A 215465-nucleotide genomic window follows, 5' to 3' on the forward strand; every position below is an offset into this window, starting at 1 on the left:
TAAAAAGAATGGCACACTTGGATGGATACAAACATTCTCGAAAGGAGAGTGCGTTTTAGGTGAACTGGTCATGAAACGGAGGGCTGTTTGTGTCCTGCCAAGTGGGGGAGGCGGCTACCGTTGTCTCCTGGCTAAAAGAGCCTAGAAGCGTCAAGCAAGGGGCAGGGGATAGACAGAGACAGCTGAGGCCCAGAGGGGGCTCTTGACATCGCCGGGTCCCATCTTGGAACTCCACCTTTTCCCCAAATCATTCCCCTTTCCCCAGGCCTCTCTCCAGGCCACTCTGTGACCCACCTTCCCACACCCCACCAGCCTAGTTACAAATGGTGGTTTTCTGTTTATTGCTCAAAACCAAAAATCCAGAAGCGAAGGCGGGGAGACTGTGGGTTGGGAGACGGCGCCAGGGGGGCAGGGGCCGAGTCCCTGCCCCCCTCCATCCCTCCTCTTCTGACCGCCCAGAGCCCAGGGGTGAGGCCCCGGGACAGAGCATCTGGGAAAAGCCTTCAAGGTCAAAGGGAACAACAGAGTACTCAGGCAGTCCTTGGGGGGTACCCTGGGCCCGAGGGGCCCCAGGAGTTGCAGGGGGGCTGAGTTCCCCTCCCAGAGTCCAAAAGCCAGCAGGGCAGGAGGGGAGGGGCAGGCCCCCTGTTGGGCAACTGAGGAGAGGAGGCTTGGGCGGCAGGATGCTGGTTTATTTACGGTAGGGTCCCCAGGGCCATCAAAGCCCCCTCGTGGGACCAGGAGACTATTTACACAGCAGGAAGGAAAGGAGCCAGAGACAAGGTCCTGTACTCCTCCCTGCCCAGAATGGGAAGGGGAGGGGCGCCCTGGGTCCTGCAGCCTTCGTCCTGGGCTTCAGATGGAAACTTCATACTCCCGTGTGTCCTGGAGAGAGAGCGGGGATCAGTTGCTCGAGCGGGTGGGGATGGAGGGAACACAATGGGAGGAGGCATCCGCCAGGGAGGGGAAAGACCCTGGGTGTTTAAAATAACATTGGCCATGAGGTTTGGGAGCCACGGGGGGAGCAGGGACCAGGGCCGTATTTGGCCCTGGGGACACCTGCTTCATCTTACGGTATCTTAAAAATCACACACAAATTTGAGTTTCTGGGTTGTCCTGAGCAACCGGAAGAACTGGCAGTTGGGCCTAAGTTTCCACTGCAGACCAGATGGGGCACAAGTTGGCCACTGAGCCCCAGACCCCACCACGCTGCCACTCCCCACCGTGCACGTCTGACTCGCTGTGTTCACTGCTGTGGCCTTTGTAGGCCGCTGAGTTGGAAACCCCCAAGACGGGCAGTACAGAGACTTTGAGAGAACGTTCTGGAGCCCTGGGGGAGCTGAGAGAGGGGGCTCTCCAGGGCAGAAGGGGAAGGGCTCACCCCGGCTTCATACAGTGGGTTGCTGAAGTCTGACTCCACAGTGATGGGGCTGTAGGAATGGGAGCCCGAGAAGCCGAAGAGGGATTTTCCCTGTAGTCTGCGAAAGGGAGGAGACAGAGGGGCTTATCCAGAGGTGAGCCCCCAACACCCCCCTCGCCCTGTCTTCCGTGCCAGCCAGGCAGGACGGCTGCCCTGGCTAGCAGCTCCGGGAGCAGTGTCCTTACTTGGTGTAGTATATGTAAACACCACTGCCGAGGACAATGACCAGGCCTAGGGGCAGCAGGATGGCCAAGGCGAGGTTCCCACCCTCCAGCTGCCTCGACGGGTCCGTGGTCTGGGTCACTAGGGAGAGGAGAGGCCAGTGAGCTGCGGCTGGGCCCAGCCCACTGGCCTCTCCCAGCCTCTTGCCCTGGGCCTCGAACCCTGGGCTTCACCCCTCCGGGGCCTGGCGTCCTGCCCCCGGCCTCTGCCTTGCCCTCCCAGCGCAGCCAGGCCTGGGTCTCCACCTGCGCCCTCACTGACCTTCCAGTTTTCGGTTGTCCAGGAGCTCCTCATAGGCCACTGCGGGGAGAGGAGGGGGAGGGGACGGGGTCTGAGCCAGGGAGGGAAGGAGGCTGGGTAGAGGCCGGGGGCCCAGTGGGGCTGCGCTGGACAGCCTGGTTCTCTCTGCCTCTGCTCAACCTAAGCTCTATCCTTCCCTCGGCGGGGGCGGGGCAACACTGGTCAAGGCAGGGCCTCCTTCCGCTTTCTCCAGACCCCTAAAACTTCAGGTTTCTTGGCTGGTCCAAACTAATCGGTCTGTAGAATTTGTCAAAAATGGCGGAAACGTGAGATCTAGCCCGAGGGCAAGGAGACTTCTAAGCCAAGGCCCCTCTGCTACATCCCTTAGGACAGTTCCATGACCTTGAGGTTCCCCAAGACCACTGGATGTTCCTGTGAGGATCAGAGCCCACGGGAGGTGAAGGGGGAGCTCGGTCAGTCGTTCTCAAATTTGCTGCTCCCTGACTTTCCCAGTCCCGTCGCTCCCCAGACCCTGCTGTGCCCCCTCCTGCCCGGTCTGTCCAGGCACCTTTGCAGAGCGGGGGCTGGCTGGTCCACTGGGAGGGGTGGCCGGGCACACAGGTGATGGTGACCTCGCCGATGAGCTCAAAGCCCTCGTAGCAGAAGAAGCGCAGAGACTCTCCGGCCTGGTAGTGATGCTTGTACAGCGTCTGATAGCCGTTCTCCGGCACCCCTGGGTTCAGGCACGGCTCATACTTCACTGAGGGGCACAACGTCCGTCAGCTGCTGGCCCCCTGCTGAGCAGGCCACCCAGCCACCCTTCCCAGGGTGTCCCCAGACTCACAGGCACACTTGGGGACCCGGTCGCTCCACTTGGGTGTGCCCGTGTCCCGGCTGTAGCAAGTGAGCACTGCCGCCCCCTCCAGGCTGTACCCTGGCAGGCAGCGGTACTGGACGTGGGAGCCCACTGGGAAGCCGGCGTCGGAGGTGGTCCGGTGCCCGTTGGTGATCTCACCGGGGTCGGCACAAGTCATGACTGTTGGCAGGAGAGCAAGGTCAGGGGGAGCCTTAAAAGCCCTCCCGGAAGCTGAGGAAGGGGAGACGCCTGAGCCGTGGGCCATCTTCCCGCTAAGCACCTCCCCGTCTCCCACCATTTCCTCCAGATGCAGAGATGAGAGGTTGGAAAAATGTAAAATTCGGTGCATTTCAGATTTCGGGCTTCTTCCAGAAAAGAGCGGTGGGGACAAGCCAGGCCCCATCTGAGAATGAAATGTGAAGTCTTCTGCCCCTGTTACCGGAGCCTCGGAGCTACACCCTGAGGCCACCAGCCCCACTCGGTGGCCTCCTTCCTCACACCCGGCATCCCCAGCGCCCTCCGCTCATTTGCATAGCCTGCCCTTTACAACCTTGTTGTGCAAATAACAATCAGAGCCATTTCTAGTATACGGACCTCTGCTACGTGCTTTACAAGCACAGCATCTACACCCTGATGATCCTGAGGTCAGCGAGACTCATCTCGCAGGGCTCAGGGTGGGGAAGTAACTGGTCCAGAGCACTGGGCTGACATTCAGAGACTTGGCTCTCAGCTCAGCTTCAGGCTCGGTGTGCTGCCTTGGCCACAGGGCCTGTACCCTCTGGCTGGGTTTCAGACTGGACATACTGTCAGTCCTTCTAGAGATGGGGAGCTGTCTCAACCAGAAAGTTTTCCTTGTGTCCAGTCCAAATCCGCCTTCCTGAACTTAACTTCATTGGTCCCACCATTGTCCCCCAGGGCCAGGGAGAAGACCCACAGTCCCATATCCTGGCAGCAGGCTTCCTAAAATTTGGAGAAAATGCCAAGACGCCACCCCTTTCTGCTCCTTCAAATATCACCTCCTCAGTGAAATCTCCCCTGCCTGAAACAATGAACCCCCTCGCCCCTCTTCTCACGGTGCTTCTTCCTTATTTATAGCACCTGCTAAACTGTTCGCAAGCACAGGTCCTGTGTGAAAACTCGGATGTTAAGTCCTTTGCCTGGAAACACCCTGCAGTTATGGCTTTGGAATACCCTGAGCTGTTTTAAGTGTCCCCCTTCTGAACTGTGAGCTCCGCCAGGGTCAGGGGGGACCCCAGCCCTCTGCATCACCCCAACCCAGCATGCGGCTTCAATGACTGCGGTAAAATAAACCTAGTTCTCCGACCAGCCTAGGCCCCAGCAAACTGACTTCCCGCAGCGTCCAGGGCGGGAGATTGAGACTCGAGAAGGGTATAGAAGGGGAGGAGCGGAGGGGAGAGTCGACGGGGCGGGGCTGGGGGCGGGACTCTGACGCGACGGAGGCGGGGCCAGGAGGCGATGGGGCGGGGCCAGGAGGCGATGGGGGCGGGACCAGGAGAAAGTGAGGCGCGACCCAGAGGAAACCCGGTCAGAGCTCAGAACAGTGCACGAGGGAGGCACACCGCCCAGACGTGAGAGTGGGGTCCGCAGGGGGCAGTTTCGGGACACCGAGGATCAGAGGGGTGGAACCCAAAGGGTGAAAGGGACGAGGCCTGAGTAAGATCCGGGCAGAATCCAGAGGGAAGGGGTGAGAAACTCGGCCGGGCCGGGAGCTGGGGCAAAAAGGAACTTGAGCCCGCCGCAGAGGGGTTGCGGAGCGGCGAGACCCCGACGGGCAGGGGCGGGGCCGGAGCTCACTCTTTTGGCAGGCGGGCGGCGCGGCGCTCCAGGACAGGTCCCACTGGCAGGTGAGAATGTCGGAGCCAAGCAGCTCATACCCAGGCTCACACTGGTAGGTAAGCACCGTGCCCCGGATCAGGTCCCCGTGGGAAGCCGTCCTCCAGCCCCACTCTGGAGGGGGCAGCTCCGGGCACGTGTCGTTCCTCGGGACCTCTGTAGCGGAGAGACAGCGAGTTTGGAGGCTGTCCTGCGACGGACTCAGGGCGCCCGTCCAGACTCGGGGGCCTTGCTCCTCCCGGGATCTCTGAATGGCCGAGCCCCTGCGCGTTTCAGGACCCTAGACCTCGGTACCTTTGAAATGCAACACGAAACCCTGCCCCAGGCCCGGGTTTGGGGGCCCTGGCGGTGCCTGGAACTGTAGCGTGAGGTCGGGCCCAGAGGAGAGGAGGCGGCGGCGCGGTTGAGGTCCCCGCAGCTGGGCCAGGACTCGGGCGCTGGGACCGTCCCCATCGAAGAGGGTCAGCATGTCCCCTTCACGCACATTCAGGCTGCAGAGATTGGAACCAGATGTGCGGGGCGGGTTACGATTCGCCCCTCCTGTGCGGTTCTGCCCAGTCAGTAACTCTGTTCATTAGGAACCCCACCTACTCCCCAGCCCTGTCTGCACGTGTTCGGTGGCGCTCGGAGTTCCTGCTTCCTGATTCCCAGCCCAGCTCCCCAGAAACTCCTCGCACTCTCCGGTCGCACCTCCCTCCCCGGGGATGCACAGTCTCTCTCAAGTCCAGCTCCGGCCAGTCACAGGCCATTTCTTTCATCACCGGCCCAACTCCAGGAGCCGCTGAGACTATCCGCCTTGGGGCCATGCCCACTCCTTGTTCCAACCGGTCACATGGTCATCTCATCCCCAATCAGCTCCCTGGCTTCTCCCCACCCCCACTGCCACCCCATAGGCTGGTGACCAGGCCACAGTTTGGGCCTGGGTTCCTGGAAACCGCTCAAGGGGCAGCCTCGAAACAGCCAAAGAGCGAGTGACACAGGGCCAGAGCCCCCTTTTCACTACAGCCGCTGCAGAAGCCCCTGAGTGACCCCATGTCCTTGTCCAGAGTCGCCTGGACAAACCAAAAGCGATTTGTTCCTAGGTCTCCCTGACACCCCCACACCCCTGTCCTGAACTGTCAGTCACCTTTTCATCTCGGGTAGCCAGCCAGGCTCCCGGCGCCGGCTGCAGTGTCGTCACGCCACGCTCCACGGGGCCCACACCCACCGCGCCCTCCGCAGCACCCTAACGTACATTTCAACTTGGAGCAAGATGCGCTTCTCCTCCTGGACGTGCAGGCCCCACACGCAGTCCTGGCCGGGGCTGTAGCTCTGGGGCCAGTCGGGAGAGAGGACCACGCCAGCCGCCTCTGACAGCTCCCCTCCGCACATGGCTGCGGGAGAAGGGGGTGCACATTCCCAACTCCCCGTCTTCGTTCACCGAAGGTCTACCTACTCCCAGCTGTGGGCACCAGACTGCTTCACGGGCTCCCTCTTAATTACCTGTGCCCAATCCCGGCCTTGCTCTCGCGTAGCCCCGCCCACCTGGCCCCGCCCACTCTCCCGCCTATGCGTTACCCCGCCCATCCCAAGACTTAGCTCCAGCTAGAGCTCTTCAAGACATTTGGGTCACGACCCCTAAATTCTGTAACAAACCCACCAATTATTCAGCTGAGAAAAACGATCTCTGAAAAGGACAAGGATTTTACCCAAGGTCTGGGTTTACTGGGTTTGGATATGCAAGTCTCCTTCCCGAATGGCCTTCTCCAGCTGGGGGCGGGGGGGTGGCTGGAGACGGGGGAGGGAGCTCCTGGGGATGTGGGGGCTCACCCTTGCAGGCTGGCTCTGTGTCATTCCAGTGGGGTTCTGTGGGATCCACACATTCGATGGCATTTGGGGGGCCAGGGGGCTCCAGGGCATATCCTGGGAGGCACGAGAAGGTGGCCAGTGCCCCTGGGCGGTACTCTGGGTCTGTGGTGGTGACATTGCCGTGTGCCAGGAAGGGAGCGAAGCAGCGATCTTCTTCAAAGGCTAGAGAGGAGTCAGTCACAGAAAGTAAGCATGAGGACAGGCCTCAGGGGATCTCAGACTGGGGGGGTCTGGGGCTGAGTTCAAGTGACGTTTGGCTGCTCAGTGGGTTGTTTAAAATAGAATGCCTTTGCGCTTAGCTTTCACTCTCCAGTCTCCCCCAAATCCTAACCCTTCTCATTCTCACATTTATGTTACCTTCCTGGCCGCTGACGGGGAACCCCTAGGCTAGTCAAATCCCAGCCCCCGTTCTACAGATGAGGAAACTGAGGTCCACAGACCAAAAAAACACTTGCCCAATGTCACACAGAATCAGGTCTCAAACCCAGATTGCTTGACTCCTAGCCAGAGTCACTCGGTTTTGGAAACTGCAGAGGAGGGAGGGAAAGGGTGCCTTCGGAGAACCAGCTCACACAGGTGTGTTCTCGCCTCAAAAATAAGAGTTAGAGGGGCGCCTGAGTGGCTCAGTCGGTTAAGGGTCCAACTCCTAGTTTCAGCTCATGGACTCTTAGTTTTGGCTCAGGTGGAGGCCGCACTGGGCTCTGCTTGTGGATTCTCACTCTCCCTCTGTGAGTGCCCCCCACTCCCGCTCATACTCTGTGTGTGTGTGTCTCTCTCCCTAAAGTAAATAAATAGATCTTAGAGGGAGAGAGAGAGTGCAGGGGTGGGGAGGAGCAGAGAGAGGTGGGGAGAGAGAATCTCATGTAGACTCCCCGATGAGAGCTGACCCTGACTTGGGGTTTGATCCCCCAACCCTGAGATCATGATCTGAGCTGAAACCAAGAGTTGTCCGATTAAATGACTGAGCCACCCAGGCAGTCCATAAAGAAATCTTAAAAAAAACAAAAACAAAAAACAATTCTCCCCACCCTTGATTACCCATGTTGTGGCTAGAATCCCAAAGTACAACAAATGCAGAAGCTACTCAATTTTGACTTTGGACTAACTCAGCAAAAAAGAACATTTGGAGAGCATTTTTGCTTTTGCCCACGTGATCATAGCTAAGCTGCAGAACGACCCGTGGGGAGGAGTGTGAAGCCCATAGAGCAGCACTGGCCCACAATCAGGGAGGCAGACCTCAGCCCTCGGAATTCTCTGCACATTTGCAAGTCAAACAGGCAGTTTATTTTTCAGATCTGCTGTTCTAGTTCACTGTTACTTACAACCTGATGAGGTCTCAAGTCCAAATCCTATGCGTCCACCAGGGCCCAGTGCCCGATAAATCAGTTGCTCCTTTGATTCACACCACAAACCAGCCCCTCCTGTCTCTGAGCATTTCACCTTCTTTCTCTCTCTCCTGCTACTGCTTGCACAGATCCTCTGCTCCAGTCACGCTGAAATACCCTCTTTCCCAAACATACCAGGCCTTTCTCTACCTCTTTACTGTTGCTCAGCCCGTTCCTCTCACCTGAGATGCTCACCCCTAATCTCCCTCTTTTAAAATGCTCTCTATCTTAGGGGCACCTGGGTAGCTCAGGTGGTTAAGGGTCTGGCTCTTGGTCTCCGCTCAGGTCATGGTCTCAGGGTTGTGAGACTGAGCCCCACATCACGCTCTACACTGAGCACGAAGTTCTGCTTGGGATTCTCTCTCGCTCTGCCCCTTCCCACTCCACTTTCTCTCACTCTCTAAAAAATAAAATAAAATAAAATAAAATAAATTCTCTCTATCCAGTAAGGGCCAACTCAAATGCCTCTTCTCCCACAATCACTGACCACCTTGTTTCTACCTGTCCAGCATCTGCACCGCCGTCTTCTGTTCAAGGCACTCCTACTTTCATTTTGGGACACACGCCTCCCCCATTTCCAGTCCAGGAGGTCCAGTTGGGCCAACTCTGGATGGTCATGTGATACGGGTCTGCCAATCATACCGCCACCAGCCCTTCCTTCCGTGATTGGTCAATGACCTCAGCCAGAGCAATGAGAGCCCCCCCCTGGCATTTTGGCTGCCCCTCTTAGGAAAGCGGTGCCCTTTCTCTTTCTGATGGACTTGCTGTGTGGGTGGCATGTCAGTTTGAACTGCTAGGGGCACCACAGACTGAGAGCCTGACTGACGGTGAAGCCAACACGGAGGGAAACACTGAGGGGTGAAGGTGCCCGGTGTCTTGGCTGTGTACCTGGATCCAGCTATCCGTGAAACTTAAATGGGAAGAGCCCCCCCAGGAATTGGAGGGGGTCCTTGTAGTTTGGGGGTGGGGAGGAAGTTAGTTTCCAGAGATCCAGACAGAGGTGAGCAGGGACAGGGTCTGTGCTTGTGACCATACCCTGCCCTCAGCAAGATGGCAAAGTGCAGGAGTTGGGATCCCTGGGTGGGGGTGAGGGGGGGACACACTTACCTTCAAATCGGAGGCTTAGCAGCAGGGGGTTGGCGGGTGTCTCTGAAAGCAGCTCCACATAAAGGGACTGGGCGTCACTGATGAGACCCCGCTCCGGGACGTCGTCCATATCCGAGTCATAGATGACTGGGGAGAGGGGGCTGCCCCCTGAGCGCACCATCAGCCTGCGATGGAGAGAAGTTTCCCCTCGGAAGCTGGCTCGTCGCTTGCCGGCTCTCCTAACTCGTTTTCACAGCTGTTATTTTCAAGCATCAGCTACGTCCCGTGTATGCTAAGTCTTCGCACATTTTGTCTCATTACTTTTCACAAGAGCCCTTGAGTCAGCATGATTTATCATCCCTGATTTTATAGATGAGGAAATGGAGGCCCAGAGTCACCTGCCCCGCGTCACAGAGCAACTAGTGGCAGAGCTGAGGTAGTGGCTGGTCAGGCGAGAAGGGGTACCAGTGATGATGGTGAGGACAGACACATTTCCAGGGCTCACTCCCTTCCGAGCACTTCCCGTAACTCAACACCTTTATCCCCACAGACACCTTCTGAGGAGGTCCTGTGATCTCCATTCTACTGAAGAGGAAACGGAGGCACAGACAGGGCCGGCAACTGGTCTGTTTGCACAGCTATACCACCTAAGGGGAAGGACTGATCTGCGTTTGATACACCTCTTAACTGGGATCCACCCCAGGTCGGTCTGACTCCCCAGTGAAGCCTTCCTATTTCCCTCAGGTGGCGACCTCTGAGCCAAGGCCCAGACCCTCACCGGTCATTGTCCTCATCCAGTGAGACCCTCTCGAAGTGCAGGTGAAGCCGGCGTCCCTCAGCTGCTTCAATGACCCACCGGCAGGTGAGGTTGGGCCCTGCCGCTCCTCCAGGCTCAGGGGACACGATGCGACCCAGTGTAGCATTGTGGATGGTGCCACCACAGGATGCTGGGGGTAGAGGGGGGACATGGGAAGGTGACTTGTCCTCCTGTCTTCAGAGCGGTTACATCCACACTTTCGGCTGGGACCCAGCCTCAGAGTGCTCTCTGCCCTACAGGCTCACCCCAGAGGGTGGGACCTTCTCCAAGGCCACCACCCAGGTAGGGGACCAATCCCACAGCATGGACCCTCCCTAGGACGGAAAGCCTGCTGATATGAACACTCCCCAGGTATGGACACCCTGGCATGGGGAGTATGAGGGATCCCCAAAATGGAAGCCCTCAAATTTGAAAATCTTTAAGATGGTATCCCCAGGATAAAGATTCTTCATGATAGGGAACCTCTAGATATGGACTTCCAGAATGGTTTCCTTGAGCATGAGGAGTCTCCGAAGGAAGACAGCTCCAAAAGAAGACATCTCCAGAATGGTGACTCCCCATATGGAAACCCTTTAGGCAGGACATCCCCAGATAGAGACACCCCCCTGCCCCCACTGCTGCCAAGGATGACAATTCTCCAAGGGTCGACACCTTCTGTATTAAGAGCTCCAGATGGAGACACCAGGATAGGGACTCTTCCAGGCAGACACCCCTTCAAGATGGGTGTTGGCCAAAGATAGAGACCCCCAAGATAGTACCCGCCCAGTGGGGCTCCCAGGACAGAAGCCGCACCTAGCGTGCAGGAGACTCACCCACGCAGCTGGGGGGTTCGCCACTCCAGGCTGGCCGGGTGCCGTTGAGGCAGATAAGGGTCTCCTCGCCCTGCAGCTGGTAGCCTGAATCACAGTGGAAGGTGGCAGTACCCCCAGGATGCAGGTCCGTCACGCTCACGTCCCCGTGGGCCGGCCGGGGAGGGAAGCCGCAGCTCAGGAGGTAGGCTGGATCGGCAGAGCCGGGAGAAGCGAGACGGGTTTTCCCGTGCCAGCCTCTCCCACCGGTCCCCTCGTACACGCTTCCCTCTTAGGTTCCTTGCTGGCAGAGGGGGCTCCCTACTGGAGGTCTCGCACGGCCACTTGGTCTCACGAAGAGGCCATCTCAACATCCCTTCTGTCCCCTAGTCTTTGTAATCTACCCACTTCGCCCTCCATTTCGTAGATGCAGTATCTGAGACTCAAAGAAATTCTGCCTCTCGCGCTCACTTTGCCTGGGCAACCTCAGGCAAGTCAGTTGGCCACCGCGAACCGAGCCAGCTCTAAAAATAACAAATAGTGTCTGCAGAACTTGTTCAGCTTCTAAAATGAGCTCATGCAGTGCTTCTGAGGTAGCCACAGGAAGGCCGTGATCCATTTTCCAGATGTAGCAATGGGTTGTTAAGTGACTCCTAGTGATTTCTCCCCGCTGAGGTGCGTGGTAGGAGCAGAGCCCCAGCTTTCCTCCAGAGGAGCCCTCATGAAACTCCTTTGGGAAGTTTGGCTATCTTGTCCCTGGAGACCTTAGTACTCAGTGCCCCCTCCGTGAATCCCCAGGGAAGGTGAAGGCCTTGCTGTCCTTAAAGAGCTGGTTTCTCTTCTCCTCTCTTGCAGTGAGAACTGAGTGATCTCTCTTTTTGTGCTGCTAAGAAGCTCAGAACCAGATCAAGGCTTGTTCCGAGCAACAGTGGCTTGTCCATCCACCTTCTATTTTTGTCATCTTTAATAAGCACTTCCTGGTACCCATTTTCTTATTTAATTTTGCTGCATTGTTTTTCGAAAGCCTCCTGAAACTCTTGTGGAATCACAGGAGATAAAACAAAGAAATAGGAAGTGACTTGGGGCCGGGGTGGGGGGGTGGGTGCTGGCCGGCCTAGCCGGAAGGTCGTGAAGTCTTGATCTTGGGGTCATGTGTTTGAGCCCCATGTTAGTCACGGAGTAGAGATTACTTAAATCTCTAAACTTAAAAAGGTAGGAGAGAGTACGGAAGTGGGGGAGGGAAGAAGGGAGGAAGGAAGTGACTTGGCAGGAGACAGTGGACTCTAAATTTGGTCCGGACATAGTTCTATGCTTCAGACCAGACAGAGTTCATCAAGAAGGGCTTCCTGGAGGAGATGTACCAAAGCTGCGTCTCTGTAGGAGGGGCAGGCTCTGGATAGCCGTGCTTGGGAGATTCCGGCTCGCCTGGGCCTTGCTTTTGCTAACTGTGCCGCCCTGAGTGATTAAGTCAGAGACCTGGTCTCCCTACTTCACAGTTCAGCAAGCATTTCCTTGGCTGGGTGCTAGTGCAGAGAGGTGAAAAGGACCCAGGCCTTGTCCGTTCGGAGTCTGCAGTCTACCGAGACAGACCCCAAAAGTTTCTCGAGCACGGTGGCTTAAATAAATATTAGCCTCTTGATGGCTCTCCACGACCGACAGAATCCAGCCCAAACGCTTTGGATTGACATTCCAGCCCCTTCTATCACTGCTCCCAGCCGAACACCTCCAGCTTCAGTTCTTAAACCCACAACCCATAGAGCCTACCCACAAGGTAGCTTTGTGACTTCATATTTTTTCGCATCATCTCCCCTACCTGCGAGGTCCTTTTCCCGGTCTTTCTCATCTTTCAAGGAGTAACGTAAGTACCACCTCTTCCAGGAAGTCTTCCTCGCCCCTCCCCTCTCCCACAGAGTTAGTTTCTTTCTTGCCTCCACACCTGTGCTCGCGTACTTTTATCATCACGTGAACTGCTGTCTGTTGCCATGGTGAGGCTGAACCCGCCTCACTTGTTTTGTCCCCTAAAAACCTGGCCAAGCCGATCTGCCCATGCAACCTAGAGGTGATATGCGCCTGAACACACTGGACTGGGAGATGGGCACACCTGACTTCTAGTTCTAGCTCCACGACTTATTCGCTGTATGACCTTGGGCAGGTGATGCCCCCTCGGGGGCCTGTCACCCGTCAATAGCAGTAGTAAGTCCTACCATTGGCCAGCCAGCCTTCCAGTTAAAGGAAAGAAACACGCAAAGCACCTCACACAGAGAAAGTGCTCAGAAAATCTGAAGCCCCCGTCCCTCAGGCTCGATGAATGAATGACCGGGAGTCTGCGGATCTGTCTGCTGACTCTGCAGCACACCTGTGGGTGGCTGGGCCCTCCCTACAGCCCTTCTTCCTCTTGGAGGTGGAGTGGCCAACGGCCACCCTTGGCGGTGCCCCGGGAAGCACACAAAACAACCAGTCAGCACCAGGGTTGTGTAAATGGGAGTGTTTGCTGGGCCTGGGGCGAGCGGTGATGGAACCTTTGGCCTTTCAGAGAAGCTAACAAGGCCACTCTGGACCAGAGGCCCCCGCTAGTGGAGACTGGGGAAGGCTTAAACAGGGCCTCGGTCCCAGAGGGGCCCAGAGAAGCCGCAAAGCAGGGAAGACCGAGGCAGGTAATGAAGGCCAATTTATGCAACAGCCCTGCTTCCCCAGATGTCTGAAGAGTCCTATTTTCAGGGCCCTAGGGAAGTGGCTGCTTAAGGGAGCTGGCGGGGAGCCATTTCGTAATGTTGGAAGGGCAGTCCCCCAACCCCCGCCCTAGGCCCTTGGGCATGACCTTGCTCCCTGCCAACCGGACCACCAGTTACGTGGCTCCCGTCTCACTGGCCCTTCCGCCTTGTGCATAAGAGTCCCTGGGGCCCAAGCAGAGGCCTCAGGAGAAACTGGAAAGGGTGTGAGGCAGGGATCCGTGTTGTGTGTGTCCTGGATAAGGCCCACGAGGGGCAGGCAAGGCCATGAGGTGATGTGAAGGGGACGTTGGCCCCAAACCCAGTTCGCTCTGTTTCTGAGGAGCACAGGAAGGGGCTTTGGAGACGGCAGCAGCGTCTGGAACGGGACAGCAGGTTGCCGCGCACACACACGGGCTAGAGCGTATGCTCGCTCTGTGGGAAGGTTCCTGCACACACAGGTGAGCACGGTGTGCACCTGCGTGTAGGCTGTCTGTGGGGGGTGCTCCTGAGTGCGGTCGTGCACGGATACCACCCCTTCCTACACCCCCAAAGTCAGCAGGATCTTTCTAGGTCACACATCTGAGGTTGTCACGACCTTGCTTCAGACATTTCAAGAACGTCTCCATGTCCCTTGCAGGGTAAGTAGTCTGTACCCATTACTGAATTTGATGAGGCCCTTCCTGATCTGAATCCAACCTCCTAGTCTGGTTTCTTTTTTTTTTCTCTCTCTCTTTCTTTCTTTCTTTTTTTTTTTTTAAAGATTTTACCCATTTATCTGACAGACAGAGATCACAAGTAGGCAGGAGGCAGGCAGAGAGAGAGGAAAGCAGACTTCTGCTCAGCAGCTCCATCCCAGGACCCCAGGACCACGACCCAAGCCGAAGACAGAGGCTTCAACCCACTGAGCCACCCAGGCGCCCCCTTAGTCTGGTTTCTTACAGCCTGCTTTTCTCGCACCACTTTCTGGGCTTTTCTGTAGCAGTGACTGACATTCCTGAGCTCTCATTGTGGACCAGACACTATTTTAAGCACTTGACATGTGTTATTAGTTAATTTGGCCTTCCTAATAATACCATGAGCCAAGTATTATGGTTCCCATTTTTCAGATGAGACCGTGAGGCACAGAGAGGTTAAGTAAGTCACCCCAGGTCACACAGCTAGCGCAGTTCTATCTTCCATGCTGAATGACTTCAACTCCTCAAGGGGATCACGCTTTTTCATGCAGCTGGACCCCCGTCTTCCTCATTCTCCGTCCCCACCCTTCCCCCTGTAGCTCTTATTTTTGGTCCCAGCTTCATTACCTCCTCCAAGAAGGTGTCCCTATATTCCTTAGGAGAAATGTAGGTCCCTTTGAAATTTGTTCCCTCTGCCTGGGTTTCCTTCCTCATAGGGCCGTAGGTCCTTATCTCATTGAATTATAATCATCCTGATTACTTGTCCATCTCTCTACCTAGATTCTGAGTTCCTGGAAGATTTACGTCTGGCTTGTTCTTGCTTTCCGTACGGACTACACAGGGCAGGTATGAATGGGTGTTCAATAAACATTTTTTGAGTGAATCAATGACCTGCCACTCTGGTGTGTGCACACTGAGTCTGTGAGTGTGCAAAATAAGAGTCTGGCCGGCATAGATCTCCTCTGAGGGCTCTGCCCGCCCCCTACAAGGTCCTAGACAGGAGGAAAAGCCCCTGACATCTCCTTAAGCTCAGATGCCTCCCAGAGATGCCTCTTGTGCCCAGTGTGGCCCCTACCCTTCCACCAGCGCCCCAGACTCCTCACCCTGATAGTGGATCCTGAAGCCACCGCCCCTTGGGACCCGTGGGCTCTGGAAGTGCAGGAGCAGCCGGTTGGTTGGACTCCGGAGCACCTGTCCTTCTCCCAGCATGGAGGAGTTAGCCAGGAGTCGGGGGGCCAGGCCTGGGGACCCCCCACCAGCCAGCACCAGGAGTTCCTCCTCCCGAGATAGGTTCAGCGTCTGCACCTAAAGAAGGCCAGACCCAGACCACCGCCCCCCCACCCCACAGGACAAGTCAGTCAAGGTGGGTGACCCCTAAGCCCCCCACCGTTTGCCTCCCTTTCTCCTGTGTGTGGCAGCCCAAATACCACCGTGACATCGGCCACATTATAGAACTCTGGGAGAGTCTCTGAGATCCTCAGAAAACAGGCCCACGGAGTCAGGGAAGTTTCCCAGGCCAAACCTGTGCCCACGGCTGGGCCCAGAGGGAAGGGCTTGGGGGCTTCAAAGTCCCGTTACCTGGATCTCAATGCCGTAGCCAGGGTAGACATGGATGCTGTAGGTGCAGTCCAAGAGCCCGGCAGTGCGGCTGGCAGCACTGCCCAGGTCCGGAGACTCCACATGCCCTTCGCCCTCAGAGATGTTGTTATTACACAGAACTAAAGAGACACAAGGGGCCGGAGCTGACCGCTTCCCTGTACTCTCGCCCTCCCAGCCAAGCATCTCTGGGGGCCCCCGCCTGGCTTGTCCCCCGCACCTCCCCCCGTCTTCATCGGCGGCGGCTCCCTCTCCCACCCGGGCCCACAACTCCCTTCCCCGGCTGTAGTAGAGATAAAGCCCACCGCAAGGGTAGACACGCGCCCACCATAATAATAAATCATCAAATAATAATCACAAATGATTGAGCAGAGGCCCCTGTCCCGTCTGTACGCAGACCCCTACTTCCACGCGTTTCCCGCAGCCTCTCCCCCGGCACCCCGCGCTCTCCCACGTTCACGCTCCGGCACACTGTCCCCGCCCCCTTCAGACGCCTCACCTGGGCTGGTCACCGTGGTGGTGACGGTGGTCGTGGTGATGATGGTGGTCGTGGTCTCCTCCTCTCCTCCCTCAGGCCCGAGGGGCGGGCCTGGGGAGGCGGGGCCGGGGAGGGGCGGGGCCGTCGTTCCCGGGGGCGGGGTCAGCAGCTCGGGCGCGGTGGGGCCTGCCCCCCTTCCCCCTTTAGGGGTTACCGCGGTTGTCAGAGGCCCAGTCCCGGGCTCAGTGGCGCGTGGCAGGGAGGGCGCTGTAAGAGTCTGGCCGGCTGGAGGGGTGGCTAGTGTGGGGTCCGGATCAGATCCTGGGACAGGACAAGGTAAGGCGCAGAAAGAGCAGATTGGTGGGTCATGGGTGGGGAGCAGGGCTGAGGGAAACTGAACCCGCAAGTAGCAAGCCCCCCACCTCTCCCTTGCGCACACGAACACGTCCCAAGGCTTCCCCGGCCCTCCCTCTCCACCTCTCCACCGAGGCCCTTCCGCTGGGTCAGTCTCCTTGAGACTCTCCACGCTTCCCCGCGCAGGCCTGGCTCCCTTGCCTGCGCACCCCTTCCTCCCTCCTCTTCCTCTCTTTGGCTCTGTCTGGAACTCTTCTTCTCTGTTTAGTATTCTTGTGGCTCTCTGATTTTATGATTCTAAATCTGCTACTCTCTGCATTTCTCTCTCTTTCTAGGTCTCTCTCCCCCGATTCCTCAGACTCTGGTTCTCTGAGTTTCCATCTGTCTTTCTCTCGGATGGTCTGTTTTTCTGTCTGGCTCTGGCTCTTGATCATTCAGTCTCAATCGCCCTGGTACTCTGTCTATGCCGTTTTGATTCTCTCTGACCATATCTTGCTGGATATCACTGGCTTGGGTCCCCATCTCCTCGAGTTAATGTCCCTCCCTCTTTCTCTGGGTCAATTCTGCCACTCTGGGGCCTCACCCGGCAGGTAGCCCATCTCTGGACCCCTCCTCAGCAGGGCCCCATGGAGCAGCTCGGCCAAAACCTCAGAGGCTACTGTGGGGGCCTCACTTCCAGGCTCTGGTAGTGCCTCTTCTTCCTTCAGGGGCAGACCTAGGAGATGAAGTTGTGTGAGCCCTTCCACTGCCCCACACTCCTTCCTTCTCCAGAAAGATCTTTTCCAGAGCTCTTCCTCCCCTCTCAGTCAGCTGGGCCTGCAGGAGCTCAGAGGGTCCCAGACTGGGCTGAGAGCCAAGAGTGGAGGAGGGGCTCCCAGCTGTCCCTGGCACCCCTGCACCTTCCTCTCCACCCCACTCCCCTCCCACGCTGTGTGGGCCTTCAGTGAACATCTTGGCTCTTATGAACCCTGGACAGCGCCAGCCGAGTGGAGAGGGGCCCCGGTGCTACCTTCCTTTCCCCTTCGATGGTGCTCTTCCCCCAGCCCTGGAGCTCTGCGGAGGGTCTGGCAGCACCTCCCAGCCCTTGCTTCTGCAATGCCCAGCTTTATCTCTGGGTTTCTATCTCTGCAGTGTGGTTCCCACTCTCTCTCTCTCTCTTTCATTCTCTGCAGTCTCTGCCCGCTTCCCCGGAGTCTGGCGAGGGGTCAGAGTAGAGGACTGAATATCTGGGCTCTGAGCACTGCCTCTGTTCATCTGTCTTTGTCCATACGTCCAAGAGCATTTGTGCGTGCAGTGCCTGGCGTCTCTCCCCGCACCTCCATCTCCCACCCAGGTACCCTGCATGCTTCGGCCGCCTCCGCAGACATCCCCCCAACTTCCCCAGCCCTTCTTCCTGGATTTAACCCCTGAGACGCTGGTTAAAGCTCCCCTCAATCATTTCCCCACCTTCTCAGTATTGGGGGTTAGGACTCCAGGTACAAGTCAGAATGCCCTGGCTTGCCCCTTCCCTGTCAGCTGTACCCGTCCTCCCCCAGAAGCTCAGAAAGCCAGGATGTTCAGAGAAGGGATGGTAGAGGACCCCAGGTGGGGACCATCCCAGGGCCTACCCCCATGCTCCCATGTCCTTACCCTGAATCCAGGGACAGCTCAGCAGAATTAGGAACAGCAGCTGGGGAGGCGGCGGGTGCTGGGCCCTGGGAGTCCCCATGGCGACTCACACCGATTTCTCTTCTCTGCGCCTCTCCTAAATAATCTAGCTGTCACCTTTCCTCCGTCTCCTTTTATCTTTCCCTTTAATTTTCTTTTTTTCTTTTTCTTTTTTTTTTTTTCCCTGCTAGCAGTTAGCAAGGAAGACAATTTCTCTGTCCCTTGGGATGGAGGGGCAGAATTGGGCTGGGGGTCGCCTGGATCCCACCCCTCCTTGCCCAATCTCCTCTGTCCTCTGTTATCAGGTCTGTGGGAGAGGGGGCGCGGCTCCGGCTGCAGGGGGTGGGACCGGGAAGGCCAAAGGGGCTGGGTCGCCTGGGTTACCCTCTCGCTCGGGCGCGTGGGTCCATCGAGCTAGCTGGATCCCAGGCTGGGGGAGTAGGGAGAGGCAAGACAGCTTCTGAAGGTCTGGGGTGGGGTCGGGGATCGGGAGGGTCCCTACTGTGCTCTAGCGGGGCTTGGTGGGGACGGGAGGGGGTTGCGGAACCTGGAGAGCCGAAGCTCGGGCACTGGAGCTGCGGGAGGGAGAAGCTGAGAAAGGTGTCGAGCCCACGTCAGATCCTGGGGACGGGCGAAGGGAGGGGCCTGGGATTTATTTGGGGGCGATGGGGGGGGGAGGCAGAAGGAGGAAGTGCAGATGGAGGAAGGAGGGACCACATGAGCCAGACCGTAATCCTCACTCCCGCGGCCCCTAGGGGAGGCAGAGGAAACTCTGGTCCTAGCTGTAATTACAGCCCCTTCCCCCAGCCTTTCCAGCACATCTGGAATCTGAATCTCCTTTTCCCAGGGTGCCGAGGGGCGGCACCGCTGGGTTCACGCTTGCTCAGCTCCCCAGTATGCCCCTTGCCCACATCCAGGCGCCTCCCTCCTCCCCACAGGACCTCCTTTCCCTTTTACAGCTCCTGTGAAATGGGCTTTCCCCTCCCCCAGGAGAATGGCAAGTTTCCACGTTTATGAGAAGTCTAAGGGGCGACAGTCCAAGATCTGGGGGAGGAGAGACCCCCTTCTCTTGCGTATAGGACCCCGGCCAGCTGCCAGGCAGCTTCAACTTTGATTTTTTTTTTTTTTTCCTCCTGGCCTCCCTCGGAACGCCTCTGGGCGCCCTTTTCAGCACCACGAGCTGGCGGACAGCTCTCCCCGGCCCAGCCCGAGCGGCCCGGCCCCCGACGCCGCCATTGGCTGAAGCCGCCCTCAGGATCAATCAGGCTCCCGCGGTGGGGGTGGGGGGCTCGCTCTAGCGGAGGCGGAGGGGGATGGGAGCCACAGGCTGACTGGTCAAGGGATCAGCAGACCTACGGACAGGCCGCAGCGCCCCTGTCCCCAGTCCGCCCGCGCCGGCCTGTCCGTCAGTCGATGCGCTCGCCCCGCCCCTTGTCTTGCCACGCCCCTCCTCCCGCCCCCGCCCCTTCTTTTCGCATTGCGGGGCGGCTGGAGGTTGGCACAGCGCCCCCTGCGCCCCACGTGGCGCCCCGTCGGGGCGGGGAGGGGAGGCGAATCCGGAGACCCCCCCCCCCGCTGAGATGCGACTGCCCCTGGGTGGGGGCGGGGGTAGCTAAGCTGAGATGACTGTGGGGAGGGGTGACGTCAGGGTGAGTGGGAGCCAAGGAAGGACCGAGCCGGAGAGAGGGAGGGAGGGAAGGAGAGAGAGAGAGAGACAGAGAGAGAGAGAGAGAGAGAGAGAGAGAGGAGACCCGCGGGTCGGGTCGCGTGGGGAGCGAGGGCGAAGGGGACGAGGGCTTGGAAGGCGAGAGGGAAGCCGCGGCGGAGGACCACTGGTGGCGGGCTCCCGGGGCTACGGGTCCAGGCGGGGGTAGGAGCTGCTGTCCGGGGCGGCTAGAAGGGAGGAGGGAGAGCCAGCGGAGGGACGGGGAGCGGGAGGCGAGGACGAGAAGGGGCCGAGAGCGTGGAGAAAGGAGACGCCGAGGGAGAGGAACTGCCGAGGGAGAACGGGGAGGGGGGAGCTGAAGGAGACAGAGGCGGAAGGAAAGAACAGCGAGAGGAGTGCTGGGAGGTGCTAGGAGGGGGTGAGAAAGAGGGAGATACACGGGGAAGAAAAAGCCTCAGGAGAGAACCAAGGAGTGGGAAATGTGGAGGGGAAACAGCCCCGGGGGGCACCCGGGGGCAGCCCCCGAGGGAACTGGTGGAGAACTGGGAGGACAGGGCAACTGGGGGCTGGAAGATGCCCCTGGCCTGCTGGCCAGAGCTTCCCTGCCCATCACGCCTGCGTGGCCATTGCCCTTGGCCTCCTCAGCCCTCACCCTGCTCCTTGGAGCCCTCACTTCCCTTTTCCTCTGGTACTGTTACCGCCTGGGCTCCCAAGACATGCAGGCTCTGGGAGCTGGGAGTCGGGCTGCCGGGGTCAGCAGAGGGCCTAGGGGATGCTCTGAGGCCGCCAGGCTGGGCCCAGGGAGCTCTGGGGAGCCTGGAGAAGGGCCCAGGGCAGAAGGCCTAGTGTGCCGTCGCCTGCGGGCCTACGCCAGGCGCTACTCCTGGGCGGGCATGGGTAGGGTGAGGCGGGCAGCTCAAGGTGGCCCAGGCCCTGGGGGAGGGCCAGAGGTCCTGGGCATTCAGCGCCCAGGCCTGCTTTTTTTGCCAGACCTGCCCTCAGCCCCCTTCGTGCCCCGGGACGCCCAGCGGCATGACGTGGAGCTCCTGGAGAGCAGCTTCCCTGCCATTTTGCGGGACTTTGGGGCTGTGAGCTGGGACTTCTCAGGGACTACTCCTCTGCCTCGGGGCTGGTCCCAGCCCCTGGCCCCTGGGTGCTACCAGCTCCTGCTGTACCAAGCAGGCCGGTGCCAACCCAGCAACTGCCGCCGGTGCCCGGGGGCCTATCGCGCACTGCGGGGGCTGCGGACCTTTATGAGTGCCAACACCTTCGGCAACGCTGGCTTTTCTGTCCTCCTGCCTGGGGCGCGGCTTGAGGGTCGCTGTGGGCCCACCAACGCAAGGGTCAGATGCCACCTGGGTAAGTAGATGTCGCCTACAACCTCCTTGCCTCCTCGATTCCTTCTGTCCCCGGAGCTTTCTCCAGTGTTTCCGATCACGCCTCCCTTCCCAGAAATCTTCCCTGACTCCCTGTTGCCCACAGCAGCATTTCCTAAGCTTCGATCACCTCCCTTTCAACCATCTTCATAAGCTTTGCCGTGGGCATTTACCTCCTGGCCTCTTCTCTCTTGGTACCGATTCCCCCAACATTTTGTTTCACTTATTTATTTAAAAGGAATCTTTACAGAACAATGCTAATCAGTATTACTTGCACTAAATAGAAAATACTCCTAAAAACAAATTTAAGCTTAAAAAAAAAAAAGCTTTAAAAATTCTAGCTAAATAGACACTCTAGTCTGAGACTAAAGCCCACGCTGCCTTCCTTTAGAAAGGAGTGGAGTTAGTGGGCTGTTAAAGTTACGGTAGCACCAAACCGAGATTCCTTTCTTCATGTTTTAAAGACTGAGAGAAAACGGAAAAGGAAACAATTTTGTTATTTAAAGCGTTATTTAAAACCTTGTGTTGCCTAAAAGCATTTCCTGTGCCACCGGTTGATGTGTCCCACACTGGCCTCAGGATCAAGTCCAGATTTTCTTCGTCCCCCCCCACCCCATGTCCTTCCTCCTCTCCCCTCCCACCGTGCATCAGATCAGGAGAGCCTTCTGGTTGATCCTGGCAGGTGCCACTCCTGGGATCCTCAGCCTAAAATGTCTTTCCGCCTGATCACCTATCACCTCCTGGAATACTCCTACTCAGCCTTCAGGACTCCCACTTTCAAGGTCCACACCTCCTCTGGGAGGTCCTCCTATTCCCCATCATTTGAGCTGGCTGCTGAGTTTTCTCACAGCACTTTACTCTGTCCCGGTCCTTGGGCAAAACCGGATCCATCAGTTTTATACGAATGAGGGCGGAGCACAGTCAGTAGGTTCTTGAGCTAAACTGGCAGAAGCCCAAGAAGAGATGCCCCTTCCTCCAGGAAGCCTTTCCTTTTCTCTGGAACAAGTAGCTTGTGCTTTGCACTGCCCTTCCCTTACCCCCGGCACTTCATCTGGTACTATATTGGAATTACATCGGGACCCCTTCCAGAGGGCAAGGAGGGACACCACATGGGGCGTTTTAAGAGCTTCAAACTGCTGACTGAATGGGGTGGGCCCCTTTGTTGGAGGCAGGGGAATTGGATGCCTGGGTCTCTTCCCATAGGCCTGAAGATTCCTCCTGGCTGTGAGCTGGTGGTCGGGGGCGAGCCCCAGTGCTGGGCTGAGGGACACTGTCTACTGGTGGACGACTCCTTCCTGCACACAGTGGCTCATAATGGTAACGGGCTCCCATTCTGCTAGGAGGACTGAGAGACTGAGTGGAGGGGGTAGAACAGAGGCTGCGCGATCAAGCCCAACTGGCTCCCGGTCCCAGCACTACTGTTTCCCAGCTGCATGACCTTGAACAAGTCATACAACTTCCCCCAACACCTGTGAAGTGTGGAAGCCACCTTCTTTATCAGGTGACTGCAGGGATTAAACGAGGTCTTGGAGGTGCACCGCAAAATGGCCAACAAGACCCTGGGCCTAGACCAACCGGTCCCTGTCCTACCTGTCACTTACTGGCTGTGTGACCTTAGACAAGTTAGTTAACCTCTTTGTGCCCCAGTGACCTCGTAGAAAATGGGAGTGATCATGGTACTGACCTGCAGTTTGTTTTGAGGACTAGGAGTTAACACATAGAAGGGGTGAGAATAGAGCCTGGCACTTAATTTAAACAGAGTGTTGGCTGTTACGAGTATGTGGTGAGTGCTCTGGCAAATAAGTAGTTAATGTCAGTCCTTCTCTTGTCTCCATCCCCATATGCCTCAGGCTCCCCAGAAGATGGGCCTCGAGTGGTCTTCATCGTGGACCTCTGGCACCCCAACGTGGCCGGGGCCGAGCGCCAGGCCCTTGACTTTGTCTTCGCACCAGACCCTTGAAGGAAGGGGCTCTCTTCAGACACCTGGGCTGGAGAGGTGCTGTGCTCGCTCATGGATGGCTTGGAGTGGTAGCCAGGACGGCCTCTAGGCTGCAGGGGGTCGGGGGAGGGCTGAGGGCGTGAACTGGCCAGCCTGCACTGAAATGCAGATTTGATGGCCTCTCCTAGCTCTTGACTACCTGCTTCCAGCTACCCAGCCCAGTGAAAGGCTCGAGGCAGGGGCTCCTGTACTCTCCCATCTGGCCAGCCGAGTACCTCGTCAACACAAGCCATCATCTCCTTGGCCCTCTCCCCCGGAGCCAGCACCAGTCCCTCAACTCAGTTTTCTTCCAATAATTTAATAGAAAATTAAAATAAATAATATGAAATAGATTGCGAAGACGGCTGAGCTGGTGCAAGCCCAGGCCAGCCTAGTACAAAGTTAAAGGGGTGGGGGGACCGGGTGGGGAAGGAGGAGGGAGCGAAGCTACCCTGCACGATGGTGGGAACGTGGCTCAGAACGCGGTGGGTGTCGGTAAGGGCTGGCTGGACACTCTGGCGTGTGAGTGAGAGAGGGAGAGAGAGAAAGAGAAAAAGGGAATTCTCAATCATTCTAAAGCGGCTGGTGAGGGCAAATAGCAGGACAAGGACGGATGAGGGAACAAATGCAGGCCTTCGGAAAGGTTCTGGAATGTACCGCGCTGTGAGCCGGGGGTGAGGATGAATGCAAAAGGGCCGCAGCGAACTGCACCGTGCGACAGAGGGACAGAAGAAGGACCCACGACTTGGCCAGCAGAGCCGGGGCAAAGGCTTGGGAAGGGGAGGGCAAGAGAGAGGAACTGTGTTCCGGCGGCAGGAGGAAAACAGAGAGCAAGGTCAAAGGTCAGTCCTTGAAGACAATCTGCTGGCCATGAGGACGCTCGTCGTGGGTGATGTGGCGCCGGACATGGATCCGGCGGACACGGTGCTCCCGGTTGTCCTCATCCTCCCCTCGGCCTGCCCCACCGCCTCCGGCGGCACCGCCTGTGGCCTCCAGGAGGGCTGGGTCTGGGCCCCGGGGAGTCTCGTAGATCAGGATGTTCAAGGTTTCCTCAAAGATCCGGGCCTCCGGGAACTCCACCTGCAAAAGGCCAGCAATCCCCGCTCCTACCCTGGATGCAGTTACCCAGGCGGTCCCCGGCCCCGGCACACCCCCAGCCTCTGCAGACCCAGGCTCTTTGGCCTGGACTCTGTCCTCTTGGCAAATTCTCTGCTCAGCAAAGTCATACTTGCCCTTCAAGGTCCAGCTCTGAAGTCAGGCAGAGCTACCTCCTTGTTTTCTCCCCTTTGCTGCCAAGTCTCTTGGTATGTTCTTGCATTTGACAAATACCGAGGGACGGCCCCGTCCCAGGGGTGGTTCTAGGCACGGGGACTAGAGCAGTGAACTAAACAGAAGTCCCCGTCTGCAGGAAGTTTACATTCTAGGGGGAGGATCCAGACATACGTGTGATCAAATATAAACCCTCAGATACTGATAGATGTTATAGGAAAAAATACAGCAAAAAGAGAGGGTGGGGAGGGTCATAGCCACACATGGTACAGCTTTAGAGAGGGCGTTCAGAGAAGGCCTCGTTGAAAGGGTGACATTCAACCAACAGTCAGAGGAGGGGGAAGGAGCCCGGAGGGTCAGGAGAGAAAGGGCCGTCTGGGGAAGAGGCAACAGCAAGGCTAGGAGCCTGGGGCAGGAGGGCACTTAGTCCGGGGCTTGAAGATTGGCAGGAGGGAGGCAGAGTGGAGAGAGAACAGAAAGGGGTGAAGCGAGGAGGTGTTAGGGACAGAGCGGGTGTCGTGCGGCCTGGAGGGATGAGCTAACACAGACAGAGTCACCAAGCTGCTTCTCACTACTGGTTTATCTTCCTGCCTTCCCACTCACAGTGGAAACTTCTTGGAAGCTGGGTCATTCATGCATTTGATCAATGCTTCCTCGCTTCTACTGTCTGGGGCTAGAGAGATAGGAAGAAAAGCTAGAGCCCTACCCTCCGGAGCTAACCCCGTGCGGCTGAGGGGACACGCTCCTCCCGCCGGCTGCAGACAAAGAAGGAAGTAGGACCAGCTTTGGGGCTGTGAGAGGTTGAAAGCTAATGAGCGAAGCTGTCCCAAAGAAAGCTGTGCTTGGCTTGTGTCTTAAAGATTGAGCAGGAGTTCATTAGGCAGCCGGGGGTGAGGAAAAAGTCCCCGAGGAGGGACTAGTGTATGCTGGGTGGGGAGGTACGAAGTAGCACTGGGTGCTCAGAGACCTGCGTATCTGAGGCCCTTTCCTCGTATCAAGGTCAGAAGGGAGCAGGGGACACGACAGAGGCTGCTCCTTCCCTAGACCTTTCATTCGCCTGGATTCCAAGCCTGGTGCCGTGCTCAGTGCAGAGGACATTCTCAGAAACTATGTGCTGACTGCCACGTTCATGACTCAGGACATACAGACTCAGGGTGTCCTAAGAGACCTGTGTTTTCTAAGGTCCTGAGGTTCTAAGAACCTACTGTGGGTCGTGGACCCTTCTGAGAGTCTAACAGCTATGGTCCCTTCTAGATGGGAAAATGCACACACACTCCCAAACCTGCATACTGCTTCAAGACGGCCTTGAGACCTAAATGGGCTAGGTAAAGAATCCCACTCCAATCCAACACCCTAGTTTCGTGGCAGAGAGACAGAGACCCGCAGGAGGAAGGTGACTTGCCCCAGGTTAACGAGACCCCGGAACTTGGAACAGCAGCTCCTGACTCCCCGGACTTTCCGCCGCGTGCTCGGCCGTGCTGCCCTCTGGCCAGGGTCCGGGAGCTGCCCACCACCACAGCCCTCCCCGACCAGGCCCTGAGCCCCTTCTGACCTTGGTCTGCTTCTTCTCCGTGGCATAGACAATGGAGGTGCAGCACACCTCGGCGATTTTGCGGCCCTGCCCGTAGAAGGACCAGCAGCAGATCTCGTCCCCCAGGACATCCTTGAGGAAAAGCAGCCGCCCGTGGAAGCGCAGGGCCAGTTTGTCAAACAGCTCAATGTTCTTAAGGAGGTTGTCGTCCGAAGTGCTAAGGACCAGGGGGCCAGGAGGCCTTAAGGGACACTGGGCCCCTTCTCTGTGCTCCCGCGGCGTCGGGGCGCGCCTCGCCTGCACCCAGCTCCGTGCCCGCGGGGCACTTCCTCCGCCCGCCAGTGGGCTCAGGGGGCCTCTGAGGAGCAGCCGCACCGGGGAGGGGCTACCCACGCCGGCAGGCTCCGGGCCCTGGCGGCTTCACCTGACGCCTTAGTGGCACCACTCCTTGTACCCGAGTGACAGCAGGCAAGTTCCTGCACCTCCTGGCGCCCCAGTTCCCCGTCTGCTCCACGGAGAGAGTATGCCCTCACACGGCCGCGGGGATTATGGGAGTTAGCAGTGAAAAGCACCGTCCGCTGTGGAAAAGCCCCTGGCAATGCTAGCCACTCTCGCAACCCTCGCCGGAACCCGGTTTGCGGGTGAGCATACGGAGCCTCCGGGGGGACAATGACCTGCCCAAGTACCCAGAGCTGGAATCTGCATCCCGGCGGGCATTCTGCCCCTCTGTGTGGGTCACAGCCCCCACACCCCGAGGCGGCCCCCATAGGGGCGGTGCCTGAGCCCAGCACCCCCCTACCCCCAGCCCAGGGCACCCCTCAGCCCCGTGGCGGTCACCTGGTGTAGGAGTACTTGTTGTTACTGCGGTTGTGCAGGAGCTTCACCACGGGCTGTGTGGGGAGAGAGAAGGGTGGGGGTCAGGCTGCAGGGAGAGGCCCCCAGCCTCCACCCTACAGGGCTCAGGGGCCTCACCTTGGAGGTGCTGGCCAGGAGCTGCTGCTCCTCCCGGGGAGATGTCACCGTGGGGATGAGGCACAGCGGGGACAGGTTCTCCCTTTTTTGCTGGAGAAGAAGCGGAAGGTGGTTAACAGCACAACAAAAGGTCACTCGCTCCCCCACTTAAAAAGCCGTCCAAAGCGGCTTATTGCCTTCTGGGAAAAATCCAGACTCTGTTCCACAGGGCTCTGCAGGATCCACCCTCTCTGCGCTCCCTCCACCACTCTTCCCTGCCGGCGGGGCTTCAGCCCCACCCTCCGCCCGGTCCCTGCGCCCACCCAGCCCTTCGCAGTTCCCACTGCTCGGAATGGTCTACGCTGCTGTGCTTTGCTGGCCCCTTCATGCCATTCAGATAACTCAGAACAGAGCCCCTCAGAGGGTGCCGGCCCGTCACCTACAGCTCTCTGACTCCCACAGCCTCTCCTACCTCCTTTACACATTAGCAGCTCATTCTTCACGGCACTGAGTTCCTCACATTTTCTCATTTTGTTGTATGTTCGCTTATGATCTGTTCTCACCGAGGGCGTGCCTAGCATACAGTGGGTGCTCAATCTCTGTTCAGTAAATGAACCTGGTTGGGTGGGATGAGGTCTGAGGCAGAACCAGATACATTGGCTTCTTTCCTCTTTTCTTTTCTTTCTTTCTTTCTTTTTTTTTTTAAGATTTTATTTATTTATTTGTTAGAGAGAGAGAGAGAGTGGGAGAACACAAGCAGGGGAGAGGCAGGCAGAGAGAGAAGCAGGCTCCCCACTGCGCAAGGAGCCCGATGCGGGACTCCATCCCAGGACCCTGGGATCATGACCCGAGCCGAAGGCAGCGGCTTAACCAACTGAGCCACCCAGGCGTCCCTCTTTTTTTTTTTTTTTTTTAAAGATTTTGTTTATTTATTTGACAGAGAGACAGAGATCACAAGTAGGCAGAGAGGCAGGCAGAGAGAGGAGGAAGCAGGCTCCCTGATGAGCAGAGAGCCCGACGCGGCGCTTGATCCCAGGACCCTGGCATCATGACCTGAGCCGAAGGCAGCGGCTTAACCCACTGAACCACCCAGGCACCCTTTCTTTCCTCTTTTCTGTCTTTCAGAATTTTTTTTTAAAGACTTTATTTATTTATTAGACAGAGAGAGATCACAAGTAGGCAGAGAGGCAGGCAGAGAGAGGAGGAAGCAGGCTCCCCGCTGAGCAGGGAGCCCGATGTGGGACTCGATCCCAGGACCTGAGATCATGACCTGAGCCGAAGGCAGCGGCTTAACCCACTGAGCCACCCAGGCGCCCTGTCTTTCAGAATCTTTATGCCCAAACCCCTTTCACCTCTCTCAATCAGATCTTTTTCTCAACAGAAATTCCAGATTTTTTTTTTTTTTTAAAGAACCTTATGAGACCTTTTCTAACATTGGGGACACCTGGGTGGCTTAGTTGGTTAAGCTTCTGCCTTTGGCTCAGGTCATGATCCTGGATCCTGGAATCGAGTCCTGCATGGGGCTCCCTGCTCAGCGGGGAATCTACTTCAACCTCTGCCTGCTACTACCCCTGCTTGTGTGCTCGCTCGCTCTCTGACAAATAAATAAATAAAACCTTTAAAAAAGACCTTTCTAACATTAATATGGAAGAATAAAAGTCTATTATTACTTAAGTCGATTTTTACAAAGAGCCAAGAGGAAGGACTGATATTCAGATATCCTATAGAGCCATACTAATGAAAGCTGTGGTTCTGGTTTGCGGGAACAAACACAAAGCCAATGGAACACAAGAGAGTTTGGAAATGGGGTGACGTATATATATGAGAACTGATATTTATAAAGGGGACACCACATACCTGTGGGGCAAGTACAGGGTGCGTATTTGTTATTGCTGTGTAATACGCCATCCCCAAGCTTAGCAGCTTAAAGCAACAATAAATATTTATTATCTTGGTTTCTGTGGGTTAGGAATTCAGGAGTGGTTTAGCTGGGTCGTTCTGGCATAGGGGTCTGTCTTGAGGTTGTAGCCAAGTCAGCCAGTGCTGCAGGAATCTGAAGGCATGCCTGGGTCCAGAGGATGTGTGTCTGAGAAAGCTCATTCACATGACTGGCAAGTTCATGCCAGCTATCTGCAGGAACCATCAGATCCCTGTCATCTGGACCTCTCCACAGGGTCGCTCGGGTGTTCTGCCAACGTGGCAGCTGGCTGCTCTGGAGCAAATAATCTGGGAGAGTAAGGTTGAGGCTTCAGTGTCTTTTAGGACCTGGTTTGTCAGCCCTATTCCGCGTGAAAGGGAAGTACAAGAAAGAATGAGTACTAGGGAGTGAGAATCATTGGGACTGCCTCTGGAGGCTGGCTCCACGGGCCACCTTCTGGCCCCTTTGATTCAAATCCTTCCCATTGAAAAGCACGCTCACCCCCTCCCCAAAAACCCCAAAGTCTCATCCCTTTAGAGCATCAGCTTGAAGTACAGAATCCCATCACCTAAGTCAGTCTAGGGGGCGGGGATGAGACTCCTTGGGTGTAGTTCCTTAGTTATAACTCCTTAAGTACATTTCTTCTTGATCTGATGACCTGTGAACTAAAGAGACATAGCTCTCCCGTATACCTAATGTGCAGTGGTGCAACAGGCATGAGGACAACCAGTAGGGGACTCTCAGGTAGGTAGCATACCAAAGTCTCTGCTTCAAAGAAATTCTGCAATCCAGTCGGACAAATATTGGGAGCTCTCTAATGCCTACTCTTGCCAGAAATGATTCTTTACAGCTCGTGGCTCTGCCCTGAGTCAGCCTTCGTTTTCCGTGAAAGACAGTCCGTGCTTGTAGCTACGTGGTTTCCTGCCTGTAGAGCTTCAGGGGCCCAAAGGCCTCTTGTCTTGCATTGTTTCTGTCACTTTTGGTCCAAGCTGGCAGGGACTCTGCCAATGTAATTCTTGTAAAAACTTAATGGATAGATATTCATGAAGCGAGTCTTGGGGTTCAGTTCATTGGAAAGATGTCACACCCACAAATCTCTGTGAGATATGCTCCCCTCTACTTTGGGCATGTGCTGAGACAACTGAGGGGTACCACTGCTGTCCGATCAACGGGGCTCTGCGGCATCTTCTGGGATATTTCTGAAGTCTTAACAAAGGCTTTTATAATTACATCCTCGACTTCATCTTCAGACCAAGTTTTATTGAGAATGCCCTGTGTTTGATCTTTGCTAGGAAGACTTTTGGGAATTTTAACATTGTGTGTTATCTGGAAAGGTTGAGACTTTTCAAACCCAGTAATTCCGGCCTCCTTGCTCAATTGTTTTCCCTCTTTCTTATCCTCTCCTTTTCTGGTTTACTATCAACAACAAGAAACCCAGTGGCCCCTTCAACATTCTTTCTGGAACCTTCTTTAGCAACATTACCCAGCTCATTAGGTACATTTTCTACTTTCTAGATTACTGCGGGAGACAGTGTTACCAAAATCCTGCCTCTGCATGACAAGGGTTCCCTTTGCACCAGTTTCTAGTAGTATCTTCCCTGCTGCAGCCTCCTCTGAGGCCACCAGGCTTCCGTGAACGACCCTCTGAAGCTCTTCGTGCTTTCATTAACCTTCTCCCTGAAGTCCTGCCAACGGGTGCGCAAGTCCCGGTTCTACAGCCACTCCTACGATTTAGGTTTTTGTTACCAGAGAACCCCACCCAGATACCAAATCTGTTATCCATTGCTGGGTAACAAATTACTACAAATTTAGCAGCTTAAAACAATAAACATTTATTATCACACAGTTTCTGTGAGCTGGGAACTTGAGACTGGTTAGTTGGGTGGTCTGGGCCAGGTTGGGAGTCCAGATGTTGGCCTGGCTGTAGTTATATGAAGACTTGACAGGGTCTAGAGAATCTGCTTGAGATAGTTCACCCATTTGACTGGGGGTCTGCTGGCTATGGACAGGGGCCTTCCGTTCCTCAACAAGTAAACTCTCCCCTGCGCTAACCGGGTGTCTATATGTGGCAGCTGGTTTCCCCCAGAATGAGTGATCCAAGACAGAGGCAAAAATTGCAATGGCTTTTATGACCTAGCTTTAGAAGTCACACACTATCACTTCTGCGATATCCTACTGGTTACATAGGTCAGCTCTATTCAGTGTAGGAGGTGACCACACGAGAGCCTGAATGAGGAGGAAGCGAGAACTGCTGGTGGCTGTCTTGGACACTGGCTACCACAGAAAGTTTAGTAGATGGCACTGGAAAAACTAGCTCACTCTCTGGAGGACGAAAAATTGTTAAATCCCTTCATAGTCCACATTTATAACAGTGAATTCCATTTAGATTAAAGATATGAAAGATGATAAAGCTAATAAAAGATGTAGACAGAATGGAAAGAAACCTTTAATAAGACCCTACAAGGATATACCATTAAGCAAAAAAAAAAAAAAAGGATCTTGACATTAAAATAAAGATTTTCTCCAATTGACAATGGAAACTGTAACTTTATAAATAATCCCAGGTGGGGTGCCTGGGGGGCTCAGCTGTTAAGCATCTGCCTTCAGCTCAGGTCATGATCCCAGGGTCCTGGGACTGAGCCCCATGTTGGGCTCCCTGCTTGGCAGGAGGCCTGCCTTCCCTCTCCCACTCCCCCTTCTTATGTTCCTGCTCTCGTGCGTGCTGTCAAATAAATAAATAAAATCTTTGAAAAAACAAATAATCCCAGGTAATAACTCTGAAGGAATGACAGAATTATAATTACAACCCTAATGAAATTATTGATTCAGGTTAAGGATTCTCACTTGGTGTGTGGTTGATAGGTAAATGCCATTCACATAGTGCCTGAACAATATCACACAGGTTACATTACAGTTGGTAACAAGGAAGTCGGACTATAACGGAGGGACCCAGTCATCACCACCTGAATCTAGGGGCCAAATGTGAGCATCACTAATATTACTAATATTAACATTATGGATCTCTCAGTACAACACAAAAGGAAATATATAAAATTACCTAAAAAGGGGGCACCTGGGTGGCTCAGTGGGTTAAAGCCTCTGCCTTCGGCTCAGGTCATGATCTCGGGGTCCTGGGATCGAGCCCCGCATCAGGCTCTCTGCTCAGCAGGGAGCCTGCTTCCCTCTCTCTCTGCCTGCCTCTCTGCCTACTTGTGATCTCTGTCTGTCATATAAATAAATAAAATCTTTTAAAAAATAATAAAATTACCTAAAATGTATTCTAATCAAAATGTTTAGGGGCGCCTGGGTGGCTCAGTGGGTTAAGCCTCTGCCTTCGGCTCAGGTCGTGATCTCAGGGTCCTGGGATAGAGCCCCACATTGGGCTCTCTGCTCAGCGGGGAGCCTGCTTCCCCGTCTCTCTATCTCTGCCTGCCTCTCTGCCTACTTGTGATTTCTGGTCAAATAAATAAATAAAATCTTAAAAAAAAAAAAAGTTTAATATCGAGACTTTAAGTCTACTGTTGGGGTGCCTGGCTGGCTCAGTTGGAAGAGCATGTGACTCTTGATCTCAGGGTCATGAGTTCAAGCTCCATGTTGGGTCCAGAGATTACTATAAAACTAAACTTAAAAAATAAATAAATCTACTGTCTATAGTTTACAGAAAACTCAGAGCAAGGTCTAGTCCCAAACCAAATGATACCATAGTGAAAGAATGAGGCAAATTTGGAAAGTGGGTCATCTTGCAGGACAACTGTGGACTCTTTTAACAAGTCACCATGATTAAACAAGGGATGGTTCGGGGTTGGAAGAGACCTGAAGAACATAATAACCAGATGTAATGCAGGGATCTAGACTGGGTCCTGGTTTAGATGAATCAGGCAAAAAAGATATTTCTGGAACAAACAGAGAGATTTGTGTATACGCTGGGTTTTAGATAAGAAGAAATTTTATTGACATGGAAAGATGGCAATTATTAACAAACAAAAAAAAGCAAACTACAAAACAGCACATATAGCATGAGCATATATATTTTAGCAAATACACACACACACACACACACACACCTGAAAGGATATTTGGAGCTTTTATTTTTTTGATTATCTGTGTTTTCTAAATTTCTACAATACATATAGATAGATAGAGAGACAGATATAAATACAGATATACTGCCTTAAAAATAATAAATGGTTATAATAAAAACAAGGATTTCTATTCAACAAAAGATGCCACAAGCAGGTGACATTTTAAGAGAAAATATTGGCGACAACTAAAATTGACTAGAAATTATCTGAAACAGACTGTCTCAACTAGGCTTCCTCAGCTGAAATCTCAAATTCCAGCAAATAAATAAACTGAGTACCTGTTTTCTCAACTCTTCCGAGGATGACAGGAAATGAGTACCATTCTTAGAGGCATACAAGGAAAGTAAATTTATTATGTACAATACATGTCTTAGGGCTTAATTCTCCCTAGGAACTAAACTAAAATAGGCAAGGATCTTCTGCAAAGCAACAGGAGAAAGATAGGAAACTCAGTAGAAAATCTGGTCACGAATATGAATAGGCAATTCATGGAAGGGGAAACCACACACACACACAAAAAAACCAAGCAAGCATATGAAAAGCTGCTCAATCTCATTAGTAATCAGAGGCATGCAAATTAAAATGAGATCACTCTGTACCAATCAGCTTGGCAAAATGAGAACACTGGCTGATGCCATGTGTTGCTGAGAATATGCAGCAACGGGACCCCTGATGGCGCACTGACCGGGAGTGCAGACCGGGAATGCAGACCGGGAGTGCGAGCGCTCCGGTCATTCAGGGGAGTAATCTGATGATCTCGATGCGATTCCCCTGCCTGTGTTCTGTGACCCTGCAGTTCCACTCCCAGCTACAAACCTGAGAAACCCCGGCCCAGGACCCACAAGGGCACGTGTAGAAGGATGCTCGTGGTGGCAGGTGGCACCGTCCGCAGGGGAAGGAAGGTGGAGGCCATCTAGGTCTCTAGCCTCAGGGGAACGTATAAATAAAATACAGTGAATACACGCCATAGATTCTTGTGCAGCGGTTAGAAGCAAAGAACTGAACGTACAAACAGTGGCATGAAGATATCTCGAAAGAGGTGCTGAATTAAGAAACAGAACACACAATCCATAGCTCAATGCCATTTATAGAAATTGAAAACGAATACATATACAAAACGAGGTTCGTAGCTTTTCAAGGGTACAAACATAATCCAAGTATATGTAGCAAAACATGAGAATTGGAGGGGTAGCTATGGGTAAAAGGGAAGCGGGCAAGGGGCTGGGAGGAAAGGGGAAAAATAAAATGAGAGAAGACTCGTAGAGACCAATGATGATTAAGTACCACACTCTGAGGATGAACTTAATTCTGTATACCTGAATCTTAAAAGCAAAAACCAAAACCTCCGAACGAACAAGCCAGCTCTGAGTGGGGTGATGATGGGAACGGTGTCAGGAAACCTGGACAGGAGGCAGCTGGAGCACAGGGAAAAGCACTGAACTCGGGAGTCAGATAACCAGGGGCTGGCTCTGAGCTTTGCGGCTTACTGGCTGGCTCTTTGACCTTGGATACATCCCCAACCTCCCACCGCCTACGTATCAAACAGGGGTACAAGATGTACACCCAAGCAGATAGCAGAATCACTCCCAACACACAGCAGGTGGGAGGTACCGCGGATAAATGACAACTACAGAGCAGGAATCCACTTTGAAGATCACCGAGTTCCACGGTTTTCCAACTGCAAGTGGTGACCCATTCATGGGTTCTGAAATAAGTTTAGTGGGCCCCAAAGAGCATTCAAAAGAAAGAAAACAGGGACGCCTGGGTGGCTCAGTGGGTTAAGCGGCTGCCTTCGGCTCAGGTCATGGTCCCAGCGTCCTGGGATCGAGTCGCACATCAGGCTCCTTGATCAGCAGGGAGCCTGCTTCTCCTTCTGCCTCTGCCTGCCATTCTGTCTGCCTATGCTTGCTCTCTCCCCCTCTCTCCCTCTGATAAAGAAATAAAATCTTTAAAAAAAAAAGAAAGAAAGAAAGAAAGAAAACAATATACCAGCATGTATTTCACTAAAAGTATCATTTTATAAAACTCTTACTTAAGTTATACACATGTGAGTATAAAATGCATTTTTTTTCCCTATGGGACGCAGTTTGAAAAACATGGATACTGCCAAAGGAATGCTGTACTTCTGAATTTCATGAACCAGTAAGTATTCACCAAGCCGACAGAAAGTTGTTCATAGTTGCCACTTTTTAATATATAAAGGGCATCAAAAAAGAAACTCTCATCTCCTATTAATATTGTATCATAAAGGAAAGGACATTTTTAACACTGTAAAAACAGAATAAAAGGCTTTATGTAAAATTCATTACACTGTACCTATTTCTCGTTTCCCTATCTTTTGGAACAGGAGGAAAGAATGCCAGAAGTAGGAAATGACTCAATCAAGGTCATTCAGCTGTGGTAGAGGTGATGCTTAACCGACAGGTCCTGGCTATGCCTTCTAAGCTCTTCTCCTCAGAACCCTAAGAGATCCACAGAAGAGAAGCCCAGCAGCTGGGGCTGTGGAACCCCCAACCTGTTTTATTGGGAGCAGCTCTGCTTCTAAGATTTCATTGCTAAAAGAAAAAGTTAAAAACACAAAAACAAAGCCTGGCTGGGGGTGGAATGCTGTCTCCCAGGATAAGACCAAAACAGCGAGGTCATTATATTCTAACTTAAATTTAGATTATTTTTTTCCTAGGCAGTTATTTAAGATTTCTGAGCAAGGGGGAGAAGAGATTGCCATTGTGTTTAAGGATCACCACTCGGGTGGTAGTGTGAATGCCAGACTAGCCGGGGAGGAAGAGCAAGGAGAGAGCGGTCATTTAACTACTACAGCCGTCCTAGCATGAGGTGGTGAGGGAGGTCCCTCTTGAGGCAGCAGGGACACACAGGAAAGCACCCCCCAGTTTTCTGTGGTCATGGCTAGTCACAGCCAGGCCACAGGCAGTCTCTCCAGACACAGCCCCATATGTTTTTTAATGTCCCAGTATCTAACTGCCCGGGCAGCTCTCCAGAGACATGGGCATCAGGGATACAGGGCCCCTCACCTGCAATGCTAGCTGGCAGTCCTCAATCAGGCCCTGTACCAGGTAGTAGCGTGCTTCGCCTAGTAGCTCCCCCAGTTCTCTGGTACTCTCAGGTAGCGGCACGGACCCATCCCGCAGGTAGTTGAGGATTGTACCAAAGTGGCGGCCGCTCCGGTCAATCAGCACCCAACCTGGGGAATGGAGAGAGGCAGCAGGAAGAATGTAATCCCTTCCGACTCTCTCCTACACTGGAAAAAAGCTCCCACCCCGAGAAAATGATTACAGACGACCTTGTCAACGAACGGGAACCCTCAGTGTTAATCCGGACCGTCCTACTTAACTCAACTATCCACCCCGCCTTCGCGGTCACGACCATGTCAACCTTTATACAATTCACAGAACTTATTACCTGCAAGTACATGTGCTTTTTGTATGTGTATTTGGTTCTTTAAATCTTTTTTTTTTTTTTTTAGATTTTATTTATTTATTTGACAGAGATCACAAGCAGGCAGAGAGGGAAGCAGGCTCCCCGCCGAGCAGAGAGCCCGACGCGGGGCTCGACCCCAGGACCCTGGGATCACGACCCGAGCCGAAGGCGGAGGCTTTAACCCCCGGAGCCCCCCAGGCGCCCCGTGTATTACTTACTCTCCTTCCTCCCCACACCCAAGTAAAGTCCGTAAGACTCCCCGTGTCTGAGTCCTTGACCAAAGCGGCCCCGGCGCGTCACCCCGCGCGGGCCGCACGCGTCAGTGACTTCTCGAAGTCCCGAACCACCTGAACGTCCTCGCTCGCCCGGTACGTGTCACCCTCCCGCTCACGCGCGTCCCACAGTTCTGCCCGCGCGCGCGGGTCCCATCGCCGACCGCAACCCTCCCCGAGCGGAAGGTTCCCCGGCCAAAGAGAACTGTCCGTCCTCTCTGGTGTCCGCGGCGACCCCCCGACCCTCCTACGGTCTGCGCTTGCAGGTGGACCCCTGAGGCGAGCGTACAGGGCGCGCGGGAGAGGAACCCGCAGCCCGGCAACGGCTCCCGGCGGGCGGCGCGCCGCGGGTTGCGGAGGAGAAAGGGGAGCGGAGCCGGGCCGGGGGCACGAGGGCGGGGAGACGAGTTCGCCGGACGCGAGAGGCCCGAGGGGGGCCCGGGGGGCTGGGCGGGGCGGGGCCGACGGGACCCCACGGGGCGGGCGGCGCGGCGTACCTCCCGCGTCCGTGAGCACCTCGGCGCGGCCGCTGAACATGGCCTTGAGCACGGTGTCCTGCCCCGTGAGCGTGCGCAGCGTGGTGTAGTGCAGCGAGCCGCCCACGTTCAGCTTCACGTACTTGCTGTTCGGGGTCAGGGGCTTCGGGCCGTAAGCGGCGGAGCCCGGCTCCGGACCCGCGGGCTTAGGGGCTTCCAGGGACGGGGCCTCGGCCACCGCCGGGCTCGAGGCCTCGGCCGACATGCCAGGGAGCGGCGGCGGACGGGGGCCCTAAGCTCTCTCCGCGCCCTCCGGCGGCTCCCAAAGGCCCCGAGAGCGGAGCCCTCGAGCCGGACCGCCGGGCCCGCACGCCCACCCGCCGCCGCTACCCAGCCGCGCCGGCTCTCGGCCCCATCGCGCCGGAGCCGCCCGGAAGCCCGGGCCGAGCAGCTGCGCAGGCGCGCCGAGGACCCGCCCCCGCCCTCGCGCGCCGGCGGTGCGGAGCATGCGCGGTGGCCTGGGGCCGCGTGGAGAGTCCGCACGCCGCCTCTGGCCGCGTGGGGTGGCCGCGGGGCGCGCTCCTCCGGCCACTCCCGGACCCTGGTGGGTGGACGCGCCCCGCCACCGCCTGTTGTGGAAAGCGAGGTCTCCGCCGGGTGGTTGGTTGGGTCTTTGCTCTCAGGCGGCTTCGCGGGCGTGAAGGCCGAGGTTTCCCGCCCCGCATCCCTGCGCCTTTGACAGGCTGAGGAGAGCTTGGCACGGAGCGCCAGGAGCGTGTGTAAGAGTCTCAAGTGAGGGCCTCCCAGAGGAGGTGACCGTAGGGCGAGGGCGCGCGGCGCGTGAGTCGGGGAGGTGGTCAGGGAGGGCGTCCCTGAGGAGGCGCTGCAGAGCCGAAGCTCAGAAGCCCGGGCCGCAGGGAGGCGTGAAGCGGGAGCTGGTTCCGAGCAGCGGAACGCAGGGCACGCGCGGCTGCCGCGTGCCGAGCCACGGTCCTAGAGTCCCAGTTAAGACGGCGAGACACGCAGTCCCGGGGGCGGGGTAGGAGCGCGTTATGGAGCGGATCGCGCGCGGGGAGTGTTGCATCCGAGTGGGCCTGCGGAAGTGTGACGGGATCCCCGGGCCTGGTGTGGGGTTCGCGGGAAGGACCGGGTGTTGAAAGACCGCGTTTGCGTATCTGACAGAGACCACAAGTAGGCAGGGGGGAGCAGGCTCCCTGTGAGGGCTCGATCCCAGGACCTGGGCTCCTGACCCGCGCCGGGGGCAGACGCTTAACCCCCTGAGCCACCGGGCGCGCGCTGGAGGGGAAGTTCAATAGAGCTGTAACTCCCCACCTGCCCCCAGCTCCCCGGCCGATCCTCGGCCGTTCACCTTCCCCGGGCTTGGCTTGTGTTTTGCTTAGTGAGGGCACAGATTTCCATGCCAGGGGGTTAGTTGGGAGAGCAAGCGAGTGGGGTGGGGCGTTGGGAGATCTTGGGGAGTAACGGGGCCTGGGGTGACCCAGAGAGCTCGTGTTTCACCAAAAGGGGTTCCCCAGTCTGATTTTGCGAGTGTAACTGGCGGGAAAGAGAAAAGCGCCCCGTGGCTGCTGGGAGCGCGTTTGCACTCCCTCTGGAAGCGCTGGTGGCGCCAGGCCCGGCCTGGCAGGAGCAGCTGGGCTGTGCTGTTACCCGGCTGAGCACCAGCAAGTTCACAGACAGAGAGACAGAGGCGCTCTCTGATGGATGGAGCGAAAGGCCGTCTCATAATCACGTCTGAACACAAAAACAAGAACATCGCCCAAACCACAAAATGACCAAACGTGACCCCTACCCGCCCCAGTTTGAGTAACTGCTGCTTCTTTACGCAAGAGCAGCTTCGATCCCTGGTCGATTCCTCCTAATGTCTAGATTAAAATTATTAAGATAACTAAAAAGAATTATCCCCACTTCCTAACAATATCCAACCTGGAGCAAATCTCCCTTCTCAAGCCCTCCTCGAAAATCATCTAACCCAAGTGCAAATCCTCGGGTAAGGCCACATTCTTGCTGAGATGTCCGGGATGCGTTCCCAATGCTGTGCCGTTTCCCTTGTCCAACTGCACGTGGGCTCCCACTGGTCCTTGGCTGGACGGCCAGAAACGGAGAATCCACAGAGATTCAGCGGAAGCCCTCACTACTTTGGACCGGGACCCTCAACTCTAGTAATAATGTGCACGTCTGAGACCTTTTGTGTGTCTGACCGTTTTGAGTTGCCATCCTGCCCATGGCTGGGAGGTAAGTTCTCACTATATGTGAGCTCTGATATTTTTTATTAAAGATGTTATTTATTTATTTGACAGACAGAGATCACAAGTAGGCAGAGAGGCAGGCAGAGAGAGAGAGAGGAGGAAGCAGGCTCCCTGCTGAGCAGAGAGCCCGATGCGGGGCTCGATCCCAGCACCCTGGGATCATGACCCGAGCCGAAGGCAGAGGCTTTAACCCACTGAGCCACCCAGGCGCCCCGAGCTCTGAGCTCTGATATTTTGTGAAGACCCTTCGGTGTTGGGATTGTTTTGTTTTCCTTACAATAGGGTCCCCTTTGGTTTTATGGTTTTCCAATTAGATTTTTATTTTTCCTTAGTAAAATTGTTTTCTGGCTTTTTACACCTGCCCCTCTGATCTGTCCTCTTGTTCAGTGCTTTGAATGCCATTTGTCTGTAAGAGGAGGCATTTCTAGGGAAAGGGCAGGTGTGCAGCCCTGGGTGTCTGAGGGTATCACAAATCTGTTACTGCTCAAACTCTAGTGGTGTCCCTCTGAGAAGCTGGAGATGGCAACCACTTAGGGGTCGTATAACCAGTTAGCATGCTTGAGTGTCCTTTGTTACCAGGATAAACCAGAAAAGCACCCTATCAACCAGTGTCCAATAAGTCTGTACTACAACCAGCCTTAGAGGCTATGGGATTTAAAAGGTATCCGCAGACCAGTGTCTTTTGGATAAACTTTGCCTCAGATTGCTATTTTATTTGTTTATTTATTTATTATTTTATTTATTTGAGAGAGAAATAGCAGAGAGCACACACTGAGGTGGGGGGGAAGCGGGGAAGGGGAGAGGAAGAAGTTAGAAGCAGATTCCCTGCTGAGGCTTGATTCCAGGACCCTGGGATCATGACCTGAGCCAAAGGCAGATGCTTCACCCACTGATCCACCCAGGCGCCCCGCAGATTGCCATTTTAAACTGCTATAAGGACTTCTTCCTTAACTTTGTCTATGTCCCTGGGAACTGCTTAGTTTCGTTTCTTCGGCCCAGAATCAGGACGTTTTTTTCTGGCTCCTGTCAATGATAATTGGCCTTTGGCCAAGTTCTGCAGATACAGGGCTGCACGGCACCACCCTTGTGGATCCTTGTCTCAACGAAAACTGGGCCAAATTTCTGCTTCCTTCTCACAATTACACTAACTTGTACCCTTACCTTTCTGACACCATCTCACTAGGCACAAGTTAGGACTGCAGTGGCCCCTAACAAGACTTTATTTGAGAGGTACCTCAGAACAAAAAAAAAAAAAAGGAAGAAACCCCCATGAAGAGGTTATTTGTCTCGTTTGTTAAAAAGAGAGATTATTAGGGCACCTGGGTGGCTCAGTGGGTTAAAGCCTCTGCCTTCGGCTCAGGTCATGATCCCAGAGTCCTGGGCTCTCTGCTCAGCAGGGAGCCTGCTTCCTCCTCTCTCCCTGCCTGCCTCTCTGCCTACTTGTGATCTCTGTCAATTAAATAAATAAAATCTTAATAAAAAAAAAAAAGAAGAGAAAGTTTATTTTATGGGGTACCTGGCTGGGTCAGTTGGTGGAACATGCTACTCTTGATCTCAAGGTTGTGAGTTCAAGCCCCACATTGGGTGTGGAGCCTATTTTTTTTAACCAGTCAGTATTTTTCTCTTTTTTTTTTTTTTTTTTTTTAAGATTTTATTTATTTATGAGAGAAAGAAAGAGGGAGAGAGAGCGAGAAAACAAGCATGGGGAGGAGCAAAGGGAGAGGAAGAAACAGGCTCCCCACTGAGCAGGGAGCCCTATGTAGGGCTGGATCCTAGGACCCTGCGATCGTGACCTGAGCCAAAGACAGATGTTTAACTGACTGAGCCACCCAGGTATCCCATGTGGAGCCTACTTTAAGAAAAAAAAAAAGGTCGGGGGGTGGATGCCTTGGTGGCTCAATAAGTTAAGTGTCTGCCTTTGGCTCAGATCATGATCCCAGGGTCCTGGGATCAAGTCTCACATCAGTCTCTTTGCTCAGTGGGGAGCCTGCTTCTCCCTCCGTCCCTCCCCTGCTCGTGCCCTCTCTCTCTCTCTCTCTTTCTCTTAGAGATAAATAAATAAATAAAATCTTTTTAAAAAAAGATCCAAGGACCCTGAGATTATGACCTGAGCTGAAGGCGGAACCTTAACCCACTGAGCCACCCGGGCACCCCAAAAAGGCCTTAGTTCTAAGATAAGAGTTTTTGGCATAATCCAATGTCTTTAAATTTTAATTTGCCATGTAAAAATAATACCAACACAGTATTTTGATGAGTGTAAAACTAACCCCGATCTTACACCAATTAGTTTTCTCATGATTTAAGCCTTCTTATTTTTTATGTTGATTTTTTTTAACTAGGCTCCATACTGAGGGTGGAGCCCAAGGCAGGACTTGAACTCATGACCCTCAGATCAAGTCCTGAGCTGAGATCAAGAGTCAGACACTTAGGCGTGCCTGGGTGGTACAGTCAGTTGGGCTTCCAACTCTTGGTTTCAGCTGGGTTGTCATCTCAGGGTTGTTGGGATTGAGTCCCAGGCCAGGCTCTGTGCTTTGCTTGGGATTTTTCTCTCCCTCACCCTCTGCCCTTCCTGCTTGTGTTCCTTCTCTCTCTGTTTAGAATAAATAAATAAATCTTAAAAAAAAAAAAAAAAAGTTGGAGCTTAACTGACTGTGCCACCTAGGCACCCCTTTTGTATTGATTTTAAAAGTTAAGTAAATTATCATGGTTTTCATATATTATTTACCTAAATTGTTTTTACTCACCATGTTGTACATTATATCTCAGAACTTATTTATCTTGTAATTAGAGGTTTGTACCCATTTGCCCCACCCCAACCCCCTGCCTCTTTCAGCCACCAATCTGTTCTGCTTCTGTGAGGTGGTTTTTTGTTTGTTTGTTTGCTTGTTTGTTTAGATTCCACATATAAGTGAAATCATATGGTATTTCTCTTTCTCTAAATTATTTCACTTAGCCTAACACCTTCGAGGTCCATGCTTGTCACAAATGGCAGGATTTCTTTCCTTTTTATGGCTAATATTCCATTGTGTATATGTGCCAAATCTTAATCTATTTATCCAAAGGACACTTGGGTTGTTTCCATATCTTGGCTATTGTAAATAAGGCTTCAGGGTTACCTGGGTGGCTCAGGGGGTTAAGCTTCTGCCTTCAGCTCAGGTCATGATCTCAGGGTCCTGGGATCGAGCCCCGCATCTCACTCTCTGCTCAGCGGGGAGCCTGCTTCCCCCTCTCTCTCTGCCTGCCTCTCTGCCTCCTTGTGATCTCTCTCTCTGTCAAATAAATAAATAAAATATCTTTAAAAAATAATGCTTGAATAAACATAGGGGTACATGTATCTTTTTGAATTAGTATTTTCATTTTCTCTGAGTAAATACTCAGTGGCGGAGTTCCTGGATTATGTACTGCTTCTCTTCTCCGCACTGTTTCCACAGCGGCCGCACCAGTTCACATTCGCCGTGACCGGACACCCGGGCTCTCTCTTCTCCACATCCTTGACAACACCTGTTGTGTTTTTTTCTTGTCTTTTTGATACTAGCCATTCTAACTAGTATGGTGTGGTATCTCATTGTGATTTTGATTTGCATTTCCCTGATGACTAGTGATGTTGAGCATCTTTTCATGTGTCTGTTGGCCATCTGTATGTCTTCTTTGGAAAAATGTCTGTTCCGATCCTCTGCCCATTTTAAAATCAGATTGTGTGTTTTTTTTTTAAGATTTCATTTATTCATTTGACAGACAGAGATCACAAGCAGACAGAGGCAGGCAGAGAGAGAGAGAGGAAGGGAAGCAGGAGCAGCGATCCTGATGCGGGACTCGATCCCAGGACCCCAGGATCATGACCCGAGCCAAAGGCAGAGGCCTTAACCCACTGAGCCACTCAGGTGCCCCCAGATTGTGTTTTTTGGTGTTGTGTAAGTTCTGTATATATTTCAGAAAATGGTTCCCTTATTGGATATGTCATTTACAAATGTCTTCTTGTATTTAGTAGGTTGCCCTTTTTTTTTTTTTAAAGATTTTATTCATTCATTTGAGAAAGAGAGACAGAGAGAGCACAAGCAGGGGGAGAGGCAGAGGGAGGGGGAGAAGCAGACTCCCCACTGAGCTGGAAGCCTGATGTGGGGCTCCATCCCAGGACTGGAGATCACGATCTGAGCCACCCACACATCCCACCTTTTTGTTTTGTTGATAGGATCCTCTGCTATGCTAAAGCTTTTTATTTTAGTGTAGTCTCAATAGATTGTTTTTGCCTCTGTTCTCCTTGCTTGAAGAGACATATCTAGAAAAATGTTGCTAAGGCTGATGTCTGATTACTCGTTATGAGTTTTTTTTAAGAAATTTTGTGGTTTCAGGTCTCACATTTAAGTCTTTCATCCATTTTGAGTTTATTTTTGTGTACGATGTAAGACAGTGGTCCAGTTTTGCATGTAGTTGTCCAGTTCCCCCAGCACCAGTAACTGAAGAGACTTCCCTTCCCTGTTGTATATTCTTGCCGCCTTTGTTGTAGATTAATTGACCATATAAGTGTGGGTTAATTTCTAGAGTCTTTCTTGTTCCATCGATTTATGTGTCTATTTTTGTGCCAGCATCATACTCTTTTGATTACTATAACTTTGTAGTATAGCTTGAAATCTGAAATTGTGATACGTCCCACTTTGTTGCTCTTCCTCATTGTTTTGGCTACTCAGGGTCTTTCGTGATGTCATAAAAATTTTAGAATTCTTTGGTGCTTTTTAGTTATACTCTTGTTTTTTTTTTTTAAGATTTAAATTATTTATTTGACACAGATAGAGAGACAGTGAGAGCGGGAATACAAGTAGGGGGAATGGGAGAGGGAGAAGCAGGCTTCCCTCTGAGCAGGGAGCCTAATGCGGGGCGCAATCCCAGGACACAGGATCATGACCTGAGCTGAAGGCAGACACTTAAGGACTGAGCCACCCAGGTTCTCCTGGGTTATTTTTGAAAAGAGTCCTTATTTTTGAAAAAAGTTAACTCTTAATAACCATTGTTGCTCATTGCTATGTCTTTTTACATTGCCCACTGTAAGGGCCTGCCCCTCCCAGAGGAACTTGCTTGTGGACCCCGGATGTAGGGGCGGGGCAGGCCGGGTGGAGATGTCCAGTCGGTGGGGCGTGTGTATATCCACTAGGGTGAATTGAGATCCGATTGGCCACCTGTGTAGGGGCGGGGCTCAAAGAACCGAATAAAGGTTGCTGTGGAGGCTAGCACAGGGGTAGGAGAGCTGTGGCGGGAGCAGAAGGAAGAGTTGGCGGCAGAGTGGAGGAGCTGTAACAGCTCCTGTAAGAGCTATAACCGCCTCCGGCGGCCCCAAGCCACCGCCTGCAGCCTCCGGGGCCCCCGAGCCTCCTGCGGTCCGCCTCTGGTGGTCCTGCCTCTGGCGGCCCCGAGCCGCCTGCAGCCTTCAGCCGCCTGCAGCTTCCAGCGGCCCTGAGCCGCCGGCGGCCCCACCTTCAGCAGCCCGGAGCTGCCGAGACACCAGTGGTCCAGCAGTCCAGTGGTCAGCAGTCCCGACGCCTGCAGCCCCTGGATGCCAGCGGTCCCGAGATGCCAGCGGCCTTGCTGCAAAATGCCTCGCCACCCCGAGCCACCAGCAGCCTTGTTCGCAGCGGTGGCCTCCTCTGGGTGGCAGCCTTGTCAGAGTGGCATCGTGGGGAGCAGAGTCTGTGTCATCCGGGTTGTCCTCCTTGTCATCATCGCTGTCATCGTTGCCTCTTCGTCGTCGGGAGTGGCCTCGTCCAGGAAGCAACCTCATGGAGCAGCGGCCTTATCTTGGGAGTGGCCTCTTCTTGGGAGCGGCTCCAATCATGGAGCGGCCTCATCTAGAGCAGCCTCCTCCGGAGTGGCCTTCTTGGGAATGACCTTGTCGGGATCACCGTCGTCGCCTTTTCGTAAGAGATAGCCCTGACCGGTCAGTTTGATTCTTGATGCTTGGCGCAAAATAAAGTTTTGCTTGACCTTCGCTATGTATCAGTCTCGTTCCTTTGATCACGGACCCTAACACCCACAAATATTTTTCTTTAGATATTTGTTTCTTATATATTGTTCCTCTACAACTCTTCTTTGCCCTTCCTAAATTCAGGCCTCAAACTCAGACTAATAACATTATTAGGCTATTTTTTATGTATAAACTATCTTCAGATTTTCTAAAATGGCTATTAGGTAACACAGAGATCTTCTTTACTTTATAAAATGAGGAACAATGGGAATAATTAAGTTTATCTGGAATTCTCTGAAATTTTCAAATTTCAAAATTCTCTGAAAAATTAAGAATGTGGAAGACCAAAATACCTGCATAATTTTTTTAAAAAGTTACTAAATCAAAAAGAGGATTTCTTCCTAAATTATTTACACACGAGTCAAATATAAGTTAATATAAATATGTCAATGATTATATACTTTTCAGTTTAAAAAAAGTGTAATCATTTTGAAGCACAAAGACTGGTAGGATAACTATCTATGAAGGGATCTGTTTCCAGGATTTTAGATTCACAGGCATCGTTCCTTTTTGCTGATGAAACATCTGAGCAAGCCTTAGGGGTACCAGTCAATTACATGGGGATCATCAGACACCTACTGCTTATGTCCGTTTTTCCTTAGATCCAATAGCCAAGGCATATCTACCTTGTCTAATAGCTATCGAAACAATAGCAGACTGTGTGAAACTTTCCCTTGATTTGGTTCTAAGGTTTCTGCTAACTATATGGTTCCCCACACTAAAGACTCTTCTTCTGACAAAAAAACACTCAGCAGTTCTCAGCTGGTCGTCTATCTGCCTATGAAATACTATCTTTTTTCCTTTTACACGTTACCGTCCATTACTACAACCCTGTAAGCCAAGGCCAGCCACCCTCCTTTTATTACACAAAGAGAAGCCCATGGTTGTTTTTCTCTGTAGGGAACTAGCAAATCCTGGAAGGACCTTCTGGAGAGTCCCATGTACATCCCTGCTTTAATGGTATTTGTTGATTAATCTCATTTAAAAAAGAAAAATACCAATACCTAACATCTAATGATGAAAGACTGAAAGCTTTTCCTCTAACATTGTGAAAATGGTGAGAATGCCTGCTATTGCCACTTCTATTTAACATAGTACTGGAGCCAGAGCAGTAAGGCAAAAGAAAAATTGAGAGTTGTCCAAATTGGGGGCGGGGGGGGGGGCGGGGAAGAAGCCATCCAAATTGGAAAGGAAGAAGTAAAATTATCTTTTTTTAAAAAAAGATTTAATTTACTTATTTGACAGAGAGAGACACAGCGAGAGAGGGAACACAAGCAGGGGGAGGGAAGTGGGAGCAGCAGGCTCCCTGCTAAACAGGGAGCCCCACGTGGGGCTCGATCCCAGGACCCTGGGATCATGACCTAAGCTGAAGGCAGCCGCTTAATGACTGAGCCACCCAGGTGCCCCTAAAATTATCTTTTATTTTTCTTTTTTAAGATTTAATTATTTATTTTAAAGAGAAAGGGGCCAAGGGAGAGGGAGAGAATCTCAAGCAGACTGCTCACTGAGTGTGGAGCCTGACGCAGGGCTCAATTTCACCACCTTGAGATCATGACCTGAGCTGAAGCCGAGAGTCAGACACTCAGCCAACTGCATCACCCAGGTGCCCCAGGAAAATCACATTTGTTCAAAGATGACATGATCTATGTAGAAAGCCTTAAAAATTCCACAAAAACAACCCATTAGAGCTCATTGTAAGGTCCTGCCCCTCCCAGAGGAACTTGCTTGTGGACCCCGATGTAGGGGCGGGGCAGGCCGGGTGGAGATGTCCAATCGGTGGGGCGCGTGTATATCCACTAGGGTGACTTGAGATCCGATTGGCCCCCTGTGTAGGGGCGGGGCTCAACCCACCGCATAAAGGTTGCTGTGCGGGCCGCAGGGGAGGAGAGCTGTGGCGGGAGCAGGAGGAAGAGTACCTGGAGTGGAGGAGCTGTAACAGCTCCTGTAAGAGCTAGAACCGCCACCAGCGGTCCCGCCTCTGGCGGCCCCGAGCCGACTGCGGCCCCACCTCCGGCGGCCCCGAGCAGCCTTCAGCCGCCTGCAGTTTCCAGCTGCCTGCGGTCTCGCCTTTGGCGGCCCCGAGCTGCCGCCTGCAGCCTCCAGCCGCCTGTGGTCCCACCTCCGGCGGTCCCGCCTCTGGCGGCCCCGAGCCGCCTGCAGCTTCGAGCCGCCTGCTGTACCACCTCCGGAGGTCCCGCCACCGGCGGTCCCGAGACATCAGCGGTCCAGCTGTCTGCACCTGCAGCCCCAAACTCAGCGGTCCTAAGACCCCATCGGTCCAGCTGTCAGCAATCCCGACGCCTGCAGCCCCGAGATGCCAGTGGTCCCGAGAGGCCAGCGGCCCTGATTCGCCAATGGCTCCTAGCTGCCAGCAGCCTGGCCGCAAAATGCCTCGCCACCCTGACCCACGAGCGGCCTTGTCTGCAGCGTGGCCTCTTCTGGGTGGCAGCCTTGTCAGTGGCGTCATGGGGAGCAGAGTCTCATTGGGGTGGTTCTCCTTGTCATTGTCGCTGTCATCATTGCCTCTTCATCGGGAGTGGCCTTGTCTGGAGTGGTATCTTCTTTTTTTTTTTTTTTTTTTTAAAGAATTTTATTTATTTGACAGAGAGAGATCACAAGTAAGCAGAGAGGCAGGCAGAGAGAGGAAGGGAAGCAGGCTTCCTGCTGAGCAGAGAGCCTGATATGGGGCTCGATCCCAGGACCCTGGGATCATGACCCGAGCCGAAGGCAGAGGCTTTATCCCACTGAGCCACCCAGGCGCCCGAGTGGTCTCTTCTTGGGAGTGGCTCCAACCGGGGAGTGGCCTCATGGAGCAGCGGCCTCATCTGGAGCGGCCTTCTTGGGAGTGACCTTGTCGGGATCATCATTGTTGCCTTTTCGTCAGAGGTAGCTCTGACCGGTCAGTTTGATTCTTGATGCTTGGCGCAAAATAAAGTTTTGCTTGACCTTCGCTTTGTATCAGTCTTGTTCCTTTGATCACGGACCCTAATGCTAATCAAGGAATTCAACAAAGTTGTAGGAATCAAAATTGACATATAAAAATCAGTTGTTTCCATATGCTAACAATGAGCAATATAAAAGTGAAATTAAGGAAAACAATTCCATTTACAATAACATCAAAAATAATAAAATACTTAGGAATACGCTTAACCAAGAAGACAAAGGGCTCATACACTGAAAACTATAAGACGTTGCTGAAAGGAAGATTTAAGGAAGATGCCCATGTTTATGAGTTGGAAGAATTAATATTGTTCAGATGTTGATACTACCCAAATCCACCTAAAGCCCAACAGTGATTTTTGCAGAAATATAATAATCCATCCTATAATTCGTATGGAATCTCAATGAATCCTGAACACCCAAAATTATTTAGAAAAAGAACAAAATTAGGGATACTTGGGGCGGGGGGCTCAGTCTGTTAAGCATCTGCCTTCAGCGCAGGTCATGATCCCAGGGTCCTGGGATCAAGTCCTGCATTGGGATCCTTGCTCAGCAGGGAGTCTGCTTCTCCCCCTGCCTGCTGTTCCCCCTGCTTATACTCTTATACTCTCTTATCTCTCTCTCTCTGACAAATAAATAAAATAAAATCTTAAAAAAAAAGAAAAATAACAAAATTGGAGATCTCACACTTTCTTGTTTCAAAATGTATTACAAAGCTATAGTGATTAAAACAGTGTGCCAGCTGGCACAAGACAGACATTTACACCAATGGAATAGAACAGAGAGTCCAGAAATAAACCCTCAAACATATGATCAAATGATTTACAGCAAGGAAACCAACATCATTCAACGGGGAAAAGCTAGTCTTTTCAACAAATGTTGGGAAAACAGGATCTCCACATGCAAAAGAATGAAGATAAACCTTTACCGTACCCCATATACAAAAGGTCATTCAAAATGCATGGAAGAATTAAACACAAGACCTGAAATTATAGTCTTAGAAGAAAACATAGGGGGAAATCTTCATGATGTTGGATTTGGCAATAATTTTAAAATTTCTGTGCATCAAGGGACACAATCAACAGAGTGAAGAGACAACTCATGAAATGGGAGGAAATATTTGCCAATCCAGTATCTGCTAAAGAGTTAATATCTGGAATATATAAAGAAATCCTACACTCAACAACAGCAACAACCAAAAATTAACCTGATTAAAAAGTAGACAAAGCCCTTAAGTAGGGGCGCCTGGGTGGCTCAGTTGGTTAAGTGGCTGCCTTCAGCTCCAGTCATGATTCCAAGGTCCTGGGATCAAGCTCCGTACTGGGCTCCCTCAGTGGGGTATCTGCTTCTCCCTTTCCCTCTGCCCCTCCCCCTGCATCCCCCAAAGAAGATATACAAATAACCAACAACACATGAAAAGATGCTCAACATTACTAATCATTAGGGGAATGCAAATCAGAACCAAAATTAGTTACCACTTTTTATCTATTATGCTGGCTACTATAAAAGGGGGGTGGATAGCAAGTATTGGCAAAGATACAGCAAAACTAGACTTGTACACTGCTGGTAGGAATATAAATTTGTGCAGCCATATGAAAAATAATATGGTGGCTCTTTTTTTTTTTTTTAAGATTTCATTTATTTATTTGACAGAGAGAGGAGACACAGCCAGAGAAGGAACACAAGCAGGGGGAGTGGGAGAGGGGGAAGCATACTCCCCACTGAGCAGAGAGCCCGATGCGAGGCTCAATCCCAGGACCCTGGGATCATGACCCAACCTGAAGGCAGATGTCCAACAACTGAGCCACCTGGGCGTCCCGTATGGTGGCTCTTCAAAAAGTTAAAACTAGACCTACCGTATGATCCAGCAATTCCACTTCTGGTTGTATACCCAAAAGAATTGAGAGCAGAGTCTCAAAGATATTCATAGCAGCATAGTTACAAGAGCCAGAAAATAGAAGCAACCCACGTGCCTATTAACAGATGAATATCAGGGTAGACAAAATATGGTATCTACATACAATGAAATATTATTCAGCCTTAAAAAGGGAGGAAATTCTTGGCGCCTGGGTGGCTCAGTGGGTGAGGCCTCTGCCTTAGGCTCAGGTCATGATCTCGGGGTCCTGGAATCAAGTCCCACATCGGGCTCTCTGCTCAGCGGGGAGCCTGCTTCCCCCTCCGCCTGCCTCTCTGCCTACTTGTGATCTCTCTCTGTCAAATAAATAAAATCTTTAAAATAAAAAAGAAGAAAATTCTGACAGATGCTCTATAATATGAGGACATGATGCTAAGTGAAATAAGCCAATCACAAAAAGACAAACACTGTATGATTCCACTGTTATGGGGCACTAAAACAGTGAAATTCATAGACAGAAAATAGAATGGTGGTTTCCAGGGGCTGCGGGGAAAGGAGAAAGGGGAGTCATTATTTAGCGACAGGTTCAGTTTTGCAAGATGAGAAATGTTCTGGAGCTGAATGGTGGTGATGGTTGCACAAGGTGAATGCACTTAACACAACTGAACAACACCTTAGAAGTGTCCTATACACTTAAAAATGGCTAAAATGCTAAGCCATAAGATTCATCGTATGTGTATTTTGCCACAATTAATAATTTAAAAAAGAAAGAAAAAAACAAAAAAAAATTCCACACAGCCTTGGATTTTAGAATTCCAAGCCACAATCTTGGATTTGTCCTTATAAGCTCATCCCAGATATTAAATCAGTTCAGATGGGAAATTCATTATCCTCACCCATCCTGCAAGCTGATGGAGGGTAAAAAAAACAAATATTTATACTGCTACTGGGTTACACTTTCAGGTTAACTCATGACTTTAAGGTGCATCAGAAATAGAAGTTCTAACAGAAAATCAGTGTAAAATTGAACATCAGTTCAATTTTCTATTTTCAATAGAAAATCAGTGTAAAATTGAACACTTATATATGCTATTATGGGGGTTCTGGGCCTGTTTGCCCTCAGATCCACTTCTCATCGTCCTCTGATGTGCTCAGTTTTTTGGCTGGTTGATCACTACAGGCTGCACAACTCAGGCAGCCATGTCAGCTGGCTTCCGGTTCAAGCAATGGAAAGCAATGGAGGGAGCCTGTAAAGCAGATGAAGGAAGGAAGAATCCAGGGTGTTTCTCTCCCAGTACCTCCTCCACCCTCATTCCCATCGCCATGTCACGTAGCTTCCTCTGTGATGACTCTAGCTTCCACATGGGGTCAGGTCCCACAGGAGAGGCTAGCCATAATTCCAGCTTCTCCAGATAACCCTGGCCCTGGGATCTGGTAACGCTTTGTTCCACCACTGTAGGTAGCAATGGTAACAGGTTTCTGCTATTGTTAATTTTTGGCTTGCCTTACCATCTCTCTCTCTCTCTTTTTTAAAGATTTTATTTATTTATTAGAGAGAGAGAGAATGAGAGAGCATGAGAAGGGGATGGGTCAGAGGGAGAAGCAGACTCCCCGCTGAGTCCGATGCGGGGCTCCATCCCAGGACTCCAGGATCATGACCTGAGCCAAAGGCAGCCGCCCACCAACTGAGCCACCCAGGCACCCCACCTTACCATCTCTCTTTTTTTTTTTTTAAGATTTTATTTATTTATTTGACAGACAGAGATCACAAGTAGGCAGAGAGGCAGGCAGAGACAGAGGAGGAAGCAGGCTCCCTGCTGAGCAGAGAGCCCGATGCGGGACTCGATCCCAGGACCCTGAGATCATGACCTGAGCCGAAGGCAGCGGCTTAACCCACTGAGCCACCCAGGCGCCCTTACCATCTCTTGTTAGGCTTCTCAGCCATTGGTTATCATACCCCTCAGCAATAAAAAGGAACAAACTATTGAAACATGCAACAACTTAGACCTCAGAGGAGTTATACTGAATGAAAAAAGCCAATCACAATATGTTCCATAATGTATGATTCCATATATATAACATTTGGCATTCTAGAAACGCCAAAATCATGGAGATGGAAAACAGAGTAGTGGTTGCCAAAGGTTAAGATAGGGGTCAGGGTAAGGAGAGTGGATGAGTGTGACTATAAAAAGATAATATGGGGGCGCCTGCGTGGCTCAGTGGGTTAAGCCTCTGCCTTGGGTTCAAGTCATGATCTCAGGGTCCTGGGATCGAGCCCCGCATCGGGCTCTCTGCTCAGCAGGGAGCCTCCTTCCCCCTCTTTCTCTGCCTGCCTCTCTGCCTACTTGTGATCTCTCTCTCTTTCTCTCTCTGTCAAATAAATAAAATCTTTAAAAAAAATTTTTTTAAAAAGATAATACGAGAGATCTTTGTGGTGAAGCAACATTCTGTATCTCGATGGTGATAATGTGATAAAATTCAGTATGCACATAAACACAAATGAATGCACGTAAAACAGATGAAATCGGAATTGTCTGTGGATTGTCCCAGTAGCACTTTCCTGATTGTGACCCAGTACCGTGATGATGTTAGATGTTACATCAGGATAGTTATCATTTCTTTGGATAAATGTCCAGCACTAGAATTACTGGAATTACTTGTGGCTCTATTATTATTTCCAAATACAAGTGATTAAAATTTTAGAAAGAAACAGAGATTTCCTGACTTCTCCCTCTAAAATGGACAGCACATTAAGAACTTTTAGATGTTTCGTTGCTATCTAAGAGGTAAGCATAGTCAAAGTGGAGTTTAGCAAGAATGCTCCTTGATATTGCCGACACAGCAGAGATAAATTGACAACATTGAACGAACATGAGTGGTGGCGACTTTCAGGTAAGGCAGACGATGTTTCCAGCGCATATCCTGACTGACAATGACCTATCCCTGCAATGCTAGAAAGGTAGGACATGGACAGGAACCAAAGCCCCCAGGCCATGTGAACAACTCCAAATGAATCATCAGTATATCCTGGTTATTTTTGTTTACTCCAGGACAGATTGAGACTTTCTCTTGCCAGAGAGCTAACACATCCTGGTGGAGAAAAATGACTTGAAAATTTAAAATTCCCAAGAAGGGGTTTCAGTTTATCTCTCTGGTAACAGAAACACATATTTCCCTGGTACCATTATTTTCTTAATTGACTTGGAAAATAATTTTTTTTTTGGAAAATAAATTTTTTATATCATCTACCATCTTTGGCAAAAATAAGAGAACTAAAGAAATACGAAAACTCAGGATTATCAAAATTCTCAGAAACCCCAAGCCCCTGTACCACAAGATCAATCCCCTGTAGGATCCACAAGTTATTTCCGTCTGCGCTAAGTGCTGCAGGCATCTGGGAATTACTTCAATCCTAGACTGATCCCTCTGTAAGCTTATAGGACTAATTTCTGCAGGGACTTATATAATACCTCCAGACTTACCACCAATAAGAACAAGCTATATTGTCAAAACACCCGCCTAAGCAGCATGATCTGATACCTGGAGATTTGGTCTTCTGGAAAAGGATCAAGAAAAAACTGCCTATGAGCCTCTACTAAAGGACTTTTAACAGATAAGTGACACAGAAATAAATTCCCAAGTTGTTGATCCCAGGGCTTATATTTCCCAGATAAGACACACATCACTTTCTCCTGAGTACTGGGCATCTAGTTCATTAGGGGACCTCACACTGAGGATTCTTAGCAGTTCTCTTAGAAGTTGCTGACTGTGGGCAGTGTCTGTCCCAGGAGATGAAACAAGATGCTAATTGAACAGCTTCTGCAGAAGACAACAGAACAAGATTGATGCTTTAGTTCTTCAGGATCTTTTTCCATACCCTTTGTTCTCTGAAAAATCTTAGCTGTTTTTGTCTTCAACACCCCCTCTTTAACTGACTGAAGTTTTCTTAATATGATCTTCTCTATGGGGATACGGGGTGGCTCAGTTGGTTAAACGTCTGCCTTCAGCTCAGGTCATGATCCCAGGGTCCTGGGATTTAGCCCCGCATCCAGGGCTCTCTGCTCAGCGAGGAGCCTGCTTCCCTTTCTCCCTCTGCCTGCCTCTTTGCCTACTTGTGATCTCTCTCTGTCAAATAAATAAATAAAATCTTAAAAAAAAAAAAAGCAAAAATATGCTGTTGCGTATTTCTTAGACCTTAGCTACTGCTCTGAGTTTTTTTTTTTCTGATAGGTAGGCAATGCTCAATTATTTTACACAATGTGCATATTATAAAAATCTTAAAATCACATATTGAAAGTTATCACTAATCCAAGTATAATATACCATTTTACTTTATTTTGATTTTTTTAAGATTTATTTATTTGTAAGAAAGAGAGAGAGAGAGTCGGGGAGGGGCAGAGGAGAGGGATGGAGATTCTTCAAGCAGATTCTCTGCTGAGTGTGGAGCCCGATGCGGGGCTCAGTCCCAGGACCCTGAGATCACGACCCGAGCCAAAATCAAGAGCCATTGCCTAACAGATGGAGCCACCCAGTTGTTCTACAATATGCCATTTAAAATGTATTTTTATTTTCCTATTTTTATTTATTTATTTTTAAAAAGATTTTATTTATTTGACAGAGAGATCATGAGTAGGCAGAGAGGCAGGCAGAAAGAGAGGGGGAAGCAGGCTCCCTGCTGAGCAGGAAGCCTGATGCAGGACTCGATCCCAGGACTCTGTGATCATGACCTGAGCCGAAGGCAGACACTTAACCCACGGAGCCACCCAGGCACCCTTATTTTTCTATTTTGAAGGTACAGTTGACTTATAATGTTACTATGTTGGTTGCAGGTGTACAGTGTAGTGATTGGACAATTCTGTACATTACTCAGTGCTCACTACAATAATATGATGTAGTCACTATCCAACAATATTATATTATTATTGACTGCATTATTATTGACTACATTCCCTATGTTGTACTTTTCTCTTTTTTTTAAGATTTTACTTATTTATCTGATAGATCACAAGTAGGCAGAGAGGCAGGCAGAGAGAGAAGGGGGGGAAGCTGGCTCCGCACTGAGCAAAGAGCCTGATGTGGGGCTCGATCCCAAGACCCTGAGATCATGACCTGAGCCAAAGGCAAAGGCCCAACCCACTGAGCCACCCAGGTGCCCCTCTATGCCCCTCTATGTTGTACTTTTCATCTGCATGACTGATTTATTTAATAACTAGAAGTTTGTACCTCTTAATTACCGTCATCTGTTTTGCCCATCCCCCCTCAATCTGGCAACGACTAGTTTGTTCCTTGTATTTATGTTTCTGTTTTGGTTTGTTTGTTTATTTCCTACTTTTTAGATTCTTTTTTTTTTTTAAGATTTTATTTATTTATTTGAGAGAGAGAGACAGTGAGAGAGAGCCTGAGCGAGGAGAAGGTCAGAGGGAGAAGCAGACTCCCCATGGAGCTGGGAGCCTGATGCGGGACTCGATCCCGGGACTCCGGAATCACGACCTGAGCCGAAGGCAGTCGTCCAACCAACTGAGCCACCCAGGCGTCCCTACTTTTTAGATTCTACTATGAGTAAAATCACATGGTTTTTGTCTTTCTCTGTCCAATTCACTTAGCATAACACACTCTTAAGTCCATCTGTGTTGTTACAAATGACAAGATCTTATCCTTTTATATGGCTGAGTAGTATTCCATTGTTTATGTGTATCCCATCTTTTTTATCCATTCATCTATTAGTGGACACTTAGATTGCTTCCATATCTTAGCTATTATAATGCTACCATAAACATGGTGGTGCATATATCTCTTCAAATTAGTGTTTTCATTTTCTTTGGGTGAGTGCCCAGCAGCAGAATTACTGGATTGTATGGTATTTCTATTTTTAATTTTGTGACGTAGCTCCATACTGTTCTCCACAATGCTTGTACCAATTCATGTTCCCACCAACAGTGCGAGAGGGTTCCCTTTTTTCCACATCCTCACCAACACTTGTTATTTGTATCGCTCTGAATTTAACTCATTGTTGGATGTGTTGCCTCTCCACCTAATCCTGACCAAAAAAAAGTAGTAGCCTCAAATATTTTAGAAGGCAGATCCTTCCACAATTCCTTTCTGGTCTTAAGTTTTCTTCACATAATTAATTCCAAAGTTTGGTACTATAAAAATTTGGATCTGGACAAAATGTTTCTGCTGAGGTCATTATATCTGTACCAGTTAAACCTAGGTTATCAGGAATGGGAACTAATGTTGGGGCTATTCTTGCTACAGACACTCTAACCTACTTACATTAATTGTGTAACTCTGCTCGAGGAATCTGTCCACCTCAAGAGTACAAAAACTGGTATATACTTATTGTGATAAATGATATTTATCTTTCAGTTCAACCTATGCCTCACTGGGATCCTACTTCTTATTTAGAGATCAAGCTTTTGCCTCCTACTAACTTATCCTACACATTCAGGGTGATTGTTAGAGCCTCTCAGATATTTCCAACTATCACCTCTCCAGTGGGTCATGTTTTTCTGACAATGGTACCTAGAAAACTCTGAAATGAGACAAGAACAAGCTACTCAGGAAAACTCCCAGGAGGCGTAACCTATTCCCTTACCATGCATATAATATGAGCTTCATTTCCCTAAAGAAGGATAATACTACTGGAGAAGATGATCCAAAACTTGTCTTTAACCCCAGCAGACATCATAAATGACACAACATCCAATTTAAATTTATTAACCCAGGGGAAAATTATGCTTTAGCCAACACCTCTTGCTGCACCTACATAAATACAGGTCAAGTAGAAAACTCTGTAACTATGCTAAAAAAAAGTCACCTGAATTTCTAAAAAAGACAAGCTGGACTTTGGGTCATGTTTTCATTGCCTGGATTTGATAACCTAGAGCTCTGTCTTCAGGGCCTATTACAGGAAATAATAACCATTTTTTTTCTGGTAGTTTCCAGGAAGATAGTCGGCTGATGTAGCATCTTCAGAGTCTTAAATGATACTGTGCAACCATCATGATGTCAGAGAACTCAACAACTCTAGCTGTAACAAAAGGAAAAGCTGAGACGGATCTAAGTCTAACTATGGATGTTCTCTCCACAATCTCCTAATGAGCAAAGTCTTGGAAAAGGTGAAGAGCTGGGTAGTAGACTAAAGTCCTGAGGCTGACTTCATCTGCCCTGGGCTAAGAGGGAGGCTGAGACAGAGAAGGCATTCTCTGACAGCCTGGTGCTGGCCTGGCACTACCATCAAGACTTCGGTGTTGAGAGGAGCCAGTATGACACTGACAACTAGACTGGGTTTTCTCTTGATGAGCACGAACAGTTTCACAAAATACCAACACAACAAGACAAAGCCTCCACTGCGACAGATCAAGACAAAAACAAGACCAGTCCATCATGACTGAACACAGACAAAAACAAGAACATTATCCAAACAGAAATTACGAAATATCCTCATCCTGGCTAATATGATCATTATGCTCTTTTATCAATTATAGTTTTAGTTTTGCTCCTTTTTCCCCCCACATTTCAGATAAAATTTTTCAAGCTATCCAGGAGTGTCTGGGGGGCTCAGTCAGTTAAATGTCTTCCTTCAGCTCAGGTCATGATCCTGGGGTCCTGGGATCGAGCCCTGCACCAGGGCTTCCTGCTCAGCAGGGAGTCTGTTTCTCCTGCTCCTCCTGTTTGTGCTCTCTCTCTCAAATAAATAAAATAAAAATTTTAAGCAATCCAATCTCAGAACTATGCCTTCTCCCTCATAGCATTCAAACCGGCAAAGGCCCTTTCCTTGAGTCTTCTCCAGAAACCTAACACAAGCTTAAGTCCTATAAGAAGTCATTTCTAACACCTTCTTACTGAGATGCCCTACAATTTCCCATACTGTGTGGTATCCTTTATTGCAATGAGTCAACAAGCCCAATTTTGTTTAATTACAGCTGTATTCTTGGTGCCCTTTGACAGGAGGGCATTGTCACTGGAAACTGGCAATTGGCTTTTTTTTTTTTTTTACTGAAAGATAGTGATTTTTAATTTTTTTTTATTTTTTAAAGATTTTATTTATTTATTTGACAGAGAGAGATCACAAGTAGGCAGAGAGACAGGCAGAGGGAGAGGGGGAAGCAGGCTCCCCGCTGAGCAGAGAGCCCGATGCGGGGCTCGATCCCAGGATCCTGGGATCATGACCTGAGCCGAAGGTAGACGCTTAACCCACTGAGCCACCCAGGTGCCCAAGATATTGATTTTTTAGAAAGTTAACTCAAAACAAGTTTCAAGCAGTCTGAAATCATGGTATAGGTCTGTGGGTTTGATTTGGCCCAAGGGCTGCCGGTTTGGAACTTTCAGTTGGATGATCCCTTCTGGATGTAAAGATGACTGCTATGAATAGTTAACAGCCATTAACTATCTAATCTGACCCAGGGACTGAACACATACTCGCACATGTACTGTTTTATTTCATGTTCTTTTCTACTTGAGTCATTCAGAACCCTCTGAATTCCATTCATGCTGTGCCATTCGCAAGGCTGCCTGCTGCACGTCTAACTATAAATGAGGTCAAATCCCTATTTACAGGAAGATGCTGATGTATACTGGTTCCTTCCCACTGTGAGCCTGTAGCCATAGGAACTGCGATCAAGTACACAATAACACCTCCATGATCAAATCCCCGGGGAGCAAAGTTCGTTTTCATGAAGCTGGTCTGACTAGTGAGCAATCTGGGGGACTTTCTGGGCTTCGCAGCAGTGTGCCGCCTCCTGACTTTCGGCTGGCTTTGGCGGAGAAGAAAGCAGATCTGTCTCAGGTATGGGCTTCTTCTTCTTCTTCTTTTTTTTTTTTTAAAGATTTTATTTATTTATTTGACAGACAGAGATCACAAGTAGGCAGAGAGAGAGAGAGAGAGAGAGAGAGAAGAGGAGGCAGGCTTCCCACTGAGCAGAGAGCCTGATGCGGGGCTCAATCCCAGGACCCTGAGATCATGACCTGAGCCGAAGACAGAGGCTTTGACCCACGGAGCCACCCAGGCGCCCCTCAGGTATGGGCTTCTGATTGGGAGCTGGGACTGAGCCAGGCAGGAAAAGGCCGTGGGGAAAATTCTTCCAGCCATGCTATTCCCAAGGAGAAAGCAGAAGGGCATTGTACACCAGGTTCCATGGTCTCTGAAGGCTTTACCAGTTCTCTGAGTGTATGAATGGTGCCTAGAATATAGGATTCTGCCATCACCCAGGGCATTGGCTAGAACCTTTCAGGACCCTCCCAGCACTAGAATCATAGGAGCAAGGGACCCGATTCTATGATGGTTTTGGCTTGTGACAGTGGGAGGGAACAGAAGAAATTTTAGGCTAATTGGTGGAGTTCATACCCCACTAACTCACTTCCTTTTCTGCAGCCTCGCCATTTCCCATACAATATGCCCTTCCCTCTGTTCTCCAAAAAGTCCGGGGACCCATGGCGTTCTCTAACTGCCTGAGGTGAGCCCTGGGAATCTTAAGCCCACTCAGCCCCTGACTTTCCCCTTTCCTCTGCTCTGTGGACCAAGGTTTCTGCCTCAGTTCCCCTGAATGCCAAAACAGTTTTCCTAGGACTGGAGCTAGCCCTGACTCCTTGGCATTCCAGACTCCCTTGGCCAGTGGTGGCCCTTGGAGTCAAGACTGCCTTCCTGTGCTCGTAATGTCAGGCTGAGCCTTGCCGTAAGAACTGATTACTCAGAACCCTAATTCTGAGAGTCTCTGACTGCCCCTCATGTACTATGTGGGTCATAACAGCCTGAATCAAGATGCTTTGGGTACAGACCTGTGCGCCATGGCCACATCGCTCAAGGAGTGGCTCTATGCCAGATCAGGTTCCCAGTCCAGATCCCCAGTGCCAGTCTTGCTCTCTTTACCACCAGACCATTCTGCTAACAAGACATCTCTCTGGCCAAGCTGCTCATTTTGAAAGAGATGACCAAGGAAGGTAATGAGATAAAGACAGAGACAGAGACAGACAGAGAGAGGGAGAGAAAGAGAGAGAGAGAGATTAGGACAGAGGCTCCTAAAAAAGATCTGTCATTTTTCAATCAATCAATCAATCACCTGAAACATAATGGAGGTCTGCATCTCTTTTCCTTCCTTGCCCAATATGCACCTATGAGGCTTCTTTTTATTTATTTAAAATTTTATTTATTTGTTTGACAGAGAGAGACACAGCGAGAGAGGCAGAGGGAGTGGGAGATGGAGAAGCAGGCTTCCCGCTGAGCAGGGAGCCTGATGTGGGGCTTGATCCCAGGAGCCTGGGACCATGACCTGAGCTGAACGCAGATGCTTAACGACTGAGCCACCCAGGCGCCCCTTCTTTTTATTATTTAGAAAAACTTTAATTATTATTGAAAAGCTGATACACATGATAAACAATTCAAACAATAACAGAGTATGCAGGGGTACCAGGGTGGCTCAGTGGGTTAAAGCCTCTGCCTTCAGCTCGGGTCATGATCTCAGGGTCCTGGGATCGAGTCCCGCGTCGGGCTCTCTGCTCGGTGGGGAGCCTGCTTCCTCCTCTCTCTGCCTGCCTCTCTGCCTACTTGTGATCTCTGTCAGTCAAATAAATAAATAAAATCTTTTTAAAAAATAACAGAGTATGCAGTATAAAATATGTTTTCCCCCAACCCTGACCTCTAATTCTTCTTTCTAGAGGCAGCCCCTGTCTTCAGAGTTTCTCCTTTATCTTCCTAAAACATACTACGCACATATAAGCATGTGTGTATCTAATCTCTTCCTTTTTGTGAAACACACGTTAACGTGCTATTTGTTTTCCTACATTATACTGTTTCCACTTGAATAAACTCCACCTAGAGCCTATTTCAGATCTGTACATGTAGACACGTCTCATCCTACTTAGTAGATGGATCACATTCTATTATGGCCCCACTGATGGGACAATTCCACTGGTTTTCTTTATTTGTTTTGATATTATAAACAATGCTGCGATGATTATCTTTGTAATACATCTTGAAATACAGGCGTAAGTTTGTCAGATAAATTCCGAAAGGTAGAATTTCTGTGTCAAAGATTGTGTTCACCTTGGAAGATATTTCCACTCAGTCCTGCCTGGAGCTTAAATCGGTTTAGACTCCCATCAACGCTGAGGGTGGGCCCGTTTTCCCATACCCTCAACAGCAGGGTATTTCCAGACACTCAGTCTCGGTGTGGCCTTATTATTTTATTCATCAAAATAATACATGTTGTTAGGTCCTGAGCTGTGCACAAGAATGTAGAAATTAATAGAACAGGTCCTAAACCTTGCCCTCATAACCCAGACATGCCAACTACAATATTATCTGGAAAATGCAACAACGGTACAAGGTACAAAGGTAACACAATGAAGGGAGGAGTTCATTTCATCTTTCTGAGGGAGAGTGGGGTTTGTTCACAGCTAGGGGAAACTTGGTGAAGAACCCAATATCTGAGATAGGGTTGGTTTGTTTGTTTGTTTGTTCTGAGATAGGTTTTTTTTTTTTTTTAAAGATTTTATTTATTTATTTGACAGACAGAGATCACAAGTAGGCAGAGAGGCAGGCAGAGAGAAAGAGGGAAGCAGGCTTCCTGCGGAGCAGAGAGCCCGATGCGGGGCTCGATCCCAGTACCCTGAGATCATGACCTGAGCCGAAGGCAGCAGCCCAAACCACTGAGCCACTCAGGCGCCCCTGTTCTGAGATAGGTTTTGAAGAATTCATTTATTTAACAAACATGTGCTAAGGGCCCAAGATGTGCCACACACTGTCCTGGGTTCTTAGGATATATTAGTGACAAGACAAAGATTCTTGTCCTCATAAAGCTTATGTCCTAGTGCATCAGTAATGAGTAGACATAATAAACAAGTAAATTATACAGTATGTTGCAAGGTGATAGGCACTATGGAAAAACAAAAAACACAATAGTGTAGGGGATAAGGCGTGTCCATGGTAGATGGGGAGGTGAACAGCAATTTTAAGTAAGGGGGTCACGTAGACCTTGTCAAGGAGCTGGTTTTTGAACAAAGACTTGATCAAAGCGATTTAGTTGGGAAATAGCGAAGAAAAAGCTTTCCAGGTCGTGACAACAGCCAGCACCAAGGCTCTCCGGTAAGTGTGGGCCTGACATCATAAAGAGCAGTGAGGAGGCCAGTCGACTAAGGCAGGGGAAGGACAGTAGGAGGGGGTCAGAGAGATGATATAGGCTTCAGGCCCCTGAGACAACTTTGGTTTTTCCCCTAGGTAAAATGAGAAGTCATTGCATGGTTTTAAGCAGAGAAGCAACATGATCTTCCTTTAAAAAAAAAATTTTTTTTAAGATTATTCTGGATCAGGGCATCTGGGTGACTCGGTTGGTTGAGTGTCCAACTCCTAATCTCAGCTCAGGTCTTGATCTCAGGGTCGTGAATCCAAACCCTGCATTGGGCTCCATGCTGAGCTTGGAGCCAACTTAAAAAAATTATTATGGATGTTGTATTTAGACTGTGGGATGGGGACAAAGGTAGAAGTAGAGGGTCCAGTAAGTCAGATATGAGGTAACGGGAGCTTGGACAAACATGGTGGCAGCAGAGATGGTAAGAAATGGTTGGATTCTAGATATGTGTTTGAGGTGAAGTCATAGAACTGGAAGTGGCATGAGAGAAGAAAAAAGGAGTTAAAAATGACCTCAATGGTTTTGGCCTGAGCTACTGGGAAGAAAAAAAAATGGAGTCATACTCAACTGAGATAAGAAAGCTGAAGGTAAGACAAGTTTCATGGAGAAAGACCAGGTATTCAGTTTGGGATATGTTAAGTTTCTGAGAGCTATCAGACATGCAAGTGGAGACGTCAAGGAGACGGTGAAATATATGAATGTGGTGGCTCAGTGGGTTAAGCCTCTGCCTTCGGCTCAGGTCATGATCTCAGGGTCCTGGGATCGAGTCCCGCATCAGGCTCTCTGCTCAGCGGGGAGCCTGCTTCCTCCTTCTCTCTCTCTGCCTGCCTCTCTGCCCACTTGTGATCTCTGTCAAATGAATAAATAAAATATTAAAAAAAAAAAGAGCCTCCAGGGAGTCTTGATCTTCCCTGGACGGTTTAAAAAAAAAAAAAAAAGAAATATATGACTGTGAAGTTTAGAGACAGAGGTCTACACCAGAAATATAAATTCAACATGTAAATGATGAGTCTGGGGTTTTTCAGGCAGACGAGGGTGAGGAGTGATCCACATGGAAGAAACAGCTTGAACACAGGCATGAATATTTGAATTAGCGACTTAAGTCTGGGGAACAACAGATGTACATCTCTCACTGGGTTTAGAGCTGTAGAAGATGGTGCTGCAGGGTCAGCAGGAATATGACTGCCAGGGGCCTTACGGGGCAAACCAAGAAGCTTCCATTCTACCATGGAAGCAGTGATTGGCGAATGAGCAGACGGGTATCTCAGAATGCATCGGAGAGAAGGCATTCTGGGGAACAAGTCTGGAAATGACAAGTCCTGGCAAGAGAGGTGTTGAGGACCTGCGCGAAAGCAGTGGGAAGGCCGAGCAAAGAGTGTATTTGAGGAATATCTGTAGGGCTCAGACTGACTAAATATGACGGTTCCGGAGTCAGGAAGAGGCAAGGATGACTCCAAGGTTTCGGGTTTGGTAAGAGAGCAAGCGCTGGTGGCAGCCAAGACAGGGAACGGTGCAGATCGGGCAGCAGCTGCAGACAGAACATGGGCTCACTGTGGGTCCTTTTAGATAGAGGAGGTGACATCCAGATAGCTGGAGGTGACAGCTGGATGTCAGATATATTAGCCAAAAGGCTCACTCTTGGCATTTTGGATCCATTAGAATTATTCATCAGAGGATAATTAAAACCATGAATATGAGTGTGTTTCGAATGAGGGAAGGGAACCAGTAGAGAAGAGTCCTTGATTTCTGTCTTTCCTTCCGTCACCAAGTCCCATCGCCTCTGGTGTCTTCAGTTCAACGACTTTTCTTCCATCCCACGTGATGACCTTGGCACTAGCCCATCGCATCTTCCTTGCAAGTTGGGAGCTGTTCCTAATTTCCTCTTGCCCACCACCGCCTCCTTTCGGCCCATTTCCTTATAGGAGTCAGTGATCATTTAAAAATGTATATATTACCATTTCATTATTCTTCTTAAAAATCTCGCTTGGCTTCCCGTTCCTCTTTATAATAAACTCCAGTCTCTTTACAATGCTTTGCGAGGCCCTAGCCCTGGAGTAGCTCTCCAGCCTCTTTTCATACCCGTCTCCCCTCATTCATGTTGTGTCACACCAGCGCCCTACAAGCCAGTCCTTTCTTCTCTGGATCTTCGCTCTGCTGTTCCTTCTACCCGGAATGCTCATCTCCTAGACTTTCCTACAGAAAACTTCAGGCATCAACTCAAACGTCACCTCCACACACCCATACACACACAAAAGAACAACCAAAAAAAAAAAAAAAAAAAGATCAGCATACGTCTCTGACCTACTTATTTAAAATGACCTCTTATTCCCTATATCTTTGTATTTATTTCTTTCACATCCATTTCAAAATTAGTTGTTAATTGTCTCTCTTGCTCACTACAATGGAAGCTTTATGAGGTCTGGAGTATTATCTAATTTGTTCCCCACTATAATCCTAGCATCCAGGCACAAAGAGTTAGTTGCTCTGTAAATTTTTGTTGAATGAATTCGGGTGGAAGAGCAGAGTAGGGACGACTGAGGAGCTGAGACGGATCCAGAGCCCAGGGAGGGGATTGGCCTTAGGCGGGAGGGGGGACACCTGCATGTTCCTCTGCGAACAGAGACAAGGAGGGAAGTCCGGATGAGTTCGGATGAGTGTGCAGGGAAGTGTGTATGTGGGGCTTGGGGGTATGTGGCAAGGGCAGGAAGTTCAAGGACTTCATGATTGATGCCCTCTTTCTGACGTGGTCATCAGCTGACTGGTCAGGTGGAAGTTTTAGAGGTCGGGTAAAGGATTTGAGGAGACTGGGAGAGATTTGAGACAGTGACTGAGTATGGGAGAGGGAACTCCCCCAAATTTGGAGACTACCATGGGGCAGCCGCCAGGTGAGTGTTGAGGTTGTACAGAAGGATGTGAAACAGACTTTGCTTTCAGAAATCTGCAATCCAGAGGAGGTAGACTTTGTCCAAGAAAGCTGGGAGGCAGGGGATGGGGACTATCATGGTGAATGTTACGGAGTATGTTGAGGGTGGAGACTCCAACCTGGGAGTGGGGAAAATCATTACAGAATCCGTGCCCTTCGAGGTTGGTCCCGAAGAAAGGATGTACAAGGTAGAAGTAAGTGTGTTCCACGAAGAGGACGGTACTAGCAAAGGCACGGTGGTGTGGAACGCCCGAGTGAAACGTGGAAGGTGATGCAGGAAGGCAGGGCGGAGGCTAAGCAGCGAGGGGTCTTGCATGCCCCAGGAATTAGAGCTTCACTCCCGGGTCCGCAGAGGTCTTCAGTGGAGCAGCGGAATCTTGACATTGCACGTTTAGCAAGTTGACCCAACAGGCGACGTGGGCGTTGGATTGAAGGGAGGAGGAACTGGAGGCCGTGAGAAGGGTGAGGAGACAGCTCCTGTGGTCCCAGGGAGAGAGAAGGCGTTCCCCAAGTAATCAAAGGCAGTAGGCTTGCAGAGGAAGGGAGGGATTTCAGCTCTCTCTCTCTAATGAATAAAAGCTTTAAAAACATAAAAATAGGGGCGTCTCGGTGGCTCAGTTTGATAAGCATCTGCCTTCGGCTCAGGTCCATGACCCCAGAGTCCTGAGATCAAGCCCTGTGTAGCATCTGGCTCCTTACTCGGCAGGGAACCTGCTTCTCCCTTTGCTTGCCACTCCCCCTTCCTGTACACTCCCTTCTGCTCTCTCTGGCAAATAAATAAAATCTTTAAAAAATATAAAAATTAAAAAATAAAAATAAAATAAAAAACTGTGGCAAAATACACATACAATTTACCATTTTAACCATTTTATTTACTCATTTATTTATTTATTAAAAAGATTTTTATTTATTTATTTGATGGAGAGAGAGAGAGAGAGAGAGAAAGCACACAAGCAGGGGGAGCTGTGGGCAGAGGGAAAGGGAGAAGCAGGCTCCCTGCTGAGCAGGGAGCTGGATGTTGGGGCTCCATCCCAGGACCTTGGGATCATGACCAACTGAAGGAAGACGCTTAACCGACTGAGCCACCCAGGCACCCCCATTTTAACCATTTGAAAGAGTAAAATTTAGTGCCATTAAGTACATTTACAGTGTTGTACAGTCATTACCTCTATCTAGTTCCAACATATTTTCATCACCCCAAAGGAAACCCCAGATCCATTGGGCTGTTATTTGCTAGACCCCTTCTGCCCAGCCCCTGGCAGGCACGTTCAGTCTCTATGGATTTGCCTATTCTGGATCTTTCATATAAATGGAATCCTACAATATGTGACCTTTTGTGTCCGACCTCTTTCACGGAGTATAATGTTTCCTGTGTCAGTACTTCATTCTCTTTTCTTCCCCATCATTTTTATCATGGCAAAATATACATAACCTAAGGTTTACCATTTTAACTACCTTTAAATGAACAGTTCAGCTTATGTTAATTAATTGAATTTTTAAAAAGTACGCAGTTCAGTGGCATTGTGTGCACTCACACTGCACATCACCACCGTCCACCTCCAGAACGTTTTTCATTTTCCCAGACAGAAACTCTGTACCCATTAAATAATGACTCTAAAATCTCCTTTCCCTCAAGCGCCTGGCAATCACCATTCTACATTCTGTCTCTGTGAATTTGCCTATTCTAGGGACCTCATATCAGTGGAATCATGCAGTCTGTGTCTTTTTGTGACTGGCTCATTTCATAAAGCATAATGTCCTCAGGGTGCCTCCATGCTGGAGCCTGTGTCAGGATTTCCTTCCTTTTAAAGGCTCAATAATGTTCCAGAGTGTGTGTGTGTGTGTGTGTTTTGTTTATCCATTCAGCTACTGATAGACGATTGTGTAATTTTACCTTTTGGTTGTTATGAATAGAGACACTGTGAACATTAGTGTATAGCTTTTTGTTTGAACACCTGTTTTCCACTTTGGGGGTATATGCTTAGGAGTCGAATGGCTGGGTCATATGGTAGTTCTATGTTTAATTTATTGGTTACCTGTCTCAGTGGCTTTTCTATTTTCCATTCCCAATACCCATGTACAAAGGTGTATAAGGGTTCCACATCCTCACCAACACGTGTTATTTTCTTCTCTTTATTACTATTATTATGGCCTTCCTAGTGGATGTGAAGGATTATGTCACTGTGATTTTTTTTAAGAGATTTTAGTTATTTATTTGACAGAGAGAGATCACAAGTAGGCAGAGAGGCAGGTAGAGAGAGAGGGGGAAGCAGGCTCCCTGATGAGCAGAAAACCCAACGCAGGGCTCGATCCCAGGACCCTGAGATCATGACCTGAGCTGAAGGCAGAGGCTTAACCCACTGAGCCACCCAGGCTCAGTCATTGTGATTTTGTGATTTTTATTTCGCCTGTCATTGTGATTTTGATTTGCATTTCCCTAATGACTAAGGACGCTCAGCATCTTTTCAGGTGCTTATTGGCCATTTGTAGATCTCCTTTGGAGAAATGTCTCTTCAAGTCCTTTGCCCATTTTAAAAGTTGGGTTGTTTTTTGCTGTTATTGAGTGGTAGGAATTTTTTATATAATCTATATTAGTCCCTTATCAGATACATGATTTGCAAATATTTTCTTCTGTGGGTTTTGTTTTTACTCTCTTGGTAGTACTCTTAAATACACAAAACTTATATTTTGATGAAGTCCAGTTTACCTTTTTTTAATTTTTGTTGCTCGTGTTGTTGGTGTCACATCCAAGAAATCATTGACAAGTATGTTATCTCAAAGAGTTGCTCCTCTGTTTTTTCCTGAGATTTTTATAGTTTGAGCACTTAAGTTTAGATCTTTGATTCATTTAAGTTAATTTCTTAGAAAGATATTTATTTATTTATAGCACATGCAGAGGGCGGGACAAAGGGAGAGAGAGAATATCAAACAGACTCCACACTGAGTGTAGAGTCTGATGCAGGGGTTGATCCCACCACTCTTGAGATCGTGACCTGAGGCAAAATCAAGAGTCAGACGCTCAACAGACTCAGCCACCCAGGCGCCCCATTTGAGTTAATTTTTGTTCATGGTATAAAATAAGGGTCCAACCTCATTCTTTTCATCTAGTTTTTCTTACCCCATTTATCAAAAACAGTCCTTTCTCCATTGAATGCTCTTGGCTCCCTTGTGGCAAATCAATTGAACATGTATGTAATGTTTATCTCCAGATTCTTTATTCGAGTTCATTGATTTCTGTGTCTATCCTTACGTGTGGGCCACACTGTACAGTTGGTGACTGTAGTTTGCAGTATGTTTGGAAACCAGGGACCTGAATCCTTCATCTTTGTTCCTTTTCGAGACAGTTTTATTTTACTATTTCTTTTTGGTCTGTTTCAACAATTTGTGTTTCCAGTAATTTATCCATTTCATCTAGGTTTTCTCATTTGTTACTGTACAATTGTTTATAGTATTCTCTTATAATCTATTTTCTTTTTAATTTTTTAAAAGATTTTTTAAAATTTATTTATTTGACAGAGAGAGAGCGTTTGAGCACAAGTAGGGGGAGTGGGAGAGGGAGAAGCAGGCTCCCTGCTGAGCAGGGAGACTGACATGGGACTCCATCCCAGGACCCTGGGACCATGACATGAGCCGAAGGCAGGGGCTTTAACCACTGAGCCACCCGGGCGCCCCTATTTATTGTCTTTTTGATATTAGCCATTCTGACAGCTGTGAGGTGGTATCTCCTCGTGATCTTGACTTGCATTTCCCTGATAATGAGTCATTTTGAGCATCTTTTCATGTGTCTGTTGTACATCTATATGTCTTCTTCAGAAAAATGTCTATCCAGGTCCTTTGTTCATTTTTAAATTGGATTTTGGGGGGGAGTGAGTTGTACAAGTCCTTTATATATTTTGGATATTAACCCCTTATCAGATATATCATTTACAAATATTTTCTCCCATTCACTAGGTTCCCTGTTTGTTTCATTAATGGTTTCCTTCACTGTGCACAAGTTTTTTTTTATTTTGGCATAGTCCCAATCATTTATTTTTGTTTTTGTTTCCTTTAACTGAGGAGATATATCCATATATATGTTACTAAGGCTGATGTCCAAGAGATTACTGTAGAGGCTTTTAATTTTCAATGGTTAAGTTGATCCATTTTTTTTCATTTACAGTTTCCGGTATTTATGTCTTGTGTTAGAAGATATCTTATTCCAGGTTTGCAAACATATTCTATTTTTTCCTCAACATTTGTATGTGTATGAATGTGTGTGTGTGCACACTTGTATGTGTGTATTACATGTAGCTGTTGACTACTTGAAAACCATGGATGAGTTTCCTAACATTGCTAAGCCTTGGTTTTCTCACCTGTAAAGTAGGGCTAATGCTGATTTCATTTTTTTACCGATAAGGTGACATTTGAGGGCCATTAAATGTTTGACCCATTTAGAAGTTATTCAGAAGAGAGTAGCTATTTTTTTCATATTATGGTATCATTTATTATAGTATTTGACATTTTATCATAATTTTTTGTGCATCTGTCTCTTTCACTAAGGTTTTTCATTGTTAGATATGTAGCTTCCCTCAGTGCCTAACCAAGCACCTGGCATTAAACAAGTGTCCAAATGTCGGTTGAATGAATGAATGAGTTGATTGAATAGATGAACAACACAGGATAAAACCAAGAATTTAAAGGAGAAAGATTAATTTTATCAAGCAGTCTTGATATGAAACTAAACACAAAATTGAAGTCCAATTGAAGAAACCTTCTGAAATACGTAGGGGCTCTTGTGCAAGGATGGGCTCCAAGGATGGGCTCCAAGAGGCTCCAAGAGGCTCCAAGAGGGCTGATTGAAACTGTATAAAAACATTCAGACAAAAGTGCCTTTTTCCATGGAGAAGGTCCATAGGCAGATTACTTTCCAGGAGGCCAGGGATCTTGACTACTTTGTCCACCATTGTATTCCCAGCTTCCAGAATACTGCTTGGTAGCTCAGAGATGTTTATTGAATGAATATCTGACTGAATGAATAGATTTTATTAGATTTTTTTTTTAAAGATTTTATTTATTTATTTGACAGACAGAGATCACAAGTAGACAGAGAGGCAGGCTGAGAGAGAGGAGAAAGCAGGCTCCCTGCTGAGCAGAGAGCCCCATGCGGGGCTCGATCCCAGAGTCCTGGGATCAAGTCCCACATTGGTCTCCTTGCTCGGTGGAGCCTGCTTCTCCCTTTGCCTACTTCTTCCTCTGCCTGCCTTCTGCTCCCCTTGCTTGTGCTCTCTCTGGCAAATAGTTAAATAAAATCTTAAAAAACAAAACAAAACTATGAAAAGACCCGGGGCTTGCGGAGCATACTATTTCAGGAACTGAGGTGCTGGCTGGGGAGACAAGACTGAGACTAGGGAAAGGTGACCTCACCGGCTCAGACTGGGCCGGGTGTGACTGAGAGTTGGTTGGGCAGCGACTTTTGCAGGTTTTCAGAAGAGATCTCTTGACAGGACTGAGCAAGGAGGGTCTTGTGGGAAAAGACTAGATTCAGTGTTGGGACACTTGGGTTCTGTTCTCGCTGAGGCTTAACTGGTTGGGAGACTTGGGGCAAGTCCCTTAAGCTCTCCAGACATCAGTTTAGCATCTGGAAAAGAAAGTGAGGGTGGGGGTTTATTGTTGAGTGCCTTCCAGTTTCTGTCAGCCACACTTATTTTTTTCCTTTGAGAAGAAAAGACTTCCTATGTTTGGAATTTCAATTAAGTCAATCAATGGCATTCATGAGCCACTAAGCTCAAGGGGACAGTGCCATAAATTCCCCCCCACATACACACATACACACCAAGGATTTTTTTTTAATGATTGTTATTTTTAATGGTGACAAAATATACATAACATAAAGATTTACCATCTTAACCATTTTTACTGTGCATTTTTAAGTGTAGAAATTCAGTAGTGTTAATTACATTCACCTTGTACGACTGTTACCATCATTCATCTCCAGAATTCTTTTCATCTTGCAAAACTGAGACTCTGGGGGCGCCTGGGTGGCTCAGTTGGTTGGGCAATAGCCTTCGGCTTGGGTCATGATCCTGGAGGCCTCAAAGCCCGAGTTAGGTTCCCGGCTCCACGGGGAGTCTGCTTCTCCCTCTGACCTTCTCCCCTCTCATGCTCTCACTTTCTCTCTCTCTCTCTCAAATAAATAAATAAAATCTTTAAAAACAAAACAAAACTGAGACTTTGTACCCATTAAACAATAATAACTCCCCATTCCTGTTCTCCCCCAACCCCCCGCCAGCCCCTGGCAACCACCATTCTTTCTGTCTCTATGATTTTTTTAAGATTTTATTTTATTTGAGAGAACGCATATGTGCATGAGCATGAGAGAGAGCGAGCAAGCAGGAGCAGGGGAAGGGGGAGGAGCAGAGGGAGAAACAGAATCCCCGTAAGCAGGGAGCCCGATGGCTTGATCCCAGCACCCTGGGATCATGACCCAAGCGGAAGACAGAGCCACCCACGTGCCCCAGTCTCTATGATTTTGACTACTCTAATTCCATGTATCTGTGGAATCTTGTAGTATTTCTCTTTTTGTGACTGGCTTATTTCCCTTAGCAAAGTGTCCTCAAACTCCATCCATGTTACAGCATGTATCAGAATTTCCTTCCTTTCAAAGGCTAAATAATATTTCATTGTATGTATAATCCATATTTTGTCTATCCATTCATCTGTTGACGGACCCTTGGGTTGCTTCCACCTTTTAGCTCTTGTGAAGAATGCTGCTATGAACATGGGTATACAAATATTTTTTAGAGGTTTGCTTTCAGTTCTTTGGGGTATATACCCAAAGTGGAGTTGCTGGATAGTATGGTAATTCTATTTTTTTTTAATGTTTTTTTAACTAATCTCTACACCCAGTGTGGGACTCAAACTCACAACCCCAAAACCAAGAGTCACACACTCCACTGACTGAGCCAGGCAGGTGCCCTTCATAATTCTATTTTTAATTTTTTGAAGAGCCAACATTCTGTTTTCCCTAGTGGCTGTACCATTTTTTTAATTTAAAAATTTTTATAAAGATTTTATTTATTTGACAGAGAAAGACACAGCGAGAGAGGGAACACAAGCAGGGGGAGTGGGAGAGGGAGAAGCAGGCTTCCCGCATGGAGCCCAATCTGGGGTTGACCTGAGCTGAAGGCAGATGCTTAAGGACTGAGCCACCCAGGCACCCCAGTTGTACCATTTTAAATTCCCACTCACAGCGCAAAAGGGTTCTAATTTCTCCACAGCCTTGTTAACACTTCTTTTCTTTTCTTTAACAGTAGCCACCCAATAGCTGTGAGATGTATCTAATTGGGGTTTTCATTTGCATTTCCCTAATGATAATGTTGAGTTTCTCTTCCTGTGCCTATCGGCCTTTGGAGAAATATCTTCAAGTCCTTTGCCTACTTTTTAACCAGAAATTTTGTTGTTGTGTTACACCATTAAGAATTCTTTACATATTCGGGGCGCCTGGGTGGCTCAGTTGGTTGAGCGACTGCCTTCGGCTCAGGTCATGATCCCGGACTCCCAGGATCGAGTCCCACATCGGGCTCCCAGCTCCTTGGGGAGTCTGTTTCTCCCTCTGATCTTCTCCCCTCTCATGCTCTCTCTCACTCACTCTCTCTCAAATAAATAAATAAAATCTTTAAAAAAAATTTTTTTTTAAAAATAAATAATAAATAAAAAAAGAATTCTTTACATATTCTAGGGGCACCTGGGTGGCTCAGTGGGTTAAGCCTCTGCCTTCAGCTCAGGTCATGATCTCAGGGTCCTGGGATTGAGCCCCCGCATCGGGCTCTCTGCTCAGCGGGGAGCCTGCCCCCCACCCTGCCTCTCTGCATACTTGTGATCTTTGTCTGTCAAATAAATAAATAAAATCTTTTTAAAAAATTCTTTGCATATTCTATATATCATTTACTCTTTAGCAGTAAATATTTGCAAAGCAAATTTGCAAACCCATTTCATGGGTTGCCTTTTCACTCCGTTGTGTCCTTTGATGCACAGAAATTTTGATGTAGTCCACTTACCTTTTTTTTTTTTTTCTGCCTGTGCTTTGGGTGTCATACCCAAGAAATCATTGCCAAATCCAATGTCATGAAGCTTTCCTGTTTTCTTCTAAGAGTTTTATACTTCCAGCTCTTACATGTAGATCTTTGGTGCATTATGAATTAAGTTTTGTTAAGTGGTGTAAAGTAACAGTTTAACTTCATTCTTTCACATGTGAATATCCGGTTCCCAATACCGTTTGTTGAAAAGACTAGATTTACCTCAAGGAATGGTCCTGGCACCCTTGTTGAATCTTATTTTACCCTATGGGAAAGGGTTTGGGAAGCGGTCACACGAGTGACCCGGTCTCTGTCGTAGCAACTCGCTAGAGCTGAATACTAAGACTTTGTTTGAAAGAGCATTTGCCCAGCGCAGTTCAGTGCTCAGCGCACACTGGGCCCATGTTCTCCCGCACTTGGTCTCTCTTTTTTTTTTTTTTAAGGATTTTATTTATTTATTTGACACAGAGAGATCACAAGTAGGCAGAGAGGCAGGCAGAGAGAGACAGAGGGAAGCAGGGTCCCTGCTTTGAGAGAGCCCGATGCGGGGCTCGATCCCAGGACCCTGGGATCATGACCTGAGCCGAAGGCAGAGGCTTCACCCACTGGGCCCCCCGGCGCCCCCCACACTTGGTCTCTTAAGCTTCCCATCCAACCAGCGAGGTAGGTGGGCTGAACCCCTTCACCAAACTCCGCTCCCCAAGGGAGCACGGTCCCGACTCGCGCGGAGCCAGTACAAGGTTAGGCTGTGAGCCCCGGGCGCCGCTGCTTCGGGGAAGGCGGCCTTTGGTGACCCGGGCAGACGCGAGCCTCTACTGAGCGGGCCGGCAGCGGCAGGAACCTAGGCATGAGGGTCGCCCGAAAACCAGGGCTCCACGCGCGAGTGCAGGGAAAAGCGCAGCCCGAAGAGTCGCAAGGCCGGGAGCCCCGGGCGGGAGGTTCGCCCCACCCCGCCCCCAGCCGCGCGGACCCCGATTCGGACCCGGAGCCAGGGCGCGGCTGGGCTGTGCGATGGGCGCGGGAGGGGCGCGGGCCACCGAAAAATGCCTGCTCCGCGACTCTCGCTCAAAGGCGCCCCAGTGTCCCCGGAGTGCGGCTTCGGCGCCGACAACGTCCCCACAGTCCGCTCCTTTGCCGTCTCTCCGCCGACTCACCTGCCGCGGAGGACGTTCCGCTCCGCGGCCCCCTCGCGGGCTTCCTCCTTGGTACGCCCCCGCCCAGCCTGGGCGGGGCCCGGAAGCCGCCCGCGGGGCCAGCGCGCATGCGCCTCCCCGCGGGGGGTGGGGCGAGCGCGGACCCCGCCCCTTCGCGGCTCCACGCGTGACGTCGCGGGGGGCGCCGGCCTCCGCCCGGCTGCGAGCGGTGAGAGGGAGCGGCAGGCGGAGCCGACGCCGCAGGCGCGGGAAGGGATGGTGCGGGTGTCGAGCTCCCGCAGGAGGGGCTTTGCGGGGCGGAGGGGAGGCCCAGGGGCACCCCCTGCGGCTGGACTCAGGCTCCGCCCTCCGCCTCCGTGCTTCCTCCCCCTCCCCGGAGGAGCCGGGACGGGAGGCCGGGCGGGGACTGGGCGCTGGGGACACCCGCATTTCCCTGGAGCCCGCCTCCCCCCCCCCACCCCGTATGTCGGTCCCGTCTTCCAGGGGTTCCTTTTCATCAGCCTGTGGCTTCCTGCCTGGGAAAGGGCGCTCCACCCGGACGCAGAGGACGGGTTTCCGAGCGCGGCCCCGCCACCCCTCTGTGAAAGTCCCCGCGTCTCAGTTTCCACGACCGTATTTTTTTACCTTGCTTGGCCTAGTTTTCAAGTTCAGTATGACACGGTGAAACAGAAAGGCAGTGGACATGACCGAGTTCCTGCAAGGCCGCGTGCTCTGCAAGCCTGCTTGACCCGTCCCGTCTCGCCCCCACTATTGGCCGTTCTGTCGCAGGTCCCGACCCTCACCGAGGTTAGCTGACTTTCTCGCATCGCCAGTGAGTGGCGGAGGAGGACACGGACGGAACCGTTCGTGCTCCCCACTGAAGTTCTTTTCAGCAGACACTCCCTTTGTCTGGGCTGTAGGATGGAGCTGTTCCTCAGCCAAACCTTAGCCCCACAGCAGCTGCTTCCTGAATTTCTCCCCTTGAGAATTCTCCTTTTGGGTTCCTCTTCCCAGCACAGTGTGCTCTGCTTTGCTTCTGCCTTGATTACTTCAGAAATCAGCTGCAGCAAACATCCATCAACTGGTGCAGAGGGGTGAACACTTGAGCCCTAGGTTCTTGTCCTGGCTCTGCCACTTCGTGACCTTGGGCAAGCCCCTTGTCTGTTTAGTGCTTTAGTTTCCCTTTGAATAGAATGGGTAAGTGCCTTCTGACTGGCAGGCTCTCGTCCAGTTCTCCCCTCCTGTCCTCCAGCAGGCTCTCCGTGGAGGCCCGGACCCTTCTCCTCCCCATGGGCAGCTGCCAGGCAGGGCACAACCTGCATCTCTGTCTGGCCCACCACCCACCTCTGGTCTGTGCCACTTTGATCCTGCTGCTTCTCGGCCTGTCAGGCCTGGGCCTTGGCGGCTTCCTCCTCACCCACAGCACTGGCTTGCGCAGCCCCGACATCCCTCAGGTGAGTACCTTCTTCATCCTTTTCACAGGTCCTTGCTCGTGCTGCTCATCTCACCTCTCTCCCACCTTTCTTTTGCACACAGGACTGGGTCTCTTTCTTGAGATCTTTTGGCCAGCTGACCCTGTGCCCCGTGAATGGGACAGTCACGGGGAAGTGGCATGGGCCTCAGGTCGTGGGCTTACTGACCACCTTGAACTTCGGAGATGGTCCAGACAGGAACAAGACACAGACATTCCAAACTATGGTCCAGGGTAGTCACATGGGATTGAAAGGTGAGATCAAAGAGCCCTGTGGGTTGGGCATCAGAACACTTGGGGCTGGGTTCTGTCTCTGACTTCTCCAGGCTGGTGACCTTGGACATATCCCAAGGCCTTAGTCGCTTCTGCTGTAGTGAGGGCTACATTCTTTCAGTAACTACCGTGATACCCTGTGGGTTCCCTGTAGGTGTTTGCTCTTTGCCCTTCCAGCTCTGAGGTTCTTTGAGTCTTTCCTTGGAGGTGTGATGAGATGGGGTAGATCTGCCCTAATGTTCTTTCTCTTCCTTCTTTATCCCGCTGGCTTACTCCTCTTAGAGGCACCTTCTTGTTCCGCAGGGATGTTCAAGAAGCATGTCCTGTTCAATTAACCAAGTGCATTGAGTGCCTGCTCTGTTCTTAGCACAGCTGTGTGTGCTGTGGAGGATGGAGGACACAGAAAAAATTAGACGTCATCCATTCCCACAGAGCTTAGAGTCTTCTGGGAAAATGATCGGGGCTGGGGGGGTGGGGCGGGTGTCAGTGGATGCCGTTGATTCCTGTGTGGGATTTGGCCTCAGGTTCCTTGTCTGAAATCGGAGAGATGAAAAGGGAGGAGAGAAAGGCGGGACTCTGTCTTCCGATGCTATCATTCGAATATTCTCTTGTGAATTTTGTGGGGGGGCATGCAGGGGAAGGTCTCTAATGTCCAGGTGTACATCTGTGTGGTCAAAGAGAGTAAAGGAAGGTGTCTGATACATACAGACTTGAGATGGTCTTTCCTGTTCTTTTTATTTTGTAAATATATGTACCTCAGCTGTATTGAGATAGGATCATATAACATAAAATTCACACATTTAAAAGGTACGATTCAGTGGCTTTTCGTATCGTCCCAGAAGTGTGCAGCTACCACCACAATCAATTTTAGAGCACGTCATTCCGTTAGCAGTTGCTCCCCTTTTCCTCCTAGCTTCCCAGACCCAGGCAACTACTAACTTTTCTTTTTCTGTGGATTTGCTCATTCGGAACATTTCATACAATGTGTGTTGTTTTGTGACTGGCTTCTTTCAATCAGTATGTTTCCAGGGTCCATCCATGTCATAGCACGCATCCGTATTCTGTGTTTCTGTTGCTGAATAACATCCATTGTATGGATATTCCACATCTTAATTATGCATTCATCAGTTGTTTGACATTTAAATTGTTCTTACTTTTTGACTATTACAGACAATGCTGCTGTCAGCATTCGCATACAAGATTCTGTGTGATCGTACATTTTCATTTCTCTTGGGGGAAATAAAATACCAAGAAGTGGAATTCCTGGGTCATATTATAACTATGTGTTTAATCTTTTGAGGAGCTGACAGACTGTTTTCCAAGGCGGCTGTACCATTTTGTGTTTCCCCGCAGCAGTGTGTGAATTCCAGTTTCTCCATGTCCTTACCAACACTTGTTATTATCTTTTTTAAATTCTGGCCATCCTAGTCATTGGGAAGTAGTATCTTACTGTGGTTCTGATTGGCATGGCTCATGATACTGAGCATTTTTTTATGGCTTCTCATTTGTCTATCCTCTTTGAAGAAATGTATATTCAGAGTTTTGCCTTTTAAAAAAATTTGGATAATTTGCCTTTTAATTATTGAGTTGTAAGAGTTGTTTGTTTTCCTAGACACAAGGCTCTCTCTTTTTTTTAAAGATACTATGTGTTTATTTGACAGACAGAGATCACAAGTAGGCAGAGAGGCAGGCAGAGAGAGAGGGGAAGCAGGCTCCCTGCTGAGCAGAGAGCCCAATGTGGGGCTCCATCCCAGGACCCTGGGTCCATGACCTGAGCCGAAGGCAGAGGCTTTAACCTACTGAGCCACCCAGGCGCCCCTAGATACAAGTCTCTTATCTGATGTATGATTTGCGCATATTTTATCCCATTCTCTGGGTTCTCTTATCACTTTGTTGATGGTGTTCTTTTTTTTTTTTTTTCATTTAAGATGTTTTTTGAGAGAAAGAGAGTACAAGCAGGAGGGGGCAGGGGGCAGAAAGAGAGGGAGAAGGAGACTCCCTGCTGAGCAGCATGCCCAATGTGGGGCTGGATCCCAGGATTTGGGGATCATGACCTGTGCCAAAGGCAGTCACTTAACCAACTAGCCACCCAGGCACCCCAAAGTTTTGTTTTAGGGGTTTTTTTTGTTTGTTTGCTTGTGCTTTTAGTGTCTTGGTTAAGCAGAGCTTTGCCTAACTCCACCTCACGAAGATTTACCCCCATCTTTTCTATTAAAGTTTTATAGTTTTAACGCTTACATTTAGCTGTAGGATCCATTTCGAGTTCACTTTTGTGAATGGTGTGAGGACGGGGTTCAGCTTTGTTCTTTTGCAAGTGGCTCTCCAGTTGTCCCAGCATGTTTTGTTGAAAAGACAGTTCTTTCCTTTGAATAGTCTTGGCACCGTTACTGACAATCAGTTGACCGTGGATGTATATATAGGTTTATTTCTGGACTCTCAGTTCTGTTCCACTGATTTACGTGTCTGTCCTGATGGTCGTTCCATACTCTTAATTACCGCAGCTTTGTATTAAGTTTCAAATCAGAAAATGTGAGTCCTCCAAGTTTGTTCTCCTTTTTAAAAATTCTTTTGCTTATTCCAGATCCCTTTAATTACATGTGGATTTTAGAATCAGCTTCTCAAGTTCTGCTTCTGCAGACAAGCCCTGTTCTTTTTATAATGGTTAGAAACAGAATAAAAATACGACTGCATTATCTAAGCAATAATTATTGAGCACCTACTATATACCAAGCAAGGGGAATATAGAGACATGTAAGACATGGGCCTTGGCCTCGAGCAGCTTACAAAGTCTAGCAAGGATACAGATATGAACAGAAGCAAATACCTTTAAACGTGTGAAGGAGCATACAGGTTATAGTGGGAATACTCAGGAGTCTGTCACGCAGGGTTAGTGAAGAGGCTTTTCCAAGGATTCAGTGCTGGAGCCGAGGCTTGAGGGAGAGTTAGGAGTGTGCTCTTCCAAGCATATGCAAAGGCATGCCGAGGGGAACTATAATAACATGTTTGAGAACTCCAAGGGGTTCAGTTCGAGTGCTGCAGGGGAAGGAGTGTTGAATGAGTGGCAAAAGATGTATTTGAGGAAGCAGACAGAATCCTCTGGAGGGTCTCACGTGCCAAGCTCAGGTAGTTGAACTTTATCTAGTGCATTGGGCAAACTCAAATTTTTGTCAGGAAAACAGTATGAGTTTGTTGCTGTTCTTTGACAAAGCTCACACTCTGTTGGCTGACTGCCTGGTAGGAGTGTGTCCAGTGGCAGGAAGACAGGTAGGAGGTGGTTACAATAGAAAGAAGATGAGGTCACCCAAACTAAGACAATGCCGTGAAAGAAGGGGACTGATCCTAGAGAGAAGTTGACAGTGGGTGGACTTGGTCGATGGTTCGATCTGGGGAATGTAGAGAAACAGGGGACCGTTCTCTTGGAAAGTTTGCATGTAGATTTTTTATAGTCATTATGATGTATGTATACACACCCACAATATATACACACACATACATACACAGGGGTTTGTATTTCTCTTTTTTCACTTATGACATCATTTTCTTAGTTTCTGCCTGGTCTGAACATTATTATTTTAATGGATGTACACCAATGGACCTGGAAAGATCCATTAAGTGGTTGGACCATCATTTGTAACTCTTTTCCTAGTGTTAAACATCTTATCGCTTCCTATTTTGTGTGTGTGTGTGTGAAACACAGTAAACATCTTGGTATACTTGGCATCTTTCTTTTGAATCCTTTCCTTACGATGAGTTTCTGTAAATGGTATTACTGAGTCAAAGGGTATGGACCTTTTTTTAATAGATTTGTTTTGTTGTGGATTCGGACCACAAAGAAGTATAAAAAGCCCACGTAAAAATCCGTCTCACCTCTCCTGCAGTGTCCACAGTTTTTTTTTTTTTTTTTAAAGATTTTATTTATTTGACAGAGAGACACAGTGAACAGCGAGAGAGGGAACACTAGCAGGGGAAGTGGGAGAAGGAGAAGCAGGCTTCCTGCCGAGCAAGGAGCCCGATGCGGGGTGCGATCCTAAGACCCTGGGATCATGACCTGAGCCGAAGGCAGCAGCCTAATGGCTGAGCCACCCGCGTGCCTTCTCAGGCACAGTCTGTATCCATTTAAAATTGTGATAGATGCAGCCACATTGTCTTCTAAAAGGTGTCACTCACTGAGAGTGCCCATTTCCCTACATCTTCAGCAACTCATTATTATTTATTTATTTATTTTTAAATATTTTATTTATTTATTTGACAGAGAGAGCACAAGCAAAGGGAGAAGCAGGCAGAGGAAGAAGCAGGCTCCCCACTAAGCAAGGGAGCCCGATGCGGGGCTCGATCCCAGGACCCTGGGACCATGACTGAGCCACCCAGGTGCCCCAGCAACTCTTGTTATTATCAGTCTTTTTAATTTTTACCAATTTAATGAGCAAAGAAATTGCCTGATTGTTTTCATGTACTTTCTTCTGATTGTGAGTGAGGTTGACTATCTTCTTGTAGGTTTATTGGCCATTTTCATGCCTCCATGAATTTTCTGTTCTTTCCTTTGCTCATTTGTCTTTTAAGTTGCTTGTCTTTATGTTTTTGATTTTTAGAAGATTCTTATATATTCTGGATTGTAAACCTTTTTGCCAATTAAATATAGACATTTTGGGGCACCTGGGTGGCTCAGCCTGTCAAGCATTTAGCTCTTGGTTTTAGCTCAGGTAAGGATCCCATGGGTTATGAGATCAAGTCCCATGAGCTCCTTGCTCAGAGGGTAGTCTGCTTGAAGTTTCTCCTGCTGCCCCCCCCCAATAAATAAATCTTTTTTTTTTTAAGATTTTATTTATTTATTTATTTGACAGAGATCACAAGTAGGCAGAGAGGCAGGCAGAGGCGGTGGGGGTGGTGGGGAAGCAGGCTCCCCACCAAGCAGAGAGCCCAATGTGGGGCTCGATCCCAGGACCCTGAGATCATGACCTGAGCCGAAGGCAGAGGCTTAACCCACTGAGCCACCTAGGTGCCCCCCAATAAATAAATCTTTACAAAAAATGGATAGGTATTTTTTTTTAAGATTTTATTTATTTGACAAAGAGATCACAAGTAGAGAGGCAGCAGAGAGAGAGAGGGAAGCAGGTCCCCCGCTGGAGCAGAGAGCCCGATGCGGGACTCGATCCCAGGACCCTGAGATCATGACCTGAGGGAAAGGCAGCGGCTTAATTCACTGAGCCACCCAGGCGCCCCTGGATAGGTATTTTTATCCATTCTGTTACTTTTTTTTTTTTTTCATTACCTTTCATCTTTGAGAAGCCTTCAACTGTTACGAAGTTAAGTTTATTGCTCGCATTCTTTGCTTAGGCTTGTCAAGGTCTTGTGTCTTTTTTAGGAAGGCCTTCCCCACTGTAAACTTAGAAAATATTCTTCTGAATTTTCTTTGGGTTTTGTTTTGTTTAATTTGTTTGTATAGGTCTCTAGCACATCTGGACTTTATTTTATAGTATGAGATGAGTCTGACTCTCCCCCCCCCCCAATGGAAATTGTCCCAAGGGCATTGACGAAATAGACCATCCTTTCCCTGCTAATTTGAAATGGGATGTGAACCTTTTCATGGATTTTGGTACCTACGAGGAAACTGCTTTCTCAAAAGGGACAGACTCCTTTATACAGACTGACATTGGCAATGTGTGTCTGCCCCAGTTTCACTGCAACTTCGTGAGCACTGGCGGGATTGTTTTACTGATTGTAAGCAAAGTTAATTTTTTGTTTATACGGATACATAGTTATTGTTATTTCTTATTGACCCAGTGATAGTGTACAGAGTACGTTATTGAATGCCAAAACAGCTGGTACTGAAGGAAGCCTTAGAAATGAATGGAAGTCTGAAGATAAATAGCTTCCACCCCGCCCTCCAACTTCTTCCACTGCCTCTCCTGTGCCTCTCGCAGGATCTTCTGCGGAAGAGCAGGTCCTCATTACTGCCAGAGTGACCACAGAAAGGACCCCAGGAACGTGCCTGTATTTTAGTGCTGCTTCAGAAATCCTGCCCTCCAGCCAGCCGCCCCTCTCCTGCTCAGAGGAGGGAACAGGAAATGCCACCTTGAGTCTTCGGACGACTGAGGAGTGTGTCAGCGTCTGGAGCCACGAAGGCCTTGTGCTCACCAAGCTGCTCACCTCGGTAAGAGCCTCGGGTTTTTGGGATTTCATACAGTGCCGGCTGAATGCTCTGCCTTGAAGGCCACTGAGGGCAGTTTTACCTAATAGAAAAGGCACAGGCTCTTTAATTTTGCCCCAGAGGCTGTGTGACCTTGAGCAAGCATCTGAGCCTCTCTGAGCCTCAGCATCCTCCTCTGTAAAATGGAAAACACGATACTATCTCCTGATGCCAACAAATAAAGGTGAATGAGAATGAATGTCAGGTGCCCAGTACAGCGCCTGCTGCGTCACAGAGATTGGATGAGTGAGAGCTATTACTGTTAACGATGGTCTTTAAACAGAATAAAATATGATCTCCACCTTAAAGGAATGCAGAAGCTGTAATGAGAGGCTGAATGGGCTAATCGCTATCATAGAGATGTTATTCAAACACAGAGTAAGGAGCAATTAACCCTAACTTGAACATTTATGGAGAGTGCTTCACAGAGAAGGTGGCATTTAAGAAAGAGAATTGTGTACAGTAGTTTATAATGTACAAAGTGCTTTCAGGTTCATTATCTCATTTGATCTTAAAACAGCCTTTTGAGGTAGCTGTTTTTATCCCATTTTACAGACGAGGAAACAGGCTTAGAGAGAGGGAGTGAATTGCCCCAGGCCACATAGCTGGTTAAGTGGCAGACCCAGGATTACAGCCTGTGCCTTCTGACTGCAGTCCCGGGCTGTGTCTGCCCTTTCAGGGTGACCCTGGAGGAGGAGGAAGATGTGGGCAGAGAATGCAATAGAGGGGATTCTGGAGACGAGACATAAATCCCAGGCCAAAGGACCCGCGTGAGCACCGACCTAGAGATGGAAAAGTGTCTGGCCTTCGAGGGCACTCCATAAGGAGGGGCTTAGGAAAGACTGAGGGGAAGAGACAGGAGAGAGGCAGGGGCCTTACTGTGAGGCTCCGTAACTTGAGGCTAAAACACTGTGACTTAATACTGCAGGCCATGGGGGCCACTGATGCTGGGTGAGAGGGACCGACTGAGCGGAGGAGACAGGAGGCTGCTGCGTGCTTTTCCCTCACATGTGCAAAGACCCCATGGGGAACACCACTCGGGAGCTTAAACCAGAGAAAATACTGGTTTCCAGACCTAGCCCTGCTCGAGCATATTTAAAATGGCAGTAGTGAACTTTCCTATCTCATGGAGACATTAGAGCGGCTCGCCTCGATGGTTAGGTGAGAAAGCAGTTCATAGACCATTGAGACAATTAGCTTGTATGGAAATTACATTTTCCATTTGGTTGCTCCTTGGATATAGAGAGCCCTCTCCCCCCACAGGGGCTTTTCTCTATAGCTCTTGGCCCCGGGGATAAAATGTCTTCCCAGGAGAAGATATTCATTCCCCCTTTCCCTTTGCCGGTCCTTAGGAGGAGCTGGCTCTGTGTGGCTCCAGGTTGCTTGTTTTGGGCTCCTTCCTGCTTCTCTTCTGTGGCCTTCTCTGCTGTCTCACTGCTGTGTGCTTCCACCCGCGCCGGGAGTCCCACTGGTCTAGAACGCGGCTCTGAGGGCGCTGGCCTAGTTCCCGTCTTGTTCTCAGGTAAGGTTCTTTGCCCCAGTCCTGTGGGAGTAGGGGATGGGGTAGACGTGGCAATTATAACTGAGATAGGGTTGTTCATAAACAAAGTGGTTTTACTTATTTCTGAACTTCATGTTCATACTCTTCTGTGACCGCCTTCGTTCGGTGAACATGTGGATTTTGAGATTCATCCGTAGCTGTAGTTCATATCCAAGCTTTCTGGCAACCGTGGTGAGCTAACAGGATTCAGATCTGAGGATGCATCCTGGATATGAATTCTGTTTATTTTGCTTTTGTCCTGGAATCCTGATACCCAGTTTCATGATGCAAATTTTGTAAAACTCACCTTGAACAGGATAAAAGGATTGATGACGCCCTTCTACTAGGCACAAAGTATGTGCCGAAGCGTTTTACATACACTTTCTCTTTTCCATCAGCCTTCATTGCATTTAGAAAAAGTTGAGTTTGCTAACAGTCTTTGGAGGACCACACCTAACAAAGGTGGCAGTGGGCGGGCAACATTTTGGCTAACTAGTCCATGTGTCCGCTCATTAAGGAAAGAATATTTCTATCAAAAGTCTCACTCTGTCAGGTGGAAGTCATATAATTTGAGAGTTATCTGGTGTGCACCCAGCTCTTAAACTGTTCTCAGCTTCAATAAGTAGCTGCGGTACCCTAGGAGATAGCCATGGGAGAAGCAGAAGCAGCCCAAGCGCAGGGAATGGCTCTGGCCAGAGGAACTGGGCGCTCAAGGTCCACATTGCTAATTTTGCTCAGGGCTAGGCTCCACCTACTTGGGATAGGAGATAGTGGAACCCTCCTAGCTTTTCTTAGATCTGAGTGGACTGGGAAATGAAGGCTTTCTGGCTCCTGGCAGATCCTGGGGGTCTGAAGGGCCCGCCCAGTTGGGATGAGTGCTTGTACCCATCTGTAGTCACTACTTCCTCTGCTCCTTCCACACTTTTTTTTTTTTTTTTAAGATTTTATTTATTTGACAGAGAAAAAGATCACAAGTAGGCAGAGAGGCAGGCAGAGGGATGCGGGGGAACAGAGAGCCCGATGTGGGACTCGATCCCAGGACCCCTGGGACCATGACCTGAGCCACCGAGGCGCCCCCTTCCTCACTCTTTACAGCCACCCCAGCGCTTCCCCCAAGAGCCCTCTAATCTGTCCTGTTTGTTTTTTCATTTAAGATTGTTATTTATTTATGTGTGAGACAGAGCGAGAGGGAGAGCCACATGAGTAGGGGGAGAAGCAGAGGCGAAGGGAGAAGCAGACCCCCACTGAGCAGGGACCCCCACAGGGGGCTGGATCCCAGGACTCCAGGACCATGACCTGAACTGAAGGCAGGTGCTTAACCAGCTGAGCCTCCCAGGCGCCCCTCTGCCCGTTTTTAATCTTCTTTTTCTCCAGGTGTGAATCAACTTCTCCGGACTTTGTTCTAAGTTGGAAGAAATGGTACCAAAAAATGGGGAGCTGGAATGTGGGGGAAAATAAAAGGCTTTTTTGCCCAGTGTTGCCCGCGGTGTTTACTGGGGGGGGTTGAGGTGGGCATTTCGGGGTCGACAGGTTTGGGGGCCTTTTCCTCGTTGGGCCTTCGTTTGGGACAGAGGCCGGCGTAAGGCATGATTACTGCAGCTCTGTCCCGTTGTGACCCGCCTTCGGAAGACACTGGGTTCAGTCGCAGCTGGGCCACCTTGTGCCGCGTTTTCTTCTATGAACGACAATCGGTAGTTCCACCTCGTTGAGAGTCCGCTGGGAATGGTCATGCGCAGGCCCGACCTAGTGCTGTGTGACCTTGGGCAGGTCACGCAGTTGTGAAAGGCCTGCGTCCTGAAGGGGTCTGACAGACTGAGAGTTCCCGGCAGAGCCCTCAGCCGTGGGAGCCCGCGTCCTGGCTGTGCGGTTACTCACCAGAGCGGTCCGTTTTCCCGCCTTTTCCGCGCCCAGCGAGTCTCCTTCCCTTGCCCCTCCCCACCGCTACCCTGTACGCAGGCGCAGATCCGGCCGCTTCTTCCCTTCCCCTCGCGCCCCCTCAAAGCTTCCCCTAGCAACAAGCTCGGGCTCGGCGCTAAGGCGGGGCGAGCGCATGCGCCGCAGCTCTCTCCACGGCCACTCGTCGGACTGCTTGCTGAGCTCCTCCCCCTCCAAGCCTAGCCCTTCTCCCCGCCTCCTCCCGTCCAGGGTCCGCGTGGCGGAGCGCGCGCGCACTCCGGCGCGGTAGCTGCCCGTCTCCCTGGCCCCGGCAGTGAGGATAGGGGGGCGGGGCCATTCCCTTTGGGGTTCCGCCCCCTTTGGCCCGGCGTCCCTACCGCGCCTGCGCGCTCCCGCCCGGTCTCCATCTTGGAATTGGGAGGAAGAGGGAGAGGGAGACCGGGACGAGCCCGGGGCCGTGGTGCGGAGAGAGGCTGAGCCTGAGGAGAGGAGAGGGAGCGGAGGCGCGGGGACCGTCCGTAGCTGCAGCCTTTCAGCTGCCCTCAGGAGAGGAAAGGGGAAAGGGAGGAGGCTGGGGCGGGAGTGAGGGCTGTCACCCTCGGACCCCGGTGTGAGAGGGGCCGTGCGGCCGGACGTCCTCGGGGTGGGCCCCGTCGGCGGCCGGAGAGCTGGGGCTCAGGCCCCTCGGTCGCGAATTTCCGGGCTTGCCCCCTCGCTTCGCAGATACCCGGGCATCAGCCCCCCGACCCCACGTATCCAGGACTCGGGTCCCAGCCTCTTGAAACCTGGGGCTCTGTTTCATAGGATTTCAGAAACCTGGGGTTCAGGCCCCTGCGCGCTCCAGTATCCGGGGCTCCTTCCCCGCGCGGTCAGATACCAGACTCAGCTTCCCTTCGCCCAAATATCTGGGGCTCAGACCCCACAACCAGAAATCCGGGATTCAGCAACGGTCGCCCTCGAGGAGGAGGAGGACTGGACCGCGAGGTCAGATCAGGTTGTCACCCCCTCCCCTCCAGGGGAGGCTTCCCGGGCCCGCCCCTCAGGAAGGGCGAAAGCCGAGGAGGAGGTGGCAAGGGGAGAGGTCTCCTTGCCCCTCTCCCAGCTGGGCAGAGCCGCTGGAGGACCCCAGGAGCAGGCGGAAGCGCTGGGGCACCATAGTGACCCCTACCAGGTGAGACACGGGGGGCAGGGGCGCGGGTCCCTTGTCTAGCATTGAGAAGAAAGGGCGCTCCTTTTGGAGGAACTGGGCCTGGGTAGGCCCTCTTGTCAGGATGAAGCCCCGTGGGCCGGTGGTCAGCCTCTGGCTAGCGGTGCCTTCTGCGGCCACCTTGTTCCTCTTCATTATGTCCGCGTGATGGGGGACCTAAGGTGACAGGGTCTTCGATGTCATGGGGGGGTGACACCCTAGGGTGCCTGAGCTAACCAGGTGGGTTTGCACTCTCCTGGTCTGTGTTCACTTGGCCCCTTACCGCTCCCTGTTCTCCGATTATACCCCTTTCTCTGGGTGGCTTTGGGGGGTTGATCCCTTGCCTTTGGGCTGCAGGGTGGGTCCACCTACCTGTGTCTTAGGCTTGGTCTGTTTGGACGGTCCTTTCCAGGAGGTGTGTGTGTGCGCGTTTGTGTTGAGGAGTGCCTGGCAGTGTGTTTTCCTAGCTCGATGGTTACCTTCCAGCCTCTGGCGGATGGTGTGAGCTCATCCGTTTGTCCAGCGATCTGTCATTTAGAAAGTGCTTTACATCGGTTCTCTCCCGTGGCACCTCCCGTCCGCTCACCCCGGGGGCCGCTTTCATTGCTGTCTTCCCATTCTGCAGTTGAGAATATTGAGGCCCAGAGAGGTTGCCCAAGGTCACACAGTGGCAGAATTAGGATTTTGAAACCCAGATTCTTGATGGAGTTTTGCCCCCCCTGCTCCGTACCTGTCTCCGGGCATCTCTTCTTGGCCAGGGACCCAGAGGAGAATGAGTTGGGGTGAGACTGAAGAGTGAGGGGAAGAAGAGCTTCCTTTTGGGGAGGGCTGCACTCCGAAGCGTTTCCTGACGCCTGTCTTCTGTCTCGTGGATTTTTCTCTCGGCTGTGACCTTCATCGTTACCCTGATTCCGTTCGTTGGCCTGGGTTCCTGCGAGGGCTCTCTCTTGTGACAAATGATGGCCATAGTGGGGTCTCTTCACAGTCAAAGCCACGCTGCTGGGGTAGGATGGTCCCCAAAGTATGAAATCCTTGTGCTGACCCTGGAGGCAGGGAAGGAGCGGTCCATCTGCCAAGTGTCTGCATAGTGTTTGTAGGTTCGAGATCTCATTAAGCATCTCACAACAGCCCTGTGCTGCCATCATTTTATCAAAGAGAAGACCGAGTATAAGGAGCCTCCGGAAAACCCTGTTGGATGTTGCTGGCGAGCTGTACTGGTAGTGTAGCTGAGGGACAGGCGGACTCGGGTTTCCTCTTCTGCAGAAGGGTGGGAACGTTGTCTTAGAAGGTGGCTGTGATTTCGCTCAGACATGGGTAGCCACACACATGTTCCTTATTGGAGGAAGGGGCCCAGTGTGATGTTTTGCTGGCATCCCTCGTGCGTGGCTTGGGGTCCTGGGTCGGCATTCTGGGCTGGGTGCTGGTGAAGAGGTCAAGAAGATTCCTGTGGCAGGTTGTGAGCCCCTGCCTTGGTGAGTGGGTGTGTGGTGGGGGTGAGAGGTGGCTGGCAGGAGAGTGGAGAGAGGGGCCTGTTTGGAGCAGCTTGGGAGCTGCTGAGGGCTTGGCTGAGGGCGGTCAATCAGTCTCCTAGGCTATTCTGAGCCCTCTGCACCCTGGGGGCCCACTGAAGAGTCAGGCTTACTTCTTGCCCTCCAGCTTCCAGTTGGGCTAAGGAGACAAAATTAACAACACAACAGGAAACAATGCACGGCAGAATATAATTACACGCTAAATTGTTAGGTGCTTTAAAGGAGCTAGAACTCTGCCCTGGGAGTCCAGCTCTGCTCAAGGCTCTTTTTGTGCCTAAATTCCAACAAGTGCTTAGCCAGGAGCCTGGCCTGGAATTCCCTGGGGCAGAGGGGCGGGTCCTGGCTTCTTCCTGCTGCGGGAGCTTTCTGTGTGCTCTAGGAGCGCTCCCTCAAGGCTAGACTGGCCAAGGGAGGCTTCCTGCAGGGTGGGCATGAGCTTGAGGGGAGTTGCTAAGACGGTAATAAGCACACTGGCCTGACGGAGAGAGGATCCTGTTCTCTGACCTTGGAGAAATCCTGCTTCCTTTCTGTGCCTCAGTCACAGAGTCTGTAAAATGGTGACCACTGTCTTGCCCTGCTTCTTTCCTGCACAGCAGCAGAGGACCAGCTTTGGGCAAGACTTAACCTTTTCGGAGTTTATTTCCCCATCTGCAAGATAGGGGTAATAGTAAATTCTCATAAAATTGTGGGAAGGATTGAATGAGAGAGATGCATGAAAGGTGCTTACTCTTACGTGCTTAGTCAGTGTTCTTTGTACCCCGCAAACGTTCTGGACCTTTTCATGAAGCACGTGTGGTTGGACTGGGCAAGTAAGGCGGCCCAGGTCACAGGCCCTAAAAGCCAGCGGTCACTGCGGGCCCTGTCCTTCTCGTTCTACACCTCCTTCCTACCACCGTGTCCCTAACCCTTTTTGAGAGCAAGTCCTCCGGCCCTTGTGGGCCAGTACCCACTTCTAACAATGGCCGGATTTCCACTGCCTCCGGCCTGGCTGTTTCCTGCTCTCTTCCAGGGTGTGAGAGGTTGAGGGAGGAGGGGGCCTCGACGCCAAGGGGAACAGGAAGGTGCCTGGAAATATTGGGGGTATGGGAGTTGTGGGACAGGACACTTGGGAATCGGGGTTCTGGCTGGGGGGTGGGATCTTTTATTCTTGAGGCGGGAAGTAAGGGTTGTAGCGAGATGGATCTTATTGAGGGCTGGGGGTGGTGAGGATGCTTTGCTCTCAGTCTTCCTAGCAGTTTTAGGGACTCCAGGGACCCGGCCCCCGTGCTCTGGTTGCCAGGGCAACTTCATTTTTTTGGAGCTTTGATGTTGCTCCTAATCCCCCCCTTGCCCTTCCTCTGCCGTGCCTCCCGCTCATCAGGGAACTAGTGGAGGAGAAGGCAGAAACTTGACAGGCCCCTTCCTTTCTCTCGCTTAGTGTCCCATCTTTGCTCTAAGGGTCTGCTCTTCATTCTCCAGGTCAGGCCCCACTCTCAGGGCCCCCAGGGGCCATCATGCCAGCTGGGGGCCGGGCCGGGAGCCTGAAGGACCCCGATGTGGCTGAGCTCTTCTTCAAGGATGACCCTGAAAAGCTCTTCTCTGATCTCCGGGAAATCGGCCATGGCAGTTTTGGAGCTGTGTACTTCGTGAGTTGGGGCTTAGGAAAATGGGGTAGGGGCAGGCACTGCCTTCTTCCCGACCTGGGTCCACAGCCCGCTACACGGCTGTACCACGCCGGCCTCTCCTGCCCTCCCCTGCTGGGCCAACAAGACTGCCCGCTGCCCAGTTCTCACCAGGGGCCTTCACCACCTTCTGATCTGGTCTCACAGGCCCGAGATGTCCGGAATAGTGAGGTGGTGGCCATCAAGAAGATGTCCTACAGTGGGAAGCAGTCCAATGAGGTGGGTTAGGTTTGAAGAGACTGCTGGGGGGCAGAGCAGGGAACCCCAATCTCAATGTTGAGGCTGAGTAAGCCTCTCCTCCTCTGACCTCTCAGAAGTGGCAGGATATCATCAAGGAGGTGCGGTTCCTGCAGAAGCTCCGGCACCCCAATACCATTCAGTACCGGGGCTGTTACCTGAGAGAGCATACGGCTTGGGTGAGCTGGCCCCCGACTCCGGCCTGATCTTTGCCCCCGTCCTTGTGCTGGTCCAGTCTCTTAGGCGGGCCCTATTCCAGGTGCCGTTCTAGGGGCCTTGGAGAGGAGGAAGTCTCCCCCAACTTCTTTAGTCCTCAGACAAACCCACGAATAGCAGTGTTTGTCAGAAGGAGAGGCTGGTTTGAAGCTGGACGTAAACTGTTAGTAGTTGGAAAGGGGCACGTGGGCTGGAGGAAATGGAGCTAGAATGGGGCTTTGAAGAGATTCAGTTGGGAGTCGTGGCATGTTGGGCTGTGTCTAGAGGAGGCCCTGGCTCTAGGGACTCTCCTACAGCGATGTCGCTTTCTCGGTCGCCCTCTCTCTCTGTTTTTACCCCCGGACGCAGTGACTGCAGGATGGGCAGAGACACTGTCTGGGTCTCTGCCCAAGGGAGATGGGGCGGGGGGGGGCTGGACATGCTTATCTCTGACCCGTTATCCTTTCTTAGCTGGTGATGGAGTATTGCCTGGGCTCAGCTTCTGACCTTCTAGAAGGTAAGTGGCTCTGGCCAACAAGTGGGAGAAGGGAGAGGAGCAAAGAAGCTGTAGGGGAAGGGAGCCTGTTCCATCCCCGCCCCTGGGCTCCCTTCAGTTTGGTGTTTCTCCCTCGCTCCCCAGTGCACAAGAAGCCCCTTCAGGAGGTGGAGATTGCGGCTGTGACGCACGGGGCCCTTCAGGGTCTGGCTTACCTGCACTCCCACAACATGATCCATAGGTACGAGCTGCAGCGACGGTGGCTGTGAGGGGTGCAGTCTACACTGCTCATTTGGCTGGGCTGTGGCCTCCATAGAAACTTGGTGCTGAAGCCTTGCGCAGCCTTCCTGAGACGCACGCTTTGTCCCCGTGCTTTGTCTCTGGTAGGGATGTGAAGGCTGGAAACATCTTGCTGTCAGAGCCAGGCTTGGTGAAGCTGGGGGACTTCGGCTCGGCTTCTATCATGGCACCCGCCAACTCCTTTGTGGGCACCCCGTACTGGTGAGTGGGAGGAGTGGTGAGTGGAGAGAGTCCCCAGGATGTTGGGAGCAGGAGTTGGCAGAGTCTGGGTGCCGATCAGCCTCTTTCTTCTGACCTTTCTCCCAGGATGGCTCCGGAGGTGATCCTGGCAATGGATGAGGGGCAGTATGATGGCAAGGTGGATGTCTGGTCCTTGGGGATAACCTGCATCGAGCTGGGTAAGGACGCATCCTCTGTTCCCTCGTCCTTTTATCCTCTCCACTCCTTTCTCTTTCTCTTACCATCCCCACACCATCTCCTCCGCAGGCTTTCAGACTCCTGTCCGTTTGACTCTACCCTTGGTCCCCGAGTCAGTCAGCTGTCAAATCCTAACAGCTCTTAGACCTGAAGATTTCGAAGCATTCTTCCCTTCCTGTCCACTACTCTAGTTCTCTGTCTTCTTTTCTTTCTTTTTAAGATTTAATTTATCCCACAGAAAGAGAACATAAGCAAGGGGGGAGCGGCAGGCAGAGGGAGAGGGAGAAGCAGGCTCCCCACTGAGCAGGGGAGCCCGACGTGGGGCTCAGTTCCAGGACCCTGGGATCGTGACCCGAGCTAAAGGCAGAGGCTTAACCTGCTGAACCACCCAGGCGCCCCTCTATATTTTTTGAATGCCCACCGTGTGCCATGCTATGGCAGCAGGTTCTGGGGGTAGAGCCGTGAATGAGGTTCTTGCCCTCATGGAACTTACCTTCTGGTTGGGGAAACAGGCATGTTTCCGGTAGAAGCTGGAAGAAGTTTCAGGAACAATACAGCCGTAGAACAAGGGACCTGACCTAGTCCAGGGGCTGAGGGAAGGTCTCCTCGTGCTGGAGATGTCTAGGCAGAATGGTAAGACCAATAGTAGCTGTGTGAAGACTGGAGGAAAGAGCATTCCAGACAGGAAAGAGCAGACATGGGGAGCGGAGCCTAGCTTCAGTTGTTTGGAATATTGCACGTAATGCCATGTCAAAAGCAGTGAGTGGTAAGGCCAGAGGTTAGGCTCAAGTGAGTTCATGAGGCCTTGGAGCCTGTCCAGCTTACGCTGCTCACACAACCGTTTGCGCGGTAGTGTTGGTGAAGCCTTCAGCGTGGTGCCCGGCGCAGCTAGTTGCCGCACAAAGAGATGCCCTTCGGTCCTCTTATCAGTGACTTCCTCCCGTGCTGATGTGTCCCACCTACAGTCTCTTCTTCCCTCTGGTCTCTTACGGAGAGACCCGCCCCAGCTGGGTGCTGCTGCTGCGCTCCCCTCCGTAAGCCTTTAAAGCTCCCCATCGCCTTCCAGACTGACGCCGTTCCCACCCTTCCTTCCACCCGGCTGAAGGTGCTGCTGCCGGAAGGTCGGCTCTCTCCTCCCGAGCTTGCCGCGAGCTTTTCTACTGCCTCGCCTCAGTTTATATTGTGTCTTCTCCCTGAAGGCCGAGGTTTGCACGTATTCTTGTTCTCCATCTCCACATGTCTGCATTTGCCACTTAAGGCCACAGCCGGACAGGTGATGCAAACACGTGAAACAGGCCCGGTATGAGAAAAATTGGGAGCTGTCCTTTATATTTCTAGCTTTCGGTAGAGACGTGAATGCAGAGACTGTTTCTCTACTGCCAAAGAAACAGTCAGTCCTGATTATAAATGACAGCTGAAATTCTGTATCAGAGAAGCAATGAGGAGAAGGCTCTGGCAAACTGGAGATTGCTGTTGCTTAGTTCTAGCCCGTCATTGTGCAGGAATGTCAGCTCCTTTTCATCAGATCTAATTCTTTAGGGGAAACTTGAAATTTAGATGATGGTGGTGATGATGATGATGGTTATTGTTAGGTTGGAATTTTATTCAAAAATCACTGTTTAGGGTGCCTGGGTGGCTCAGTGGGTTAAGCCTTTGCCTTCGGCTTGGGTCGTGATCTCAGGGTGCTGGGATCGAGCCCCGCATTCGGCTCTCTGCTCAACAGGGAGCCTGCTTCCTCCTTTCTCTCTCTCTCTGCCTCCCTCTCTGCCTACTTGTGATCTCTCTCTCTGTCAAATAAATAAATAAAATCTTTTTTGAAAAAAAATCACTGTTTAGGAGCTCCTGGGTGGCTCAGTCATTAAGTGTCTGCGTTCAACTCGGGTCATGATCCCAGGGTTCTGGGATTGAGCCCCGCATCGGGCTCCCTGCTCAGTGGGAAGCCTGCTTCTCTCTCTCCCACTCCTCCTGCTTGTGTTCCCTCTCTAGCTGTTTCTTTCTCTCTCTGTCAAATAAATTAAATAAAATCTTTAAAAAAAAAAAAAAAGTGTTCAGGCCAAAAAACATAAACACCACAAAACATGTGTCTGGCCCCCAAGGAACTCCTCCTGGCTTTTAACTTCTCAGCTGAGGCCTCGCTCCGGTATCCCTTTTTCCAAAAGACCTGCCCTCGGTCCCCTGCCTGTGTACCAGTTTGAGGGCCCGCCACGCACACACCCCACTTCCCAGCCTTTTTTCTGTCTCCTTCCCTGTTGGACTGGAAGTTCTTTGAGGATAGGGCCCATGTCTTGTTTTTCCTTAACTTCACCATAACACTTAGCAAGTTCTTTGCTCTTATTTGGAACCTAATAAATGTTAGTTGGGCTGATAACTGGTTCCTTCTGCCTCCTTCGGTGCTTACGCACATGTTGTTTTCTTTGATCCCTCCTCCACTGTGTGCAGGGGAAAGGATCAGTATTAAATTTTACAGAGGGAATTAATTGAGATTATGAAAATTGGTCAGCAAGGAAGTCAGGGAGCTGAGGTGTGGACCCAAATCTTTTTTTTTTTTTTTTTTTTAAGATTTTATTTATTTATTTGACAGACAGATCACAAGTAGGCAGAGAGGCAGGCAGAGAGAGAGGAGGAAGTAGGCTCCCTGCTGAGCAGAGAGCCCGATGCGGGGCTCGATCCCAGGACCCTGAGATCATGACCTGAGCCGAAGGCAGCGGCTTCACCCACTGAGCCACCCAGGCGCCCCTGGACCCAAATCTTTTGATTTCCGTTCTAGCCTCCGCTGCCTACCTGCCACCTCTCACCTTCTCCCTGTTGACTTTTTCTGTAGCGGAACGGAAACCACCGCTGTTCAACATGAATGCGATGAGTGCCTTATACCACATTGCACAGAATGAGTCCCCCGTGCTCCAGTCAGGACACTGGTGAGGACTGGGATTCCTGGGCCCAGGGGTTCGACCTTCCGGAGGGTGAGGCTGCGTGGCTCATGCCCTTCCCACCTCTCCCTTACCCGCCCTGACATTTAGGTCTGAGTACTTCCGGAATTTTGTTGACTCCTGTCTTCAGAAGATCCCTCAAGACAGACCAACCTCAGAGGTTCTTCTGAAGGTGAGGGCTCACTGCCCTAGCAGTCTCCTAGAACTGTGGCTCGTTAGAATCACCGGAGGAAGCCCTCCGTGACATTAGTGATTCCCAGTTCTTCCTCCGCCAGCCACTTCACCTACGAATCCCCACCCCCCTTCCCAGTGCCCAGTGGACTTTGTGTTTTGCAAGATTTTGTCTAGAAGACTGCCTTTACTTATTAAGTAATAACTTGTTTTCCCATCTTTTATTAATCAAAGATGTATGTAATTGCCAGCCAGAGCTTCTGGTCTGCGTGCGATAACCAGGGTTGCCACACTGATCTGATGTAATTCAAGCCAAAAGCCTGTGTAGCCTTGTCTTGGGTAAATGTATGATTTCCCTTAGGTGTTTTTTGAGTTACCAAAAGTAGAGGGGCCCTATTCCCTTCACAGATCCATGGAGGCCTAAGGAACCCTAGTTGGGAACTGATGAAGACAGTCTAGGTTGGCCTATTTGCTTTATAATCATGGGATACCTTATGAGGTCCAGAGAGGCCTCATGATGTGTCCAGGGGCACACAGCACTTTGACAGAGGACCTGGACTACAGTCCAGATCTCCTGACTGTTCTTGTCTATCAGCCATGCCTGGGAAAACAGGCGCCTGCCCCGGGAGTAGTGACTGGGTGGTGAAAATTCATGCAGGAGCAGGGGTTAGGACAAGGCTAGCATCAGTTCATGGTGGACATGAGTCCCAGGGAAGTATCTCAGGGCAGAGGGAACGCCAGAGCCCATGGGATATTGGGAGGCAGGGTGCTTGGCAGCAGGCCTCAGCATTCTCTCCCCTCAGCACCGCTTTGTGCTCCGGGAACGGCCACCCACGGTCATCATGGACCTAATCCAGAGAACTAAGGATGCTGTGCGGGAGCTAGACAACCTGCAGTACCGTAAGATGAAGAAGATACTCTTCCAAGAGGCACCCAATGGCCCTGGTGCTGAGGCCCCAGAGGAGGAGGAGGTGACCCAGCTTACCATAGCACCCCTGTATACCGCCGTGTTGTGCTCGCCTCCTGGCAGCCGCGTGGCTCACTTTCCCTCTCCCTCTTCCTACCCTGTCTCCCTGTGCTGCCTCTATACACCCTCCCCTTGTCCTTCCCCTTCCCCGCCCGACAGCCTGCGCCCTGTCCGCAGGAGGCCGAGCCCTACATGCACCGGGCTGGGACGCTGACCAGTCTAGAGAGTAGCCACTCAGTGCCCAGCATGTCCATCAGCGCCTCCAGCCAGAGCAGTTCGGTCAACAGCCTAGCAGATGCTTCAGACAACGAGGAGGAGGAGGAGGAGGAGGAAGAGGAAGAGGAGGAGGAAGACGGGCCCGAAGCCCGAGAGCTGGCCATGATGCAGGAGGGGGAGCACACGGTCACCTCCCACGGTTCCGTCATCCAGCGACTGCCGGTGCGCGCCTTGCCCTCCGTAAGCCTGGCGGTGCCACGGCCGGTCCCCGCTCTCCCTCCCGTGTGATTGCTTCGCTTAGTCTCATGGGGTCTCCGGCGAACTCCCTTTGGGCCCAGTAGCCTCTGAACCTTGGACAGCCCTTTTACCTTCCTTTCCTCTAGGGTTCTGACAACCTGTATGATGACCCCTACCAGCCAGAGATGACCCCCAGCCCTCTGCAGCCGCCGGCCGCCCCGGCTCCCGCCTCTGCCACCTCTTCTGCCCGCCGCCGGGCCTACTGCCGCAACCGGGACCACTTTGCCACCATCCGTACTGCCTCCCTGGTAAGCGTGGCCATCCGCCCTCAGCCTGGATGCCCCGGACTCTGAGTCCAGAGATGATTTTTCCCAGCTGTGGCGCTGGATTAAGTGCAGATTCCACCCTCACTTTCTGTTGTTTTCTCTCACCTTCTCTCCTCAACCTTCCCCACTCAGCAGACTCTCAGCAGAATGTTTTGGTCACATCGCCTGATACGGGTACTCCGAGCTTGGCGAACTCTTGCTCCGTCCTCGTGGCCAGGCTTAAGTAGTATGGCCTGGGGCGTCTTCCCAGGCTCCTGGCCAGCCAGGAGCTTCACATCTCCGTGCGTTGTTGCTCGCACATGGCATTATGACAGATGTGCTGGATTTTACATCCCTGGAGGGCAAGGAATGGTGGCCAGGGTCTGCCTCATACCATCGATTGGCTCTCAGGCCCGCACTCATGCCTGCCTCTCATCCTTCCGGCTCCTTTGCGGGGAGAGGGTACGAGCCCATTGGAGAAACGGGAGAATCGTGACTCAGACGTGCTCTTGTCCAAGGCACTTGCCCAAACACCTTTGGTGGTTCTCAAATTTTCAAATTAAGCAGGACCTCGATCCTCCTAAAATCAAGTCATGGTGACGTTTTTCTCCGTTCACAGGAGAAAGTGGATAGACTTTTCACGGAATGTAGTTTTCGTCCACACTTTCAGTGCACCATTAGATGACATTTTTGCTTAGCTGCAGGCACCAGCATCGATTACCTTAGAGGCCAGTGGTCAGTCTGCTGCATTCTGTGGCTAACACTTGTGGTTGAGTGTTGTGCTGGGACAGCCCTTCACATCCTGTGATGCTCAGTGCTTTGGTGCTGTGCAGAGAGGTCTGTAACTTCCAGGGACTTGGCCACCTGGACTGGTTGGAGTCATGCCTACTTGACAATGGGACCTGAGCTCCAAACCTCAGATGGGGACATCCAGGCCCAGTGTTCTTGATACTTCCAGCATCTCATGGCCGAGCTCCCATCTCCGGGGCTGTGTCAGGAGTCCTTAGACTCCTTATTACACTTCAGTGTTTGGTGAAGTGGAAGGAAGCCAGCACTTGTTAGATCGGCGCGTTTTATTAGACACTAGTTCGTCTGTATCACGGTTGGATCTCCACGGCTTCCTACGAAAGGAGATCATTGCCCCATTGAGCTGGCGAGGGAACTGAGGCTTAGTGTCGTTCCTGTGCTTGAAGTCACATGGTTAGTAAGTTAGTAAGTGGGCGTATAGCCCAGGTATTTCTGATTTCGACTTAATTTGAATTGTTGCCACTTTTGTGCTGGGCCTGGGGTCTCACCTGGGTCTCAGCAGTCTGTGAATTGGACTGTGTGCCCGGCATCCCGTGGAGGCAGCAGGCTCCGGGGGGCTGAGTGTGAGGAAAGCGCCAGATAAGAATTCAACCTGTGAGTCCGAAACGCGTGCTCTCGGGTGGAGCCCAGCGGCCGTCGCGCCGTGTGTGTTAACGAGGCGGGCAGAGCTGAGCCCCGCTTCTCATTCTCCCTCCTGCCCCAGGTCAGCCGCCAGATCCAGGAGCACGAGCAGGACTCGGCGCTGCGGGAGCAGCTGAGCGGCTATAAGCGGATGCGACGACAGCACCAGAAACAGCTGCTGGCCCTGGAGTCGAGGCTGCGGGGTGAGCGGGAGGAGCATAGCGCGAGGCTGCAGCGGGAGCTCGAAGCCCAGCGCGCTGGCTTTGGGGCTGAGGCAGAAAAGCTGTCCCGGCGGCACCAGGCCATCGGTGAGAAGGAGGCCCGAGCAGCCCAGGCCGAGGAGCGTAAGTTCCAGCAGCACATCCTCGGGCAGCAGAAGAAGGAGCTGGCCGCCCTGCTGGAGGCTCAGAAGCGAACATACAAACTGCGGAAGGAGCAGCTGAAGGAGGTGGGCCCGGGCCGCAGCCGTGGGCGGGGGCCTGTGCTGGGCGAGGCGCCCTGACCCCCTGCCCCCCTGCCCTCCCCACCGTCTTGCCCAGGAGCTCCAGGAGAACCCCAGCACCCCCAAGCGGGAGAAGGCCGAGTGGCTTCTGCGGCAGAAGGAGCAGCTCCAGCAGTGCCAGGCGGAGGAGGAGGCAGGGCTGCTGCGGCGGCAGCGCCAGTACTTTGAGCTTCAATGTCGCCAGTATAAGCGCAAGATGCTTCTGGCGCGTCACAGCCTGGACCAGGACCTGCTGCGCGAGGTGGGCCCCCCCGTCCCCCATTCCCTCCCACAGCACGGGCACCTACCCCTTCGTTTGCCTCACTGGGGGTCATCTGTCCCCTTTGCCCTCTGCCGTGTTCCAGCTTGGCTTGTATCCTCGTGCCTGCCAGACCCCGCTAGACCCCGCTAGAGCTCCCTAGACTTCTGCTCCCACACCAGCCGGGAGCTTGGCTCCCTTACATCCCTTAGCTTCCTGTGCTCAGCTCCCTCTGCCGGGGAGTCCTGGGGCTCTCTTGACACCAACAAGGCTTCCTGACTGGGCTCGGGGCCCTGCCTCCCTTCTGCCTCAGGATTTGAACAAGAAGCAGACCCAGAAGGACTTGGAGTGTGCACTGCTGCTGCGGCAGCACGAGGCCACGCGGGAGCTGGAGCTACGGCAGCTCCAGGCCGTCCAGCGCACACGGGCCGAGCTCACCCGCCTGCAGCACCAGACGGAGCTGGGTAACCAGCTGGAGTACAACAAGCGGCGTGAGCAGGAGTTGCGGCAGAAGCACGCGGCCCAGGTTCGCCAGCAGCCCAAGAGCCTCAAAGTACGTGCAGGCCAGCGTCCCCCGGGCCTCCCGCTCCCCACTCCTGGGGCTCTGGGACCACCCAGCACAGGCACCCCTAGAGAAGAGCAGCCCTGCTCATCTGGCCAGGAGGCAGTACTGAACCAAAGAATTCTGGGAGAGGAGGAGGAAGCAGTTCCAGAGAGAAGGATTCTGGGAAAGGAAGGGGCCACCTTGGAGCCAGAGGAACAGAGGATGTTGGGGGAAGAATCAGGAATCTCTAGTCCCGGCCCACAGCAACATAGGAGTTTGGTTGATGAGGAAGTTTGGGGTCTGCCCGAGGAGGAGCTAGAAGAACTTAGAGTCCCGTCCGTGGCCCCCCAGGAGAGGAGCATCGTAGGCCAGGAGGCAGCCGGGGAGTGGAGGTTATGGGGCCAGCAGGGCGGGAGCCTGCTGGATGAGGAGTTTGAGTTTGGCTGGATCCCAGGCCCAGCACTAACCCCAGTCCCCGAGGAGGAGGAGGAGGAGGAGGAGGGAGCTCCAGTTAGGACCCTGAGGGATCCTGGAGATGGCTGTCCCTCACCAGACATCCCCCCTGAACCCCCTCCAACACATCTGAGGCACAGCCCTGCTAACCAGCTCCCTGGACTTCTGTCCCATGGTCTCCTGGCAGGTCTGTCCTTTGCAGTGGGGTCCTCCTCTGGCCTCCTGCCCCTACTACTTCTGCTGCTACTCCCACTGCTGGCAGCGCAGGGCGGGGGTGGCCTGCAGGCATCGCTGCTGGCCCTTGAGGTGGGGCTGGTGGGCCTGGGGGCCTCCTACCTACTTCTTTGTACAGCTCTGCACCTGCCCCCCAGTGTGTTCCTACTCCTGGCCCAGGGCACCGCACTGGGGGCCGTCCTGGGTCTGAGTTGGCGCCGTGGCCTTATGGGTGTCCCTCTGGGCCTTGGGGCCTCCTGGCTCCTAGCCTGGCCAGGTCTGGCTCTACCTCTGGCAGCTCTTGCAGCTGGGGGCAAATGGGTGCGGCAGCAGGGCCCCCGGATGCGCCGGGGTATCTCTCGACTCTGGTTACGGGCCCTGCTGCGCCTGTCACCCATGGCCTTTCGTGCCCTGCAGGGCTGTGGGGCTGTGGGGGACCGGGGCCTGTTTGCACTGTACCCTAAAACCAACAAGGATGGCTTCCGCAGCCGTTTGCCTGTCCCTGGGCCCCGGCGGGGTAATCCCCGCGCTGCCCGACACCCGCTAGCTCTGTTGGCAAGGTTTTGGACCCTGTGCAAGGGCTGGAACTGGCGCCTGGCACGGGCCAGCCAGGGATTAGCCTCGCACTTGCCCCCCTGGGCCATCCACACCCTGGCCAGCTGGGGCCTGCTCCGGGGCGAGAGGCCCAGCCGTATCCCCCGGCTGCTGCCGCGCAGTCAGCGCCGGCTAGGGCCTCCTGCTTCTCGCCAGCCAGCACCTGGGACTCTAACTGGGCGGCGATCCCGAACCCGACAGTCCCGGGCCCTGCCTCCCTGGAGGTAACCACCTCTAGCTCCTCCTCAGCCCGAATCCGGAGCATCGAGCACTTTATCCCCCACTCCTCAGTGAGGTTTCTCCGGGCCCAGTCCTCTCCCCCCTTGCACCCCTCCTTCCTTAGTATGCCTCCCCGCCTCGCCCCAGCCCTTCGGACCTGCAGACAGGCAGCCTCCCCGTGGAGTCCGGAAGTTAGTCTGTGGCCTCCCGACACTCCTCCCCACCCTAAATTATTGCTGTTCTGCCGCTGTGTGTGTGCTCATCCTCACCCTCATCAACTCGGGCCTGGGGCCAGGGGTGGCGGTGGGTGGGAAGTCATGTTTTTTTTTTTTTTCTCTCTTTGATTTTGTTTTTCTGTCTCCCTTCCAACCTGTCCCCTTTCCCCCACCAAAAAAAAAAAAAAAAAAAAGAAAAGAAAAAGAAAAAGACAAACACAAATAAAATATCTGAGCGGAACTGTACCTTTGGCCCAGGCTGCCTCTGTCTGCTTTGTCCTGCCGCCTAGCCTCCCGGGTATGCCCCCCAATCTGGACCCTTGGCCCCCAGTTCCATGACCTCTTCACCCCCATCTACGTTATCTTAACCCCTTCCACTCCTCAGCCTCATCCTCTCTGCCTTCATAGCTTCGTTGCGCCATGACCACCACCAGCTCGGAGGTCTGAGCCCCTGTTGACCTTCCAAGAACTTCTTGGTCCCATAGCTGCCCCGTTGGTGGATTCTTTCCAGAGAGTCCTTAGGTTCCAGGTCCTTTTGTCCTCATCCCCTGCCCTTACTCCCGGCCCATTCCCTCGGTGGTTCCCTTTTGTCTGGGAGCTGGATTTCCCTCCTGGCATTAGGCTTTACCCTAGAGGGCTTGGGGATGGATCTGCAAATCCTCTACAGTCAGGGGTGGTGAGTTTGGGGGGCTAGGCAGATTGGGGGGCCCGTGGAAAGGGGACTGGTTGTGGGCTCGGAGTGGGAGCTGAGTACATAAGGGGTGGGGCTGGAGTGTGAGGATCTGGTCAGGTAGCAGCTGCTGGCCCAGTGAACCTGTCAGGCCCTTTCTGGCCACCTCTTAGGCCCTTTCCCCGGTGTGGCCCAAGATGGGGCACTCCTTATCCGTTTCTGGCTTGGAGCTTCTCCTTCCCTCCCTCCCTCCCGAGGTGCTGAACCTGGGACTTCTCTGTCTTTCCTTAGCTGTGTCGCTCTCTTCCATGGGTGTGATGTGTGACTCGGTTCTCTCACTGGTGCACATGCTGTGTCTGCTCCTGGGTTTCCGTCTCTGGGTTGTATTTTCTCCCTCTTTGCATGGTCAGAGCTGCTTGTGTACGCTCAGTACCCTAAAGATTTTCAGTTCCCTGTCCAGAAACTCTCCTGCTGTTCCTTGTGAGTTTTCTACCCAACTCTGAACTTGCTCTTGGAACCTGTCTTGTTTACTTCGTGTCTCTTGCCCATCGAGCATCTGCCTGATCTCTCTCAACACGATCCCATCTCTGCGCGTCTGTCTGTGTACAGCTCCCCCCGCCCCCTCTGTCTAACATGTTTTCTGTTTCTCTCCCTCTCCCTGTCTCTGCTTCTGTCTCTCTCTCTCTCTCTCTCTCTCTCTCTCTCTCTCCCCGGTTGTTCTTCCTCCTCCTCTCCTTGCCCCCATCGCCCTTGGTCCGTCCACTGCATAGTCTAAGGAGCTGCAGATCAAGAAGCAGTTCCAGGAGACGTGTAAGATCCAGACTCGGCAGTACAAGGCCCTGCGGGCTCACTTGCTGGAGACCACGCCCAAAGCTCAGCACAAGAGCCTCCTTAAGCGGCTCAAGGAAGAGCAGACCCGCAAGCTGGCCATCCTAGCCGAGCAGTACGACCAGTCCATCTCCGAGATGCTCAGCTCACAGGCGGTGAGGCCTGGGGTCCAGGGAGGGCGCATGTGGAGGCTGGCTTCCGTATGCCCGGCTTAGCTGTGGGCAGGGGGAAAGGGGAGTGTGGACACAGACGCGGCTTTTGTTCTGGGGGGAAACTTGGATCCTCCCACTGGCCGCATTCTCCGCAATGGTTTCATTGTCTCTCTTAAGTATTTTCTTAAGGTCTTGTCAAAGCCAGCCTGACTACCAAGAACCACCAAGCAAAGAGTGGCTATAATTTTTTCCTGGGCTTGAGTTAGTTTAACGTGTTAACAGGGAGCAAATCAAAATGACTGTGGCCCTTGGGCCGATTTACTCAGACTTCTGGAGGATTTTGAAGATTGCTGTTCTAAGAGTGATCACACAACAACACTGGAATGGGCCAGTTAAAAACGACACGTAGTGTAGAACACCGAAGTGCCCTAGTCCCTGCCATTCTCTCGCCCAAGCCCACCTCTCAGAGGGAACTGTTAATAGTTGTAGTTTAGATTTTTTTTTTCCCTATGCATATTTGGAAAACCACGTACAATCTTAATCTGAAATTGTATTGTACGTACTGTTCTTTTTTCCACCTTCTATTTCTTGGACACTTTTCCATGTCTGTACACCTGTCTCATTTTTGAAACAGTGTAGAATTTTCCATGGTATGAATGTACCATCATTTCTTTAACCCATCCCTTATTGGTGGACATTTAGGTTGCTTCCAGTATTTTGCTATTACAACGCTTCGGGGAGCTCCTCCGAGCACCTGTGCGAGTATACCAGGGCCATAGATTACTGGAAGTGTAATTGCTGTGTCACAGGGTATGGCGACCTTTCATTCTGCTGGATGTTGACACTGGCTGCTGCTTGAAACCCGAGGGCCCAGCCTACCTGGGGCGGGGGAGGGGTGTGTGTGGGGGGGAAGGCCCCTAACATGCCTTCTCCTCTTTGCCAGCTGCGGCTTGATGAGACCCAGGAGGCAGAATTCCAGGCCCTTCGGCAGCAGCTGCAACAGGAGCTGGAGCTGCTCAATGCCTACCAGAGCAAGATCAAGATCCGCACGGAGGGTCAGCACGAGCGGGAGCTGCGGGAGCTGGAGCAGCGGGTGGCTCTGAGGCGGGCACTGCTGGAGCAGCGGGTAAGGGGCTTTGACGCCAGGGGGCATCAGGGAGGGCGGGCTCCCCACGTCCTGCCCGCAGACGTGCTAACCTCTCTTCTGGGTGTCCCAGGTGGAAGAGGAGCTGCTGGCCTTGCAGACAGGGCGCTCCGAGCGAATCCGGAGTTTGCTCGAGCGGCAGGCCCGTGAGATCGAGGCTTTCGATGCCGAGAGCATGAGGCTGGGCTTCTCCAGTATGGCTCTGGGGGGCATCCCAGCCGAGGCTGCTGCCCAGGGCTATCCCGCGCCACCCCCTGCCCCTGCCTGGCCCTCCCGTCCTGTTCCCCGATCAGGGGCACATTGGAGCCATGGTCCTCCTCCACCGGGCATGCCCCCCCCAGCCTGGCGTCAGCCCTCTCTGCTGGCTCCTCCAGGTCCCCCAAACTGGCTGGGGCCCCCCACACAGAGTGGAACACCCCGTGGTGGAGCCCTGCTGCTGCTAAGAAACAGCCCTCAGCCCCTGCGGCGGGCAGCCTCGGGGGGCAGTGGCAGTGACAATGTGGGCCCACCCGCTGCTGCAGTGCCTGGGCCTCTGAGCCGCAGCACCAGTGTCGCTTCCCACATCCTCAATGGTTCCTCCCACTTCTATTCCTGAAGTGCAGGGTGGATGAGCAGATGAATGGGGCAGGGGCAGGGGCAGGGGCAGGGGTGGGTGGAGCCTGATCCTGGAGGGCTGTTAGGGAGGCCCATCCGAGGGTGGGGGACAGGATGTTGGCTCCAGCTCCCCTCAGACCGCCTCATCTCATGAGCTTCTTGGGCTGGCCAGTGGCCCGGGGCCAGCTTGGGCATAGGTGCCTCAAGGCTGACCAGGAGCCCCTGCCTCCCCACCATGGTGCCAGGGTCTCTCTCCTCCACAGCCTCGGGAAAGGAGGGAGATGTGCGTGTCAAATATTCATCTGGTCCCCTGGGGGAGGGGAAGGGTGGGTCTAGATATATTATATTCAGAGAACTATACTGCCCTGCGTCATGGGGCCGTGGACTGGGGATGCCAGGCCCCCCAGACCTGGGGTGTGGCAGAGCAGGTCTGGGGTAGGGAGAACAGAAGGAAAAGGCCTTCCTAGGAAAGAAGGATCAGGATGGGGTTTGGGGTCAGGTTGCCTGGTCTCTCCATCCCCCCCGTTGCTGTCTGACGTCCTGTGCCGTCTTGTCCTTTTTTTTTTTTTTTTTTTTTTAATTGAGATCAGAGCTAGGGCAGGGGAACAAGGGAAGGACCTTCGAAAGGGCTGCTCCCAGACCTGGGGGCAGACATGGGAGCCCCTCCCAGCTATGGGGTTGGCACAGAGCCCCACAGCAAGCTTTTAATAAACTGTTGGTTATTCTAACAGACCCCAGGACTCACCGTTTCTGTCCAAGGTGTGGATTAAGGACTGTTCGGCGGGAGGTGATATTGTTACTTGTCTTTAAAAAGGGAATTTATTGGGCTGTGTAACTGAAAATTTCAGTGGTTTTGATGACTTTGGGCATGGCTGGATCCAGAGCTTTAAAGGAATTCATCAGTCTTCTGGCTTCTACTTCCCTTTGCTTTGGGATTCAGAGATCTTCAGAAGGTTCACTTTCACACACGGGCTCCAGGCCTACATGTTAGCAGCAGTCTCAGCAGTGAGAATGCCGGCAAAGCCCTAAAGTGACTTCACTGGGTCAGTCTGTAGGCAGAGGCCTGCGGTACTCAGATTGGTTAGGTCTACGCCCTGTACCCACTCCTTTAAGGTGAAAAGAATTGGCCCAGAGACTAAGTGGCTATTTCCAGATGAGGAGAAGGAAGGTGTAAACACCGGCTGTCCCCAAGTCATTTCACTGTGTTTCTCACATTTTTCTTAAGGCCAGATTTTCACTCTCTTCCCAGCTGGGCATGTCGCACAGCTTGAAAGCAGGATGATGAGGGCCCTGCTGGTCGGGCCAGAGCAAGGGAGGTAGGAGCCACATTCCTTTCTGATAAGAGCCTGGTGGCAGACTAGACGGCAGGGGCTGGGGGCTGGGCCTTCATTTGGAGAACTTGGGGGCAATAAAGGAACCAAACTGGGGTGGGGACATTAGCTACTCGCCTTCCTGACTCAAAGTACAGGGAGTGAGGGGGGGACCGTTTTGGTTTGGACTGGTTTTGAAATTTTAAGTCATCTCTACACCCCAGTGTCAGAGACCCCAAGATCAAGAGTCACATGCTCCTCTGTCTGAGCCAGCCAGGCACCCCAAGTGGGGACCACTTTTGATGAGGTGATTCAAACAGCAACTTTATTGAGTCAAAAAATAAACCCCTGTAAACCCCTTAAACTGAGGACATGAGAAATAGGACCCCAAAACTTGTGTCCCTGGGAGCGCAAAGTCTTCTTTGAAGAAAGCAGCTTCTGCTCTGCAGACACACATTGGCATGGGGGTTGTGGGTGCTGTGTCTGCTTTCTACCAGTGGAGAGCCCCCCGGGGAAGTGGGGGGGCTCAGTTACTCTCTCCGTCACTGCTGATGATGCCGCGCATATGTGACCAGTCTGGGGGTGGGGCCCGGGGCTGCTCATCCTCTGAGCCCAAAGTCCGGCAGTATAGCTCCCCTGGGGTGTCTGCTTCTCTTGAAGGGTTCCAAGCCGTGCGTCTACGTGGTCGGCCTGGATTGCGGGGCAGGAAAAGCAAATGAATTGTCTGAGAAAATCCAAGCTTCATCTCTTGGACAGTAGGAGGAAACCCCTCACCTGAACCACTAATGATGTTCGTGACGTCCAAGGAGGCCACCTCGGCCGCCTCCTCCCGCTGCTCCTTCAGGGCCCGGCACTTCTCTAAGGAAGGGTTACCTGGGGCAGAAGAGGCTGGTGACCCTCTCTTCCCCAGCCGCCCAGGCCCTCTCCTGCAGCCCCCAGGGCATACCCGGCCTCACCCTTCATGCCCAGGGCTTCCAGCTCTGCCCGGAGGACACTGAGGCGCTCCTTGTGTGAGCGGCAGGGGCCCAGCAGCTTCTTGTAGTTGCGGTGGGCACCGCAGGCCCGAATGTAACGCTTCAGCCTCATCACAGCCGGGTGGTCCTCACCGCGGCGACCAGAGCCAGCCTGCCCGAGAAAGACCGCGGCTGCAGGCCAGACCTTCTGGACTTGAGTCAGGGTCTCCCTCCTCCCTAAAGGTGGCCTCCTGCCCCATTGTCACCCTCACCTTCCTGCCTTTGGGTTCCGGGCTGCCATCCGTGGAAGAGGAGGAGGAGCTTCGTGTCCTGCCTTTCCTGGAGCCCTTCCTGAAAGAGGGGTTCTCCCTCTCCCGCTCGGGGCTACCCTCTGCCTCACTGTGGCTCACCTCCGTCCCCGAGTCGCTCGCCTCTCCGCGGATACTGCCCGCTTTGGCGGTCCTTCCAGCGCCTTCAGGAGCCGGCTGCAGCTTTCTCCAGCCGTCTGCCCCATCCTCGCCGCCTCCACGCTGCCTTTTCCCACGCTTCCGTGAGGCTCGGTCCTTTCTCTTGCTCTGCACCAGGGGCTCGTCATCCCCCCCGCCCGCTGCTGCTGTTTCCTTTTGCCCCTCTCTGTCCTCCGAGTCTCCCGGCAGACCTGCTGTTCTGCTCTTCTGCCTAGAGCTCCTCTCCTCCCAGGGTGACCTTTTCCCCCCACTGCCCCGGGCTCCAGCTTTCCAGTTTCCCTCCTCCTCCTCTCTGCTGTCTGTCTCTCTGGCCAGGGTGTCCTTGTGCTCGCTGTGCTTTTCCCTTGCCTGGTGGCTTTCAGCAACTGTCTTTCCCTCTGCCTTCTTCCTGGTCCGGACAGGTTCCTCCTCACTGTCCTCAGGGTCCCCGGCCTGCTTCCCGTCAGCCGAGGTTTTGCCCGGCGCCTGCTTACTCCCGGTCACGGTTCCCTTCCCAGTCCTGCCTGTAGACGCCTCCGCCTCTTCCTCCTCTTCCTCCTCTTCGTCGCCGCTGTCTTCCGCGGAGACCTCACTCGTTCTGGCCGAGCCCTCTTCCTCGTCCTCACGGCTCTCCCGGGCCGCCGCCTTCTCTAACCCAGTCGTGGCAGCCAGCTCCCTCTGCGGCTCTCCCTCATCACCGCTGTCCTCGGTGGCTTTCTTTGACGCTCGCCTGGGCCTCTCCTCGGCTGCACGGACGTGGGCCGCCGTCCCACTCTTTGCTGAGGGGCCGAAACGGTCTGGACTGGAGGCTGCGGAGCCGGGCTCTGGAGCGTGCGGAGCCGGGAGTGTTGGGATGGTTCCGCCCGTCCCTCTCCCTCCACTTAGGGTCGCCGGCCTCGGGCCGATGGAGGAAGGGCCAGGGAACTCCGCCATCCATCAGCCCACCCCGCTCCCGGTTCCCGACTCAGCGGCCCGGGCCCTCCTCGAGTGCCTGGGGACGAATACGCGCACGGGACATGCCGCCTCCATGAACCCACGACGCGGAAGACACTGACCTGACTCCGAATCGAAACGGAACCTTTTCCTCCCGGGGCCACGGCTGGGGGCGGGCGGCCCCTTGGCCTTCTCGGCCAGGTCCGGCCTCTCCTCCGCGGCACCCACTCCATCCACCTGCGCGCGCGAGGGCAGAACACCGCCGAGTCCGCGGCCCCGCCCCCGGCCCCGAGCCCCGCCTCCCCGGCACCGGGCCCCGCCCCCGGCACCGCCTCCCCGGCACCGAGCCCCGCCCCCGGCCCCGCCTCCCCGGCACCGAGCCCCGCCCCCGCGGCCCCCCGCGCGCGCGCACCTGCACCTGGAGCAGCTCCCTCTCCACCCGCCGCTTCAGCGCCCGCTTCTCGTCGGGCTCCAGGTGGGCGCGGCCCGCGTGCGCCAGGAACCTGCGCCGCACGGCGGCGTGCGTGAGCGCGCTGCGGAGACGCGCGTCACCACGGAGGGCCCGGCCCGCCCCCGCCCGCGCCCACCGCAGCCCCGGCCTCCGGCGCACCTGAGGTCCGGGCGGCCTCGGAAGAAGCTGCGGATGAACGCCCGCATCTCGTGCTCCCGCGCCATTGTGCCCCGCCCGGGACTGGCGGCTCCCGCCTTTCCTTCTCCTCGGCCTCCGTCCCCGCGTGTGACTGGAGCCTGCGCACTCGCGGGGCCGCGGCGCCGAGAGGGCGGGACCGTTGGGGGTCGGTCGCGGGTCGCTCGGGCCGAGCTCTGGACCGGACGGAACTTGCTCGCCTCGGGCAGTTGCAGGCGTTCGCGGCTCCTCCCGTTCCGCAGGGCCACGCGTTTCTTTTAGAGCTCTCGATAGAAGCCGACTCGGCGCCGGCCGGCCTCGGCTGTAACGTAATCAGTCCGCGACACGGCCTCCGTCCGTGGCCGCTGGCACTAGGGAGGCCGCCGCGATTTCGAAAGACAGATGGAACCGGATGTCCTCGCCTGAAAACGAGGACTCCCTGGGGGAAGGCCGTGCCTTGCGACGGCTAAGCACCTCCCGACTCCGGAAAGGGGCCTGCGGCGTCCGCCATCTTTATGACATCATCGCGTCGCTGCGGCGCCATCTTCCGCGCAGCCCCGGGAAGCTCCTTTCTTTTCCCGGCGTTCCTGAGAGGGCCGCCCTCGCGGCGTAGAGCCTTTGGGCGCGGGGTACGCTGGGAGTTGTAGTCCCGGCGGACACGGCCTGACGGAGTCTCCGGAAGCGGAGGCGTGAGAGGCCGGGCTGTGCGGGCTCTGGGCAGCGGGACGGCCGATTGCTGCGGGGCGCTGCTCCCGGGGCAGGCCATGAACGGGCCGGCGGACGGCGAAGTGGACTACAAGAAGAAGTACCGGAACCTGAAGCGGAAGCTCAAGTTCCTCATCTACGTGAGTGCTGCGATGGGAGGTGCTGGGGCCTGGGGCCTGGGGCTGTAGGACCTCCGGGTACCCACGTGTGAAGGGAGCGGGAGTGCGCTGGCGCCGGGCGCCGGGCCCCGGGCCCCGGGCCCCTTTCCGGACGGCCCTTGGCTCAGCGTCCACCTTGCCTGTGATCCAGGAACACGAGTGCTTCCAGGAGGAGCTGAGGAAGGCGCAGAGGAAGTTGCTGAAGGTGTCCCGGGACAAGAGGTGGGACGCGGTGCGGGGGAGGGGGGATGTCTGCGCGGGATGGGGCTCCTGGGATCTACTTTCCGACCCCTTCCTTGGGACTGGGACACAAGTGCGTGGCGCGGGGCTTGGGGCTGGTGAGAGGACCCCGCGGGCCGGCTAGGAGGGGCAGGGTCCGGGGGACTTGGCTGAGCCGGGATGAACTCTTGCTCCCCCCGCCTCTTCCCCAGTTTCCTCCTAGACCGCCTTCTGCAGTACGAGAACGTGGATGAAGACTCTTCTGGTGAGCAAGGGCATGGAAACTTGGTGGCGGACGAGGCTCCTGGCCCTTCGGCAAGCTTCGTGGGCCCCTCCTTATAGGCTTCGGAGGCTGAAAGACCTCCTTTGCCCCTTCACCTCCGCCGTCCCTTCCCTGGAGCATTTATCGCTTTGCACAGGGCTGCAGTGGAACCTGCATTCCGGCCGGGATAACAAGGAGAGCAAAGAAACTAGGATCTTAGGTTTGAAAGGAGTAAAATCAGGGTTGTGTGGTAGTGATCGCAGTAGAGCAGGGGTTGGTAGACGTTTTCTGTAAAGGGCCAGGTAAAAAACGATCTCAGGCTTCGCAGAACTCTGGCAACTGCCCAGTGCTGCTGTGGTAGTGCAGAAATAGCCATAGGTGATATGTAAATAAATGAGCACAGGGGTGTTTCAATAAAACTTTATTTGTGGACACTGGACTTTGAATTTCATGTGATCTTCACATGTCCTAAGTAGTGTTTTTCCTTTGAGTCCACTGCCCTCACCCCACTTTTAAAAACTTAAAAGCCGTTTTTAGTTGGCAGGCGAGGCAAAAGCAGGGACAGTATCAGTAGAGAGCTCCAGAAAAGCCTTTCTCAGGAAAAAAAGTGAGCCGGGACCTAGGTAAGAAGCAGAAACCCCTCTTGTGAAGATACAAGTGAGAGATTTGCAGGGAGAGGGAATGGCCAGTGTAGACGCCCCGAGGTGAGAAGGGACCAAGCTGTCTGCAGAGCAGAAGGGCTGAAGCGTGGAAGGCGGCGTTTCCAGACTTTGCTTTGAGCACTTCTCATCGTGTCAGACCAAGGTCCCGCTGGCATCCTTGCTAATGAGACAAGAGAATGAAACATTAAGGTCATCGTATGTCATTTGTTCTGATGGTTTTTAGACTGGTTTTTTCCTTTACTTTTTTTTTTTTTTTTTTCCTTAAGCTTAATGGTGGTTGCAGACTAACAAGTTGACTTCATGACCCACTGAGGGTGTGAGACCCACAGTTTGAAAAAGTGCTGAGGTGGGCGTTTGTGGTCTGATTCCAGCCTGGGGTCCTCATAACCCGTGACGCGTACAGTCATCTCTCTCCGCGGTGCCTTTAAACACTGGTCTGGAGCCGAGGCAGCAGGCTTGTTTTTGTAGATAACGTTTTATTGGAATATCCAGTGGCCATGAGTTTATGTACAGTGGGATGGTAGGTGATGGGTGAGGTCAGAGAAATCGGCAGGAAGCCCGCTCATGTAGGTCAAGGCACACTGTTTGGCTTTTAGTCTTGCTTCTCACTGCCTGCCTATGCCTTCCCTAAGGTCTTCCAGGTGCCTTCCTGTTTGAGGGGGACGTGAGGACAGGAGCCATGAGGAAAACAGCACGTTCATGGTCAGAGTGGGATAAATCTTGAGTGAGAGCCAGAGACGTAAACCACAACTCGTAGCCTGGAAAAACCCAGCGTCTGGTCAGGGAGACACCCACACATGACACATCTTAGCGCAGTGTGAGGAGAGCCCCAACAAGTGAGAGCGGAGAGTTGTGGGAAGAGCCAGCAAGTAACTGAGCCTCAAGGGATTCTGGAAGACTTCTCGGAGAGGCGGTGTTTAATTTTGAGGATCTGAGCAGAGAAACTGGGGATCTCCTATGTCCTGGGTATCAGTTGTTTATGAAATGAATGATGGGTTTTCTAGATAGAGGTGAGGAACTGGGAGATGAATTTGGTTTTAGAGGGAATGATGTGAAGAAAGAGGCCAGTTCGGTCAAGAGACCAGAAAGGTAGGTTGAGACCAGATTAAGAAGCCCTCTGAAGGCTAGCGGGGAGTCGGGGCTGTCACCAGGAAGGCTGGGATCAGCTTTCCAGATAGATGGTTCCAGACTTTGCATGGACAGTGGGTGTCAGGAGGGAGGAGACTGCTGAGCCGGCGACTGGGAGATGGTGGCCCGAGCCGGTGGTCGTTGGGATGAGGAGCAGCGGATAAACATAGGAGAGATGTGAGGGGCAGCTTAGCGGGACCCTGGACCTGGGGAGTGGAGCGGAGGCACGACCTGAAGGCAGCTTGAGAGGCTCCTAAGGGAGCGTGGCAGAAGATGGTCAACGAGCCAGAGATGGGGTTTCAAGTCCCAGCTGTTCACCCGACTCTCTGAGCCTCGGTGACCTCATCTGGAAGAGGACGTGATGCCCTCACCCTCCTCCTCAGATGGTTGGGAACACAGAGCAGCAGTGAACTTTCCAGAGCCTAGCACGCAGTTAAGTGCTTGACAGGTGTGTCCTGAGGGAGTCCAGCCAGGAAGTCCGTTGTCGAGGACGTCTCAGGAGGCTGGGGGCCTCCCCAGAAGAGCACGTCAGCGCCCCGGGCCCTTCCACAGAGTTGAGGTAGCACCTCTGGGTAGGCCAGAGCCCCCAGCCCTCTCTCTGACCAGCCCTCCCCCCACAGACTCCGATGCCACCGCATCTTCAGATAACAGCGAGACCGAGGGAACGCCCAAGCTGTCAGACACGCCGGCCCCTAAGAGGTGAGAAGCAGCCATCCTCCTGGGGCGGGGGGCACCTGGGCCGCAGAGCTGCCTCTGACCCCCGCCCCATCCCCTGTCCTTTCTCCAGGAAGAGAAGCCCTCCGCTGGGGGGCGCCCCCTCCCCCTCCAGCCTCTCCCTGCCTCCTCCAGCGGGGTTTCCCCTTCAGGCCTCCACGGCCTCCTCCCCGTACCTGAGCTCGGTGAGTTGCGGTCAGGGCTGGGAGGCGGTAACTGAAGCGCCTGGGAGCGAGGTGGGCGTCGGCGGGCACCGGCGGGCAGACAGGCCTCAGCAGGAGGCCGGCCCGACTCCGAGGACGCCGGTCCGGGTGTGGCCAGCCAGCGTCCGTCGGAGGGGTGTGCGTCGGGCTGCCCACTTCTCTCTGGTGTAGGAATGGGGGACAGGCGCGACCGAGGAGAGCGGAGCTCAGGACACGGTCCTGCTGCTGTCCCCTCCCCCTCTGTTCTCAGCAGCCACACTCATCACCACCTCTTGTTTTTCCATTCCTCCTCCTGTTTGCGCCCCCCCACCCCCTCCACTCCATTTCCCATCTCCATCCCCCACTCCCGCCTGCAGCTGGCTTCCCCGCCCTACCCCCCATTCCCTTCTGACTACCTGGCCCTGCAGCTGCCCGAGCCCAGCCCCCTGAGGCCCAAGCGGGAGAAACGGCCCCGCCTGCCCCGGAAACTCAAGGTACCCTGATGGGGGATGTCAGGGAGGGGCCGGATGGCAGGACGACCGCCCACCGCCGACCGAGGGAGGCTCAGGCCGGGCTGGGGCCGGCGAGGAACTTCCAGGGATCGATTGGGGCTGCCGGGGGCCCAAGCCAGGGCTAGGCACCGAGGGGTGGGTCAGAAACGTCCTGGCCCCCGGGCTTGACGTGGAGAAGAACAAGGCCGGGACCAGCCTGGGCACCCCCGAGTGAAGACCGTGTGCTCTGTGATGCCGGGCGGCCCCAGAGCACGGGCAGAGCCATGGCAGCTGGGGGCAAGGCTGCACAGTTGAAAGCCATGTGACCTTGAGCCAGGTCTCTGTGACCCTCCAGGTCTTGTCTCCTGTGTCTGTAACCGAGTAACCAAACAGCGTGTAACGAACCGGTATTTTGGGAACACATGCTGCGTGCCAGGCACTGTTCTAGGTGCTGCAGAGGCGGCAGCCCCGCCGTCACAGAGCCCCCTTGCTAGCAAGAGAGGTGGAAGCAGACAAGATAAGTGGGTGTCGGGGCTGAGAAGTGGGGCCAGGTCGAGGGGGCGGGGGAGTAGGTAGGTGCCGGTGTTTTGGGGGGCGCTTCGGGGACGTCCCTGGGTCAGAGGCTTCAAAGAAATGAGAAATGACCCCTGGCTTCCTGAACAGGCATTTCGGGGAGAGCAGGCAGTGCAGAGGCCTCGAGGAGGGCCACCAGGACGGAGGCCAGTGTGGTAGTTGGCCAGGGAGGGGTTGGGGGCGCGGTGGTGAGCGGGTCAGAGAGAGAACCAAGGGGCACGGTCGTGGAGCGCCCTCTCCGTGTCTCAGAAACTTTGCTTGTTCTATGAATGAAACGGGGGAACCGTCGCAGAAGGTCAGGCACAGAGGAGTCCGCTCTGCCTTACGGGACCGACTACTGTGCAGAGAACAGGACCAGGGAGGCGCCTGGTCAGAATGGAAGTCGGGGGACCTCCGGGGAGGGCCCTACAGGGAGCGGGTGGGGAGCACCGATTTCAGAGATGGAGCCTCGGGAAGGCTAGCGCGGGCTGCGGGAAGGCACGACGCCCGGCGCAGCTGCAGGGTTTGGGGCCTGAGCAACGGAAGGAGTGGGATGGCCGCGCTCTGAGATGCGGGGCGCGCAGCTTTGGGAGGGAAGACACATTGGGACAGGCAGTCCGGAAAGGCCAGTGAGACACCAGGAGCCTGGGGCTCGTGGGTGCATGTTTTTGAAGTCCGCGGAGCCGCGTGATTGGGGGGCAACGCGGACGGAGCCAGGAAGAGGCCTGCGCTGAGCCCCGGGAGAGGTGAGGGCTCGGGCGGCACAGCCCCCTTCCAGCTCCGAGTCCAAGTGGGATTGGGACTGGACAGGGCAGCTTTCAGGCTGGGTAGACAGCGTTGGAGGCACATTGGGAGGTCACGTTTGTGGTGGTGAGGAGTGCAGATCCCAGCGCTGCCTCTTACCCCGTGTGTGACCTTGGCCCTGCACTCCCCCCGCAGGGGTTTGCTTCTGGCCTGTAGAGCCGGGTTGGTGCGGCAGGCCAGGGGCTGTGACGCCTGGCATGGGTGCTGGGTGCAGGAGTGGCCTGGGGGCGGTGTGGCGCTGCGAGGTGTCCTGAGGTGTGGGTCCTGCGTCCAGAGGACGGGCAGCGGGGCTGTGGCCATCGAGGAGGGAAAGTGTGGTTGGTTGAGAGAGGGGCCCAGATCACGTGCTGTGGTGGAGGAAGGGGTACATCAGGGAAGGCCTCAGAGAAGAGGTCCCATCGGAGCCCGGGGGAGATGAGATTTGGACATTTCAGGCTTAACAGGAGTGGAAGGAAGACCGGGACACGGCAGAAGTATTGTTCGGGCAGGACCGGGGAGGGAGAAGGGGGGCGAGGGAGGCGTCGCGGAGGCCCGGGTGCCCGGAGCCAGGAGGTCCTTATAAAGGGGTGGGGGTCACTGAAGTTCCTGGGTGGCTTGGTCTGAGGAGACAGGGACAGCCGTGAGGCCAGGAGGGCTCTGTTAAGGGCCTGGGCCTCGGTCAGAGTGGGCTTGAGTCCTCCACACACTCCCCGTGGGACCTTGGGCAGGTCATTTTCCCTTCGGAGACTCCGCTTTCTTCTCTGTTGGGTGGGGTGGGGGTAGAGCAAAGTGAGTTCAGGGAGACAAAGCACACAGCCCAGTGCCTGGGGCTCAACGGGAGCTGCTCCTGGTCAGGCAGAAACTGTTGGCGAAGGCCAGGCAGGGTGAGATGTCGCCAGAGAAGAGGGGCTGCCCTCATGGAGCTGGGCCTCCTGTGTGTCACTGGTCCCGGCTGACTCTTGTACCTGGAGGCACTGGCCTGCCACCACCCCAAGGACAGCAGCAGGGCTGGGGGCTCCGGGAGAGGCAGGCCTGAGGCTGTGAGGGCGGAAGGTGTGAAAGTGGCCCCAGGACAAAGACACAGACCGCCTGGTGGGGACCCAGCAGGCCTGTGGCTCAGGGTCTTAATTTGCAAGTCTCCAATTTCTCCTCTGGCTGTGCCCCCCTCTCCCTCCCAGGGTGGTCTCTGACCTTTAGCAGTGGCCACCACCTGGCACGTAGCAGGTTCCCAGTTGGGGCCAAAGAGCTCTCTTGGGGTCTGGGGGGACTCACACCTAGCAGGAGGCGGGGGCTGGAGGGCTGGGCCGGACAGAGGCCACTTGCCAGCCTCAGGGGACAAAGCAAGACTTTGGGTGACTAGAAAGGACACCCCAGGTGGAGGGCCTGGCCTGTTCTCAGGTGCGCCTTCGCGCCTAGCCCTGGAGTGGAGGAGTGACACGCTCAGGTCTGTGTTTTAGAGAGCGCGCTCGGGCCGCAGTGTGGAGGAGGAGCTGGCTCTGGGAGAGGCGGAAGGCAGGGAGTCCAGTTAGGAGACTGGTACCGTAGTCCAGGTGAGCCGAGCAGAGGGCCTGGCCTAGGCCGGTGGCTGCGGGGATCCCAAGGAGGGGCCCGTCCAAGATAGAAGAGGTAGGGGCCTCACCTGGCGGGCGGGGCAGACCCAGGACACCCTCCACCTCCCCAGGGAGTCCTCAAGTAGAAGGGAGAGGCGGCCAGTGCTGCCAAGTGGGGTCCTAGGCGGGCGCTGCAGGCCAGCTCTGACCGGCTCCCAGTGCTCTCACCGGGTAGCCGAGGTGCCTCCCTGGAGAGGGCGGCCCGGCCTTCCCCTCCCGGTGTCCTGTGAGACCCCCCCACCCCCGCCACCCTGCTCATCACCGCCTCCATCACCACCCCTCCCCTGCAGGCACTCGCTGGGCTGAGACTCGAGGGGCTGAGGTGAGGCAGGGCCCCGACCCCGATCCCAGCATTGGCCGGCCCGGCATGAGCCTTCCCCGTCCCCTAGGGCTGCGGGAAGAGGCCCCGCCAGCCTCCCGGAGGTCCTGGGCCTCCCTGACTAGCCCTCCCTGTTTCTTCCCCCTGCTGCAGATGGCGGTGGGACCCCCCGACTGCCCCGTGGGAGGGCCGCTGACCTTCCCAGGCCGGGGTTCTGGGGCCGGGGTGGGGGCGGCCCTGGCCCCCTTGCCGCCCCCCAAGATGCCCCCCCCCACGATCCTGAGCGCCGTCCCTCGGCAGATGTTCAGCGACACGGGCAGCGGGGACGACGCCCTGGACGGGGACGACGACCTGGTGATCGACATCCCGGAGTGACCCCGCTCCGGCCGGGCGCCCACCCTGTGCCCGGATCAGCACGCACGAGCCCCCACTTCCGCAGAGACGTTTATTGACGTCCAGTTGCCATGCGGCGGCCGCTGACACAATCAGAAGAGGCGTAAACATGCACGAATGTCCCCCCCACAGAGAGGTGGGTCCCTGTGGGGCAAGGCAGAGGCCCCGCCCTCCCGTCCCGGCCCCAGCCAGGGGACACTTCTTCAGATGAGTGGCCACGAGCATCTGCCCGCTCTGGGACGGACAGAGAGCCCGCGGTCGTCTCCCCATTTAAAAGGGCAGCTGTACAGGGCTAGGTTGGTTGGTTTTTAACGAGGATTCTGTATTAAAGGAGTGGCTCTTTTTTTGTGTTTTTGTTTTTTGTGGGGTTTTTGCCCTTCTCTTTTTTGGAGACTGTCTCCTCCTCCGAACCCCCCCGAATCCGACCTCCTCCCTGTGGGCCGAGGGGGTCGGGGCAGCCTGGAGAGGCAGGAGGGAGGCGCGACAGCCCCCTTGGGGCGCACACGGGAAGGGTGTTTGCATATTTGCGTGGGAGCGAGTCAGGCAGGAGGAAGTTTGCATATGTGAACACAGATCGCCACGGTCCCTCACGAGACAGACAGACCCACGGTCACGCAGACGCTCACGAAAATAAGACAGGTAGTGGGGGGCGGGGCGTCCACCCCGTGTAAACGTGCAACACACTCGTGCGAAGGTGGGGTTCCGGCCCCACAGGGCCCGTGCCGGGCAGGGGCCGTGCGCTCAGGCCGAGGCGGAGGGCAGGGCCCCGGCGGCAGGGGGCAGCTCGCTGGTCAGGGTGTGCCAGCGCTCCAGGGCTGCGTCGGGCTGCTGCAGACAGTCACTCCAGTGCTTCCGGGCCTCGCCCCGGGCCCCGGGCCCCAGGGACACGCCGCCTGGGAGGCGACACGCGGCAGGCACCTTCAGGGCTGGGCTCTCGGCCAGACACCCCCCTCCCCCCGCGCCCCCCCCATCAGCCCCCACCGGACACGCTTCTCTCTCACCGATGAAGTCATTGGACTTTCCGATGTCATAGTCCCAGACTGTGACTTCCAGGGTCTTGGTGGCCAGAGTGGAGAGCTCCATCTCGTAGAAGAAGTCCTGGGGCACAGCAGGCCACATATTCGGTCAGGCCCCAGGCCCCTGCGCCCCACCCCCCACCCCCAATTTCTGGGCCCTGCCCTGCTCACCTCATTAAATTCTGGATTGAGAGTCTTCTTCTTCACACACGTTTTGTGCTTGGATTTCTTATCCACGTCAGGCCTCAGGTACCTGCGGAGGAAGGTGGGGCGGGGGAGCAGGTGGGTCAGGGGCTGGCGGGCCCCCAGGGAGGCTGGCGCAGGGGTGAGGCTCCAGGGCGGGGCGGCAGGCTCACGTCTTGACGTAGGGGTCCGAGTAGCCGTTGACGTCCATGGCGGCCAGGTGGGCGCAGCGCACGATGCCCACCAGCAGGCCCCGGCGCCGAGAGCTGTAGCTGAGACTCAGCAGGATGCGGCCGCGCTCTTCCAGCAGCCCGGGCCCCTGCTCGGCCTGCTCCAGCTGCGGGACAGCCTCGGGGCTCAGCCTGAAGCCGCGCCGCCACCCACCCACACCTGCCCCCCGGGGAGGCACCTCACCTCCTTCAGGTAGCAGGAGATGCCCCTCAGAGCCGCTGACATGGAGGATGGGGAAGCCAGCTGCGGGGACCGAGAGAAGGTTCTGGAAACCTGGCCTCCCCGGGGCCACCGCCCTCCACGCCCCCCCAACACCCCAGACCAGCCCCCACACAGACCGGGACCTGGCGCTCCAGGCAGATGTTAAAATGTTTCTTCTGCGAAGGTTTGAGGCGGCGGAGGGGCACTCGGATCTCCCCGATGAACTCATTGTGGCTCAGCTTGTCCTCGTCACAGACGGAGATCCTGGCAGGGAACTGCAGGCTCAGGGTCCGCTGCGGTCGGGTGGGAAGGCCCTCCCACCCAACCCTGAGCGCCTGAAGCCAGTCCCCGCTCTGCCCCGAATCCTCCACACCTCCCCCATTTCCCGGGCTGTGCGGGGAGCGGCCGGCCTGGAGCCTGCTGGGTGCTGTCACTCGCCCCGTCTGTCCCCCTCTCCGGCTTCCCAGGCCAGCCCTGGTCCACTGGAACCTGAGCAGCTCCTGCAGAAAGCCCTCACAAATCCCAAGGGCCACCACCCTCCGCTGCCTCTGTTCGGAGCCTGGGGACGGGACCCAACTGAACAGGGTGCCCGGAGCTGGCACTGGGGGTGTGGGTGACAGTGTGCAAGCGCTAGAAGCTCCTGGAGGAGCTCTGGGCGGTCGGAAGAGGATCCCACACTCTGGCACTCCTGTCCTTGTCTGCGTGCAGCAGGGAACCAGCGGGGAGAGGCACGTGAGCCCAGCGATCAAGAAATGATCGCTTCCGGGGCGCCTGGGTGGCTCAGTGGGTTAGGCCGCTGCCTTCAGCTCAGGTCCTGATCCCGGGGGGCCTGGGATCGAGCCCCGCGTCGGGCTCTCTGCTTCTCTCTCTCCCCCTGCTAGTGTGCTCCCGCAAGCTCTCGCAAGCTCTTTCTCTCATAAAACCTTGAAGACATGATTGCCTTGAGTTCTGTCCGTCCCCTTCTGCAGCTTCCCGTGCTCCCTTCTGTCCTGACAGTCTTGAGAAACTGTCACGGAGAGCTGTTCATTTCCCACCTCTGCCACCTACTAGCTGCCGTGTGACCTTGGCTAAGTCACTTAACCTCCCTGTGCCTCAATTCCCATCTACAAAACAGAGCTATGAGTACCCAGCCCCTATACCTATCGGAATCCAGGGAAATGAATGTCATAGTGCATAGCCCAGGGCCGGGCCCCGGTGAGTACTCAGCGGCTCAGGCCTCCTGCACTCACATCTGAAAGATGGGCCAGCCTTCCTGGGGTCTGCCTCTGTCTTCCCCCACTCCTCCTGAACCTCCAGTTGGCCTCACAGCCAGCAGGGTGATCTCCAAAACCCAGCTTGACCACACCCCCAGAGGCCCCCAGTGCCAACCCTCCCCCCCCACCCACTTCCCCTTTGCCAAGAACACAGCTAAAGGCCTCACAAGCCTGCCCTGTGGAGCCCCTCCATCCGGTCAGGGACCACAAGCCCCATAGCTCCACCTCCTGGGACCATGGAGCAAGTTTCCGGTCCCTGAAGACTGGACTCCCTGGCACTGGCTGTTGGCGGGGGCACAGGGAACAGCGCGGGCAGACCTCTGCTACATAGGTCTGACCTGTCAGGGGCTATGAGGAGGGCTCTCGGCAACCAGGGAAAGCTTCGCACAGCGGGGAGCACTCTCCAGGGAAGAGACGCAACAGGCCAAGGTCAGGAGTCTTGAACCTGACCAGTCTGCAAGTGAGTGGGCAGTCTTCTCTTGGAGCAACAGGAGGAGGAGATTCTTGGGAGGGCAGGAATGCCAGGAAACATTTTCCTGCTGCCAAAGAAGAGGAACTGGGGGGCCAGTGACTGCTCCAGGGCACGTGAGAGGGCCTTAATGGGAGGCAGATGCACCAAAGGAGGCGGCAATGACCGCCCCCGGAGGAGGCGCGGAGCTGGGATCCCGGGAGCAGGGAGCACGGAGCCCTCACCTGAGCACCTTGTGGGTGATGTCCTGGTCCGTGATCCCGCTGTACGTCAGATCTTCGTTCCACACGGGGTTCAGCGTGTTCCTCTGAGTCTTTGTTTTGAGCTTATTGGCCTGAGGTGCGCAGAAGAAGGTTCTCAGGACACGTCCCCCAGACCCTCAGAGGCTGAAGGCGGGGGCAGGCTGGGGACAGATCCACCAGCCAGGTCAGGCTGAGGGACAGAAGAGGCCGGTACCTTGCAGGCCCCAGGCAGCAGGTGCAGCTTGACATAGGGATCGGCCAGACCATTGAAATCCATGGGCTTGAGGCCCTGCAAGGGAGGGGGGCGGGGAAGAGGGCTGCGCGCTCCCAGCCCTGTCTGCCTCCCTCCCCCGCCCCGCTCTGCAGAGTGGATCCTCGGGGTGCAGAGAGTCAAGAAGAAGGGTGCTGGGGCACAGGGGCCAGGAGGAGGGGGAGGGGGCCCAACCTGGGGACCCGGAAACGGGCTGGGGAGGCCTGGATACCTACCTTGGCTCTAAGGATGCTACAATGGAGGGTGCAGGAGGCCTGGTCGTAGAGAAGGTCAAACTCCAGCGTGCCCAGCGCGGCTGCAGAGGCGGGAAGACTGGCGTGAGTCGGTGCGTAGACAGGTGTGTGTGCGCGAGACCAGTGGGCCGGCCGGCTGCTGGGCGGCTGGGGAAGGTGTCTGCCGGCCCGTGTGTGTGTGTGTGTGCGCGCGCGTGCACACGAGCGTCTGGGTCCCTGGCTGGGCCGCATGGGGCTGTGTGGGTGGTTGAGTGTCTCAGCAGAAATATTGAATATTGAGCCTTTCTGAAGCTGTCATCTCCACACTGCCTGCAGCTGCGGAGGCAGAGCCTGCCTCCCCCAGCACGCCCAGAGGGGCCCCAGCGCCCCCCAACCCCCCGGGGTCCTGCCCTCCCCCAGACTCACTGGTATCATCCGAGTCGTAGCTGTCCACCTCGGCTCCGTCCTCGGGCGTGGTGGCCCCAAGAAGGGCTGCAGGCGGGGCCAGAGCCAGAGGCGCAAGGCGGGCAGGGGCCTCCCTGAAATCCCTGCCCCCGCCTTCGGGTCCTGGTCCCAGGCGGGGGAAGTAGTCTGAGATCTGCCTGATGGGCCGGATGGGCCCGGGGCACACGTTGATGGCCATGTGCTCCTGGATGTTGATGGTCATGCGGTCGCCTCTGCGGGCCCTCATGCAGCAAGCACCCTGGGCTGCGGGGCGGGAGGATCCAGAGAGCGTGAGCCCCAGGGGGACTCCTGCTCCCCACCTGCCGGCAGCTGGCTGAGGGCCAGATGGTGACCTCCCCAGGGGGTGGGGCCCTCCCTGGCTTCCCTTCCCAGGTGTGAGGGCAGAGGAGGGGGCGGGCAGTCTGGGCCAGTGGGGGGGCCCCCGACCCCCAGCTGTGCTGCACCAGGACCGGGTCCCCAGCCCACTCCCCAGATGGGTCCTGGTCGCCACCGCCGGCCATGCCCACATACCTTTGGACAGTGCGGATGCCATCCTCCCAGCCCCTGCCCCTCATCCCGGGACACCGTCTGCCCCTGGGCCCTGCCATCTCTGAAGCAGCCCCGCAGGCCCCCTCCTCTGCCGGTCTTGGGCTCTGTCCATCCGTCTGCACCAGGAGCCTGTCTGGTCCGCGCCTTACCCACCCCTCCAGGCTTCCACGGCCCACTGGCCCTTCATTCAGCCCCAGGATCTGTCTGCCTACCTGCTTGCCTGCCGGGTTCCCCCCCACCCTGTAGCCACCCCCCTCGGGCGGACCCCTGCCTCGGATGCCTCCTCTTGAGACCGGCTCTCCAAGAGGCGCCAGAAATTGCAGCCTCCAGCGACCTAAACCCCCCGTGGGCTCCCAGGCGACCGCACGCGCCCTCCCTCCCCCTCACGCCCCCGGCGGCCCAGCCCTCTGCACCTGTGTCTGTGCCTCCAACAGGTGCCCAGGCCCTGGGGGGGCGGCAGGTGCGGGCTGGGCGGTGGCGGCCGGCGACTCCCGCGGCGGCCAGCGAGAAGAGCGCGGAGTCCGGCTCGGAGCGCCGAAGAGGGAGGGAGGGAGAGCAGGAGAAAGTGCGGGAGGAGGGGGTGAGCGCGGTGCGGGCGAGGCGGCCGCGGCGCCGGCGGCGGGGGGCGGGGAGGGGCGGCCGGAGGCTGGGGAGGGGGCGGGACTCTCCCGCCGGCGCCCGCCGGGCCCAGTCCGGGCGGCCCGCGAGCGCACACACCCACCCCCCACCCACTGGCGCTCCCGCGCACACGCCTGCGCCCACGTGCGCTCGCTCGCACACGGGCACTAACCCAGCCCGGGGAACTTCGCGTGCACACACTCGCCGACACCCGGGAACCAGCGGCCAGAATGGCCCGGGGCTCCCCCACTCCCCGGAGACCCCGGGCCCCCGCCCCTGCCCCCGCGCCGAGCCCGCGGCGCCTCCCTCCTCCGCGGTCCTCCCGCTTCCCTCCCGGGTCCGCCGGGCCGGACCGCCCGCCTGGTTGCCATGGCGACGCCGCTCCTCCCCCTCCTCCCCTCCTCCCCCTCCTCCTCCGCCCCCCGCGCATCCTCACGCCCCTCCCCCACGGAGAGAGCGCGGGGGAGGGAGAAGGTTGTCGGGCCTTTCCCTCCCCCGTCCTTAGGGGCGGGGCTTAGAGATCCGCAGTGATCCCGGGGTGGGCGGGCGGCGGGGATCGGATCCTCCCGGGCACGCGGGTCTGGGATTTGGGGGTCTCCGAGCCCTGCTGGGGAACCTCACAGTCAGAGGGAGGGGACAGGTCCGAGGCTGCGGCTTCCCCCACGCCTCTTCTCTGTAGCTGTTCAGGCGCCTCTCCTGTGGCCCAACCCAGACCCCAAGGGCCCGGGTCCCCTCCTCAGGGCTGGCATCACCCTTGGGAATCCCCCCTCCCTCAGCCCACCCCCTGCCATGTCCAGTTCTGTTCATCAGGTGGGGCGGGGCGTCGGACTTCCTTCCGAATGCCCCGGAGCCCTGCAGCTAGGTCCCTCACAGTCGGCCCTTTCCCACCTGAACCCTGCCACCCGCCTGTCAAACTCCAGCCTGGGACCCTTGCTCTTCTTTGTCCCAAACCCTCTGCCCCGCAAGACAGTCCTCACAATGGCCTTCTAGGCCCTTCGGCCCAAGACCCTGACTTCTCGGACCGATCCCGGGCTGTCTGGTAGGAATTTTAGTTGCAGTTCCTAGAACACACCTGGATCCCCCGAGGCCTCTGGACCTTGGCTCCCCGGACCTCCCAGGCCTGGAAGAGCTTCCCTTCCTTCTGGGGGGTCATCCTGGGTCACCTCTTCCTAGAAGCCTTCCTGGAGCATCCCCACACCATCCCCTAGTTTCCAATGTGCTCCCTTAGGCTCAGATCTCCCTCCTGTTTACACTTCTGTGTCCCCCACCAGGAGGGAGTGCCTTGGAGGCTCCGCCAAGCTGGGCCTAGCCCTAAATTGGCATCTTGAAGTTTTGTGACTTAGAAGTAAGAGAAGTGTGGTTGCACAATAATGTGAATGTACTTAACACCACGGAACTGTATGCTTGCAAGTGGTTAAGAGAGAAATATGTGTATTTTTTAAAAATAAACGATTTTTTTTAAAAAAGCGAGAGAAATGCAAAGTCAAACCACGCTGAGATAGCACTCATCACCGACCAGATGACAAAACTCAAAGCATCTGTTAACACACAATGCACACAACGCTGTGGGGAAATGGGCACCACCTCTGCGGAGGCCCTTCTGACTGTAGATACCATGATGGCAAATACACAGACTCTTTGACCCAGAAATTTTACTTGTAGGATTTTATCCTACGGATATGCTGGCCAATGAGCAAACTAATTGAAGTTCAGGATTCTTAAAGGCAGCCCGTTTGCAATGACAAAAGACTGGAAACAACTTTAACGTCCACAAGGTGGGGGGGGGGGGGGTCGGTTCAATCCGTTCTGACCCAGTTTCATATGATGAAAGAGAGAGAGGCCCTCACGCTTGTAGGCACACTCGTATATAGAGTCGTCTTCCCGATCTCAGCTTAATCTAAAAGAGTAAGGCACAGAACAGTATGAATGGAAGGGGGGAGAAAAGGGTTCATCCGAGTCTGGTTTTTTTGTGGGCTTAACTTATCCCTGGAAGACTGCCCAAGAAAGTGGTAACCACGCTCCAAGGAGATTGCTGGGGGGTAGGGTAGGGCAGGAATAGGAAAGACTTATAGTCTATGCTTTTGTACACTTTGAATTTTGTACCATTTGCCTCTGTTCCCCATTCAAAAGAATACTTTAAAATAGTATCTATTTAAAGGCAATCATCAGGTTTCCTTTGGGGCTATCCAGATGAGAGGGGAGGCAGGACCAAGGGAGACCCCCCCTCAGTCCAGGACCAGAGCTGGTGGGTCTGCCAAGAGGCGCACTTGGACCTGCGGGAGTCGGGGAAGAAACCTGGCCAAGAAATCCTGCCTCATGGGCTGCTGCCTGCTCATAGCTTAGCTCAGGTCCAACACCACGCTTCACCTTGGTTGTGGCAAGGAGAGCATGAAGGGGGACTTCAAGCCAGTTACCGGGCAAATAGCAGACAGCGCTTAGTCCCGGCTTGTCCACAGGTGGAAAGTTTTTCATCCATCCATTCAGCCGATAAGCATTTATTGGACTCCTACTGTATACTTTGGTGCAAGTCTATGACCAAGAGCAGTGATCTTCACAGCCTTGTAGGGGGAACAAGACAAAGACACAGACAACTTCGAAGCAGTGAGATGGACAGGGCATGATCCGAAGGCCGTGGGAGTTCCCTTCCTGCACAAAGTGTGGGCTCAGCTGAGACTCAGAAGATAGGAGAAGCTGGCCCATTCATGGGTGGTGGCAAGCGTGTCCTAGGCACAGGCGTGTGCAAAGCCTGGAGTGTGCTGAGCGAGGGAGTCGTGCAAGAGCTCAAGTTGGTGGGTGGAGGGGGCTGGGCAAGAGTCTTGCAGGTCAGGGCAAGAAGTTCATAACACACGGGCACCGCAGGAAACCGTTGGAGGGTTTAAGTAGGGGATCCGAGTGTTCTGGTTTGTTCTCCCCAAAGGAGGAGTGAACGGAGAGGAGTCCACCAGTCCACAGGCTGTCGAAAATACCAGGGGAGGCCTGGGGTTGGCTGGGAAGAGTGGGCAGCAATGGAGGACAAGAGAGGAGGATGGATTTGAGGTTTATGTTGGAACTGAGCCACCAGGGCTTGATGATTGCTCTGTCTGCGGCGGGGGGGAGGGGGGCGGTTAAGGTGACTCCTGGCTCAAGGAACGGGGAGACCCGTTTGCGGCAATGGAAAGCAGGAGCCCAGTTTGGAATAGGAGAACCGAGAGGCCCATGTGTGATCTCTTGAGTTGGAGATGGTTTGGGACATAGAGAGACACGAAGCAGGAAGTTGGGTGGAGGAGTCTGGAGCTCAGAGGGGAGGACTAGGCTGGAAATATACATTTGTGAGTCACCAGCATATAGATGGTATTTAAAGCCATGAGACTGAATGAGATCACCTAGGGGGAGAGAATATAGACAAAAGGGAAGGTCCAAGGCTGAGCTGGCTGGAGAAGGTAGAACCCTGAAAATGGGTGCCCACGGCTCTCACACCGAGAGGCAAGGGCATGGTTCTGCTGCGAGACGGGACGGATGGAATGAAAAACACTAACCATCAGTTTTGGCAAGTTAGGAGGTCATTGTTAGACTTGGCAAAAGTGGCTTCAGTGGAGTGGTAAGGACAGAGCCAGGTCGGAAGGGGTTGAAGAACAGAAGCGGAGACATCAAGTGTAGACAGCCCCTGAGGGGTCATCTGTCTCTACCCGAATGATGTGCACCCAAGAGTTCTTTCCCCTGTGATCCCTGAGGGCAGAGACCAAGCCCTGGTGATTCCTATCTAGGCCACAAATGGAGCCCGGCACAGAGCAGGAACTCAATATTTACTTCACTGTCAGTGTCAAAAAGGCCTTTTCTGCTGGAGAGCAGCTGCACTCTTTCGGGGCGGGTGAGGAGACTCCAGGATCTACTCCCGTGACTTAAGGCTCTGGAGCCCTTCTCCTGGCTAAACGGGGGCCAGGACTTTGGGTAAGTCCCTTTCTCTTTCTTAGAAGAGAGAGCAGGGTAGGGGAGAGAGGCCCTCAGGACATCCCTAGACGTCAGACGTTAGCCTGTGCCTCCTCTCCTCCCATTTTCTCCTCCCTGAGCTTCATCGTTTGGGAAATAGAAGCTGAGCAGAGCCAGGACCCACCTGACTGCGGGCTACTGTGAGGACACAGAGGGAAGCCCCAGGGCAAAAAAGAGGAGTGGGGATCCATGGGAGGAGGGCGCCTCCATCACAGGACGGAAGACACCCCCCCCCCCAACACGCCACGGACACGTGCCTGGCTTGGGGGAAGTCACAGGACCCGCACTGGCAGAGACTGTCCAACAGGCATCTGTGTAGTCAAACCAAGAAGACCCTGAAGTGTCCTTGGGCTTGGGGGGGCGGGACACATCGGTGACGGACAGGCCCGTCTGCCAATCAGACGAGAGCTAACTCTGAGGCTGAGAGGGCCCGCAGGATGGACGGTGGCTGTGGGGAAGTGACAGACAACAGCGGGGATCGGAAATGGGAAACGGGATGGTCCTTGGGGGACCCCACCCAGAGAGGGGAGCCTGCCAGGGCGCTGTGGGTGACCAAAGGGCCTGCCTCGAGATGGGCGGGCCTTCCCTCCGACCACCCCCGAGCCAGCCGTTCCCGCAGCAGCACCTTCTCCTGCGGCACCTGCGGGAAGAGGCGGGAGGAGGGCTTGGAGGAGCTGGAGCGGGGCCCTCGCGGCGGGGAGGGAAACCGGCGACCGGGAGCACTGCTGCCACCTAGTGGGACACGCCTGTTATTTCTCCTGGCTCCCAACCCCAGGGTCATCCTCCGCGGAGCGCTAAGGGACACCCCCATGCCCTTGAATCTGGGGGCACAGGCAGAGGGTTGCCTCAGAGAGGAAAATGCCCGGCCCTGGGAAGTGTGCGTCGCCCACATGACTTTGCTCCTCTGTGCCTTGGTTCCCTTTTCAGTATATGGAGGACAGGCTAGCTGCGATGGGTAACGGAGTCCATGTCACAGTGGATGGGGCTGGGGGGTCACTGGAAGTGTTTATCCCTGCCCCTCCCCCCAGGAAAGACGGTGCCTGCTACATAAGGCACCTCTCCTTAGTCCCAGCTTCCAGCAAGCTTGTCCCGGGTCCCTCCTAGTTCTAAATGTTGGGACTGTCCCGTTACTGTTTTATCACTGGCATCGCCCCAACGGTGAAGGCCCTGGGCAAGGGGGGTCCTAAAGTGTCTTCTGATGCGGGGACTTGGGGGAAGGGTCCCAGCTCCCAGTGCTTTCTCTCGCCCCTCACCGCAGAGCTCATGCTCAGAATGACCCCAGGCTATGACGTCACAGAGCCCCCAACCCTGTCCCAGGAGCGGAAGGGTCATGAGGCTGCGGCAGTGGGCGTGGGCATGGGCGTGGCTGGCTGGGCTGGCGGCCGTGGAAACAGGTGGGAAGCTGCCCTGGGAGCGGTGGGGAGGGGGGGAGTCTTGGGGTGAAGGGTCGATCTGCCTTAGGAGCTGGGAGGCTGAGGAAGGGCCTTCCTCGCCCTCCACATGTCTCTCCTACCCTCCTCACCCTTCGCATGGAGAGCTCAGCTGATCCCTGAGAAGCTCCCGGAACAGAATCAGGCCCCTCCCCAGCCACGCTAACGCTGTGTGGCCTGGCAGGGTCCTGGGTCAGCTACAGCTTCTTGGGATGGAGGGCAGGGGTCTGCTTGGCTCTTGACATAGACTTTGTTCCCTAGCACCCAGCCAGGAGAGCACCAACACCTTGGCTCGGGGAGCAGAGTCTCTGTACTTCATAGACAGACCCGACTTCTTTGATTACCCAGACTCAGACCAAGCCAGGCTCCTGGCTGTGGCCCAGTTTATTGGAGAGAAACCGGTCATCTTTGTTAACTCAGGTATGAACCCACTTGAGAAGGGGCTGCCTTCCTTCCCAGGGCCTGGAGAACAGCTGCCCTTGGCCCTTCCATTGGAGAGGAGACCAGGTCCCCATCTCCTCCTCCTCGTCTAACAGGATCCACCTCCGATTTCTTCCATCACATCTTGGTGGGCGCCCTGGTAGTGGCCTTCTTCTTCCTGCTTTACCAGTTCTGCACACACATGTAAGGGCCCCCGCACGCCCCGTCCGCTGGCCCCGCCCACCTCGGCCTCCGACCTCCCCCGGCCCCTCCCTCCTCCGCCGACCACCCCCAACCTCGGCCGGCCCCTCCCACCTCCGCCGGCCCCTCCCACCTCCGCCGGCCCCTCCCACCTCCGCCGGCCCCTCCCACCTCCGCCGGCCTTGGGCGAGGCTGAAGGACCTAAAAAGCCTAGAGAGGCAGGGGTGAGGCCCCCACTTCTGTCTCCATCCCACAGGAGCTGTGAGAGAGGGGCCTGAGGAGCCGCACAAGGGCCCGGGACTCTGCCCTGAGTGCCCAAACCCACCCTCCTCTCCTGCTGATGAATAAAAGTCTACTTTTTCCTTCCCTGACTGCTCCGTAACTAGGCAGGGCTTCCTGCCCCGTCCTGGGGTCATCCGCGCTTTCTACCCCCAGACCCCCCACCCTTCCCCGCACCAAACGACTGGGTGGAGAGGGCCTTGCTGGCGTTCACGCAGATCAGATCGTCTTTATTAGCGGTCTGGAAAGCACCTCCCAGGGTCCCCTGACCCCAGACCGGAGGAAGCCTTGAGAGGTCTGTAGCACCAGGGACATGCCAGGGCCCGAGGGCAAGATGTGCAGCCTAAAGGGGAAGGGACGGGGTGCCCCCTCACCTGCCCCCGGGATTGCTCAGCACTGGGAAGGTGGGGGAGTAGCAGCCACCTCCCTCCCCCCACCCCCAGAGACTAGTATGGTTTGGGCGAATAAATAAAATAAGATTCCTCAGGCTGGCCTCCCCGAGAGAGGAGCCGTGGAGGCAGCTAGCCCCAAGCAAGGCCTGCGTGGGGGGAGGTTAGTTAGGGTGTCGCTCCCTCCCGGGTGGTGGGGAACTGAGAGGAGTCTGCGGCGGGGGGCTGGCTGGGATGGCCCCGGCAGCAGGGCCTCCCCCACATTCTCTGAGTCCTGGTCCCCTTGAGTCGGTTTCCCCGCGGCCCTCTAGCCCTCAGGGGACGGGAAGTGATGGCCCCTTCCTCTGTCCTTCCTTCCCCAGGGCCCCAGGTCTGGTGACGGGAGAAGGGGTGTGCAGGAAGGGTTAGCTACCTTCGGCTCAGGCACTGCTGGGAGATGAGGCTCCCCTCCCGGCCTGTCACTGGCCCCCGCCCCTCGGCCCCTGGGGGAGAGGTCCTACCCCTTTGCTGTCCACCTGTCAGTCCCGGGGCTGTCAGGGCAAGAGGCTCCTGGCTCCCACCCTCTGCCCGGCAGCCCCAAAGCCCCGGCCCCAAGGTGGGGGGGTGGGATGGGGCAGGGGAGCGCCCCACCCCCGGGCCCCCCCCCCTCAGTCCTGGGTCTGACAGGGAGAGGGCGGCCGGGAGCCCCGGGGCCGGAAGAGGCGGCAGGCCCCGCGGCAGATGAGGAAGAACCAGTAGAGCTGGGGGGCCAGGAGCAGCGCGGCGCCCAGGTTGATGTGGGCCGGGATGGCGAGGGGCACGGCGAGCAGCGGCAGGCCGGCGTGCCGCCCGTAGGCCCAGTACAGGTAGGGGAAGAGCAGCACCCGGCAGCACAGGAAGCTGATCAGCATCAGGGCCCCGTTCACCTTGTGCAGCAGAGTGTGCTGCTGCTTGTACTGCGGGGGGGCGGGCAGGGGGCGGGGCGGTCAGGGAGCGGGCGGGGCCCCGGCTCCGCCCCCCTCCCCTTCCGCCCCCTCCCCGGACCCCGCCTCCCCTGACCCTAGCCTGCAGCCCCTCCCAGACCTGGTTCCTTGAAGAACCCCTGGAGCTCCCTGAAAGTGCCCTCCGCTGAGGCTCTCACACCCGCAGGCCCCTCTCACCTGGATGAGGATCTTGCCAAGGCAGACGAAGGGGGTGCTGACCTCAGCCATCAGCAAGCAGCCTAGAAAGAAATCTCCCTTGCCCTGACGCCACACCTGCGGAGAAGAGGGAGGAACTAGCCTGGCCTCACCCTGGACTCCCTCCCTTTTCTCTGGGGCCACTTTTGGAGATGCTCAACTCGGAAAGTCTGAACACCTGTGTTCACCCTATTCACGGGAAGCCCCGTATCCCACCAACCATCCTGTGGGTGTGGAGGGGGGGGGACTCTACAGCTTCTGTTACAGACAAGGGAACCAAGGCCAAGAGACCTGCAACAACAGCTCCCAGGCCGGGGCCAGGGGATTCCAGACCCTCTCAGTGCTTGGGGCTAGCCTGGTGCTCAGGAAACCCTCTCCGTCCTGGGACTGCCCTGCTGCTGGCGGGCCTGGCCACAGGGTTCCCCGGGCTCCTATAGCACTGGTGTGAGCAGGACAGGGAGCCCTGGCTCTCAGCACCCCGACTCACCACCGACAGCGGGAAGCACACAAGCACCATGACGGCGTGGTGGAGAACCATGAGGAACTCCTTGTGCAGGTAGCCGCGCGCCACGGCCCAGGTACTGCCCGGGGCTCTGGGCCCCCCTTCATCCCCTCCGTGCCCCTTGACCTGGTGCTTGTGCCAGTGACAGAGGAACATGGCATAGATGTCATAGATGAAATAGGGCACGGCGAATTGCGTGTAGGCAGAGGAAAGCCAGTGTCTGTTGGGCAGAGAGAGGGGAGGGGAGATCAGAGAGGAAAGGAGACGGGGACAGAGCAGTGACCAGGTGCCTGGGTCAGCCCTGGACGTGCCACCGGAGTCAGATCACAAGTGATATTCACACTTGTGGAAGTGTGAGTGGACTCTTGAGATCCGTGGTGGAACCCAAGGGTAGACGGCAAGAAACTGGCCCAAGGTTAGATGGTCACAACGCCGGTAGGTAGGAGTGCTGGGAATCAAATCCAGACTGTCTGACCTCAGAACCCACCCCTTTTTCATATTCATTCATTATTCATTCATTCATTCATTCATTCATTCATTCATATTCTCTCTCTCTGCAATATGGGGAGAGGGGAGGTAGGGAGAAGACACCAAAGGACAGCCATAGACCACAGGGCAGTGACAGAATGAGAAAGCAAGCTCAGGCAAGATCTGAGAGACAGGTGGGGTTAGGACAAATGACAGCAGAAGAGGCAAAAGCAATGGAGACGGATCGTACTGGCGACATCCATCGACACGCAGGCACTGTTCTAATATCCAAAACCTTTTACATGCCTAAATTTATTCACTCCCCACAGAAGCCCTATACAGAGTGGGGTTGGTTACCACCCCCATTTTACAGATGAGGAAACTGAGAGACTAGGTGACTTGGCCAAGGAATAACCAACCATGGGAAGTCTGCCGCCACTGTCCCTAGAAGATTCGAGATAGGTATCACAGAGAAGCCTCACTGGGGACTTGGTGGTACTGTCAATGCTGCCTGTTCTGCCTGAATATGGCCCAACCTCTTGGTGGTGGTGGTGGTGGTTGTTGTTTTTTTTTTTCAGGTACAGCCAAGCATTAAGAAGAAAATGCTGAGCAAAAGGTGCCAAGAAGAGAGAAAGTTCTGTGTACTTTGAGAGTAAACAAAAATGAAAAGTGCACGAATATGCAACATTGCATTTTTCTTCTTGACTCAGCACACTGAGCACTTTCTCTTAAACGCTATAGCCGCATGGCGGGTCTGAGGTCGGGGCCGGCCCAGCGAGGCGGAGGGATGAAAGCAAAGTCAGCCAGAGTGACGCAGAGAAGGGGCTGAGGCCACATAGGAGGAGCCGCCCGAGGGGGAAGAGGAATGAGGGTCTGGGCGGGGCCAGCGAAGGATCGGGTGAGAGGGAAACAATGCAAACCCTGGGAAGACCAGCCAGCAAGGGGACAGGTACCCCACTCCAGGAGAGATGATGTGGGGCAAAGAGAATCTGGGACCCATGTTGGAGCATGAAGAAAGGCAACAGGGAAAGGAAGCGGCAGCCCAGGTTAGACACGCAGAGCAGGAAAGCAGGGAGAGCCCTGGTGGAAAGGGGTTCGGCTGGCCCAGGGCGAGTTGGAGCAGGAGTGGCTGGGAGAGCTAGCCCAGGGGCCAGTGTGGCTTGCGGGGGGCAGGGGGAGCAGTCCCGGTCTAACCTGAAGAGTTAAACCCGTCCCCCCCACTCTCAGCAGCTAGGTGTTCAGGAGTAGGAACAGCTGTTGTCCTGGATTAACCCTGATCTTCCCCACCCACCTGAGGATTACAGGGGAAGGGACAAGAGCAGACCCGGGGAGGGGGTAGGAAATCTGAGTGGAGAGGTGACCTCTGTGTGAGAAGGCTCCTCTCGGGTCCGGGGGTGGGGGAGAAGGGCAGAGGGGAAGAGGAAGCTAAGTGCCCCAGTGGAATCTGAAGAAAGAGTTAAGTGCCCGCTGTGCAAGGGGCAAACTGCTTTGCGCTCACGCCTCTCAGCGCCTCCTCAGGGCAGCCCTTCCAGGAAGGCATTGTGCCTCACTCCACAGAGAAGGGAACTCATCTGTAGAGAAAGAGGGGCGCCGCCAGGTCAGGGTCCTCCAGACTGTGCTCCTACTGCCCAACAGTCACCAGAGAAGGGGGTCAGGACCGGAAGTTAAGCACGGGGTGTCTGTCTTCAGCACCCAGCCGGGCAATCCTGCAGCAGCCCAGGGGTCACCTGGAGCTGGCCCGTCAGCACCACGGACAGGGCCCCTCTGCTTCCTCCTCCCGCCCCAGCTCTCAGGCCTGGGCTTTTTTGGCAAGCACCGGGCACTGCGGCAGAGTCAGCGCCAAATGCTGGCCTCTTCACCCTTCCCCGTCCCCCCACCCCCCTCGGCCCAACCGTTAGTGGCCTTGTCTCTGCCATCTCGCTCCTCTGTCTCCCTCGTGTGCACGGAGCTGGGACCGGACACCTGGGTTCTGGGAGGGGGGCAGAGGGGTGAGCCTGGCATGGGAGGGAGGCACCCCCGTTGGGGTGCTGGTTCGAAAAGGGGTCTGAGGGAGGTAAGCGGGGAGGAAAGGGCACACAGGACTACGATATGAGGGTCCAGGAAGCCTAGGAGACGCTCTGACAACCCTTTCTGGTCCCCTCTCCTCTTCCCCCTGGCTCTGACCTTTAAGGACAGGACATGGATAAATTTATCCCTGGGTGTTGAGTTGCAGCTAATGCAGTTAACTTGCTCAGTCCCAAGTGAAGGGCTTGGGGGACCACTGAAGAGGTCCCCTAGAAGACCTGGGGTCCTCGGGAGTTACACGCACACACGGGCTGCGGGAACCTGGGCAAAGTTGGTCTCGTGGCACTTACTGGTCATCAATGACATGCTTGCAGGAGGTGGAGACGATGTAGCCAGCGGTGGAGGCCATGACCGCTTGGACAGAGGACACTAGCCTGGGGAGAAAGAGGGAGCAGAGGTAGAGGAAGGAGAGGCAGCCCTTGGTTTCTCTTGTCTTTACTCTCCAGCTCCTGTGCCTCGGGCCAATGTCTGCCCATCTCTGCCTGAGGCCGGCTTGCCCGGGGCTCGCCGCCCACCTCAGGCTCCGGGACCTGTCCTGCTGCTACTCCTCAGTACACCGCACTCCTCACTGCTGTCTTCCTACCCTTGGTCATTGGTGTTCCCGTGGACACCGAGTGGTCCTCCTCTCAGGAAGACACCAGGGAGGTCATCTTGAGAGGAGACAATGCTGTTAACAAGGTGTTTTCCTTGGGAGGGTCGGGACAGGGACAGCGCTGGATGGCAAGGAGGTTCCCCAGGCCTGTTCTCGCAGCACTAGGCCATCCATCACCATGTCACTCTTTGGTGACCCCAAATTCCCCCAGCCAATTTCCCGCTCCCTCTCTGACTGTCCCCAGGCTGCCCTCCCCAACTCTGGCCCTCATTCCAGCTTGTACAGAGTTCTGCTGTTCACTCCTCTGTCCCTTGTCCCCCCAGACATGTGCCCTGACTAATACACAGCTCTCTGCCCCTTGCCTGATTCCCTAATATCTTAATAGGAATGTTTTAGTCACATGCTGGTCCTGCTTTGGAGGGTGGGAGGGTGAATGGGGAGAGGAAAGAAAAGCAGTCTGGAGACTAGTAGACCAGATGGCTGGGCTTGAACCCGGTCTCCTGGGACAGTGAGGAAGGCAGCGAGGGGGGCAGGAAGCGTGGAGGTAAATCCCACCAACCGCTTCAGGAACCCCCAGTCCCTAATGGGCCAAGGGTCCAGGGAAGGACTGGGGCACCTTCCACCCCGATAATGCCTGAGGAGGGGAGAGGAGCCGAGGGGAAGGACGCAGTTTACCTGGCTGAGACAATGACCGCGTCAGCCTCCTCCCAGCGCAGCTGGGGCAGCCGCTGGAGCGTGTTCTTGGAGAGGAGGAAGAGTCCGGGGAATACCACCCCCCCAGCCACCATTGGGGTCAGCATGGTGGCTCAGGCCACGGGCAGGGAGGCTGGTGGCCGCGAGGGGACAGGGAGGCCACGCTGAAGGGAGTTAGAGGTGGGGAAGGGAGGGAGGAAGAAAAAGAAAAAGGGGCACAAAGGGGACAGGGCGGGGACAGGATGGGGCCGGCGAGCCGGACCAGAGGAAGGGAGAAAGGGGGTAAATGAGACTGGGGGAAACGGGGAGAGACTGGGTGGAGGGAGGGCCCGGGATGGGCAGCGGGAGCGGGAGGAAGCTGGCCGGAGGGCTGGCGCGAGGCAGGAGGAAAGGACTAGGTAAGAGGACAGACGGGGAGAGGGGACCGGAGGGGGAGGAAGATGCGGTGGGGGAGGGGAGGGAGACAGGAGGCAGGTGGGGGGGGCTTACGTGCCGAGGCTGGGAGGACCCGAGAAGGCGGGGTGGGACTGTGGTGCCAGCCCTGGGAGGGAGGGGGAGCGGGAGGGAGCCGGGAGGAGCGGCCGGGCAAGTGGTCAGCGCTCAGCCCCGCTCTCCTGCCTCCCTCCGCCGCCACGGTCCCCGCCGCCCGGCCCCGGAGGCTGCACGGGGCATTATAGAGAGTTCCTGCCCAGCCCCCTGCCCCCTCGGTGCGGAGGGGGAGGGGGAGGGGGAGCCACCGGCTTGGGGAGGGCGGGGGAGGGGTGGGGAATGATGGCACCGACCAGACACCAAGAAACCGGACCTGCAGCAGCGTCTCCCCATGCAGCTCTGAGCCACAGCAGCGGCTGCGACAGAGATGGGGGGGAGCAGAGAAAGAGGGAGGGGGAGGCCCTTAAAGAGACAGCAGCTGCGGCACAGGGGGCTGCTGGGGACATGGGCCGAGGGAGGGTTGGTTCTCCTGTTGGGGAGGAAGCTGTGCCTGGGGTCCCTGGCCCGCTGGGAGGGGGCTTGGAGCCCCCAGATGGGGGCTGGACCCTGTTTCCCACCAGCACATTTCAAATGCCTGCCATTTCTTCCTCTGCCGGTGCCTCCCAGAGCTTGTCCCTCAGTGGTCCGCTGGGGTCCCCAGTCCAGGGGCGTCACTCCAGCAGAGAGAAAAAGGGTTCCTTGGAGGAGGGAGTGAGACAAAGTGGCGCAGCCTGCTCTCTCTGAAGGATGAGTTTAAGGACGGGATGAGAATAAAGACACCTCAACACAGCCTCCTTCAGGCTCAGAGACCCCCCACATCCTTCACTCCAATGGGAAGGGGGGAAGTGGAAGGTATGGGTGACATGCCCCTAGGTCCCCTCTTGGCGGCAAGCCTGTCTCGTGATCTTGTCTAACATTTGCAAAGCACCTGTCTGGCTTTAACAGGTCAAGGAGTGGTCCTGAAGCCTTCCGTGGCCCTCCCCAAGGCCACATAGTTAGGAGAGGCAGGAGCCCTCCCATGCTGGGTATCTGAGTCGCGGCGGGGTTTGAAGAAGGTGAGGAAAACTTGCTCTCCGAAAACCCACCTGGAATGGGAGGATGTTCCTGCCCTTGTCCCTCAGGCTGCCTCGCCTTGCCTGGCCTCCCCTCAGCACTGGTCACATTCTTTTCCTTCAGGTTTATTATCTTCCAGTCTCCCCTCCCTGGGGGAGAAGGGGCTTCAAGAATAGTAGTTTCCCTGTGGGAAAGGACCCCAGGGATTTGCTGGTTCAAACCTCTCATTCAACCGTGAGGAAACTGAGGCACAGTGACTTAGCCCAGGTCATGCTGCATGTCCGTCCAAGGCCCTGCTGGAACCCCATTGGGGCTCTGAGCTGCTTCTTGGAATTTGGCCTTCCTGTCATGAACCCCACTGTCCTCTGGACTTCTGCATGATGTGGGGCCTGTACCCAAACGTACTTTGGTTTCCAGGCCTATCCTATGGTGCACTTCAATAAGCAACCCTGGGGGGCGCCTGGGTGGCTCAGTAGGTTAAAGCCTCTGCCTTCGGCTCAGGTCATGATCTCAGGGTCCTGGGATGGAGCCCCGCATGGGGCTCTCTGCTCAGCAGGGAGCCTGCTTCCCTCTCTCTATCTCTGCCTGCCTCTCTGCCTACTTGTGATCTCTGTCAAATAAATAAATAAAATCCTTAAAATTTTTTTAAGAAAAACCACCACCCAATTTGTCTTTGCCTGTCCAAAGACCTTTCCCTTTGCTCCCCAAAAGAGGTGCAAAAGGCTGGATTTGCAATTTTGTGCTGCCCTCTAGTGGCACGCAGAGGGAACAGACCCTGAGAGGTCTCTAGCCTTTGGCGGAAGGAGTTAGGGACAACTTAGGGATAATAGTGGCCCTAGCTTCTTGACCTCAGGGCTTCCCCTAAGGGGGAGGAAAAGGACCCAACTTCTTCTTCTTCTTCTTCTTTTTTTTTAAGAGTTTATTTATTTCACAGACAGAGATCACAAATAGGCAGAGGGAGAGGGGGAAGCAGGCTCCCTGCCAGCAGAGAGCCCGATGCAGGGCTCCATCCCAGGACTCTGGAATCATGACCCAAGCCAAAGGCAGAGGTCTTAACCCACTGAGCCATCCAGGCGCCCCAGGACCCAACTTCTTAAGTGTTTACTACGTGCTGGGCAAGAGGCAAGGTGGTTTATGTTCATTCTTAATTTAATCTTCCCAGATGGTAAGACCTATTTTATAGACAAGAAACAGGCTCAGAGATTTAGGGGAGGGGGGAAAAAAAAGATTAAAAAAAAACTTGCCCAAGACTACAGAGCTATGAGAACTGGCAAAAATGGATAGCTCCAAAGCCAAAGAACAAAGTTGAGTTTGAGGGGAGGATGGATGATCGCAGGGCTCCTTATCTACTTGACTCAGGACTACAAACCTAGTCAATCATGGCTTCTCTTTGGATGACATGAATTACAGCAGACAGAGACACTTTCCTGTCTTCCAGGAATCCACCTAGACACCCACATAAACTCTGCCTTCTGCCTGCTCCCTCTCCCACCGGTTTCCATGATAGCTCATGTATATATTAAGCTATGGTGAACAGGTCAAAAATTGGCTGTGGAAGGGCCCAATCCAGCCCACAAACATGCTTTGTTTAGCCGTATGGTGTTGCCAGGATAGTATTTTCTTAAATTCTAACTTATTTGTCAGTGTTTGAAAATTAGGAGATCTCACATCAAAGCTCAACTTCTTTTAGCTCAACTTCTTTTAAGAAAGAATCAGGTCAGACAACATGGAGCCCCCCATTCTAGTTCCGTAGCGTTTGGATGGAGTCGACCAGCTGCTGCCCCATGGATGAGCTAAGCATGGAGTCCTCAAGCTCACCAGGCATCCCCAAACAGCCTACAGCCTTGTTCCTGCTTCTGCTTTCACCACTAACTCTTCCTGAAAGCAGGAGCCCAGCTCCAAACAGCCCCAGCCCAAGAAGGATGCCCTCACCCTGCCCTCTTACTTGGACGCCACCGAAACAGCCTCTGCTTTCTCCATCCGCAGGTTGGAGTGGCTCTGCAGGCCCCAGCAGAGGACAGTGAAGCTCAGTGGGAAGAAAATGCAGCCCAGTGCAAAGAACAGGGCCATGTCTGTCTGGAGTAGAGAAGGTGAGAAAAGATGAGATGAGAACGCACGGTGTCCCTCAGACCCCAAGACTCCCTTCACCCTGATCACTCAGCGCCCCATGGGATCCATCCATCTGTAAGCCATCAGGTGTTGCTCTCCCCTAATCTCTTTGGGATCTTTTTTTTTTTTTCTTTTAAAGATTTTATTTATTTATTTGAGAGGGAGAGAGAAAGCATGACCAGGTCGGGGGGAAGCAGAAGGAGAGGGAGAAGCAGACTCTCCAGTGAGCCGGAAGCCCAAGGTAGGGCTCAATCCCAGGACCCCAGGACTAGGAAATCATGATCTCAACTCAAGGCAGATGGTTAACTGACTGAGCCATCCATGTGCTCCTTTTCAGGACCTTTATTTCACTTTAAATATCCCTCATCCAGGACAGTTGGACATCCTGATTTTTTTTTTTTAAATCAAGCAATTACGACAATTTCATTTTCTCCCTGTAATCCTTGGTGCTGGTCTACACTTCCCCATCCATCTCACACCTTAAAATTTCTTCTCTTCATCCTTCAACCCTAAAGATGTGTGCCTGCTCCTTCTTGGGAAACTCCACGCTTCCCCATCCTCTGCCCTCCCTTTTCCTGGGTTCTCACCTCGAGGGGCAAGGTGGAGGCTACAGAGGGAGGCTGGCGATTCTCCCCAGCACCCAAAACTCAGAAAAAGGAAAGAGGGTGTTCCAATGATAAAGATACTTGAAATTTAAAAATAATGCTTCTTAAAAAAGAAAAACCAAGGCATTATCCCATTAACAAAGGGAAGTGAAAAAAAAAAAAAACAGAAAACAAAACAAAACAAAAAACCAAGAAAACACAACCCCTGAAAACATACATATTTACATATGTGTTATTTTTGCCTGGAAGAGCCTCCCCTCCCCTCCACTGCAGGGAGGGGAGGGGTGCAGAAGGCCCAGGGGTGAGGCAGGGAGTCGGGGCCCGCCATCCTGCATCTCTTAGGCAGCTTCGAGGGGACCTTCTTTCAGGACACAAGGAGGGTGTCAAACTGCAAGGGCACGAGGCTGAGGCCGCTGGGCGGAGGCAGTTGAAGGGGGCGGGCACACCTCGCTCCCATTGGTGGGCGGGTGGACGGTTTAGAACAGGCTCTTCTCCCATTGGCCCGCCTCTTGAAACATGCGCCCTATCAGATGCTCCTCTGGCGGGGGTGGGCTGTGCGGGGCTTTCGAACACAGAACTGACCAATTCGAATTCGTCGCGGGCTTGATGGACAGCTCTGTAGGCCTCCCTTTGGATGAAGTTCAAAACGGGCAGAAAATCTTTGGTGGAAAATCAGCGCTTAACTTGGTGGGGAGCTACTGACTGAGGGGAGACCCCTGCGAGCCTTCTGAAGCGTTGGGATTGCCCTTACTTTGATCAGGAGTGTACACACAGGTAAACGTGCCCAAGGCGTACCCTTAAAATGTGGGCATTTTACTTAAATGAAGCTGGAATTAATTTTTAAAATGCTAAACAAGTTTAGGCTCTTCCATTCCCTGAATGATGGTGGGCCATTCTCTGTGGACCTCAATTCTTCATCTGTGAAGCTGGTATAAAATGAAACCAGGTCATTAAATGATACTTACAGAACATTTACTGTGGGCCGGACACTGATCTGAGTGCTTACAAATAACTCATTTCCCCATTAGCAGAGGAACAGCTTTGCGGGTTGTGTATTATTGTGCCTATTTTAAAGAGATGGGAAAACAGAGGCACAGAGAGGTTTGGTACCTTGTCCAAGGTTACACAGGAAGAGAACGAGGATTTTTAAAATCCTATTTTCTGACTGCATTGGTCTCTCTAAATTTTTTTAACTCTTTTTAAGATACTTTTAAAAAATATATTTTATTTATTTATTTGACAGACAGAGATCACAAGTAGGCAGAGAGGCAGGCAGAGAGAGAGGGGGAAGCAGGCTCCCTGCTGAGCAGAGAGCCCGATGTGGGGCTCGATCCCAGGACCCCAGGATCATGACCCAAGCCAAAGGCAGAGGCTTTAACCCACTGAGCCACCCAGGTGCCCCTGTTTTCGTTTTTTGTTTTTAAGATTTTATTTATTTATTTGAGAGAGAAAGAGAGCACAAGTAGGGGAGGGGCAGACAGAAGGGAGCAGAGATGGAGAAGCAGACTCCCTCCTGAGCAGGGAGCCTGACCCCGGAACCCCGCCACAAGATAAGATTGTTAAAGATGAAGCCTTTAGTGGCCTAATGAAACATTCTCCCAACCGTCTTCTCCTCATCCTCTGAGGAGGACCCCTTGCCCTGACTGCATAACCCATCGTGGGTAACGACTCAAGTCGGAAACGTTTGGGTTAGAGCCGTGTTTCTCCACCTTTTCTCTGCCATTATCCTCCATAAGCAGCCTTTTTAGACATTTTGTTTCCTAGTCACCATGTCTCACCATGAAATTCTGATAACACAGATAAACTGTATATCTGTGCTTAGTATACTAAAAAGAGGTTTTTTTAGTTTGCTTTGGTTTTTTTTTTTTTTTTTGGTTTTTTGGTGGGGTTTTTTTTGTTTGTTTTGTTTTGTTTTGTTTTTGCCACTGAGAACCTATTTGTGTCCCCATGGGGGCGATATTAGCCCTGTGAAGGTCCATTAGAGCCACCATCCCCACTCAGGTTCTTAGCCAGAACACCCGAACACACCATCTCAGCATCCGATGAAACACTGCTGGTCCCATTTCACAGACGCACGCGGCGAGACGCTGCATTAATTATCAAGGACTGAAATGGCTGGTAAATGCATTAGGAATCCAGAGACCTACGGAGATCCTAGCTCAGCCACTTAACTATCTTCTTCAAAACTGCGCTTTCTCACACGGAACATGGTGGGATTGGTCCAACGAGGTCTTCTCTAAACCTCAGGGTTTGTCTTGTCCGTTTGTTTTTGCCCTATTTGACCGGATAATAGCAAATATCTGTACAGTGCATACTAGCCCTATACATAAACGAGCTAATGGGATCGTCACAATAACCTGAGGAGGAGATAGTAAAGATTATATAACCTAAATAACCTAATAACCTAAATATTATTACTTTCCGTTTACAGAGGGAAAATCGAGGCACAGAGAGGTTGCGTGATTTGCTCAAGGTCACACAGGCAGTTAAGTGGCATAGCTAGGATTTGAACCTGTAGTCTGACTGGCAGAGTACCCACTCCTAACCACGCACTTGAAAAGGAAACTCTTTATCACTACCGAAAATAGAATACCAGTATCACTTGCGTAAATAGAAGGTAACAAAAAAAATTAATACAATGAAAAAAAAAAAGTGTTCTAACCTTCTAGCTAGATACTTTCACCTGCTAGGAATTCTGAGCTGGAGGCCTGCACTGTTTTGTTAAAGACAAGACAGGGCAAGATAAGCACAGATAGAGAGGTGTTAAAGGGCTTCTGGCAGCAAAATGAGACATGCTCCTGGAATGATCAGAAGTGTTGAAGAGGAATTGGAAGAGGATAGCTTGCGCCCGCACACGCTCGCGCACCCTGTCCTGCAGATGGGTGAAGAGTGTAAAATAAACCCCAGATCGGACGCGTTCCACGCACCGTGATCCCTTGTCAGGACGTTCTAGGGGTGCCTGAACTCCCAGGAGGAGGAGGGGAGGCCGCGTCCGTTCTGGGGGGCGGAGGCGGGGGGCGGGGAGCAGCCCTTGGGACCGCGCCCAAGGAGAGGGGCCCTGTGGGTGGCCCTCCCCCAGGTGCCCGTCCAGGGACTCTGGCTGTTTCGCTCGCCGTCCTGATACACCTGTCACACAATTCACGGCCGGGGCGGGGGGGGGGGGGGCGGTGGAGAGGGTAGAGTTTACCGGTTCCTGCTACTCCAGGCTCCTATGTCCAAATGCTGTCTTGGGCATCCTCTCCGCCTGGGTGCTCGGAGCCTTGGCCCTAGGAGGCAGGCGTGCAGGTGCGGTATCACCGAAGGCCGTGAGTAAGTAAACAATAAGCAGCCAGAAGTGGCCTGTTTTCCCACATGATACCCAGGGAAGGGTCCAATTCCCCCTACCCGCGCCCTGGGGAGAGTCGCACCCAGTGTGCCAGAGCATTTATTATTTAGTACTTTTATTGTACCTGTCGCAGGTTAGGCACTGTTCGAAGTGAGCCCAGTCCCACCCTTTACCGGTGCAGTGGGAAAAGCAGAGGGGCCCCATCGGCGAGTGCAATGAGAAAATGACGAGTCTGGCCCTTTTGTCGCCCCCAGACCGGCTGCGTGATCTTGGTCAAGTGTCAGAACCTCTCTGAGACTCCGTTGTATACACACCAAGTTCCGCTGCCTGGGCTCAAATTGTAGCTTTGCATGAGGAGAACGCATGCAAGTGATTTATTGCTTCTTAAAATAAGGAAAGGGACAGGAGCAGACCCCTCTCCCCCTCGGGCTGCTAGGATGAGTCAATGAGATGTGTGTAAAGCACAGTTCCTATGTGGGCCCTTGTAAATCTAGGATATGCATTCCGAGTTGTTCTGGTTCTTTTTTTTCTTTTTCATGAGCCCTTGTTCTGTGCTGGGGACTCCACATACCTTTCCTCCGATCATCACGAGCCCCACGTTACGGATGAGCGAGATTCAGGCTCGTGAGGTCAGCTGATTGCCCAGGGTCACACAGATACACAGTGGCACAATTAGAATCCATCGCCTGTCCTAAAATTCTTTTTCAACCGGGTCAGGATTCTTTTCCATCCATAAAATGGGAGTAATGAGGGGCACCTGGGTGGTTCTGTCTGTTAAGTGTCTGCCTTCGGCTCTGGTCATGATCTCAGGGTTCTGGGATGGAGCCCCGCATCGGGCTCCCTGCTCTGTGGGGAGTCTCCTTCTCCCTCTGCCTCTCCCCCACCCCCTGATCCTGCTCTCTCTCTCTCAAATAAATAAATAAAACCTTTTAAAAATTAAAATAAAATTAAAGTAAGATGGAAATAATGGTTCATGCCACTCGGGTCTGCTGTTAGGATTAAAGAAGATAAAGTCTGGGAGAAGGGCTTGATTGATGCTTACTCTAGCTCTGGTCACCCTAACTTCTTATTCCCTGGGAGTGACTACGTGAGCACAGGCCTTTCATTTTCCTAAAAGGATGCTGATAACCTCCTTTTAGTCTCTGGGAGGCAATATCGTCTGATGTCCACAGGATGGGTGGAAAGTCTAAGATCAAAAAATCCGAGCGGCCGGGTTCCGTTCCCATGCCTGCGGGCAGGCCTGGCTGGGTGTCTCTCACCTCCTGGGTGTTCGGTGGGTCTCAGATCTCCCACCCGCCCCATAAGGACGGAGAGTCCCTCATCTTTTTCTCTCCTTCCTGGGGGCTGTGCAAAACGTCACATGGTCCTATCTGACACCTCTAGCTTTTAACCGGAGGAGAGGGAGACCTTGTGGTTGTGCAGCTGTCATGAAGTCAGTTTCTCCCTGCCTCCAGCAAATGGTGTGATGTGGGCAGAAGTGGCCTTGGCAAAGTGGGTGTGTACGTCACCCGTCCATTGGTTTGTTTCGCCCAGAGGAGGCCCAGTGTGCTGTCCACCATCCTACATAATGTATGAGCCGTGGTAGGAACAGAGTACCATCAGCAGTCAGTCTGACCACTGCAGGCCGTGGACGTGTCCAGAGGCCTTGCCAAGGCTGACGTCTCTCTGTTGGCAGGAACAGCACAGAGGGAGGGAGTCTGTGTCACCTGAGGCCTTTCCTGGGGCTGGGGTGGGAACTGGCCTGTCTTGGGCCTCAGGATTCTGCAAAGAATACAGGGCAGACAAGAAGACGTCCCCAAGAAGGCAATCTGACTCTAGAGGCAACAGTGGTGACACTGGGGACAGCTAGCCTCTGAGAGGGCTGGGGGTGGCGGAGCAGTGGTGGGTGGGACTCTGTGGCTGAAGGTGAGAAGGGAGATTTGGTACAAACCCTGGCAATTTCTGGGGTTGCCTCGTGGTGCAGGAAATCCCCAGGGAGAGCAGCAGAGATGAGGTACGAATGGGTGGAGGCCATGGACAAAGGTGGCTATATGGTGCTGATGTGGAAAACAAAGGAGGAAGAAAAATTTTTTAATTTCCTACAGCCTGTCGACAAGTCCTTGAAACAGGCAGAGTGACATTCCTCTTGGGACTCAGCTGTCTCAAGGGCAAAAGGCAATCCTAGCCCATCCCCCACCCCCTGGGATCCTGTAAGCCTACTTTAACATTCAAAAATTCTTTGGAAAACTTCCTTTATCTCTGAGTCCCCCAAGATGCGTGTTGGCAATCATCCTCCAAGCATATCGCCCATAGAGATACAGCTGAAGGGTCTCGTGCCTAAGGTTTTATTAGACGGAATAAATGACCTTTCCCAACAGCAGCTGGCTCCCTTGCTTCCAAAATTCCTTAGAGACTTACGCTCTCCCAGACCTCCTCCCACCTTGAAATTATACAATGGGCCGCTCCTCATGACCCCAGGGCAGTTCTGCCCACAGGACCTGCCCAGTGCTTGAATAAAATCACTTTTTTGCAGTAAAGATGCCTCAAGAATTCTTTCTTGGCCGTAGGCTTGGAACTCTAACTTTTTTCCCTACATCACTGTTTTCAGGGGACATGCCCAGATGCAGGACATGTGGATGAAGGCCGAGTCCTCTGTGTGCTTACGTGAGCATACAGAGTGCAATCACGTATGTGTAGATCCCAAAAGGGCAGGAATGCAAGTTGGGAGTCCAGGTGGCTTGAGAGCCAGGGGAGGACTAGGGCATCTCGGTAATAACCCTTTCTTGGTGGATGGCATCGGATTTGATTCATTCATGGAATCAGTTGAGTACTTGCTGGAGGCCCCCAAGATCCTACCAACTGCCAGGGCTTGGGATACGGGAATGAATCAGATCCAGGCGCCTGCCATCTAACCGTCTAACGGGGAGCCAGGCTCCAAAGGGGAGAATTCAAAAACCTTGTCATCAGGGCTGGAATAAGCTTGTATATTAATCAGGTGCCCAGAGCAGCCACTTCCACCTGTGGTTGGCAGTAGGCAGGAAGACCTCCCTGAGGCAAAATCCCACAGAGGCTTGAAGGTTGAGCGAGTTCCTCAAGGTTGAGGGAGTTCCTCAGGGGAAAACAGGGGAAGGGTGTTGTTCTAGCAGGCGGAACCGTATATGCAAAGGTGTGGCGCTCTGGAAACCTTTGCACTGGCTCAGGAGCCTCGCCCAGATCCCATCAAGGAGAAGCTTGGAAGAATGTGGAACACAGAAGACTCTGACTTGTTTACAGATCACCAGATCCTCCTTCCCCAGGGGAACGTGCGCCACACGTGGGCAGGGAATTTGCTTAATTCTCTGCTGGTGGCCCAGAGTCTAGGGGAGATAAGCGGTTCCCGAACAGAGGGAAGACAGGAGGGGCCCAGCCCGGTGGAGGCGGACAGTCCGCTAAGCATTTGGACTTTGTCCTTTGGAGGTTTAAAATAGAAAAGACGCGGGCGCCTGGGTGGCTCCGTGGGTTAAGCCGCTGCCTTCGGCTCAGGTCAGGATCTCAGGGTCCCGGGATCGAGCCCCGCATCGGGCTCTCCGCTCAGCGGGGTGCCCGCCTCTCTGCCTACTTGTGGTCTCTGTCAAATAAATAAATAAAATCTTAAGAAAAAAAATAGAAAAGACGCGGGATCTGAGTGGGGGGAGTCCCTTCGCCGGGGACCCGAAGGTCGGGGAGACCCGCCAGGTCTTACACTGGAGCGCCGCCGATAAAATCTGAGCGGGGTCAGGTCGAGCGGGAAGCAGGAGGCGCTACCACCGACCAGTCGGCTTTTCCACAACATCCCCGGGAGGCAGGAGCGTTGCGGGGGCGGAGGGGGTTCCGCGCGGTTCGGCGACTGCGTCCGTGTCGCCAGGGCTCGGTGTCCCCTTTGCGGCGCCGCCGCAGGACCCAGCACGGGGTGAGGCTCGACCCGGGCAGCTGGCGGCGGGAACACCCGGCCGGCCGCAGCGAAGCGAGGCGGTGGCCGCCCCGGCTCTAGCCGGGGAGGAGCGACGCGCGGCGGCGGGAAGGAATTTGGGTCTCGGCGGCCGCCGTAGGAGCGGCGCTCGGGTCGCCATGGCAACGGCCAGAAGCCGCGGGAGCTTCTGGGCGGTGCGGCCGCCGCGGGCCCTTGGACGAGCGCGGCGCGGAATCCGCGAACTGTCCCCCCGGCCCCGAGGGTGCAGGTGCCGGGGACCGGTCCCCGGAGGGAGCCAGGGTGTGGGGACAGCCGGGGGTGTGGCCAGGGTCCGCCTGGGGCCGGCGAGGGGGGCGCCTCCCCGGGCCCCTGACCCCCACTGTCCGGACCAGGACCATGTTCGGCCTCAGTTTCTCCAAGTGGGAGTTGGGGGGCTGGGTAGTGGGCACCCCCGGTCCGATGGCCCCTCTCAGCCTCCGAGACCCGGACTTTCTCTGCTTGCAGGTCCTGCACTGACGGCGCTGTCCTGACCCATGGACGTGAGTCCCGGCCCCTCACCCTTTCTTGCAGCGGCCCCCTCGGGGCCTGAAGGTCACTTCGAGCCCCAGCGCAGACTGGAGAGGGCACTGTTTTCCCAACAGAGACCCTTGGAGCTCAGGACCGGCGCTGGGAGAGCGTGCCCGGGAGAGACAGCCCTCGCGGGGAGAGCACGTTTCCGCTCCTCCTGGCGGGACGAGCCGCTTGCCTCGTAACCGTAATCGAGGAGGAAAGGCATCTCGGGCTGGGGAACAGCCGGGGCAGAGACTCGGGCGTGGGAGGGAGCCTAGACGTTTGGGGAGCTGCTAGGACTTCAGTCTGGCTGAGTATCGAGGGGGAGGGAGGGAGGGAGGGGGAGGCAGGGCTGGATTGGGGCTTAGTCGCTGAGAGAAGTTTGGACTGAGTCAGTGGGAGCCGTTGACGGCTTGTAAGGAAGGGAGGGTACACAACACAGCTGGTGTGGAAGGGGGCAAGATTGCAAGTCGGAAGACCCTTGGGGAACAGTAACGTCGCCCGAGGGGTGGCACCCTAGAGCCCCGGAGTCAGAGATAATAGGTACATATGGAGAGGCATTTTGAGAGCAAGATCAACAAGTGTTGGAAAATTCTCGAATGACCCACAGATCCGGATGGTCCTGAGATGGGGTTGGGAGGGAAAAGTCGCATTTGGGAAACACGAGCGTGTAGGCCTAATGAATGAATCCCCGCCGTCCAGGGGCTGTTCCTCCCCTCATCCAGCCACCTCCGGCCGGTCGGGTTGTCCCTGCTGGTGCTTCTGTGTTCCCCACAGCCCCTCCACCTCCTTGTCACCTCTTCCTCCTGTGCTTGTCCAGGCCGCCTCTAGCCCGTGGAATCCAACCCCGGCTCCCATCAGCAGTCCTTCCCTGCTGCTCCCCATCCCTGCCATCGTGTTCATCGCTGTGGGCATCTATTTGTTGCTGCTCGGCGTCGTGCTGCTGACTAGGCACTGCCTGCTGGTGAGGGGCCTGGTGGAGGCCAACGGGTGGGCTCCGGGGAAGAGGAAATGGTCCGTCAGTGCCCTCATCTGCAGGCCTTTACCCTGAGGCTCCTTTGCTGTTTAGTCCCTGCATCTGTCCCTAGCAGTTGTGTCTTCCCACCCGCCCCCCACGTCTCCCACCATCTGGCTCAGATCCGAACCCCCTTCCATCTCCTACCTAGGCCCAGGGCTGCTGTGCCGACTGCAGCTCCCCCTGCAGGAAGCAAGGGGCCTCTAGGCCCCAGGACTATTGCTGGACCTGTGCAGAAGCCTGTGACTTCCCTCTGCCCAGCCCAGCCCACTGCCTGGATGCCTGCTGCCCCCAGCCCACGGAAGCTGTGAGTTCCCAGCCCAGCCCTGACCTGGGCCCTCTCTGGGCATTCTTTTGTTGGTGGTGGTCAACAAACATGGATTGCTGAGCATCTACTTTGGGCTGGGCTCAGTTCTGGGGACTGGGTCAGTGGGGAGGCAGCCAAAGACACCTCAAACGGCAGCATATTACATACTCTCTGGTGCCAAAAGCTACTTGGAGAAAAGAAAACAAGGGTGGCAGCTGGGGGCAGGTGTGTAACCTGAAGGACATACGGGGTTCTGAAGATGGTGGTTAAAAGAAAAATCAGCCCAGCCCAGAGCTCTTCCTGTTCACCGAGTGAGGACGATGCTGCAGATCCCATGCTCCCTTATGGACATTATCATTTACTCAACAACCCTGAGAGCTCGGTATTTTTAAAAACCTGGGTATGTATAGCTCTGAGTATGAAAAGCATTGATTACAAAGTGTGCATGTAGAAATACATAGAAAGGACCAGCGTAGAAAAAAGCTCGCTAACCAAGGCAGCTACATTTTGTGTATGCCCCTCGTGTACTAACAGACAGCTGTCCCTGCTCTGTTACCTGCCAGTATTTGGCAAAGATGGGGTCCTGCCGCAGATACTCTTTCATCCCTTCTGCTACTTGCCCTTTTTGACTTGACATCACACCTTGACACCCCCCTCCCCGCCACCGCCAACCATCCTGCGCCTGTGTATGTAGACAGGTAAGTATTTCTGTCCTCTCTTTGCCGGGCGGGGAGGAGTTGGCTGCGGGAGGTTTGGTCACTTCTACAATGTTACACAGCAGAGGCTAGCACAGCGAATTGCTCCATTGTGTGTCGAAACAGTCCTCGGGGAGAAGCCTGGCTCCCGGAGGACAGGCCACTTTCGTTTTTGTGGGTTGAAAGACGGTGAATGGAGTTGACCACCTTCCTATTTTAGGCTCTGATTTAGGCAGGGACGCTCTTGCCCTTGAAGTGGAGACCTTGCCCAGGAGGAAAGAGGGAGCATCAAAGATTAAGCGAATTCATAACTTGGGCTCACTGTAGTTGGTCAAATTCCTAGGAGATGTTTTGAGTTTTAAAGGAAATTACAGGGCCAGAGGCTCTTCTCTTTAAAAAAAAAAAAAAAATAGAGTTTTCTTCTGTTTTCCTGGGGTGGCTTGGAAAGGGAGCCCGGGATGAGGATAAGGGGCCGAAGAGGGAAAAGACAACCCTGGGTCCTAAAAACTCCCTATTTTATAGCAAATGCTCAATTACAAAACGATTTATGGCCCCTTGTCCAGGGTATGCTGTCCCTTGGCGCCTCTTGTCCGTCCGGGCCTCTGCTCGGGCAGGGTGACAATGGAATAAGGTGCAGGGGATTCCAGACCTGCACACTCCAGGACCTGATCTACCCGGCTTCTGCCAGCACCAGGAAGGAAGGATTCTAGAATGGCCACAGGGCAGGATCGTCTTGTCTTTGAGCTGTCTTTGCACGAAGTACAGTAAAATATCTGTTCTTCAGTTTCCTTATAGTAACAGTAACAACCACAAATAGGACAAGGCTCTTGCCTACTTGACAGCTGTTAGAAACGGGCTTCCAGGGGCTGGAGTGACTTACCTGAGGCCCAGGCTAGGATGCAAACCGGAGTTTCTCTTCCTCTCTGGGGGAGACACCTGCCTGCCCTGCTGTTTTCGCCAAGCAAGTGGCAGAGATCTGCGCTAATTCACCCACTCCTTCACCTACTTAAGGATCTACGCAGTCATCGCCAGGGCCCGGTGCCAGGCCCTAGGGGCTCTGCAAAACAACCTGGACCTGGCCCCAACCCACATAGGGCTTCCATTGCAGCAAAAGACAGAGGAAGAAGTGGGCAGTTACACTAGAGCAGGAGAAATGACGTGGTATATAGTGAGATTGCTGGGTCTCAGCCCTGTGTGTGATCAGAGACGTGGAGGAGACAGACACAAAGCCAGGCCTCTGGGCCCCCCACCCAGGAGGTCTAGCTGGGGCAAGGGATCCATGGAGAGCTGTGGCAAGAATCCCTGCCTTTTCTCGAGTGCTCAGTATGTACTAGGCAGCGGGCTCAGTTCCTTCCACTGATTCCCCACCGTGAGCCTCTGAAGCAGGCATTCTTACTTGTTCCAGAGATGACCAAACAGAGGCTCAGAACATGAGCAGGCCCAAGGTGGGCATGCATTTGGTTCAAATCCAGGCCTGAGCTCTGGACACCACAGCGTTGCAAAAATCCAGGGAAAGGGAATCCAAGCCGAAGCTGTAGAGTCTCAAGAGGCACACAAGGGTTAACAGGCTTGTGGCATTCTTGTTTATGTACTGAAGTAGCAGATTCCTTCCAGAAGCCACATGGCCGCTTGTGAGAGTCGAGAAATCCATTAGACAGTTATTAATGACTCGCTCTAAACCTTTCCAGTGGACAGAGCCCAGAAATGCTTTTAATACCCTCTCTCCGAGGTGAGGGCGGCAGAGCACACAGCGCCGCACACGGAATGACGGTGTGGGCCCCCTCAAACCCACAGAGCCCACTTCTTCCCAAACTGGGACTCCCCAGGGATGCCCCAAACCACCCCCTCATCAGATACAAGGAAACCGCTTTACTCCCCCTTCTGCCATGGGGCTTCCAGTCTCCTCCTTGTGAGACAGTCCTGCTGAAGGCCACGCCAGCCCAGTTCAGACCCCTGTCCCTCTCTCCAGCAGCTCCCCTTCCCTCACTGGAGCCCCTAGTGATATTTGATCTCCGCAGTCATCTGACACCGCACCCCCAAACCTCAGCTGTTGCAAAGGTCATTCCCCTATTCCTGGCTTGGCCTGGCATCTGATTGAGCTGTGCAACTGTGGCTGTCAGCTAGCTGGGCCTCAGGCCTCAAGGAGCCAATCTCCTGGCGCATCCTGGGTGTGTCCCACTCCAGCCGCTTGGCCGGGCTCCAGTCCATGCATGAAGCAGTGGCGGATCACCCCTGTTGCTGGGCAGGAGAGGAGTAGGTTGAAATAGACCAGTTCTCTCTTCTTGTCATGAAGGGCACGCAGTCTTATTCCCCAAGACACAGACCCTTCTTTTTCCCCCGGGAGCTGAGGAGTTCTCTCTTTTCCCAAAGAGGGGAAAACGCTTTGATTGCTCCATTCATTAGGCATTCACTTGTGCCTCATGTACCTGCAGAGGGTGAGTCCTTGTGCTTGCTCAACGGGGATAGGAGACGAACTGTCCCCTGTCCCTGCAGAAGCTGATAGCTCTGGGCCTGGGAGGCAGTGGGGTCAAGGGGGATCTCCGTCTCTGAGCCTCCGCTCCCTCTTTTGGAAAGAGGTCTCCATGCAAGGTTCTGATAAATAAAAGAGTTGTGGCTCTCGGAAACATTTTTTAAAAAATCTGCCAGTTACCATTTTCAAAGACAACTGAGATTTTTCAGAATCATTCATGATTACAGTCTGCCTTGCAGGGAGCCGACACTCAGAAATAATGGGCGGGGTCCTGCAGTTCGGTCTCACACCAAGGAAGAAAACAGAACCAGGTTCTTTTTGTCATGGAAGGAAAATCTGTGTGTGCTCGCCCTCATTTGCTCCCTGGGAACGGAGTGAGGCCACAAGGATGTAGTAGAGCCAGCTTTGAGCGGAATGTCAGTACTTCGTGGAACAGGATTACTTGGTTTCTCAGTCTCCTTGCCTTTAAAAGGGGAAGAAGGAAAGACTCCCCCTCCCCCCGAATAATGTCTTCCAGCTCCTGGACTCGGTTGTTTGGAACGCTGCCTCCCTGTTCATTTCCCAACAGCGCAGGGAATTGATCTGTTCCCAAGAGGAGTAGGTGGTACCCTCTGTTCCACTGGGCAAATGCGGCTTCCCAGGCCTCTCTGTTCCTTTCTCCCTGGAGAGGGAAACAGCTTAGGGGACTGGTTGCCCTTCTCCCTGCCCACCTCCCCACCCCTCTCTCTCTCCCTCAGGGTTGGGCCCCCCGCTGCCCTCGCTGCTGCCCGCTCTGTGACTGCGCCTGCGCGTGCCAGCTGCCTGACTGCCAGAGCCTCAACTGTCTCTGCTTTGAGATCAAGATCCGATGAGGACACGGAGTCCTTGCCCCTTGGAGAGTGGCCAACCCCCGGGGCCCCCACACCCCGTTCCCTGACGCCCCGTTCCCTGACGGGGCCTCCAGGCACCTTTCTCCAGGCCCCTGGAACCACATATGGCCTGGCTAGCTCATTGGGCTGTGCAGAGCCTGGCTCCCAGCAGAGCAGGACTCAGAAAGCCCTTGGCCATTTGGACTGTCCTTTGGAGGGCCAGGAGGGAGAGGGGCTAGCACTCTGGCAGACGACCCCACCGGCCTATCCTCCGCTCCATGTAAACCGTTATCATTGAAGGTGAGGTGGGAGACACTGCTCACCACAGACCACCTATGGGACAAACTTGAACCTGGAGTATGAGGATATAGGGCTGCCCCAGCCACACCTTGGCTGTGGATTCTCGGTGAGTGTCGTGCCTGCATCTGCTCTCCCGCCAAAGGAATGGTCTCCCCAGAATCGGAAGAGCCTCCTTCAGGGCCCAGAGGGGCGGGAGCCTAGAGCAGGCGGCCGGGAGGGCCACAGATCCCAGGCTCCGCTCCTTTCTCCCTCCCCACAGATCCCTGTGCAGAGATCGATTTCTCTTGACCACCTCTGAGGGCTTCAGGCTGGATTTCCAAGAAAATTTCCTCTAAGGTACTGGCGAGTGGGCAGGGGTGCGCCCCATCGAGGGCAGCCCCAGGGCTTCCTTTCCTCACTGTAGGCCCCACGCTGGCATGAATGTCAGGGGCTTCAGGTTTCCCTAAATATAGGTCCCTGCCAGGGGATCCGTGGCAAGGAAAGGGCAGAGGGCACCGGAGGAAGTTGGGGACATGGGCTGGGGGGAGGGCAGGAGCGGCCTTATAACCCGGCCCGGGAGCCGGCCGGGCTCACTCGCTGCTGACCAGGCCCTGCCCGCTTCTTCTGCCTCCTCGCAGGTGGGCGCTGGCGGCGGGACCCAGCAGGGATGGGGTCGGGGTCGGGCTTAACGGGTCCGGTTTAGGAGGGGAAACCTGGCCGATAGGATGAGGGGTTCCAGATGCGTCGGGGACTAACCAGCTAGGGACAGATCTGATTTGCACGGGGAAGTCAGATTCCGGGGAGACGTCTTCGCAGGCCCTCCGGCGCCGCATCCCCAGACTTGCTGGGGCGAGCGGTGGCTGCCGCGGGCCGGTCGGGGCCGGTCGGGGCCGGCCGCGGCGGAGAGACCTGCGCACGCGTGGCGGGGCCGGCGGGACGGGGCCGGCGGGACGGGCGCGGCCGCGGCGCCTACACCCGCGAGTGGGGACCCCGGGAACCACGGCCCCGCCGCCCTCTCGGACTCCGGGAGGACTCCGGGAGCCGCCGCTCTTCCGCCCGCGCTGGCGATCCTGGGAGGGGCGGCCCCGCGCCGCGGAGCCCGCAAGGGCAGCCTACGGGCGAGGCCGGCCGACGCCCGACCTCTGGGCCCGCCCCGGGGTGACACACGCGGCTTTCGGCGCAGGCCGGAAGCGGGGGCTGCCCCGCGCCACCCGGCCGGGCCTGGGGCGGGGAGGCTGAGCCTCCGTCTTTCCAGGCTCTTGCACCCGCTTCCCCCACGCCCCATCCCCTCCGGTGCCCCGAATCGGCTGAGTCACGGTGCCCCCGAACGCGCCAACTGGGGGGGGGAGGGGCGGGGGAAGAGGAGGGAGGGGGGGGAGGGACGCGAGGGCCCAGGCGGCCCGCAGGATGTGGCCCGAGTCACGTCCTAGGGGGGCCGGGGGCGGGATCGTGTTCTCGCCGAGCTGTCCCCGCCCAAGCGCCGCCTCCGGGCTTCGCCTTTCGGGGGCGGCCTCTGCACAGCTCCGCGCCTGCCATTGGACGCCGGGGCGCCTCCGGCCGCCTTCACGGAAAATCACCGGCGGAGGCCGGCGCGGGGCCTTTATAAAGCCCGGCGCCGCCTCCCTCCTCCCGCCCCCTGCGCCGCCCCCTCGGGAGCTGAGCCGGCCGTGTTCCTGCTGGAACGCGCCGCAGAACCAGAGCCCTGGTGACGAGCGTCGCGTTCCCTTCGTTCGTGTGCTCGCCCTCCGCCGCCCTCCGCCGCCGCACCCCGCACGTCCGCCCCTCCCGTGCCAGGTGAGCGCCCCCCGCCACGTGCGAAGGTCAGGGACCGTAGAGGAGCGTCCTGGGGGCAGTCGGCAGCCTGACCCCATCTCCCCCACGCAGCTCGGGCCCAGCGTCTCGCCCTCCCCACGCCCACCTACACGTAGGCTCCCGGCCCGGACTCCGCAGGCTTCTCCAGTGGAGCGCGCTCGGTGTGCTGCGCAATGCAGTGGCTCCGCGCGCTGAGTCATGGCGGGGGGAGGCAGCCGGGCGAGATGGAGGGCCATTCTCTCTCCTCCTCTTGCTCGGACCCCAGGTGCTAAGCCTTCCGGCTCCTCCGCCTCTGCGGGGGTCCTAAGAGGCGGCGAGGGGAGGGGGCCAGCTCCTAGACTGCCTGAGGGTTCCGGAGAGCGTGGTGGGGCCCTGCGCTGGGAGGTGGGCGCCCCCGACGAGGGGGGAACCCCATGGAGGCGCCTGATGCCCCGTTAACACTTCCCGTGTCTTTCCTTATTGGGTGACCTTGATTGTGAGCCTGGAGCAGCTGCGGCGGTGCGAGCCGACTGGAGCCTTTTCTGGGGAAGGGGTGGGCCGCTTGCGTCGCTACAATTTTCTCAACCTGTATGAGCAGTGAGATGGGCAAACCTTCCTCCTAACGCCACCTTGGGCTGGGCTTCCTCGGCTGCCCTTTCCTTGCCTTCTGATTATTGAACTGCCCTTTCTTTGAACACTCTTCCCAACCCTGGGGGGAGAAGCTTGACCTTGGGATGTCCTTGAGGCTTTGGAGCCTGGGCCAGCCCTGGGATCCTGGGTGGATTGGAAGGCCCTGACCAGAGGATTTGGGTTCTAAATATCGGCTCTGGCCCTTGTGCTGTGGGACTTGAAGCACCGAACTTTCCCTTTTCTGGGCCCTTGGGTTGGGCCCTCTGCCTGTGTGCCCTCTCTAAATTCTAAAATACTCCGGTTCGGTTCTGCTTTTAGGCAAAGTGACCCCATGGCAGAGCGCTTGCAAGAAGGGTCCGGCTTCTACATGACCCGACTGTCTATGGCTCTGGCCTATTGCATTGCCCCAGATGCCAGTATGCAACCCCACCCACAGCTGGGAAACACCCAGCAACAGACAGAGTTAGGAAAGGTACCGGAGGCAGGCCTAGTATAGGGAAGTTGGGTGCAGGGGAGGGCTGGGGACAGTAAGTGGCCAGAAACCTGCCAGTGTGGAGCAGGGGAGGTAGGGAACTTTTGTCTGGACTTCCCAGGAGAGGGGTCCTGTCCTGCTGGTCGGGAGACCACGTGAGACCCAGCTAACCAGTCCTCCCGTCTGCTGCCTTTGCGCAGGAACCGACCGGCACCATGCCTTACCAGTACCCAGCGCTGACCCCGGAGCAGAAGAAGGAGCTTTCTGACATCGCTCACCGCATCGTGGCTCCGGGCAAGGGCATCCTGGCTGCAGATGAGTCCACTGGTATGGGCAGGACGCAGGAGGAGGAGTGCCTAGGGTCGAGGATGACCGGCTGATCCCTTATTTCCACGTGCTGCCCCTTTGCAGGGAGCATCGCCAAGCGGCTGCAGTCCATCGGCACTGAGAACACAGAGGAGAACCGCCGCTTCTACCGCCAGTTGCTGCTGACCGCTGATGACCGCGTGAACCCCTGCATCGGGGGCGTCATCCTCTTCCACGAGACCCTGTACCAGAAGACAGATGATGGGCGTCCCTTCCCCCAAGTTATCAAATCCAAGGGCGGTGTTGTGGGCATCAAGGTGAGGGGGCGGGGTCTCGGGATGCGAGAGGTGAGGTAGATGGGGGAGAGAAGGCCAGAGTTGCAGGCTGTGCTGGGGCGGGCGTCGGTTTGGGAGTCTGCCCCAGGTCACTGCCAAAGCGCATGTGAAGAGCTAGAAACGTGCAGGATCTGTTGGCCTTTTTTTTTTTTTTTTTTAAAGTAAGCCCTACATTCTTTGTGGGGCTCAAACTCCCAGCCAACCCTGAGATCAGAAGACACAGGCTCCACTGGCTGAGCCAGATACGTGCTCCTGCTTGGTATTTTTAATCCTTGTAATTCTCACCCCAGTATTCTTCCGTCGTACAGACAAAAACCAGAAACTCAAGGCATGATATGATGCGTGTGGCTCACAGGGTTAGTAATGACTAGGAGCCCGGGCTCGCTCTGATCACATCCCCACGTATTTTCTAAAACCTCCTGGGATCAAGTATTGTGACTACGTGAAAACGTTTGCAAAGTGAGGTACCTGCCGCTCGAGAGGTTAAGGAAGGTGGAGGGCAGAGTGCAGTGCTCGAGGGCCTTCCTCATCTCACATTGTTGCTCACTACCCCCTAACTCCCAACAGGTGGACAAGGGCGTGGTACCCCTGGCAGGAACAAACGGCGAGACTACCACCCAAGGTGAGAAACTGCTCCGCTCCCTGCCCTCCAGACCAACTCATTCCAGGCCTGACCCCTCTGGGTGCCACCTGCCCCCCTCCTCTGCCATGCTCTGACTCCTCTGTCCCCCCTCCAGGGCTGGATGGGCTGTCCGAGCGCTGTGCCCAGTACAAGAAGGACGGAGCTGACTTCGCCAAGTGGCGCTGTGTGCTGAAGATTGGGGAACACACCCCCTCAGCCCTTGCCATCATGGAAAATGCCAATGTTCTGGCCCGTTACGCCAGCATCTGCCAGCAGGTGGGCTGGTGGGTCCCCAGCAGGCCACCTCCCACCTGCTTCGGTTCCAGAACGTCAGCTAGCCTGCTGCTCATCTGTCAGGATACATACCACACCTGCATCCAAGGCAGCTGTTCTGGAGCCTCAGCAAGCGTCAGGCTTGGGCCCATGGAGGACACCCGAGGGCCCTGTGAGCCGGGGTGCGGTGGGGGTATGAATGTGGGGGTGGCTCAGAGGAGATCTCTGTCTCCTGAGGTCCGCTGCAGGCTGTGAAGCCGTGAGTTTCTGTCATGGACAGGTGGTCTTGGCTGATGGCTGCGGAGAGCTGCAGGTGGGCTCTGGGTTAGGGGGACTCATGCCTCCCCTGTCCTCCACAGAATGGCATCGTGCCCATCGTGGAGCCTGAGATCCTCCCGGATGGGGACCACGACTTGAAACGCTGTCAGTATGTAACTGAGAAGGTAAGGTGCCTGCCTTTGTGGGTGGCGTGGTGGCTAGGCAGCTGGGCCGAGGGCCTGGGGACTGACCTCTGTCCCCACCCCGCCCCCAACTCCACCTCAATTCCACTGTGGCCCTGCTCTGCTCTAGGTGCTGGCTGCCGTGTACAAGGCTCTGAGTGACCACCACATCTACCTGGAAGGCACTCTGCTGAAGCCCAACATGGTAACCCCAGGCCATGCTTGCACCCAGAAATACTCTCATGAGGAGATTGCCATGGCAACCGTCACAGCACTGCGCCGCACAGTGCCCCCTGCTGTCACTGGTGAGAGCTTTATCCTTCTCTTGACCTGTGGGAGGTGGATGACAACCATAGTCCTTAGCCCATTGGTCAGATTCTAGAAGCTTCTACCAAACCCCAGGTGTTTGCGTACAGCCACTTAACTGCACTTCAATCCTTGCTGGGTAGGGATCACCTTCCTGTCCGGAGGCCAGAGTGAGGAGGAGGCATCCATCAACCTCAATGCCATCAACAAGTGCCCCCTGCTGAAGCCGTGGGCCCTGACCTTCTCCTATGGCCGAGCGCTCCAGGCTTCTGCCCTGAAGGCCTGGGGTGGGAAGAAGGAGAACCTGAAGGCTGCCCAGGAGGAGTACATCAAGCGAGCCCTGGTAAGGATGGGACTGGATGGAGGTGGGCAGGGTACCAGGGCAGGTGGAATTCTGATGAGACCTCACTCTGGCTCCTTTCCCCTCTTAGGCCAACAGCCTTGCCTGCCAAGGAAAGTACACCCCGAGTGGTCAGGCCGGGGCTGCAGCCAGCGAGTCCCTCTTCATCTCTAACCACGCCTACTAAGCGGAGGTGTCCTAAGGCGACCCCCTCAACACTCCAGCCCCTGCCCCTCCACCATCACTCTCGAAGAGGGGGGCCTCAGCAGGGCTCCAGGCTGCTCTCTCCCATCACTTTGCCTCCCACGTGACATTGGTGTGTGGTGTTGTCTGTATATGCTAACTCCATTGCTCCTTCCAGCCCACTGCCAATAAACAACTATTTAAGGGGGAGTCTGCTGTCTGTGTGTGGTGGTCGGGCCAGGGGGCGGCTGGGGGAGGCGGCAGCGCCTGGAAGAGTCCTTGTTCTCTGTCCTTGAGAGGCAGGAGAAAACCAAATGGGTTTGGGAGAGGACCTTCCTGCTTTTACTCTTGCCCAGGTCTTCAGGAAGAGACCTTGTGGAATTTTCTCTGCCATCAAGGGCTTTTTTTGCCCCTTTTTGCCAGCAGCACCCAGTAAGGCCCACAGTTGGGGGGACTGCATGGGAACTGTTAGGCTCAGCTGCGCTTTCAGACCCAGAATTTACGGATGCAGAAAGGCTCCTGTGAGAACGACCGTCACTGAGAAAAGCCAACATCTCCCGAGTGCTGTGAGCCAGGCCACACAAGTGAGCTCTATGAGTAGGTGTTCATGCTTAAGGCCGTACTGCTTGAGATGGCACTTTCTTGACGAAGACAAGATTATTAATACATTCGTCCTTCATCTACACTGTTGAGCTGGTCTGTTTTCCCATCTTAATAGGAGATGAGATTAGAACTGGCTTAATTAATCTTCTTTGGGGCGGGGAAGCCCTTGAGAAACCCAGAATCCCTTTCCAACAGTGACCTCAGCAACACAGAACTGTGGGGCTCAGGTTGCAGGTTAAGCCCTGAGCCAGTGTAGGTGCTGTATTACATGAAGCCATGGTGAAGGCCCTACACTTGACCCGTGCCATGCCCTGAACCCTTCTAGCTGGGGTGGAGCAGTTACCTACATGGGTCTGAGCTGTTAGATCCTGGTCACAACCAGGCACCTCATGAGTGAGTCTTGCCATTTCCTGAGTTTCTTGATAACGGGCCCTTGACTGTGTCCGCTTACTGCTAGAGAAGAAAAAAAATCTTGACTTTGTGGTCTCTCTGGACCTAGCAGAATCCCTGTGCTGATGCTTGTAGAACTGACTAGGACCTTGCAGGGGTTAGGGACTCTGTCCTTTTCCTTCGATGCACATCTGCATGTTGCCTACATACAAAACCAAGCCCACCCTGAGTGCTCCTCTAAACTTCGGCCTCACTTCTGTGCCTGGCTCCACTTCAGCTCTCTTTGAAAGTCAAGAAAAGCAAAAACTGAAGGTCAACGGAAGATAGCAAAAAGGATTTTTCTAAGGGGTGGATGTCTGGGACTATTCTGGAATCGGGTCACACTGACTGAGACGGAAGCGAGGTGTGAGCAAGGTGGCTTTTCTGCCTCTCACGGAGAGGTCCTCCATGGCACGGATTTCCCCGCGGCCGGGGAAGGAGATTGGGCCAGGATGGCTCCATCCGTCGAACTTGCACTGAGCTTCGCCGTGCTGGGCTCAGCCGTGTTCTAAGCACTGGGGCTGCAGGTGGGACCCCCGGGACTGGAACGGGGGAGGCCGAGTCCGATAAAACGTGCAGCGAAGCCCCACGCGGAGCCGCAGCTCGGCTGAGGCCGGAGGGGAGCGGACGGAGGCGCCCACCCGCCCGACAGCTCCGCCCGCGGCCCCCCCGCCCCGCCCCGCCCGCAGGCCGCCGACTTCCGCTTCCTCCGCTCACGCCCATTCTTAGGCTCGGGAGGTGGGGTGAGGGGCGCGGCGCGGGAGGGGCGGGTGTGTATGACGCCACATCCGGCGCGCGGCGGAACTGTCCCCCTTTGCTTCCGCGGCGGGGCCGGAAGTAGAAGCGGCGGTGGCGGCGGCCCACAGCGAAGGGAAGGAGGAAGGCAGGGAGCCCGGGAGCGGGAGCCGGAGTCGCGGCGGCGGTAATAGTCCGAGACCCCTGTAGGCCACCGTCCCGAACGCGGGGCCGCCGGGTCCGACGGGAGTTCGCGGGGAGCGGCCAGGGCCGTGGGACTGCTGGGGATCGGGGGCCGCTGTGAGAGGGGGCGGGGGCGGGGGTGGGGGGGGTCGGGCCAGCTCCGGGGTCGAGTTGCCTCAGTCCCTCCACCCCCGGCGCGCCCTGCGGACAGTCTGATCGACGCGCGCGTCTTCGCCTTTCTCAGGAGACCCCTGTGCGGTGCGGAGGGGGCGGCGGCCCCGGCTCTGACCCGCGCCGGGGGGGGTGGGCCATGGCGGAGATCAGCGACCTGGACCGGCAGATCGAGCAGCTGCGGCGCTGCGAGCTCATCAAAGAGAGCGAAGTCAAGGCCCTGTGCGCTAAGGCCAGGTGAGCCCGGTGGCCCCGCTCTTCGGGGGTTCCGGCCCGGGGCAGACCCAGCTGAGAACCTGGGGCCTCGCTCGTCCTGAAATCTTCCCCGGAGAGGAGCAGAATAGGGCCACTTCCCTCGAGGAGCAGCCAGCCTGTTGGGAGAAGACAGACCCGGAGGAGGACACTTACAGTATTAGGGGATGTGTTTTCAGTGGCGTTAGAGAGATTTCGTAAAAAGTATTGGAGCAGCTCAGGGAGGCCGCCCTACTTGTCGGGGCAACAGAGGTTTCTTGGAAGAACTGAACTCTGGGGATAGGCCTCGAAGAGTAAGACGATGAAAGGGAGTGTCCACCAGGATACAAGTCCAAGGCAGGAAAGCGAAACCCTCTGGTTTATAAAACTCTTTTAACTCTAAGCACCGCTCCCGAAGGCGGCTGGTGCTGTCCCCGTTTTGCAGGTGGGGACTCATGTTCAGAGTCAGCCAGCGAGTAAGGGATGGAGCCTGAAGCCAGCGCTCCAGGTCCTGTCTCCAGGCCGCGGCGTGGGGTCACCTCGTGTTCTGTGTGAAATGGTAGCGGATAAGCCAGAGTAGCATTAAACCCGACGAGGCGGGAGACCCCCCCCCCCCCCCCCCCCGGGAAGAAAGATGACCGGGTGGTTACGAGCTCAGGCTTCGGAACGCGGTGGTTCTAGGTGGGAATGTGAGTGCCGCCGCTTACTGGCTCGGTCGGGGATCGTGAGGTCGCCGGCTCAGTCGGGGATCGCGAGGTCGCTGCCCAGTTTCTTCACTTGTCAAGAGGGAGTAATAGTATTTAAGACGGTGGTGAAGCACCAGTAAGCTGGTGCTTGGGACGAGCTCGGCGCCGCGCGTTGGTACGACGTAAGCTCCGCGGTCTTCAGGTGTTGCTGTCAGTACCGAGTAGGACGAGGGGACCGCCCATGAGGACTGATGGCACCAGGGAAGGCCTCTAGGAGCAGGCGGAGTGGAGGCTCTGAGATGCGTGGGCACCAGTGAGGCCACTTACCCGCCTCCCCTGAGGTACTTTTTGTGGCTTGTATCACACTGCGGATGGTTCTGCGGGGAAAGGGCCAGCAGGATGACCCTACATTTGTGGAACAGCAGGCCCGCCGTCCTACAGCAGGCCTCCCACTGACACGCCACTCCTGTCTTCCTCACGGCACTCTTTGAGGTTGGAACTATTTTACAGGACTCCTAGAGGCCTCGTGACCCGACTGAGGTCACCCAGAGAGAAAGTGGCCGCCTGGCTTCTGAACGGGTGGCTCTCAGCCCCTTGCTTGGCTTTACCTCAGACAGACCCACAGCGGCCAGACCAGGCCTGTTTGACGAGCCGGCACGGCCTCGTTTTAAATGCGTGTCTGTGACTCTGTGTTTCGCCAGCTCAAGAGAATCTCCCTGCCTGGGCCGGCCCCGAGGTGTTTTTAGTCACCCCTGTTCTCTCAGTCTTGGGAGGCACTTTTAGGAACCAATTACTGCTTGGCACCCTTCTTTTCCTGTAAGACTCACCTTGCCCAAGGGCCTGAATTGACTTGGTGGTGATGGTAGCTAGTGCTCGCATCTAGAGAACTAGTCGCCACGTGCTCCGTATGGATTAGCGTAGTGAGAGAGCAGAGGGGTTGTGTGTGTGTGTGTGTGTGTGTTTAAAGATCTTATTTATTTGAAAGAGTGAAACAGAGGGAGAGAGACCACGAGTAGGGGGAGAGGAAGAGGGAGAAGCAGACTCCCCGCTGAGCAGGGAGCCTGACGTGGGGCGCGATCCTAGGACCCTGAGATCATGACCCGAGCTGAAGCAGATGCTTAATGGACTGAGCCACAGCAGCGCCCCAGAGCGGAGGGTTTGAATCAAGTGGTCTCCAGTATGAATTCCAGCTTTGTCGCTTGTAAACAATGTGACCCTGCTCAAGTCACTTTACCTCTTCAGAACTTTGATGTCACTATGGAGCTCGAATGGGATTCCGCATATGCGGGGAAAGGGACTGGGATTTCGGCAGGCACGTCCTAAAGGTGGCATTTGTTGCGGAAGTGAAGGTGGGCAGGTGTGAGCCCTGAGAGGGCAGATGGTGCGCTGTGAGTGACAGCTGGGGTCAGAGCCTGGCCCCTGTGCCCAGAGCGTGCTGGGCCCTGCCAGCACCGGTCGGTGGGGGGCGTGAGACCGGAATCTGCGGGTGAGACTGGCACAGACTCTTCGTCCATCAGGCTTCTGAATTCTCCGTCTTCACTCTCCAGCTTTGTGACCTTGATCCTGCCCTTTTTTTCTCTAAGCTCGGTTTCTCTGTCAGGTGAGGATGAAAAGAGCCTCAGCTGGTCAGCTGGGAAGGTCGTCCCAAGCAGTTGATGTGGAAAGATGCTGGACACGAGAGCCAGTCCTGGTGGGAGGGCCTGGTTGCCAGATGGGCCCTCAGACCCCGGCCAAGGCTTCTTGCTGTTGCCAGAAAGCCAAGCGCGCACGCTTCCCTCCAGCTGCCTCTGTCAGAGAGCGCACGCTCGGGAACACAGGAAAACCACCCGAGCTCGGGGTCTCCTAGTCTGCTCGGAGCTGGCAGGGAAAGGTAGGCAAGTGCCCCGGGCCTTCCCACACCAGAGCGGTTTGATTACAGCGTCAGAGGCCAGAGCCAGGCCTCCTGTTCAAGTCCGCCCTTTTGGACTGTGGCCAGTTTACTCCTCGGAGCAGTGGGCGGCGCCACAGCGTCTGCCTTTGGGTGGGCTCTTCCGTCGTCGACGAGAGCTCTTCCTGCGGTCCCAGGGCAGGGCGTGATCTGGAGTGGTCCCTGCCGCTGTCATCAGGGTGGAAACCCGGAAGCATGGCACCTCTTCCGTTGGCTGTTACCGACCAAGTGGTTTTCTGTCGCGAACTCCCAAGGAGTAGTAGACTCCACTGCAGGGAGAAATGAAAGAACAACGTTGTCACCCCCTCTAAATAAGGAAGGAGCGCAGCGCAGGTCTGTGACGCTGTGTCTGATGACTGGGTGCCTTCGGACGGCCTGCGCGAGGCCTCCGTGACGGGCAGAGAGGGACTGTCGGCTCAGCGGGGGACACGGTCTCAGAGCGCTCCAGCTGAGAGAGCCGCCTGAGCAGAGGGCTCTGTTTCTGGAAGGAGCCCTGGACGTGTGAAAGGGCAGCCGGGAGGGTCAAGGCTCGGAAGGCCGCTGCCTTCCTGGAAGGGCTTCGGATGCAGTAGGAGTCTGGGCTCTGGCCTGGGGAAGCGCGGTCAGCCCATCCTGGCTCAAGGACGGCCTCTGACCCCCTCAGAGAGATGAGGAGTCGGGCTGGGCTGGCCCGGCTGTGGTGACCCTGGTCTTCTCCTGTCTGCAGAGAGATCTTGGTAGAGGAAAGCAACGTGCAGAGAGTGGACTCGCCCGTCACCGTGAGTACCGGCCGCCCCCGCGGAGCCCGGCGTGCGTTCTCGGGGCCTGGGCGGTCCCCTTACTCGTGGCGGCTGCCGAGGTCTACCCCCATCCCTGAGAGCCCCGGAGGCTGTGTGTCTCCTCCCTCGCCTGTCTTCGAGGGGGCCTTGCTGTTCGAAGGGGATGTTATGGGAAAGCTCTTTTGATTTGTGGGGGCATGTGCTTGGCCTGAGCAGAAGGCCTCTTACCGTGGCAGTGATTGTGCTGCACACGTTCACGTGTGTTCTCTGTACTAGTAGCTTTCTTCTGGGCTCTCTGAGGGGAAGAGGGAGAGGAGGGGGTCGGGCCTTCCAGAAGCTGTGGGTCTGGCTGTAGACCCGGCTCGAGCTCGTGCCCTCCCAGAGCAGTTGGCACTCCATGCGGGAGGGGGTGTGATCCAGACCGGGCGAAGTCAGGGTGGGCGAGTAGACGTGGCCCTGAGAAGTCGAGACTTGGCCGGGAGCGGTGAGGAGCTCCTGCAGCTGCGGGTGTTTTAAAGGCTGCTCTCCGGGAGCGGAGTTTCAGACTCTTGAGGTCCAGCCCGCCTCTCTTCACCTCCCAGGTGTGTGGCGACATCCACGGGCAATTCTATGACCTCAAGGAGCTGTTCAGAGTAAGTGTGGGGCGACTTGGGGACCGATGGCCTGGGGGCTGACTGGGAGGCCCCCCTCACTGAGAGCGGAAGCTGTGCGTTTGGCGCATGGCGGGCAGGTGAGGGGCTCTAGCTAGGTGGGCCGTCGGAAGGGGGCTGCCGCTTGATGGGCAAAGAGGCCACCGTGGTGTGGGACATTTTGGGACCAACCAAAATCTTCCTGCCTCTACCCCCCCCCCGCCAGGTGGGTGGTGACGTCCCTGAGACCAACTACCTCTTCATGGGAGACTTTGTGGATCGCGGTTTCTACAGCGTCGAAACGTTTCTCCTGCTGCTGGCACTTAAGGTGGGAACCCAGGCTTCGGGTGCTCACAGCTGGGCCCTCGGGCCTGACCGGTTTCCTTTCTGCCCTGGTCTCCTGACCCATCCGCCCCCAACTCTGAGCTGTGCTGCTGGGGTCTGGCTTGCCAGGGGGTGGGCACAGCCACTTCCCTTGCCTCGAGGGCGTGTGACGGGGCCCCCGGAGGAGAAGCAGGAGCCGCGCATTGGAGGGGAGGGAAGAGAGGGCCCCTGTGTTCAGGCGGGGGCAGGGCATGGAGTTCGCCTGGGTGCGGTGTCCGTTGGTGGGCGAGGTGACAGGGCACCGGGGGTCTGGGTAGGCACCTGTTGGGGATAGAGGAGCCAGTGAGTACGTGGTTGAGTGGGGTAAGCCTCAGGTCCCCCAGAGGAGGGACACGGGCCTGCGAGGTGGGTGCTCCGGGAGGGGTGCGTGAGCTGACAAGGGAAGGACCGAGCCCAGCCCCCAGCCCCGTGTGGGCGGCTGCCCGCAGGTTCGCTATCCTGACCGGATTACCCTGATCCGGGGCAACCATGAGAGCCGCCAGATCACGCAGGTCTACGGCTTCTATGACGAGTGTCTACGCAAATACGGCTCGGTGACCGTGTGGCGCTACTGCACTGAGATCTTTGACTACCTCAGCCTGTCGGCCATCATCGATGGCAAGGTAGGCCGGCCACCGGGCCCTGCGGGGGTGGGAGGGCGAGGGGAGGCACCGGGAGAGGCATGGGGCTCAGCGCGCCTCTGCTCCGTCCTCGTCCCCCTGTAGATCTTCTGCGTGCACGGGGGCCTGTCCCCCTCTATCCAGACCCTGGACCAGATCCGCACGATTGACCGGAAGCAAGAGGTGCCCCATGACGGGCCCATGTGTGACCTGCTCTGGTCTGACCCCGAAGGTGAGGGCGGGCGGGCCGGCAGGTGGGCTCTCCCTTCAGTTTGGCAGGAGACTGAGGAGGTCCTGTGGTTAAAGGGACATTTAAAGGTGACAGTGTGGAACGGACGGTCGGGCCAGGCGGTCGGGAAAAGCGGAGCAGGGCCGGGTCTCCACCAGCACCCTTGGTGCGGACGGGGGAGCGTGGGCTGAGCTCGAGCTCGGAGAGGGGTTGGGCGTGTGTCTCATGGCTCAGAGGCTTGTTGGGGACAAAATCCTCTGCGCCCTCCGTGTGGAGGGGCTTCTGCAGAGGGTGGACTCCCGGGACGCTGGCCCCATGAGGAGCCCTCATTTTGTGGGGTTCCCCGGCCCGTCTGGAGCAGAGCGGAGACTGAAAGCCGAGTCTCCCCAGTCCCAGTCCAGAACTCCTTCTGTGGTCACACAGCGTCTGCTCCCTCACTGCCCTGCCAGCCCTCCCAGGGGAGGGGGGCGGGAAAGCCCCCTTCACACTGGCTGGACCCGCCCGCGTGGTCACTCTCAGCGCTTCCTTCTACTTTCGGGTACACCTGTCACAGCCAGTAAATCACACGGTCACTGATGATGGGGTCGCTCCGACTGTCCAGACATTCTGTCTCCTTTGGATCTTAGCGGCTCCCGCACTTGCTGCCCTGTCCCCGGGATCCCCCGGCGCACACCCGGGCCCTGGGCGCCGGCCCCACGGGCCTGATTGGGAGAAGGGGATGGGTTGTTCTCTGTTGAAGGGCGGTGGGTACTGGCGAGGCCTGGAGGACACCCTCTCCCCCCATCCCTGCTTTCCTTTGCCTCAGATACAACAGGCTGGGGCGTGAGCCCCCGTGGGGCCGGCTACCTGTTCGGCAGCGACGTGGTAGCCCAGTTCAACGCGGCCAACGACATTGACATGATCTGCCGCGCGCACCAGCTGGTGATGGAAGGCTACAAGTGGCACTTCAACGAGACTGTGCTCACCGTGTGGTCGGCGCCCAACTATTGCTACCGGTGAGCCGCCCGGGGCCAGGTGGTCGGGGTGGGGTGGGGAGCCGGGCCGAGACACGCCGCCGACGCCCCCCCTCCCGCTTCCAGCTGTGGGAATGTGGCAGCCATCCTGGAGCTGGATGAGCATCTCCAGAAAGATTTCATCATCTTCGAGGCTGCTCCCCAGGAGACCCGGGGCATCCCCTCCAAGAAGCCCGTGGCCGATTACTTCCTGTGATCCCTCCAGCCCCCGGCCCTCGGACCACTGTGACTCTGCCCTCTTCTCCAGACTGCGGCTGGGCATCGGGGGGCTGTCTCGGCTCTGCTCGCCCCCCGGAGAGGGCACTTCGAGGGTGAGGACTTGTCTCTGGAGAGGCTCGGAGCCGCAGCTCCAGGCTCCTCTCCTTTCTCCCCACTTGAACCATGGAGTTTCCGATAATTTTCTGGTTTTCTTTTTTCCTTTTTCCTTTTTTTTTTTTTTTGTTTGTTTTTAGATAAAAAATTTTGAGAGAAAACAAAGAAAAATTCTAATAAAAGGAGAAAAATGGTCTTTGGGTTTGTGTCAGACTTGATCGGTCACAAGCAGCAACGCCAGCCTGGGACCTGGGGGGCACAGAGGACCTTGACTGTCCCCAGAGCTTCCTGGTCTATGTCTCGTGACAGTGACTGTTTCCAGAAGGCTTGCCACATGCTGGTGGAGGGCTGGGTTCTCCGAAGCAGCCTTATTTAATTCTGATTTAATTCAAGTGAGCATCAGGACACTGATTTCCCCACTTCCCTAAAAAGGCATCCATAGCCCGAGAGCTGTGGATTCACACGCATGAGGTCAAGCAGCTAGAAACTGGCAAGTCAAAATCGGGGCCCAGGTCTCCCCACAAAACCTCCGCTCACCCAGCCCCGCCCACGGCTCAATAGCATTAGCTGATGTTTTTAGAGCACCGAGGTCTTTGGAGTTTTATTAACAAAAATACTCTGGTCCTGACAGCGGACCGGTGTGGCCTGCACTGGGGCCAGGGGGTAGAACTTGCAGAGCCCAAGGGTGAGGCCCAGGAGGTGGGAGCGTTGGGCAGTGGCCCCATTTGGCCAGGCAGAGCCTCCCTCCATTCACACCGAGGTGAGAGCCTGGAAGGGGAAGCTGGCCCCAGCTGGACTCCCAGCAGCTTAGCCAGAGCTTTGAAGCCGGGGTGGGTGGGAGTGAAATCAAAGTGTGAAGTGGGGTGGGGGAGGCCCCAGGCAGCCATTTGGCATGGGGGATGGGGCCAGTGGAAGGAATGGGGCCACAGGCCTGGGGGAAGGGTGGCAGAGGTCTGTGATGGAAGATGGGGTGTGGGGCAGGCAGAGGGCCCAGGGACACCTCAGTACATTGGTTTGGAGCCTACATCCAGATAAGCCCCAGGGCCAGGGTAGGCAAGGGGGAAGGGGCCCCCCTGGAGGAAGTGTGAGGCAAAGGGTGCTGGGGGAGCAGCGGCTGGGTACCCCGAGCCCCCTGGCCCAGGCTGCAGCTCCAGGAACGCAGCCGAGTAGGGCGCTGGACGCCCCGAGTCTGGAGCCTCAGGGAAGCTGGGGTTCCTGAAGTAAAGAGACGGGTCAGAATGCGGGAAAGGGACCCCCAGCGCGGAGGAGCCGAGCTCTGTGCCCTTGTCCCACTCGCCTGGTTGGAAGGTGACTGGGGGCTCCGTGGAAAGCCGCGGGGTGCAGCAGGTAGGCTTCGGCGCTGGAGCCGCCGCACGGCGGAGCTGGGGCCGGGGCAGCTTCCCGCGGGGCCGGGGCCTGCTCTGGGTCCGACTCACGGACGTCCCCACCCAGCGTGGAGTCGCAGGGGCCGCCTGGTGCATCTGGGCAGATGGAGAGGACAGACTGGGCTAAGGGGGACTGGCACCTGAGGACCGGCCCCTGTCACTCCTGGGACTGCGCTCACCTCCGCTCCCATAGGCCTCTGCGGCTCCAGGCTCCGGGCCCCGCAGTTTCCTCTTCACACGGGCATCTCGCTCCCTGGAGAACAGGGACGACGATGTGATGATGATGATGATGATGATGATGATGGTGGTAATAACAGCACCTGCCAGGTGCCAGCATTTCACCCTCCCAGGGACCCTGTCAGGCAGGTGCTGTTATTCTACCTGTTCTCCAGACAAAGGAACCGAAGGCCAGAGAACTAAGTGACTAGAAAGTGGCAGTCAGGCTCGATTTCCCCCTTAAAACTTTCCAGTGGTTTCCTGCTGCGTGTACTGCATTTGGGAAAAGGCTTCCCAAGCGAGAAGGCGAGGGCGTGGTCCGAACCCAGCGGCCCCGCCCGGCTTGCCGAGCCGCCCTTCGCCCGAGCCCTCTTCTCCGTCCGTCCGTCCGCTCCTGCTCCTGCCCTTAGCTCACCCTGTCTCGGCTCCCGCGCTCGTCTCGCTTCCTCAGGGAAGTCCTCCCGACCTCCCGGGGCACGGCACAACCTCCCTCGGCATGCGTCCGCAGTCGACATTTGTAAGGGTGACCGTTTGATGGCCGGCTCCCGGTCTGTCCCCGCCTTGAGGGCAAAGGACGGCTCTGAGGGAGCTGAACTCGACTCAGAACAGAAGCCGAGTCCTAAACACACCTCCACTGTCCAACGTGGCTCCCCTTCACCGCTCTTGCCTCTTCCTCTCCAGTGGCACCGCAGGCACGCTCCTCCCTCAGGGCCCTCGCACAGGCTGTTCCCGCTTCTTGGCCCGCTCTTCCTCGGATACCCACTCTAGGTCCTCCAGGACTTGACCACGCCTCTAAAACTAATACAGACCTCACTCCGGTCCGTCCTATCTTCCTTCCTGCCTTTATTTCTTTTCTCTTTAGAACGCATCCCTGCCATATTATATTTTACTTATTTCTCTCTGTTGACCTGCCCACTCTGTCCCCTAGAGGACCAGTCCCATCAGGGCAGGGCCCTTGGTTTTGTTCACGGATGGGTCTCCAGCGTCTAGAACTGTGCCGGGCACACAGCAGGTGCTAAACGGGCAGCCGCGAGGGAATAAATGTCTTTACTTACTGCTGTGTCCCTGGCACACGGTGGTCGGCTCACAAGCATTTGTTGAACGAACCAGGGAATGAATGAACAGTGCCCACCTCTTACAGTTTCTGCCGTTCTCCCGGAAGCCCTTGGCAAAGGGATTGGCGGCGATCTTCAGTTGTGTGATCTGGGGACACACATCCGGAGTCAAAGCTCCCGCGGCCAGGGCAGAGCCCACCCCTCCATCCCCTCCCCACCCCCACACACAGCCCCCAAAGCGGTCACTCACCCGCGGGTTCTGGTAGGCTGTCACAGAGATGAATGTCGTCTCGGGGAAGCGGAAGGAGGCGACGCCCCCCCAGTGCTGGCTGCAGAGCTGGGCGGCCCGCACCAGGTGGATGCGGGGCTGGTACTTGTGCATGGAGTGCAAGATCAGCTGGGAGAGAAGGAGCGAGGTGACGCCCCGCCTGCCCAGGGTGACGCCCCGCCTGCCCAGGGGGGCCCCCACACCCACCCCTCAACTTGTCCTCCCCGCCAGCTGGGGCCTCACATGGCCGTGGGGGTCCAGGGTGCTGTTGGTGAGCTTGACACGATGGAAAGACACAGGCTGCCGCATCCAGTGGGCGCCCGTGGCCGGAGAGTCGGGGTGAATGTAGGCGCGGTCAGGCAGGCGGGGCTCCGCCTTGCCGCTGGGCTCCCAGCGCCGGCCCTGCCAGCGGTAGCGAGCCCCGTCCACTGGAACCACATCCAGAAGAAACAGGTAGCGGGCCTCGGGGTCCAGGCCAGTGACTGAGACTCGGCAAGCAGGGAACATGCGCCTGGACAGGGGAGGGATGGGAGAGGCCTGGCGCTACCGGCTGGGGCTGGCAGGGGGCACAGCGCCGGCAGGGGGCACAGCCGCTGTGGGCTCACCCAGCTTTGGCAGAGAAACGTCCACGGAGGTGGAATTAGAATTCAGAGGGCAGGGTCTTGGAGCCGGAGGCTTGTCTCATCCCATTTTACACTCGGGGAACAGAACAGACAGGAGATCTGACCAGAGTCACAGGGCAGATTAGGACCAGAGCCAGGACCCCTGACTCCTGGCCCCTTCCAACTCCATCCACAGAAGCAGTGGTGACACACTTCTGTCCCTATAATCTTGCCGGGAGTCTGCTGCTCCCCACTCTGGTCTCCTCACCTAATCTCCAGCACCAGAGTCTACACTGCGGGCCAAACCTGGTTCAGGAAAAAAAAAATGTCCTGCCCGCATTGGGACGGAGGACTTAGCATGCTCGGGTCTGAGTTCCCGGCCTGGAAAGACACGGGCCACACACTGGCCACATCCCTGCCTCCAGGGGGACCCCAGACCTAGTCACATACTGACCCTGATTCTGGCCAGACTTCCCTGAATGCCAGTCACTGGCTGGCCCTTGACCCTAGTAGTGTCAGTGTTGGCTCTGGCCGCAGGCTGACCCCCGATTTGGGCCACAAATGAACCTATCACCCAGCCAGACTTTCTGACCCAGGCCCAGACTGACCTAGGACCCTTGCTATATAGGTTGGTCCCTAAACCAGCTACAGATTCCACAGACTTGACCCTCGGCCCTTGCCACCAGATGACTCCGATCCAGCCCCTAGAGTCACCCTTGACCCAGGCCACACTCACACCCTGAACTTAGGCAGAGCTCTAGACCCTCTAGCAACCCCTAGACCTAGCCCCATTACCAGGAACTCTGCCTTTCCCAGGAGACCCCCACCGGGCACACCCTGGGCCCCTTGACCCTGGCCCCGCCCCCCGGGCACACCCTGGCCCCGCCCCTCACCTCCCAGCTTTGGTGATGATCATCTCTGTTCCCACAGAATTGAACTCTTTCCACAGCTCCCGGTTCTCCAGGCTCAGGCTGACTCCAGGGAGTGCATGAAGGGCCTCAGGGGCTGGGGGGGCTGGCTCAGTGCCCAGGGCTGGGGGGAGCGGGGGCAGGGGTGGGGCAGCACCCAGGGTGCAGGGAGCAGCTTCAATCCCGGAGAGGAAGCAATCCAATTTGGGAGGGTCCAGATCTGGAGAAGGGGTGGGGGGGGGGGGCAGAATGAGGAGCCAGCAGAGGGTCACAGCCCCCAGAGGTCCCGACACAGGAGCTGGTCCCCATGCTCACCAGGGTAGCGGTAGCCCTCTGCCAGGGCAGGCGGGAAGCTGGAATCTGTCCCCGGCTGGGGGGGCCCAAGGCGGTAGCCTGTCCCCAGAGAGGGGTACAACTCTCGTGGATGGTACATGGAGTGCTCCCGTCTGGCCTCAGGTCACGCTGCCTAGAGTCAGTCCCCTGGTGCTGAGAGATGCCCCCTTTATAGCTCACAGCTCAGCCCCTTCCAGACCCAGGATCACAGCCCCTCCCCTATTTGGGGCCCTGGAGTTGGGCTGGGGTGGAGACCCCTGGGGACTGGAAGGGGTCCAAGAGGGGGCCGGATACCTGGGTACCCTCCCCTTCTCTCCCCCCACTCCGGGCTTCATTAGCTCCGACCCCCTGCCCCCTCATTACATAATTAACTCCTCGGCCTGATTGATCCCCCGGGGCTCGACGGGGACGCAGTTTGGCGCTTCCGGCCAGCTGGTCCCGGTTCCCACGGGGGGAGCCCCGGCTAGGGGTAAGCTACTGAGGGGCGGGGCCTCGACCCTGGGATGGAGCCTCGAGTCCGGGGGCAGACCCTGGCGCCCCAGACTTTTCTAGCGGGTTCCCCCTGCCCCCTCCACTTGGAAGCCAGGGCTCGGAGGGACGAAGCATGACTGGAGGAAAAGAGCAGGGCTGGAGGCACTCGGCGTGAGCTTGTTGTTACGCGGGGCACTGGGGACCTCGAGGAGTCCGCAGCCGAGGCCCGAACCCCTGGAGTCCTTCCTTCCTGTTCCCGGTTCCGCAAAACCTCCACCCTCCGCAGGAACTCCGAAGTGCGGGCGCACGCACAGCTCGACAGTCTCTGACGGCCGGAGCCGGGCTTTCCCAGAAGGTCCCGCGCTGGGGGCCCCTCGGAACTACACTTCCCAGCAAGCCCAGCGCAGAGATTCGGAAGAGAGGAGACGGACAGCTGCCGCTGGGGCCGCTGGGACGTGTAGTCGCGACGAGGCCGCTGGAACCCGCGGCGCGCTCGCCTCCCAGGAGAGCTTGCCTCTAGGCGGCGGCACAACGCTCAAGCCGGGAAGGCGCAGATCAGCCGAGGTCAAGGCCTCCGTAGGCCTAGTGGGGCTGGGAAGCGCCGGGGCTGTGGGATCGGTCCTCGGTCTCGGGTGGCTGAGCCCGCGGAGCGCAGACTCCCGGCTTTGACCGCAGTGCCTACCCCATGCCACGTGGGGCCCAGAAAAGACCAGGTCTCTAGAGGCAGGAATCCGCATTGGAGTCCCCTGTTCCAGGATTCCGCGTGAGCCCGGGGCTGTCTCCACTCCATTGTTTTATTATGTACAAACGCTACAGAACGAGGGCAGCAGACGGGCGCGGGGTAAGAGGGGCCCGGTGGGAGGAGTTCACAGGGCAGACGGTGCACTGGGGCCGGGGGAGCAGCACACAGGCCATATCTATAGGGCAGGCGGGGCACGAAGGGGTTAAAAACGAGATCCAAGCCAGCCAGATCGCAGGGAGGTGCGGGGGTGTCTTCCGCCTTCTGATCGCCCCCCAAGGTCACAGTGCATGCAATAAAATATATGTACAGGAGCTGGATCCTTCCTCTGCAGGGGCCCTGAGGGTCCAGAGCTCCCTTCTCGCGGAGGGAAGCCAGTGGCGCCCCCGGGCGTCCAGGCCGGGCTCGAGCCGCATGCGGCGGGAGCAGGGGTCAGTCCCAGCCGTTGTCTTTGATCATGTGGTTGAGTTCGATGATGTACTTCCCCTCTTTGTACTTCTGGCTGCTCTCGAAGGCCTGTTCCTGAACAGAGGGGAGAGGACGTCATCTCCGGAGCAAGGGCTTTACCAGAAGGGATCAGGGTTGAGTAGGAGCTATGCCTGGCCCCATTTTACATAGGACGGAGCTGTCATGCACAGAAGCCAAACCACCTGGTCCCAAGACACAGAGCCGGTAACTGACAGAGCCAGTCTCTCGCTAATGGGACAGACTGAGCTTTCTGAAGTACCGGTAGTTTTTAAGTACTAATGTCAGTACCAACAGAGAGACTATGGAAGTTTCTAAAAGGTCCAGGGATTACAGACTGGTAGCTGAAGGCCAGTTTTGACCTATGCATGTGTTTTGTTTAGAAAAACAAAGCAGCAGAGTTTAGGAAAAATGACTTTGAAATACTAAAATACAGGTGGGCTGGGTTCAATCCATTTCGCCACTGACTGCCCCGTCCCTCCGCAGAGCTATGCTGCCCCTTTTGCAAACCCAAAGTATGCAAGCCTGCATACTTGCTTAGACCTGCAAGCCTTTGAATTTTTGACCCCTGGATTGGGCCATCTCTTTTTCTGTCAGTGGTCCAGAGAGGTCGAGCCATCCGTCTGGGGGCACAGAGCAAATCCGTGGCTAGGCCAAGGGTGAACTCGGGTTAGGTGAACTGCCTCCACCTGGGACATCCACCCCACAGAGGGCCCGCAGCCCCGAGTAGTGCGTGAGGAGTCCTGGCCCTTGCCATTTCCCAAGAGCGTCTTCTTCTGCTGCATCTAATCTGATCCCCATAACAATTTTGGGTGCCAGGTTGTGGCCTTTGCCTCCACTGCCAAATAAGGAAATGAGACGCAGGGTCGTGACATGAGACCCTGGACAGCAGCTGTGGCAATGAGAGCAGTGAAAAGGAGGCGCATGGACCCAAGCTCCATGTTGCTGTGGGGTCCTGGGCAACTTCCCGGAATCTCTGAACGGCAGTGGAAGCTGGCCATCAAGGATGTGGAGTTAAAAACAAAACACACCACCCGGATTCTGATCCCTATGCTGTCCCTTACAGCTGTGTGACCTTGAGAAAGTTACTTAACATCTCTGGGCCTTCTTTGCTACTGTAAAGTGAAGTTAACAATAGACCCTACCTACAGGATTGTTGTAATGACGGAATCAGAGAAAGTGTGCCAAGCACACACAACAGTGCACGGCCCATAAGCCCTCAATAAATGGTCACCCGGATGACGGCCTCATCTGTAAAACGGGCATGTGTGTGTCTGTGAGGAGAGGGCTGGGTGGAGAGAAAAGTTCTGAAAGCCCTTGCAGGATGTGACAGAAGAGAGCATGGGCAGGGCATGAAAAGACAGTCTGACTTGTGGGAGCTGGGCCCGTGGGCTCTGAAAGGTTACTGTGTCACTGCCTGTGAAGAGGAGGTGATGGGAGCTTGGGTCAAGAGGAGCCTGGGGTCAGAGGTCATGGACTCACATATTTCCAGCCCAAAGTCGTCTTGCAGTTCTCGCAGTGGATGTCAGCGACAGCATGGAGGCCTGTCAGCAGCACCCGCTCCTCGGCTGGCCCGCAGCCCACGTTCACCCTGAGGGGACACGGGGGGAGTCCCAGGGAGGGTCCCGCCATCACAAAGCCCCCCTCTAGCTTGTATCCGACTGTGTCTGTCCTTAGCATCCAAGACAAGGGCGATCGCATCTTCCAACTGGAATCGGGGGACTCTGGGAGTCTCAGCGTGATGCTGGGGGCCACAGGTCCCAACAGAGGTCACGGAAAGAAAGAAGGGGAACCGAATACTCACACAGAGTTGAAGAGGTAGGCACGGCCCTGACTGCCCTGGAAAGACTGAGGGTGGGAGGGAGAAAGGAAGGGAGTCAGGGTCGCTGGCGGAGAGCTGCCGCGTAGCCCTTCTGGTCTCTCAGTCTGGCCCCGACCGTGACCTGGTTACCTTGGAGATGAGGTCGTCGTGGTTGGCCAGGTGAGCGCGGCAGTGGGCACAGCTATACCTCCGGTGACAATCATCCAAGTAGGCCTGAAACGTCTTGGGCTTTGAAATCCGCACCATGGCGGGGGCCGGGGGCAGTGGCCCCACGCGGGGAGCAGCCCACGGGGAGCAGAGGGAGCCCAGTGCCTGCCAGGGAGGGAGGGAGTGGGCGGTCAGGACCTGGGCCACGCACTTGCAGGCACACCCAGGGCCATGGGGATGCTCTGTCACACTTGGCTGCTGTCTCCTCCCCAGAGCCAGCAGCTTCTCCGGGGGCCAGAGCGGGCTCAGTCTTGACTCACTGAGGAGGCCTCAAGTTGCATCATGGGGAAACTGAGGCTTGGAGGAGCCTGAGGTGAGTCACCCATCTACTTCCGGCCTCACCCCTGCTGACCTGACAGCTGAAGCTGGAGGAGGGGGCTTCAGAGTGGATGAGCTGTCGGTTCTGGTTTAGGGGTAAAGTATGGAGGGGTTAGGAACTGGATGGTCCTTAGGACCTCACCTGAACTGCCAAGGGCGGGGGTAGGGTGGGGGTGACGCGGCTCCACTCGAGGTACACGGAGTTCACGTGGGAAGAGGGTCCCTCCCCTGGAGAAGGCAGAGGCCCTCACTGAAGGTGGAGGGTGTCACCTAGGAGGGGAGGGGCTCTTACCTGGGGGGGGGCGCTGAGGCCTTGTCTGTGCCGAGGGGCTCTTACCTGCATCGCGGAGCCTTACCTGAGACCCCGGGGCTCACCTGGGGCGCTGGGGTCGGGGACGGGCGCCGGGGGAAGGGGGCAGTCCTCCCTGGCGGGGCGGGGGCGCGGGGCGACGCGCAGCCCTGATGATGCGGGCCTCACCTCGCCTGGGCGCGCGGGGGCCCGGTCCGCCGGGGTGGCCTGGCCTGGGAGTGGGGGGCGCTCCTGGTGGGCGCCGTCCCCCCCGGCCCGGGTTCGCAGCCGCCGCGACTTGTTTACACCGAGACCAGCTGCTGCCGCCGCTGCGGCGGGAGGGGGAGGGGGCCGGCCTCTGGTCCCGGCGGTCGCCGTGGCCAATCGGCGCGCCGCATGCAAATGAGGGGGCGCGTCACACAGCGGCCAGCGCAGGCCGGGCCGGCCCTTCCCCCCGCTCCCCGCTCCGGCCCGCCCGGAAATGCGGCTGCGGCCCCGCAACCCGGCCGGGCGGCCCCGCGGCCTGGGTCCGGGGGCGCGTCCGGCCTCCCGCGGGCTTCGAAGGGGCCCGGCTCTGCGGCGCCAGACCCGGCGCGGGGTGACGGGGGGAACGGTGTCCGGACGCGCCCCCGGGGAAATGATAGCCGAAATTATCCGCGTTTAACCACCGCCCGTGCCCCACTCTCTTAATCCCCGCCGCGATCCTACGAGGCGGCTTGCGCTATTGTCCCCGTTTTCCGGGGCAGCGGAGGTCACAGAGGCCCGGCAGCTCTCCCGAGGGATCCAGCTGGGAAGGGGCAAAGTTGGGATTCACTTGGGTCGGATTCCACGGTCTTCGCCCTAGCAAAAGGCACCGGGGAAAGGCTCTCAGAACAGGAGAGCGAACGGTGCCCGTCCGCGCTAGGCCTCTGGGAGCCAGAGCCTCGGAGCAAGCCCGTTCCTACTGCCGAGCATCCTCCCTACGAGGAAGCCGCCTTTGGTGGCCTTGCCTCTGCAGGCTCGGTTAGGTTACGCAGGCATCTACCCTGCTAGACTCCTCTTCCTCCCTGCCATGGCCCCAGGGTGCTGCCTGGCCTGGAGCAGTCAACAAATGGTTGTGAGATGCGATTTGGTCAGTGAATAAGGTACTAGGGCTGGAGAGGGCTGAGGAGGTTGGGGCCACTTTTGGCTTAGACCCAGGAGTGGAAGGCTGGACCGGCCGAGGCAGGAGCCAGGCACCGAGGACTCGGCCTCTGAGGCCACGTCTACCTTCTGCAGCCTGGTGAGGAGGTCCGCAGGCCCAGATGAAGTCCCTTGCTGTGTGCCTGGGGTTCTTCATGGCCTCAGGAGAATGGAACCCATGGCTCTGAAGGGACAGGAGGTCTTGCTCCTTCCTGCAAGGGACATTCCTGAGGAGAGTGGAGGCCAGATTGGCACAAGGTGTGGTGGCATTACTCTGGGTCTGGAATGCGGTGCAACCAGTGGGTCAGGCTCATGAGGGCCCCAAACTCTGGCCCTTGGCTGGCCTCTTTGGCCCTCAGTTGCCATCTTGCAACTAGGTAAGGATCTCCTCCCACTTGTGCCCCCCCAAACACCAAGACGTGACTCTGAAGACGACCTTTATTGGGGAAGAGACACAGAGGAGAGGGTGCGGGCCTCCGAGGTCTGGGCAGCTCCTCTGTGGCTGTCCAGGTAGCGCCTCAGGGCTGTGGGGTAATCGGTGATGACGCCGGTGGCCCCCAGGCCATAGGCTGCTTCAAAATCCGACTCTTCATTAAGGCACCAAAAGATCACCTGGGTGGGACAGAGGGGCTCACAGTTTGACACAGTTTACCTGGAACTTCCCCTTGCATCTGATGGTGGGGGAGCGCTCCTCCTCTGTGGGGAGCTCCGGGCATTGGGACACTGGGGTGGATTGTGAGACTGCCAGGAATTTCACAAGCTCGTTATTAAACACAGCCATTATGAAATACTAAATTCTATAAACTTGTAATTCAATAATGATCTTAAAAACGAAGGTAATAAATACTCCAAACTCTTCCCTTCCTAATTATTTTACTGCACGTTACCATTACGTACTGGTAATGGTAATAACCTCTGGAGGTTACTCGCGTCTGTTGAGCGTGTCAGGTGGAAATACCACCCAAACTGTGCTCAGTGATTTCACGCCGGCTGCCGCAAACTGGGCAAGGTGAGAGCACGTGCACCTTGCTCTAGGGAAATCGTCTATTGCTCAAACCCAAGCCCCCTCTTCCTTTCCGCTGCAAAGCTGGCTGCAGCACATCTACCAGCACGCCAGCATCTCCCAGCCTGCCCCAATCGGTTGCTGCTCGGCGTCTTCCCTGTCGCCCGCGTCTGCTCTTGTGGGCATGGAGGTGGGAACATGTGGTATCTGTACCCTGGGCAAGTCACCGGACTGCTCGGTTTCTTAACGTGACAAATGGGAATGATGGTGCAACCTTCGGAGTCGGGGGAGGGAGGGGGTGCTAATCACCCTCCTGTGGGCGGTGGAGTCCCGGCCTGACTGCCAACTCCCTCACCTGTCCCCCTGCTTGCCACCTACACCCGACACCTGGCAGTGACAGCACCTGCCTCCTGAGGCTCTGCTTTGCCACATGGTGGCCAGAGTGACCCTTAATGGGGTCACCCAACTGGATCAGGCCTCTCCCCTGTTTCAGGCCCTCAGAAGTTTCCCTTCCTGGAGGCTGAGTCCGGGCTCCTTGTGGATGCTCTCAGGCCGCCTGCCACACCCTTCGCTGCCTTCCCCAGCCCTCACTGAGGCCTGCTGGAACCCCTCTCAGTGCCCCCGAGGGCCCTGGCCTCCGGCTTCTCCCAGCCCTCGCACATGCCCAGCTTCTTGCTGGAGACGCCCTCCCTCTCCGCTCCCTGTGAGCCAGCTCCTCACTTCTTCCGGAAGGCCTCCTTTGACCCTACGGGCCACCGCGCTGTTTCCTTTCTGTCCACTCGGTGCCCTGCGATTGTCCGCCTCACTTCCGTCCTCCGCCCCTGATTTGATGGTGAGCTCCCTGGGAGGGGAGGGCCCGCGACACAGTGCATTCTCAACAAGGGTCTGCTAGTTCAGTGACCGGGTCAAAGCGGATGCCCAGGGGAGGGGCGGGGGCAGGCCGGGCTGGTTTTGCCCTTCTCCGGTCCTTCCCCCGCCGGCTCCCCCTCTCATCAGGAATCGGGACAGCAGGTGCGATACACCACCACCACCGTCATGATGATAATGGCGAGCGCTGGCCACACCATGAGGAGGTACTAGTTAAATACACCGTTACCCCCACTTCACAGGCCAAGAGACTAAGACTCAGGTGAGCAGTCAGTCGGCGGCAGAAGTGTGGCCGGGCTGCAACCCCCCCTTGCTAAGGTCTGGCCCTTCCAGCCTCACCTGCACTCCCCGCTGTTCCAGGTGCTGGATCAGGCTCTTCCTCATGATTAACCTGGTAGGGAGAGGCGGGCGGAGGCCATGACGAGCGGGGAGCAGGCAGGGCGGTGGGAGGTCTCCACAGGTACACGCCACCCAGCATTCTTACCCCCTTACCATTTGGAAACCACAGCTGCCAGCTTGTTCAGCCCAGGGCGGGAAAATGGGAAGTAGGTCCTGCAGAGAGGTGGTGTCGTGGTCACTCCCCTGCATCTCACTCTGTCGCAGGGGTGGGGCGGTGGTGACCCCTGACCAGGGTTACCCTGGCACCACTTTGCAGGTGCCCCAAAGAACAGGTCCCTCGTTGATCCGGGAGAGTCCACTCCCACGTCCCCGGCCTCACACTTTGCAAGCGCCCCCTCCTGGCCGTTTTACAGAAGTGGACACTGAGTCTGGGGGAGCTGAAGGGACCTGCCCAAGGTGTCACAGCCCACCGGTGTTGGCCCTAGGGCCAAGGCCAGAACGCAGCTTGGGTCTCAAGCTGGCTGCACAGTCTGAAGGTCCCCTGACTGGACCCACTGGCTTCCCGTAGCCAGACAACGCTCAAGGCGTCTGCTACGTGCCCTGACGGGGCGTGTGCGGCAGGAGAGGCCGGCGCGGGAAGAAGATGATAGCCCGACATAGCTGCCAGGGCTGGGGGTGGGGGTGGGGGTGGGGCATAGCACAGCATGTAGCACGGGGACGACTTTGGAGGCCCTTTATATAACTAGCCAGCGCAGGCTGTGGAGTGGGACCCAGGCAACCTCGGGTCCTGCACTTCCAGCTGTGTGGCTGGGAGCAAATTACAGAGTCTCCTTGAGCCTCAGATTCTCCGTGGGTACGTGGGGGTCCCGATTCCTCTAACTTCTGGGTTGCCGCAAAGTAAAGCTCTAATCAGCTAAAGGATATGAAGACACTTTGCAGACTGGGTATAAAAGTTACAAAGACCAAGATCTGTGGTCTAATGATGTCTTTGTAGCAAAGGACTGTGAGGGCTGGCTGGGAGCCTCCCTCAGGCCAGCAGAGGGGAGAGGGAAGCACTCAGAGCTTCCACAGAGTTCTCAGAAAGCCGGGGGGCGGGGGGGCGGGGGGGCGCAGGCTTAAGAGCTGGCGAAGTCTCCAAATGGTGGGACTTTACCCAGCTGTTACTTTGTTAACCCTGGTCCCCCAGCAGGAGGAAGCTTGCTTTTCCTTTCAAGAATCAGAGAATGATACTATAATTGGTTAATATTTGTCTCCCAGCCAGACTGTAAGCTCAGGGGGGCCTTACCCCACCCACATCTTATCTACTAGTGTAACCGCACCTAGGACAGAGCAGACATGATTCAATAAAAATTTGTTGGATGTGGGGCACGTGGATGGCTCAGTGGGTTCAAGCCTCTGCCTTTGGCTCAGGTCATGATCTCAGGGTCCTGGGATCGAGTCCCGCATTGGGCTCTGCTCGGCAGGGAGCCTGCTTCCTCCTCTCTCTCTGCCTGTCTCTCTGCCTGCTTGTGATCTCTGTCTGTCAAATAAATAAATAAATCTTTAAAAAAAAATTTTTGTTGGATGAAAGGATGAGTAAGTGAATACTTTGTCCTAAGACTCCTTCCACCTCAACACACATTCACATAGAGTTTCCAGGGGTTGGTGCCCCCTCCGGCCCCCCCACCTTGGTATTCCTGAATGCTCGCTGAGAACCAGTCTTCAGAGGACCCTGGGGGTCATCCCTGAGGATGGCCAGGGAGCTGGGGACCCTGCGTCATGAGGCCTGAGGTGGGAGGGGTCTTTATCTGAGGACAGAAGCAGCGGGGGCACCGGGGTGGAGGGGAGATGCAGAAGGGAAACCGGGACACTGTGAGTACCTATTGATGATGCTGGGCAGGAAGCAGATGAAGAACCTCTCCGGGATGCGGACGAAGGGCAGCAACCCCAGATAATACACCAGCACCAGCCACAATCCCCGGCTTATCGTGAAGGCAAACGGCATCTCGGGGTTCTAGGAGGCAAGGAGAAGTGGCGGGGGGCGGGGAGTCAGTCTGTTCCTGGGAAAGCAGACGGGAGCCTCCGGCTCCAGGGGGGAACAGTGCTGGGCATTCAGGAAGCTCTAGTGCCCGCAGGATCCAAAGTGTGAGCTTGGGCGCCGGGGTGGCTCAGTGGGTTAAGCCTCTGCCTTCGGCTCGGGTCATGATCTCAGGGTCCTGGGATCGAGGCCCGCATCGGGCTCTCTGCTCAGAGAGCTTCCCTCTCTCTCTCTCTGCCTGCCTCTCCATCTACTTGTGATTTCTCTCTGTCAAATAAATAAATAAATAAAATCTTTAAAAAAAAAAAAAAGGTGTGAGCTTGACCCAGTGTTTAGGCCTAACTGCACGCGCCCTACGCTGCCCCCCACCCCGCCACTTCCCACCAGCACGCCTTTGCTCACACTTTCCCCAGCACCTCTCCTCTCCAAATCCTCCCCTTTGAGACCCTGCTCAGGGCCAGTTCCTCCACAACCCCCCAGACCTGTCCAGCCTAGGCCCCTGGAGCCTCCGGCTCTTGGGAGGAAGGGCCATTGGAGCAGCGAAGGCGCAGGGACTCACGGCAGCCCTGCACTTCCTCATGACCGAGCTCTTCTCTGAGGCCCAGATGGTGATCTCACTGCGGCCAAAGTGCCTCACCAGGCCCGCGACCTGCATGGATGAGGAAGAGGGGGGGGAGGGGCGGCGGGGCGTCAGGCCTCTCTCCGGCCCCGGCCCCGGCCACCCCCGTCTGCGGCCTCACCTTGTGAATGAGCTCTTCGTTTACCGATTTGATCTCGACACTCATGGGCAACCGAGGGAACCTCTGGAACACATCCTCCAGACTCATCATGTGCCGGTCTGTCCCGTGTGCAAAGTGGCCTGCGTGGGTTGTGCGGGAGGGGTCAGAAGGGAATGGGTGGGACCGGGCAGGAGAGTCAGAGTCCCCGAGAGGAAGAGAGGGCAGGAGGCTGAGGCCATGACCCCCCTTGGTAAGGTCACGCTCTCACCTGGTGAGAAGTAAACCTCCAGCTCCTCCTTGTAGAGGGGCAGCTCCTGGGGAGAACGGGGGGACGTCACCAGAAGGCACGCGTGGAGGCATGGTGGCTCTCTGGGTACAGTAGTGGGGCTAGGGCGAGGCCAACCTCAAAGTTCAGGCTGCTCACGTCCCTATTCACGCCTGATTGGCGAGACAGGTTCTCGTCGTGCGACACCACGACCACACCATCCCGGGTCAGCTGGCAGTCGAGCTCCAGGAAGTCGGATCGCTGGGCCATGGAGCTATGGGAGTAAAGGTCAGCGCGGGCGACAGAGGCCCCGGGAAAGGGGCAGGTCAGCCCACGGGGCAGTGGGGCGGTGGAGGGGAGTGCGGGGCAGAATTCGCTGCAGGCGGGCAGGCTCTGCGCGACACACCTCCAGGGGGCCTCGGTCACGGACCACCACAGAGCGGTGCCCCCGGCGTCACACAGTGCACCACTGGGCCCACCTCCCTGCGCAGCCTGGCGGGCAGGTGCACACACTCACTTCTCCATGGCCTCCAAGGTGTGCTCCAGCCGCTCTCCGGATCCTGTGCGGGGCAACCAGGTGGGTCCCAGGGTCCTCCCTCCTCCGCCCGCAGCCCCTCCCTCTTCTTCCCCCTTCCGCGCCCGCCCCCCCACCCCCCTCTCCTCCTGCCCCAGGCTCTGCCTCTGCAACAGCCTGCCGCCCGGGCTGCTCCCACTGCCGGCCACCCTGGCACCCTGCTTCCCGACTCCACCCGCCGTGGCCGCCGCCACCATTCTCTGTTCCTCCCTGTGCCCAGCTCACCTGCTCGGTGGGCCCCCAGGCGCGGCAGGAAGGCTGGCGCCCAGGGTGTGTGCAGCAGGCGAGGCCGGCGCAGGAAGAAGACGGAGAGCAGGACATAGCTGCCCAGGGCGGGCAGAGCATAGTACAGCACAGCGCTCATGGCCTCACCGCCTCTCGGGGCTCCCGCCGCGTGAACGCCGCTGTTCCTGATGGACTGTACTACCTCCGCGGACTGTCTGGCCAGGCTAGGCTGGCTCCGCCACTGGTCGCCACCACACCCCTGGGACCTGCTGAGCCTGCTCCTGGCCTGGGGCCAGGCTGCAGGGCTCGGCTGGGGATGCGGGAGAGGCGGGAGGGAAGCTTCCCGCAGCTCTGGCTCTCCGACCTTGAGACCCTTCCCAGCGCCCCCGCACCCCTGCTTCCCCTGGGCCACACTGTGGGGAAACCAGGCCCCCACTGCCCCTGGGGATGCTACAAGCTTCCCCCTCCCCGCCACAGGGGCTTGTGGCTGGGGTATATGACGGGCTGCCCCAAGCCATTTTCAGAGTATCCGGGGGTGAGGAGGATGTCCCTGAGTCAGCCCCGAATCACCCCCAGCCAGCTGGACGGGAAGCCCTTAGGAAGGGGAGAGGACAGTGACTAAGGGCGAAGGGACCCCAGCTGTGCAGGAGTGCGGCGCTCCTGACAGTCCCATCTTCAGCCCTGGCCAGCTGGGGAGCCAGGGGTCACCAGAAGCGTGTAAAACCACACGGCTGGGACGCGGCCAGGCAGGTGCGGCAGTCCTCTAAGCAACAGTCGTGGTGGGGGCGTCGGCAGACACAGACGGAGCCATGGCCATCATAACCACATCTCTATATTTATATATTAGATACAGGCGCAGCGGCGGGTGAGGGCGCCGGGCTCTCCTCGCGTCCTCCTCCACTTCTGCTCACCCACACACGGAGGCAGCAGGGGTGTTAGACGGGGGGGGGGGGGCTTTGGGGGAGGGGGTTCAGGCCTGGGCCCTGCTCCTCATGGACACTAGCCCTTGAGCCTTCGAATATTCCTTCCGGGAAAATGGGGTGGGGTGTTCACGGGTCAGGGCTGCCCCGAGTCCCTACTCAGCAGGCCCCGTCCTCCCCACCCCCCCACCGGGGGCCTTCAGTAGGTCCTGGGGTGGCCAGATCCCTTCCGTTCCAGAACTACCGGAGACTGGGGCAGCAGGGGCAGACGAAGGCAAGCAGCAGAGGGCAACCTGCTCTGGAGCCACCCAAGCCCCTCAGGTCCTCGGAGGGGAGGTGGGGCACAGGGAGCCTCGGCCGGCCTGAAGCAGGAGGCCAGAGCAAAGCCGGGGAAGGTGGCCGGGCGCACCCTCTGCCCTGCCCAGGGCTCCGGGGGGGTCGGGGCGGGGCACGCGGTCCGTTTCCTAACAGTCCGGCAGGAGAGGGGCAGGCCAGGCCTAAACAAAAAGGCAGGTGGGAAAGAACTGTCAGCGCCCACCAGAGAGCCGGAGCCCCGACCTCGGCCTCCATCATCTCCTCCTCGTGGCTGCCCAGGACAAGCCTGGTCTTCCGTTAAGTGTACATGGGCTGGGGGTGGGGGTCTCAGTGCCTATCTCAGGGGGCAGCTGGAGAGCGCAGAGAGTGAATACATACACACCCCTGACAACAGTGCTTAGGGCTCTGTGTCTGCTCTCGTCCTAAGAGCTCTCCCCAGGAAACTGAGGCACAGAGAGCTGAGCAGTCTTGCACAATGTTGCACGGGTCTTACTAAGCGTCAGGGCTGGGGCTGGAGCGCAGGAATGTCTCTGCCTTCCTCTCAGTGGGCGGTAGCTGGCCCGGAGGACAGAACAGAGACTCGAGGAAGGCGAGCCGTGTGGGCGGGTGTGCGAACCACTGACCCGGGCACCAGGTGCGAGGGACTTGGCATCTGGGCGGGGCCGGGGACTGCCAGCTCCTGCCAGAGCAGCTACTGCCCCACCTGCCTCTCTGCCCACACTGGGGAGCCAAAACCTGGCTCCGGTCTTCAGATCGGGCAGAGGGACCCTCAGGGACCTCTGGCCACAGGGCCAGGAGGATGAAGAGGTGCAGCCGGGTGGGGGACTTTCGGGGCCGAGAGAGGAAGAGGGTGTGAAGAAGCAGGGGCCCCCAGCTGTGGCCTGGGCAGGCTCTAGCCTGTCTGCCGCCACCATGCACCTGCCTCGTGGGCGTGACCAAGCCGGTGACTGTACGGGGGTGTGCTGGGCACAGTGGTATTGGGGTGAACCCGTGCATGGGCAGTGGGGAGCACTCACCAGGCCCCTGGGAACAGAGGTGTCTGTCCAGACTAGGGGGCCTCCCGCGCCGCAGGCTGGAAGCGGGCTGTCTCCCGGAAGATGAGCTCCTTCAGCCGCTCCTTGGGTAGGTCGTCCAGCTCCATGTCGAAGGTGAAAGGCTCCTCGGCCACGGGCTGGGGTGGCAGAGGTCAGACTCCGGCCAGGACCCAAGGCCGCCCACCTTGCCCCCGCCAGCGCCCCCTGCTGACGGCCGGCTCACCTCATCACTTGGGTCGTAGTACTGCTCCAAGTAGGGGTGAGCCAGGGCTTCTTCCACCGTGATTCGTTTGTTGGGGTTGAAGGTCAACATCCGGTCTAGCAGGTCAAGAGCTAAGGAAGAGAAGGAGTCGGGGGTCAGAGAGAGGGCCGGAGGAACTCCCAGCGGAGTTCCAAGCAGAGGAACTTGCTTCACTTCTCGTGCCCGGGGTCCTGTCTACTGAGGCAGTGGCTTGGCCCGTGGGCCCTCTTCCGCCCCGAGCTTTTTTTTTTTTTTTTTTTTTTTAAAGATTTTATTTATTTATTTGACAGAGAACACAAGTAGGCAGAGAGGCAGGCAGAGAGAGAGGAGGAAGCAGGCTCCCTGCTGAGCAGAGAGCCCGACGCGGGACTCGATCCCAGGACCCTGAGATCATGACCCGAGCCGAAGGCAGAGGCTTAACCCATGGAGCCACCCAGGCGCCCCCGCCCCGAGCTTTTGTCCGGTACCAGCCCCCGTGTCTTGCTCACCTTTGGAGTCGGACTTGGGGAAAAGCTTGGACCAGGCCACCTTGGTCTTGGAGGGCAGAGACTGCAGGTAGTTCCGGGCCTTCATGTTGATGATACAGTTCAAGTCCTCCTGGGACGGGGAGCCCAGGATACCTGTGGGTAAGGCAGGGGCTTTGGTGAGAGCCCTCCTCTCTGGTCCAGGAACGGGAGGAACCCAAACCGAGAGTCCACACCGATGAGCTCTGATCATTATGGCCCAGCCTGTACTATTGTGAGGCAAGGGCTCTGGATGTGGGCAGCCCCGGGTTCAAGTCCTGATGTGAGCCCTTCGAAGTGTGCGGTGTAGCCTTGCTGTCTCCTATCTATGGAAGGGGGTTTGTGTCTGTGTCTCACTGAAATCCTGTGAGACGCTGGAGGGGCTCCGCAGGAGGGCTCTAAGGAAACCTCACCTCCCACTAGTCTCTCCCCAGCACAGCTGGCCAGGCCTCCCCTCACCCAGAATGTGGTTGAGCTGGTCCAGGTAGTGCTTGCCAGGGAAGATGGGCCGGTTGGAGAGCATCTCAGCCAGAATGCAGCCCACAGACCAGATGTCGATGGACTTGGTGTAGCCCTGGGGAGGAGGGGAAAGCAGTGGGCTCCTGGGCCGGCCTCAACAGGGCTCTGCTGTCTGGGCGAAGCCACTGCTCCATCCAGACTCAAAACCAGCAGGAAGGAAGAGGGCAGAGGCCTGGAGGACCTAATGCTCGGCCTCCTTCCGGAGCCTAACAGCTGGAGTCTTGTGACAAGGCCTGGATCGTGGGGGTCATGCCTGGTTCAGAGGTGGCTCCAGGGCTTCCTGGGACCTGGCCCCTTCCCTTCAGGCGTGGGTGGTCCCCCTACCTTAGAGTTAAGCATGATTTCTGGAGCCCGGTACCAGCGTGTGGCCACATACTCTGTCAGGAAGCCAGTGTGGTCGTGCTCGGGATCGGCAATCCGGGCCAGGCCAAAATCGCAGATCTGGAAGCCAACCCAGGCTGCTAAGGCCCAAGGCCGAAGCAGTCCTATCGCCACGTCTCAGCCCGCGCTGTTCCCTTTGCTCGTGAGGTTCTACTCAAGGGGGCTCCCGGTCACCTGGAAGCCCCTGAGCCCTGGGAGGAGGGGACAGGCACCCAGTGCTCTGACCTTAAGGTCGCAGGTGGTGTTGATGAGCAGGTTAGAGGGCTTCAAATCCCGGTGGAGCACGTTGGCCGAGTGGATATACTTAAGGCCCCGCAGGATCTGGTAGAGGAAGTAGCAAATATGGTCGTTGCTCAGCTGCTGGCTTTTGAGCAGTTTGTAGAGGTCGGTCTCCATCAGGTCCTGCACAATGTAGCTGAGGGTGGCATCGTCGACCCCCGGAGGGGGGGTGTGGGGGACACTTGGTTAAGAAGAACAGGCTCTGGTGGCTAGCCTCCATGCTCCCTTCCAGCCGCTGCCCCTGAGACTCGATGCACCTGCCAGCCCGTGCCAAGACTGTACACGGCCCAGACTCAGCCCCTGGGCTCAGGGCCTCTGCCACACCTTGGGTGGTGGCACTGAATGAAAGTACTTCAGTTCTGTGGCCTCAGTTTCCCTACTGGGAAAACTAGGAGGCAAGAGAGCTTCGCAGTTAAGAGCAACAGCCCTGGGGTTTATTCTGTGGCTGTCTGAGCTGCCCTCTCCCCTGCCAATCCCTGCTCACTGGCCTTAGGACCTGAACCTGTCTACACCTCCACTGCCCCATGTGGAAAGCATGGTTCTTTAGAGAGCAGTCCTGAAGATTCGGTGAGATGACCCATTATGTCAGCCAGCCTGGCCCAGGGCTTGGCACCTTTTAAGTGCTCAGCAAACACGGACTAGTGTTGCTGTTAGAAATGCCTGAGCCACACGGCTGCGGAGAGCGTTCAATGAGATAGTGCGACCGCCATCTGGCATGCAATAAATGTTTGCTTAAAAATAAACGCCTGCCTTATGGGGATGCTTTGGGCAAGACAAATGAGAAAACTCCCAACAGCACGCTCCTCCTTCAAGAGGGCTTGGCCACACATCAGAAGATGGAGGAGTACATGTCCTTTTGTATTTTAGGAGAAAACAAAGATTAAACATACGTTAAGTAAGTGAGTAAGTAAGTAAATCAATGCCATTTGCTGGGTCTCTGAAACGGTGCATCTGGACCGTCTTTTAAGAATCAGCCCTGGAAAGGGCCTTCTGAAGAGTCTGGACCAATCCTGCTTGTTTGACAGGAGAGGAGGCCCAGCAAGATGCAGTGACTTGCTGAAGGTCCCATGGCGAGCTGGGGGCGAGTGTGGAGATTTCCTGCCCACAGCCTGCGGTGGGTGGGGGCTCGCCGACACCCCGCACAAATCCCCACGTCTGGGTGAAGAACTGGGACCGCCTCGGGGCGGGGCGGGTGGGGAGAGGCCACGGGTGCTGCAAGCCACTGACAGCAGGGCCTGGCAGGAAGTGGACGACCAGCCCAGCTAGGGAAGCGGGGCCAGGTGGGAGGTGGGGGGAGGGAAAGGCGAGGCTGTCCCTCCCTGGGCAAAGTGCAAGTCCACAGGTGACTGGGGTGAGGCCCCGAGCAGGAAGTGTCAAAGAAAGGACAGTTCTCATCTGGGGGAGGGTGAGAAGAGGCAGCCACAGCAGCCAATGAGTTCAGGCTTTCTGAGCCTCAGTGTCCTCATCTTTGAAATGGAGCTGGTGAGACAGATCTCCTACAGCAGCTGGGAGAGAGAGTAAGAAATGCCAAAGCGCTTGGCGTTCGCTGGCCCTCACTCACAGCAGGCCCGCGGAAACGGGCCGTCTTCCTCCTCTCTGCCTTCCTTCCAGTCTGGGGACCCGGAGAGGAAAGAATCATCGTCTGTTAAACAGGGACTGTGGGCAGAGGCCGGGTCATGTCACAGAACTGCAGATGTCAAAAGACAAAGGTCCCATAGAACCCCTCCCCGCCCTCCCCCCAAATGAGGCACAGCACAGAGAACAGACTCGCCCAAGGGCACATGGCCTGGCTGCCACAGGCCAGGATTCACCAAGCCAGGATTCACCTCAGGCCTCCCAGCGCTCTTACAGCCTGTGGTCTCTTTCCTGCTGGAAAGTTTCATTTACTGGGTTTGTTTTGGAGTGTGGCAGGGAAGAAGGAAACAGAAAGCAAGCCAGCGCTCTCTCCCAGCCCAGCTCTGAGGCCATGCCTGGCCAGCCATCAGGCCAAGGTGAAGGATACACATCCCTCATGGCTTCCAGGGTGGGCGCCCGCAGAATATCCCGAATGCCAATGACGTTCTCGTGGCGGAAGCGCAGTAAGATCTGGATCTCTCGCAGTGTGCGCTGGCAGTAGGTCTGATGCTCGAAGGGGCTGATTTTCTTGATGGCCACGCGAACCTTGCGCACGTGGTCGTAAGCTGAGCTGAGAGGGCCAGAGAGGAGATGTTGGTGTGGCCTTACATGGGGGGGGGGGGGGGGAGTCCAGGCCTGGTGGCCCCACCCAGGCCTGAGCAGGGAGGGGAGGGAGCAGTAGAGGACTCTGGCCAAGTCATAAACAATGCTGGTTCCTTCCTGCTGTGAAGGCCTGGGATCTCCAGGGAGAAAGCTGGGCCAGGCGGCCCTTCAGTGACTTCACAAACAGAGGAAGAGACTGACCGCTCACTGACTTCCCCTCTCCTCAACCCTGTGCATTCCAGTTGCCCTGACCTCTCAGCCTCCCCTCTCCAGGATGGGCTCTCTCAACCCAGGACAGGTCCAGGGAGTGGGAGGTGAGTGGAGGAGGTACAGTGAGGCAGACACACCGAGGAGCGAGCCAGGAGGGACAGGATCGGAGGGATGAGGTGGACACCGGTGTCAGGGCGAGGCACCTGGGCAAGAGAGCTGTTCCCAGACGAACAAAGGCCCGGAGCACACAGTGGGCATGAGAGAGCTCACAGACCCCCTCCTGAAAGCTGCAAGACACATTCCTGGACCCCTCACCGCTCCCTGGGCCCCTGGCCCCGGGTCCAAAGCCCTGCCCTACCCTGCCCAGCCCTGAGCTCTGCTCTTCTCTCCTGAACTCCTTGGCAGGCCTCACTGGGAGAATCCGAGGCATCCTCTCCCCAGAGTGGGGTCCTTCGCTCGGTCCTCACTAAGGGTATCGCCTCCCTAAGAATACTCAGTGTCTCCGCCTCATCCCGTGTTCCTAAGGTCCCTCAGGGCCCCCCGCTCCCCCGCAGACACCTAGATGTCCCTCCCCGCCTTACGGAATGGTCGCTTCTCTGGCCCCCAAGCCCCCTCCCTTAGAACGTACAGGCGCCGCTCCCCCAGAAAGCACCCCAAGGCCCCTCCGCGGAACGCCCCCCAGCCCCACGAAGCCCCCGCCTCCTCGGGGCACTGGACGTCTCCCCGGCCCAGACGGCGCGCAGCATCGCTCCCGGGCCCCCGCCGCCGACCCCCTCCTCCGGAACGCCCCCTCACCTGACCATGCCGTACGCGCCCTCGCCGATGTAATGCAGCTCCGTGTAGCGCGGGCCCACGTCGAACGGCTGCCCCTTCACCACCTCCACCTCCCCCGAGACCCCCGGGCCGACCCCATCGGCTCCCCGGGGCTCCCCGCCCCCGCCCCCCTGAGCCGCCGCCGCCGCCATCTCCACTCCTCCCCTCCAGCCCGCCCGCCGGCCCCCCTCGGCGGCCCCGCCCGAGGCCCCGCCCCTTCCCGCCCGCCCCGCCACCCGCGGAGCGGTGCGCGCCAGGCCCCGCCCCCGCGCGCCCCCGCGCCCGCCACGTGACCTGCGCCCGCGCGCTCCCGGTTCACCCTCCGCTGTGGCGGCCGTGGTCCCGGATACCCCGCGCGCTCCGTCTGCTCCAGGCAGCCCGGGGGCTCCCAGGGCGGTCGGGAGACGGTCCAGGCCCTCCCGTCGAATGCAGACCAGCCGGCAGGGCCGCCCGGTGACCTTCCCCAGAGCCACCCAGCAAGTGTGCGCGAGAGTGGGGACCTGGCTGGGCCCCCCGCTCTGCTGCAGCCCGAGTTGTGGCCCCGGGGCTCCACGTGGCACCCCAAGGGAACCCTCAGCAGCCCTCTGGGGTGTGGCCACCCTGAGCCAGGCCCGGCCCGATGGCAAAGCGGTCCGGTCTGTATTTCCCAGTGGCGTGGGAGATGGCTTCTTTACCCAAGGGGCTGCCTTTCACAGATGAGGACAGTGAATGAAGCCTGAGCCGGGGCTGGTGACTAAGAGCTGGAGAACCCACAGGTCCAGACCCCCAGCCTCATGGCTTTCTGACAGAGGCCTGCAAGACTGGGCTAGGGACTTGGCCTCCGCCAGCAACCGGGCAGTGCCCGAAGTGAGGACAGATAACCTCCGCCCACCTTTCCTTGGCACCAGAAAGGTGGGAAAGCTGCCTGCAGGGTTGACTAGGTTTGGCTAAAATACACGATCAGGCTTTTTTCCAAAACAGCAGAATAGGTACCGTTTTTGTTGTCGTGGACTTGGCATAACTGGAATCCTGGCCAGATCATCATCTTTTGATTGGGTACTAGACCTTGCAGCTTACACCATGCTTGGACCCACTGGGCTTCTTACATAGGACAACCCGTTATAGGTGTCATCGGATTTTCTTCGCCGAATAAGCAGGGGCCGCTGTATCCCCCTGTAGCTGGCACTCAGACATTCGGACTTTTGACTAGATGAATCAGATTTTACAGATGGGGAACCTGTGTTGGGGAGCTGAGACTCAAACGATATCTTCTGACACAGAGGCAGAGCCTCTTTGTAATTCCATTCACTCTCCCCGATTCATAGACTGTTAGCCACTGAAGACAGGGTCCTCCGAGACCATCAGTCCATCCCCCTCACTTCACAGAGACGTGAGCTGGAAGCTTCACAAAACACAACTACCAGGCTTCAGTAAGTAATTATGTTTTTGTTTTTTGGGTTGTTTTTTTTATTTGCTTGTTTTTTTTTTTTTTAATCCATTAAGCTAGGAGTGGATCCTTATGTGCATTACAGATCAAGAGCCCAAATGGAACAGTAATTATGATTCTGAAATTACTCATAATTAGATCTACAGCCAGGCACTCTAATGCAGATTAATGAGACCGAGTTGCTGCTGGTTCCCAATAGCCTACAAGTCAGTGAAGGTTTAGAAGATGCTAAATAGATCAATGCTTGAGGTTTTTGGTTTCGTTTTTTTTGTTTTGTTTTTAGTTATTCATTTGATAAGCTGTCAAGTCGAACTGTGTGCAAAGCTCTGAGCTAGGCACTGTGGCTGATGAAAGATTACTATGTGGTTGTGAATTAGTGGGTAAGAGCAAGAGCTCTCTGGATTTCCTGGGTTCGAATCCTGTCTTTACCACTGACTCGCTCCGTTACCCTGGACAGATGACCCTCTGGTCTCTACCCATGGAGGTCTCTACCCATGGAGTTTCTAATCTAGTTGAATGAAAAGATGCACGTGTACCTTGAATAAATCAATGTAATACAAGATAAATGGATGTCCTGTGTGGTGGGTGAGCTCAGGGTTGGTGAGATCACTCTTTCTTTCTTTCTTTCTTTCTTTTTTTAAAGATTTTATTTATTTATTTGACAGACAGAGATCACAAGCAGGCAGAGAGGCAGAGAGAGAGAGGGGGAAGCAGGCTCCCCGCTGAGCAGAGAGCCCGATGCGGGACTCGATCCCAGGACCCTGGGATCATGACCCGAGCCAAAGGCAGAGGCTTTAACCCCCTGAGCCCCCCAGGCGCCCCGAGATCTCTCTTTCTTAGAGAAGCGAGACCAGAGTTAAGGAGGAGATAGCATTTGCATGGTGGAGAAAGCAGTGGGGTTTGGGAAGGTCGGCCTAGAGGGGAGGCATCAAGAAGGAGCAGCCGCGAGAGCCCCGCGCAGAGACCGCGCTCGCTGGCCCGGCGCGGCCGCAGGATCCAGGATTACGGGGAGTTCAGGCGGGAGGGGCCGCTTGGGGCCAGACTGACGGAGGCCCGGGGAGTTTGGCTGTTACTCGGTGAGCGGTAAAAGCCTTTGAGGGACTTTTGCCAGGTCATTTTGCAACTGGGGGAGAACATACTGACTCCGTGGGGCGCAGCATGGAGCCAGGATTCCCGCGCGGACCGAGGTTCGCGGCAGGGGAAGGGCGGGCGGCGCGCGGGCCGGAGCGGAGCCTCCCCCGCCCGCCGCGTCTGCGGTTCGAGGGAGTGCGGTGCGCGCCCCCTCTAGTGGCTGAGGCTGGTACTTCCGTGGGGTGTCTTCGTCGGTTTCCCGGTCTGAGAACCACGGAGGAGCCGAGCAGCTCCTCTGCGTCGGGCGCTTGGATGTCCTCGGTGGCCCGTCGTCCTCCTGGCAGCCATATGAAGTAAATGCTATGAACATTTAACAGGAAAAAAAAAAAAACACACAAACCCAGAAGCTTAGGGAACTACTGAGTTGGAAGGAGCTTTCAGAAGACTTTTCTCCAAACAGCTCACTGCACTGTTAAGAGTTTTTCTAATTGGCTGCCATTGGCTTAGTTCTGTCCTCTGGATCGACCCAGACTAAGGCTTAACCCAGTTCTTATCTGTGACGTCAAGGTCACCAGAGAGGCCAGTGGGTAGTTTGCCCAGGGTAACAAGTGCACAAGGTCTGAAGAGCACAAGGGAGCATTCCCATTTCAGCAGCTTCAGCCGTCGACACAAGCTGAGAAGGCATTCAATGTGCAGGAACACGGGTCCGAACGCTTTTAATCATTTATGGGGAGCCTGCTTTGGTTGGCGTTGTGGTCCCGGGATCCTGGGATCGAGTCCTTCGTCGGGCTCCCTGCTCAGCGGGGAGCTTGCTTCTCCGTTTGGCACCAGCCTCTGCTTGTGTTCTTTCTCTCTCTCTCAAAAATAAATAAATAAAATCTTTAAAAATATTTATTTATTTATTTGACAGACAGAGATCACAAGTAGGCAGAGAGGCAGGCAGAGAGAGAGGAAGCAGGCTCCCTGCTCATCGGGCTCGATGCGATGCGGGGCTCGATCCCAGGACCCTGGGATCATGACCTGAGCGGAGGCTTTAACCCACTGAGCCACCCAGGCACCCCCAGCTGTTTCCTTTACGGAAATCTCTGCCCTGAGCTATTGCCTTTCTCTTTAGCTCCCTTTGCAAAGTTTCAGTGTTTGCCAGACAGCTTCACCTGGAGGCTCACGGAGGCTTTCACATCCAGCGAAATTCGTCCTTGTTATTTCGAACCAGTTTGTCTTCCAGACTGCTTGCTGCACTTACACCACTGGTCCCAGCATCGGACCCTGTCGTGTCTCGTTTGTCCAGCCAACTCCTTGCCATTTTGTGACCCTTATAGTTCCTGGGGCCATCATCGCTACTGTGGCGCAAAACCCAACTGTGTATTTTAATTGTTTTCCTTTTTAACATTTTAGATAATTTCAGAATTTACCAAAAAGTTGCAAAAATGTTTCAAAGAATTTCTGTATATCCCTTCATCAACGCTGCCTAAATGTTAACGTTTTATTTTATTTTTTATTTTACTTAATTTATTTATTTGACACAGAGAGAGAGATCACAAGCATGCAGAGAGAGAGGGAGAAGCAGGCTCCCCACTGAGCCAAGAGCCCCCATACGGGGCTCGATCCCAAGATCCCGGGATCACGACCTGAGCCTAAGACAGACGCTTCACGATGGAGCCACCCAGGCGCCCCTGATTAGAACTTCTTAATTCCTCCATTAGGTACCAAATAAAGTCCAAATTCCTTGACCAACTTCCAAGGCCCTACTCAGTTGGATCCAAATCTGTCTTTCTGGACTCATTTTCTAGATGAACCTCTTGCTCTGTAGCCAAAGTGGATTTCTCCCTGGCCTGAAAACCAAACACGTTCCTGCTTCGGCACCACGGCTCTCGCTGTTTCCCACTCTTAGGGATGCTCCTTCTGCAGCGCGGCTTTTTCAGTAAAAGGAATCCTTTCCAGCTCCAGAATTAGCTCAAAGACCACCCTTTCCTGAGGCGTTTCCGGGGATCCTCCCGCTGCGTGTGCCTTATCTCTGCTTCTTCTGTCTTCGACCAAATGTCAGGTTTGCATTATATTGATTGATGTGCCCATTCCTGCCTCCCTGCTAGGTCATATAATGTCCTGACCGTAGCAGTGCGGGCGTCTTGACTTTCCAACTCTCTCCAGCATCCAGTAGTGTTTTGGTCTCGGTGGACAATCTTTGAACGAGGGGCCTGAGTATTTATGGCGAGCTGCCCATAGCCTTCAGCAGCTGGGCTAGCGCGTTTCTAGATGAGCTCAGGGTTGACTGTGTTCCTGTTAAAATGAAGCATCCAAAATAGAATATGCCATTTTCTATATGTAGCCTAACCCGTGGGAGTGTGGTGGGAGTACTGCTTCCCTTGTATTGGGCCAATATTTTATTCTCTTCCACGCAGAGCCTTTCCCCGAACCCCCAGTCTGAAATATCTGCTCCCCATCAGCCTCCCTCGCGGTGTTTTTTTCTCGAGGGGAACTTGCCACAATTCCTCGTTGCAGATTTCACTGTGAGGGGATACAGAGTGGTGACGAGCCCGGTGGGGGCTGTCAGGGTCCCTTCTCCTTCTGCTTCTGTGAATTCACGTCCCAGAACTGTGGAGAGATGAGGGGTACTCCTATTACCTGCAGACTCTTGGGTTATATGATTTCAACACGAATTTATTGAGTTCCTTTGTGCTGGGGGAGGGGTGCAGTGGCCAAATTGGATAGGGAACGGAGTGCCTCCCAAGGGCTAGTTTTTCCCTCCCCGCTTGTGCGCGGGCTCGCTCACTCTCTCTCTGTGTCAAATAAACAAACAAAACAAACAAAAAAGAAAAACACGGGCACCTGAGTGGCTCAGTGAGTTAAGCTGCTGCCTTCGGCTCAGGTCATGATCTCAGGGTCCTGGGATCAAGCCCCGCATCAGGCTCTCTGCTCAGCGCGGAGCCTGCTTCCTCCTCTCTCTCTGCCTGCCTCTCTGCCTACTTGTGATCTCTCTCTGTCAAATAAATAAATAAATAATCTTAAAAAAAAAAAAAGAAAAGAAAAACACATGTTCTGGAATCAGCGTACCCAAGTTTGAACACTGTCACCAGTTATCGGTTTAAGTGCTTCCTTGGTTTTGTCATTTGGAAAAGAGGATACAGTCCTTGCTTCATAGGGGTGCTGAGTTTTTTGTTCTTTTTTTTTTTTTTTTAAAGATTTTATTTATTAGAGAGAGCGAGAGAGAGAGACAGAGCACGAGCAGGGGGAAGGAGGCAGAGGGAAGAGGAGAAGCCGACTCCCCACTGAGCAGGGAGCCCGACAGGGCTCGATCCCAGGACTCTGGGATCGTAACCTGAGCTGAAGGCAGAGGCTTAACTGACTGAGCCACCCAGTGTCAGCCCCTCTGACACTCTAGTTTATCTAGTTGATCTGCTTTATCTAGGATTTCCTATAAATGGAATCATACACTGTGGAGTGTCTGACTTCTTTGAGATTCATCTGTGTTCTGTATATTAATATACTTCATTCCTTGAAACCCGCTTCTTATCCAGTTATAATTTATATATCATAAAATTCAACATTTTAAAATGTACAATTCACTCATTTGTAGTATTTGCAAGGTTGTGCCACCATCGTGTTATCTAATTCCAGAACCTTCTCATCACCCCAGAAAGAAACCCCGTAGCCATTCGCAGTCACTGCCTGTTCCCCTCACTCCCTCCAGCTCCTGCCAACCCCTAATCTGCTTTTTGTCTCTGTGGACTTGCCTATTCTGGGCATTGCCTACACATGGAATAATGTAGTATGTGGCTTTTTCCACCGCACTTGGCTTCACTTAGCATGTTATCGAGATTCATCCAGACTGGGGCTCCGTCCCACGGCCCACGAGACCCCCAGCCCAGCAGAAACCGGGAGCCCCAGCCCTCCACTTTTTTTTTTTTAATTTTTAAATTTTATTTGACAGGCAGAGATTACAAGCAGGCAGAGAGGCAGAGGCAGGCAGAGAGAGAGGAGGAAGCAGGCTCCCTGCTGAGCAGAGAGATGCGGGACTTGATCCCAGGACCCTGGGATCATGACCTGAGCCGAAGGCAGAGGCTTTAACCCACTGACCCACCCAGGTGCCCCTCCCTCCACTTTTTGACTGTTAGGAATAATGTTGCTGTAACATTTCTGTACAAGTTTTAGTGTGAACATATAAGTTCTCTGGAGTATATATTCAGGAGAATTGCTCGATCACACGGTAACTTGATGTTTAACTTTTTTTTTTTTTTTACTGTGTTTAACTTTGGAGGAACTGCCACAGTGTTTTCCGTGGGGACTGTACCCTTTTATATGCTCATCAACACCGGGAACTTCAGTTTCTCTTCTCACCTCTTATTATTTGTCTTTTTTATTATACCCATCTTGGTGGGTGTGAAGTGGTGGCTTGTGGTTTTTATTTGCATTTTCCTAATGGCTGTGTGCTCAAGGGGCCATTTGTACATCATCTTTGGAGAAATGTTTCTTCAAGTCCTTTGCCCATTTTAAAATTGAGAGGTTAGGCCATCTGGGTAGCTCAGTTGGTTTAAGGGTCTGCCTTTGGCTCTGGTTGATATCTGGGTCCTGGGATTGAGCCCGTGTTCAGCGGGAAGCCTGGTTCTCCCTCTCCCTCTGGCCCATCGCGCCCCCCACCCTCCGCTTGTGCGGGCTCTCTCTGTCAAATAAATAAATAAAATCTTTTTTAAAATTAGCATGCTCATATTGCTGCTTCTTGATTTTTTTGCTTCTAGACATTATCTCTGATTATCCTGGAAGCTGAGGCTTTAACGATTTTATCTTTCCTACACTTCCTACCTTCACTCCCCGCCCCCCATGTTACTGTATCACATACTGTATTGGTTACATAGATATTCCCAGTTCCCATCACTGTTAATATGCAAATGCTCTTCACCTCTGAACCCTGCCGTGACTTTTCTTTTCCTGCACTTTTTGTTCCCCCTTTCCCGGCCACTGAGTTAAACGCTTATGTTTGTTCCTGTTTTGTTTCTTCGCTTTGTGTGTACAACACTAGTTCCATCTTGAACTCTGCTTTGAGGTATAAATATCTCATTACATTCAAACACATTAGATTTGCTATTGGTTTTATTTTCTTAAGGACGCCTCTCTGTAGCCTTCTGGCCTGCTTCCAGCTGGTTATTCTTCAGGCCCGCTGTGTAGCGGTCTCCTGGAGAATTCTATTCACCACCTACTGGAAGGTCTTGGTTTTCTTGAGTTGGATCCCTCCTTTACTGGATTCCGTATCTTCCCCTTTCTTGCTTTATCCCTTGGGTACATTCCCTAGGACTTTGATAAGTCGGGGTGCATTCTTAGGAGATTTTATTTTACTTTCTCGTTTAATACCTTGGGTAGAGAATTCAAGATTGGAAATCAAGTGTCCTCGGTATTTTGAGTGCACAGCTGTTCTCTGTTGTCACTGTTCAGAAATCCAGTCCCATTCTGGTTTGTGACAATTAGAAGACTGTTTTGTCTCTCAGGAAGAATGCTGGGGTCTTCCCCAGTGTGCCAGTGCTTCTTGGTCCACAGCACCTGGCTCGCTCAGTTGGTAGAACATGTGACTCTTGATCTCAGAGCCCTGAGACCCAGAGCCTAGAGATTATAATTTAAAAAAAAAAAAAAAGAATCTCTTTCCATTCAACCTGTTGGGCCCTGTCAGTCTGGAAATTCATTCTGTATGTATTAGTTCTTCTTTTTCCTTTCCTTTTTTTTTTTTTTTAAATTTTATTTATTTATTTGACAGACAGATCACAAGTAGGCGGAGAGGCAGGCAGAGAGAGAGAGGAGGAAGCAGTCTCTCCGCGGAGCGGACAGCCCGATGCGGGGCTCGATCCCAGGACCCTGGGATCATGACCTGAGCTGAAGGCAGAGGCTTTAACCCACTGCGCCACCCAGGCGCCCCACCTTTTTTTTTTTTTTAAAAAAGATTTTATTTATTTATTTGACAGAGATCACAAGTAGGCAGAGAAGCAGGCAGAGAGAGAGGAGGAAACAGGCTCCCCGCTGAGCAGAGAGCCCGATGCGGGGCTCGATCCCAGGACGCTGAGATCATGACCTGAGCCAAAGGCAGAGGCTTAACCCACTGAGCCACCCAGGGGCCCTCTAGGACTCCTTTCATCTTCCCCGGCTCAAACTCTGTCCCCATGAAACAGCAACTCTCCGTTGCCTTGTCCCCCGCCCCCCGCCAGCTCCTGGAAACCACCTTTCTACTTCCTGTCTCTGAATTTGACTGGTGAGTCACGTAGCATCTGGCTTTTTGTGACTGGTTTATTTCCCTTAGTGTGAGGTCCTCAGGGTCCATCCATGTTGTAGGATGTGTCTGAGTTTCCTTCTTTCTCGAGGAAGAATAATATTTCCTTATTTGTGTGTGCGTCTATCATATTTTGTTTATCCACTCAAGCATTTGGCCTCTGTCTTTTTATCGGTTGGGTGCTTCCCTCAAAGGTCTGGTGAATCCTGGGTGTCTGTTCATACATAAGTCTGGGATAGTCACAAACCGAATGGAAGCTCCACATGTGTGGGCCGCCTCCTTCTGGGGCCTTCACCACAGGGACCCAGCCGGCCATGAGGGGGCTCCCGATGTCACTGTGTTCAGGTCTTTCTTCTTGGTTTGGCCGGCTTCCCTGCAGAAGGCTCTTCCAGTTTCCTGCACGAAGGTGCCGATCTCTGTGTCCTTTGTGGCTTCTGCAAAGGATATCTGTTGACTTATTTTGTCCACTGCCAGCTCCAGATTCTTTTTTTTCTCAGTCCTGGTAAACCAGTTACTACATATCCATGCATTAACTGGCTTTAGAAATGGTGTTCTACCATTTTCTCTCCCATTCTTACCGCGCTTGGAGTTTGTGGCATTCGAAAAATCTCACAGACTGCTATGTTATTATCCAGCAGGAGTAGAGGTAAATACCTGTATTTAACATAGCATTTTAATTTTGATTCATTTTTAAAAGACTTTATTTTATTTTTAATTTTTTTTTAATTTGACAGACAGCAGTAACAAGTAGGCAGAGAGGAGGAAGCAGGCTCCCCGCCGAGCAGGGAGCCCGATGCGGGGCTTGATCCAGGACCCAGGGATCATGACCTGAGCTGAAGGCAGAGGCTTTAACCTATTGAGCCACCCAGGCGCCCCAAGATTTTACTTTTTTATTCGACAGAGAGACAGCAAGAGAGGGAACACAAGCAGGGGGCGTGGGAGAGGGAGAAGCAGGCTTCTCACCGAGCAGGGAGCCCGATGTGGGGCTTGATCCCAGGACCCTGGGATCATGACCTGAGCAGAAGGCAGACGCTTAACGACTGAGCCACCCAGACGCCTCAAACAGCAAATTATTTCTTGACGTATAAGGGAGAGACCTCTAGTTTGTGACTAAATTGTCTGATTCTGGGTATTTCGAAGTTCAGAAGAGGAATAGCTTTAGGGAAAAATTGGGACGTCTGGGATATGGGCTGGGTTTGCATAGGTAGAAGAGAGAGGTGAGAAACCCAAAGGCCAGAGACAGTGCATTTGCCTGAAGTGAAGGGGTCAAGAAAAGAGTTGTGTGGAAAGGAGCCCAAGGGGCAGATTTTTAAAGAAATTGGGAGGCCTAGGGTAAGAAGATTGGCTTTTCTGCCAGAAGAAAATATTCCCTCCTGTTCCTCAGCTTCGGAGTGTCGCACGAAAACATTTACACATTGGGATGTTGATGAGGACATTTACAAAAATAGATAAAATGTGACTATTTGTACTGTTTCCCGATAACATCCCTGGTTGGTGTTAGTGATGTCAAATGATTTCCCCCAGGTGTAGTGTGGGTGAATAAGTAGACGTCGGGATGTCAGGATGGTACCCGATGTTTGGGCACTGTGAGTGCATGTGAGGCAAAGGACAGTGCTGCCAAGGGCTCAGCAATGCTGGCGACACAAATCTGAAACCCATTTACCAACACACAGCCTCCTCTAGGTTACAGGACAGATTCGAAGACAGAGGCTATCTGGTGTTTGTATATGGCAGAGGGGAGATTCAGAGAGAAAGCACAGAAAACAAAATGCTTGTCAGGTTGGGATTTATCCTTCTCAACAATCTGTGGAAACTCGTGGTGAACATTTTGAATGTTTGCCTCTAAATGTGCATGCTGTGACATGATAACACAATTTTAATTTCAAGTTGAGGCACAAACTTTTCTCCACTTGTTCAGCTCCTAAGCCTTTATGGGAAAAACCAAGCTGTACCCGGGAAAAGGTACGTGCCAGCTCTGCTCCAACCAACAGATGGGATTAGTGGTTGTGTGTGAGCATTTTCGCATTACTCAGCATCAGTATTATCTCTGGTGTATTTCCTGGGTTTGTGCTCGGTTTGGAGGTGTTTTACAAACGTTGCGAACCCTGCCATCTCTCATCAGGGTTAGAAGTACTAAGGAGAAAGTGTGCCGCTAGCAAGAAGTCATCATAAGTCATAAGAAAATGGTAAAGAGTCGTGTGTGTGCAGGATTCATTTCTCCCCAATAGAAGTCCATCCTGAAAAACAAAGATCGAATGACGTAACTTGCAGAAATGAGTCACTGACGTTCATCATCGAGAGAAGAGGAAAAGCGATCGCCAAATGCCTCCAAGGACGATGTGCTTGGTACGAGTTAGGAAAACTGAACAGGTTCGGCTTGGTGAAGGTCGTGTGTGGAAATTGAAGTCTCCCGACTGGTAGGTTCATACGCCAAGGCCTTCGGACACAGACAGCCCCCAGATGGACAGCCAGGAGGCTGTGGACGGGCGCGGCTCCGTCCTGATGAGTAACCAGGTGGCCACCGTGCATGGGCGAGGCCGCGAGGAGGGCCGTCTGACCTCGAGATAGAAAGGAAGCAGGACGGCGTCTGCAGCAGCTGCGGACAACAGTGTTCTGTAAAACATCTGTAGGGAGGGTAAGAGGAGCTTGTTCTAAAAACGCTCACAGTCGGGTTTCATGTTTTCTCGGGGATGCACGCACAGCCCCCCTGCTTCCTTACAAATGAACGGACGTGTGAATAGCACTTCAGGATCTAACCTGTTTGTACTATAATGAGCTTCTTTATTAGTTAACAGACTTCTTCTTACAAATGGGACGTGTACATAATGTTTATCGAGCATCGTGTACGGGGCCTTGGGGGAAGCAAAGATGAGTAGGACTTGATCCTGCCCTGAAGGACATTACAGCCTAGCGGGGAGGACATGCACATAAAAAGTTCGTTGAACACTTTGTAAGTGTAATTATACACTATATTATTATCATACTGTGTTATAATGATGGAACTATCCAGAAGGTGCTGTGGGACACAGGAGAGTCTTCCTGGAAGAGGTGAGGCTTGAGCCTAGTCCAACAGAAGGACAGCGTGCGGCACGGAGCAGGACCGAGAGGAGAAGCAGCAGAGCAGGTGCCGTGACTTTTGGCTAATGAGCGACTCGGGTCAGGTCACAAGGGCCAACCATGTTGCCCTAAGGGGATTCGACTCTATTTGGTTTTAGGCAACAGAGGTTTGAAATGGGGTATGCCATCAGATTTATAGTTTAGGTATCCTACTAGCTTTCTACTGCTGTCCTAACAGGCCACTACAAACTTAGAGACTTAAAACCACACATATTTACTGTCTCACGAGTTCTGCAGTTCAGAAGTCAAGGTTGGCTTAACGGGTCTCCCTGCTCTGGGATTCACCAGGCTCAAAGCAAGATGGCGGCTGGCTGGACTCTGGAGGCTCTGTGGAGAATCCACTTATTCAGGTTGTCAGCGGCATCTAGGTCATCATGCTTGTAGGTAGGACTGAGGCCCCATTCCTGGCTGCTGTCTGCTGCCCACCACACCCCCTCCCGCCGCCGGCTCCAGGAGGCCTCAGTCCTTGCTGGCCCACAGCTCTCCATCCCAGAGCTGGCGGCGACCTGTTGAATCCCTGACTTCCTCTCCCGCTGGGAGAGTGCTCTTCCAGGCTTCTGCGGTTAGATTGGCCTCACCTGGGTAATCCAGGATTCTCTCTGTCTTTTAAGGTCTGCAGGCTTAGTTACATCTGCAAAGCCCTTTTACCTCTGTGAGATCGAATATTCTCTGGCTCCAGGGGGTGGGTGTGGGCATCCCTGAAGGGGCACGATTCTGTAGCTTCCAAAGGACAGAGTCTTTCTCTCACACCCACGCTGGTTTTCCTTCTATCTCCCTGGCTGCTTTAAAAACCAAAACCCAAAACAGCTTCATTGAGGCATAATTCACATTCATCCATTTGTGTGCTTGAATAATAACTTTGGGCACTTCACGAAGTCCTACAACCATTACCTCAATTTGCTTTTAGAGTATTTCCATCTCCTCGGAAAGATTTTCCGCACCCTTACCGGTCCACTGACGTTCTCTCTCTGTCTCTTTTTTTTTTTAAGATTTTATTTATTTATTTGACAGAGATCACAAGTAGGCAGAGAGGCAGCAGAGAGAGAGAGGGGAGGAAGTAGGCTCCCTTCAGAGCAGAGAGCCCGATGTGGGGCTTGATCCCAGGACCCTAGGATCATGACCTGAGCCGAAGGCAGAGGCTTTAACCTACTGAGCCACCCAGGCGCCCCAAGACCCCCCATTCTTACACTTCTCCGGCTGTCATCCTGACTCTGACAGGGAGGTACCTAAGGTTAGCACCATACTCAGTCATGGAACCAGAAGGTCAAGGCCGGACTTCGGGGACATACTCCCTTTCTTCAGCTGAGTCTTTGAAATAGAAGCTTCAAGAGAAAAACCAGTTCTAGGAATGTTGGCAAGGCCAATACAAAATTTTGCAATGGAGTAATTGGGAAATATTAACAAAGTTCCAAGATATGTTTAGGTCTAGAAACTGCTGTAAGTACTGTTTTTGTTGTTTTAATTTAAACTTGTTTTTTTAACTTCTGCAGAAGGAAGATTGAAAGTTGTGTTGGCTGTCTCAGAAACTAAAAGCCGTACCAGCTTTTTACAGTTTGAAGGAATAAAATAAATTTTGAATGAGAAATCTCATAAATTTCACTGTAAATCAGGTTAATTTAAAATGCTGAGTGAGTAAAATAGAAGAAATATCATTAAACTCCCACACCAAGCATAATTAATCATTTCTCATAATTATCAAAATATATTTCATAATTCTTATAAAAAGGGTTTATATATATATACATATATATATATATATTTTAAAGATTTTATTTATATTTATTTGACAGAGATCACAAGTAGTAGGCAGACAGGCAGGCAGAGCAAGAGGAAGGAAAGCAGGCTTGATGCCGAGCAGAGAGCCCAGTGCGGGGCTCGATCCCAGGACCCTGGGATCATGACCTGAGCTGAAAGAAGTGGCTTTAAAGATTTTATTTATTTATTTATTTATTTATTTATTTATTTGTCAGAGAAAGAGAGAGAAAGAATGCACAAGCAGGCAGAGTGGCAGGCAGAGGCAGAGAGGGAACCAGGCTCCCGGCTGAGCAAAGAGCCCAATGTGGGACTTGATCCCAGGATGCTGGGATCATGACCTGAGCTGAAGGCAGCAGCTTAACCGACTGAGCCACCCAGGCGTCCCAAGGGTTTATATTTTAAAATGATAAATCGACAGCAAGAGAGCTCTTATGTCTTTTCATTGAATGGTAGGAAAACAAAACATTTACTTCCTTAAAATTAAGAACAGTAAATTTAAGAATAATGTAATATTTTTTTTTTTTTTTTTTTTTTTAAAGATTTTATTTATTCATTTGACACAGAGAGATCACAAGCAGGCAGAGAGGCAGGCAGAGAGAGAGAGAGGAGGAAGCAGGCTCCCCGCTGAGCAGACAGCCCGATGCGGGACTCGATCCCAGGACCCTGAGATCATGACCTGAGCCGAAGGCAGCGGCTTAACCCACTGAGCCACCCAGGCGCCCAAGAATAATGTAATCTTTAAAAAATAGTTTTATCTGGGGCGCCTGGGTGGCTCAGTGGGTTGAGCCGCTGCCTTCGGCTCAGGTCGTGATCTCGGGGTCCTGGGATCGAGTCCCACATCGGGCTCTCTGCTCAGCAGGGAGCCTGCTTCCTCCTCTCTCTCTCTGCCTGCCTCTCTGCCTACTTGTGATCTCTCTCTGTCAAATAAATAAATAAAATATAAAAAAAAAAAAAAAAAAAAAAAAAAAAAAATAGTTTTATCAAAATATAATACGTATTATATAAGGTTTATTTTTTTAAAGATTTTATTTATTTATTTGAGAAAGAGAACCCTAGAGAGAGAGAGAGCTACAGAGAGCGCAAGCATGAGTAGGGAGCAGAGGGAGAGAGAGAAGCAGGCTCCCCGGTGAGCAAGGGGCCTGACAAGGGGCTCAATCCCAAGACCGTGAGATCATGATCTGAGCCAAAGGCACCACCCAGGTGCCCTTAAAGTTTGCCTTTTTAAAGTGTACAGTTCAGTGTCTTCACTGTCTTCACAAAGTTGTGTATCAATCACCACTATCTAGTTCCAGAAGATTTTTATCACCCCGAGAACAAAACCCTACACTCATCAGCAGTAACTCCCTGTCTCCTTCCCACACCCCTCATCCCTGGCAACTGTGAACTTAATTTTGTCTCCATAGATTTGCCTATTCTGGACAAGCCACATGTGAAGTTTTTGCTAAACCTGATGAGTAATTTCTGGAGTCTATTTTTACGAATGGCTTTTCTTATCAGCAAAATGAAAGAGGTTTTTTAAAAAAATTATTTATCTGAGAGAGAGAGAGAGAGAACACAGCAGGGAGGAGGGGCAGAGGGAGAGGAAGAAGCCCATTCCCCACTGAGCAGGGAGCCTGATGCGGGGGCTCGGTCCCTTGTCCCTGGGATCATGACCTGAACTGAAGGCAGACGCCCAGCCCACTGAGATGCCCAGGTGCCCCAGTGAAAGAGATTTAAAACATAGTGTCTGACCCCCAAAGAGTTATTTGAGGTTCAACCGATTTATTGCAGCTTCTATTTATTTATTTATTTATTTATTTATTTATTTATTTATTAAAGATTTTATATATTTATTTGACAGGCAGAGATCACAAGTAGGCAGAGAGGCGGGCAGAGAGAGAGGATGTGGGACTGGGTCCCAGGACCCTGGGATCATGACCCGAGCCGAAGGCAGCGGCTGAGCCACCCAGATGCCCCTGCAGCTTCTCTTTAATTAAAGCCAATTTGTTATTAGATACCTTGGGGACATTTCTACTAACCATAGTAAACCCTATGAAAGACTGTATGCCGGTCATTTAGATAACTTAGATGGAATGGACGAAATCCTAGAAAGATAAAGACTGCCAAATTTCAAGAAGAAATAGAGAATCTGAATAGATCTATAGCAAGCAAAGAAATTGAATTACTAACAAAAAAGAGCTTTCCAGAAAAAGAAGCCCAGGCCCAAATGGCTTCACTGGTGAATTTGACCAAACATTTAAAGATGAATTAAAACCATTTCTTTATAAACTCTTCGAAGAAATAGAAGAGGGAATACTTGCCAACTCTGAAAAGCCAGTATCAGCCTGATACCAAAACTAGACAAAGACATCACAATAAAAACGAAAGTATACACTAATGTTGTTTATGAATTTAGAAGTGAAAATACCAACAGATATTAGCAAACAAAATCCAGTAACTATAAAAAAGATAACAGACTATGACCAAGTGATGCTTAGCTCAGGAATGGAAGGCTGGTTTAACATCTGAAATTAAATTCATGTTACGTGGGATGTCTGGGTGGCTCAGTCGGTTGGGCCACTGCCTTCAGCTCGGGTCATGATCCCAGGATCCTGGGATTGAATCCCATGTGGGGTTCCTTGCTCAGCAGGGAGCCTGCTTCTCTCTCTGCCTCTGCCTGCTTGTGCTTTCTCTCTCTCTCTCTGACAAATAAATAAATACATAAAATCTTTAAAAAAACAAATAAATTAGTTCATGTCACGTATTATATTATTAGAATAAAGAAAAAAATTAAAAAAAAAGAATAAAGAAGAAAACTCCACATAATTATCTTAGTATATGCAGAGAAAGCCTTTGACAAAATCCAACACTTTCTCATAATAAAAACATGTAACAAACTAGAGGGGCGCCTGGGTGGCTCAGTGGGTTAAGCCTCTGCCTTCGGCTCGGGTCATCAGGCCATGATCTCAGGATCGTGGGATTGAGTCCCGCATCGGGCTCTCTGCTTGGCAGGGAGCCTGCTGCCTCTTCTCTCTCTGCCTGCCTCTCTGCCTACTTGTGATCTCTGTCTGTCAAATAAATAAATAAAATCATTAAAAAAAAAAGAAAAACATGTAAAACTAGAAATAGAAGAGAACCTCCTCTAGCTGATAAACAACGTCTATGAAAATCCTACAGCCAACACCATACTTAATGGTGAAGGTTCAGGAACTCTTGTCACTTCTATTTGACATTGTACTGCGTGTTCTAGCCAGGAAAATTAGGCAAGAAAATGAATTAAAGGCATCCAGATAGGAAAGGAGGAAGTTAAACCATCTCTGTTTGCAGATGACATTATCTTGTGTATAAAAAATCCCAAGGTATCTATTAAAAATAAGAACCAGGGGCGCCTGGGTGGCTCAGTGGATTAAGCCGCTGCCTTCGGCTCGGGTCATGATCTCAGGGTCCTGGGATCGAGCCCCGCATCGGGTTCTTTGCTCAGCGGGAGCCTGCTTCTCTCTCTCTCTCTACCTGACTCTCCGCCTACTTGTGATTTCTCTCTCTGTCAAATAAATTAAAAAAAAAAAATGAGAACCACATCACTAATCATCAGGAAAATGCAGATCAAAACTACAGTGAAGCATCATCTCATACCCATTAGGATGGTCATTATGAAAAACAAAATGACACTGGAAATAATAAGTGCTGGTGAGGATGAAGAAAAAATAGAACCTTGTGCACTGTTGGGGGGAATGTAAAATGGAGCAGCCACTATGAAAACAGTGTGAAAGTTACTTAAAAAAAAAAAAAAGGCCAAATTATCTAGCACTCCAGTTTCTGGATACTTATCCAAAAGAATTTAAATCAGAAACTCGAAGAGAAATTTGCACACCCAAGTCCATTTGCAGTATTATTTGCAAGAGCCAAGATATGGAAGCAACCTGAGTGTCCACTGATGGATGAAAGGAAAAAGGAAACGTGGTAGGTACATACAGTGGAATATTATTCAGCCATAAAAAGACAGTCCTGTCATATGCTACAACATGCCCTTGAGGGCATTGCAGCCAGTGAAGCAAACCAGTCACAAAAAGACAAAACCACGTGATTCCACCAAATGCAGTATCTAAAGTAGTCAAATTCGTAGAAATGAAAATTAAAATGGTGGTTGCCAAGGGCGGAGGAGAGATGAAAATGGGGAGTTACTGTTGAATGGGTGTAGGATTTCAGTCGTGCAAGATGGAGAGAGATTGTTGTACAGCACAACAAGATTGTACTGTTGACAAGATTGTACTGTATACCTAAAATTGTTGACAGTAGATCCATTATGTATTTTTCACCATAATAAGAAAAAAAACTGGAACTCATTAATGAGTTCGGCAAAGTTGTAAGACAGAAGGTCAATAGGCAAAAATCAAGTATGGTATGGTCACTTGCAGTGAATAATGCAAAAGGGAAATTAAGGAAACCATTAATTTATAATAGCACCAAAAAGAATATAATAATTGAGAATAAATTTAGCAAAAGAAATATAAAACATATGCTCTGAAAACTTCAAATAATTGTTAAAAGATATTAAGGAAGATCCAAATAAATGGAAAGACATTCTGTGCTCATGGATCAGAAGACATATGTTGTTAAATTGACATACAAATTAAACAAAAGCCCTACCAGAACCCTTTTTCTTTTCAAAAAAAGATTTTATTTATTTATTTGAGAGAGAGAAAGAGAAAGATAGAACACGAGGGGTGAGGGTCAGAGGAGAAGCAGACTCCCTGCTCAGCAGGGACCACCCTTCCCCCCTCCAATGTGGGACTCCAACCTGGGTCTCCAGGATCATGACCTGAGCCAAAAGTAGTCGCTTAACCAATTGAGACATTCAGGTGCACCCCACCCTTACCCCCGCAGTGGGTTTTAAAAATAGAAATTGGCAAGTGTATTCTAAAATACATATAGGAACTCAGGGGTCCCAGATTAGCCAAAATAATCTTGAAAAAGAAAAATTTTGAGGACTCACAATTTTAAGGGTTACTACCAAGTTACAGTAGTCAAGACAAGAGTAGTCCTGGCGTAAGGATAGGCACATGGGCCAATGGAATAGAATACAGAGTCTTCTTTTTTTTTTTTTTAAGATTTTATTTATTTATTTGACAGAGAGGCAGGCAGAGAGAAGGGGAAGTAGGCTCCCTGCCGAGCAGAGAGCCCGGGTGGGGCTCGATGTGGGGCTCCATCCCAGGACTCTGGGATCATGACCTGAGTCGAAAGCAGAGGCTTTAACCCACTGAGCTACCCAGGCACCCCTAGAATATAGTCTTGAAATAAATCCATCTATCTGTGGTCCGTTGGCTTTTCACAAGGATGTCAAGACAATTCAATGGAGGAAAAGTAGAGGTTCTAGCATAACTGTAAACACACATGCAAGAGTGAATTTGGACTTCCTACCTCACACCATACACAAAAATTAACTCAAAATCGATCAAAAGCCTACATGTAAAAGCTGAAACTATAAAACTCTTGGAGAAACACATAGGGATAAGTCTCCATGGCTTCCATGTGGCAGTGGTTCCTTAGATACATCACCAGAAGCCCAAGAAACAAAAGAAAAAAAATAGATAAATTGGAATTCAGCAAAATTGAAAACTTCTGTTGTTCAAAGGACACCAATAAGAAAGTGAAAAAAACAACCCACAGAATAGAAAATACCTGCCAATCTTGCATCTTATGACGACTTCTATCCAAAATATGTTTTAAAAAACCTTACAATTCAGTAAGAAACAACCCAGTTGAGAGTGGACAAAGGATCTGAATAGACATTGCCCCAGAGAAGATCTCCAGATGGCCAATAAACACACGAGAAGGTGCTCAACACCGTTAGTCATTAGGGAAATGCACATGAAAAGCCCAATGAGATGCCATCTCATACCTACTAAAGTGACTATAATTAAAGAGAGGAATAACAACAAGTTTAGGAAGGAAGGGGTCACTAATGTATCCTTTTTGTGAGCAAGGAAACCTTTACATGAAGCCACCGCTCATGACTTCTGCTGGTCTCGTTGGCCAGTTTGAGACAGAAATGATCCTTTCTGAACCAGTCTTTAGCACAAGGAATACGATTTCCGTGATGGAATTAGACTAGTCATTTGGAGCAAAATGGAGGTTTGGGTAGGCAACCATCATTGTGTCACTACAGACTTCCAGAGGAAATTCTGGTTCCTATTACAAGAGTTGAGAATAGATGACGGTCAGGGAAAACCAACACTGGTCACCTGCCCCACCAGAAACAGCTGGCATTTGGTAAGAAAATCATTAACTTGGATACTGGACTCTGCTACAACTTATTGGTGATTTTAGAGGTTACTTCAGTCTTTAGTCCTCAGTATTTTCAAGTGGGATGATTCTTTCTAGCTTTTAAATAGTCCTGCAATTGTGTGTGTGTGTATTTATGTGTATGTATATATATATATTTTTAAATTAACACATAATGTATTATTTGTTTCAGGGGTACAGGTCTGTGAATCATCAGTCTTACGTAACTCACTGCCCTCACCGTAGCACAGACCCCCCCAAATGTCCATCCCCGGTCACCCCGTCCCTCCCACCTCTCGCCCCTCCAGCAACCCTCAGTCTGTTTCCTGAGGGTAAGAGTCTCTTATGGATTGTTTCCCGCTCTGGTTTCATCTTGTTTCATTTCCCCCTCTCTTCCCCGATGATTCTCTGTCTTGTTTCTCAAATTCCTCATATCAAATAGATCATATGATAGTTGTCTTTTTCTAATTGACTTGTTTCATTCAGCATAATACCCTCTAGTTCTATCCATGTCGTTGCAAATGGCAAGATTTGGGGTTTTTTGATGGCTGCATAATACTCCATTGTATATATGGACCACATCTTCTTTGTCCATTCATCTGTTGATGGACATTTGGGCTCTTTCCATAGTTTGGCTATTGTGGACATTGTTGCTATAAACATTGGGGTGCAGGCACCCCTTTGGATCACTACATTTGTATCTTTAGGGTAAATACCCAGTAGTGTGATTGCTGAGTCATAGGGTAGCTTTATTTTCAACTTTTTGAGGAACCTCCTTACTGTTTTCCAAAGTGACTGCACCAGCTTGCATTGCACCAAATGTGTGTATGTGTGTGTGTGTGTGTGTGTGTGTGTGTGTGTGTGTGTGTGGCAATATAAAAGCAATGAAAAATACACACATGCTTTTCTGCAACTGTGATAACAACATAAGAACAACTTTTATAACTACCATTCAAAATCTCATTACCCCGGGGCACCTGGGTGGCTCAGTCATTAACCATCTGCCTTCAGCTCAGGTCGAGATCTCAGGGTCCTGGGATTGAGCCCCACATTGGGTTCCCTGCTCAGCGGAGAGCCTGCTTCTCCCTCTCCCACTCCCCCTGCTTATGTTCCCTCTCTCCCTGTCTCTCTTACTCTGTCAAATAAATAAATAAATAAAAACAACAACAACAAAATCGCATTCCCCTGTTATTTATGTACTATGAGACTCCTATAGCATCAGGAATGTAGGTGATTCAGTGACTATATCTACCTAAATCATGGAGTTTAGGGCGTGTTTTTGCCTGCCAACCACTGCTCTTTCTTCCACCCTGATTTTAGTTGGTGGAAAATTTTGTTCAGACTCTGTCTGCCTCACTGGTCTTGGGTCTTGGTTTCACCACCCATAAAAAGCGGGAGCTGGACAAAGGTCTCTTCCGGTGTTAATGTCCCAAGATTTTATTGAAGAGCTCCCAAGAGAGGCAGCAGGAGGGGTTTGTGTCTCTTGGGAGAGACCCTCCCTGAGGCTGACAAGGCTCTGGGATAACATTCTCCCCAGAACTCAACGTGTGGTGAATTTGACTTGTTAGTTTCAAAATGGAAGTTGATCCATGGTGGGTCTGGTTCTTTGAAAAATGCAGCATGTTGAAAATAAATCAAAATGGAACCTTCTTTGTAGAGTATCCTTCGTTTGATGTGCATATCACTTCCGCTAAGCCTGGAATGTATTTGTCTTCAGGCACAGTGCGATCGAGGGGCTCAGCTAGGTCATCACATCAATCTGTATCTTCTACTTTCCCCACTCCTCACTCCCATTTGGTTTTCCTTTGGTGGCCTCATTCTCACCTAGTGACAGAAATGATTCCAGAAAAAGACCCAAGGCTGACGTTGACTGGTGCAACTTCCACTCCCGGACCAGTCATAATGGACAGGCACAAAACCCAGATCTACTAACCAGTCCCTGGAGTGGATTCTATTCTGAAGAATAAAGGAGGAATCTTGAAATGCGGTTAGGAAAAAGGAGTCTGGCTAAGGGACAGGGGTTGGGGGTAACGGAGGAGATTGGAACTGGGGAGACTTGCTAGCAGACTCTTGGAATCATTCTGGGCAGAAGTGAGGAGGGGGTGAGAGAGGATGGACCGGCCAGGAAAGAACATGAGGAAGGAAGAGTGTATGTGAGTTGGTGGTGGGTTAGCAGTGTTAGGAAAGAAAGAAGGATTTTTGTTTATTGAATGTTGGGCCCAGCACTGGGGAAATAAAATGCAGTCTGGTGGAAGAGTCTGGGCTGCGAACAATTGTTATCCAGTGTGTGAATTCCCACGTTAGAGGAATGCACCAGGGGTCACTAGCACTGGGGAGAAAAGAAACCACTCTGGGAGCGGCTGTGTGGGGGAGGGGGTGTAAGGGAAGGGGTCCCAGAGAAGGGAGTCTTGACCCGAGTCTTAATGAATAAATAGGGTACATGAGAGCTTTGGAAATGAACACAGAGTAAGAGATTTCAGGCCTATGCCAAGGGCAAAGAATAGAGTCCAAAAATTGTTGGCCAGAAAAATCACATCCAAACCAAAGACATATTTAGTTTTTGCTCATATAACATTTTTAGACAGTTTTGAATTAGCTGCCAACATTGAAAGATCTGGAGCTTTCATTTAAAAATCCCTATTTCTAACGTGTCTTGAAAAATCAGGCTTCGCTTCACAGAGCCCCCATTTCTGAGTGGTGACAAAGGGCTCGCGCAGCCACAGCCCGTCTGCTCGCTTTTGTAACTCCCCTGGCCCACACCAACCGTTCATATTCCCTGCCCAGTCCTTGGCGTCCAGTAAGGATGGCTGCAAACTCTTTGTAACTTTCCACATGAAAAGGAGGAGCCAATTTTTCCTCCCCTGGAATCTGGGCTGGTCATATGACAGCTTAACCAGTAGAATGTGGTAGAAGGACCCTTGTCCATCACCTGGCTTACCATCTTGGACTGCTCTCTTTCGGCACGCTCCCTCTCAAAACCCTAGAACGATGAGAGAGTCTAACACTAATCCACACACGTAACACCAGTTTTGGAGTGGTTCACTCTGCACCAGGTGAATGGACCAGCCCCCCCTTCTCCTCCCCAAGTAGGCCTCTGAGGGTCTGGCCTCTGGACCAGAGGAATGAGGGAGCATGTGGAGTTGGGTAATGGTGAATAACAAGGCCAGAAGGGGAAGATCAGGAAGGACTTCGGACACATGCCTGGGGAGTTTCGACCTTTTTGCTTGAGGATTTGGTAGGGTTTTGTAGGGTAGGCTTATTATGATCCGCAAGGGCATAAATGTTCTTCAAGAGGAACGAGAGGCTGGTCACTCATCAGAGAACGAGTGCAATGGTCCGATCAACACAACTCAGGTGGGGGTCTGGGCACAGAGGGAAAGGGAGAGATTTAAGGTCAAGACTACTTCTTCTGGGAGTCCCTCCCTGATATACAAGTTGAGCCCTCCAGCTGGCAGTCAGCACTAGGGAGCCCAGGAGGCAGGCTTGGGCCACAGAGACAGGTGGTGGTGGGGTTGTCCAAGTTTGTAGTTGAAGCTATAGCCATGGATGAGGTAGTGTGGGGGGCGTTTGAGAGCCAGGAGAAAAAGGGGAGTCCTGGGAGCACCTTGCAAGCTAAGCAAAGGGAGCTGCTCTGCGGGGGTGGGGGGGAGGTGGGGAGAGAAAGCTGCAGAGGAGGAGAGGCATGCCAAGGGCAGGTTCCAGAGGGAGGGGAAGTCAGGAGCATCAGGTGGCCACCCACACGCTTGATTTCATGACCAGGAGGTTATCGGTGGCCTTGGTGAGGGCAAGTCCGTGTCTGATGGTGGGAACCAGAGCCAGACTCCGTCGCTGGAGGAGTAAGTGAGAGATGTGGAAGTGAGAGCAGTGAGTGTCAACAGCGCTTTCAAGAGACCTGATGGCAAAGGGCAAGAGTGAGCTAGGGAAGTGGTTTGGGGCTGCCAAGTGGGGAGAGGCTCCCCCAAAGACACAGGGCATTTAAACGTGTTTGTACACACCCGGGAGAGGGGGTCTGTGGCGAGTAGAACTTGGCAGTGCAGGGGAAAAGGGGTGAGGGACAGCGGGAGGTCACTGAGGAAGTGGGATGTGTCCCGAGAAGGAGGAGCCAGCCCAGGGCCCAAGGAGGACATCTCCGTGATTACAGTCTGTGGCTTTTTATAGAGACTGGAGGTGCTGTTGCCTGTGGAAGCGGAGGGACTGAAAGAGTTCTCACCTCTTTTCTCCATAAAACAGGAGTGATGATCATCTTACCAATGTGAGGAAGGCGGCCTGAGCAGACGGCCAGCCAGAGCGTCTGGCAAGGTTGGCTTAGGCCCGAGCCTGTGGAAACGGCATCTTTATACGCTTCCTGCCAGGACCGCTTCTCGAATGTGGGTCAGGGCTGAGCCTGCAGGCAGCGAGAGGGCCAGCTGGGAGGAGGCCTGGGAGCCTCACTTCTCACACCTGAGACCCCTCACTTCTTTGCTTGGAGACTGGTGTGCCCTTCTCCTTGTCTTAGGAGCAGACTCCTTGAGAAGAGATCCTTCTTGCTGACCTGCCAACTGAACCACCTTCCCCTTTACCCCAGGCGCCTGAGGCTCTGGCCATGGCAAAGAGCTCACCGTTTCCTAAAATGTTCTCATCTCTGTCTTGCCTTCCTGGAGTTGGTTCCCCGCGCCACCTGTTCTCTGCTTGGCAAACTTTCATTCATGACCCAGTTTTAATGTGACGTCTCTCATCCATTATGCCACCCGTGGCGTGTCCACCATGCTTCGTTCCTAGCTTGCCGCCCTGACCGCACTCTAGTTTGTAAACCCATCTGCTCTGAGCAGTGGCCTGGACAGGTTGAATGGACTCCTGGGTTCCAGAGTCAGGTAGATTTGTATCTGAATCCCAGTTTTTGTGACCCTGGGTAGGTCATTTATGTCCTCCAAGCCTCGATTTCATCATCTGGAAAAGAGGGACAGTAAAATAGCTCACAGGGCTCCTGAGACCCCAGGGATGGAATATTAGTGCTGCACTGAGGACCTGGTGCTGCCTGGAGCAGTCAGGACTCTTGGTTTTAGGGACACCTGGGGGGCTCAGTTGGTTAAGCCTCTGCCTTCCGCTCAGGTCATGATCCTGGGGTCTTGGGATCGAGTCCCGCATCAGGCTCCTTGCTCAGCAGAGAGTCTG

At 54.3% G+C, this 215465-nt stretch overlaps 17 protein-coding genes, 3 long non-coding RNA genes and 1 pseudogene across 61 annotated transcripts; 12 read left to right on the forward strand and 9 right to left on the reverse strand.

Annotated features, from left to right (window-relative positions):
• Positions 1–324: 324 nt before the first annotated feature.
• On the reverse strand, positions 325–19156 carry SEZ6L2 (seizure related 6 homolog like 2). 4 transcript variants are annotated; one of them, XM_032327830.1, is made up of 18 exons: positions 17959–19125; positions 16913–17044; positions 15997–16296; positions 15480–15619; positions 15005–15206; positions 10541–10726; positions 9690–9858; positions 8933–9096; positions 6402–6602; positions 5827–5965; positions 4887–5083; positions 4554–4748; positions 2727–2918; positions 2451–2642; positions 1904–1942; positions 1606–1723; positions 1382–1478; positions 325–885 (listed from the first exon to the last, which is right to left on the reverse strand). In XM_032327830.1, exons 1-18 carry the CDS (start codon positions 18035–18037, stop codon positions 856–858), a joined length of 2772 nt encoding a protein of 923 aa, XP_032183721.1. In that variant the 5' UTR covers positions 18038–19125; the 3' UTR covers positions 325–855. The 4 variants fall into 4 exon arrangements, with proteins under 4 accessions (XP_032183721.1, XP_032183724.1, XP_032183723.1 ...); XM_032327831.1 differs by having other exon boundaries at positions 773–885; positions 1382–1503; positions 17959–19156; XM_032327833.1 differs by lacking the exon at positions 16913–17044 and having other exon boundaries at positions 17959–19130.
• On the forward strand, positions 4253–13977 carry LOC116580963. Its single transcript, XR_004281842.1, has 4 exons — positions 4253–4327; positions 9462–9614; positions 9710–9773; positions 11372–13977. It is a non-coding gene; the product is annotated as an uncharacterized LOC116580963 (long non-coding RNA).
• An 859-nt stretch (positions 19157–20015) lies between the features above and the next one.
• Positions 20016–23182, forward strand: ASPHD1 (aspartate beta-hydroxylase domain containing 1). The gene is made up of 3 exons (XM_032327852.1): positions 20016–21001; positions 22222–22335; positions 22869–23182. Exons 1-3 carry the CDS (start codon positions 20122–20124, stop codon positions 22976–22978), a joined length of 1104 nt encoding a protein of 367 aa, XP_032183743.1. The 5' UTR covers positions 20016–20121; the 3' UTR covers positions 22979–23182.
• A 117-nt stretch (positions 23183–23299) lies between these two features.
• KCTD13 (potassium channel tetramerization domain containing 13) lies at positions 23300–37341 on the reverse strand. Its single transcript, XM_032327855.1, has 6 exons — positions 36952–37341; positions 35777–35946; positions 26769–26858; positions 26634–26686; positions 25818–26013; positions 23300–24076 (listed from the first exon to the last, which is right to left on the reverse strand). The coding sequence occupies exons 1-6, from the start codon at positions 37193–37195 to the stop codon at positions 23840–23842; spliced, it is 990 nt and encodes a 329-aa protein (XP_032183746.1). The 5' UTR covers positions 37196–37341; the 3' UTR covers positions 23300–23839.
• A 1670-nt stretch (positions 37342–39011) lies between these two features.
• On the forward strand, positions 39012–57533 carry LOC116580965. The gene is made up of 2 exons (XR_004281843.1): positions 39012–39183; positions 56944–57533. It is a non-coding gene; the product is annotated as an uncharacterized LOC116580965 (long non-coding RNA).
• A 678-nt stretch (positions 57534–58211) lies between these two features.
• On the forward strand, positions 58212–84630 carry TMEM219 (transmembrane protein 219). Of its 6 annotated transcripts, none has more exons than XM_032327865.1 (5): positions 58212–58793; positions 75496–75694; positions 75777–75966; positions 81906–82135; positions 83524–84630. In XM_032327865.1, the coding sequence occupies exons 2-5, from the start codon at positions 75530–75532 to the stop codon at positions 83659–83661; spliced, it is 723 nt and encodes a 240-aa protein (XP_032183756.1). In that variant the 5' UTR covers positions 58212–58793; positions 75496–75529; the 3' UTR covers positions 83662–84630. The 6 variants fall into 6 exon arrangements, with proteins under 6 accessions (XP_032183756.1, XP_032183753.1, XP_032183754.1 ...); XM_032327862.1 differs by lacking the exon at positions 58212–58793 and adding an exon at positions 74363–74469 and having other exon boundaries at positions 83524–84629; XM_032327863.1 differs by lacking the exon at positions 58212–58793 and adding an exon at positions 74376–74469 and having other exon boundaries at positions 75493–75694.
• Positions 84631–85297: 667 nt separating this feature from the next.
• LOC116581436 lies at positions 85298–86778 on the forward strand (annotated as a pseudogene).
• TAOK2 (TAO kinase 2) lies at positions 86015–104978 on the forward strand. 9 transcript variants are annotated; one of them, XM_032327824.1, is made up of 19 exons: positions 86019–86778; positions 89781–89947; positions 90131–90202; positions 90298–90399; positions 90887–90932; positions 91056–91152; positions 91299–91412; positions 91518–91609; positions 94450–94543; positions 94646–94727; positions 95530–95697; positions 95853–96149; positions 96293–96454; positions 97962–98327; positions 98419–98622; positions 98933–99172; positions 102298–102510; positions 103451–103633; positions 103725–104978. In XM_032327824.1, the coding sequence occupies exons 2-19, from the start codon at positions 89816–89818 to the stop codon at positions 104244–104246; spliced, it is 3186 nt and encodes a 1061-aa protein (XP_032183715.1). In that variant the 5' UTR covers positions 86019–86778; positions 89781–89815; the 3' UTR covers positions 104247–104978. The 9 variants fall into 9 exon arrangements, with proteins under 9 accessions (XP_032183711.1, XP_032183713.1, XP_032183712.1 ...); XM_032327829.1 differs by lacking the exon at positions 103725–104978 and adding an exon at positions 103210–103317 and having other exon boundaries at positions 103451–103543; XM_032327825.1 differs by having other exon boundaries at positions 86020–86778; positions 95853–96131.
• An 874-nt stretch (positions 104979–105852) lies between these two features.
• HIRIP3 (HIRA interacting protein 3) lies at positions 105853–108674 on the reverse strand. Of its 2 annotated transcripts, none has more exons than XM_032327843.1 (7): positions 108498–108674; positions 108300–108420; positions 108010–108124; positions 106919–107778; positions 106512–106680; positions 106330–106428; positions 105853–106245 (listed from the first exon to the last, which is right to left on the reverse strand). In XM_032327843.1, the coding sequence occupies exons 1-7, from the start codon at positions 108560–108562 to the stop codon at positions 106082–106084; spliced, it is 1593 nt and encodes a 530-aa protein (XP_032183734.1). In that variant the 5' UTR covers positions 108563–108674; the 3' UTR covers positions 105853–106081. The 2 variants fall into 2 exon arrangements, with proteins under 2 accessions (XP_032183734.1, XP_032183733.1); XM_032327842.1 differs by having other exon boundaries at positions 106781–107778.
• Positions 108636–117036, forward strand: INO80E (INO80 complex subunit E). Of its 7 annotated transcripts, none has more exons than XM_032327874.1 (8): positions 108636–109357; positions 109527–109597; positions 109807–109859; positions 112267–112345; positions 112434–112545; positions 112920–113036; positions 115785–115918; positions 116598–116693. In XM_032327874.1, exons 1-7 carry the CDS (start codon positions 109277–109279, stop codon positions 115911–115913), a joined length of 642 nt encoding a protein of 213 aa, XP_032183765.1. In that variant the 5' UTR covers positions 108636–109276; the 3' UTR covers positions 115914–115918; positions 116598–116693. The 7 variants fall into 7 exon arrangements, with proteins under 7 accessions (XP_032183765.1, XP_032183769.1, XP_032183764.1 ...); XM_032327878.1 differs by having other exon boundaries at positions 115826–115918; positions 116598–116685; XM_032327873.1 differs by lacking the exon at positions 116598–116693 and adding an exon at positions 116451–116560.
• On the reverse strand, positions 116729–122382 carry DOC2A (double C2 domain alpha). 3 transcript variants are annotated; one of them, XM_032327846.1, is made up of 11 exons: positions 122175–122382; positions 121195–121476; positions 120772–120851; positions 120500–120574; positions 120268–120377; positions 118459–118585; positions 118304–118363; positions 118063–118226; positions 117878–117959; positions 117692–117788; positions 116729–117583 (listed from the first exon to the last, which is right to left on the reverse strand). In XM_032327846.1, exons 2-11 carry the CDS (start codon positions 121457–121459, stop codon positions 117432–117434), a joined length of 1212 nt encoding a protein of 403 aa, XP_032183737.1. In that variant the 5' UTR covers positions 121460–121476; positions 122175–122382; the 3' UTR covers positions 116729–117431. The 3 variants fall into 3 exon arrangements, with proteins under 3 accessions (XP_032183737.1, XP_032183736.1, XP_032183735.1); XM_032327845.1 differs by lacking the exon at positions 122175–122382 and adding an exon at positions 121744–122138; XM_032327844.1 differs by lacking the exon at positions 122175–122382 and having other exon boundaries at positions 121195–122138.
• A 4356-nt stretch (positions 122383–126738) lies between these two features.
• C20H16orf92 (chromosome 20 C16orf92 homolog) lies at positions 126739–128785 on the forward strand. 2 transcript variants are annotated; one of them, XM_032328392.1, is made up of 5 exons: positions 127290–127300; positions 127604–127739; positions 128037–128195; positions 128312–128399; positions 128653–128785. In XM_032328392.1, the coding sequence occupies exons 2-5, from the start codon at positions 127631–127633 to the stop codon at positions 128672–128674; spliced, it is 378 nt and encodes a 125-aa protein (XP_032184283.1). In that variant the 5' UTR covers positions 127290–127300; positions 127604–127630; the 3' UTR covers positions 128675–128785. The 2 variants fall into 2 exon arrangements, with proteins under 2 accessions (XP_032184282.1, XP_032184283.1); XM_032328391.1 differs by having other exon boundaries at positions 126739–127739.
• A 94-nt stretch (positions 128786–128879) lies between these two features.
• On the reverse strand, positions 128880–139191 carry TLCD3B (TLC domain containing 3B). 4 transcript variants are annotated; one of them, XM_032328390.1, is made up of 7 exons: positions 139001–139191; positions 138758–138816; positions 138007–138133; positions 133546–133629; positions 130709–130943; positions 130204–130299; positions 128880–129999 (listed from the first exon to the last, which is right to left on the reverse strand). In XM_032328390.1, exons 1-7 carry the CDS (start codon positions 139108–139110, stop codon positions 129712–129714), a joined length of 999 nt encoding a protein of 332 aa, XP_032184281.1. In that variant the 5' UTR covers positions 139111–139191; the 3' UTR covers positions 128880–129711. The 4 variants fall into 4 exon arrangements, with proteins under 4 accessions (XP_032184281.1, XP_032184280.1, XP_032184278.1 ...); XM_032328389.1 differs by lacking the exon at positions 139001–139191 and having other exon boundaries at positions 138758–138894; XM_032328387.1 differs by lacking the exon at positions 139001–139191 and having other exon boundaries at positions 138007–138137; positions 138758–138894.
• A 6957-nt stretch (positions 139192–146148) lies between these two features.
• LOC116580916 (keratin-associated protein 10-9) lies at positions 146149–152292 on the forward strand. 5 transcript variants are annotated; one of them, XM_032327776.1, is made up of 5 exons: positions 146150–146307; positions 146512–146546; positions 147377–147520; positions 147723–147878; positions 151781–152292. In XM_032327776.1, exons 2-5 carry the CDS (start codon positions 146541–146543, stop codon positions 151892–151894), a joined length of 420 nt encoding a protein of 139 aa, XP_032183667.1. In that variant the 5' UTR covers positions 146150–146307; positions 146512–146540; the 3' UTR covers positions 151895–152292. The 5 variants fall into 5 exon arrangements, with proteins under 5 accessions (XP_032183668.1, XP_032183667.1, XP_032183666.1 ...); XM_032327775.1 differs by having other exon boundaries at positions 146150–146275; XM_032327777.1 differs by lacking the exon at positions 147377–147520 and having other exon boundaries at positions 146149–146275.
• A 408-nt stretch (positions 152293–152700) lies between these two features.
• ALDOA (aldolase, fructose-bisphosphate A) lies at positions 152701–158078 on the forward strand. 3 transcript variants are annotated; one of them, XM_032327772.1, is made up of 9 exons: positions 152701–152808; positions 155264–155390; positions 155475–155686; positions 156272–156326; positions 156442–156602; positions 156959–157042; positions 157170–157344; positions 157489–157688; positions 157777–158078. In XM_032327772.1, the coding sequence occupies exons 1-9, from the start codon at positions 152704–152706 to the stop codon at positions 157870–157872; spliced, it is 1215 nt and encodes a 404-aa protein (XP_032183663.1). In that variant the 5' UTR covers positions 152701–152703; the 3' UTR covers positions 157873–158078. The 3 variants fall into 3 exon arrangements, with proteins under 3 accessions (XP_032183663.1, XP_032183661.1, XP_032183662.1); XM_032327770.1 differs by lacking the exon at positions 152701–152808 and adding an exon at positions 153783–153964; XM_032327771.1 differs by lacking the exon at positions 152701–152808 and adding an exon at positions 154910–155063.
• A 1641-nt stretch (positions 158079–159719) lies between these two features.
• Positions 159720–166880, forward strand: PPP4C (protein phosphatase 4 catalytic subunit). Of its 4 annotated transcripts, none has more exons than XM_032328704.1 (9): positions 159730–159822; positions 160063–160226; positions 163540–163591; positions 164173–164223; positions 164447–164548; positions 165033–165206; positions 165309–165435; positions 166238–166427; positions 166512–166880. In XM_032328704.1, exons 2-9 carry the CDS (start codon positions 160129–160131, stop codon positions 166639–166641), a joined length of 924 nt encoding a protein of 307 aa, XP_032184595.1. In that variant the 5' UTR covers positions 159730–159822; positions 160063–160128; the 3' UTR covers positions 166642–166880. The 4 variants fall into 4 exon arrangements, with proteins under 4 accessions (XP_032184594.1, XP_032184595.1, XP_032184596.1 ...); XM_032328705.1 differs by having other exon boundaries at positions 159749–159841; XM_032328706.1 differs by lacking the exon at positions 159730–159822 and adding an exon at positions 159838–159935.
• Positions 166881–167269: 389 nt separating this feature from the next.
• TBX6 (T-box transcription factor 6) lies at positions 167270–172637 on the reverse strand. Its single transcript, XM_032328694.1, has 8 exons — positions 171507–172637; positions 171177–171411; positions 169925–170192; positions 169664–169810; positions 169491–169561; positions 168322–168395; positions 168055–168238; positions 167270–167972 (listed from the first exon to the last, which is right to left on the reverse strand). Exons 1-8 carry the CDS (start codon positions 171622–171624, stop codon positions 167759–167761), a joined length of 1311 nt encoding a protein of 436 aa, XP_032184585.1. The 5' UTR covers positions 171625–172637; the 3' UTR covers positions 167270–167758.
• A 133-nt stretch (positions 172638–172770) lies between these two features.
• On the reverse strand, positions 172771–176193 carry YPEL3 (yippee like 3). 3 transcript variants are annotated; one of them, XM_032328715.1, is made up of 6 exons: positions 176025–176193; positions 175581–175631; positions 175151–175333; positions 175004–175047; positions 174682–174790; positions 172771–173256 (listed from the first exon to the last, which is right to left on the reverse strand). In XM_032328715.1, exons 3-6 carry the CDS (start codon positions 175265–175267, stop codon positions 173167–173169), a joined length of 360 nt encoding a protein of 119 aa, XP_032184606.1. In that variant the 5' UTR covers positions 175268–175333; positions 175581–175631; positions 176025–176193; the 3' UTR covers positions 172771–173166. The 3 variants fall into 3 exon arrangements, with proteins under 3 accessions (XP_032184606.1, XP_032184604.1, XP_032184605.1); XM_032328713.1 differs by lacking the exon at positions 176025–176193 and having other exon boundaries at positions 175489–175998; XM_032328714.1 differs by lacking the exons at positions 175581–175631; positions 176025–176193 and adding an exon at positions 175689–175992.
• A 1227-nt stretch (positions 176194–177420) lies between these two features.
• On the reverse strand, positions 177421–183483 carry GDPD3 (glycerophosphodiester phosphodiesterase domain containing 3). The gene is made up of 10 exons (XM_032328710.1): positions 183006–183483; positions 182724–182766; positions 182345–182480; positions 182210–182255; positions 181963–182081; positions 181782–181871; positions 181065–181198; positions 179359–179418; positions 179206–179257; positions 177421–177608 (listed from the first exon to the last, which is right to left on the reverse strand). Exons 1-10 carry the CDS (start codon positions 183142–183144, stop codon positions 177435–177437), a joined length of 993 nt encoding a protein of 330 aa, XP_032184601.1. The 5' UTR covers positions 183145–183483; the 3' UTR covers positions 177421–177434.
• A 336-nt stretch (positions 183484–183819) lies between these two features.
• Positions 183820–190620, reverse strand: MAPK3 (mitogen-activated protein kinase 3). Its single transcript, XM_032328697.1, has 9 exons — positions 190420–190620; positions 189200–189382; positions 187144–187333; positions 186862–186978; positions 186478–186592; positions 186004–186135; positions 185498–185607; positions 185257–185411; positions 183820–184422 (listed from the first exon to the last, which is right to left on the reverse strand). Exons 1-8 carry the CDS (start codon positions 190587–190589, stop codon positions 185289–185291), a joined length of 1140 nt encoding a protein of 379 aa, XP_032184588.1. The 5' UTR covers positions 190590–190620; the 3' UTR covers positions 183820–184422; positions 185257–185288.
• A 613-nt stretch (positions 190621–191233) lies between these two features.
• LOC116581519 lies at positions 191234–204011 on the forward strand. 2 transcript variants are annotated; one of them, XR_004282080.1, is made up of 3 exons: positions 191234–191846; positions 201304–202305; positions 203789–204011. It is a non-coding gene; the product is annotated as an uncharacterized LOC116581519 (long non-coding RNA). The 2 variants fall into 2 exon arrangements; XR_004282081.1 differs by having other exon boundaries at positions 201304–202229.
• The last annotated feature ends 11454 nt before the right edge of the window (positions 204012–215465 follow it).

This window comes from Mustela erminea, chromosome 20 (assembly GCF_009829155.1).
Source record: "Mustela erminea isolate mMusErm1 chromosome 20, mMusErm1.Pri, whole genome shotgun sequence".
Classification (NCBI taxonomy): domain Eukaryota; kingdom Metazoa; phylum Chordata; class Mammalia; order Carnivora; family Mustelidae; genus Mustela; species Mustela erminea.

Excerpts from the sequence above, each read along its gene's own strand:
- TMEM219 (XM_032327861.1), top strand. The coding sequence starts at position 75,434 with ATGGGTAAGTGCCTTCTGACTGGCAGGCTCTCGTCCAGTTCTCCCCTC. Across the intron at positions 75,967-81,905 it reads TAGTCACATGGGATTGAAAG|GATCTTCTGCGGAAGAGCAG; the intron begins GTGAGATCAAAG and ends TGCCTCTCGCAG. Across the intron at positions 82,136-83,523 it reads TCACCAAGCTGCTCACCTCG|GAGGAGCTGGCTCTGTGTGG; the intron begins GTAAGAGCCTCG and ends GCCGGTCCTTAG.
- SEZ6L2 (XM_032327830.1), bottom strand. The coding sequence starts at position 18,037 with ATGGGGACTCCCAGGGCCCAGCACCCGCCGCCTCCCCAGCTGCTGTTC. Across the intron at positions 17,045-17,958 it reads GAGCTGTCCCTGGATTCAGG|GTCTGCCCCTGAAGGAAGAA; the intron begins GTAAGGACATGG and ends TTCATCTCCTAG. Across the intron at positions 2,643-2,726 it reads CCGGGTCCCCAAGTGTGCCT|TGAAGTATGAGCCGTGCCTG; the intron begins GTGAGTCTGGGG and ends TGTGCCCCTCAG.
- C20H16orf92 (XM_032328391.1), top strand. The coding sequence starts at position 127,631 with ATGACGTCACAGAGCCCCCAACCCTGTCCCAGGAGCGGAAGGGTCATG. Across the intron at positions 127,740-128,036 it reads GCTGGCGGCCGTGGAAACAG|CACCCAGCCAGGAGAGCACC; the intron begins GTGGGAAGCTGC and ends TTTGTTCCCTAG. Across the intron at positions 128,400-128,652 it reads TACCAGTTCTGCACACACAT|GAGCTGTGAGAGAGGGGCCT; the intron begins GTAAGGGCCCCC and ends TCCATCCCACAG.
- TAOK2 (XM_032327820.1), top strand. The coding sequence starts at position 89,816 with ATGCCAGCTGGGGGCCGGGCCGGGAGCCTGAAGGACCCCGATGTGGCT. Across the intron at positions 90,203-90,297 it reads GTGGGAAGCAGTCCAATGAG|AAGTGGCAGGATATCATCAA; the intron begins GTGGGTTAGGTT and ends CTGACCTCTCAG. Across the intron at positions 98,328-98,418 it reads GGAAGGAGCAGCTGAAGGAG|GAGCTCCAGGAGAACCCCAG; the intron begins GTGGGCCCGGGC and ends CGTCTTGCCCAG.
- TBX6 (XM_032328694.1), bottom strand. The coding sequence starts at position 171,624 with ATGTACCATCCACGAGAGTTGTACCCCTCTCTGGGGACAGGCTACCGC. Across the intron at positions 171,412-171,506 it reads AGAGGGCTACCGCTACCCTG|ATCTGGACCCTCCCAAATTG; the intron begins GTGAGCATGGGG and ends CCCCTTCTCCAG. Across the intron at positions 168,239-168,321 it reads AGAGGCCTATGGGAGCGGAG|ATGCACCAGGCGGCCCCTGC; the intron begins GTGAGCGCAGTC and ends CCATCTGCCCAG.
- TLCD3B (XM_032328390.1), bottom strand. The coding sequence starts at position 139,110 with ATGCAGGATGGCGGGCCCCGACTCCCTGCCTCACCCCTGGGCCTTCTG. Across the intron at positions 133,630-138,006 it reads GCTGTTTCGGTGGCGTCCAA|GCTAGTGTCCTCTGTCCAAG; the intron begins GTAAGAGGGCAG and ends CTTTCTCCCCAG. Across the intron at positions 130,000-130,203 it reads TTGGCAAGATCCTCATCCAG|TACAAGCAGCAGCACACTCT; the intron begins GTGAGAGGGGCC and ends GCCCCCCCGCAG.
- LOC116580916 (XM_032327773.1), top strand. The coding sequence starts at position 147,173 with ATGGTCCTGAGATGGGGTTGGGAGGGAAAAGTCGCATTTGGGAAACAC. Across the intron at positions 147,521-147,722 it reads TGACTAGGCACTGCCTGCTG|GCCCAGGGCTGCTGTGCCGA; the intron begins GTGAGGGGCCTG and ends TCTCCTACCTAG. Across the intron at positions 147,879-151,780 it reads GCCCCCAGCCCACGGAAGCT|GGTTGGGCCCCCCGCTGCCC; the intron begins GTGAGTTCCCAG and ends TCTCTCCCTCAG.
- MAPK3 (XM_032328697.1), bottom strand. The coding sequence starts at position 190,589 with ATGGCGGCGGCGGCGGCTCAGGGGGGCGGGGGCGGGGAGCCCCGGGGA. Across the intron at positions 186,136-186,477 it reads CCAGCTCAACCACATTCTGG|GTATCCTGGGCTCCCCGTCC; the intron begins GTGAGGGGAGGC and ends CCTTACCCACAG. Across the intron at positions 185,412-185,497 it reads ACTACGACCCAAGTGATGAG|CCCGTGGCCGAGGAGCCTTT; the intron begins GTGAGCCGGCCG and ends CTGCCACCCCAG.
- YPEL3 (XM_032328713.1), bottom strand. The coding sequence starts at position 175,554 with ATGGGTGACTCACCTCAGGCTCCTCCAAGCCTCAGTTTCCCCATGATG. Across the intron at positions 175,334-175,488 it reads TGCAACTTGAGGCCTCCTCA|GCACTGGGCTCCCTCTGCTC; the intron begins GTGAGTCAAGAC and ends CCTCCCTGGCAG. Across the intron at positions 175,048-175,150 it reads ACGACGACCTCATCTCCAAG|TCTTTCCAGGGCAGTCAGGG; the intron begins GTAACCAGGTCA and ends TCCCACCCTCAG.
- HIRIP3 (XM_032327842.1), bottom strand. The coding sequence starts at position 108,562 with ATGGCGCGGGAGCACGAGATGCGGGCGTTCATCCGCAGCTTCTTCCGA. Across the intron at positions 106,681-106,780 it reads CGGAACCCAAAGGCAGGAAG|GCTGGCTCTGGTCGCCGCGG; the intron begins GTGAGGGTGACA and ends TTTCTCGGGCAG. Across the intron at positions 106,246-106,329 it reads GAACATCATTAGTGGTTCAG|GCCGACCACGTAGACGCACG; the intron begins GTGAGGGGTTTC and ends CCCGCAATCCAG.
- ALDOA (XM_032327771.1), top strand. The coding sequence starts at position 154,923 with ATGGCAGAGCGCTTGCAAGAAGGGTCCGGCTTCTACATGACCCGACTG. Across the intron at positions 156,327-156,441 it reads CGGCGAGACTACCACCCAAG|GGCTGGATGGGCTGTCCGAG; the intron begins GTGAGAAACTGC and ends TCCCCCCTCCAG. Across the intron at positions 157,689-157,776 it reads AGTACATCAAGCGAGCCCTG|GCCAACAGCCTTGCCTGCCA; the intron begins GTAAGGATGGGA and ends TTCCCCTCTTAG.
- ASPHD1 (XM_032327852.1), top strand. The coding sequence starts at position 20,122 with ATGTGGAGGGGAAACAGCCCCGGGGGGCACCCGGGGGCAGCCCCCGAG. Across the intron at positions 21,002-22,221 it reads AAGGGTCAGATGCCACCTGG|GCCTGAAGATTCCTCCTGGC; the intron begins GTAAGTAGATGT and ends CTCTTCCCATAG. Across the intron at positions 22,336-22,868 it reads GCACACAGTGGCTCATAATG|GCTCCCCAGAAGATGGGCCT; the intron begins GTAACGGGCTCC and ends CATATGCCTCAG.
- DOC2A (XM_032327844.1), bottom strand. The coding sequence starts at position 121,765 with ATGGCATCCGCACTGTCCAAAGGTATGTGGGCATGGCCGGCGGTGGCG. Across the intron at positions 120,575-120,771 it reads GTAGCATCCTTAGAGCCAAG|GGCCTCAAGCCCATGGATTT; the intron begins GTAGGTATCCAG and ends CCTCCCTTGCAG. Across the intron at positions 117,960-118,062 it reads TCGGACCCCTACGTCAAGAC|GTACCTGAGGCCTGACGTGG; the intron begins GTGAGCCTGCCG and ends CTTCCTCCGCAG.
- INO80E (XM_032327872.1), top strand. The coding sequence starts at position 109,277 with ATGAACGGGCCGGCGGACGGCGAAGTGGACTACAAGAAGAAGTACCGG. Across the intron at positions 109,860-112,266 it reads CGTGGATGAAGACTCTTCTG|ACTCCGATGCCACCGCATCT; the intron begins GTGAGCAAGGGC and ends CTCCCCCCACAG. Across the intron at positions 113,037-116,450 it reads GCCTGCCCCGGAAACTCAAG|ATGGCGGTGGGACCCCCCGA; the intron begins GTACCCTGATGG and ends CCCCTGCTGCAG.
- GDPD3 (XM_032328710.1), bottom strand. The coding sequence starts at position 183,144 with ATGAGCGCTGTGCTGTACTATGCTCTGCCCGCCCTGGGCAGCTATGTC. Across the intron at positions 182,767-183,005 it reads CCTGGGGGCCCACCGAGCAG|GATCCGGAGAGCGGCTGGAG; the intron begins GTGAGCTGGGCA and ends TGCCCCGCACAG. Across the intron at positions 181,199-181,781 it reads TGAGGAAGTGCAGGGCTGCC|AACCCCGAGATGCCGTTTGC; the intron begins GTGAGTCCCTGC and ends CTTGCCTCCTAG.
- PPP4C (XM_032328704.1), top strand. The coding sequence starts at position 160,129 with ATGGCGGAGATCAGCGACCTGGACCGGCAGATCGAGCAGCTGCGGCGC. Across the intron at positions 165,207-165,308 it reads CGGCCATCATCGATGGCAAG|ATCTTCTGCGTGCACGGGGG; the intron begins GTAGGCCGGCCA and ends GTCCCCCTGTAG. Across the intron at positions 165,436-166,237 it reads GCTCTGGTCTGACCCCGAAG|ATACAACAGGCTGGGGCGTG; the intron begins GTGAGGGCGGGC and ends CCTTTGCCTCAG.
- KCTD13 (XM_032327855.1), bottom strand. The coding sequence starts at position 37,195 with ATGTCGGCCGAGGCCTCGAGCCCGGCGGTGGCCGAGGCCCCGTCCCTG. Across the intron at positions 35,947-36,951 it reads GGTGCTCACGGACGCGGGAG|GTTGGGTGCTGATTGACCGG; the intron begins GTACGCCGCGCC and ends TCCATTCCCCAG. Across the intron at positions 26,859-35,776 it reads ACTGCCAGCTAGCATTGCAG|CAAAAAAGGGAGAACCTGTC; the intron begins GTGAGGGGCCCT and ends CTTCTTCTCCAG.